The following is a 288,358-nucleotide window of genomic DNA, read 5'->3' on the forward strand; positions in this document are numbered from 1 at the left end:
ATGCATACCAGGACATAGATGAGAAGGACATGTATTCAAGGATGGGGATGAAGGAACCATGCATACAAGGATGGGAATGAGGAGCCATACATACCAGGATGGGGATGAGGAGGCCGTGCATTCCAGGATAGGGATGAGGAGTCATGCATACCAGAAAGGTGATGAGAAACCATGCATAACAGGATGAGGATGAGATGGACATGTATTCAAGGATGGAGATGAAGGGGTCATGCATACAAGGATGGGGATGAAGGGGCTATGCATACACGAATCGCATGAGGAGCCCTGCATACCCGGATGTGGATGAGGAAGCCGTGCATACCAGGATGGGGATGAGGAGTCATGCATACTAGGATGGGGATGAGGAGACAATGCATACCCAGCTTTTACTCGAGTCAATAAGTTTTCCCAGTTTTTTGTGGCAAAATTAGGTGCCTTGGCTTATACTCGGGACAGGATATACTTGATTATATACTTTATATACTTTAGTTTGTCTTTACCTGTTTGTAGAAACAGATAAAGAGCCTGGCTTAGATGGCTGCAATGAGTAATCAGCCAGCCCTCATCACACTAAAGCATTTCCTAAAATATAAAGATTACAGTTCCCCTCCTGCACTTGTCAGTGCAGCCTTCCTTACAGTGTGCACAGTCCTTCACAAGTACAGGAGGAAAACCTGTACTAATTATATATTATCAAGCGTCACAAAATCATGTCCCCAACACAATTGTAAAAATATGTAAAAGAGGACAATTCCTTTAAGTGCCTTTTTAATTTTAAGGCTGTGGTCACGTTATCTGCGAGAGAATAGAATCGATTATGTTAAGGACATTCTGCTCAAACTGTGCAACAAGTTTGAGCCAAGTGTCATCTTAGCGTGATCCGATTCTCTCCAACTAGAAAATCTGAGCCCGTGGAAAAGATGGAAAAATGGAGAACTTACTGTTAGGAGTCAAGTTCCCGCCGCTGCACAGGGGGAATCTCGAACCATGTCTGCTGCGGTCTCCTATTCTGCATCGGCTGCAGTGGAGCCTGCTCAGCAGAGACGTTGGCCCCAACGTCTCACTGAATCTGATACTGTGCAAAGGGTTACTGCTGCCTCTCCAGGCTCTACTATTGTACCCTGCAATGGTCTGCGGTGAGCAGGCTTTTCTGGGACTAAGTCCTGCTTTGCACACACTGAGCATGCCCAGGGTAAGATCTCTCAGTGGAGATCAAGGGTCACATGCTCAGGTACTGCAGCAACTTCCATTGGTCCTCCAGGAAGGTCCTGTACCTGATCAAGTTCTGTGGCAGCCTTCCATTGGTCCTTTTTGGAAGGTCCTGTAGGTGCTACAGCTATAAAAGGTTCTCATGACCGCACGGCCATGCGCTAGTATCAAATATGTACGAGCTCAGCGCCAGTGTGGTCGTGTGTGTGGTCAGGGACCTGGCTGAAATAAGCCCCTAGAATGCTGGCACCTTCGGCAAGGAGTTTTGGGTATGCAGTCAGGGACCCAGCTGAAATAAGCCATTAGAATTCCAGCTTCACCGGAGAGGAGCTGCGTGTTGGTTGGACTGCATGACCACTGTCGGCTCTACACAGTAGCTGTGTCCCCTGTGAGCTAAACAGGGCACAGCGTTCTCTTTACTACGGGCTCTGTGAAGTAACAGAGTTCGTTTGTACTCATTTGCTTCGCTGCCTTGCTTAGCAGCAGGTTTTTTCCTGCACTGTGGATCCCGGGTTGCGAACGCACCAATCTCATCTAATAAATATATTCGGCGTGTTCCGCCAACCCTAACACTTACTTTCTCCATCTTCTCCATTGTCTGAGTCTGCGGAAATAAGAATGCACTCAGATCACAACCGAGTGAAGTCCGATGTTTTGCACGAACCCATAGACTTTTATGGGTGCGCGTGATCCGATTACTGAATCCACTCTCGACATCAGCAGTGCCCCATAAAATAACATTGGACCGAGTGCTATCCAATAAAACAACAGATAGCACTTATCTGATGTATACGTTCAAGCGAGCCCTAAAGGTGAGAAGTTATTGTTTGGTCACAATTGCATGACTATGGTATCAGTCTTTTAAAGCTTTGATACGAGAACTTCTACATAGCAATGAACAAGACACCTGGAGGACCTAAAAAGTGAACTTCTCATTATACTAGACGGCCCCACATTAGTCATTTCTAGGAAATTCAACCTCAGTAAATCATTTATAAAGGCATAGAGTTCAACATATGTTCTTTAATCCGGTTTAAAATCATCATCCTTTGTATTTTCTTGTAAATTTGACCATATAACATGTTCTTCCAGTTAACTGAACATTGAACATAATCAGATCCACCAAATATTAAGACGTTTGACATTACCAATCCACAGCTCTTTTTACAGGAATTTCCTCCTGCAGTCATACAATATACGGCTGTCAGGCAGCTCAGGTATTTTCTCCACACTGTGGTATCTGTTGCAAACACAATGAGATTGGATCTATTTAAATTCAATATTTAACAATGAAAGGTGAGATCTTAATTGCTGTTCTGCTGTACTGTAAAGTGGCAATTGGTTAAGTCTGCAATTGTCACCCGATAGTCCAGGGAAATGTTAGACGTTTAGAGAATTTGTCCCAGCATTCATAATTACCTCACACAAACAGCTAATCATATTTTGGTAATACAATACATAGAAACCCAGCTTATAGCATACAAGGTTTTTACTTTGCATCCAGGTACATTATTTCACATCATAAAGCACTCTAATATTTATGCCTTGTAAAAAAAATAAATACATCTCTGATCATTCTGCACATTATGTAACCATCAAGGTTCCAATCGGCAAAAAAATGCTGAAAACCCTAAAGGTATGTGCACACAACATCATTTAGATACCGACACAGGTGCCGAGTTTTATCGGGCATAGTCACTTCAGAAAGTCACTTTCCTGAAGCGGTTACCTCTGTGGCTTTGCCCTTGTCCTTAACCGGTTAAGGGTTTCCAAACCCTATATCAGTTAAAAGAAGGGACCTAAGTTGGAGTATGTGCACAGAAATATCGTCTTTTAACATTGCGGTGCATTATGTCCATTTTTTTGCGGCACTTTTAAGGAAAAAGACGTGGAAATGTACCCTATGGGCAGAGGGCATAATTGTTTATATCGGACTATTGTTATCCATCCTCGTACACATGGTATTATATGGGGCTGGGTTCAAGCCCAATTTTCAAGTGTTGGATCAAAATGGGCAATGCAAGTCTTTGGGTCCATGGAAACATCGGACCCCACTCGGATAACTTCTGAGTATGGTCTGATTTACATGGATTGATTGAATAGAGAGGGTAGAGAATTTTTTTATTTTCTCTCCACCTCCGAGAAAAACTGATCCCACTCTAATCAAGATCTGATTAGAGACTGATCAGTATAATGAAACTGTTTTTCTCGGAAGGAGAGAAAAATGATCATGTGCAACTGCCCTAATGGTTGGTCATATAGAACTTCAAAGGGTTGGACACCATACCTCAGCTTTGTTTTATGCCGTGGTGAATTAAGAAGTAACTTTGATCCTGCACGTCTATTCATTCAGTTTTATGGAATCTCTGAAATTAGCCAAAAAGCATGCTCAGCTTAATTTGGAACTCCTATAGACGTGAATAGAGTGTGGCCACTTCTCTATTATAGAGCAAGACAGAGTCTGAATTAGATGTGACAGAGCTGACAACCAATTTATTTAGAAATGTAGGACATATCCTGTGAATATGGTATAAATGTGTCAAATGGACATTCCCTTTTACTTATAATGGGCAAATCTCCCAAAATTTAAATCCAGCAGTTCCCTTGAGTTTGGCTAGAAAATTATATTCACATCAAAATTATTCCAGGAGAAGCGAATGTTCATCATTATTATACTCTGGTGTCTATGAAGAACCCATAGCATAATAAACATGTGATGTCAAAGCAATGGACAGTGTGCTATAGCAGCGGGATGGGTGAACGATGAGATTAGTGTTTTTCCTTACCTCTACAATCCAACAGATTGGTGGTCAGTCAGATAACATTTTGAGAATCTGCAGTAGACAAATCGCAAGAAGTTAAAATGTAGGAAAATCTAAACTTTTTGAAAAAGTTGAGATGATATAAATTTTACCTCTTACAAGTTTACTCATCTGATAATGTTGAATTAATTTTTAAATTATGATAGATATATGAGTCTGGCAGCCACTTTCTCCTCTATGTGTTAAGAGCACATGATGGCTCAGCCAAACCCAACACATTTTTCCTGATAATCCTAAAGTCTGAACAGGCTGTTGATCACCTGAGGAATGTTGATTCATCAAGTGATATGATCTTTTGTGATGCACACAGTATCTTTGCTCTCTGCAGCACATCATCCAGGGTAATCAGGACCTGTGCTGCTGAAAACAATGGCAGCAAATGCAAACAGACTGATCTACTACTGATTGCTCAGGGCACATCTGAAGTAAACAAGCAGGTGAGAGTTGAGACGACTACACACAAATTGGATTGTCGTCTGATCTCTCCAATATTGACAGGTGACAGTCTAATGTGTATGGTGACCTTTCAATCTGCCCTTGTGATTTACTTCCTACACCTTGCAAACACTGAATCATGGGAGTGGAAAATTCCAAATTATCGCTTTACATATACATATGTATACTATTTCAGTGCATCGTCAATATACTAAGTCACTTTTTCCGGAATGTATCTGGCTAATACCTAACATTTCTGAAGATACAAATGTAATGTTATATGTTCCCATGTTTAGCATCTGTCATTTTATCTGTGTTCATTGTACAATATATGGTACATGGTCCAGTAAGGGTACCGTCACACAGTGGCATTTTGATCGCTACAACGGCACGATCCGTGATGCTCCAGCATCGTAACAATATCGCTCCAGCGTCGTAGACTGCTGTCACTTTGCAATGTACGACGCTGGAGCGATAATTTCATGACGTATGTGCGATGTAGAAGCCGTTGGTTACTATGCGCACATCGTATACAATATCGTGCACACCTTTGTTACACTATGCGATCATGCCGCCACAGCGGGACACTAGACGACGAAAGAAAGTTTCAAATGATCTGCTATGACGTACGATTCTCAGCGGGGTCCCTGATCGCAGGAGCGTGTCAGACACTGCGAGATCGTAACTATATCGCTCGAACGTCACAAATCGTGCCGTCGTAGCGATCAAAATTGCACTGTGTGACGGTACCCTAAATCCAAAGATTTATTATAATGGTCCAAAAAAAATCCAAAAATGATCTGCAATTAAAATTAAAAAAAAGTTATAATGTGCAATTCAATAAAACTTTTTTTTTTTAAATTAACCAAACTTAATTTTATTTATAAATCTATATCCCAAATCTTGTTACGACTTACAATGTACAGTAACATTTGTATGGATTTTCTTTATTTTTTTGCTAACTTTGTATAGGCAAACTGTTACTACTGCAGAGATGAACTGGGACATCAGTGGCCAAGACTGAGAGTGTGAAACAAAACTGTGTAAGGCCTCCTTAACATGTCCGTGTTTCCAGTACGTGTGGTATCTGTTATTTTAACCCCTTTAAGGTACCGTCACACTCAGCAACTTTGCAACGAGAACGACAACAATCTGTGACGTTGCAGCGTCCTGGAGAGCGATCTCGTTGTGTTTGACACGCAGCAGCGATCTGGATCCCGCTGTTGTATCGGTGGTCGGAGCTAGAAGTCTAGAACTTTATTTGGTCGCTAGATCGGCGTGTATCGTCATGATTGACATCAAAAGCAATGACGCCACCAAGTGTGACACCATTCTAAAAACTTTACTCCTCAAGGTGCTCAAAACCACATTCAACAAGATTATTAACCCTTCAGGTGTTTCACAGGAATTATTGGAATGTCTAAAAAAAAAAGAACATTTAATTTTTTTTCACAAAAAATTTACTTAACCTCCAATTTGTTTTATTTTACCAAGGGTAACAGGAGAAATTGAACCCCAAAAGTTGTTGTGCAATTTGTCCTGAGTACGCTGATACCCCATATGTGGGGGTAAACCACTGTTTGGGCGCATGGCAGAGCTCAGAATGCAAAATTGACTGGAATTGAGATAGGACGCCATGTCACGTTTGGAGAGCCCTTGATGTGCCTAAACATAGAAACCTCCCACAAGTGACACCATTTTGGAAAGTAGACCGCCTAAGGAACTTATCTAGATGTGTGTTGAGCACTTTGACCCACCAAGTGCTTCACAGAAGTTTATAATGCAGAGCCATAAAAATATAAAATCATATTTTTTTCACGAAAATGATTTTCCCCCCAATGTTTTATTTTCCTTAGGATAACAGAAAAAATTGGACCCCAAAAGTTGTTGTGCAATTTGTCCTGAGTACGCTGATACCTCATATGTGGGGGGGAACCACCGTTTGGGAGCATGACAGAGCTCGGAAGGGAAGGAGCGACATTTGGAATGCAGACTTAGATGGATTGGTCTGCAGTCATCACGTTGCCTTTGCAGAGCTCCTGATGTACCTAAACAGTATTTTCCCAAGCGAAACAGAAGAAATTGGACTCCAATAGTTGTTGTGAAATTTCTCTTGAGTACGCTGATACCCCATATGTGGGAGTAAACCCCTGTTTGGGCGCACGGCAGAGCTGGGAAGGGAAGGAGCGCTATTTTACTTTTCAATGCAAAATTGACTGGAATTGAGATAGGACTCCATGTTGCGTTTGGAGAGCCCCTAATGTGCCTAAACATTGAAACCCCCCACAAGTGACACCATTTTGGAAAGTAGATCCCCAAAGGAACTTATCTAGATGTGTTGTGAGAACTTTGAACCCCCAAGTGTTTCACTACAGTTAATAACGCAGAGCCATGAAAATAAAAAATCCTTTTTTTCCACACAAATTGTTTTTTTAGCCCCCAGTTTTGTATTTTCCCAAGGGTAACAGTAGAAATTGGACCCCAAAAGTTGTTGTCCAATTTGTCCTGAGTATGCTGATACCCCATATGTGGGGGGAACCACTGTTTGAGCGCATGGCAGAGCTCGGAAGGGAAGGAGCTCCGTTTGGAATGCAGACTTAGATGGATTGGTCTGCAAGCGTCATGTTGCATTTGCAGAGCCCCTGATGTACCTAAACAGTAGAAACCCCCCATAAGTGACCCCATATTGGAAAATAGACCCCCCAAGGAACTTATCTAGATGTGTTGTGAGAACTTTCAATCCCCAAATGTTTCACTACAGTTAATAACGCAGAGCCGTGAAAATAAAAATACTTTTTTTTCCACAAAAATTATATTTTAGCCCCCAGTTTAATATTTTCCCAAGGGTTTCAGGAGAAATTGGACCCCAAAAGTAGTTGTCCAATTTGTCCTGAGTATGCTGATACCCTATATGTTGGGGTAAACCCTGTTTGGGCGCACGGGAGAGCTCGGAAGGGAAGGAGCGCCATTTGACTTTTCAATGCAAAATTGACTGTAATTGAGATAGGACGCCAACCCTAGCCCCAACCCTAACCCTATCCCTATCCCTTACCCTAGCCCTAGCACGAGCCCTAACCCTAACCCTAATGGGAAAATGGAAATAAATACATTTTTTAAATTGTATTATTTTTCCCTAACTAAGGGGGTGATGAAGGGGGTTTGATTTACTTTTATAGTGGGTTTTTTAGCGGATTTTTATGATTGGCAGCCGTCACACACTAAGGCTACGTTCACATTAGCGTTGCGCCGCCGTGCGTCGGCGACGCAACGCGCGACGCACGCTAAAACGCGCGCAAACGCGCGCAAAATCGCGCGCGTTTTGCGACGCGTGCGTCGTTTTCCGACGAAAATCGGACGCACAGAAAATGCTACATGTAGCGTTTTCTTGCGTCCGACGCTAGCGTCGGAAACGACGCACGTGGCGAAAAACGCCACCAAAACGACGCACGTGTCCCCTATGTTAAACATAGGGGCGCGTCGCCGCTGCGTCGCCGCTGCGTCGCCGGCGCAACAGCGACGCACATTGGCGGAACGCCAATGTGAACGTAGCCTAAAAGACTCTTTTTATTGCAAAAAATAGTTTTTGCGTCTCCACATTTTGAGAGCTATAATTTTTCCATATTTTGATCCACAGAGTCATGTGAGATCTGGTTTTTTGCAGGATGAGTTGACGTTTTCATTGGAACCATTTTCGAGCACGTGACATTTTTTTATCGCTTTTTATTCCGATTTTTGTGAGGCAGAATGACTAAAAACCAGCTATTCATGAATTTCTTTTGGGGGGAGTTTATACCGTTCCGCGTTTGGTAAAATTGATAAAGCAGTTTTATTCTTCAGGTCAGTACGATTACAGCGATGCCTCATTTATATCTTTTTTTATGTTTTGGCGCTTTTATACGATAAAAACTATTTTATATAAAAAATAATTATTTTTGCATCGCTTTATTCTGAGGACTATAATTTTTTTATTTTTTCACTGATGATGCTGTATGGTGACTCATTATTTTGCGGGAGAAGATGACATTTTCAGCGGTACCATGGATGTTTATATCCTTTTTTTTGATCGCGTGTTAGTCCACTTTTTGTTCGGCAGTATGATAATAAAGCATTGTTTTTTGCCTGTTTTTTTTTTGTGACGGTGTTCACTGAAGGGGTTAATTAGTGGGACACTTTTATAGGACGGGTCGTTATGGACGAGGCGATACTAAATATGTGTACTTTTGTTGTTTTTTTATTTAGATAAAGAAATGTATTTATTGGAACGTTTTTTTTTTCTTTTTTTAGGAATTTTTTTTCAAAAAAATTTTTACACATGTAAATATATATTTTTTTAACTTTTTTACATTGCCCCAGGGGGGGCTTCACATTATAGTGTCAGATCGCTGATCTGACACTTTGCACAGCACTGTGTCAGATCAGAGACCTGACAGGCAGTGCTCCTGGCTTACCAGCGTCTGCTCTGAGCTGGCGCTTGTAAGCCACCTCCCTGCGGGACCTGGAAGCAGCCCAGCAGCCATTTTGGATCCAGGGCCTGCAGGGAGAAGGAGGTAGGAGACCCTCGGAGCAATGTGATCACATCGCGCTGCTCCGAGGGTCTCAAGGAAGCACGCAGGGAGCCCCCTCCCTGCGCGATGCTTCCCTATGCCGCCGGAACACTGCGATCATGTTTGATCACAGTGTTCCGGGGGTTAATGTGCCAGGAGTGGTCCGTGACCGCTCCTGGCACATAGTGCCGGATGTCAGCTGTGATAGTCAGCTGACACCCGGCCGCAATCAGCCGCGCTCCCCTCGTGAGCGCGGCTGATCGCATATGACGTACTATCCCATCGAGGGTCAGATAGGCCCAGGTCACCTCGACGGGATAGTACGTCTAAGGTCAGAGAGGGGTTAACGTATCCCACACATACCCATTATAACCTATACTGCTGTGCACATGTCTGTGTTTTTACACGTCTGTGAAAAACACATGGAGACACGTACCTTTTTTCCCAGCAACACGGATTACAAGGACCAATACAAGTCTATAGGTCCAAGAAAAAGACATGCAACACATGTATTGCATCCATGTGCCACGCTTGTGCAGTCCATGATTAATACTGCAAAATATAACACAAGGTTTGTAATTTATTTATTTCTTTATCCATACTGGAAAAACGCTGATGACACACTGATTGTACACGGATGGAAAACACTGATGACACTGGTAATGTTTTTTCATGTAGGTGTATTATACATATGTGTGAAGGAGGCCTGATATGTACCAGAAGAGTCTGCCCAAGAAAAAGCTTTGGGTCCACATGTAGGCCACCTTCACACTTTATTTGGTCAGTTTTTTACTCAGTATTTGTAAGACAAAACCATGAGTGGGTAAAAAATGCAGAAATGATGACGTGTTCCTATTATACTTTTACTCTGATTGTTCCACTCCTGGTTTTGGCTTACAAATACTGAGGTAAAAATATTCACCAATACTGAATGTGTGAACGTGGCCTTACAGTGTATAGCCCCAAAAGGGTTGTCTGACAGTAATAGTATATTTTAAGCCCTGGATTGATTAAAAATGCTAAATTGAGGCATAGTCACCTTCCTGAGTGCCCATAGATCCAGCACAGTTTCCTAATGAGGTGTCTACCACGTTCGGAAGTCTCACCAATGCTGCAGTCTAACGAATTACAAGCTGCAGTGGTGCTGGGACTTACTAATGGAGCAGACACTGCTTCCGAGAACTCCAGAGTGGCCTGCCCAGGGACTCTTGATGGTGACTATGCGTCTCTTTATTATTTTTTAATCAATCCATGGCTGAAAAAAATTATTTACTCTCAGACAGCAACTTTAATTCCCAATAATGACTCTTATGACTTGTTCACATGCACTGTTTTTGCTGTATTTTTTATATTCTTTTTTATCATAGGAAAAACAGCATTTTACAGTAGTAGTAAAATGAATGTGGTTTCTACAATCTCATTCACTCATTGCAGTGTTTTTTTTTAATACAGCAAGTCAATTCTTTTATTATCGTCATTGTGTTTTTCTTCATTCATGTCAATGGGGCTGAGCAGCAGAAAAATTTGCATCATAAATGTATATTTTAATACTGAATTGCTGCTATTTTTCCAGTGATTATCAGCAATTATCATTCATGTAGAGCATTTTAATATTGCAGTTTTGTTTGAGGATTTTTTTATATTTTTTTTAAATAAGCAGAATATTCTTTCAGCACTTTTACAGTTTTTTTTCCCAGTTCAGATCAATGAGGTTTAGTAGCAAATAAGCAAATACAAAAACACTATAAAAAATGTATCAAAAACACGCTAAAAAGCACTGAATTTCTGCTGTTATTTTCCAGCATTTGTCTGCATTTTGAATGCATTTAAAATAGGCAGGGCAAACACAATCTCAAAAACAACGACACTTCCACAATAAAATGAGCACATTAAAATTTTGCCATTTTTGTGCATTTTTTGCTGCTCATTCAAAAAAGTAGCAAAAATGCTAAAAAAAAGAAATGATTTATATATATATATATATATATATATATATATATATATATATATATATATATATATATATAAAAACCTGCTAGTCAAAAGTGGGATGAAAAATGTAATGAGTGAATGAGGTTTCACTAGTTTCATGCATTCTGCTGCTACTGTAAAATTCTGCATTTTTTTTGCCCTATAAAAACGGACGGTAAGTACACAGCAAAAACGCTCCTTGCGAATAATTAACATGAGCGAGTTGACAGATGGCAACTTAAGCTGGAGTCACACATAACGATATCGTTAACAATATCGTTGCAACGTCACGCTTTTGGTGACGTAGCAATGATCCCGCTAACGATCTCGTTATGTGTGACAGCGATGTGGGAGATCGTTGGTTGTTGGGGAATGATCAGGACCATTTTTTGGTCGCTGATCACCCGCTGTCATCGCTGGATCGGCGTGTGTTCACTTGTAACCAGGGTAAATATCGGGTTACTAAGTGCAGGGCCGCGCTTAGTAACCCGATATTTACCCTGGTTACCATTGTAAAAGTAAAAAAAAAAAAAAAAGTACATGCTCACATTCTGAGGTCTGTCACGTCCCCCGGCGTCCACAGGGTTAAAACTGCTTTCGGCAGGAGCGCTGCCAGCGCCGGCCGTAAAGCAGAGCACAGCGGTGACGTCACCGCTGTTACTGCCGGCGCTGACACAGTCAGTGCAGGGAAGCTCTCGGCAGCAGCGCGTGCATTAGCAGCGCTCATGCCGAAAGCATTTTTAACCCTGTGGACGCCGGCGGGGGACGTGACAGACATCAGAATGTGAGTATGTAGTGTTTTTTTTTTTTTTTACTTTTACAATGGTAACCAGGGTAAATATCGGGTTACTAAGCGCGGCCCTGCAATTAGTAACCCGATGTTTACCCTGGTTACCCGGGTGCTGCAGGGGGACTTCGGCATCGTTGAAGACAGTTTCAACGATGCCGAAGTCGTTCTCCTGTTCGTTGGTCACTGGAGAGATCTGTCTGTGTGACAGCTCCCCAGCGACCACACAACGACTTACCAACGATCACAGCCAGGTCGTATCGCTGGTCGTGATCGTTGGTAAGTCGTTTAGTGTGACTAAGGCTATGTTCACACTTTGTGGATTTTGCTGCGGATCCGCAGCGGATTTGACCGCTGCGGAACCGCAGCAGTTTCCCATGGGTTTACAGTACAATGTAAACCTATGGGAAACAAAAAACGCTGTGCACATGCTGCAGAAAAATCCGCGCGGAAACGCTGCAGATTACATTCCGCAGCATGTCACTTCTTTTCTGCGGATTTTCACCTGCTCCAATAGGAAACTGCAGATGAAAATCCGCAGAAGAAACCGCAGTAAAAACCGCGATAAATCCGCAGTAAAAACCGCGACGGGTTTTCACTGCGGATTTTGGAATTCTGCTGCGGAAAAATCCGCAGTAGAATCCGCAAAGTGTGAACATAGCCTAAAGCTTAAGACAAAATACTAGATATCTGTATAAAATGTCTCATTAAGAAAAGGTTGAAACTCAATTAAAGGTAATTTGTTACCAGGATGAACCATTTTAAGTAAGCCAATTATTTATTTAAAGTTTTTTGCAGGAGTCATTTCAATTGGTTTAAAAAAGACAATGGAGTTTATTTATTAATCCTGTCTTATTTGTAGACAGTGTATACTTAGACTAGACAGTCTTAAAATGTGTCAAATATAACAGTCGCTTTGGTTGTTTGATAAATTCTGCAGATAGACTGCCTAGTTTAAAAGCCTCCAAACACATTTCTGTAGACTAATGTTTGCCAAACCTGACAATATCAATAGGTTGTATGGTGGTGCCACCTGACTGATCATTAGGAAAGATGTTGATTGGCATGTCTGATTACAGACTGACAATCAAGATGTTCTCTCAAATATAAGGCACCAGATAACACATTAGCCAGTGGCTTTACTATTAAGGTACCCTAAGGGTAAAGTCACACAGTGGCATTTTGATCGCTACGACGGCACGATTTGTGACGTTCCAGCGATATATCCGTGACGTTCCAGCGATCTCGCTGTGTCTGACACACTCCTGCGATCAGGGACCCTGCTGAGAATTGTACGTCGTAGCAGATCGTTTGAAACTTTCTTTCGTCGTCTAGTGTCCCGCTGTGGCGGCATGATCGCATGGTGTAACAAAGGTGTGCACGATATTGTATACGATGTGCGCATAATAACCAATGGCTTCTACATCGCACATACGTCATGAAATTATCGCTCCAGCGTCGTACATTGCAAAGTGTGACAGCAGTCTACGACGCTGGAGCGATATAGTTACGATGCTGGAGCGTCACGGATCGTGCCGTCGTAGCGATCAAAATGCCACTGTGTGATGGTACCCTTACACTAAACGACTTACCAACGATCACGACCAGCGATACGACCTGGCCGTGATCGTTGGTAAGTCGTTGTGTGGTCGCTGGGGAGCTGTCACACAGACAGCTCTCTCCAGCGACCAACGATCAGGGGAAAGACTTTGGCATTGTTGAAACTGTCTTCAACGATGCCGAAGTCCCCGGGTAACCAGGGTAAAATTCGGGTTACTAAGTGCGGGGCCACGCTTAGTAACCCGACGTGACAGTCATCAGAATGTAAGTATGTAGTGTTTTTTTTTTACTTTTACAAAGGTAACCAGGGTAAATATCGGGTTACTAAGCGCAGCCCTGTGCTTTTTAACCCGATGTTTACCCTGGTTACAAGTGAACACATCCCTGGATCGGCGTCCCACACGCCGATCCAGCGATGACAGCGGGTGATCAGCGACCAAAGATAGGTCCTGATCATTCCCCAACGACCAACGATCTCCCAGCAGGGGCCTGATCGTTGGTCGCTGTCACACATAGCGAGATCGTTAGCGGGATCGTTGCTATGTCACAAAAAGCGTGACGTTGCAACGATATCGTTATCGAAATCGTTATGTGTGAAGGTACCTTTAGAGAACACAGGAGCACTAGACTAAACAAGACCTGGGAGAGTTGGCTGAGATTGATATGGCAGAAAAATTGGCCAAAGCATCACACAACTGACAGCCATATAAAGTGTATGGTGTATAGCTGACTTAAAGGTGTATCTCCATCCACAAGATTCTATCCCAAAATGTAGTAGGTGTAATAATAATAATATTAGCAAATACTTCCAATTAGAAATGTAGCATAGTTCTTCTGATTTGCTATGTTGCTTACCATATGAGAAGAGCATTGCAGTAGCTTTGGTATCCATGGTTACAACCACTAAAGGTAACTTCACACTGAGAAACTTTCCAACGAGAACGACAGCGATCTGTGACGTTGCAGCATCCTGGATAGCGATCTCGTTGTGTTTGACATGCAGCAGCGATCTGGATCCCGCTGTGACATCGCTGGTCGTAGCTAGAAGTCCGGAACTTTATTTGGTCGTCAGGTCAGCGTGATTTGTCATGTTTGACAGCAAAAGCAATGATGCCAGCAATGGTTTTTCATGGAGCTAACAACCAGTGAGAATGATAAGTGCGTCACTGGATCGCTCCTGCATCGTTCATCTGTTGCTGGTGTTTGACATCTCCTAGCGACCTAAACAGCGACGCTGCAGAGATTGGCTCGTTGTCTATATCGCTGCAGCGTCGCTTAATGTGACGGTACCTTTACACCTACCTACTCACCATATGAGTGCTCAAAACCATAGATACCTAAGCTACTGCAATGCCCTGCAAATGGGGTTAGCAACATAGAGAATCAGAAGTATTATACTATGTTTATAATTGGAGACATTTGCTAAATATTATTATTATTACACATACTACATATTGGGATAGGATCTTGGAGATGGGAATAGACCTTTAAGTTTACACCCTCTGTTACAGTAGAAGACTTACTTTGATCCATGTCAAATTTCAGCACCATTTTGGTGCACAGGATCTCATTTTAGGCTACAGCCCATTGTCTAGTAAAAAAGTATCTAAAACGCATAATAAATGTAGCACAAGGCATGTAAGACAGGACTTTTTTTTGCAGCATCTAGGCCACACTATCGAATGGGCCATTTATATGGATACACCTAAATAAAATGGGAATGGTTGGTGATATCAACTTCTTGTTTGTGGCACATTAGTACATGGGAGGGGGAAAACTTTTCAAGATGGGTGGTGACCATGGTGGCCATTTTGAAGTCAGCCATTTTGGATCCAACTTTATTTGTTCCAATGGGAGAGGGTCATATGACACATCAAACTTATTGAGAATTTCACAAGAAAAACAATGGTGTGCTTGGTTTTAACGTAACTTTATTCTTTCGTGAGTTATTTACAAGTTTATGACCACTTATAAAATGTGTTCAAAGTGCTGCCCATTGTGTTGGATTGTCAATGCAACCCTCTTCTCCCACTCTTGACACACTGATGGCAACACAGCAGAAGAAATGCTAGCACAGACTTACAGTATCCGTTGTTTCAGATGCTGCACATGTCATATCTTCACAGCATAGACAATTGCCTTCAGATGACCCCAAAGATAAAAGTCTAAGGGGGTCAGATCGGGAGACCTTGGTGGCCATTCAACTGTCCCATAAGAACCATCATGATGAAGTATTGCCCTCCTTATGCACTGAAGATGGCACGTTCCCTGAGTTTTTCCTGCAAGATGGTGCACCACCACATTATGGATTGCCTTGCGCAGGCGTGTACTACGGAGGACATAGAATGAACTTCAATCCAATATTGCGGCCAGCATGCAGCCAGCGAGTAAGGAAAGGGTGAATCAAACACCAGAAAACTCCGCCCATATGACCAAAAACCGGTCCTGCCAAATTCAGGTGACAGGTTCCCTTTAATGAGTTGCCATGACTGTCGGGGGTCTGCTGATATAAATAGCAGAGGTGATGCAGTGCATTGTATATTTCAAGCAACCAGACGATCGCAGCTTCAAATCCCCTAAGGGGACTATTAAATACAGTTAAAAAAAAAGTTTGAAAAAAAGAAAAAACACTGAAATGTAAATCACCTTTTTTTGCCCCATTAAAAAAGCAATTAAAAAAAAAATACACATATTTGGTATTGACTTGTTCAGAAATGTCAAATTTATCAAAATATAATATAAATTAATCCGGCCGGTAAACGAAAAATAAAATTCAAAAACGTCAGAATTATGTTTTCTTGGCTGCAGTAACATTGCAATTAAATGAAATAAGATGTGATCAAAACATTGTATCTACCGCAAAAAGGTATCAATAAAAATATCAGCCCAGGCTGAAAAAAATAAGCCATTGAACAGCCCCAGATCCCGAAAAATGAAAATGCTACAAGTCTTGGAAAATGTCGACAAAGGCAAAAAATGTTTTCATATAAATTTCACAATTTTTTTTCTACTCTTAAATAAAAAATATATATACATGGTGGGTATCTGCATACTCGTGCTGACCTGGAGAATCATATTGCCAGTCAGTTTTACCATGTAATGAACAAGGTAAATAAAAAAATCCAAAAAACAATTGTGGAAACTGCACTTTTTTGCAATTTCACGGCACTTGTTTTCCAGTTCAATGTATGGTAAAATGAATCCAGGCAGGTCCGGATTTAGGGGGGCCCAAGGGGCCCGTGCCCTGGGCCACCCACCAAGCGGGGGCCTCTCACCAATATAGGGATAAATATCTCAAAACATGTAAAATACACATCTCTCTGCTGTGAACCATTTCTAATTATAAGGAACATTTAACAAAAGAGAAACTATTGAAAGTGTAGGGACCTGGCTACATTCCTACATCTCAGTGGCTGGGCATTCTTGAACTCATCGCCCAGTTCGACGACTTTCTTGCACAGCATATCAAAACTCAAGCTAATCGCGGCAAGGGTCATAAAAACTACCAGTCATCTACAATTATGGAAGAAATTATCAATGTAATGGGCAAACAAGTCCTCAGAGAAATTATTTCTCGAGTTAACAAATCAAAATACTGCTCCATCTCTTTGGATTCCACACCCGATGCAGCTCACGTTGACCATCTAACCCTTGTATTGAGGTATATGGCCCTGTGGTACACTTTGTAACATTCCTGGCAAACAAAGGCTATGGCGCTCAAAACATGTTCAATGCCTTGTTGGAATTTTTGAAGAGACGACCTAGACCTGAGAAATTGCCGCCGTCAAAGTTATGACAATGCATCTGCAATAAGTGGCAAATACAACAGCCTGCAAGCCAAAGTAAGAGAGAAGAACAATCTTGCATCCTAGATAACTCGACACAGGCGCCAAAACGTGTGTCTCAATCCATTGGATTATGGCTACACGGAAGAAGTACAACACAGCCCTTCTGAAAAATACAGAAAATAAACTTTCTTGCCTATCATTGATCAGTTTATCCATTCTCTTGACCAACATCTTCAGGCATGTAAAGATACATCAGGAAAATTTAGATTTTTTAGCCATCTGAAAGAACTGTCTTCACACGAGCTTAAGGCCACAGCAGAGCAACTCGTCAGGTCTTATTCAGATGACTTGGACATTACATTTATCGATGAACTGTGTCAGTTTGTAATACTTGCCAATTTATTCACAGACGAGAAGCCAAAAGATATCAGCACTGAACTTTTCATGTACGAGCTTATCATGGAAAAGGGTGTGCAGGACACTTTCCCAAATATTGAGATAGCTCTAAGGATATATGTAATTTTGATGGTAACAAACTGCAGTGGTGAGCGTTCCTTCTCAAAACTCAAATTAGTTGAAAACCGATTAAGGACATCCATGAAGCAGGAACGAATTGTAAATTTGGCTATCATGAGCATCAAGTCAGATATACTGCGTGAATCGGACTTTAGTGATATCATTAGTGATTTTGCAGCATGAAAATCAAGGAAAGTGCCTGCACTGTAAAAAATGAATGATTTTACCTGAATTACTCTGCGTAAATGATTTTCGCGTTCGTTTCATTTTGTGTTTTTGCATTACATATTGCAACAGCTTGAAAAATGGGCCTCCCTCCAAAATGGGCCCCGGGCCACCCACCTCTTAAGTCTGGCCCTGCATCCAAGTGCAGGCCGATGTTTTGCAAGCACAAATAGACTTGTGAGGTTAGCGCTGTCCGATATACGCTTGCACCATGCAGAAATTTCTTTCTTGTGCCGACTCGACATGAGAAAAAAATAAACTAGTCCACACTGCTCCATACTAAAACATTGGAGCAAGTATGCTCTGATGAAACATCGGATAGCATTCATAAGAGTTATGTGCTGGCTACTCGCCAGTGTAAGGCTACGTTCACATTAGCGTCGCGTCGCCGTTGCGTCGGCGACGCAGCGGCGACGCAGCGGCGACGCGCCCCTATGTTTAACATAGGGGACGCGTGCGTTGTTTTGGTGGCGTTTTTCGCCACGTGCGTCGTTTCCGACGCTAGCGTCGGACGCAAGAAAACGCTACATGTAGCATTTTCTGTGCGTCCGATTTTCATCAAAAACGACGCACGCGTCGCAAAACGCGCGCGTTTTTGCGCGCGTTTGCGCGCGTTTTTCCGTGCGTCGCCGCTGCGTCGCCGACGCAACAGCGACGCGACGCTAATGTGAACGTAGCCTAAGCAAACCATTAAATGAAAAAATGCTCCTATACTTGGCATTGCAGCCTCAGGCTCATTGCTGCAGTTGCTGACTGCCATGCAAGAGGTTGGGTGTTTGAATCCCGGGGAACACTACACATCAAGAAAAGGCAAGAATGTACAGAGCACAGAGATGCTAGAGTCAAAAGAGAAGGATGAAGAACTACCAAGTAATGAACTTCTCATAACGGAAGGAGTGGAGACATAGCAGTCACAGAGTGAATGTTGGGATATAGCCCTTATCTACCCGGACAGTGGGACATCTCAAGACTCTGTCAACACTCAAGGACTGTTGGGAGCTATGCAGTTGGGTCTGTCACTGTGGTTCTGCAGCTCTCAGGTGCTGCTGTGTGGCTGTGCTCCAAAAGCAGGAAAGTTCTCAGTGTTGCCACATGAAACAAATGTCATATCAGAAGAAGATGCTGAGCAACTATGTAGCTATGACCATCTATTTCATTACTTTTTCCCCTCTATGACACTGACATGTTTTGATTGGCCATGTTTTTCAATATGGTGAATAAAAAGCAAAAAAAAACCTCAATTGGTGCTCTTTATTGCCACAACTTTAGAACATATGGGTAAAGAAAAATGAAAAAATGTTCCAGAATCATTGGAGCGGTCACAGTAGGAGGAGGTACTCTGATTAAATAAAAACAGAAAAATGTCCCATTTAGCGAAGTCTCCCCGGTGATGGATTGTCTAAATGGACTGACCACTGATCTCTTGTCGCATGCTTAACAGCCTCATAAATATAAGGCCATCAAGTTCCGGTCTGTACATCACAGTCTGAAGTCGAACTGTGTTTCATGAACATTTGAATAAGGCCTAATGTATAGTGTTTGTCTTTTGAGGATTGTCTGCATGCCATTTTAAGTGATATTACCTATTTTCTGTCTGTTACTTTTATTTAAGTTTTATTGCCCTTGGATATAAATGGAAGCAAACAAGGTTGTAATGATCGCAGTCACATCCTCAACCCACAGGGAAAGAGGAACGAGTGGATTGCAGGGCAGACTGCGCTTTTATCTGTGTCTGCGTTTTCATGACATGAATAAAGCTGAACTCTGTTCTGGTGCAGCTTGAAGCCTATCAGAGCTCATGAGAGTGCAGCAGGTGCCAGGCGGTGCAATGATGTGACATCTGCGCCTGCCCGCAGGGTGCAGAAAAAAGCAGAATGATGTGGCAATCATCCTGGGGAGCAGGGTGAGAAGAGCTTGAATTTTTATTTGTGAAAATCAGAGCTTGGAGGGCTTTAAGGTGGATATCATTAGTGTGAAGGGGGTATTACCATTATTGTATGGGGCAAAGATGGCATTATTATTGTACAGAGCAAATGGACATTATTTTTACTATGGGGGCTAATGTGGCATTATTATTTTAAGGGTGCTTTATTATTGTATTGGGGAAAGAGCATTAGTATTACTTTAAGGGAGCATTATTATTATTATTGTTGTTTGGGGGCATTAGTATAATTGTATAGGGGCATTCATTGTATTGCATGGAGGCATTAATATTATTGTAAGAGGAGATTATTATTATTATTGTATGCGACAGTGAGAGATATAAATATTGTGTGGGGCCACAGAGGGGGACATCATTATTTAATAGGGTCACAAAATGGAACATTATAAAATAGTCATGATTTCTACATATGGGCACAAAAGGGGCACTGTTACTGTGTGTGTAGGCATCAAGTGGTTACTATAACTGTGTTAATGTCGAAGGGGTATGTGGTTAGCAAGGGGACCAAAAATTGGCGTATGGCCATAGGACGTGGAACTATTTCTGTATACGGTAGGATTTGGTTTATTTAGAGTTGGGTAAAAGTGAGGAGCTAAACATGTCTGTGTTACATTCTACAAAAACAAGGTGTGGATGGAGGAAGTTGCTATGGTAGTCTGGGCCAGATGGAGAAGAACAGGGGAGATAAATGACTGCAATCACAGCGAATGTCACTGATGAGTTACTGGATTTACAGTATGTGTACATAAGACACATATATGGCATACAAAGCATCTGGGTACAACTGGTATTTAGCATTATATGGTCGCTGTATGGTAGTAATATTGGGTCACCATGTGGCAGTAATATGTGGTCAAGTGGCGGTATTATTTTTTATTAGTGATGAACAAATATTCTCGTTACTCAAGATTTCTCGAGCACGCTCGGGGGTCCTCCGAGTATTTTTTAGTGCTCGGAGATTTAGTTTTTCTTGCAGCAGCTGAATGATTTACATCTGTTAGCCAGCATAAGTACATGTGGGGATTCCCTAGCAACCAGGCAACCCCCACATGTACTTATGTTGGCTAACAGATGTAAATCATTCAGCTGCTGCAAGAAAAACTAAATCTCTGAGCACTAAAAAATACTCAGAGGACACCCCAAGCGTAACGAGTATATTCGCTCATCACTACTTTTTATGTAGTTCATTTGTTGGTAGTATTATTATTATTATTATTATTATTATTATTATTATTATTTATTTATATAGCACCATTGATTCCATGGTGCTGTACATGAGAAGGGGTTACATACAAGTTACAAATATCACATACAGTAAACAAACTAACAATGACGGACTGATACAGAGGGGCGAGGACCCTGCCCTTGCGGGCTTACATTCTACAGGATTATGGGGAAGGAGACAGTAGGTTGAGGGTTGCAGGAGCTCCGGTGTTGGTGAGGCGGTAGCTCCGGTGTTGGTGAGGCGGTAGCTTCGTTGGTGATGAGGCAGCAGCGGTGTCAGTGCAGGCTGTAGGCTTTCCTGAAGAGATGAGTTTTCAGGTTCCGAGATGAGTTTTCAGGTTCCGGTTCAGGTTCAGGTAGTATTGGGCTTAATACAGTGGGATTTGTTCATGTAACATAATGATTGTATATTTACTTGTATGGTGGTATAATAAGACTCACCCCATTACTGTAAGTCTACAGGTGAGTAAAAATAATCAGATGCCATACGGATAACATCCTATTTTTCCAGATACATTGCAATTCTTCATAACATAAACTTTCAATGGTCTTGTAAATTATGAATAACTGCTGCTGTATGAAAGCAGATTGTACACGGACAAAAAACAAGAAAAAAAACTCTCTGTGAAACTCTGAACAATTTTTTATACGTTTATGTGAACCTGGCCTGAGACAGTATTACTTATATATTTCTGTTTTTTTAAATATGTTTTGCGGTTTTTGAGAAGGGGAAAATATTTCCTTACAGATTTTAGTAGGCTCTCAGGGGGATAAGCATCAAAACAAAAACCTGGTGGTTATAGGGGGTAGATGGGGCAAGGTCAAAAACTTGCCACGGGGCGCGCATATTTCTAGCTATGTTACTGGAAGCAAATCAACACTTTGGAGTTTGTAGAGACTTCTTAGTAAATAAGCGGAAAAATATTTCATTTTCTAATCACAAAAATGTAATTAGAAGATTGTTTTTAAGTAAAGTGAATGCTGCTAGTGTTATCACCCCATATAAACTGTGCTCCGATGAAACCATCTTGCATTTTCTCCCTTCTACCCCATTCAGTCGCACTCATTCTTTAAGGATTAATTTGTCTTAAAAGGTATAGACATTTTCGCTATGATTTCACTTTTCGCTTCTATTTCTCTGAATTTTCTAAAAGTTCTTTTTCTAAAAGAAAAAAAAAATAAACAACAAAACAAAAAAAAGTAATTTAAGTTTATTGGGTTTTTTTTGCAATAAAATTAATAGGAAAAAGAGCAGAGTTTACAGCTGGTTAGAAACCTGGAGATGAACGCAGGTACTCACAGCTTAACAACACTTTAAACTGTTTTATGCAAAGTTTAGAATGGACCCAGCAACAAACAAAGCTTGTTTTGTGTTTGCTAAATAAAGCATGAAAGAAGAGTGACAAAAGTGGGTGGGCTCGAGTTTGTCCGCACAAAGCCAGGAGGAGGGGTCCTTATGCAATGGAAATGCAGTTCAGTGGTCCCGAATTGATATGCTCATCCTTTAAACCCCTAGGGCTGGGAGATCACAGGGCCAGAAAGTCCATCAAAGGGCATTTTTCTGCATTGATCCAACCCTGAGCGGAAGATTGGTGGGGGCAGCTGTACTTTATGGAGGACGCCTTTCTTTTTTTTTCCCTTCTCTCTAACACTAAGGTCAAAGTAAAAATGAATAATGATTCAGCACATGCACAGAGACAACTTTTTCTGTTGTGGTAATATAGCAGTTAACCAAAAACAACAAACTTTTAAAACTAAAAAAAAATTACTACTGATGTAGCAAAGCTGAATTTAGCTTTTATGTTGCCGGATCATAAATCTGAATGCAAAAGTTTGAATTCACACATTTTTTCTCAAATTAGAAAAGTGATCTACCGGTATTTATTTTTTTGAATTGTTGTAGTGGGACTCATTTTTAGTTTGTGAATCAGTTTCTACTATCCTTGCAGCATCTGTCTTTTTTTCCAGATGCAATCTTTTCTTTTCCTACACACTAAATAATAAAATACAGAGAAAACGTAAGCGACATCCTTGTGCTATCCTTTACTGTATCTTTTTTTACTCTTGTGGATAATCAGTCCTCAAAAAAAAAAGACAAGTTCGTGATTTATCCCCCAAAATAACGAATGTGTGAAAGAGTCCTAAAAGAACGTTATGGTAAAAATGTAGCTTTCCTACTTATGCAATGATCCAGACTACATCTTTTCGAAAGCTTATGCTGGTAATAAACGTTACTTTTTTAATTGAAAAATCAAGCATTGTATGTTTTCCTAGAACCTCGATCTTCTGCAATATGGCCTGTGATTGCTTCCTCGGGACCCATTGATTGCTATCTGATTGTAAACCTTGGTGGTCATCACAAGGTCATAACAGTAAAGTACTTGTACTAGCAAACTTCCTTAAGAGATCAGGTCAACATTCTTCTCCATTATGTAGTTGAAAGCTCATAAGTGCTAAGATTGTCAGGCATTGTCAATATGTCTAGCTTATTCCTGGCGTAATGCTAAGCTGATATTACTATATCTATTACTGCTAGGAAAACGCTTTCTAGGAAATGATCTGTACATCTTATATATTTGGTATTAGTATATTTAATGTGTAAGACATCAGCAACAAATTATAAAATAGATGTAGGAATCTAGTACAAGATATGCAAGGTGTGTATACAGGTGAGTACCACTGATTATCATCTATCAAATACATGCAAGATATAAAAGGTGTGTGCACAGTCGTATGTCTCCGGGTATCATATCACAAATAGATACAAGATAGACAAGCAATGTATATAGGTGTAAATCTCCATGTAACACATAACAAATACATACAAGATGTGTATACAGGTGTGTACCACTGGCAGGAGCATACACAGAAATCAGGGGGGTCCACAGCAGAAGTTTTAATTGCCCTGCCCCAACAAAAAAAATATTATTCGGCAGGGTCACAGAAGAGCACATCTCATAACTTTGCAGTCCTTATAATGTAATTTTCCTTCTACTGATTCCCCTTTCATTGCACCCATAAAGTATGATGCCAACAAAAATGCCCCCCAAACACAGTATAATACCCCCATATCAGCACAGTGAATTCTTCCACAGTACCCTCAACATGCACAATATGATAACAATATTGTACCCCACCTAAACTTCCCCAGCAAAATATGGTGACCCCAGCACAGTATGATACCCCAACTGTGACCCCCCTACAGCCCTCCATGCAGTATAATGGGCCTACTGTCATGATCCCAATGGCAGGGGATCACAAAAGGACAAGCACAAAAAACAAAACAAGCTCTAGGGTGATGGAAACTGAGTTGACCGCGATCCTGAACCTAACACACAACTAGCTGTAGCCGGGGAACGTGCCTACGATGATTCCTAGACGTCTCGCGCCAGCCGAAGGACTAACTTCCCCTATTAGAAGAAACACAGACTTCTCTTTCCTCCAGAGAAACACCCCACAGAAATAGCAGCCCCCCACATGTAATGACGGTGAAATGAGAGGAAAGCACATACGTAGTTATGAAAACAGATTCAGCAAAATGAGGCCCGCTAAAGCTAGATAGCAGAGGATACAAAAGTGAACTGCTCGGTCAGCGAAAAACCCTACAAAAAACCATCCTGAAATTACTTGAACTCATGTGCCAACTCATGGAACATGAGGAGTAATATCAGCCCACTAGAGCAACCAGCAAAAAGGAATCTCATATCTGCAAGCTGGACTAAGACAAAAATTAAGCAAAACGTAGAACAGGAAAATCAAAATCTTAGCTTGTCCTGAAGATTACAGAAGCGGGAAGCAGAGGAAACAAGACACACTGATTACATTGATAGCCGGCGAGGAAATGACAAGAAAGTCAGGTTAAATAGGAAACTCCCATATCCTGATAGAACAGGTGGACACCAGAGACCGCAGAAAACACAAGTCACCCAGTACCATCTGTAACCACCAGAGGGAGCCCAAAAACAGAATCCACAACAGTACCCCCCCCTTGAGGAGGGGTCACCGAACCCTCACGAGAACCACCAGGGCGACCAGGATGAGCCCTATGAAATGCACGGACCAAATCAGCAGCATGAACATCAGAGGCAACCACCCAAGAATTATCCTCCTGACCATAACCCTTCCACTTGACCAAATATTGGAGTTTCCGTCTGGAAACACGAGAATCCAAGATCTTCTCCACAACATACTCCAATTCTCCCTCCACCAGCACCGGAGCAGGAGGTTCAAGCGAAGGAAAAACAGGTACCTCATACCTCCGCAACAACGACCGATGGAATACATTATGAATAGCAAACGATGCCGGGAGATCCAAACGAAACGACACAGGGTTAAGAATTTCCAAGATCCTATAGGGACCGATGAACCGAGGCTTGAACTTAGGAGAAGAGACCTTCATAGGAACAAAACGAGAAGACAACCACACCAAGTTCCCAACAAGAAGTCGAGGACCCACGCGGCGACGGCGATTAGCAAACTGCTGAGCCCTCTCCTGGGACAACTTCAAATTGTCCACCACATGACTCCAAATCTGATGCAACCTATCCACCACCATGTCCACTCCAGGACAATCAGAAGGCTCCACCTGACCAGAGGAAAAACGAGGATGAAACCCCGAATTACAAAAGAAAGGAGAAACCAAGGTAGCAGAACTAGCCCGATTATTAAGGGCAAATTCGGCAAGCGGCAAAAAGGTAACCCAGTCATCTTGATCAGCAGAAACAAAACACCTTAAATAAGTTTCCAAGGTCTGATTAGTTCGTTCCGTCTGGCCATTCGTCTGAGGATGGAATGCAGACGAAAAGGACAAATCAATGCCCATCTTAGCACAGAACGTCCGCCAAAATCTAGACACAAACTGGGATCCCCTGTCAGAAACGATGTTCTCCGGAATCCCATGCAAACGAACCACGTTCTGAAAAAACAAAGGGACCAACTCAGAGGAGGAAGGTAACTTAGGCAAGGGTACCAGATGAACCATCTTAGAAAAGCGGTCACACACAACCCAGATGACGGACATTTTTTGAGAGACAGGGAGATCCGAAATAAAGTCCATGGAAATGTGCGTCCAAGGCCTCTTCGGGATAGGCAAAGGTGACAACAATCCACTGGCCCGAGAACAGCAAGGCTTAGCCCGAGCGCAAACTTCACAAGACTGCACAAAAGAACGCACATCCCTCGACAAGGAAGGCCACCAAAAAGACCTGGCCACCAAGTCTCTAGTACCAAATATTCCAGGATGACCTGCCAACACAGAAGAATGGACCTCGGAGATGACTCTACTGGTCCAATTATCCGGAACAAACAGTCTTTCAGGCGGACAACGATCAGGTTTATCCGCCTGAAACTCCTGCAAAGCACGTCGCAAGTCTGGGGAGACAGCCGACAAAATCACCCCATCCCTAAGGATACCAGTGGGCTCAGAATTTCCAGGGGAGTCAGGCACAAAACTCCTAGAAAGAGCATCCGCCTTCACATTCTTTGAACCTGGCAGGTATGAAACCACAAAATCGAAACGGGAGAAAAACAGTGACCAACGAGCCTGTCTAGGATTCAGACGCTTCGCAGACTCAAGGTAAATCAGATTTTTGTGATCAGTCAAGACCACCACACGATGTCAAGCACCCTCAAGCCAATGACGCCACTCCTCAAATGCCCACTTCATGGCCAAAAGCTCCCGATTACCAACATCATAATTCCGCTCAGTGGGCGAAAACTTTCTAGAAAAGAACGCACATGGCTTCATCACTGAGCAATCGGAGCTTCTCTGCGACAAAACCGCCCCCGCTCCAATCTCGGAAGCATCAACCTCAACCTGAAAAGGAAGCGAAACATCTGGCTGACGCAACACAGGAGCAGAAGAAAACCGGCGCTTAAGTTCCTGAAAGGCCTCCACAGCCGCAGGAGACCAATCAGCAACATCAGCACCTTTCTTAGTCAAATCCGTCAAAGGCTTAACAACACTAGAAAAATTAGTTATGAAACGACGATAAAAATTAGCAAAGCCCAAGAACTTCTGTAGACTCTTAAGAGATGTAGGCTGCGTCCAGTCACAAATAGCCTGAACCTTGACGGGATTCATCTCAATAGTAGAAGGGGAAAAAATATACCCCAAAAAAGAAATCTTCTGGACTCCAAAGAGACACTTTGAACCTTTTACAAACAAAGAATTGGCCCGCAGGACCTGAAACACCTTCCTGACCTGCTGAACATGGGACTCCCAGTCATCAGAAAAAAACCAAAACATCATCCAAATACACAATCATAAATTTATCCAGATATTCACGGAAAATATCGTGCATAAAGGACTGGAAGACAGAAGGAGCATTAGAAAGTCCAAAAGGCATCACCAAATACTCAAAATGGCCCTCAGGCATATTAAATGCGGTTTTCCACTCATCACCCTGCTTAATCCGCACAAGATTATACGCACCCCGAAGATCAATCTTAGTGAACCATTTAGCCCCCTTAATGCGAGCGAACAAATCAGTCAACAATGGCAAAGGATACTGATATTTGACTGTAATCTTATTCAAAAGACAGTAATCTATACAAGGCCTCAAGGAACCATCTTTTTTGGCCACGAAAAAAAAACCTGCTCCCAAAGGGGACGAAGATGGACGGATATGTCCCTTTTCCAAGGACTCCTTAACATAATCCCGCATAGCAGTATGCTCTGGCACTGACAGATTGAACAAACGTCCTTTAGGAAATTTACTGCCAGGAATCAAATCTATAGCACAATCGCAATCCCTGTGAGGAGGAAGCGAATTGAGCTTAGGCTCCTCAAAAACATCCCGATAATCAGACAAAAATACAGGAACCTCAGAAGGAGTAGATGAAGCGATAGAAATCGGAGGTGCATCATCATGAACCCCCTGACATCCCCAGCTTAACACAGACATCGTTTTCCAGTCCAAGACTGGGTTATGAGTTTGTAACCATGGCAGACCAAGCACTAAGACATCATGTAAATTATACAGTACCAGGAAGCGAATCACCTCCTGATGAACGGGAGTCATACGCATGGTCACTTGTGTCCAGTACTGTGGTTTGTTCATAGCCAAAGGTGTAGAGTCAATTCCTTTCAAAGGAATAGGGACTTCCAGAGGCTCCAGACTAAACCCACAGCAATTGGCAAATGACCAATCCATAAGACTCAGGGCAGCGCCTGAATCCACATAGGCATCGACGGAAATGGCTGATAATGAACAAATCAGAGTCACAGACAGAATGAACTTAGACTGTAAAGTACTAATGGCAACAGACTTATCAACCTTTTTTGTGCATTTAGAGCATGCTGATATAACATGAGCTGAATCACCACAATAAAAGCACAACCCATTTTTCCGCCTATAGTTTTGCCGTTCACTTCTGGACTGAATTCTATCACATTGCATTGTCTCAGGTGCCTGTTCTGAAGACACCGCCAAATGGTGCACAGGTTTGCGCTCCCGTAAACGCCGATCAATCTGAATAGCCATAGTCATAGACTCATTCAGACCTGTAGGCGCAGGGAACCCCACCATAACATCTTTAATGGCCTCAGAAAGGCCATCTCTGAATCTTGCAGCCAGGGCGCACTCATTCCACTGAGTAAGCACCGACCATTTCCGAAATTTCTGACAATATATTTCTGCTTCATCTTGCCCCTGAGAGAGAGCCAATAAAGCTTTTTCAGCCTGAATCTCTAGGTTAGGTTCCTCATAGAGCAAACCCAATGCCAGAAAAAACGCATCCACATTGAGCAACGCAGGATCCCCTGGTGCCAATGCAAATGCCCAATTCTGAGGGTCACCCCGCAGGAAAGATATAACAATTTTGACTTGCTGAGCAGGGTCTCCAGAGGAGCAAGATTTCAAAGCAAGAAGCAACTTGCAATTGTTCCTAAAATTCAGAAAACTAGATCTATCTCCAGAAAAAAACTCTGGGATAGGAATTCTAGGTTCAGACATAGGAGCATGTACAACAAAATCTTGTATATTTTGAACCTTAGCAGCAAGATTATTCAGGCTGGAAGCCAAACTCTGGACGTCCATGATAAACAGCTGAAGTCAGAGCCATTCAGGGATTAAGAGGAGGTAAGACGCAGCCAGGCTGCAATTAAGGCTAGGCAGCAAACTCTGAGGGGAAAAAAAAAAAAAAAACTTCCTCAGACTACTTTTCCTCCTACTTCAGCCAATACGATTACCACTTTTTGGCCGGCTATACTGTCATGATCCCAATGGCAGGGGATCACAAAAGGACAAGCACAAAAAACAAAACAAGCTCTAGGGTGATGGAAACTGAGCTGACCGCGATCCTGAACCTAACACACAACTAGCTGTAGCCGGGGAACGTGCCTACGATGATTCCTAGACGTCTCGCGCCAGCCGAAGGACTAACTTCCCCTATTAGAAGAAACACAGACCTCTCTTGCCTCCAGAGAAACACCCCACAGAAATAGCAGCCCCCCACATGTAATGACGGTGAAATGAGAGGAAAGCACATACGTAGTTATGAAAACAGATTCAGCAAAATGAGGCCCGCTAAAGCTAGATAGCAGAGGATACAAAAGTGAACTGCGCAGTCAGCGAAAAACCCTACAAAAAACCATCCTGAAATTACTTGAACTCATGTGCCAACTCATGGAACATGAGGAGTAATATCAGCCCACTAGAGCAACCAGCAAAAAGGAATCACATATCTGCAAGCTGGACTAAGACAAAAATTAAGCAAAACGTGGAACAGGAAAATCAAAAACTTAGCTTGTCCTGAAGATTACAGAAGCGGGAAGCAGAGGAAACAAGACACACTGATTACATTGATAGCCGGCGAGGAAATGACAAGAAAGCCAGGTTAAATAGGAAACTCCCATATCCTGATAGAACAGGTGGACACCAGAGACCGCAGAAAACACAAGTCACCCAGTACCTCTGTAACCACCAGAGGGAGCCCAAAAACAGAATCCACAACAGCCTACATACAGTATAATGGTCCCACACCTCACCACACTGCATAATGGCCCCACTAGCCTTCCAAACAGGATAATTGCCCACACACAGCCTTCCACACAGTATGATGGACTCCACACAAACCTTCACCCTAAGGGCATTGAATCCTTATGCTGTTATACGCGGTGTACCATATGCAATCTGTCTGAAGAAGGTCCTTTTGACCGAAACCTCGCTGTTTTTGGATTGCTTTGCTAATAAATCTGATATTATTTTTCTGCAACTCAATGAGTGCTGGATTCTTTATTCACTAAGAATATGGAGTGGTATCCCATCCTGTCACCAAATTTTTATACAGAGCAACGTACATCCTATCTATATATTCCTGCATACAGTATAATGGCCCAAAAATACCCATCCATAAAGTATAAAGACCCCCACTTAGCCCTCAAAATATTATAATGACCTTCACAAAGCTCTTTAAATATTGTAATGACCCCAACATAGTCCTCCAAATATTATAATGGGCCCCATAGACCTTCATATAATATACTGCACCCCACAGTCCTCAATACAGTATAATGTGCTCCCAGTAGTCCCTCATATAGTATAATGCACCCCATAGTCCTCCATACAGTATATTGCAATCCCCATAGTCCTCCATGTGGTATAATGCACCCCCATTGATCTCCATATAGCATAATGTACCCCATAGTCTTCCATATAGGATAATGGTCTCTCCATAGTCCTCTATATAGTATAATGCACTACCCTTTGTCCTCACTACAGGGCAATGCACCTCATAGTCATCCATATAATATAATATAATAGAATGCATTGCCCATGGTCCTTCATACAGTATACAGCACTCCCCATAGTCCTACAAATAGTATAATGCGATCCCCATAGTCCTCCATACAGTATAATGTACTTCCCCTAGTCCTCTGTACTGTATTTTAGCCACCGCAATGTATGCACTGATTTTTTTAAAAATATAATATTCATCTCTTCTTCTTGTTCCCTCACTGCTGCGGTCTCTGCAGTGAGCGTTCTGGAGCGCCATACATCTCAGGACATCGGGCACCATGTGGTGATGTCATAGCGTCCGCTTTGCTGAGATGTCAGACGCCGAGGGAGAATGAAGGAAGAGGAAGCATTAGCTGATGCTCCCTCTCTCATTATTACTTTTAACTGTATCGGCATTCCCTGGCTCATGGGCCTCATAGCAGCCACGTGGCCTGCCACCATGGACGGTACGCCACTGACCTCTGGATATCATGTATTAAATACATACAAGATATGCAAACTGTGTGTAATGTATATACGTATTTCACTGGGTATCATAACAAATAAATACAAGATATACAAGCTGTGTAAACAGGTTGTGACGATACAGCATTTAATCTTAATTATCCAGATGTCTATTTTCATTAAGCCAGGAGGCATAGACTTTTTTCTTTATATTGACTCTTGTATATTGAGTTGATATTTGTAAATTGATGAATGATTGTTATTTAATATATATAAGCTCCTACAGTTTATTGTACTGTTATCTTTGCAAAACAGGGATGCAGGGTCACTGAACAGTGATATTTGCTGATATGTCGATAAGTTACACATTATATAAGCCATGCAGTTTGTTGACTTGCAAACATTGAAGGATAAACTAAAATAAACTAAATAATCAAACAATGTGAGTTACTCTCATCACCCCTTCCCTTGACCTGTGAATAATGGCTTTAAGAATAGTTGTGAACTATAAAAAGGATATACTTCTGTAACAATAAAAATCCACACATCTAGACATCCAAGAAATCCAAGACATGCAGAGATTCAAAGAACCAGAGACTCTTTACAAAATCACAGTCAGGAATACTCTACAAGACAACAGCCAAGACATCATGGCTCAATCACAAGGGACACAGATTTGACATTCTACAGGATGTCAGCCTAGGAGTAATTTTGCACCATCTTGGGTATTTTGCTGGGACTGTTCTATGTGTTATTTGCCTGGTTTGTGGTTCAATAAAGTATTGGTCCAACAAAAGAAAAAAATGAAGTGCACTTACCCGTATATGCTGGTCACAATACTTTATTCGGACATGGTACAAAAAGTGCAGGGAGGGATGTGAAAAAAGCGGACAACGATCGTTTCGTGCCTCAGCACTTCAACGGGTCCAAACACCAAACACCTTTTTCTCAATAAAGTATTGCCATGCTGCTTTACCCTCACCCTGCATTGTCTGAGTAGTGTTATGCCCATGGTAAAAGGGGAGCGGGCATTCGGTGCAATGATCCCTGGTCCATGCAGTCTCGAGCCAGCGGACTAGAGCACCTGCTGACCCATGTGTCTCCCTACAGGTGTATATCCCTGGTTATCATATAATAAATAGATAGAAGATATACAAGCAGTTTATATAGGTCAATAACTCTGGGTATCACATAACAAATAAATACAAGCTATACAATATAGGTGTGTACCACTTGGTGTCATATAATAAACACAACTAATATATACTGCCAATTTAGCTTACAAATACTGAGGTAAAAATACTGAGCAAATAACGTGTGAACGAGGTCTAATACAGGAGGAGATGACACACAGGTATATACTATATACAGGGGAGATGACACACAGATATATACTATATACAGGAGAGATGACACACAGGTATATACTATATAGAGGAGGAGATGACATACAGGTACATATATATGCAGGAGGAGATGACACACATATATACTATATACAGGAGGAGATGACACACAGGTATATACTATATACAGGAGCAGATGACCTACAGGTATATACTATATACAGGAGGAGATGACATACAGGTATATGCTATATATAGAAGATGACATGCAGGTATATACTATATACAGGAGGAGATGACACACAGATATATACTATATACAGGGGAGATGACACACAGGTATATACTATATACAGGAGGAGATGACATACAGGTATATACTATATATAGAAGGAGATGACATTCAGGTATATACTATATATAGGGGAGATGACACACAGCAGGTATATACTATATACAGGGGAGATGACATACAGGTATATACTATATACAGGAGATGACATACAGATGAATACTATATATAAGGGAGATGACAAACATGTATATACTGAGGTGATGAGGTGAAAATGAGAGGTGTGAGGTGAAAATGAAAAGGTGTGAGTGCAAAATGAGAGGAGTGAGGAAAAATAGTGGAGTGATCAGAAAATGACAGATGTGAGGTTGAAATGACAAGTGTTAGGGGGGAATGAGAGGAGTGAGGGAGAAAATGAGAGGTGTGAGGGAGAAAATGAGAGATGTGAGGGGGAAAATGAAAGATGTGATTGGGAAAATGAGAGGCGTGATGGGAAAATAAGAGAAGTGAGGTGCTATAACTAACCACAGATATTTACTATGCCCAGGCAACGCCGGGCTCTTCAGCTAGTCTACTATATAAAGCTGAATGTGTGTGTGTGTGTATGTGTGTATGTCCGGGATTGGCATCTGCACCGTCGCAGCTACAGCCACAAAATTTTGCACAGTCACACGTCTGGACCCTGAGGGCGTCATAGGCTACGTTGTGAGGTGAAATATTAACCCCGCACTTTCCAATTCACCAAACAATTTTGCCCCTATCTACATAATGGGGAAAAAAGTGAAAGGAAAAGTGTTGGAGGCGTCGCAGCTACAGAAACAAAATTTTGCACAGTCACACGTCTGGACCCTGAGAGCGTCATAGGCTACGTTGTGAGGTGAAATTTTAACCCCGCGCGTTCCAATTCACCAAACAATTTTGCCCCTATCTACATAATGGGGAAAAAGTGAAAAGAAAAGTGTTGGAAGCGTCGCAGCTACAGCAACAAAATTTTGCACAGTCACACGTCTGGACCCCGAGAGCGTCATAGGCTATGTTGTGAGGTGAAATTTTGACCCCGCGCTTTCCAATTCACCAAACAATTTTGCCCCTATCTACATAATGGGAAAAAATGAAAGGAAAAGTGTAGGAGGCAAATTGACAGCTGCCAGATGTGAACAAGGGGGACTTAAAGAATGAGAGCGATGGCGCCAAAGAGTATATACCGTACAGTTGCTAAGGTGGGGCCTCGACATGGGATACTCACCACACACGGGGATATGAACACACACAAAATGCGCCACACACTACCACGTGCTTGAACACATATTACCCTCAGCACACATTTCACCACAAATACACCAACCTCGCCACATAAAAGTCAAAACACAAAAGTCGCCACTCAAAACTCGCCACGCGCAGAACTCGCCACATGAAAAAACTAGGCTCTTGCAAAACTCGCCACAAGTGCAAAATTCTCCTCATGAAAAACTCGCCACACGCAAAACTTGCACACGCGGAAAAATTGCCACATGCACAAAAGTTGCAACACATGCAAAAGTTGCCTCACACAAAACTTGCACATACTCAAAAGGCACCACACATAATACTCGCAACGCGCAAAACTCGCCATGCGCAAAACTTGCTGCACACAACTTGCTACACTAACCTGTCACATGTAACTCGACACACAAAAAGTTGCTACACGCATGTTGCTACACAAAACTCATCTCACAAAAGTCGCTACATGCATGTCGCCACACGCAACTCAACACACACAACTTGACAAACGAAACTCGCCCTAAAACACACACAAGTCTGGTATTATCCTTCAAAAATAAAAATCTGATTAATAAGCAGACAAACTACAACAATTGCACCATATAGGAAATACGGCAGCTGTCAGTCACATGACCTGTCTATTATGTGTATGTGTGAGCTAATATATACTGCCAGGGGGAGGGCTTCCTGTTGGCTGGGGATTTATCAGGCTGCCAATTTAGCTTACAAATACTGAGGTAAAAATACTGAGCAAATAACGTGTGAACGAGGTCTAATACAGGAGGAGATGACACACAGGTATATACTATATACAGGGGAGATGACACACAGATATATACTATATACAGGAGAGATGACACACAGGTATATGCTATATATAGAAGATGACATGCAGGTATATACTATATGCAGGAGGAGATGACACTCAGATATATACTGTATACAGGGGAGATGACACACAGGTATATACTATATACAGGAGGAGATGACATACAGGTACATATATATACAGGAGGAGATGACATACAGGTATATACTATATACAGGAGGAGATGACATACAGGTATATGCTATATATAGAAGATGACATGCAGGTATATACTATATGCAGGAGGAGATGGCACTCAGATATATACTGTATGCAGGGGAGATGACACACAGGTATATACTATATACAGGAGGAGATGACATACAGGTATATGCTATATATAGAAGATGACATGCAGGTATATACTATATGCAGGAGGAGATGACACTCAGATATATACTATATACAGGGGAGATGACACACAGGTATATACTATATACAGGAGGAGATGACATACAGGTATATACTATATATAGAAGGAGATGACATTCAGGTATATACTATATATAGGGGAGATGACACACAGCAGGTATATACTATATACAGGGGAGATGACATACAGGTATATACTATATACAGGAGATGACATACAGATGTATACTATATATAAGGTAGATGACAAACATGTATATACTGAGGTGATGAGGTGAAAATGAGAGGTGTGAGGTGAAAATGAAAATGTGTGAGTGCAAAATGAGAGAAGTGAGGAAAAATAGTGGAGTGATCAGAAAATGACAGATGTGAGGTTGAAATGACAAGTGTTAGGGGGGAATGACAGGAGTGAGGGAGAAAATGAGAGGTGTGAGGGAGAAAATGAGAGATGTGAGGGGGAAAATGAAAGATGTGATTGGGAAAATGAGAGGCGTGATGGGAAAATAAGAGAAGTGATGTGCTATAACTAACCACAGATATTTACTATGCCCAGGCAACGCCGGGCTCTTCAGCTAGTCTACTATATAAAGCTGAATGTGTGTGTGTGTATGTGTGTATGTCCGGGATTGGCATCTGCACCGTCGCAGCTACAGCCACAAAATTTTGCACAGTCACACGTCTGGACCACGAGAGCGTCATAGGCTATATTGTGAGGCGAAATTTTAACCCCGCGCGTTCCAATTCACCAAACAATTTTGCCCCTATCTACATAATGGGGAAAAAAGTGAAAGGAAAAGTGTTGGAAGCGTTGCAGCTACAGCAACAAAATTTTGCACAGTCACACGTCTGGACCCTGAGAGCGTCATAGGCTACGTTGTGAGGTGAAATATTAACCCCGCGCTTTCCAATTCACCAAACAATTTTGCCCCTATCTACATAATGGGGAAAAAAGTGAAAGGAAAAGTGTTGGAGGCGTCGCAGCTACAGAAACAAAATTTTGCACAGTCACACGTCTGGACCCTGAGAGCGTCATAGGCTACGTTGTGAGGTGAAATTTTAACCCCGCGCATTCCAATTCACCAAACAATTTTGCCCCTATCTACATAATGGGGAAAAAGTGAAAGGAAAAGTGTTGGAGGAGTCGCAGCTACAGCCACAAAATTTTGCACAGTCACACGGCTGGACCCCGAGAGCGTCATAGGCTATATTGTGAGGCGAAATTTTAACCCCGCGCGTTCCAATTCACCAAACAATTTTGCCCATATCTACATAATGGGGAAAAAAGTGAAAGGAAAAGTGTTGGAAGCGTCGCAGCTACAGCAACAAAATTTTGCACAGTCACACGTTTGGACCCTGAGAGCGTCATAGGCTATGTTGTGAGGTGAAATATTAACCCCGCGCTTTCCAATTCACCAAACAATTTTGCCCCTATCTACATAATGTGGAAAAAAGTGAAAGGAAAAGTGTTGGAGGCGTCGCAGCTACAGAAACAAAATTTTGCACAGTCACACGTCGGGACCCTGAGAGCGTCATAGGCTTCATTGTGAGGTGAAATTTTAACCCCGCGCGTTCCAATTCACCAAACAATTTTGCCCCTATCTACATAATGGGGAAAAAGTGAAAGGAAAAGTGTTGAAAGCGTCTCAGCTACAGCAACAAAATTTTGCACAGTCACACATCTGGACCCCGAGAGCGTCATAGGCTATGTTGTGAGGTGAAATTTTAACCCCGCGCTTTCCAATTCACCAAACAATTTTGCCCCTATCTACATAATGGGAAAAAATGAAAGGAAAAGTGTAGGAGGCAAATTGACAGCTGCCAGATGTGAACAAGGGGGACTTAAAGAATGAGAGCGGCGATGGCGCCAAAGAGAATATACCGTACAGTTGCTAAGGTGGGGCCTCGACATGGGATACTCACCACACACGGGGATATGAACACACACAAAATGCGCCACACACTACCACGTGCTTGAACACATATTACCCTCAGCACACATTTCACCACAAATACACCAACCTCGCCACATAAAAGTCAAAACACAAAAGTCGCCACTCAAAACTCGCCACGCGCAGAACTCGCCACATGCAAAAACTAGGCTCTTGCAAAACTCGCCACAAGTGCAAAATTCTCCTCATGAAAAACTCGCCACACGCAAAACTTGCACACGCGGAAAAATTGCCACATGCACAAAAGTTGCAACACATGCAAAAGTTGCCTCACACAAAACTTGCACATACTCAAAAGGCACCACACATAATACTCGCAACGCGCAAAACTCGCCATGCGCAAAACTTGCTGCACACAACTTGCTACACTAACCTGTCACATGTAACTCGACACACAAAAAGTTGCTACACGCATGTTGCTACACAAAACTCATCTCACAAAAGTCGCTACATGCATGTCGCCACACGCAACTCAACACACACAACTTGACAAACGAAACTCGCCCTAAAACACACAAAAGTCTGGTATTATCCTTCAAAAATAAAAATCTGGTTAATAAGCAGACAAACTACAACAATTGCACCATATAGGAAATACGGCAGCTGTCAGTCACATGACCTGTCTATTATGTGTATGTGTGAGCTAATATATATTGCCAGGGGGAGGGCTTCCTGTTGGCTGGGGATTTATCAGGCTGCCAATTTAGCTTACAAATACTGAGGTAAAAATACTGAGCAAATAACGTGTGAACGAGGTCTAATACAGGAGGAGATGACACACAGGTATATACTATATACAGGGGAGATGACACACAGATATATACTATATACAGGAGAGATGACACACAGGTATATACTATATAGAGGAGGAGATTACATATAGGTACATATATATACAGGAGGAGATGACATACAGGTATATACTATATACAGGAGGAGATGACATACAGGTATATGCTATATATAGAAGATGACATGCAGGTATATACTATATGCAGGAGGAGATGGCACTCAGATATATACTGTATACTGGGGAGATGACACACAGGTATATACTATATACAGGAGGAGATGACATACAGGTATATGCTATATATAGAAGATGACATGCAGGTATATACTATATGCAGGAGGAGATGACACTCAGATATATACTATATACAGGGGAGATGACACACAGGTATATACTATATACAGGAGGAGATGACATACAGGTATATACTATATATAGAAGGAGATGACATTCAGGTATATACTATATATAGGGGAGATGACACACAGCAGGTATATACTATATACAGGGGAGATGACATACAGGTATATACTATATACAGGAGATGACATACAGATGTATACTATATATAAGGTAGATGACAAACATGTATATACTGAGGTGATGAGGTGAAAATGAGAGGTGTGAGGTGAAAATGAAAATGTGTGAGTGCAAAATGAGAGAAGTGAGGAAAAATAGTGGAGTGATCAGAAAATGACAGATGTGAGGTTGAAATGACAAGTGTTAGGGGGGAATGACTGGAGTGAGGGAGAAAATGAGAGGTGTGAGGGAGAAAATGAGAGATGTGAGGGGGAAAATGAAAGATGTGATTGGGAAAATGAGAGGCGTGATGGGAAAATAAGAGAAGTGAGGTGCTATAACTAACCACAGATATTTACTATGCCCAGGCAACGCCGGGCTCTTCAGCTAGTCTACTATATAAAGCTGAATGTGTGTGTGTGTATGTGTGTATGTCCGGGATTGGCATCTGCACCGTCGCAGCTACAGCCACAAAATTTTGCACAGTCACACGTCTGGACCACGAGAGCGTCATAGGCTATATTGTGAGGTGAAATTTTAACCCCGCGCGTTCCAATTCACCAAACAATTTTGCCCCTATCTACATAATGGGGAAAAAAGTGAAAGGAAAAGTGTTGGAAGCGTCGCAGCTACAGCAACAAAATTTTGCACAGTCACACGTCTGGACCCTGAGAGCGTCATAGGCTACGTTGTGAGGTGAAATATTAACCCCGCGCTTTCCAATTCACCAAACAATTTTGCCCCTATCTACATAATGGGGAAAAAAGTGAAAGGAAAAGTGTTGGAGGCGTCGCAGCTACAGAAACAAAATTTTGCACAGTCACACGTCTGGACCCTGAGAGCGTCATAGGCTACGTTGTGAGGTGAAATTTTAACCCCGCGCGTTCCAATTCACCAAACAATTTTGCCCCTATCTACATAATGGGGAAAAAGTGAAAGGAAAAGTGTTGGAGGAGTCGCAGCTACAGCCACAAAATTTTGCACAGTCACACGTTTGGACCCCGAGAGCGTCATAGGCTATATTGTGAGGCGAAATTTTAACCCCGCGCGTTCCAATTCACCAAACAATTTTGCCCATATCTACATAATGGGGAAAAAAGTGAAAGGAAAAGTGTTGGAAGCGTCGCAGCTACAGAAACAAAATTTTGCACAGTCACACGTTTGGACCCTGAGAGCGTCATAGGCTATGTTGTGAGGTGAAATATTAACCCCGCGCTTTCCAATTCACCAAACAATTTTGCCCCTATCTACATAATGTGGAAAAAAGTGAAAGGAAAAGTGTTGGAGGCGTCGCAGCTACAGAAACAAAATTTTGCACAGTCACACGTCGGGACCCTGAGAGCGTCATAGGCTTCATTGTGAGGTGAAATTTTAACCCCGCGCGTTCCAATTCACCAAACAATTTTGCCCCTATCTACATAATGGGGAAAAAGTGAAAGGAAAAGTGTTGAAAGCGTCTCAGCTACAGCAACAAAATTTTGCACAGTCACACATCTGGACCCCGAGAGCGTCATAGGCTATGTTGTGAGGTGAAATTTTAACCCCGCGCTTTCCAATTCACCAAACAATTTTGCCCCTATCTACATAATGGGAAAAAATGAAAGGAAAAGTGTAGGAGGCAAATTGACAGCTGCCAGATGTGAACAAGGGGGACTTAAAGAATGAGAGCGGCGATGGCGCCAAACAGAATATACCGTACAGTTGCTAAGGTGGGGCCTCGACATGGGATACTCACCACACACGGGGATATGAACACACACAAAATGCGCCACACACTACCACGTGCTTGAACACATATTACCCTCAGCACACATGTCACCACAAATACACCAACCTCGCCACATAAAAGTCAAAACACAAAAGTCGCCACTCAAAACTCGCCACGCGCAGAACTCGCCACATGCAAAAACTAGGCTCTTGCAAAACTCGCCACAAGTGCAAAATTCTCCTCATGAAAAACTCGCCACACGCAAAACTTGCACACGCGGAAAAATTGCCACATGCACAAAAGTTGCAACACATGCAAAAGTTGCCTCACACAAAACTTGCACATACTCAAAAGGCACCACACATAATACTCGCAACGCGCAAAACTCGCCATGCGCAAAACTTGCTGCACACAACTTGCTACACTAACCTGTCACATGTAACTCGACACACAAAAAGTTGCTACACGCATGTTGCTACACAAAACTCATCTCACAAAAGTCGCTACATGCATGTCGCCACACGCAACTCAACACACACAACTTGACAAACGAAACTCGCCCTAAAACACACAAAAGTCTGGTATTATCCTTCAAAAATAAAAATCTGGTTAATAAGCAGACAAACTACAACAATTGCACCATATAGGAAATACGGCAGCTGTCAGTCACATGACCTGTCTATTATGTGTATGTGTGAGCTAATATATATTGCCAGGGGGAGGGCTTCCTGTTGGCTGGGGATTTATCAGGCTGCCAATTTAGCTTACAAATACTGAGGTAAAAATACTGAGCAAATAACGTGTGAACGAGGTCTAATACAGGAGGAGATGACACACAGGTATATACTATATACAGGGGAGATGACACACAGATATATACTATATACAGGAGAGATGACACACAGGTATATACTATATAGAGGAGGAGATTACATATAGGTACATATATATACAGGAGGAGATGACATACAGGTATATACTATATACAGGAGGAGATGACATACAGGTATATGCTATATATAGAAGATGACATGCAGGTATATACTATATGCAGGAGGAGATGGCACTCAGATATATACTGTATACTGGGGAGATGACACACAGGTATATATTATATACAGGAGGAGATGACATACAGGTATATGCTATATATAGAAGATGACATGCAGGTATATACTATATGCAGGAGGAGATGACACTCAGATATATACTATATACAGGGGAGATGACACACAGGTATATACTATATACAGGAAGAGATGACATACAGGTATATACTATATATAGAAGGAGATGACATTCAGGTATATACTATATATAGGGGAGATGACACACAGCAGGTATATACTATATACAGGGGAGATGACATACAGGTATATACTATATACAGGAGATGACATACAGATGTATACTATATATAAGGTAGATGACAAACATGTATATACTGAGGTGATGAGGTGAAAATGAGAGGTGTGAGGTGAAAATGAAAAGGTGTGAGTGCAAAATGAGAGAAGTGAGGAAAAATAGTGGAGTGATCAGAAAATGACAGATGTGAGGTTGAAATGACAAGTGTTAGGGGGGAATGAGAGGAGTGAGGGAGAAAATGAGAGGTGTGAGGGAGAAAATGAGAGATGTGAGGGGGAAAATGAAAGATGTGATTGGGAAAATGAGAGGCGTGATGGGAAAATAAGAGAAGTGAGGTGCTATAACTAACCACAGATATTTACTATGCCCAGGCAACGCCGGGCTCTTCAGCTAGTCTAATATATAAAGCTGAATGTGTGTATGTTTGTATGTATGTATGTCCGGGATTGGCATCTGCACCATCGCAGCTACAGCCACAAAATTTTGCACAGTCACACGTCTGGACCCCGAGAGCGTCATAGGCTATGTTGTGAGGCGAAATTTTAACCCGGCGCATTCCAATTCACCAAACAATTTTGCCCCTATCTACATAATGGGGAAAAAGTGAAAGGAAAAGTGTTGGAGGCACATTGACAGCTGCCAGATGTGAACAAGGGGGACTTAAAGAGTGAGAGCGATGGCGCCAAAGAGTATATACCGTACAGTTGCTAAGGTGGGGCCCTGACATGGAATACTCACCACACACGGGGATATGAACACACACACAAAATGCGCCACACACTACCACGTGCTTGAACACATATACCACCCTCAGCACACATTTCACCACACATACACCATCCTCGCCACATAAAAGTCAAAACACAAAAGTCGCCGCTCAACACTCGCCACGTGCAAAACTCGCCACATGCAAAACTAGGCTCACGCAAAACTCGCCACACATGCAAAACTCACCTCATGGAAAAGTCGCCACAGGTGGAAAAATTGCACACACGGAAAAATTGCCACATGCACAAAAGTTGCAACACATGCAAAAGTTGCCTCACACAAAACTTGCACATACTCAAAACGCACCACACATAAAAATCGCCTCGCGCAAAACTCGCCATGCGCAAATCTTGCTGCACACAACTTGCTACACTAACCTGTCACATGCAACTCGACACACAAAAAGTTGCTACACGCATGTCGCCACACAAAACTCATCTCATAAAAGTCGCTCCATGCATGTTGCCACATGCAACTCAACACACACAACTTGACACATGAAACTTGCCCTAAAACACACACAAGTCTGGGATTATCCTTCAAAAATAAAAATCTGATTAATAAGCAAACAAACTACAAGAGCAACAAATGTACCATATAAGAAATACGGCAGCTGTCAGTCACATGACCTGTCTATTATGTGTATGTGTGAGCTAATATATACTGCCAGGGGGGAGGGCTTCCTGTTGGCTGGGGTTTTATCAGGCTGCCAATTTACCTTACAAATACTGAGGTAAAAATACTGACCAAATAACATGTGAACACGGTCTAATACAGGAGGAGATGACACACAGATATATACTATATACAGGAGGAGATGACACACAGGTATATACTATATACAGGAGAGATGACACACAGGTATATACTATATACAGGAGGAGATGACACACAGGTATATACTATATACAGGAGAACATGACACACAGGTATATACTATATACAGGAGCAGATGACACACATATATACTATATACAGGAGGAGATGAAATACAGGTATATACTATATACAGGAGGAGATGACACACAGGTATATACTATATACAGGAGAGATGACAAACAGGTATATACTATATACAGGAGGAGATGACACACAGGTATATACTATATACAGGAGAAGATGACACACAGGTATATACTATATACAGGAGAAGATGACACACACATATATACTATATACAGGGGAGATGACACACAGGTATATACTATATACAGGAGAAGATGACACACAGGTATATACTATATATAGGAGGACATGACACACAGGTATATACTATATACAGGAGGAGATGACAACCTGGTATATTGTTATGATGGCAATCCAGTGACACAGTGTGCCAGTAATCAGAGCACATACAGTGATCTGACAAGAACCCAAAAACAATAGAACGAGCTCTGAGACGTGGAATCTCTGTAGACCGCAATACCTGAACCTATCCTAAACACAACTAAAGGCAGCTGTGGATTGCGCCTGACACTACCTATGCAACTCGGCACAGCCTGAGGAGCTGACTAGCCTAAAGATAGAAATACAAGCCTGACTTGCCTCAGAGAAATACCCCAAAAGAAAAGGCAGCCCCCCACATATAATGACTGTTAGCAAGAGGAAAAGACAAAACGTAGGGATGAAATAGATTCAGCAAAGTGAGGCCCGATATTCTAGATAGAGCGAGGATAGCAAAGAGAACTTTGCAGTCTACAAAAAACCCTAAAGCAAAAAACCACGCAAAGGGGGCAAAAAGACCCACCGTGCCGAACTAACGGCACGGCGGTACACCCTTTGCGTCTCAGAGCTTCCAGCAAAACGAATAGACAAGCTGGACAGAAAAAATAGAAACAAAAGCAAAGAAGCACTTATCTAAGCAGAGCAGCAGGCCACAGGAAAGATCCAAAGCTCAGATCCAACACTGGAACATTGACAAGGAGCAAGGAAGACAGAATCAGGTGGAGTTAAATAACAAGGCAGCCAACGAGCTCACCAGAACACCTGAGGGAGGAAGCCCAGAAGCTGCAGTACCACTTGTGACCACAGGAGTGAATTCAGCCACAGAATTCACAACAGTACCCCCCCCCCTTGAGGAGGGGTCACCGAACCCTCACCAGAGCCCCCAGGCCGACCAGGATGAGCCACATGAAAGACACGAACAAGATCTGGAGCATGGACATCAGAGGCAAAAAAACAGGAATTATCTTCCTGAGCATAACCCTTCCATTTAACCAGATACTGGAGTTTCCGTCTAGAGACACGAGAATCCAAAATTTTCTCCACAATATACTCCAATTCCCCCTCCACCAAAACCGGGGCAGGAGGCTCAACAGATGGAACCATAGGTGCCATGTATCTCCGCAACAACAACCTATGGAATACATTATGTATGGAAAAGGAGTCCGGGAGGGTCAGACGAAAGGACACAGGATTGAGATTCTCAGAAATCCTATACGGACCAATAAAACGAGGTTTAAATTTAGGAGAGGAAACCTTCATAGGAATATGACGAGAAGATAACCAAACCAGATCCCCAACACGAAGTCGGGGACCCACACGGCGTCTGCGATTAGCGAAAAGTTGAGCCTTCTCCTGGGACAAGGTCAAATTGTCCACTACCTGAGTCCAGATCTGCTGCAACCTGTCCACCACAGAATCCACACCAGGACAGTCCGAAGACTCAACCTGTCCTGAAGAGAAACGAGGATGGAACCCAGAATTGCAGAAAAATGGAGAGACCAAGGTAGTCGAGCTGGCCCGATTATTAAGGGCGAACTCAGCCAACGGCAAAAAGGACACCCAATCATCCTGGTCTGCAGAAACAAAACATCTCAGATATGTTTCCAAGGTCTGATTGGTTCGTTCGGTCTGGCCATTAGTCTGAGGATGGAAAGCCGAGGAAAAAGATAGGTCAATGCCCATCCTACCACAAAAAGCTCGCCAGAACCTTGAAACAAACTGGGAACCTCTGTCAGAAACAATATTCTCAGGAATGCCATGCAAACGAACCACATGCTGGAAGAACAAAGGCACCAAATCAGAGGAGGAAGGCAATTTAACCAAGGGCACCAGATGGACCATTTTAGAAAAGCGATCACAGACCACCCAAATGACTGACATCTTTTGAGAAACGGGAAGGTCAGAAATGAAATCCATCGAAATATGTGTCCAAGGCCTCTTCGGGACCGGCAAGGGCAAAAGCAACCCACTGGCACGTGAACAGCAGGGCTTAGCCCTAGCACAAATCCCACAGGACTGCACAAAAGTACGTACATCCCGTGACAGAGATGGCCACCAGAAGGATCTAGCCACTAACTCTCTGGTACCAAAGATTCCAGGATGACCAGCCAACACCGAACAATGAAGTTCAGAGATAACTTTACTAGTCCACCTATCAGGGACGAACTTTTTCTCGGCCGGACAACGATCAGGTTTATTAGCCTGAAATTTTTGCAACACTCGCCGCAAATCAGGGGAGATGGCAGACACAATGACTCCTTCCTTGAGGATACTCGCCGGCTCAGATAAACCCGGAGAGTCGGGCACAAAACTCCTAGACAGAGCATCCGCCTTCACATTTTTAGAGCCCGGAAGGTACGAAATCACAAAATCGAAGCGAGCAAAAAATAACGACCAACGGGCCTGTCTAGGATTCAAGCGCTTGGCAGACTCGAGATAAGTAAGGTTCTTATGATCAGTCAATACCACCACGCGATGCTTAGCTCCTTCAAGCCAATGACGCCACTCCTCGAATGCCCACTTCATGGCCAGCAACTCTCGGTTGCCCACATCATAATTACGCTCAGCAGCAGAAAACTTCCTGGAAAAGAAAGCACATGGTTTCAACACTGAGCAACCAGAACCTCTCTGTGACAAAACCGCCCCTGCTCCAATCTCAGAAGCATCAACCTCGACCTGGAACGGAAGAGAAACATCTGGTTGACACAACACAGGGGCAGAACAAAAACGACGCTTCAACTCCTGAAAAGCTTCCACGGCAGCAGAAGACCAATTAACCAAATCAGCACCCTTCTTGGTCAAATCGGTCAATGGTTTGGCAATGCTAGAAAAATTACAGATGAAGCGACGATAAAAATTAGCAAAGCCCAGGAACTTTTGCAGACTTTTCAGAGATGTCGGCTGAGTCCAATCCTGGATGGCTTGGACCTTAACCGGATCCATCTCGATAGAAGAAGGGGAAAAGATGAACCCCAAAAATGAAACTTTCTGCACACCGAAGAGACACTTTGATCCCTTCACGAACAAAGAATTAGCACGCAGGACCTGGAAAACCATTCTGACCTGCTTCACATGAGACTCCCAATCATCTGAGAAGATCAAAATGTCATCCAAGTAAACAATCAGGAATTTATCCAGATACTCACGGAAGATGTCATGCATAAAAGACTGAAAAACAGATGGAGCATTGGCAAGTTCGAACGGCATCACTAGATACTCAAAATGACCCTCGGGCGTATTAAATGCCGTTTTCCATTCATCACCTTGCCTGATTCTCACCAGATTATACGCACCACGAAGATCTATCTTAGTGAACCAACTAGCCCCCTTAATCCGAGCAAACAAGTCAGATAACAATGGCAAGGGATACTGAAATTTAACAGTGATCTTATTAAGAAGGCGGTAATCAATACACGGTCTCAGCGAACCATCCTTCTTGGCTACAAAAAAGAACCCTGCTCCCAGTGGTGATGACGATGGGCGAATATGTCCCTTCTCCAGGGATTCCTTCACATAACTGCGCATAGCGGTGTGTTCAGGCACGGATAAATTAAACAAACGACCTTTAGGGAATTTACTACCAGGAATCAAATTGATAGCACAATCACAATCCCTATGCGGAGGTAGGGCATCGGACTTGGGCTCATCAAATACATCCCAGTAATCAGACAAGAACTCTGGGACCTCAGAAGGGGTGGATGACGAAATAGACAAAAATGGAACATCACCATGTACCCCCTGACAACCCCAACTGGATACCGACATAGAGTTCCAATCCAATACTGGATTATGGGCTTGCAGCCATGGCAACCCCAACACGACCACATCATGCAGATTATGCAGCACCAGAAAGCGAATAACTTCCTGATGTGCAGGAGCCATGCACATGGTCAGCTGGGCCCAGTACTGAGGTTTATTCTTGGCCAAAGGTGTAGCATCAATTCCTCTCAACGGAATAGGACACCGCAAAGGCTCCAAGAAAAACCCACAACGTTTAGCATAATCCAAATCCATCAGATTCAGGGCAGCGCCTGAATCCACAAACGCCATGACAGAATACGATGACAAAGAGCATATCAAGGTAATGGACAGAAGGAATTTGGACTGTACAGTACCAATGACGGCAGACCTATCGAACCGCTTAGTGCGCTTAGGACAATCAGAAATAGCATGAGTGGAATCACCACAGTAGAAACACAGCCCATTCAGACGTCTGTGTTCTTGCCGTTCAACTCTGGTCATAGTCCTATCGCACTGCATAGGCTCAGGTTTAATCTCAGACAATACCGCCAGATGGTGCACAGATTTACGCTCGCGCAAGCGACGACCGATCTGAATGGCCAAAGACATAGACTTATTCAAACGAGCAGTCATAGGAAAACCCACCATGACATCCTTAAGAGCCTCAGAGAGACCCTTTCTGAACAAAGCTGCCAGCGCAGATTCATTCCACAGAGTGAGTACTGACCACTTCCTAAATTTCTGACAATATACTTCTATATCATCCTGACCCTGGCACAAAGCCAGCAAATTTTTCTCAGCCTGATCCACTGAATTCGGCTCATCGTACAGCAATCCGAGCGCCAGGAAAAACGCATCGACACCACTCAATGCAGGGTCTCCTGGCGCAAGAGAAAATGCCCAGTCCTGAGGGTCGCCGCGCAAAAAAGAAATAATAATCAAAACCTGTTGAACTGAATTACCAGAAGAATGAGGTTTCAAGGCCAGAAATAGCTTACAATTATTTTTGAAGCTCAGAAACTTAGTTCTATCACCAAAAAACAAATCAGGAATAGGAATTCTTGGTTCTAGCATAGATTTCTGATCAATTGTATCTTGAATCTATTGTACATTTATAACGAGATTATCCATTGAAGAGCACAGAGCCTGAATATCCATGTCCACAGCTGTGTCCTGAAGCACCCAAATGTCTAGGGGAAAAAAAAGACTGAACACAGAGCTGAGAAAAAAAAATGATGTCAGAACTTCTTTTTTCCCTCTATTGAGAATCATTAGTATGGCTCCTTGTACTGTTATGATGGCAATCCAGTGACACAGTGTGCCAGTAATCAGAGCACATACAGTGATCTGACAAGAACCCAAAAACAATAGAACGAGCTCTGAGACGTGGAATCTCTGTACACCGCAATACCTGAACCTATCCTAAACACAACTAAAGGCAGCTGTGGATTGCGCCTGACACTACCTATGCAACTCGGCACAGCCTGAGGAGCTGACTAGCCTAAAGATAGAAATACAAGCCTGACTTGCATCAGAGAAATACCCCAAAGGAAAAGGCAGCCCCCCACATATAATGACTGTTAGCAAGAGGAAAAGACAAAACGTAGGGATGAAATAGATTCAGCAAAGTGAGGCCCGATATTCTAGATAGAGCGAGGATAGCAAAGAGAACTTTGCAGTCTACAAAAAACCCTAAAGCAAAAAACCACGCAAAGGGGGCAAAAAGACCCACCGTGCCGAACTAACGGCACGGCGGTACACCCTTTGCGTCTCAGAGCTTCCAGCAAAACGAATAGACAAGCTGGACAGAAAAAATAGAAACAAAAGCAAAGAAGCACTTATCTAAGCAGAGCAGCAGGCCACAGGAAAGATCCAAAGCTCAGATCCAACACTGGAACATTGACAAGGAGCAAGGAAGACAGAATCAGGTGGAGTTAAATAACAAGGCAGCCAACGAGCTCACCAGAACACCTGAGGGAGGAAGCCCAGAAGCTGCAGTACCACTTGTGACCACAGGAGTGAATTCAGCCACAGAATTCACAACAGTATATACTATATACAGGGGAGATGACATACAGGTACATACTATATACAGGGGTGATGACACACAGGTATATACTATATACAGTGGAGATGACACACAGGTATATACTATATACAGGAGGAGATGACATACAGGTATATACTATATACAGGAGCAGATGATACACAGGTATATACTAAATACAGGAGGAGATGACTTACAGGTACATACTATATACAGGAGGAGATGACACACGTATATACTATATACAGGAGGAGATGACATACAAGTATATACTATATAAAAGAGGAGATGACTCATAGGTATATAGAGGAGGAGATGGCATACAGCAGATATATACTATATACAGGGGAGATGACATACAGCAGGTATATACTATATACAGGGGAGATGACATACAGGTATATACTATATACAGGAGATGACATACAGGTATATAGTATATACAGAAGAGATGACATACAGGTATATACTATATACAGGAGGAGATGACACATGGCTATATACAATATACAGGAGGAGATGACATACAGCAGGTATATACTATTTACAGGGGAAATGACATACAGGTATATACTATATACAAGAGAAGACATACAGGTGTATACTTTATATAAGGGAGATGACAAACATGTATATACCGAGGTGAAAATGAGGGGTGTGAGGTGAAAATGAAAAGGTGTGAGTGCAAAATGAGAGAAGTGAGGGAAAATAGTGGAGTGATCGGAAAATGACAGCTGCAAGGTCGAAATGACAAGTGTTAGGGGGGAATGACAGGAATGAGGGGGAAAATAATAGGAATGAGGGGGAAAATGAGAGGTGTAAGGGAGAAAATGAGAGGTGTTAGGGAGAAAATGAGAGGCATGATGGGAAAATAAGAGACGTGCGGTGCTATAACTAACCACAGATATTTACTATGCCCAGGCAACGCCAGGCTCTTCAGCTAGTATTTCTATAAAATGAAACAAGTTGCCTGGCAGGTAATACTTTTTTTTACAAATGGTACTGAATGAGTTAAAGGGAACCTGTGAGCAGGATTGTGCTCAGTAATCTACACACAGTGTTAGTTTGGCGATGTTATACTGATTGAAATGATTCCTTGGTTGATGAAATCCATCTTGTGGCTGTTGTTTAATCTGTATTTTCAGTTTTTAGTTAATGATATGCTCCTGCTCGGGGGCGAGCTCTGGGCGGGGGAGTCATCATGCATGTGGTGCTCTACTTTGGTATTCATACTGAAGACTGCTGACAGGTCACTGATTCCTCACTGACATGCCCCCTAGTTTACATAATGAATATTATACTGTATATACACACTGAAAAAAAGTATTGGCCATCAACCACATTAATTATAAACAAAGTACACATGTAATTATGATGCAACGCAGGGGCTAGCATCTGCCTGCAGAAGTTTTTTTTTTCAGTATGTACATATAATATTCCTTATGTAAACTAGGGGACAGGTGATGGCGAACTCCATCGAGGGGTTCAAGAGAGGCCTGGATGTCTTCCTGGAGCAGAACAATATTGTATCATACAATTATTAGGTTCTGTAGAAGGACGTAGATCTGGGTATTTATTATGATGGAATATAGGCTGAACTGGATGGACAAATGTCTTTTTTCGGCCTTACTAACTATGTCACTATGTTACTATGTTAGGTCAGTGAGGGATACCTAATTAGAACACCACATGAAGACCCCCCCATAGGCCACCTCGGATCAATCTGTAGAGGATCAGTTTTGAGTAGAATTACGTGAAATTTACATTGAATGACCTGAGATATACTGCAGTAACAGTAACATTAATAACAGCCTTTTTATTCTTCACACACTACAAACCTATAAATAAGGAGGGGCAGTATTAATCTCTTCAGTGATATTTTGGCCTTTTTTGCTCTACCCTCTTCTCTCTTTCCTTTTCCCTCTCCTTTTCTCTCTCTTCCCTTCTCTCTCCCTTTCCCCTTTTCTCTCTTCCCTTCTCTCTCTTTCTCCCTTTCTCGCTCCCATTCCCTCTCTCTGTCTCTTTCTCTCGCACCTTTGCTCTTTCTCCTTCTCTCTCTTGCTCATCCTTATTTCTCTACCATCATCTCTCTCTTGCAGCCTTCTGTTTCTCTTACCCCTTCTCTATCTTACCTTCTCTCACATTTTCTGGGCAATTAGTGGTTTTCAGTATGGTGATTCACAGCAAATTTATTGACTTCAACTCAAATTTTTGGAAAAAATTTGGTGAACTTGGCAAATTCGAATTTCAAATGATCCACTCACCTCTAACGTCAACCAATGAGTGGCATAGGGTGATACTACTATTTAGAAAGTTTGAGGTGCAAGTGTAACCGGGAAGGTACAAGCTGCAAAAAAGGACAACACCACAAGACTGTCAGAATAGATTTAAATAAAAGGTATCAATGATTTGCGCTATAGGTGCCTTCTCACGATTACACACCTATGGGCGTTGTTACCAGAGCCATGAGTCGGGCGGTGCGGCTTGGTGCCGGCCGCTGTGTCCGGCGTGCGCATTGGGGGCGAGGGGCTGCATCCCATTGGCTCTGCTAACAACGCCCATAGGTGTGTAATCGTGAGATATTACTGGTCCGTCGCCGGCCACATGACCGGAACAGCCGGGTACTTAACACGGACGTCTATCCATTTGAGACCACGCCCCCTTGAGGAAGCGAGATTCATTCTCGCGAAACGCGCGTCGGGGAGTGAGGTCGTGTCCTGGACTGCATCAAACAGGCTATGGGTAATTAACCTTTGACTATGTATACTTGCTGTTATGGGCAATAAGTGCTTTTGATGATGTTGAAGTTTTGGTGCACGGCTGGAGCTATCTAACAGAGTACTGGGAGGAACTTTTTGTTCTACCTGTTACTATAAGTGTTCATATTCATTTATATCCAGGCCAATCACTGTATTTTTACATTGTGCATCATTACTGTTTGCAGTTCAGGAATACGACCCCTTGGCGTTTTGTGCACTATAGGGATCACACTATCTAATATATTATCCATGCTTATATATTATATACTAGCTGAAGAGCCTGGCGTTGCCTGGGCATAGTAAATATCTGTGGTTAGTTATAGCACGTCACTTCTCTTATTTTCCCATCACGCCTCTCATTTTCCCAATCACATCTTTAATTTTCCCCCTCACATCTCTCATTTTCTCCCTCACACCTCTCATTTTCTCCCTCACTCCTCTCATTCCCGCCTAACACTTGTCATTTCGACCTCACATCTGTCATTTTCCGATCACTACACTATTTTCCCTCACTCCTCTCATTTTGCACTCACACCTTTTCATTTTCACCTCACACCTCTCATTTTCACCTCAGTATATACATGTTTGTCATCTCCCTTATATATAGTATACACCTGTATGTCATCTCCTGTATATAGTATATACCTGTTTGTCATCTCCCCTGTATATAGTATATACCTGCTGTGTGTCATCTCCCCTGTATATAGTATATACCTGTATGTCATCTCCTCCTATATATAGTATATACCTGTATGTCATCTCCTCCTATATATAGTATATACCTGTATGTCATCTCCTTCTATATATAGTATATACCTGTATGTCATCTCCTCCTGTATATAGTATATACCTGTGTGTCATCTCCCCTGTATATAGTATATATCTGTGTGTCATCTCCTCCTGTATATAGTATATACCTGTATGTCATCTTCTATATATAGCATATACCTGTATGTCATCTCCTCCTGTATATAGTATGTACCTGTAGGTAATCTGCTCCTGTATATAGTATATACCTGTGTGTCATCTCCTCCTGTATATAGTATATACCTGTATGTCATCTCCTCCTGTATATAGTATGTACCTGTATGTCATCTCCTCCTCTATATAGTATATACCTGTGTGTCATCTCTCCTGTATATAGTATATATTTGTGTGTCATCTCCCCTGTATATAGTATATACCTGTGTGATCTCCTGTATTAGACCTCGTTAACACGTCATTTGCTCAGTATTTTTACCTCAGTATTTGTAAGCTAAATTGGCAGCCTGATAAATCCCCAGCCAACAGGAAGCCCTCCCCCCTGGCAGTATATATTAGCTCACACATACACATAATAGACAGGTCATGTGACTGACAGCTGCCGTATTTCTTATATGGTACATTTGTTGCTATTGTAGTTTGTTTGCTTATTAATCAGATTTTTATTTTTGAAGGATAATCCCAGACTTGTGAGTGTTTTAGGGCAAGTTTCATGTGTCAAGTTGTGTGTGTTGAGTTGCATGTGGCGACATGCATGGAGCGACTTTTGTGAGATGAGTTTTGTGTGGCGACATGCGTGTAGCAACTTTTTGTGTGTCGAGTTGCATGTGACAGGTTAGTGTAGCAAGTTGTGTGCAGCAAGGTTTGCGCATGGTGAGTTTTGCGCGTGGTGAGTTTTATGTCTGGTGCCTTTTGAGTATGTGCAAGTTTTGTGTGAGGCAACTTTTGCATGTGTTGCAAATTTTGTGCATGTGGCAATTTTTCCGCGTGTGCAAGTTTTGCGTGTAGCGAGTTTTCCATGAGGTGAGTTTTGCACTTATGGCGAGTTTTGCGTGAGCATAGTTTTTGCATGTGGCGAGTTTTGCGCGTGGTGAGTTTTGAGCGGCGACTTTTGTGTTTCGACTTTTATGTGGCGAGGTTGGTGTATGTGTGGTGAAATGTGTGCTGAGGGTGGTATATGTGTTCAAGCACGTGGTAGTGTGTGGTGCATTTTGTGTGTGTGTTCATATCCCCATGTGTGGTGAGTATCTCATGTCGGGGCCCCACCTTAGCAACTGATCGGTATATACTCTTTGGCGCCATCACTCTCATTCTTTAAGTCCCCCTTGCTCACATCTGGCAGCAGTCAATTTGCCTCCAACACTTTTCCTTTCACTTTTCCCCATTATGTAGATAGGGGAAGAATAGTTTGGTGAATTGGAAAGCGTGGAGTTAAAATTTAACCTCACAACATAGCCTATGACGCTCTCAGGGTCCAGACGTGTGACTGTGCAAAATTTTGTGGCTGTAGCTGCGACGCCTCCAACACTTTTCATTTCACTTTTTCCCCATTATGTAGATAGGGACAAAATTGTTTGGTGAATTGGAAAGTGCGGGGTTAAAATTTCACCTCACAACGTAGCCTATGACGCTCTCAGGGTCCAGACGTGTGACTGTGCAAAATTTTGTTTCTGTAGCTGCGACGCCTCCAAGACTTTTCCTTTCACTTTTTTCCCCATTATGTAGATAGGGGCAAAATTGTTTGGTGAATTGGAAGGCGCGGGGTTAAAATTTCACCTCACAACGTAGCCTATGACGCTCTCGGGGTCCAGACGTGTGACTGTGCAAAATTTTGTTGCTGTAGCTGCAACGCTTCCAACACTTTTCCTTTCACTTTTTTCCCCATTATGTAGATAGGGGCAAAATTGTTTGGTGAATTGGAACGCGCGGGGTTAATATTTTGCCTCACAACATCGCCTATGACGCTCTCGGGGTCCAGACGTGTGACTGTGCAAAATTTTGTGGCTGTAGCTGCGACGGTGCAGATGCCAATCCCGGACATACACACACACATACACACACACACACACATTCAGCTTTATATAGTAGATGACATTTCAATTTCTTTGTATTTTTTAATTTTCTGTGTGTTTAATAAATTATATATTTTTTATATGAACAACTCTGGTCCTCCTATTTAATATGTTATTTTTGAGTTAGTATTTTCAGTACTATTCTTATATGCTGGTTTTTTCTTGTATGTTATGTTAGGGTTAAATTCCTGTAGGATCTGGCCATACTTTCCTATAGCCAGATGAAGCTTTTCTAGGAGCAAAGCTGACAGTGAGCACAAGGCAGCTCAGGTAGATCGTCAAAAAGTTTGCCAAAATTACAATCCAAATCTAACTTTGCAGCAATGTTCATTTGAGATGCTCTTTTAACTAGGAGCTAATAGTTGGAGCGTATTACATTTTTGAGTTTATGGTTCTTCCGAGATAATAAGATGAAGTGATTAGAGGTCCTCATTTTGTAGCAGTTATATGGAGATTCAGTTGTAAGACCTTAGGAAAACTCAGCATGCATACCAAAATTCAGCAGGATTAGGCTATATAGTGTACGGTGCCCTATCTGTCTGCAAGTCTGTGCAGCCATCCTGAATAATCAAATGCAGGGACAAAAGTTGTGCATCCCCCTATAGAAGACTAGTTCATTAGATCTTCATGCTGAAAGAAAATGGGTCTCCTCTGATCAGGCAGAATTTATGGCATCTGATTAGGCCACTATTTTCTCGGCAGGATTCCTTACTTTAAACTGTTAACTATGGATGGCCTGTGGATAAAAAATGAACTTTGGACTACTAAATTGTACCATTATAGTTATTTAGTGTAATTTATGAAAAATAGGTAAGTCATGATCACCTACTTCTTCTAGCTAATGATAGCTCAATTTTCTAGACAGGTAAACCGCAGGATCATTTTTTTCCTCTGCTCGTGTCATATAACATTGTCCAATTAATGATGAAGAGAAAATGTAATGCTCTACAAATGATACATTGTAAATTAATAGCCCGTTCGCCGCCGCTCTATTTGAGTTATTGCCATTAATTCCTGTTTCAAAACTCCTTTATTTAATAATCCATAAGTAATTGTTAAATATGAGGGACAAACTTTGAATGCAATATTCTTCATATTAAAATCAGTAAATGGTGATTTTTTTAAAAGATATTATTACACCCTCGATAAGGTTTTTTAGAGATTATGGAAATCAAAAGGTTTTAGAAGCTTTCGTATGCACTCTGCACCCTTGCAGAAGTAGAAAATTGCAAATTTAAGCTATAATTGTTCTTATTAAGAGGATTTGATAACAGAAATGGAAGAGGTTGAACTAAATAAATGTTTTTTTTTAACCTAAGTAATTATGTAACAATTATATCATATGAACATGACTGTATTATGACTCCACTTAACTTTTGGGCTGTTCAGAACCATAATATGGACACTGGATGGAGCTCTTTATGCCTTTAATTTCGTACTGCAGCAAACAGAGAGGTTTTTATAGATTCTGTATAAATATGTCAGAGCTAAACCATGGCAAGTTTTACCTCGTGCCAAATTATAGAGATATTATACAATGGGGAAAAAAGTATTTAGTCAGCCACCAATTGTGCAAGTTCTCCCACTTAAAAAGATGAGAGAGGCCTGTAATTGACATCATAGGTAGACCACAACTATGAGAGTCTAAATGAGAAAAAAAATCCAGAATATCACCTTGCCTGATCTGGCAAGATTTATTTAGCAAATTATGGAGAAAAATAAGTATTTGGTCAATAACAAAAGTTCATCTCAATATTTTGTTATTTATCCTTTGTTGGCAATGAAAGAGGTCAAACGTTTTCTGTAAGTGTTCAGAAGGTTGGCACATACTGTTGGTGGTATGTTGGCCCATTCCTCCATGCAGATCTCCTCTGGAGCAGTGATGTTTTGGGCCTGTCACTGGGCAACATGGACTTTCAACTCCCTCCAAAGGTTTTCTATGGGGTTGAGATCTGCAGACTGGCTAGGCCACTCCAGGACCTTCACATGCTTCTTCTTACGAAGCCACTCCATCATTGTCCTGGCGGTATGCTTGGGATCATTATCATGCTAAAAGACCTATCCACATTTCATCTTCAATGCCTTTGCTGGTGGAAGGAGGTTTGAACTCAAAATCTCAAGATACATGGCCCCATTCATTCTTTCATGCACATGGATCAGTCGTCCTGGTCCCTTTGCAGAGAAACAGCCCCAAAGAATAATGTTGCGTGCAGTGTGTTACTGATGGTAGCCTTTGTTATGGTGGTCCCATCTCTATGCAGGTCATTCACTAGTTCCCCCCATGTGGTTCTGGGATTTTTGCTCACCGTTCTTGTAATCATTTTGACCCCAAGGGTTGAGATCTTGCGTGGAGCCCCAGATCGAGAGAGAATATCAGTGGTCTTGTATGTCTTTCATTTTCTTATACTTGCTCCCACAGTTGATTTCATCACACGAAGCTGCTTGCCTATTGCAGATTCAGTCTTCCCAGCCTGGTGCAGGGTTACAATTTTGTTTCTGGTGTCCTTTGACAGCTCTTTTGTCTTCGCCATAGTGGAATTTGGAGAGTGACTGTTTAAGGTTGTGGACAGCTGTCTTTTATACTGATAGCAAGTTCAAACAGGTGCCTGTTAGGGGTCGAGTTCCTGCCTCTGCACAGGGGGAGTCTCGGGCCATCTCCGCTGCAGTCTCCCATTCTTCTCCTGCCGCAGTGGAACCTGCTCAGCGGAGACGTCGATCCCAGCGTCTCGCTCAGTCTGACTCTGTGCTAAGAGTTACTACTGCATTTCCTGCTTCTGCCATTGAAGTCAGTGCTGGGCAGCGGCGAGCAGACGCTTTTAGGACTCAGTCCTGCTTTTCACGTTCTGAGCATGCCCAGAGTAAGATCTCTCTGTGGAGATTGAGGGTCACATGATCAGATACTGCAGCTAGGTCATTGGTCCTTCTTTGAAGGTCCTTGTAGGTGCTAGGACAAAGTCCTGCTTTGCACTCTGAGCATGCCCAGAGCAAGTTCTCTCAGTGGAGATCTGGGGTCACATGCTCAGGTACTGCAGCAACTCCATTGGTCCTTCTCTGAAGGTCCTAAACGTGCTGAAACTATTTAAGGCTCGCATGGCCGCACGGCCATGCGCTAGTATTGACTTTTGTAAACGTGTGTGTTGTGAGTGAAAGTCGTTCTTTAAAAGCCCCTCCCTATTGTATGACTGCTCGTGGAAGGTGGATGATTGCTATCTAGCGCCCGACTTAGCCATCAGCACGTTACACACATTACAGCCTCTAATTGCTGTGACCACCAGTGCGGCGCCGTGCGCTTTCTCTGCGCTTTCCTGACCCTAGCCTGGGTGGTTAGTGGCGTCCGCCAGTGCGGCACCGCACGCACTCTCGTGCTTCTTAAATAATATTATTTCTGTCTCTCTGACACCCCAGTATCGGTGTCGAGCGCATGAGGTCTTTATGAACTCAAATCCTGGGTCTTGGGTTTGAGTTCTGAGACTCCTTGCTTGCGCTCTTGGTGCGGTACCGCGGCCCTGTGACGCAACAGGGTTGGCTTCCTTCACACAGGGTGAAGTTAACCCATGTGTGTATTCACATTGGACCGTCATATCGTCCGTCTCTACTAGCAGCAGGGTTTTCACCTGCATGGTGGACCTCGGACTGCGAACACACCTAATACCATTACATCTTAAACTTGGTACGTTCCGCCAGTCCTAACAGTGCCATTACTACAAGTAATGAGTGGAGGACAGAGGAGCCTCTTAAAGAAGAAGTTACAGGTCTGTGAAAATATTGTATATTTTATGTGACCAAATACTTATTTTCCTCCATAATTTGCAAAATATATCTTGCCAAATCAGACAAAGTGATTTTCTTTTTTGCCCACTGTACATTCAGACCAACATTCGCATGAAAATAGGCAGACGCACGATTGTACATAAGTCGAATTAATTATTGTTTATAGGTAAAAAAAAAAACATCTACGACCTGTTCAGGCAATTTTGGAATTTATTCAGGCAATGAGGAAGACAGAGTTTATAATCAGCCAAAAAATCTAACTTACCAGGGATTCAAGCTTTAGGAGGCTAATTTGCATATTCCAGGTGCCTTCTGGGAGAAGCGAAGTCTCCCTAAGCTAGAAGATCGTTGGGTACAGCCGGGACCAGCTGCTTCGAAAGCATCACCAAACCAGGGATTCAAGCTTTAGGAGGCTAATTTGCATATTCCAGGTGCCTTCTGGGAGAAGCGAAGTCTCCCTAAGCTAGAAGATCGTTGGGTACAGCCGGGACCAGCTGCTTCGAAAGCATCACCAAACCAGGGATTCAAGCTTTAGGAGGCTAATTTGCATATTCCAGGTGCCTTCTGGGAGAAGCGAAGTCTCCCTAAGCTAGAAGATCGTTGGGTACAGCCGGGACCAGCTGCTTCGAAAGCATCACCAAACCAGGGATTCAAGCTTTAGGAGGCTAATTTGCATATTCCAGGTGCCTTCTGGGAGAAGCGAAGTCTCCCTAAGCTAGAAGATCGTTGGGTACAGCCGGGACCAGCTGCTTCGAAAGCATCACCAAACCAGGGATTCAAGCTTTAGGAGGCTAATTTGCATATTCCAGGTGCCTTCTGGGAGAAGCGAAGTCTCCCTAAGCTAGAAGATCGTTGGGTACAGCCGGGACCAGCTGCTTCGAAAGCATCACCAAACCAGGGATTCAAGCTTTAGGAGGCTAATTTGCATATTCCAGGTGCCTTCTGGGAGAAGCGAAGTCTCCCTAAGCTAGAAGATCGTTGGGTACAGCCGGGACCAGCTGCTTCGAAAGCATCACCAAACCGCGCGCCGTAGGACATTATTGCAAGAGAGCTTGGCTGAGTAGATTACACAAGAAGGAAAACACACAGCAAGTCAGCAGGATCTAGGAGCAACATGGCAGATGTGACAACCTACATGGTGAGCTGCAGCATGTGCTACATGTTCACAGATCGACCAGAAGAAGAATCCAATTTCACCTGTCAGAAGTGTAGACTAGTGGCCCTTTTAGAAGAAAAGGTGCGGGGTCTGGAAGAAAGAATAGCAACTTTGAAACTCATCAAAGAGAATGAAGACTTTCTAGACAGAACAGAAGCATCTCTACTGGTCACAGAATGTGAAAAAAGTGTCAGAGAACCTCCAAAAGCAGATGAGTGGAAGCATGTGACCAAAAGAAGCAAGAAGACCATGGAGAAATCACCAACCACACAACTGAAGAACCGATATCAAATCTTTGTAGAGGATGAAGATGGCACACCTAAGAATGAAGCAATACCAGCAAGCAAAAAAGAAAAGGGCACACAGCAACAAGTGACAGCAAAAAGTACAGCCAAGAAGCAACGAAGAGTGGTGGTGGTGGGAGACTCACTACTGAGAGGCACAGAAGCAGCCATCTGCAGACCGGACATAACTGCAAGAGAAGTATGCTGCCTTCCAGGTGCGATGATCAAGGATGTGACCGATAGGATACCAAAGCTCTTCAGCTCCAAGGACGTCCACCCATTTCTTCTGATACATGTTGGCACCAATGACACGGCAAGGAAGGACCTACCGACAATCTGCAAGGACTTTGAAGAGTTGGGGAAGAAAGTAAAGGAACTGGATGCACAGGTAGTTTTTTCTTCTATCCTTCCAGTAGACGGGCATGGCACCAGGAGATGGAACAGGATCCTTGATGCAAACAACTGGCTAAGACGATGGTGCAGACAACAAGGATTTGGATTCCTGGACCACGGTGTGAATTACTGGTATGATGGACTCCTCGCCAGAGACGGACTACACCTCAACAAACCTGGGAAACACACATTCGCCAGAAGACTCGCTACACTCATCAGGAGGGCGTTAAACTAGAAGAAGAGGGGACGGGAAGAAAAACATTAGACTCGAACAAAGACGACCCAGGAAAACATACTCAGAAGGGAGGTAAGAACATTTCTAAAACAATCCACAGTGAGGAGATTGGAACAAAACAAAATCCTCTAAACTGCATGCTCGCAAACGCCAGAAGCCTGACAAACAAGATGGAAGAACTAGAAGCAGAAATATCTACAGGTAACTTTGACATAGTGGGAATAACCGAGACATGGTTAGATGAAAGCTATGACTGGGCAGTTAACTTACAGGGTTACAGTCTGTTTAGAAAGGATCGTAAAAAAATCGGAGAGGAGGAGGGGTTTGTCTCTATGTAAAGTCTTGTCTAAAGTCCACTTTAAGGGAGGATATTAGCGAAGGGAATGAGGATGTCGAGTCCATATGGGTTGAAATTCATGGAGGGAAAAATGGTAACAAAATTCTCATTGGGGTCTGTTACAAACCCCCAAATATAACAGAAACCATGGAAAGTCTACTTCTAAAGCAGATAGATGAAGCTGCAACCCATAATGAGGTCCTGGTTATGGGGGACTTTAACTACCCGGATATTAACTGGGAAACAGAAACCTGTGAAACCCATAAAGGCAACAGGTTTCTGCTAATAACAAGAAAAATTATCTTTCACAATTGGTGCAGAATCCAACCAGAGGAGCAGCACTTTTAGACCTAATACTATCTAATAGACCTGACAGAATAACAAATCTGCAGGTGGTTGGGCATTTAGGAAATAGCGACCACAATATTGTGCAGTTTCACCTGTCTTTCACTAGGGGGACTTGTCAGGGAGTCACAAAAACATTGAACTTTAGGAAGGCAAAGTTTGACCAGCTTAGAGATGCCCTTAATCTGGTAGACTGGGACAATATCCTCAGAAATAAGAATACAGATAATAAATGGGAAATGTTTAAGAACATCCTAAATAGGCAGTGTAAGCGGTTTATACCTTGTGGGAATAAAAGGACTAGAAATAGGAAAAACCCAATGTGGCTAAACAAAGAAGTAAGACAGGCAATTAACAGTAAAAAGAAAGCATTTGCACTACTAAAGCAGGATGGCACCATTGAAGCTCTAAAAAACTATAGGGAGAAAAATACTTTATCTAAAAAACTAATTAAAGCTGCCAAAAAGGAAACAGAGAAGCACATTGCTAAGGAGAGTAAAACTAATCCCAAACTGTTCTTCAACTATATCAATAGTAATAGAATAAAAACTGAAAATGTAGGCCCCTTAAAAAATAGTGAGGAAAGAATGGTTGTAGATGACGAGGAAAAAGCTAACATATTAAACACCTTCTTCTCCACGGTATTCACGGTGGAAAATGAAATGCTAGGTGAAATCCCAAGAAACAATGAAAACCCTATATTAAGGGTCACCAATCTAACCCAAGAAGAGGTGCGAAACCGGCTAAATAAGATTAAAATAGATAAATCTCCGGGTCCGGATGGCATACACCCACGAGTACTAAGAGAACTAAGTAATGTAATAGATAAACCATTATTTCTTATTTTTAGTGACTCTATAGCGACAGGGTCTGTTCCGCAGGACTGGCACATAGCAAATGTGGTGCCAATATTCAAAAAGGGCTCTAAAAGTGAACCTGGAAATTATAGGCCAGTAAGTCTAACCTCTATTGTTGGTAAAATATTTGAAGGGTTTCTGAGGGATGTTATTCTGGATTATCTCAATGAGAATAACTGTTTAACTCCATATCAGCATGGGTTTATGAGAAATCGCTCCTGTCAAACCAATCTAATCAGTTTTTATGAAGAGGTAAGCTATAGGCTGGACCACGGTGAGTCATTGGACGTGGTATATCTCGATTTTTCCAAAGCGTTTGATACCGTGCCGCACAAGAGGTTGGTACACAAAATGAGAATGCTTGGTCTGGGGGAAAATGTGTGTAAATGGGTTAGTAACTGGCTTAGTGATAGAAAGCAGAGGGTGGTTATAAATGGTATAGTCTCTAACTGGGTCGCTGTGACCAGTGGGGTACCGCAGGGGTCGGTATTGGGACCTGTTCTCTTCAACATATTCATTAATGATCTGGTAGAAGGTTTACACAGTAAAATATCGATATTTGCAGATGATACAAAACTATGTAAAGCAGTTAATACAAGAGAAGATAGTATTCTGCTACAGATGGATCTGGATAAGTTGGAAACTTGGGCTGAAAGGTGGCAGATGAGGTTTAACAATGATAAATGTAAGGTTATACACATGGGAAGAGGGAATCAATATCACCATTACACACTGAACGGGAAACCACTGGGTAAATCTGACAGGGAGAAGGACTTGGGGATCCTAGTTAATGATAAACTTACCTGGAGCAGCCAGTGCCAGGCAGCAGCTGCCAAGGCAAACAGGATCATGGGGTGCATTAAAAGAGGTCTGGATACACATGATGAGAGCATTATACTGCCTCTGTACAAATCCCTAGTTAGACCGCACATGGAGTACTGTGTCCAGTTTTGGGCACCGGTGCTCAGGAAGGATATAATGGAACTAGAGAGAGTACAAAGGAGGGCAACAAAATTAATAAAGGGGATGGGAGAACTACAATACCCAGATAGATTAGCGAAATTAGGATTATTTAGTCTAGAAAAAAGACGACTGAGGGGCGATCTAATAACCATGTATAAGTATATAAGGGGACAATACAAATATCTCGCTGAGGATCTGTTTATACCAAGGAAGGTGACGGGCACAAGGGGGCATTCTTTGCGTCTGGAGGAGAGAAGGTTTTTCCACCAACATAGAAGAGGATTCTTTACTGTTAGGGCAGTGAGAATCTGGAATTGCTTGCCTGAGGAGGTGGTGATGGCGAACTCAGTCGAGGGGTTCAAGAGAGGCCTGGATGTCTTCCTGGAGCAGAACAATATTGTATCATACAATTATTAGGTTCTGTAGAAGGACGTAGATCTGGGTATTTATTATGATGGAATATAGGCTGAACTGGATGGACAAATGTCTTTTTTCGGCCTTACTAACTATGTTACTATGTTACTATGTTACTATGTTACCTGACTGGTGTTTGAAATGGTAGCAAAGATTTGTAGGTCGGTCCGAAGCAAAAATGGCCAATCATAAACAGCAAACTTAGAAAGACAACTAGGGAAGGATTCATCTAGCGAATCAGCATCATGTCATTCTGGCAATGTTGCACTCTTGCACCTGCACTGATGATAGAGATCGGTGCAGGCGCAGGAAGTGATCTCTGGCAGCACATATGTAACTTTCTGTCTGGCTATAAGAAGACCAGAGCAAGACAGTGAAGGGGTAATTAGGTAGTCCAATATAGTACTTATGGGTACACTGTTGATGAAACTCATGGGACGCATTTGACATGGCAATTATAAGAGTGTGACTGGTGCTATTATGTGGAAACTGAAATGATCTCACCTTAGGGGCACTGAAACATCTAATCCTATAGTCACAGTGTTAAATAGGTTGTCCACCTTTGGGGACATTACTTTTTTCTTAAATTCATGTATTTTTGTGTTTAAAAAAATATTTTTGTAATTGGCTTTAAAAAAAACGGTACTTTTTGCATTCTATAGCAGCTGGGATCCATTGTCTATTGCTTGCTGCAGAATGGATTAATTGAGAATCCATCAGTGAGCTAATTCTGAAAGTCCTCTAGGAGAGTTTGTAACTCTTTTATTTATCATTTTTAGTGCTCCTCTTTGCATATTCATAACCACAGACAAGCTCAAAGCTGAATGTACATAGTAACATAGTAACATAGTAACATAGTTAGTAAGGCCGAAAAAAGACATTTGTCCATCCAGTTCAGCCTATATTCCATCATAATAAATACCCAGATCTACGTCCTTCTACAGAACCTAATAATTGTATGATACAATATTGTTCTGCTCCAGGAAGACATCCAGGCATCTCTTGAACCCCTCGACTGAGTTCGCCATCACCACCTCCTCAGGCAAGCAATTCCAGATTCTCACTGCCCTAACAGTAAAGAATCCTCTTCTATGTTGGTGGAAAAACCTTCTCTCCTCCAGACGCAAAGAATGCCCCCTTGTGCCCGTCACCTTCCTTGGTATAAACAGATCCTCAGCGAGATATTTGTATTGTCCCCTTATATACTTATACATGGTTATTAGATCGCCCCTCAGTCGTCTTTTTTCTAGACTAAATAATCCTAATTTCGCTAATCTATCTGGGTATTGTAGTTCTCCCATCCCCTTTATTAATTTTGTTGCCCTCCTTTGTACTCTCTCTAGTTCCATTATATCCTTCCTGAGCACCGGTGCCCAAAACTGGACACAGTACTCCATGTGCGGTCTAACTAGGGATTTGTACAGAGGCAGTATAATGCTCTCATCATGTGTATCCAGACCTCTTTTAATGCACCCCATGATCCTGTTTGCCTTGGCAGCTGCTGCCTGGCACTGGCTGCTCCAGGTAAGTTTATCATTAACTAGGATCCCCAAGTCCTTCTCCCTGTCAGATTTACCCAGTGGTTTCCCGTTCAGTGTGTAATGGTGATATTGATTCCCTCTTCCCATGTGTATAACCTTACATTTATCATTGTTAAACCTCATCTGCCACCTTTCAGCCCAAGTTTCCAACTTATCCAGATCCATCTGTAGCAGAATACTATCTTCTCTTGTATTAACTGCTTTACATAGTTTTGTATCATCTGCAAATATCGATATTTTACTGTGTAAACCTTCTACCAGATCATTAATGAATATGTTGAAGAGAACAGGTCCCAATACTGACCCCTGCGGTACCCCACTGGTCACAGCGACCCAGTTAGAGACTATACCATTTATAACCACCCTCTGCTTTCTATCACTAAGCCAGTTACTAACCCATTTACACACATGTTCCCCCAGACCAAGCATTCTCATTTTGTGTACCAACCTCTTGTGCGGCACGGTATCAAACGCTTTGGAAAAATCGAGATATACCACGTCCAATGACTCACCGTGGTCCAGCCTATAGCTTACCTCTTCATAAAAACTGATTAGATTGGTTTGACAGGAGCGATTTCTCATAAACCCATGCTGATATGGAGTTAAACAGTTATTCTCATTGAGATAATCCAGAATAACATCCCTCAGAAACCCTTCAAATATTTTACCAACAATAGAGGTTAGACTTACTGGCCTATAATTTCCATGTTCACTTTTAGAGCCCTTTTTGAATATTGGCACCACATTTGCTATGCGCCAGTCCTGCGGAACAGACCCTGTCGCTATAGAGTCACTAAAAATAAGAAATAATGGTTTATCTATTACATTACTTAGTTCTCTTAGTACTCGTGGGTGTATGCCATCCGGACCCGGAGATTTATCTATTTTAATCTTATTTAGCCGGTTTCGCACCTCTTCTTGGGTTAGATTGGTGACCCTTAATATAGGGTTTTCATTGTTTCTTGGGATTTCACCTAGCATTTCATTTTCCACCGTGAATACCGTGGAGAAGAAGGTGTTTAATATGTTAGCTTTTTCCTCGTCATCTACAACCATTCTTTCCTCACTATTTTTTAAGGGGCCTACATTTTCAGTTTTTATTCTTTTACTATTGATATAGTTGAAGAACAGTTTGGGATTAGTTTTACTCTCCTTAGCAATGTGCTTCTCTGTTTCCTTTTTGGCAGCTTTAATTAGTTTTTTAGATAAAGTATTTTTCTCCCTATAGTTTTTTAGAGCTGCAATGGTGCCATCCTGCTTTAGTAGTGCAAATGCTTTCTTTTTACTGTTAATTGCCTGTCTTACTTCTTTGTTTAGCCACATTGGGTTTTTCCTATTTCTAGTCCTTTTATTCCCACAAGGTATAAACCGCTTACACTGCCTATTTAGGATGTTCTTAAACATTTCCCATTTATTATCTGTATTCTTATTTCTGAGGATATTGTCCCAGTCTACCAGATTAAGGGCATCTCTAAGCTGTTCAAACTTTGCCTTCCTAAAGTTCAATGTTTTTGTGACTCCCTGACAAGTCCCCCTAGTGAAAGACAGGTGAAACTGCACAATATTGTGGTCGCTATTTCCTAAATGCCCGACCACCTGCAGATTTGTTATTCTGTCAGGTCTATTAGATAGTATTAGGTCTAAAAGTGCTGCTCCTCTGGTTGGATTCTGCACCAATTGTGAAAGATAATTTTTCTTGGTTATTAGCAGAAACCTGTTGCCTTTATGGGTTTCACAGGTTTCTGTTTCCCAGTTAATATCCGGGTAGTTAAAGTCCCCCATAACCAGGACCTCATTATGGGTTGCAGCTTCATCTATCTGCTTTAGAAGTAGACTTTCCATGCTTTCTGTTATATTTGGGGGTTTGTAACAGACCCCAATGAGAATTTTGTTACCATTTTTCCCTCCATGAATTTCAACCCATATGGACTCGACATCCTCATTCCCTTCGCTAATATCCTCCCTTAAAGTGGACTTTAGACAAGACTTTACATAGAGACAAACCCCTCCTCCTCTCCGATTTTTACGATCCTTTCTAAACAGACTGTAACCCTGTAAGTTGACTGCCCAGTCATAGCTTTCATCTAACCATGTCTCGGTTATTCCCACTATGTCAAAGTTACCTGTAGATATTTCTGCTTCTAGTTCTTCCATCTTGTTTGTCAGGCTTCTGGCGTTTGCGAGCATGCAGTTTAGAGGATTTTGTTTTGTTCCAATCTCCTCACTGTGGATTGTTTTAGAAATGTTCTTACCTCCCTTCAGAGTATGTTTTCCTGGGTCGTCTTTGTTCGAGTCTAATGTTTTTCTTCCCGTCCCCTCTTCTTCTAGTTTAACGCCCTCCTGATGAGTGTAGCGAGTCTTCTGGCGAATGTGTGTTTCCCAGGTTTGTTGAGGTGTAGTCCATCTCTGGCGAGGAGTCCATCATACCAGTAATTCACACCGTGGTCCAGGAATCCGAATCCTTGTTGTCTGCACCATCGTCTTAGCCAGTTGTTTGCATCAAGGATCCTGTTCCATCTCCTGGTGCCATGCCCGTCTACTGGAAGGATAGAAGAAAAAACTACCTGTGCATCCAGTTCCTTTACTTTCTTCCCCAACTCTTCAAAGTCCTTGCAGATTGTCGGTAGGTCCTTCCTTGCCGTGTCATTGGTGCCAACATGTATCAGAAGAAATGGGTGGACGTCCTTGGAGCTGAAGAGCTTTGGTATCCTATCGGTCACATCCTTGATCATCGCACCTGGAAGGCAGCATACTTCTCTTGCAGTTATGTCCGGTCTGCAGATGGCTGCTTCTGTGCCTCTCAGTAGTGAGTCTCCCACCACCACCACTCTTCGTTGCTTCTTGGCTGTACTTTTTGCTGTCACTTGTTGCTGTGTGCCCTTTTCTTTTTTGCTTGCTGGTATTGCTTCATTCTTAGGTGTGCCATCTTCATCCTCTACAAAGATTTGATATCGGTTCTTCAGTTGTGTGGTTGGTGATTTCTCCATGGTCTTCTTGCTTCTTTTGGTCACATGCTTCCACTCATCTGCTTTTGGAGGTTCTCTGACACTTTTTTCACCTTCTGTGACCAGTAGAGATGCTTCTGTTCTGTCTAGAAAGTCTTCATTCTCTTTGATGAGTTTCAAAGTTGCTATTCTTTCTTCCAGACCCCGCACCTTTTCTTCTAAAAGGGCCACTAGTCTACACTTCTGACAGGTGAAATTGGATTCTTCTTCTGGTCGATCTGTGAACATGTAGCACATGCTGCAGCTCACCATGTAGGTTGTCACATCTGCCATGTTGCTCCTAGATCCTGCTGACTTGCTGTGTGTTTTCCTTCTTGTGTAATCTACTCAGCCAAGCTCTCTTGCAATAATGTCCTACAGGCAAAAATTCGGCGCGCGGTTTGGTGATGCTTTCGAAGCAGCTGGTCCCGGCTGTACCCAACGATCTTCTAGCTTAGGGAGACTTCGCTTCTCCCAGAAGGCACCTGGAATATGCAAATTAGCCTCCTGAAGCTTGAATCCCTGGTTTGGTGATGCTTTCGAAGCAGCTGGTCCCGGCTGTACCCAACGATCTTCTAGCTTAGGGAGACTTCGCTTCTCCCAGAAGGCACCTGGAATATGCAAATTAGCCTCCTGAAGCTTGAATCCCTGGTTTGGTGATGCTTTCGAAGCAGCTGGTCCCGGCTGTACCCAACGATCTTCTAGCTTAGGGAGACTTCGCTTCTCCCAGAAGGCACCTGGAATATGCAAATTAGCCTCCTGAAGCTTGAATCCCTGGTTTGGTGATGCTTTCGAAGCAGCTGGTCCCGGCTGTACCCAACGATCTTCTAGCTTAGGGAGACTTCGCTTCTCCCAGAAGGCACCTGGAATATGCAAATTAGCCTCCTGAAGCTTGAATCCCTGGTTTGGTGATGCTTTCGAAGCAGCTGGTCCCGGCTGTACCCAACGATCTTCTAGCTTAGGGAGACTTCGCTTCTCCCAGAAGGCACCTGGAATATGCAAATTAGCCTCCTGAAGCTTGAATCCCTGGTTTGGTGATGCTTTCGAAGCAGCTGGTCCCGGCTGTACCCAACGATCTTCTAGCTTAGGGAGACTTCGCTTCTCCCAGAAGGCACCTGGAATATGCAAATTAGCCTCCTGAAGCTTGAATCCCTGGTTTGGTGATGCTTTCGAAGCAGCTGGTCCCGGCTGTACCCAACGATCTTCTAGCTTAGGGAGACTTCGCTTCTCCCAGAAGGCACCTGGAATATGCAAATTAGCCTCCTGAAGCTTGAATCCCTGGTTTGGTGATGCTTTCGAAGCAGCTGGTCCCGGCTGTACCCAACGATCTTCTAGCTTAGGGAGACTTCGCTTCTCCCAGAAGGCACCTGGAATATGCAAATTAGCCTCCTGAAGCTTGAATCCCTGGTTTGGTGATGCTTTCGAAGCAGCTGGTCCCGGCTGTACCCAACGATCTTCTAGCTTAGGGAGACTTCGCTTCTCCCAGAAGGCACCTGGAATATGCAAATTAGCCTCCTGAAGCTTGAATCCCTGGTTTGGTGATGCTTTCGAAGCAGCTGGTCCCGGCTGTACCCAACGATCTTCTAGCTTAGGGAGACTTCGCTTCTCCCAGAAGGCACCTGGAATATGCAAATTAGCCTCCTGAAGCTTGAATCCCTGGTTTGGTGATGCTTTCGAAGCAGCTGGTCCCGGCTGTACCCAACGATCTTCTAGCTTAGGGAGACTTCGCTTCTCCCAGAAGGCACCTGGAATATGCAAATTAGCCTCCTGAAGCTTGAATCCCTGGTTTGGTGATGCTTTCGAAGCAGCTGGTCCCGGCTGTACCCAACGATCTTCTAGCTTAGGGAGACTTCGCTTCTCCCAGAAGGCACCTGGAATATGCAAATTAGCCTCCTGAAGCTTGAATCCCTGGTTTGGTGATGCTTTCGAAGCAGCTGGTCCCGGCTGTACCCAACGATCTTCTAGCTTAGGGAGACTTCGCTTCTCCCAGAAGGCACCTGGAATATGCAAATTAGCCTCCTGAAGCTTGAATCCCTGGTTTGGTGATGCTTTCGAAGCAGCTGGTCCCGGCTGTACCCAACGATCTTCTAGCTTAGGGAGACTTCGCTTCTCCCAGAAGGCACCTGGAATATGCAAATTAGCCTCCTGAAGCTTGAATCCCTGGTTTTTTTACAGGGAAACAAAAACCTTGTAAAATCCAAAAGTTGCAAATTTTTTGATGAATCTGCATTCCTAAAATGATTTTTAGCAAGCCGCATATACTTGATTTTAAAGGAAATCTGTCCGGAAGATTAGCACCCCAAAACCACAAATGTAGGCATGCAGGTTTTTTAAACATAAATCCATCAACACATTTACAATATATCTTCTGTTTTTTTGCTATATTCCCTGAGTATTTAGTATTTGTATTCCTATGAAAATTAGGCATTGAGTGCTCTGGGTGTGACAGAGCATTTCCCGAGCTTCTGCCTCCCCATATTGCTTCCTTGGCTAGCACCAAGGTCTTTAGGTACCTTCACACATAACGATTTCGTTAACGATATCGTTGCTTTTTGTGACGTAGCAACAATATCGTTAACGAAATCGTTATGCGTGACAGCGACCAACGATCAGGCCCCTGCTGGGAGAACGTTGGTCGCTGGGAATGATCAGGACCTTTTTTTGGTCGCTGATCACCCGCTGTCATCGCTGAATCGGCGTGTGTGACGCCGATCCAGCAATGTGTTCACTGGTAACCAGGGCAAATATCGGGTTACTAAGCGCAGGGCCTACCATTGTAAAAGTTAAAAAAAAAAACAGTACATACTCACATTCCGATGTCTGTCACGTCCCCCGGCGTCAGCTTCCCGCACTGACTGTGTCAGCGCTGGCCAGCCGTAAAGCAGAGCACAGCGGTGATGCGGGAAGCTGACGCCGGGGGACGTGACAGACATTGGAATGTGAGTATCTACTGTTTTTTTTAACTTATACAATGGTAACCAGGGTAAATATCGGGTTACTAAGCGCCGCCCTGCGCTTAGCAACCCGATATTTACCCTGGTTACCCGGGGACTTCGGCATCGTTGAAGACAGTTTCAACGATGCCGAAGTCTTTCCCCTGATCGTTGGTCACTGGAGAGAGCTGTCTGTGTGACAGCTCCCCAGCGACCACACAACGACTTACCAACGATCACGGCCAGGTCGTATCGCTAGTCGTGATCGTTGGTAAGTCGTTTAGTGTAACGGTACCTTTTGACTTGATTGATAACTCAGTCTGTGCTGTCAGGCAGCAGGCAAATAAATTAGACAAGGAGCTATCAATCTAGGTAAAGAGGCAGGTGATGGACAGAGAAACAACATAGGGAGGGAGTGGCTTGTTATGTGCTCTGTCACACCCTGAGCACTTAAAGCCTCATTTACATATGAATAAAAATGCAGATTACTTGGCCACAGATATAAGATGTAAAGATGTAAGTGGATTTACATTTCAAAGACCTATATTTCCATGCATTTGGGGTGATCTTAAAGACACATTACAATTTAAGGTGGGCAATCCTTTTCCATATGTAGTAATTTTTCATTACTGCTTATCTGTATATTTTAGCTTTTGGAAAACCTAAAAAGTAAAACAATGGTAACAAGTAGGTAGGATTACTTTTCATGATTTTTTTAAAGAATTCAATATCAATATAGAAGAATTCAATCAACTCTGCTGACTATAAAAACCAAACAGTCCAATTATCCTGCCCTTCAATCTTTTACTATCTGTATGGGGACAATCCTATGTCTTTTTGAGCAATGAACCCAAAAGACTTTAACTAAGCTCTAATTAATCATTTAATCCCAACCATTTATAAATGATTAACCCTTCACACTGATCTCCTTTCACATATAAGTAAGCTACTTAACAGAGGTCACTTACAATTTTTTTTTATCAGGTGCCATAGTGATCCTAAATCAAAGATGCAAATTATTTCTTCCTCCCCTATGTGTATACATACTTTAATTTAGATTGTCAGCCCAATCGGGGACAGTGATGATAATGTGTGCAAACTGTAAAGCTCTGCGGAATATGTTAGTGCTATCTAAAAATGAAGATTATTATTATTGTATACTAACGATGCCTCGCTAAAGGATATATTATGCACGTTTAAATTTTTCATACATTTACTTCTACTAGAATTTTTTAGACATTTTTTATCAATTTTGGTTAAATTCTCTTTATTTTCTTATTTTACAACTACCGTATATGAATTGAAACCTAAAGAGAACTGGAATATAAGTTGGTAATCAGGCAATGTTTAAACAAATCACCTAAAAATATGTACTCCATGGTAGTTAAAATATAAACTTTTATTAATTACTATGAAAAATATATAGTGAAAGACTAACACCATTAATAGTAGATAAAAAGAAGTAATGCATGCAACGTGTAGGTGCTTGTTTACACTGGCCGCTAAACAGACAAAACCTAAGATCTTATATATAATTGCCTAGAATACTACTTCCTGCAATTTGTGCCAACTGCCGTGGCTTTGTCCGGAGCTAATGTCCGGAGCTAATGTCCGGAGCTAATGTCCGGAGATAAGTGACGTCAACAGTGTCCAGTGTCTGATTGGTTGCCGCCTGCTGCAAGCGACCAATCAGAAACGTGCCGTACTGTGACACACTCCGCCCGCCATTTTGGTGTGATTTTTGAATTTTTACCTCACAGCAAGTTTCTACTGCGTGGAGGCGGGCCCAGTGACGTTGCTCTTCAAGCTCCTGCCGAATTTCAAGTATATATGGATTCTAGACTCCCGATTCTTTAGAATCGGGCTGCCATCTAGTAGAAACATAAAAGAGCAACTACCCTGCAGTAAATAAATAGCCACAGTGAATGGAAATAATATTAGATGCTTATTTAACATGATTTTGATTTAAAAAAACAGAAAAGCTTTCCCACTGCGTCAAGGTGACCCAATTTGGGACTTTTTCACATTTAGCAGAAAATCAAAACAGCATCCAATCGGGTGAAAAAACAAAAACACCTCTTTATTTTGCCATAATGCGACGTTTCGACCAATTGTAGGTCTTTTTCAAGCTTTTGCATTTTATTCACATTTTCGTGACTTGACAAATGCAAAGGTTTTAATACTAGGGATTAGGATCGTCCCGCATAGGGTCACTGTGACGTGGTGGGATGGCTTTTACATTTTTTTTTAATCAAAATTATGTTAACTAAGTACCTTATGTTATTTTCATGCACTATTGCTATTTATTTACGGCAGGGCATTTGCTTATTTTGTTTTTATTTTAGGTTTTTTATATGAATTGAGTAATCTTTTTTAGCACATTTTCATAATTTTTAGCTTTTAAATCAACTGTTATTAAATCTGTTGTATTTGTACTGTATTGTATTGTGGTGATAATCTATTGACAAGGTTTTCATTACCCGTAGAGGAATGTTGAAAGGTGACCATAGACATGTAATAACTGGTAGTCAAATGCCAATGGTAGATATTATATTTACAAAGGTCAGAGAAGCGGACTACCACTAGCACATTAATAACACATAAAGAAATAATAGATCATACTAATAATGCTAACAGCTCTTTAAGCAGCCAAACACGTACACAAGTTTTCAGATCCAACTGGAAGAAATTGGAAAATGGCAATACAATGTCTAAAGAAAACTTACTATAAAGTTGTCTGCTATTCACAGAATCGGCACCATTGCTGTCCGTTATCTTTGTCCTGTACTGCAACTCAGGTGAATTCTCATAAGTGGTGATGATCTGCAATACCAGACGCGGCCTGAAATCAAGAGTGGAGCTGTATAAAAATAAAATCACGTCCTTTTTTAAAAAAAATCTCATACAACCCATTTTGGGGGGAAACTTGAAGACTCAGTTTGAGCATACAACTTCAGCCAATTATGTTACTATAATTATTTGACAAAGGCTGCCCCTTTTTCCAGATTTCTTGTGATAGTTTCACCATGTATTATGTACACTGTTCATCTTTTCTAAGCAGACCACCCTAAGAATTTGTGGGGTTATCTGGAAGAGCTTTTACTGCATAATAATCTACATTTCTTAAATTTCTGTGTGTGGTTTTTCTTAACAAAAAGTTAAAAGCTTACAAAGCTACATTTTAATGGACTTCAAAGTCTCCGATTTATCAAAAAAATTTTTAAAAAATTGAACGAATTATAAAATTCAATTGTACCTTAATTTTTTTATTACTACAACTGTAGTGATTACGTTACATCATGTTTTTTCCTTAATCATAACAGGAGTGAAGAAAATTGGGTGGAATTGTTAGCAAATTACTAGCATTGAAGAAAGTATAAATATGGCATGAACATTGCATTTTTCAATGTATTAATAATTAATGTCATAAGTTATATTAGTTTTAATCTTCAATAAACAATAGATTAATACAATTATTTATGAGGGTCTGATTCTTTTTCCATGAATGTTAGAACTTAGTATGTATTTATTAATTTTCAGTTTTTAAAGGCATTCAGGTCTACTGTAGATTAGACAATCATATACTCAAGGTCTATTACCAGTGGGAGCTGTACAGGGGAATTACTGGGTTTTTATTGGCTATTAGATATGAAATCCTAGAAATATATCATTGTGAGCTCTGAAGTGTTTTCAAGTTGCCAGTAGAGATTCCGGATTCGGGCCTTTTGGGTGTTCGATAACAATACTTAACTATTACGTTCTTCGGGAAGAAAGTGTTAAAGTTAGCATATTATTATTAACATCCCATCATTTTGCAATTCACTGCAGTACACAACTCTTTCATTGAAACTGACAGCGTTTGTCTGACATTTGTCCTACAGCAGCACTTGCGGAAAAATGAATTATGACAAAATATTGGCAATGTACAATGACAAGTAATCGATGGGGCTCAGCGGGAGACTTATTAATGTACAGTCTCTGCTCATTATCAAGTTATTCATGCTTGCTCTACCATATGTAATGGACAAAGAAAGGAGATGTATTTACAGCATAATGCAAAATGGAATAAATCTATATTCTTACAGGCAGAACAGATTTAAATCTTTTTAATTTATTTATTAATTTTAAATATGTTTTTATTTTAGATGCTAATTTTTTATTTTTTTTTACAGCTATTTCTTACCTGTGTCTGGAAAATCTGACAACTAATAAATCCACAAACCCTCCACCATCCTTTCTAGACACATGACAGTGCTTGATGATGTGATGCCACCACCTCTTCCGATTTCGAATTTAGTACACTAGAAAAGTTATCGCTTTAGGGTTACTTTGTTCTGTGAATGCAGACAGATTTTTGGTCATTGCATTTTTTTTTATATGTTAAACTTGTAAATAACCTAAATCGGAAAAGAAAACCTGTCGAGTCGCCATTACTGGTCACCATTTCATAAAAATGTGTTTTTCAGAAATCTGACTCCCATCGAGGTTTTAAAGGGCTTGTTCGAGTGTTATGAAGAACTCTACATGTAGATCTAGTCTTAGTGATATCGCACTGAGAGAAGCCAATATGATGGACCATAAAAACTAATATTTCAATGAGCATTTTATGAGTCCATCCAGAGTACATAGACTGTAAATTTTAACATCAGGCTGGAAAAAAGAACAAAAATTAATGTAGTGTAATATGTGCAAGGGAATGTGTTTAGGGGGAGAATAGCCCTAAAATACAGCAGATTATGAGGGTCAACCCAAGTAGTAAACCAATTCCTTCCATTACCCTCAAAGAATAAGCAACATGAGCTGGATCCAGATATGGCTTTTGGTCATAACTCAATTTACATAACTGGGGCAGCAGTTTACTAAAAGACCTGACAGAGCAGTGTTGGATTTATAGGGGTTATCTACTTTTCAATCAAATTTAGAATACGCCCTAAAACTGTGTGTTATGTGCCAAGAAGCTCTAGATGTCTTGGTGCTGTGTGGCAGCCATTATTGCTGTGGCGCTGTGCCTGTCGGGTGGTATGAACTGGAGTCATGGGGCCATTACCTTGCAGCATGGGAATTGTGGGACACCTTGATCATCGATCCTGCTCATGGTGTATCACTGGTTGCCGTGCGTCACTGGACCTTTAACGCCAGAGACCCACTAAGAGGTTCAGTGCAATCTGGCAGTGGGCTTCATACAGATAGAGCAGAATGTTAGCTAAGAACCTTCTGCTCAGTTTTGCCTAGCCGCAATAGATCGATATATGAGTTTTGGATGCACAGTGCAAGTGTCTGTTCTCTGCACTTATAGAATATACCTGGAACTGTACTTGTAACAATGAGACATAATAATAATAGTAATTATAATGGGCTGTGTTCACAGATTGCTTTTCTTGCTGCTCTTTTTCTGCAACCAAAACATGATCTTTTTGCAGTAAAAAAGCTGCAGCCAAAATGTAGGTTTTGCTGCCTTTTTTGCTGCTTTCCTTGCTGAGATTTTATGTCTTTCTGCTGCTTTTTTTCAGGATCCCCAAGTCCAGCTTTGTTTCCACCTTGCAAGCATGACAATACAATGTGTTAAGCCACCAATGCTGGACATATGTGAAAACATAAAAAAAAGTTAGGGAAAAAAGGGCAATTTAATCAAATTATAACATTTAAGGAGAAGCGTTTTTTTTCCGCTAAGCTGAATTTATGTATGAGTTCATGAAAAAATACACAATTGCAAATGTAAAAAGAGCACGGGAGAGGTGAATTGGTAGGGCATTGTTTATTGGACACAATGGTAGGTATTCAGTAGATCAGGCATTGTTTATTTTAACACATATCACTAATTTAATTAAGCTGTAGTGATGCCTTGGGAATGCATGGCAATAAATGATAATGCATCCTAAATCGGCCCTAGTTGATCGCAGATATGCTTGAGATAGGGGATACGATTATGAGTCCCAAAGGGCAGTCTAGTGTAAGTGCATTTGCCATGCTCATCTGTGGAGTAGGTTGGCGCTCTATAAACACACAGAAATACATCATTCATTGATCCAACGATTAGTAGATATTTTTAGTTTTGCATATTCTATTATTCTGGGTGTCCTTGGAAATTTCATAGTGAATACAGCCGACAAGAAACTCTGACAATACCAGATAATCTCACCAGCGAATGTTCTGAGCATCAACACTTTTTTGCCAAAGCTTTGATGCAGATGCACCTGAGGAGCAGACAATTAACAGCTGAAGGAGGGCTCCCATCTGGAAAGCATACTATACAATTTGTTCATACAATTAGGGGAATCACAGTACACATGCTTTGTCAGGTCCTTCAGCTGACAGGCAGGCATCACTCTCAGAGTTTTTTTTTCACCGATTCAATAAAAGTTGCACTTTCCATGACAACACATGAATTGCACGACACTTATGCTGTGAATGCAAGTATTCTTCCCACACTTTATATTTTCTTATTAACATAGCTCATTAACAAAAACAAGATATAAAAGCATTATGGTCTAGCTCGGCATTTTGGCCCATCGTAGTCACAAGTAGGAGGGTGATGTTTGTATTCTCATTTTATAGTTAATGCTACATACAGCCTTTTGTCAATCCCATTGATTACCTCCATGTGAGGAAACACACAACATCTAGAAAGGATAATGGACTTTGAGATCAATTAGGATTATAGCAGCAAACTACAGAACGCTGCATCTCAATGTGTTAATTTCCCATTGAAGACGACTGTTGAGTATAAGTTGAAGAACACTTATAATAGGTTTATCATGTAGATAGTTGTTTATCTAAGAACTATTAAAAGAACGGAAGTCGGTCATTTTGGACCACTTGGATCAACATTAGGAAAATTTTACCACAAGTTATTTTTGAAGTTTATTATTAACTTTAGCTATGAATAAGATCCATTCTATCTTCAGGAGAAAGAATAATGGCAGAATTGAGGTCAATGGAGGTAATCTACAATAATCTCTCAGCTGCATTTGAAAACTTGTAAAATGGTTAGCATGGGGGTAAATTACTAAGGCTGGCCATACACATTAGATGCTTTGGCTGATCGTATGGTCGTCCCTCCCGTATACAGCAGCGCTCACTCGGCCAAGAGCTCCTTTGTTCTCTATGAGAAAGCCACCTGCCAGCATTTCAGCTTATTTCAGAGAATACAATGTGATTGGCAGTATGAACTCAAACATACCCTAACGACACCTCCTCTGGCCATCAGTTGGTTGGTGCCCCCATACTCATTAGACCATTGGGTGAGCTCATTGATATCGGTAGGTTCGTTTGACATTAGTATAATGTGAATGGAGGCTTTAAGACTGCCATTTCCTATACCAGTCTTACATTCGGTTATGAATTTGGTAGAGAAAATGCAAATGTCTCAGAAACCAAAATCTAAGCAAACTATTAATTGATACTGAACTATGCTATATAATTTATGCCAGTATGTGGCATACTTGATAGTAAATCTCTCAGCCTGTGGGACGCGTCGCCACATCCTACTTAGCTCTACCCACTTCTACCGTCACTTTTGAACAGATGTAAAAAGAGTACTAAATTGAAAACTAAAAATGTCAAACCTTTTTACACCTCGAAATGGGCATCCTGTCCTTGATAATTTCATGACAGTTAACTATTGAGCATACATGACAAACTTAAGATGATGAAGAGAAAATAGGCTTACCTAAGATTGCTTACCTAAGGGTACGTCACACTATAACATTTCGATCGCTACGACGGTACGATTCGTGACGTTCCAGCGATATCGTTACGATATCGCTGTGTCTGACACGCAGCAGCGATCAGGGATCCTGCTGAGAATCGTACGTCGTAGCAGATCGTATGGAACTTTCTTTCATCGCTGGATCTCCTGCTGTCATCGCTAGATCGGTGTGTGTGACACCGATCTAGCGATCTAGCGATGCGCTCCAGCGATGCGTTCGCTTGTAACCAGGGTAAGCATCGGGTAACTAAGCGCAGGACCGCGCTTAGTTACCCGATGTTTACCCTGGTTACAAGCGTTAAACTAAAAAAAAACAAACAGCACATACTTACATTCTGGTGTCCGTCAGGTCCCTTGCCGTCTCTGCTTCCCGCACTGTGACTGCTGGCCGTAAAGTGAAAGCAGAGCACAGCGGCTGTGCTTTCACTTTCACTTTACGGCCGGCAGTCACTGAGTGCGGGAAGCAGACTGCAAGGGACCTGACGGACACCAGAATGTAAGTATGTGCTGTTTGTTTTTTTTAGTTTAACGCTTGTAACCAGGGTAAACATCGGGTAACTAAGCGCGGTCCTGCGCTTAGTTACCCGATGTTTACCCTGGTTACCCAGGGACCTCGGCATCGTTGGTCGCTGGAGAGCTGTCTGTGTGACAGCTCCCCAGCGACCACACTACGATTTACCTACGATCACGGCCAGGTCATATCGCTGGTCGTGATCGTAGGTAAATCGTATAGTGTGACGGTACCCTTAGTGTTGTTCTTTGTTTACTATGTGTGCAGCAGGTACATGTATCCCTGAGATGAAATCTCTCCAGCAAACAACCCAGAAAGCACCAGACGGCACTGCTTTTATTAGGTAAGTAATGTTTCTTTTGTTGTTCAGTTGCAGGGCAGCACTAGAGCTGCATACGTGGCGGTATAAGCTAATGGGAAGAATGCAACAAAATAAGAAAAATCCCTTATTTACCTGTACAACCCCACATTTACTGTTTGTTACTGACAAGCCCATGACCAGGCAATTTTCTGCTTATTGTATGTTAATTTTTTTCCTCACCCTCTTCCAAGAGTTAAGGTACCGTCACACTGAACGATATCGCTAGCGATCCGTGACGTTGCAGCGTCCTGGCTAGCGATATCGTTCAGTTTGACAGGCAGCAGCGATAAGGATCCTGCTGTGATGTTGTTGGTCGCTGCAGAAAGTCCAGCACTTTATTTCGTCGCTGGACTCCCTGCAGACATCGCTGAATCGGTGTGTGTGACGCCGATTCAGCGATGTCTGCGCTGGTAACCAGGGTAAACATTGGGTTTCTAAGCGCAGGGCCGCGCTTAGTAACCCGATGTTTACCCTGGTTACCAGCGTAAAAGTTAAAAAAAACAAACACTACATACTTACCTTCCGCTGTCTGTCCCCGGCGCTGTGCTTTCCTGCACTGGCTGTGAGCGCCGGCCAGCCGGAAAGCACAGCGGTGACGTCAACGCTCTGCTTTCTGGCCGCTGTGCTCACAGCCAGTGCAGGAAAGCACAGCGCCGGGGACAGACAGCGGAATGTAAGTATGTAGTGTTTGTTTTTTTACTTTTACGATGGTAACCAGGGTAAACATCGGGTTACTAAGCGCGGCCCTGCGCTTAGAAACCCGATGTTTACCCTGGTTACCGGCATCGTTGGTCGCTGGAGAGCTGTCTGTGTGACAGCTCTCCAGCGACCAAACAGCGACGCTGCAGCGATCGACATCGTTGTCGGTATCGCTGCAGCGTCGCTTAGTGTGACGGTACCTTTATACCTTTCTCATAATTCTGTCAACAAACCCATCTGGAGACTTACTTTTTGTGGGGCAAGTTGTAGTTTGGAATGACACCATTAATTTTATCATACAATGTACTGGGAAAAGGAAAAAAATCTGTCTGCATTATATAAGGAAAATTATGGTCTCCTGTGACATAATAAGTACCAAGATGGCAGCAATGGGGGCATTCAGTAGGAACCTGGCAGCCTTGGCTACCCATTGGCATCCTGCAATCACTTTGAGGAGGCTGTTGGACTCCGTAAATGACTTTCCCCTTGGTTCATGCTCCTTAAAAGCTGATGTCCAAAATTGACAGTTCACAATTTAAGGAAAATTTAAGGAAAAATACCAGCTCACCCTTTTGAATCCCGGAAGTAAGGAGCCTTGGGACCACACCATGGCCTGGCATTTGTACATGCACATTTCAAGAGAAAAACTTTCAAGTCCAATTAGAGATAAAATCTTTTCTTTATTAACAGTCTTTTAAAATTGTACACACATTGACCTTCATTGCAGATAACACTAAACTCTGCAGGGTAATCAATACAGAGGAGGACAATTTTATATTACAGGATGATTTATGTAAACTAGAAGCTTGTGCTGATAAATGGCAAATGAGCTTTAATGGGGATAAATGTAAGGTCATGCACTTGGGTAGAAGTAATAAGATGTATAATTATGTGCTTAATTCTAAAACTCTGGGCAAAACCGTCAATGAAAAAGACCTGGGTGTATGGGTGGATGACAAACTCACATTTAGTGGCCAGTGTCAGGCAGCTGCTACAAAGGCAAATAAAATAATGGGATGCATTAAAAGAGGCATAGATGCACATGAGGAGAACATAATTTTACCTGTATACAAGTCACTAGTTCGACCACACTTAGAATACTGTGCACAGTTCTGGTCTCTGGTGTATAAGAAAGACAGAGCTGTACTGGAGCGGGTGCAGAGAAGAGCGACCGAGGTTATTAGAGGACTGGGGGGTCTGCAATACCAAGATAGGTTATTACACTTGGGGCTATTTAGTTTGGAAAAATGAAGGATAGGGGGTGATCTTATTTTAATATATAAATATATGAGGGGACAGTACAAAGACCTTTCTGATGATCTTTTTAATCATAGACCTGAGACAGGGACAAGGGGGCATCCTCTATGTCTGGAGGAAAGAAGGTTTAAGCATAATAACAGACGCGGATTCTTTGCTGTAAGAGCAGTGAGACTATGGAACTCTCTGCCGTATGATGCTGTAATGAGTGATTCATTACTTAAATTTAAGAGGGGACTGGATACAGTTCTGGAAAAGTATAATGTTACAGGGTATATATACTAGATTCCTTGCTAGAGTGTTGATACAGGGAACTAGTCTGATTGCCGTATGTGGAGTCAGGAAGGAATTTTTTTCCCCAGTGTGAAGCTTACTCTTTGCCACATGGTTTTTTTTGCCTTCCTCTGGATCAACATGTTAGGGCATGTTAGGTTAGGCTATGGGTTGAACAAGATGGACTTATAGTCTTCCTTCAACCTTAATAACTATGTTACTATGTTATTGTTCCTGTTACCTACCACTAACACTTTGCTATCATCTTATAGCCTTCTCCTGCTTTGTGGGCCTCCACCAATTTCATTTTCAGAGTGCTAGGCAGCTAGTTAGAAAAACCCATGGCTGCTGTTTTTTGGCAGAAGGTTAGAGGAGGCAGGGTTTTTATAAAGCTGGAAAACTTACATCACCCGGCCTTTCCTAACAGTGATAGTGAACAAGCCATAACCCTAACAGGCTAATTAAGATCAAAAACTTACCATATTTTTCGGACTACAAGAGGCACTTTTTCCAAAAAAGGGGGGAAATGGGGGGCGCCTTATAGTTGGGGTGCAGGCTTACCGGCATTGGTTTGGCGGCGGCAGAGGTGCGGGGATGATGAGGCGCAGTGAGTGGTATGGCGTGAGCGGGGTCCCTTCCATAGGTGAGGTGACACAGCGGCCTGGTGAGCAGCATAGCCGGGTGAATCATGGCTCTATCGGTGGCGGCGGCCATCTTCCTGAGGCTGCGTGTGCGCAGATGGAGTGCTCTGCCTCCTGGGGCTTCAGGAAAATGGCCGCGGGAGGCCACGCATGCGTAGATGGAAATTGCAGTGGCCATTTTCCTGAAGCCGAGATCTAAATCTGCGAACTCAGCTTCAGGAAAATGGCCGCCGCGATCTTTATCTGCACACGCGCGGCCTCCCGCGGCCATTTTCCTGAAGCCCCGGGAAGGAGAGCACTTCATCTGCGCACGCGCAGCCTCAGGAAGATGGCCACCGCCACCGATAAAGCCATGATTCACCCGGCTCTGCTGCTTACCTTGGATACTGGGCCACTGCGTCACCTCACCTTTGGAAGGGACCCTTCTCACGCCATACCGCTCATTGCGCCTCATCATCCCTGCACCTCTTCCGCCACCACAGCACTGCTGCAACCCCCCATGGACACCTGGCCGTGGCATCACCCACCTAAACAGGAATGGACCCTGCTCATGTGCACACCATATCGCCCACCGCAACACCACACCTCTGCCGACACCAGGCCTCCTGTGACCCTGCTCTGCCACCGCCAGCCCTCAGGTAAGATACTGTAAATTCGGACAATAAGACGGACCCCCATCTTATAAAAAAGATCTTTTTTTCTGCAATTTTCACCCCAAGTTTGGGGTGCATTTTATGGTCCAGTGCGTCTTATAGTTCGAAAAATACGGTAGTTCAAAGTTATCTGAACACACAAATCTCCATTGGTGCCCAAACTTTTGCATTGGCCCATTTTTCATTTTGTAATACATAAATTGAAAAAAATCACAATAATTTTTGTTTGCCTAAAATACAATGGAACTGTGTCACCTTTAATCTTAGGCCTTGTAGCGATCATGTCATCTTCAACTTGCTTAACTGTTCACAATAACAGTAATTGTGACTAGGAGTACCCAAACTTTTACATGTCATTGTAAGTACCATGTCTGGAATTAATAAGATATACATAACATTGTATACAACAGATGTCACATGGGTACCAGATAGTAACGTGTTAAATAGTAATAAATGTTTTGATCTCAACCAATTCAGAAGTGAAGACCTAATAGTCCATGGAGCCCACTCGGTAGTGGGTGAAGCAAGTAGGAAAAAAAATCCTATTGTTCCCAGTGTAGAGACTCCTGCCCTTACAAGGTGTGATACTTTCAAAATGGGGTGCTACTAGTTACTAACTGTGCAGGGTCCACAAACTTCTGCATCAGCCCATTTTCCCTTTTGTATTTTTTACAAAGTAAAAGAGGACAATATATACATTTTTTTGCATAACATGCAAAGGAAATGTGTCATCTTTAACGTTAGGCCTTTGAGAGATCATTTCATCTTCAACTTGCTTAACTGTTCACAATAACAGTAATTTTGACCAAGGATGCCCAAACCTTTACATAGCACTGTAATAAAGATAGAGAATCGATGAATGTCTAAACAGACATCCGGGCAACTAGTCCCTGACCAGGCTCAGAATAAGGACCGCACTGGTCAGAGACTAGATCCTGCATACCTAACTAGACGTGCGTCCATTCTCTATCATTGTATATTTTAATCATTTTTGTTGTTGCTCTTTGCCACTCATGTTTTAATGTTATTAATCCGAACAATAAACTTAATTTTCTTATGGAATACTACAAGTGCTGGCTTCTACATGGATCTACCATAGGACTTACGACTATGTCCATCGTTGGGAAGGGGTAGAGGTGCTACGTGCCTTAATTACTAGAAAGCAATTATAACAGTTCATTAAACTCTGCAAGTGAGTAGAACATTTGATAGCAACATAGAGGATCCAGTTGATGCTTGTAGTATGCAGGTCTTTCACTCGAAAGACAATGTAATAATTTTACACAAGGACAGAACAGCGAGTGCTCAATATCTCTACAATGTTTGCAGTATATGAAGGTGCAGCAGATTCTTTATGCCGGTGAGAACACATAATTGCCTCATTGAGCATTTTATATTTTTTTGCTCTTCTTGTAAATCGGAATTAAACACCCATCACTAATTTAATAGCCTCTCATTCCGGTTCTGTGAAAAGAAAATACTTTCTATAAATCTACAACATTTTTAGCCTCAAAATCTGAAAAGTTAGTACAATTTGTTAGTAATCCTTCTCTAGGATTAGGACCAGAGTGTGGTTTCAAAACAGGAATTCCACTTGGGTCTGTTACAAACCCCCAAATATAACAGAAACCATGGAAAGTCTACTTCTAAAGCAGATAGGTGAAGCTGCAACCCATAATGAGGTCCTGGTTATGGGGGACTTTAACTACCCGGATATTAACTGGGAAACAGAAACCTGTGAAACCCATAAAGGCAACAGGTTTCTGCTAATAACCAAGAAAAATTATCTTTCACAATTGGTGCAGAATCCAACCAGAGGAGCAGCACTTTTAGACCTAATACTATCTAATAGACCTGACAGAATAACAAATCTGCAGGTGGTTGGGCATTTAGGAAATAGCGACCACAATATTGTGCAGTTTCACCTGTCTTTCACTAGGGGGACTTGTCAGGGAGTCACAAAAACATTGAACTTTAGGAAGGCAAAGTTTGACCAGCTTAGAGATGCCCTTAATCTGGTAGACTGGGACAATATCCTCAAAAATAAGAATACAGATAATAAATGGGAAATGTTTAAGAACATCCTAAATAGGCAGTGTAAGCGGTTTATACCTTGTGGGAATAAAAGGACTAGAAATAGGAAAAACCCAATGTGGCTAAACAAAGAAGTAAGACAGGCAATTAACAGTAAAAAGAAAGCATTTGCACTACTAAAGCAGGATGGCACCATTGAAGCTCTAAAAAACTATAGGGAGAAAAATACTTTAGGGAGAACTACAATACCCAGATAGATTAGCGAAATTAGGATTATTTAGTCTAGAAAAAAGACGACTGAGGGGCGATCTAATAACCATGTATAAGTATATAAGGGGACAATACAAATATCTCGCTGAGGATCTGTTTATACCAAGGAAGGTGACGGGCACAAGGGGGCATTCTTTGCGTCTGGAGGAGAGAAGGTTTTTCCACCAACATAGAAGAGGATTCTTTACTGTTAGGGCAGTGAGAATCTGGAATTGCTTGCCTGAGGAGGTGGTGATGGCGAACTCAGTCGAGGGGTTCAAGAGAGGCCTGGATGTCTTCCTGGAGCAGAACAATATTGTATCATACAATTATTAGGTTCTGTAGAAGGACGTAAATCTGGGTATTTATTATGATGGAATATAGGCTGAACTGGATGGACATATGTCTTTTTTCGGCCGTACTAACTATGTTACTTACAAGTAAAAGTTTGTCTATTGGGGTGATATTTAGATAAAGAAGGAATCTCTGGTTTTATGTATGATTTCAATGTCAGGTCCGAAAATGACATTGTTAACTCTTTATGAATAGGTTCTGTCATGTGCAGACTAAAATTGGCCTACAGAAGTCCAATGGTCCAGTATCAATGGCTCCAAAAGTCCTATAGAGGACAACTCTGAAAATGACTTTAGAGTCAAAGAGAGCTTGTCAGCAGAGAACGACTGCTCAATCCAAGCAGAGGCGCTAGGTGGACCCATGGTGGGGCAAAACATGTAAGGGCGCTTTCCCATCTACTTGTTTTCTCACTATATCCACTCCTTGTCTTCTTTAATAGACAGATCTGGGTTAATAGCGGTAAAGAAGGATGGAGATAGATGGAAAATGAGTAGTTGGGATGGTGCACCTAAACATTTGGCCACACTAAGAGTATACCAAGCACATGTACTTGGTGTGAACAATTATTCTGCGTTGACCAACTCCATTTAGTCCCGTTCCACTAGGATCTATTTCTAAATGATATAAGGGATTCTCTTCTACAAAGATATTGAGGAGCTGTCCTCAGAATAGGTAATCAATATTAGAATGGTGGGGTTTCAACACCAGGTACTCCTAGTAGATCAGCTCTAGTCATCTCCAGCAGTGGCTGGGAGTAGAAAGCATACAGAACAGAGCACCACTGCTCCATAACACCATTGATGAATAGGAGCAATTCTGCATTACCCGTCAGTGGTCACTAAACTGTGTGACATAGTGTTGGTGTTCTGCTTTATTCACATCCGGCCACTGTTGGAGCTGATAACAGCTGATTAATAACGGTGGTGGGTGTCTGACCATCACTGATCTGATATTGATAACTTATCAATAGATAGATCATCAAGGTGTTTGTACTGACAACAATTTAATTCACAAATAACCTACTTGAAATAATTAATAAACTTGTGGAGGGACAGGAGATATGAGGGTTTTTTTACACTCTTCCATGACCTCAGGCTGTAATACAATGTTGTCTGGTTGCAATTTTGAAAATAATTTGTGTCAATTTTTCAGAAAATTAATAAAAACTTATAATAATAATTGATATACAATCAGTATAAATGGATTTGCTCATCTCTAGTCATCTATGACTGATGAAATAAAGCAGCACGTTCTTTTTTATTTGAAATACTGTTGCAATAGTGTTATTTTCTGAGCTTCTGTACATAATGGCTGCTCATACTAAGTGCATGAGTCAACACAAGAGAGCTTGTACTATTTACTGATTTAAGGTCAGGCAGTCAAGAATTGGAAACTTCTTGTCAATAATAAATCATTATACTTTACTAGATGGCGGCCCAATTCTAACGCATCGGGAATTCTAGAATATGTATGTAGTTTATTTATGAAGTTTTCAGAATAATGCAAATTATACACAGGATTCAGTCGGCCGGCCGCAACCAATTAGCGAAGTGTGGTTCAAATTCCGCGCCAATTCACTGGCAGACTGCGCCTGTCACTGATTGTTTGCGGCCGGGCATGACCAATAAGCAGGTTTTTGAGGGCCCCGGGCGAAAGAAGTCTCAGTGGGCCCCCCTCTGTAACACATACCACGATTCATGATGCACAGATACAGCAGAGAAATATAGCACAGCCAAGTAGCGTATAACACAGACCACGTAGTATATAGCACAGCCATGTAGTATATATCACAGCCATGTAGTATATAGCACAGCCACATAGTATATAGCACAGCCATGTAGTATATTGCCCAGCCACCTAGTATATAGCACAGCCCACATAGTATATTGCCCAGCCATGAAGTATATTGCCCAGCCACGTAGTATATTGCCCAGCCACGAAGTATATAGCACAGACACGTAGTATATTGCCCAGCCACATAGTAAATTGCCCAGCCACGTAGTATATTGCACAGACACGTAGTATATTGCCCAGCCATGTAGTATATTGCCCAGCCACATAGTATATTGCCTAGCCACGTAGTATATAGCACAGACATGTAGTATATAGCACAGTCACATAGTATATTGCCCAGCCATGTAGTATATTGCCCAGCCACGTAGTATATTGCCCAGCCAGGTAGTATATTGCCCAGCCATGTAGAATATAGCACATACACGTAATATATAGCACAGACACGTAGTATATTGCCCAGCCAGGTTGTATATTGCCCAGCCATGTAGAATATAGCACATACACGTAATATATAGCACAGACACGTAGTATATTGCCCAGCCACGTAGTATATTGCCCAGCCACATAGTATATTGCCCAGCCAGGTAGTATATAGCACAGACACGTAGTATATAGCCCAGCCACATAGTATATTGCCCAGCCACGTAGTATATAGCACAGACACATAGTATATAGCACAGACACATAATATATTGCCCAGCCACGTAGCATATTGCCCAGCCACGTAGTATATAGCACAGACACGTAGTATATAGCACAGCCACATAGTATATAGCACAGACACGTAGTATATTGCCCAGCCACATAATATATTGCACAGCCACGTAGTATATAGCACAGCCATGTAGTATATAGCACAGAGACGTAGTATATAACACTGCCCATGCAGTATATAACACAGGCCACGTAGTATAGAGCACAGCGATGTAGTATATTGCCCAGCCACAGTATCTAACACAGCCGATGTAGTATATATCAATGTGGGCACCATATTCCTGTTAAAAAAGAATTAAAATGAAAAATAGTTATGTACTCACCCTCCGTCGGCCCCCCGGATCCAGCCGAGGCATTTACCGATGCTCCTCACGACGCTCCAGTCCCAAGAGTGCATTGCGGTCTCGCGAGATGATGATGTAGTGGTCTCGCGAGACTGCTACGTCATCATCTCGCGAGACCGCAATGCATGGACCGGTCACCGGATCCGGGGGTCCACGGAAGGCGAGTATATAATGATTTTTTATTTTTTTTATTATTTTTAACATTAGATCTTTTTACTATTGATGCTGCATAGGCAGCATCAATAGTAAAAAGTTGGTCACACAGGGTTAATAGCAGCGTTAACGGAGTGCGTTACACCGCGGCATAACGTGGTCCATTAATGCTGCCATTAACCCTGTGTGAGCGCTGACTGGGGGGAATATGGAGCGGCCATTTTGCCGCCAGACTGTGCCCGTCGCTGATTGGTCATGGCCATTTTGCTGCGACCAATAAGCGACTTGGGATTTCCGTTACAGACAGACAGAAAGACAGACAGAAAGAAAGACAGACAGACAGAAAGACGGAAGTGACCCTTAGACAATTATATAGTAGATTCCAAAGTTCAGTTCTGGCATCAGAACTGTACCTGAACTTGAACCAAACCCTGAACCCCATTGAAAAGCATTGGGACCACAACTTTGCATCTGGTTAAGAAAAAAATACCTCTCTCTTTCTCCCTCTCTCTAAAACGGACTTCAACCAGAACTCCGAACATTGCAAAGGACTTCCGGGAAAAATCTGTGTTCAGCTTTTAGCACCAGACACATACTGTCCAGTAGGAACACCGAACTTTTAAGGTCAGGTTTGCTCATCTCTATTCATAAATTATGATAAAATCTATATGGTAAATATGGTAATCTGCATTTAGATACTGTTTTATATGTGTGCAGTAGCCTAAGGCCACTTTCAGTATTTGGTTACTTGGTCAATATTTTACATCAGTATTTGTAAGCCAAAACAAAGAGTGGAACAATCAGAGGAAAAGTATAATAGAAACATATGCACCACTTCTGTATTTATCTCCCACTCCTGTTTTGGCTTACAAATACTGAAATACTGACCAAATACTGAATTTATAAACATGGCCTAATTAGAAGTGCAGTTGCAGGAATATATATTGATATATATTTGCAGGGCATGCAGTCAGTCAATCAGCGGTGTGAGTGATTATAATGAGCTCACTGTACAGAGTGCTGACTGTTCACATCCCTATGCCACCTCAATGACTGGAAGTGAGTAGCTTCAGGGAGAATGTAAATTAATTTTCTCCCTGTAGCTGAGCTTCCAATTAGACAGCTAAACATGATTGAAACAGTATTTAATTGCAGATTATCACTATAGCTACAGGTAATACTGTTTCTATTTTTTTGCTGACAGGTTCTCTTTAAAATACTGGCATGGTCCAAACTAAGGTTTGAGTGGACCTGTGGACAATAGGGTTCATCGAGTTTGACAGGACTTTTGTCCAAAGTTCGGTTCGAGTACCAAAACTCTACCCGAACTTGAACCCAAACCTCATAGAAGTTAATAGGGACCCAAACTTTGGTGCTGTAAGTAAGGGTGTCATAGTAAGGGCTAGGGGCTTCCAAAGGAAACATCTATCTTTTCTTCTGGAACTTCTAATGCTAAAACAGACTTCTGGGAGAAGACCATCATCAGAGTTCAGCAGCGGACGCTAGGTGTCAAACCCTGAACTTTACAGTACGTGTTCACTCATCTCTAGTCACAATTTACTTTTTACAAAAAAAGGGAATTTGCTACATACTTTTCAATTACGAGTTATTGCAGCATAATTGATAAAGTGCTCATTTTTACTGCAACAGTGCTTCCAATGTATTTGTATACGGTGCTGTCATATGTAAATCAGAGTGTGTCAGTGGGTGGAAGGGTTTTCTTCTATCATGCTGTTCTTACAAAGCATTACAATTCCAGAAGTAAAACAAAGAAAACAGCAATGATTCTAAAAAAAAAAGAGTGTGTGTGTAAACTATAGTCCTAAACCATAGTCCTAAAATTAGGTTCTTTAGAAGGACGTAGATCTGGGGATTGATTATGACAGAATAGAGGCTGAACTGGATGGACAAATGTCTTTTTTCGGCCTTACTAACTATGTTACTATGTTAAACAAGGAGTATCCCAGCCATGTATGGAATGTCAGAGAAAAACATACTTTTAATAGCGGCTGGGAAACGAGCCGCGCTGTGCACTAGTCGTGCAGGGGGGTTGGCGGCTTATCCCCTCCCACTTACACAGACTGACAGGCCTCTGCCTATGTGCGCGTATTTGCTGAGATTGCAATGCCAATAGCTGATACATGCTGTCCAGGGTTTGGGAACCATGTGTCAGGTTCCCTTTAACAAATGGTTCATTTGCATTGCAACAGTTATATGTACACAATAGATCCACTTCTCAACATTGAAATTGCAATATAAATAAGGAAAAGTCATTGAATTATGGTATTCAAAGGCTAAATAGACATGTTACAATATCTCAATGTGTTCAGTATAGATCATGAGTTTGACACATAGTGCTACACATGCACTTACATGCCTTGTCTGCTATCAATGAGGAATGTTCTACCATACTGAATTGATTTGGGCAATTCATCAATATCCACTTCTGGCAGCTACCTTTTTATTTGTCAAGCAATAGTGTTCTGCTCCATGGGAGACAAACAGCTTGGTGTTGTCATGTTAAAAAAATGGCTCCTGGGACATATTAGGGAAATGGTTGTACCACTGGTACCATTTCAATGTTGAGGAGTGTATGTTTGGTAAAGAAAAAAACAAAAGAAATTGACTGATGAATAGTTACACAATCAAATAATAAACACAAACTGTGAAATGTTTTGTCCAATAGATTTTACTTAAATTAAAGTGGTGCTGAAATACCAGAAAAATAAAAGGGGAGAAGCCAGCGCTGCTTATGGTCAGAACGCAATACATAAAGTGCAAATGCACGTATTAATTTCTAACTGTATTTCAAAATGAGACATTTAGCAAACAATTGATCAATTCTTTGGGCCACCCCGCCACGCCAAGGCATTCTCATAATGGGGCAGTCCTACTCTATGGTTTTTATATTCGCTGTACCATAAAGGCCTCCTAAATGTGTTGGAAGCAAGACCACATTAATCCCACTTTACGTGTTTTATGTCTATGTCTGGACCCAGTCAATCTTTATCTGCGCTTGTCCTTTCTGGCGCCAAGGGAAAGATTCAGAAACGCTTCAGGTACAGTTTGCATTTAATGTGGTCTTGCTTTTAATACATTTAGGAGGCCATAATGGCACAGGGAATATAAAAAACGTAGAGTAGGACTGCCCCCATTATGAGAATGCCGTGACGTGGCGGGGTGGCTCAAAGAATTGATCAATTGTTTGCTAAATGTCTCATTTTGAAATACAGTTTGAAATCAATATGTGCATGTGCACTTTATGTATTGTGTTATGACCATAAGCAGCGCTGGCTTCACCCCTTTTTTGCTTTGATATTGGTTTGTGGTTGACCACCACTGTTGCCGTGCACACTGGGTTATGTATGCCATTCTTTGTGTTCATTGTGATTGACCCAGGCTGCTGTACACACATACAGCAGCCCTGCCCTGCCCCAGGCTCTGTTTGATTGCGCACCTGTGTCTGAGCCTGTCTCACCCTTCATCTGTGGTGCTGGTCAGGCAGTGTGGAGGTTGGACCTGAAATGTCTATGTCTGGACCTAGCTAACCTTTATCTGCACTTGTCCTTTCTGGCGCCATGGGAGAGATTCAGAAACAATATAATAGAACAACCTCCAGCACTCTCATAAGAAAAAAAGTCTTGTGTCAAGTGATAAATTCTTTATTATGATAATTGTAGTCATTAGTTCTGGGAGTTCACAGCCATGACAACAGGATATAACAGAAAATTTTCCCAACGTTTCGACCATAAAATGGTCTTTGTCAAGGGTACAATCTATATGAAAAAAACATAATACAGTATAAGTACAAAATTATATATAGAACAAAATACCTCTCATAATAAACATAAACTTCAATACTACTGTTACGCAATAATCTTACATATATGTGAACTCTCAAAAGAAAAAATAATAAGAAAAAGAGACTTGTATATATTAAAATGCGTATATACACATAAGATATAATATATTCAAACCAATAGATATTGTATGTGCTTCAATCCAGGATCTATATGGGCAAAAGAAAATCCGGTTCACAAAAACCGCTCTATCAAAATAAATAAATAATAATGATGAAACATGTAACCCCATAAGAGGTCAGTATCGTGAAAAATCTGGTAAGAAACTAGATACATTGACAAACCAATTGACAAAGTAATCGCACCGCAATCTACGGGTCCTAAGCAAATTACGTGGTATATCAGCCACAAAATAGATAAACATGAGGGAGCTAATGGAAATGTATCCCCAATAGTGGGCCCAAAGAACCGAAAGAAAGAGATAAATTGCAAACAAAAAGGTCCAAGTGTGCTAGTAGAAATAATAGTATTTACCTGTAACAGGAGCAAAGTTCCAAGCGGCCGTCCCAGAGCAGTGGTATACCGGTGTGAGAAAGGACCTTAAATAAGGCCGTGATGTAATATCCTCCTTGTCACGTGATAGAGCCGAGAAGACCCGAAACATGCCGAAGTGGAGTACAATGTAATGCGCATGTGTCATAGCGAAACTACCAAAATAACCGAAGAGAGCCAAAAAAGAAAAAGAACGGCGCAAGCGCGGAAGAGTAAAGAACTACGGAGAAGTGCGCATGCGTCCAAGCATAAATCCGGAAACAGCCGAAAAGAGCCGAGGAGTGCAGAGGAGAAGTAGGAGAAGGAGAGACAATGTGCAGCCGCAGACGAATGGAATGCATGAGTTGCCGCAGATAATAAGGGAAAGGAGTAAGCACTATAAAGAGAAAGAATGTACAGAAAGGGCAAAAGGGAAAAAAAGAAAAGAAAAGATGTGCCCAGGAAAAAGAAGGGGGATACATTACCAGTGCGTTACGAAACCTATAATAATGAAACAAAAGAAGCGAATTAATAAAATTAAAAACAGATTGTGCAATGTTATATATATCAAATCACATATTTAGTAGCTAATCTCATACTCCCTATTTAGCCCCCACGGTTCCAGTATTTGTAGTGTGAAAATCCAATAAGATTCCCTGGATTTAAGTCTCTTAATCCTGTCTCCCCCCCCCCCCCCCCCCCCGTCTGGACAAAGCTACGTGCTCTATCACCTGATACTTCAATTGTGACACGTTGTGTCCAGCAGTCGCAAAGTGTGCTGGGATAGGTAACATGAGTTTCTGACACCTAATGGTGGATTTGTGCTGAGATATACGGTCTCGGATATGTTGGGTAGTTTCCCCAACAGATCCGAGACCGCAAGGACACTTGATCAAGTATACAACATAAGAAGAATTACATGTAAAAAAACCATTTATATTAAACAACTTTCCAGACCGGGGGTGTGAGAAGGTCTCACCCCTTGTAATATTCGAACATTGCAAACAATCAAGACAGGGGAACGTGCCCCGTTTCTGTGTGGCAAGAGTCCTCTGTGTATAACTGGGTCTATCAGAACCAATGTCAGCTCTCACCAAGAGATTTCTAAGATTAGAAGGTTTTTTATAACACATAATTGGAGTGTCCTTGAATTCGGGTATATTCGGATAAGCCTTACCCAGCAAATCCCAATGACGTAAAATACAACTTTTTATTTTATAAAGATAAGGATGGAATGTGCTGACAAAGGGTATTCTCTGTCTCCCCAAACTTTCTTTATTCCTAGTGATATTAGTTCTGGCCTTCTGAAGTGTTCTCAAAGGATAACCACGTTGTAAGAATTTAACTGACATTTCCTGATGTCGTATAGCCTGTTTGACTTCATTGGATATTATCCGTGATAATCGATGATATTGAGAGATGGGTAAAGACTGTTTGACATGTCGAGGATGACAACTGCTATAATGCAATAAACTGTTCTTATCGGTAGGTTTGCAATATAGATCCATATCAAGATTACCGTCAGCTTCCAATGTTATCATAGTGTCCAAAAAATTGATAGATGTTGTACTCTTTTGTATAGAGAACGATAAATTGGGAACACAGGAATTCATATCACTTACGAACTGAAGGAGAAGATCCTCATCCCCCTTCCAAATCATAAAAACGTCATCTATATACCGTTTCCAGTATATGGAATGTTTCTGAAATAATAGATGTGTGTAGACATAGGTCTCCTCAAAAGCCGCCATAAAAATGTTGGCATATGCTTATACAATATCTATTGGTTTGAATATATTATATCTTATGTGTATATACTCATTTTAATATATACAAGTCTCTTTTTCTTATTATTTTTTCTTTTGAGAGTTCACATATATGTAAGATTATTGCGTAACAGTAGTATTGAAGTTTATGTTTATTATGAGAGGTATTTTGTTCTATATATAATTTTGTACTTATACTGTATTATGTTTTTTTCATATAGATTGTACCCTTGACAAAGACCATTTTATGGTCGAAACGTTGGGAAAATTTTCTGTTATATCCTGTTGTCATGGCTGTGAACTCCCAGAACTAATGACTACAATTATCATAATAAAGAATTTATCACTTGACACAAGACTTTTTTTCTTATGAGAGTGCTGGAGGCTGTTCTATTATATTGTACCATTTTTTTCCTCCTAAGCACCAGTATATTAAGTGTGCGTGTGACCCTGGTCATTTATAAGAGATTCAGAAACGCTTCAGGTACAGTTTGCATTTAATGTGGTCTTGCTTTTAATACATTTAGAAGGCCTTTATGGCACAGCAAATATAAAAAATGTAGAGTAGGACTGCCCCATTATGAGAATGCCTTGGCGTGGTGGGGTGGCTCAAAGAATAGATCAATAGTTTGCTAAATATCTCATTTTGAAATACAATTAGAAATCAATATGCGCATTTGCACTTTATGTATTGCGTTCTGACCATAACCAGCGCTGGCTTCTCCCCTCTTTTGCTTTAATACCAGAAGAAGCTTAAGTACAAGAGTGATGAATTTTCTTGCGGCATAAAAAGTGTCAAATTTTAAACACCCCCCATCATGGTGTAAACAAAATTGAAAACTCATAAAAGCGAATATCTATGGTGAAGATGTTTGAGCCTGTAACATATTAACATACTTATTAAGGTTGAAGGAAGACTTTAAGTCCATCTAGTTCAACCCATAGCCTAACCTAACATGCCCTAACATGTTGATCAAAAGGCAAAAAAAAACATGCGGAAAAGAGTAAGCTCCATATTGGGGAAAAAAATTCCTTCCCGACTCCACATACGGCAATCAGACTAGTTCCCTGGATCAATGCCCTATCAAGGATTCTAGTATTTATCACCTGTAACATTATACTTTTCAAGAAAGTCATCCAGTCCCCTCTTAAATTTTAGTAGCGATTCACTCATTACAACATCATACGGCAGAAAGTTCCATAGTCTCGCTGCTCTACAGACCCTAGGTACCCTAGGTGCTGGGTATAATCTGATCAGGTTTGAACTTTAGGCTATGCTTCCATGTGCAAAAATGCTGTTGTCTTCCAGTTAGTCCTTTCTACATGTTTTGTGCAGGTGTCTGCAAGAAAATATGCAATAGCAATCTACCTAAGGGTACCGTCACACTATAACATTTTGATCGCTACGACGGTACGATTCGTGACGTTCCAGCGATATCGTTACGATATCGCTGTGTCTGACACGCAGCAGCGATCAGGGATCCTGCTGAGAATCGTACGTTGTAGCAGATCGTATGGAACTTTCTTTCATCGCTGGATCTCCCGCTGTCATCGCTAGATCGGTGTGTGTGACACCGATCTAGCGATCTAGCGATGCGATCCAGCGATGCGTTCGCTTGTAACCAGGGTAAACATCGGGTAACTAAGCGCAGGACCGCGCTTAGTTACCCGATGTTTACCCTGGTTACAAGCGTTAAACTAAAAAAAAACAAACAGCACATACTTACATTCTGGTGTCCGTCAGGTCCCTTGCCGTCTCTGCTTCCCGCACTGTGACTGCCGGCCGTAAAGTGAAAGTGAAAGCACAGCGGCTGTGCTTTCACTTTCACTTTACGGCCGGCAGCCACTGAGTGCGGGAAGCAGACTGCAAGGGACCTGACGGACACCAGAATGTAAGTATGTGCTGTTTGTTTTTTTTTAGTTTAACGCTTGTAACCAGGGTAAACATCGGGTAACTAAGCGCGGTCCTGCGCTTAGTTACCCGATGTTTACCCTGGTTACCCAGGGACCTCGGCATAGTTGGTCGCTGGAGAGCGGTCTGTGTGACAGCTCCCCAGCGACCACACTACGATTTACCTACGATCACGGCCAGGTCATATCGCTGGTCGTGATCGTAGGTAAATCGTATAGTGTGACGGTACCCTTATTCAATGCACTTTTGCATTTTGTTAAATACTCATTAATTTTTTGATGAATTTTACAGCAAAAGCCATTGTCCGTAAACATCTTAGAATACAGGAAAGGGATCTTATTGTTGAAAGTTATCAGTCAGGAACATTTGGTATGTTTTTTTCAAAACCAACATCAACTCTCGTAAAAGTATGTGGGAAAACATGTCATGGTCTGATGAGACCAAGGTTGAACTTTATTGCCATAATGACAATAGGTATATTTGGCAGAAGGCCAGCACTACATACCACCAAAAAAACATCATACCTTTCAGTAAAGTTGGTGGAAGCAACATTATTCTTGGGGGCTGTCTTGGCAGCTAATACTGGGTCTTCAGTCAAGGTAGAGGAAATTATGAACAGTTACAAATATCAGTCAATTTTGCCTATGCTAAAAAGATAAAGAAGAATATCACCCTTCAGTATGTCAATGACCCTAAAAACTCTTCCAAACCAACCAAAAAATTGCTTCGCTAGAAGAAGATTCCAGTTTTGGAATGGCCCAAACAGAGCCCAGACCTGAATACATTTGAAAATCTGTAGGAGACCTGAGGAGGGCGCTGTACACAGGAGATGCCCTCACGATCTGACAGATTTGGAGACACTGCAAGGAAGAGTGGGCAAAGCTTGCTAATGGTAGATATGCCATGCTGGTAGACTGGTAAAAAAAAAACCTGAGTGCTGTCATAAAAAAAATATTAGTTTAAGAGTTTGTATATTTATGCAACCACATTATTTTAGTTCTCTATTTTTCTTTTTCCACTCGAAAATATTTCAGTTTATTTTTCAATTAAATTGAACAAATTATGGTGATAATAAAGATGGAAAATTTTCTAAAATGATACTTCTTTTGTATGATTTTGTTATATGACAAAAAGCTGGCATTTCAATAGGGATGTGTAGACTTTTTATATTGACTTTATATGGATCCTAACAAAAAAAATTACAATTAACCTTATAATTCTTAAAGTATTCAGCAATCGGTATTTGCTGTTATGTTGTCCCTGCTGCTTCGCTGAGTATTCTGCATTTTGGTTTTTTTGTAAATATAGTTCTAAGGATAAGGGCCTTCTTATTTCTGCTGCTTTTTATGGTCTTTATGAAGTGGGTGAGGCTCATATGATGCTCTGGGGTGTGTCACTTCATTATTATCATGAGACTGCACTGCCCCCTTGGAAAGACCATGAAAATTATCACAAGGTCAAAAAGGTCCATATCTCTGGGATCATATGGCCGAATTCCAAATAAAAATGGAATACCTAGTGAGGGAATGCAAGTGACAGGACATCTTTAAATGACACTGATAACATGTACAAGAAAGGTAAAATGTTTGAATACTTTCTAAATACTTTGTAAAAATGAAAGCTAGAAAAATATAAAAATCTGAGTGAAAAAAGTTTTAATTGATTGATGTGTCTAAGTAAAATTGGTCTACTGCAAAATCCTGGGAATATCTAACCAAAAATAAAGAGAGCCAATTAGTCCTTGCAAGTCATTACTGGTAAACCGCACACCCCCAGGTTTCATGCACTGAAACCAATTTAAAGCAGAGTTTTTAGTCTTTATCATGAGACTCCATTTCCATTTTCAGGTACAAGTCAGTCTGCCTTTAGCCGCATGTACATTTCAATAGAAATTTATTAGCATGCCAAAAGATTTACATGCTTTACAACAAGGCTCTCTTAATTCAATGGCATTCCGCAAAAAGCTATTAAAAGTCCAGGAAACCAAAACAAACACACCCCATACCTCTCACAGGTGGGCAGAAAACAATGAATAGGCTATGGAGGATTTGCTCTCAGCAGTGTTAACATGTTGTGTTAGTGATGTGACAAGTGTGAAATGGTGGTTTCATATCGGAAGAATGAAAACTATAATATGCAGATAATAATTCTATCTACCTATTATCTATATATCTATCTATCTATGTATCATCTATCTATCTATTATCTATCTATCTATCATCTATCTATCTATCTATCTATCTATCTATCTATCTATCTATCTATCTATCTATCTATCTATCTATCCTCTATCTATCTATCTATCTATCATATATCTATCTATCATCTATCTATCTATCTATCTATCTATCTATCTATCTATCTATCATCTATCTATTATCTATCTATCCTCTATCTATCCTCTATCTATCCTCTATCTATCATCTATCTATCTATCTATCTATCTATCTATCTATCTATCTATCTATCTATCTATCTATCTATCTATCCTCTATCTATCTATCTATCTATCTATCTATCTATCTATCTATCTATCTATCTATCTATCAGCAATTCTTCTCCTTACTCCCCAGACATTTACAGAGTGTTGTAAAAAGAACAGGGGATATTATGGTACTGTATGTAGACACGGCCCTGTCCAACTTTTTTGAGATGTGTTGTTACCATCAATTTTTTAATCAGTTAGGTTTTTTTTTTTCAAATGAAATTAAAAAATGTTCAATGTTCACATTCTGATCTGTTCTATGTTTCCAGGCCATTGCAATCTTGTTCTCTGTACATTTTACACAACTTTTTTTTTAAATTGTGGTTGCATATTTATCTTCATCCTGCAGGCTACCTTTTGTCAGAATAAAAACACGGATATATACTCAAAATTAATTAAAAAAAACAAACGCATACCAAATCTCTGTAATAAACTCCACAATCTATTGACTTTTTTATGAGCAATTATTAGTCTGTGAGTACTACATGTCTGAAATATAGACAAGTAAATTTCCTCTGTCCAGTATAGAAAGTATATTAAAAGTATCCAAATAAAAAGGTACATTGCACCTATGTTCAGGTAACCTTACTACGAACAAACCTTCAGCTAGTCATTTATTGTACAATGTTGTAGACACATGAAACAATCTGGTTGTCACAGAAAAAAAACTAGGAGGAAAAAGACAGCGCAATAGGGTTTTATCCAAGGGAGATAAAGCTGTTTAAATAAGGTTATAATAACCTGATTTAGTGGTGTATACACAAGATTTCAGTCACTTATATATCCAGCTTCTACGGGCCCAACGGGTCATCGAACCGGGAAAACACAGATTTGTGGATAATCTGTGCTGCTGGGATCCCATAGAATACATCTAAATCCAAATCCAGACAGAAAGTTTATGCGTTTTTCTTTATTTAGTCAATGCATTTCGAAGTACTACAGACTTCTTCTTTATGAATATATATATATATATATATATATATATATATCACTATAAATGGAACTGCATCGTGGTGTAAGCTCTGCTTTCTTGTCCTGATGAAGAAGTCTGTAGTACTTCGAAACTCGTTGACTGAATAAAGAAATAACGCATGAACTTTCTGTCTGGATTTGGATTTATTCCTTATTTTATGGGATACCAGCAGCGCAGATTATCCACAAATCTTTATCTAGAATCTGGTTGTAAACAGACTCTGAACTCTGCGATCATTCATCTCTGATCATCAACCCACAGCTACAAAGGGGGCTATGTATTTAAATGCATGCATGTTACTACGAATAATCAAAGGTTCATTTTTCCTAATTTTTCCAAAGCAAAAAGTATTTCCCTACAATATGTGTTCTGAGAAGACTAGATGACCAGTTATAGTCTGATCATTATTGGTACGTGTGTAGCAGAGACCACTGGTGCTACAAAACACTGAGGGCAAATCATTGGATAAGATCACAAGGTAGAAATAATTGTTGATATTGTTATTATTATCTGTTTATAGTGCCCCATTAATTCACGGCGCTGTACATTAGATGGGGTTACATCCAAAATACAGATATTACTTACAGTAGACAAAGTAACAAAATTAGACGGTACAGAGGGAAGAGGACCCTGCCCTTGTGGGTTTACAGCCTACCGGATGATGGAGACGGAGACAGTAGGTTGGGGGGTTGCAGCAGCTCCAGCGGTGTTGAGGTGGCAGCGGAGTCATTGCAGGTTCTAAGCTTTCTTGAAGAGACGGGTTTTCAGATTCCGTCTGAAGGATCCGAATGTGGTGGGTATGAATGTGGTACAAATCATTATATTTGGATGAAAAACCTATTCTTTATTCATTTAACACACTTTTGGCTAGTTGGATCCTTCACTCAGACTATGAGATATCATGGACAGACTGAAGCATGTGACGCTTTGGTGCAGGAGTCCATCTGATACATATCCCAATGTTTTGGATGGTTTATCATCTTCTTTGTGTTGTCTCTTTCTGCTTTGTTCTTCCATTTTGGTATAAATGTTATCATTACTTTTATTACCAAGTTTATATTTTCATCTAACCAATTATCGGGCCTTTTCCTTCTGGCATGACAGTGAGAAGATGCGAGAACATCTCCCTAAGGATCTCTATGGGATTGATCACATTCATTGGATGCAGACGTTGTGCCTGACCCTTCAAGGAGCTGCATCAGAAAACACTAGATTTTGCGTTTTTTGAGCCTTTGTGTCCTCCCTTGATGTGTACTATGTAAGGCTCAGTCTGTCTTTATCCCAGGCATCATGATCAATTTAATAACTACCCTTTAATTAGATTTTATACTGGATAGCACACAGAGTAGTCATATTCTTAAAAAAAATTTTTGGAAATCAACTGTGATAAAATGTAGGGTTAAAAAGTGAAAAACCTTATATATATAATATCCACTGTAGTGATAAAATATTTACTATGGTTGGTAATAAACGCTGCGCAGAATGCTGTAGGAAAGTAGCCCAATAACTAACTTTATCATGAGATCAGTCATTGCAGCTATCAGGGAAAAAAGGAAATCACAGGCAATAAAGATAGCGGTGTGTGAACAATAAAGCTAATGGCAGCACAATGACAAGTGTTGCTCTTCATAATAAGGGATGAAAAACAGTCCCCCATTCACACAAGACAGCCCTTACAAATGGGCACTATAACTTCACATATAAACAGCTCTGCTGTGGGTCTTTCACAAGGTGTTACAGGCAATGAGAAATGTACACAGTGGCAGTGAGAAGATTTGGTTTGTCTTGACCGTTAAGAATAACATTGACTTTTCTCCATTTTGGTGGCGTTAAACCAACTTAACCAACTAGTAAAATCTATGATAACATGAAGAGCCCATATCAGGAACCGTTCCATTGTTCGTTTATTAACGGTGGGCTCAGGTTTATTGAGAAAAAAAATTCCAACATTAACATGAGATGTAAAAAGCAAAATTTTACAGCATGTCTTGAAATGCTCATCACTGTGCCTTGGCTGCAGTTTGTCCCATGGAGATGAATGGGATTCATTGATTAATCGATCCATGTTGGTCAGCTGTTTTTATGGAAATAAAATGTTATTATCATCATCATCATTATTATAATAATAATAATAACAATTGATCATGATGATAATAAATTGTACTGAGTGTGACCCTCCCTCTATAGGCATGCTCACACGTGTATTATACTGTATATTCCTTCTCTTGGTATTGAAGGTCTAACCAATTTTCCCTTAAACAGTTATTGCCAACTTCACAAGTGCATATTGCAGATAGGTCTTGTGAAAACAAGCACTTTTGTAATTTACTGCTTATTAAAATTTGCCACCGTTATTGAGATATTAAACTTTTTCAAATTGTTTATAGCTTGTTGCTTAGGAGACCGACCACCACTGCTGTATGGCTTGTAATCACTGTGCTTAAGCTTGCTAGGAGTAGGAGGTAACAGCGTGCGCCAAAGATCCTGACCAGCTTCAAAACAATGCTAACAAGCTCAAACTAAAACAATATCAAAGAGCTTGTAAGCGCTGCACATGCTCTGCCGTCTATCAGCGGTGGTCAATCTCCAAGGCAATGAGCTGTAAACGAAAAGAAAAGAGTTAATATCTTAAGAATGACTGAAAATTTTAATAAACATTACTTACAAAATTGCTTGCATTATCATACTCTATCTTAGAATACCCATTAATGAAGATGAAAATAACCCATTGAGCATTGAGATGCTTAAAATCTGCTCAGCGGTCCACCGAAGATAGTAGTGAAATCAATCACTTATATAATATGGATCACAAACCACTGAAAGATACTTACCATAAGGGAATGCAAAGCAGGCACCACATTTTAGCCTCCATATTGAATTATATTATTTTCTACCTGACCTTACACCAAATATTTTTGAGGTAGACATGTGAATTTGGGCTTGCTAGGAATGGAAACGGCGCTCAGGCATCCACCAGTGTAAATATAGTATTAGTTAATCATTGGCCTTTATGCACATGGCAGTGCTTCTAGGTAAGAGTACCTATATATCATGGTGTGTGATGGATCATGGTAGCACATGATAATTATAGACTTGTAGATTTCTCTGCACAGATTTCAAATATGGCAGGTGAGGCCTAAAACTGAGGGTCTGGTTTGGAGCAACTTTTGACTGGAAGTAGTCATTAATGTTGTGGAGAAAATTCTTCATGGTTAGACGTGTTCCACTTGACTGACATCCAGGGTTCAAGTATGGGCCGCAATCCATGTGTCAGGACCGGCTGCAGGTCTCCTGATCCGAACACAACAAGCTTATAGGCTTATATGAGGCTGTTGAGATTGGGTCAGAAGACCTGTGACCGGTCTGGACATTACACTCCATACTTGGACTATGGATGTCGAACATGTGAAACTGATCTTATCTGTATTCTGAGGCAGTTTTATAAAAAATCTGAAGAAAAGTTTTTTGTTGCTCATAGCACCCAATCACAGCACAGCTTTCAATTTACCAGAACCATTTCAATAATAAAAGCTGTGCTGCAATTGGTTGCTTTGATTTATGAAGAGTTGTTCTTTTAAAAAGTTTTGAGAGATGAGTCCACCGATTTTCCTCACCTATGACTGAAGTCAAGAGATGAATTCAAGGCACACAATTTTTTCATAAATCCCTGTGGTTTTGTATACAAAATGTTCTCGTTTCCAGTAAGAACATGATTAGGGAATTGCTACTTATACAGATTTGTAATTTTTTAAAGCAGTTTTGCTCTAAAGCTTAAGGCCACATTCACACAGTCAGCATTTGGTCAGGATTTTACCTCAGTATTTGAAAGCCAAAACCAGGAGTGGGTGATAAATGCAGAAGTGGTGCATATGTTTCTATTATACTTTTCCTCTGATTGTTCCATTCCTGGTTTTGGCTTACAAATACTGAGGTAAAATACTGACCAAATACTGATGGTGTGAATGTGGCCTTAATGTTACATCCGGCAAACCTCTATATGGGTTCTTTGGCCACAGAATGGCACCATTACCACATGACAGCCGAAGATGTAACGCTATCTGGATAAATCGTGCACTCTCCTCCTCCAAAATATTATTTATTGCTATATTGTTTAGTATGTAAAGTATCCTTTTGTTACCTCAGCGAATATAAATTACAGTCGGCAGCGAGAATGGAGAAAAGATAGGAGCAGTGTCGGTAAATCCTCCATATGTAATATATTCAGCAGAACTGTGCTCATCCTGCTCGGCAGATCCGTGAAATGTGCTCGGGTGAATGGCTGAAGGTCTGTCTGGCTGAGGCTTACAGAGACATGCAGACGTCAGCTAAAAACGGATTAGAAAAAAAAAACCAAAACATCCGTGGTTTAAAATGGAAGTAGCAGTCATTTATCAAAGCAGGGAAAGGAAAAGGACATACATTGTTGTCATAATTACATGCCCGAGGTGTAATGTGTGGGAAAAGTTCAAACTCTTAGCAGGGATATGAAAAGCGAGAGGTCGGACTGCAGGTTGGAGCGCTTGTCAGTGCAGAAAAGTTTTAAGGGCTTGTGACTTTTGCCAAGTCAGCCCAGAACTTAATTTAATCTAATTTTACAGTGATACGCTGTACCTGAAGGTTTTGTTCTTTCAATGTTACATATCACCTCATTTTCATTTCTGAGATACATCTGCGCCTAGGAATCTTGGGCAAGAACCAAAATGGCTTCCATTACTACTTCTTATGGATTTGTCTGCTCAGACATACAGTTATCTGGAGACAAAGGATGTGATTCGGCGCATTTGTCATTCAGGGGTCTGTAGGATGAAAATTCCCATAGAAGTTATTGACATGTACATTTGTGTTAGCGACCAAAAAACAGATATAACAGAAATATAAATGAGCGAATCAATCTTCAAAAAATCAAGTTCACTACAAATCCTTTACATTTTCTGATTCTAATATAGATTACTCTTGCCTGGTTGCCATTTTGCTGGATTCTTTTGAAGGCCGGAATGGGGTTAAAATATTAAAATACATTATTCTCACCGTTCCTAAGCCATCACCTGTCCTACATCCCCTCCATCACAGGTCCTTGGTCCTCCAAACTAGTCTTCAGTTGTTCCAGTACTTCTGCTTTGACAAAGATGCCAGTGAATGGTCGCAAGCTGTCATGTAGAGGCTGGTGCACATCATGAGTTGGGTCTACCCCAAACAAATTGCGCAAAAGCAAGTGATTGTGAGGGTGATCAATGAGTGGAACAGGCTGCCACGAGAGGTGGTGAGTTCTCGTTCAATGGAGTCTTCAAACAGAGGTTGGACAGACATCTGTCTGAGATGGTCTAGTGAATCCTGCGCTGCATTGAGCAGGGGTTGGACACGATGACCCTTGAGATCCCTTCCAACTCTAACATTTTATGATTTGGTTGAGTGGAGATAAAATCTTTGTTGGCTTTCCAATAAACACCAAGATGCCATTTATTATTATTATTATTATTATTATTATTATTATTATTTATTTATGTAGCACCATTAATTCCATGGTGCTGTACATGAGAAAGGGGTTACATACAGGGTTATAGATATCTTTTACAGTAAGCAGGTTTACAGTGACAGACTGGTACAGAGGGGAGAGGACCCTGTCCTTGCGGACTTACATTCTATGGCCATTGACTGGCCTCAGCACTAGTGAGGAAGCGCTAGAAGAAACAAAGACTGGCGTGGAATACTGGGAACCTGTGATGTAAGTCAGGGAAGGACCTAGGATGGCTAAGTATTTTATTATTTTTTATCCTCTCCATTTCCTCCATTTATTATGCTTTAGTGACTATTGAGACCTTAGAGATTAAAAAAACGTAATTTCATGGCAGTCAGCGCTCTTTTAATTCAGAAAAAAATATTTTAGTTGAAACAAATCAAATCTGGTAGATGATCTGAGTGAATCAGCTGGGAAAAAAATAATGTCTGGAGATTTTGATCATGATTGGCCCATTATATCACATCAGATTAAAAATTTGATTTTGGTGCATGAAAGGACAATCTAGTTTCTTTAATCCATAAATGGTGCCATTCTTCTCCATGTGCTTTGTGAATTATGTGCAGCTCATCTCTATACACTTGAATGGGGCTAAACTTCAGTACCACACATAGTCTACATACAATCGTGCTGGTATTTTCAGAAGAAAGTAGCTATGCTTTTCTCATTTGAACTCCAACCTGCAAGGTGTATTCCAAACTAAATAAGTTGTCATCTATCTACTGAATTTGATTTATGTCCCTTGTTTTTCCTTGCTTCTTCCTAGGCAACTTGGTACATTATTCAAGTCCTCCTGGCCATGGTCTTGTAGTCAGGGAACAACTAAAGGTACCGTCACACTAAGCGACGCTGCAGCGATACCGACAACGATCCGGATCGCTGCAGCGTCGCTGTTTGGTCGCTGGAGAGCTGTCACACAGACAGCTCTCCAGCGACCAACGATGCCGGTAACCAGGGTAAACATCGGGTTACTAAGCGCAGGGCCACGCTTAGTAACCCGATGTTTACCCTGGTTACCATCTTTAAATTAAAAAAAACAACCACTACATACTTACCTACCGCTGTCTGTCCTCGGCGCTCTACTTCTCTGCCATTGCTGTGAGCACAGCGGCCGGAAAGCAGAGCGGTGACGTCACCGCTGTACTTTCCGGCTGCCCGGCACTTACCCGATGTTTACCCTGGTTACCAGCGAAGACATCGCTGAATCGGCGTCACACACGCCGATTCAGCGATGTCAGCGGGACGTCCAGCGATGAAACTTAAGGTACCATCACACTAGACGATATCGCTAGCGATCCGTGACATTGCAGCGTCCTGGCTAGCGATATCGTCCAGTGTGACACACAGCAGCGATCAGGCCCCTGCTGTGATGTCGCTGGTCGGGGAAGAAAGGCCAGAACTTTGTTTCGTCGCTGGCTCTCCCGCTGACATCGCTGAATCGGCGTGTGTGACGCCGATTCAGCGATGTCTTCGCTGGTAACCAGGGTAAACATCGGGTTACTAAGCGCAGGGCCGCGCTTAGTAACCCGATGTTTACCCTGGTTACCATCGTTAAAGTAAAAAAAAAACAACCACTACATACTTACCTACCGCTGTCTGTCCCCGGCGCTGTGCTTCTCTGCTCTGGCTGTGAGCGCCGGGCAGCCGGAAAGCACAGCGGTGACGTCACCGCTCTGCTTTCCGGCCGCTGTGCTCACAGCCAGAGCAGAGAAGCAGAGCGCCGGGGACAGACAGCGGTAGGTAAGTATGTAGTGGTTGTTTTTTTACCTTTAGGATGGTAACCAGGGTAAACATCGGGTTACTAAGCGCGGCCCTGCGCTTAGTAACCCGATGTTTACCCTGGTTACCGGCATCGTTGGTCGCTGGAGAGCTGTCTGTGTGACAGCTCTCCAGTGACCAAACAGCGACGCTGCAGCGATCCGGATCATTGTCGGTATCGCTGCAGCATCGCTTAGTGTGACGGTACCTAAAGTTCTGGCCTTTCTGCCCCGACCAGCGATATCACAACAGGGGCCTGATCGCTGCTGCCTGTCACACTGGACGATATCGCTAGCCAGGACGCTGCAACGTCACGGATCGCTAGCGATATCGTCTAGTGTGACGGTACCTTTAAGTCATAAATGCCCCCTCCTGGCATTGAGTGAGTGTCTCTGTGCTGGGCTCTACAGTAAATAGGCGATAATGTGTCTAGACTTGATTACTCTTTAAATTAAAGATTTGCTATAAGGTGAAAAAAAGCACACAATAGGTTAACACCCAGGTACTCTAGGCGTTAAATTTACAGTATTCAAGTAGGTTAGATATCCACATAAAGGAATGTGTGGATATCCAGGTGCTGCTGCTCCACGTGTTGGAATTGATCCAATGTGATCCGGCTTGAGCAAAAAAGAAGGGCAAATAATCTGTTGCACTAAACGTGAAATAAATGTTCTAAAGAAGAGTAGTAGTGAAGAATCATTCTATTTTCTCTACGCGTTTCGAGATCATACAGACTTCTTCAGGAGAACCACAATGATAGTACATACAGATACAATGCTTTTGTAAACTGATGCCAAGGAACCCAGCATTGTACCTGTGTATATCATTCTATCATTGTAGTGCTCTTGTAGAAGTCTATACGACTTTGAAAAACATAGAGAATTAAAGCTGTATGATTCTTCACTAGCTTGCTTCTTTTTTTACATTTATTTCACCAACAGCGCTGCAAATCAGCCACCTTTCCTTTTCCTTCAGCCCTATAAATAATAGGCATGTTAAAGGGAAGCTGTCACCCCCCCCCCCCTCCCCCAGGTGGCTCCTTTAGTTCTGGGTGCTGTAACTGCCCATATAATCAGTTTTGTAATTTCTCCTAAATACCTTTTCTTCAGTCAAGGAGGCAGGCCTTTCCCCCCTGCTGCAGACACCACTCAAATCTTCTTGGTGCTGTCTGCAGCAGGGGGGGAAAGGCCTGCCTCCTTGACTGAAGAAAAGGTATTTAGGAGAAATTACAAAACTGATTATATCAACAGTTACAGCGCCCAGAACTAAAAGAGCCACCTTGTCAGAATGCAGCATTACTGCTGCACAAGGTGGCTCTTTTAGTTAAAACGCCTGGGGGGGGGGGGGGGGTGACAGGTTCCCTTTAAGTAATAGTTTGGAAAGAAGTGCGCAAACATGTCCCTTAATTTAATCTATTTTACAGGACAGAGGTGGAGGGATTTTTCTTTCTTTATCTATGACAATAGAAGTGAACCCTTGTACACTTTGTCTCTAAACCCAAATTGAGAGTAATCTATAAAACCTTGCACATTACAGTATATTTAAAACCCCTTAATGACCACCAATACGTCTTTTAACTGACCTGAGATATAAGAGAATAGCCTCCCCATACAGGGGCCCCCTGACGAAGGCTGTGCCGAAACGCGCGTCGGGCGACGTGGAAGCCTCTGGTGTGTCCCCTCATTAGGATTTGGGCGTTTGCATTCCATTCATCTGGTAAGAATACAATGGCGATACCCTATAATACATGAATACTGGGAACAATCTTCTTTGTGTTCTATACTATCCTTTATGGATAATTATCAAATACAGTGGTTTTGCTTTGCTCATCATTTATATGAATGGGGACTATAATTTGTTAGCACTAAAATAGAACATATTGAGCTATTATATATGAGTAATTTGGTAGGTACTAACACCAGACCTCCCATGTCCCGTTTATGCTGACTCTATTGACATACATGTCCTGTAGGGACACTCACTGTTTCACCTGTTTTATTGTATATATTTAAATAAAGATTTGTTATACCTTTTTCAATATATCTGGCCTATTGTTCGCTGTTTTCTCGTGTGTTGTTGCTTTAGTCTGTATAACGAATGGTCTATCTTTATATGGTCCGCCATATGTAGCATATATGATGTATACCCTTATTGAGCTTTGGAATAGTGGGTGTATAAATATTTGAATATGCTACCAATGTGTACTTTGAGACTTGTACTTAATACAGGAGACAATGCAGAGCTGTCGGCTGTACACTATTGCTGACAACTTGCTGCATCAGCCAAGATCAGTGTTTGCACCATCCAAATCTGTTTAACCCCATAGATGCTGCTGTCAATAGTGACTACATCAATATAAATGGTTAACAGAGTGTGGGGGCTTCCTCTTTATCCCAATTGGTGCCCTCAGATCATCATTTTGTGGTCCTGATGTTTGCCATGGCAATTCACGACCAAATAGCCGCCCTAGAGTCAGACGCCTGCAGTAATCTGTTCAGAAGTTAGAGACATTTAGGTGGTAAAAATACACTTTTTCATTTCTGTCATACCACTTTGGATTAATTCCTGAAAAGTACCTGAAGAGTTAATAAACTACCTGACAACAGTTTTCAATATGTCTGGGGGTGCTGTTTTAAAAATGGTATAACTTTTGGGTATTTCCCAATATATGGGACCCCTAAAGGCACTTCAAACATGTATGAGTCCCTAAAAAAATACATTTTGTAAATTTCCTTGAAAAAATGAAATTACTGCTACAATTTTAAACCTCCTAAAATGCTAAAAAAATAAAATAACACTTTACAAATGGTGCTGATGGAAAGCCGACATATGGGAAATGTTATTTTTTTTTATGTATGTCTGTGGTATGACTATCTGGATTAAAGGGATAATCATTCGAAGTTTGAAAATTGCACATTTTTAACACTTTACTCATATTTTTGATATTTTTCATAAACACAAAACATATCGACCTAAATTTACCATGATCATAAAGTATAATGTGTCACGGAAAAACAATCTCAAAAACATTGGGATTTGTTGAAGCGTTCCAGAGTTATTACCGCATAAAGTGACACTGGTCAGATTTTTTGAAAATTGGCTCTGTCACTAAGGGGTTAATTTGGCTTTATGTACAAGGTAACACAAGTCTCACAAAAGGGGCAACAGGTGCATCTGTACACAGGGAGCAGGAGCCCAATGTGATTTGTAAAAAGCCAGGAGGGGGTTATCAGCTAGTGCAGAACTCCTACAGGGGATTAACCACATGGTATCTTTACCTCCTGCTGACCCTATAACTGAATCCTTAAATGACCAGTAGGCAAGCTGTGCTCCAGCCATGTTCCAAACCTCAAGTGTTTGCTTGTGTTTGGCATGGATCTATACTGTGTAGGCGTCTAAATACTCTATACTAAGGATCATATATGCACTTTTCACATTGGCTCTGAAATAATCTGGTGCAGTTATTAAGGCCATATACATAATATAGTCATGAACCAAATGAGCATTCCCCTTTCCTCCATTCATATACACATGTGACTTGAATTAATGGGCACACAATTAATATTAAGGGTGGAGTGCTGATTGTTAGGGTTGAGCGAAACGGGTCGTTCATTTTCAAAAGTCGCCGACTTTTGGCAAAGTCGGGTTTCATGAAACCCGATCCGACCCCTGTGCGGGGTCGGCCATGCGGTACGCGACTTTCGCGCCAAAGTCGCATTTCAATTACGCGAAAAGCGCCATTTCTCAGCCAATGAAGGTAAACGCAGAGTGTGGGCAGCGTGATGACATAGGTCCTGGTCCCCACCATCTTAGAGAAGGGCATTGCAGTGATTGGCTTGCTGTCCGCGGCGTCACAGGGGCTATAAAGGGGCGTTCCCGCCGACCGCCATGTTACTGCTGCTGATCTGAGCTTAGGGAGAGGTTGCTGCCGCTTCGTCAGAAGCATGGATAGCGTTAGGCAGGGTCCATTAACCACCAAACCGCTTGTGCTGTAGCGATTTCCACAGCCCAACACCACCTTCGGTGTGCAGGGACAGTGGAAGCTACATTTTTTTTTTTTTCCTCAGCGCTGTAGCTCATTGGGCTGCCCTAGAAGGCTCCCTGATAGCTGCATTGCTGTGTGTACGCCGCTGTGCAAACCAACTGCTTTTTTCAAAGCACAAATCCTCTTGTTCCTTCCTTTCTGCACAGCTATCTTGTTTGTTTGTCCACACTTTTTATTTAATTTGTGCATCAGTCCACTCCTTATTGCTGCCTGCCATACCTGGCTGAGATTACTGCAGGGAGATAGTAATTGAAGGACAGTTCCTTTTTTTTTTTTTTTTTTGTGGGAGATTAAGATTGGCATTTCTGCTAGAGTGCCATCCCTGTCTGTGTCATCTCTCACTCAGTGGGCCATAGAAAGCCTATTTATTTTTTTGCTTGATTTGGGTTCTAAAATCTACCTGAAAAAATCACTACATCAATCAGTGGGAGAAAAATATTGGCCTCAGGGCTTGTGTGCCACTCCTTACTCCTGTGTGTGCCATCTCTCACTCAGTGGGCCATAGAAAGCCTATTTATTTTTTTGCTTGACTTGGGTTCCAAAATCTACCTGAAAAAATCACAACATCAATCAGTGGGAGAAAAATATTGGCCTTTGGGCTTGTGTGCCACTCCTGACTCCTGTGTGTGCCATCTCTCACTCAGTGGGCCATAGAAAGCCTATTAATTTTTTTGCTTGATTTGGGTTCTAAATTCTACCTGAAAAAATCAATAAATCAATCAGTGGGAGATTAATATTGGCCTTTGGGCTTGTGTGCCAGTCCTAAGCGTGCCATCTCTCTCTCTCTCAGATAGTGGGCCATAGAAAGCCTATTTATTATTTTTTTTATTGGGTTTATAAATTTTCCCTGGAAAAAAAAAAAAAAAGTGGGAGATTAATATTGGCCTGTGGGCTTGTGTGCCAGTACTGAGCGTGCCATCTCTCTCACAAATAGTGGGCCATAGAAAGCCTATTTATTTTTTGGGTTGATTTGGGTTCTAAATTCTACCTGAAAAAATCAATAAATCAATCAGTGGGAGATTAATATTGGCCTTTGGGCTTGTGTGCCAGTCCTAAGCGTGCCATCTCTCTCTCTCAGATAGTGGGCCATAGAAAGCCTATTTATTATTTTTTTTATTGGGTTTATAAATTTTCCCTGGAAAAAAAAAAAAAAGGGGGAGATTAATATTGGCCTCTGGGCTTGTGTGCCAGTCCTGAGCGTGCCATCTCTCTCACAAATAGTGGGCCATAGAAAGCCTATTTATTTTTTGGGTTGATTTGGGTTCTAAATTCTACCTGAAAAAATCAATAAATCAATCAGTGGGAGATAAATATTGGCCTCTGGGCTTGTGTGCCACTCCTGACTCCTGTGTGCGTCATCTCTCACTCAGTGGGCCCTAGAAAGCCTATTTTTTGTTTTATTTGTTTTCTAAATTCTCCCTGAAAAAATCATTTTATTTTATTTGGTTTCTAAATTATTCCTGAAAAAATCATTTTTTTTGTATTTTTTTTTTTCTAAAGTCTCCCTGAAAAAAAAAAAAAATCAAATCAGTGGGAGATTAATATTGCCCTTTCTACTTGTGTGCCAGTCTTGACTCCTGGGTGTGCCATCTCTCTCTCTCCAATTGTGGGCCATAGAAAGCCTATTAATTTTTTTGCTTGATTTGGGTTCCAAAATCTATCTGAAAAAATCACTAAATCAATCAGTGGGAGATAAATATTGGCCTCTGGGCTTGTGTGCCACTCCTGACTCCTGTGTGCGTCCTCTCTCACTCAGTGGGCCCTACAAAGCCTATTTTTTTTTTTTATTTGTTTTCTAAATTCTCCCTGAAACAATCATTTTATTTTATTTTGTTTCTAAATTCTTCCTGAAAAATTCATTTTTTTTTATTTTTTTTTTCTAAAGTCTCCCTGAAAAAAAAAAATCAAATCAGTGGGAGATTAATATTGCCCTTTCTGCTTGTGTGCCAGTCTTGACTCCTGGGTGTGCCATCTCTCTCTCTCCAATTGTGGGCCATAGAAAGCCTATTAATTTTTTTGCTTGATTTGGGTTCCAAAATCTACCTGAAAAATCACTAAATCAATCAGTGGGAGATAAATATTGGCCTCTGGGCTTGTGTGCCACTCCTGACTCCTGTGTGAGTCCTCTCTCACTCAGTGGGCCATAGAAAGCCTATTTTTTTTTTATTTGTTTTCTAAATTCTCCCTGAAACAATCATTTCATTTTATTTGGTTTATAAATTCTTCCTTAAAAAATCATTTTTTTTTATTATTTTTTTTTTTCTAAAGTCTCCCTTTTAAAAAAAAAACAACAAATCAGTGGGAGATTAATATTTACATTTGCGCTTCAGTGACAGTCCTGCGTGTGTGGCATCTCTCTCATTTGTTGCCACCAACAACAGAGTGTGTAACATTGTGCCTGATTTTCGTTGTGGTCTCACCCACCTGTAAAGGGGTAGCTAAATCATACTGAAGTTATAGCTCACCGTGTAAGTTGTGTGACAGCAACAAATACCGTTAGTTTGGTAACGTTTTTAAAACAATGAGGAAGTCTGGTGGAAGAGGTCGTGGCCGGGGGCGTTCATTGTCAGCTGGTAATGAGGGTAGTGGTAGTGGTGGAGCATCAGGTGGTCGTGGGAAAAAAAATATTGCACCTAAGTCTGAAGCTGTGGAGCCAGGTTCGTCGTCTGGCTACACAAGGCCTCGAACGCTCCCTTTTCTGGGAGTAGGAAAACTGCTTTTAAAGCCGGAGCAGCAAGAGCAAGTTTTGGCTTATCTTGCTGACTCAGCCTCTAGCTCTTTTGCCTCCTCTCGTGAAACTGGTAAAAGTAAAAGCAGTGCGTCGTTAATGGATGTTCACGGTCAGGGACAAGTCGCTTCCTTGTCCTCTTCAGCAAAAACAACAACAGAGAAGAATGCAGCAGGCGACACAACGGGTTACTCCATGGAGCTCTTTACACATACCGTCCCTGGCTTAGAAAGTGAAGCAGTTAACAGTCCATGCCCATTACAAGTTGAATCTGACATGGAGTGCACTGATGCACAGCCACAGCCAGACTACTATGCTGGTCCTTTGACTCAGACCACAACATTGCCCTCGCAGGGTGCTGATCAAGAATCAGACCCTGATGAGACTATGTTGCCCCATCACGAACGCTATACCACCGACCGACACGGTTACACAGACGAAGTTGCACACGAGCTACAAGAAGAGGTAATAGATGACCCAGTTCTTGACCCCGATTGGCAGCCATTGGGGGAACAAGGTGCAGGCGGCAGCAGTTCTGAAGCGGAGGAGGAGGGGCCGCAGCAGGCATCAACATCGCAACAGGTTACATCTGCCGGGCCCGTATCTTGCCCAAAACGCGTGGCAAAGTCAAAACCTGTTGGAGGACAGCGTGGCCATCCGGTTAAAGCTCAGTCTGCAATGCCTGAAAAGGTATCCGATGCTAGAAAGAGTGCAGTCTGGCATTTTTTTAAACAACATCCAATTGATCAGCGCAAAGTCATCTGTCAAAAATGTTCAACTACCTTAAGCAGAGGGCAGAATCTGAAAAGTCTCAATACAAGTTGCATGCATAGACATTTAACCACCATGCATTTGCAAGCTTGGACTAACTACCAAACGTCCCTTAAGGTTGTAGCACCCTCGGCCAATGAAGCTAGTCATCAACGCAACATCCCTTCCGGCAGTGTAGGGACACCATTTTCTGCACCACCTGCAGTATCTGTGCAGGTTTCTTTGCCAGGCCAAAGCAGTCAGGGTCAGGGAATCACCAGTTTCGTAGTAGGAAACACTGCATCTAGGGCACCGGCGGCAACAATACCATCTCCCACCGTCTCTCAGTCTGCCATGTCCACCGGCACCCCCGCTAGTTCCACGATCTCCAGCTCTCCAGTCCAGCTCACACTACATGAGACTATGGTTAGAAAAAGGAAGTACTTAGCCTCGCATCCGCGTACACAGGGTTTGAACGCCCACATAGCTAGACTAATCTCGTTAGAGATGATGCCCTACCGGTTAGTTGAAAGCGAAGCTTTCAAAGCCCTGATGGACTACACTGTACCACGCTACGAGCTACCCAGTCGACACTTTTTTTCCAGAAAAGCCATCCCAGCCCTCCACCAGCATGTTAAAGAGCGCATCGTCCATGCACTCAGGCAATCTGTGAGCACAAAGGTGCACCTGACAACAGATGCATGGACCAGTAGGCATGGCCAGGGACGTTACGTGTCCATCACGGCACACTGGGTAAATGTGGTGGATGCAGGGTCCACAGGGGACAGCAAGTTTGGGACAGTTCTGCCTAGCCCACGGTCTAGGAAACAGTTGGCTGTAGCCGTTCGCACCCCCTCCTCCTCCTCCTCGTCCTCCTGCAGAAGCGAGACCTCGTCCACAGACCGCAGTCGCACAACCACTCCATCCGCAGCTGCCACTGTTGCACACCAGGTCTCCCATTATGGGGCAGCTACTGGCAAACGTCAGCAGGCTGTATTGGCTATGAAGTGTTTGGGCGACAACAGACACACCGCGGAAGTTCTGTCCGAGTTCTTGCAGAAAGAAACGCAGTCGTGGCTGGGTACTGTAGATCTTGAGGCAGGCAAGGTAGTGAGTGATAACGGAAGGAATTTCATGGCTGCCATCTCCCTTTCCCAACTGAAACACATTCCTTGCCTGACTCACACCTTAAACCTGGTGGTGCAGTGCTTCCTGAAAAGTTATCCGGGGTTATCCGACCTGCTCCTCAAAGTGCGTGGACTTTGCTCACATATCCGCCGTTCGCCCGTACACTCCAGCCGTATGCAGACCTATCAGCGTTCTTTGAACCTTCCCCAGCATCGCCTAATCATAGACGTTGCAACAAGGTGGAACTCAACACTGCACATGCTTCAGAGACTGTGTGAACAGAGGCGGGCTGTTATGTTTTTGTGGGAGGATACACATGCACGGGCAGGCAGTAGGATGGCAGACATGGAGTTGTCAGGTGTGCAGTGGTCGAAGATTCAAGACATGTGTCAAGTCCTTCAGTGTTTTGAGGAATGCACACGGCTGGTTAGTGCAGACAACGCCATAATAAGCATGAGCATCCCCCTAATGCGTCTGCTGATGCAAAGTTTGACGCACATAAAGGATCAGGCGTCTGCAGCTGAGGAAGAGGAAAGCCTTGATGACAGTCAGCCATTGTCTGGCCAGGGCAGTATACAGGACGAGGTAGCGGGCGAACAGGAGGAGGAGGACGAGGAGGATGATGGGGATGATTATATTTTTAATGAGGAAGCTTTTCCGGGGCCAGTGGAAATTGTTGGCGCGGCAAGGCCGGGTTCTGGTTTTTGGAGGGACACAAGTGACGTGGATTTGCCTGAAACTGCCCCTCAACCAAGCACAACCACACATTTGAGAACTGGAACTTTGGGCCACATGGCGGATTATGCCTTACGTATCCTCAAAAGGGACACACGCATAACAAAAATGATGAACGATGACGATTACTGGTTGGCCTGCCTCCTTGATCCTCGCTATAAAGGCAAATTGCAAAATATAATGCCACATGAGAACTTGGAACTAATATTAGCAACCAAACAATCAACTCTTATTGACCGTTTGCTTCTGGCATTCCCTGCACGCAGCGCCCGTGATCGTTCTAACACGAGCTGCAGGGGCCAGCAGACCAGAGGTGTTAGAGGGGCAGAAATCAGAAGTGGCGTTGGCCAGAGGGGTTTTCTGACCAGGTTGTGGAGTGATTTTGCTATGACCGCAGACAGGACAGGTACTGCAGCATCAATTCAAAGTGACAGGAGACAACATTTGTCCAGTATGGTTACTAACTATTTTTAATCCCTTATCGACGTTCTCCCTCAACCGTCATTCCCATTTGATTACTGGGCATCAAAATTAGACACCTGGCCAGAATTGGCAGAATATGCATTGCAGGAGCTTGCTTGCCCGGCAGCTAGTGTCCTATCAGAAAGAGTATTCAGTGCTGCAGGTTCAATACTAACAGAAAAAAGGACTCGTCTGGCTACCCAAAATGTAGATGATCTAACCTTCATTAAAATGAACCACAACTGGATTTCGAAATCTTTTGCCCCACCTTGCCCAGCTGACACCTAGCTTTCCTATGTAAAGGTCTTGCCTGTGGACTATTCTGAACGACTTTTCCAATCTCGTAATTTGCAGCACCTGATTGTCCAGCATCCGACATGTTAACACCTCCCTAAATGGCCAAAGTCCCCACACGGGGCCGTGGTATCGCCACTTGGCGCCAGCACCCGTGAGAGTACTGTTTGTCTGAAGGGGTGGGTGTGCCCGCTTTTGGTCGACGGCACTGCCACTAAGTCCCTCATAGTACAATAAAGTGTCTGGCGGTGGTGGTGCGCACCCAACGTCAGACACACCGTTGTAATATGAGGGGCCCTGGGCCTGTACCGCCGGCCACAAGACAGTCCCCCCCCCAGGTCAAACAGTGCTCTACGACTTGCAAAATTTTCTCTCACAGCTCCACCAATGTTTAGTCTATGCGCTGACATCCTTCAATGCCTGGCACTGTCAATACCATTGTATTGACATTTTTCTTATGTTAGGCCTTCGAAGCCTGTCTGCGGTCACTCCTTCCACTAGGCCTCCACTGACCTGTCTACTGCTGCCCGTGTTCCCCTGGAACCAATTTTAAATTGCCTACAGCCAGCCCAATTTATTATGTTAGGGCTTCGAAGCCTTTCTGCGGTCCCTCCTTCCACTAGGCCTCCACTGACCTGTCTACTGCCGCCCGTGTTCCCCTGGAACCAATTTTAAATTGACTACAGCCCAATTTTTGTTATGTTAGGCCTTCGAAGCCTGTCTGCGGCCCGTTCTTTCCACTACTACTACACTGACCTGTCTACTGCCGCCCGTGTTCCCCTGGAACCAATTTTAAATTGCCTACAGCCAGCCCAATTTATTATGTTAGGGCTTCGAAGCCTGTCTGCGGTCCCTCCTTCCACTAGGCCTCCACTGACCTGTCTACTGCTGCCCGTGTTCCCCTGGAACCAATTTTAAATTGCCTACAGCCAGCCCAATTTATTATGTTAGGGCTTCGAAGCCTGTCTGCGGTCCCTCCTTCCACTAGGCCTCCACTGACCTGTCTACTGCTGCCCGTGTTCCCCTGGAACCAATTTTAAATTGCCTACAGCCAGCCCAATTTATTATGTTAGGGCTTCGAAGCTTGTCTGCGGTCCCTCCTTCCACTAGGCCTCCACTGACCTGTCTACTGCCGCCCGTGTTCCCCTGGAACCAATTTTAAATTGCCTACAGCCAGCCCAATTTATTATGTTAGGGCTTCGAAGCCTGTCTGCGGTCCCTCCTTCCACTAGGCCTCCACTGACCTGTCTACTGCTGTCCGTGTTCCCCTGGAACCAATTGTAAATTGCCTACATCCCAATTTTTGTTATGTTAGGCCTTCGAAGCCTGTCTGCGGCCCGTTCTTTCCACTACTACTACACTGACCAGGCCACTGCTGCCCGTGTTCCCCTGGAACCAATTTTAAATTGCCTACAGCCAGCCCAATTTATTATGTTAGGCCTTCAAAGCCTGTCTGCGGTCCCTCCTTCCACTAGGCCTCCACTGACCTGTCTACTGCTGCCCGTGTACCCCTTGAACCAACATCAGAAAATATAAAAATAAGTATTTTGCTTATAAAAAAGAAAATACTGGAGAGATATCAAATGCAGACATTTTAACATTAAAAACAAACACATACAACAAAAATCTGGTACAGTACTAAAAATGGCCACCAGCTACAATAACTTTCTCCTGCAAGTAGTTAACTGAAAGTTTTTTTCAATTTAAAACACAGATATGGCATCCACCGAGTGTTGTCCTGTCGCGTCTTCTTTATATTATTGCCAAGAAGATGTAAAACAATGAAAATAATAAAATTATTATTTACCAAAAAAATAGAGTAAGTCAAAACCACATTGCAAATAAACATTCATTACAAATAAAGATGCAGGGCGCGTCCGAGGGTGAGTATATACCTAATAAGAATATAATCACCCTCGGACGTGCCCTGCTTCTTTCCGACAGCCTTCCTTCCTAAGAATCAGCCCTTCCGTGGAGTAGAGAGAGGGTGTGTTACACTCCAAGGTGTTCCCCAGGTTGCCTTTCCTGAGCTTCGATCTTCATGCTCTCGTTTAGTAGTTGTCGGAAAGTAGGCTGCATTAGGCCTACAAATTGGGTATGGGGTGGAGAGAGATGGTGTGTTACACTCCAAGGTGTTCCCCAGGTTTCCTTGCCATTGCTTCGGTCTTCCGACTCTCGTTTAGTAGTTGTAGAAAACTACACTGCATTAGGCCTACAAAATGGGTATCGGGTGGAGAGAGATGGTGTGTTACACTCCAAGGTGTTCCCCAGGTTTCCTTGCCATTGCTTCGGTCTTCCGACTCTCGTTTAGTAGTTGTAGAAAACTACACTGCATTAGGCCTACAAAATGGGTATCGGGTGGAGAGAGATGGTGTGTTACACTCCAAGGTGTTCCCCAGGTTTCCTTGCCATTGCTTCGGTCTTCCGACTCTCGTTTAGTAGTTGTAGAAAACTACACTGCATTAGGCCTACAAAATGGGTATCGGGTGGAGAGAGATGGTGTGTTACACTCCAAGGTGTTCCCCAGGTTTCCTTGCCATTGCTTCGGTCTTCCGACTCTCGTTTAGTAGTTGTAGAAAACTACACTGCATTAGGCCTACAAAATGGGTATCGGGTGGAGAGAGATGGTGTGTTACACTCCAAGGTGTTCCCCAGGTTTCCTTGTCATTGCTTCGGTCTTCAGACTCTCGTTTAGTAGTTGTAGAAAACTACACTGCATTAGGCCTACAAAATGGGTATCAGGTGGAGAGAGATGGTGTGTTACACTCCAAGGTGTTCCCCAGGTTTCCTTGCCATTGCTTCGGTCTTCCGACTCTCGTTTAGTAGTTGTAGAAAACTACACTGCATTAGGCCTACAAAATGGGTATGGGGTGGAGAGAGATGGTGTGTTCCACTCCAAGGTGTTCTCCAGGTTGCCTTTCCTGAGCTTCTATCTTCAGGCTCTCGTTAAATTGTGGTTAAATGGAACAACTGCATTTGGCGTACTAGTTGGTTTTGGGCCTACTAACAGTGTCTGCCGCTCCTTGCTGTTCTCCTGGTTTCCTGTCCTGAAATTCCGTTTTCAGGCGCTCGTTAAGTAGTTGTTAATGTTAGACTGCATTTGGCCTACTAGTTGGGTTGGGGCCTACTATCGGTGTCTGCCACTCCTTGCTGTTCTCCTCCACTGAACAAAGCTGTGCCGCCTGTTTACTACGGTTGCCAATTTTGAACTGCATTTCGACTACTTACTGATTTGGGCCTACTCTCTGTGTCAGCCTCTCATTCCAGTTGTCCTCCACTGCAATGCCCCCTGGTTATTCCTGTGTTACCAATTTTGAACTGCATTTAGCCAACTTTATTCTTTGGGCCTATATCTGTGTTTCCTCCTCATCCTGCCCATTGCCCAGCCAGTGATAGATGAGTCTGCTGGTACATTGACCCATAACGCAACATTCCCCGTGCACGCTACACAACAACATTGTGACCCTGCTGAAAGTCAGGTTGCTCTTCCCGCACACCATACCACCTTACACGGGGACAAAGAGGAAGGTGCAGATGAAAGTGCAGGTTCCTTCATCAGGTGGGGGGAGGAATACTAGTTGGCGACGTCACTGGCACAGGGCCGCTCATAGTACGCAAAAGTGTTGCTGCCGGTGGGAGGCGCCCCCACCGTGCAAACACACCGCTGTACTTTGAGGGGCCCTGTGCCAGTGCCAATGCCAACGAGTGGGCCCCCCCTGCTTGCTCAGGTTCACAGCACTTGCAAAGTTGAAATACTTACCTCTCCCTGCTCCACTGCCGTGACGTGGTCCAGATTTCCTGGGCCCACTAATTACTTGAACCAGCCCTACCCACCACAACTTTAGCCAAATGACCCCCAATTTCAAATGCCTTCCAATTATTATAAGGTAAATTACGCTTGACAAGCTTCATTAAGAAGAATGGATGGTTTTGACATTAAAATGGGCACTCTAGGTGTTTTCCTGGCCCCCACTCACTGCCGACTATGCTGCCCCATTGACTTGCATTGGGTTTCGTGTTTCGGTCGATCCCGACTTTACGTCATAATCGGCCGATTTCACTCGACCCGACTTTTGAGATAGTCGGGTTTCGCGAAACCCGGCTCGACTCTAAAAAGGTCAAGGTCGCTCAACTCTACTGATTATCTCACATGAAAAAAAGGTAAAAAAAACAAAAATAAAGTGTATTTTTTATGAGATTTTTTGGCACATGAGACATAAGAGGTCAGTCTGGTTCTCATACTAGATTCTGTGAAATTGTCTTCAGTGGCCATCTGATAAAGAGGGTTCTGAAAAAAACTATTTCCTGGTGTGATTCTAAATCCACATGGAGATTCTATGAAATAAATCTACTAAATTCATAACTTCTAAATTGCTAAAGGGGTTTTGTAGGTATCTAATATTGACAAGGTATCTACAAAACAGATGCTCATTACCAGAGCAGTGGAGGTCGGACACCTAACACCCCCACCAATCATCCGTCATGGCGGTATCAATAACACATGCTGGAGAACCCCTTTAGGGATGAATTCAAGCCCAAAGGTAATATAATATAGAGGTCTTTTGGCTTCTTCTCCATATAGTGATGGTGTATAAGAATCATGTAATTATAATACTTCTCTTCTAGATCATAAAATACTTAAAAGTCAGAGTAGTCTGAGGTCATTGAGATCATGACACCATTCTGTGCAGAATTCTATGTCATGAGGAAACATGATAATCTGATCAGTATGGGGAAATATTTTTTTATGATAAGAATTTCTGCCTTACATGGACAAAATATGCATTTTATGATTTTGTCCTGATTTATTCTTTAAAGAAGTTGTACAGAGTTAGCAAAACATGGCTGCCTTCTTTGAAAAATCAACTCCATATCTGTCCATAGATTATGTTTAATTAACTAGGGATTGGCAAAAAGTGCACATAGAGCATTAACCAAATAACATGCGGTTTTATTGCGGGTTTTCTGCGCTCACCTTATGAAACTGACCACTATATTTCCTTCCGTCTTCACTCTTTGTGCTGAATAAGCCTTAAATATCATCATGACATCCTTCGGTGAAGCACCTTCATGATGTCGCGTGAGGCCTAGAGGAGCTGAAGAGCGAAGAGTAAAGAAGACTGAAGATGGAAGTGAAGACTGGAATCGGAGGGAGGAAGCAAGCCAGTGGAGAAGCAGGCGGGGAGCTGTGGTGCCAGGACAGGTGAGGAGCAAGGTGAGCATAATCCAACAAACTGAATTTCATCAGATTTGCTCCTCTCTACTAGATACACTAAATCGAAGGTTTCAGATATGCACGCTCATAATAATATCATGGTCAAAGGCAGAAATCTCTAAAATGAAGGCATCTCTTTCAGATACGTGGCTGTTGATTACCTAAGGTCATGGGCTCTATTCTGGCCATCACTATCAGCAGAAGCAAGATCACTTGGAATTACTTGGCCCTAATCAAATTCAGCTATAATTGAGCAGAAATAACAACAATGGTCTTTTCTCCCATGGAACACCCTCAATCTTCCCTCCACTGGGCCTCCCAGTAAAACCAGAGCACACAAATGCACTGCCCGAATCCCAGCTTAAAAGTGACATAATGAATGTCTCTGCTTTATAATTGAATGCGCGGTTTTAAATGCGCTGGGTAAATACAGGTCATTATCCCGCTTGTAGAACAGTTGTTTGGAGAGCGCTATGAAGAGTTGTTCAATTAAGATACTATTTTGAAATAAATTGAAAGTACATTAACGATGGCCCCCTGAAACATTCCTAATCATTTACTAAATGCCAGAGAAATTTCTGGATATCTCCAAAAAATGTCAACAAGTGGAATTAATTACATATACTAAATATGCTCTAAGCATCTCCAACTTGTCAACATCTTGGATATGATGTTTTATGCAATTAGTTCTAACATTTTTTGGAAGTTAGTATCTTTTTGTACTATTTTAAAGAATTTCCTGTCAAAAATAAAAATAACTGAGAAAAAATAATTTATTGCTTTGTGTTTTATACTCAAAACCATTAAAGTGGCCATTAAAATGCTCATGAGGATTATCATCTAGTTCTTCAAACACACTGAATGTTCTCCAAGGCCTCATTCAGACGTCTGTTTTTCACAGACAGAACATGTACTCGCTATAGTCTCTAAGGGGCTGTTCACATGAGCGTGTTTTTTTCAGACATGTTTCTACAAAAAAGTTACAGAGGCTTGATTTTTGATCCCAGTCATGTATCAAAATCGCCCATAAAGATTTTTTTTTAAGTATATTAGAAAATCACTGACTACATACTAATGAGGAGAACTGACACATTGACCAAATACTGAGGAAGAAATAATCCAGCACATATAAAGATCAGAATGTTTTTTGACCTGCCTGATGAAAACTTCTGAATGAGGATTAGGGGCTCATTCAAACATCGTTTTTTTTAAGAACAAGTGTTCTATTTACATTTTTCATGGATGGAACGTGTGCCGTTGAAGTTTATGTGGCTGTTCACATGTTCCTGTCTTTTGGCCGACCTACTAGTCCACATTAAAATGCATAGATATTTCCGATTTTGATCCAAGTCACGGATTAAACTCTCCAATACAAATCTATGGGTCTGTGAAAAAGTCAAACAGCACTCGGAGGTCATCTGTCAATATGTGTGCTGTCCATTTTTAACATTGCAATGGGCAGGAGGAGCTTTGCAATTTTTTTTTTTCATTCAAGAAAACTACTGATAAAACACTGAAAATGAACACGGACCAAACATTGATGAAAATCGTTCCATATTTTACATCTGAAAATTTAATGACTAATGTCCGAATGAGCTCTTATCATCAGAACCATGGATACTCACCTAAACCAAGTTTATTTCTTTGAACAGAGGGTGCAAGATACGTTTGAGAGTGACTAATCTTCCACCAGAGCAAAAACTTCAGACATTTTGAACTCTAACCAACCCAATTCTTCTTTTTCCCACATCTGCTGATGCCGGACATTTGAAATGCCCTTAAATATCTTAGACTGCCAGTGGATTCCACCTATATTCCCATGACATTTATCTAATATGTATCGGCAATGCAAAGCCTTATAAGAACATTTTTGAAAATTGAGGTTCTTGAAAAAAAATTGCATTTTTTTATTACATAGAGCAAAAGAGATCTGCTAACTGTAGACAAAATTATAGTTGGTTTCCAAAAAAAGTCACCCTACTTTAGGTGTACTAGTTATAACTGATCTCTAGTGGCAGGAAAGATCTTTTGGGTTTATCCAAGAAGTTGACTAATTCTTTTTTGTGAACTAAAGATATTATAACAACTGGTACAATATGTAGGCTCCATACTAGGAGAACCCAAAACAAAGAAAAATGTACTCAATTATAAGCAAAAATGCATATGTAGCCTGCCATTGACATTCATTGTAAAGCATTGTATACTGTAGGGAGTGCTCATTTGCATTATTGATTAGTAGAGTAGTCTATAGAAAAATGCAGATGCTACCAAGAAAACATGGCAACGTGTTTCCTCATTGCGCTTACCAAAACCAATGATTAGCCTCTGAATGATCTCTTTAGGTAGAAGCATATGTTGTTTTTTCTTAACATCGGCTGTTTATTTTTTATTACACACTTTTTTATCTATTCTGGTATACCAATATATGTCATCAAAATAGGCAAGATTTTAGTAAGCTAGTCATAATGAGTGCCCTTAAAATAATGAGGGGCTCTTAGAGAGTCAGTTATACCAACAATTTCAATTTTTTTGAATATTGCTTGATAGGTGCATCAATAGTTTTCTTCAATGCTGGGAACACCATTGTTGTCATCTGCAGATAACGCAATGGCTGTTACATGACAGCAGGTCTAAAATCGAAATAAACAAAATGAGCCTTCTTGCTAAAATGGTAAACACAGATGCAAGACTGGCCGATGAAATTACTTTACTTGATCATTAATGTAAAAATATATCTGCAAAGGAAAGTTGGCACTGGCAAGCATAGGGAGCTATGCCTGTAGTTAAAACTTTAGCCAAGTTTTGACCATGAGACTATAATGTTAGTCATTTATTTTCTACTTACACATCTGTTCGCTGGACTTGTAAAAGTCTGTTATTATAGTTAACCTTATGTTATTAAAATTGGTCAGAAAATCTCGTACTAGTAATAGTAATAAAGGTGGCCAACTTGCTGATTTTGGCAGGATCAGCTGCATATCTAAGTGGTATGCAAGAGAAACATCGGCACTGCTGTCAGTCACACTTGATACATTTCAGACATGATGATTATATATTATTATTATTATTTATTTATATAGCACCATTAATTCCATGGTGCTGTACATGGGAAGGGATTACATCAAAATACAAATATCACTTACAGTAAACAAAACTAGCAATGACAGACTGGTGCAGAGGGAAGAGGACCCTGCCCTTGCGGGCTTACAGTCTACAGGATTATGGGGAAGGAGACAGTAGGTCGAGGGTTGCAGTAGCTCCGATGGTGTTGAGGTGGCCGTGTGGTCATTACAGGCTGTAAGCTTCTTTGAAGAGGTGGGTTTTCAGGTTTCTTTTGAAGGATCCAAATGTGGTGGATAACCGCATGTGTTGGGGCACTGAATTCCAGAAGATGGGGGATACTCGGAAGAAGTCTTGGAGGCGATTGGGTGAGGAGCGAATAAGTGTGGAGGAGAGAAGGAGGTCTTGGGAGGACCGGAGATTACGTGAGGGAAGCTATTGAGAGACTAGTTCGGAAACATATGGAGGAGAAAGGTTATGGATAGTTTTGAAGGTCAGCGTTAGTAGTTTAACCTGGATACCCTGGGAAATTGGGAGCCAGTGAAGGGATTTGCAAAGAAGGGAAGCAGGAGTGTAGCGAGGAGAGAGATTAATTAGTTGGGCAGCGGAGTTAAGAATGGACTGTAGGGGTGCGAGAGTGTTAGAAGGTAGGACAAAGATGAGGATGTTGCAGTAGTCGAGGCGGGAGATAATTAGGGCATGCACGAGCATTTTGATACAGTGAGGGTTGAGGAAAAGAAGGATTCTGGAAATATTTTTGAGCTGGAGGCGACAGGAGGTGGCGAGAGCTTGGATGTGTGGTTTGAAGGACAGGGCAGAGTCAAGGGTTACTCCGAGGCAGCGGATTTTGGGGACAGGGGAAAGTGTGATTTAATTTATTTAGATATGAGCAAGCTTGTTCAGAAAACGTTCGCCAATCTCAAAGTCAGCACGAACATTGTAAATTCGGATTTGTGTTTGGATTCCTGAGCATTTTCCGCAAAATTTGGTAAATGATCGAGTTTCCACTAAGGCTGTGTTCTAACTGGTGGCTCTGATAGGTGGTAACGTTACCTCTGGTAAGATTGTAACCAGCGGTCAGAGAGATGCGGAGACACACTGTCAGATGTCAGCGTGACCCCGTAGCTGTGACTTGAGGTAAAAAGCTTAGTGCAGGTCGGTAGACGTCGACTGATGAGAGACTACTATGGTAAATCATTAATGCCTGTCAAAGAGCCGAGGTTCCCACGGTTATTTGCATCAGCTTATGAGACTACTACTCCCATCAGCCGATGCCTGCTGCCGCTAATAACAGCGAGAGCAGGTGCGGATGATGGGAGTATTCATCAGCCGGCGCCTGCACTTTAAATAAGTAATTTATTTTTTTTTAAATGGGTTCCCCTGTATTTTTGATAACCAGCCAGGCAAAACTCATAGCTGTCAGCTTTAGCAAGACTGGTTATCAAAAATAGAGCAGTCCCCACGCCATTTTTAAAAATTATTTAAATTAATAATTATAAAAAATGATGTGGGGTCCCCCTAATTTTTCACAACCAGCCAAGCTAAAGCAGACAGCTGGGGCTGGTATTCTAAAGCTGGTAAGGGGTCATGAGTATTGCCCCCCTGCCTAAAAATAGCAGATCACAGCTGACCAGAAAAGATGCATCTATTAGATGTGCTAATTCTAGCGCTTTGCCTGACTCCTCCCACTTGAACCCCACTTGCCACCACCACAGGGCAAATGGGGTTCATATTTGTGGGGTTGATGTCACCTTTGTATTGTCCAGTGACATCAAACCATGGCTTAGTAATGGAGGGGCGTTTGTAAGACTCCTCTCCATGAGTAATCTTATAGTTATACTATAAATAACCACACAGAAAGAATAAAGTACTTTATTTAAAATTTAAAAAAAATGCAGTTTTACTTTTTTATTTAAAAATAACAAGCACAGTGTTAGGAGTCGAGTTTCCTCTGCTGCACAGGGGGAATCTCGATCCGTCTCCGCTGCGGTCTCCCATTCTCCTCCAGCCGCAGTGGAGCCTGCTCTGCAGGGACGTCGATCCCAGCGTCTCGCTCAGTCTGACTCTGTGAGAAGAGTTACTGCTGCTTCTCCAGCTTCTGCCTGTAAAGCTTATACTGGTCAGCAGCGAGTGGACTTCTCTGGGACTAAGTCATTGTCTGCGCACACTGAGCATGCCCAGGGCAAGATCTCCCGTTGGAGATCGAGGGTCATGTGCTCAGACTCTGCAGCGCATTCTATTAGTCCTCTTGGCAGGTCTTGGAAGGGCAAAGTTTCTGTGGCCGCTTCCTGTCCTGCAACTATATAAACTGCGCATGACCGCACGGCCATGCGCTAGTGTACAATTTAATACGTGTGTTTGTTGTGAGTGCAAGTCGTTCTTTAAATACCCCTACCCTATTGTATGATTGTTCGCGTATGGAGTATGGCTGCTATCTAGCGCCCGACTTATCACTCAACGTGTCACACACATGTCAGCGTCTACTGCTGTGACCGCCAGTGCGGTGCCACGCGCCAGTGTGCGCTTCCTGACCCACGTCTGGGTGCTTAGTGGTGCCTGCCAGCACGGCACAGTTCGCACTTCGGTGCCTTAATTATATAATTCCTTTCACACCCAGTAGCGATGTAGTGCCAGCAAGGGTCTAATCGGACTACAATCCCTGTTGGGGTTTAGTTCGCTGACCACTTGCTCGCGCTCTATGTGCGGTACCGCGGTCCTGTGACGCAACAGGATCACTTTCTTCACGCTGGGTGAGGTTTAACCCACGCGTGTATACTTTTGAATACCGCCATATTGTCTGTCATTTCCTAGCAGCAGGTTTCACCTGCACGGTGGACCCCGGACTGCGAACGCATCAATATCATCTCTCTTGGTGCGTTCCACCAGTCCTAACACACAGTTATACTCACCGAAACCAATGTCTCCTATAAAAAAAAACAGAAATAATAAAATTACCATATCCCTCACCTGTCTGTCATTCTGTCTCAGACCCTAATCCATGTCTGGGGATAAACAGTTTTCAACCTGGTTGGTGCTAAGATGCAACCATCCAGGCTGAGAACCACTGGGGAATGAGCTGCTGCGAGAGCAGCGTCAGTGACTAGCGGTGACGTCATCGAGGTTACTGCTGGTCATTGAGGCTGCGTTCCAAGATGTGACTTTGAACTGTGGGGACCTCACTAGCACAATGAGAAAAAGTTTCACGGTGCAGTTGTGAGTTCACCGGGCTTGATGTCACCGGTCAATACAAAGGTGACATCAACCCCACCACTTGCCACAGGGCAAGTAGAATGAACCTGGCAGAGCACCAGAATTGGCACATCTAAGTAGTAGTAGTCCCATAAGCCAACTCCAGTGACCGGATGTAAACATTTGACCTCTTATCATAGCTTCGGGCTCACGCTGTAATTTGACAGCATGGGAACCGCAGCTCTCTGACTGGCGATAATCATTTTAAAGCTGACCAGAGGCAGTGCTTGTCGCGCTGTCATGCACATGACAGCGTGGCAAACACTGGATGTTCTGCCAAAGTGAATGGGGTCTGGGTTCAGGGTCAGGTACTGTTCTGGTACCCAAACAAAAAGTTTTTTTAACTGTTCGCCGAACCCGAACCTCCAGGGATTCGCTCATCTCTAATGGTGATGCTCACCTTAGAAAAAGCACTGTAACAAATCTTTGTTAAAAGATAAGTAAAAGTGGCACTCACCACTGATATTTCATCATGTATTTATTATTCCTACATGGTACAGGGATACGAAGTAGAGACACAATTGTTGAGGACTGATTGGGACAGTCTTTTGAACTTTTGATCAGGATCATTTGGATGTTTTGGGTTGTCATTATGATTTAAAGAGAGAAAACACAATAGTTTGACAATAAATGGCTTTATCCAACCACTAACCATGAGTGAAGAAAAAGTTTTGGTGTTATCATTTATATTCTCTGAAAAAAGGCCAAAAAAGCAAAAATTCTGCCGGGGTAGAAACTTTTGAGCACAACTGTAGGAAACTCTGAACCCGACAGCTACAAGCCATGTCCTACCTACTGGCATCACTGGCGCCTCTTTTGATTATTAAATTATTGATTAGTTTGTTTTTATACACTTTTGCTTTTAAAACCAGTCAGTAGAGATTATTTTAGCATCAATGACTACAAAATTGTCAGGAGAAACTACATATCTAATAAATATAAGGGTCGCTGGCTTCTTTCATGACAGATGACGTCAGAGGAAAGGATAATACAGGTTGAATTTCAATGCCCAAAGTTTAGGTTCTTAGGGAAGATATATCTGTTGTATCCAGAGCTATCTGGAAACATTCTATTCTTCACTTTCCATTCCTGCCAAAAGCTGACATGCTTGGCCAGAATTACAGTACTTGACTACAGTTGGTATCGAAGATGTATGGCCACCTTCAGAATGGTGAAATGGTAGAAACTTATGGGGATTGGCTTCAAAAGTAAGCTAACACTGGGAAACAGAAATGAGACCGAAGTTACAATTGCTTCACCCGTTATTGTAGCTCATGCATGATTCTCCAGTTACTACTGCCAATATCTCTAAGTGCACCAGTTTAGTCGTCATGGGTGGACTAGTTTCTTTTACTCTATATCTAGCTGGATGAACACAAAGAAAGTCGAAGTTCAACAACAGTTGGAGAAGCACAGATTGTCTATGCCGGTCCGGGGTTCTGCATGATGGCACTGCATCCCAAAACAGCCTGTGCTCAGTGTGCTAGCTCAACAAAGAAGTTCAAGCTACAGTGATAAATTTAGAGTCACACTCTGACAACTGCAATAGGGATTTAACCCCATTCACATCAGCGTAATGCTGCCATGCTGGTACCTCATATTAGAAGATTCACAATAATAGTGGAAATTCATTGTGCTTAGTTTTCAGAGGGTGTTTGTCTTTTTCACACTTACGTCTTTTTATACCTATGACAAGATATTGAGTATTATATTTATTAATGGCAGCATAGTCAGTTGCATTTGCGTGGCATCGGTAATACGTACAGCTTTATGTGACAAAGGGGTAGAAATCCAAATACATGGGTAAAATATTATCATCACCCAAATGTTACATAACTGATTTAATTGGGACCTATGGAAAATGTGTGAAAAAAATGGCTCCAGATGGTGGCTCTACACTGCATGTGGTCAGTAGCTCTGCATTAATAGGCATGGAATGGATTCTCTCATCCATCTGGGGTCCATCAACTGGGTCTTCTATTTTATAGCTTAAAGCACATAAGTGTACATAATAAGAGCGACTACTTTACAAAGTTGAGAAGCACCCATCTATGAGATATCAGCCCTAAATTCTTCATTTTCAAACAAGCCCATTCCAAGTGCCCATTTTGGGTGTGCACCCATAGTAAGAAGGTAGGTGGTAGAAAGCTCATTCACCTAAATGGGAGATAAGGTGCAGTACTCAGAAGAGACCACTATGCAGTGTAAGGGGGTCTGTGTTTTACCCTGTACATAACTTATATATAGTGTCAGTTAGAGCAGATTTCAGCTGATTGGTGGGTTTACCAGTGTTGGATACCCATAGATCTCACATTGTTGACCTTTCCTAAGGGTGGGTTACTAGTGATCAGCAAGTGTACTCATTGCTCGGGTGGTCTCCACGTATTTGTTAGTGTTCGGAGATTTAGTTTTCATCGCCACAGCTGAATGATTTACAGCTATTTTCCAGCCTGAGTACATGTGGGGGTTGCCTGGTTGCTAGGGAATCCCCACATGTGTTCAAGCTGTCTAGTAGCCACAAATCATGCTACTGAGGTGATGAAAACTTAATCTCCAAGCAGTTACAAATACTCGGAGACCACCCGAGCGTGCTCGGTAAAACCCGAGCAACGAGTACACTCGCTCATCACTATCGGTTACCCATCTTTCAGTCCCAAACAACTCCCTTACGACCTAATTTCTGTATACGCGGGAATTCACTGTTTTATCCCTCTAACATGGTTGTTGAATGTCAGAGGGAAAGTGATGCCATAATCATTTCTTTAGATTTCAGCTGTGGCATCGGATGAGTCCTAGAGCCAGCTCCATGAGCTCCATGTGGTATGCAGTGTTTTCTGATCCACCAATGTATTCCACACTTGAACACGACTTGCATCTGAAGAGATTAAAAAACAACTGGACACACAACTCAGAAATGGAAAACCTAGCCAAAAAATATATATATTTTTCTACTTGTTATATAACTCAATTTCATATGAATCAATTTGTCGGACAGCTCAATGCCTAAACTGGATGCAACATATGAACAAGTTGTGGAGTGGTCTGATGTCCATGGCAGGACCAAGACTAGTCCAACAGATGAGCTGGACACCGGGAACCATCTCATAGAAAACTATGGGAGGGAATAAACAATGAATAGTCGAATATAAGGGAACGAGACCTTAAACCTCCTGATCAATCTTCTTCAGTGACAAGGGATTTTATAATGTTATGTTTCTGCTGTTCATAGGCTTTTATCTGGCACAGCACTATTCTTGTCTGAGCACAGAGTCTCATAAGCATCCTATGCACTAAGGGATGACCTATTACAGCACGAGTATCAAAACATAAAGTCTTTCCAACAACTCTTGTCATGCATGACCCCAGGCTTGTGTTCTACTCCTTGATGATATTTGAATCCTTTTTTCATGCACCTTCTAAAGCAAAATGCAATGTAGAGTGGTTTTTGTCGCCCCTTTTGAGTGAAGTTGAAGCCATGCCATATCACTCACCTTACAGGGTATTTCTATCTCAGCACCTACTAGTGTAGATGGAAATAGCGGCAGACTGGAACCCTGTTCAAACGCACACAAAAAAAACCTGTGGATTTTTGTCCTTGCCATAGGAAAGAAATGTAACGGAAATTTAACAAGATGCATATTTTTGCAGATTTCACACAGGAAAGACAGCAGAGTTGCTCTAGTCAGTATGGGATATCACATTGTCGATACCTAACACATTAAGTAACACTTCCAGGGAAGTTTAAAAAAACAAAAACTTCAAAACTTAACTTGTAGGAAGGGAATCCAAAGTTAACATCTCACAGTTTTGTGGGATTGGTAAAGTGTATAATGGTCTATAGAGCCCCCACCATCACCTGAACTGCAAATGTCAAGAGACAGAAGTATGGGCATGTTGGATCTTTGGCATCGGGCCGTACCTCGAGATCAGGGACACTTTTATATGTGTGAACTAAAATATTACCATCTAAGCAACTTTGGAAATCATCTGGTATGTTCGTATCAGTTTGATGATTGATTGTATTTTCAGGACATAAAAAAAAGTATCAAATGCTCGTTGTTTTGGTTTGATTTTGCTTTTTGTTTTATTATTTTATATTCTGTGAATTGATATAACCTGATGAAAACGTATTAATGTCCTGCGCGCACCAATTGACAACCCATGAGAATGTATCATTTAAAAGTTATTTTCCGAGAAATCACATGTAAAAAAAAAATATTGAAAGACAAGCAAAAGCATTAATGTATCTTCCGTCCTCATTTTCATGCAAATCCAGGGTCATAAACTGCCATCCCATTAATGCAGTATTCATAAGTGCCGCTAATCGAAGAAGGTTCCTCGACATATGCAGTGTATCCTACAGAAGAAACACATTGAGATGTCGCTTATGGGCTCATATTGGACAGGATAATAAAATATAACTACATGGTTTAATAGAATAGTGAAGACTACTGTTATTCCATAATAGATTACGCTGATTCCTATTGGTCCAGGACATCGAAGTAAAGTTTAATTATTGTAGAAAACTTGTCACTACGCCTACGTCCCCATGATGAGATTTTGGTGATTTTTTTATATTACAGATTTTCTGCACCCATTAAGCAAAATAGACTACTATGTGTTCAAAAATCTGCAACACAAAAGATCATCGTGGAAGTATAACCCCCAAAAAATCTAATTTACATTATTTCTAATTCTAATTATTCCACATTTTATTTTATTTTGCCTTGTGGTTTTTGCATACGACTAATAATGATGGTTCAGCTCATGAATTCTATTTATTTCTAAGGCAGGGTGTTGTTAAAAAAAGAAATGAAAAAAGTTTTATTGAATCTCATGTAGATTTGTGTAAAGTAGTAAATACTTCTGATTACTTAGAGCCCTTGGACGGTCACAAGAAAAGAAACTTTTTCCCTTTCTATGTATTAATAAAGGCATTTATATTTTTGATACCAGAATGTTCAATAATTGAAACTTTGTTTCACACTTTCCCTAAAGAACGGCACGTGAGCGCAACTCATCATGCAGGATGATACTTCACAATCATGAGGCTGGATTCACAAAGTGCTATGTTGCGCCTTCATAGACATATTTCTCTTTATTTTTCGATAGCCAGCATTATTTATAAAAAAAAATATGAGTTTTTTAATATGTTTATTTTCTGACTTTTTTACCTTTTTATCCAGCATTCTTTATCAGAATATTGATTTTTAAGTGGTTTATTTTCTGACTTTTTTTTACCTTTTTTGTTTTAACAAGCATTCTTTCTCAAAACATTGAATTTTAGGGTATTTATTTTCTGGCGTTTTTACCTTTCGCAAATAAAATAAAAAACAAAAAAACACCTAATTAAAGATTAAAAAAGATGTCCCCAAAATGCTTAAAAAAATGCATACAGATTTTTTTTTTACAAGAGTGTGACCAGGTGCTCTAAAAGTAACCTTGTCCCAGCATTCTTCATTATTATATTTAGACTATTATTTCACCTTGCTCTTTATATTTTATAGTCTACAAGCCATTTTTAAATGGAATATGATATATTACATTAGTATATAGCTAATTACTATTACTATTAGTTCTCATGTACAGCACCATGGAATCAATGGTGCTATATAAGTAAATAATAATAATAATTAGTATGTAATATCGTTAATAGTTCCAGAGCTGAAACTATGTTTCTATATCTAGATAAATTGCTTATTACCCATATTTTCAATAAATGTTAGATTTTTACCAACCCCCAGTCTTGTAACTATTATAGCCTAGGGTTAGTAAAGACGATCATTATATTATAAGACTTAGGCTGTGATGCCCTTAAATAAACAAATATATTGACCCAATGAAACCTTGTATGTTAATGGGCGGACAGTGCAGAAAATTGCAGAAAATCAATGCATAAAGTTCTCTAAAAGGACAGACTCCAGTTGTGCTCCTTAAAGAAAAGACAACTTCTTAAAGCAACAGATGGCAGGTGGGGGCCAGAGAAGCCAGCTGTGCCCTGCAAACCTCAGGGAAGCCTTTACATATGTATATGACTGGTCATTGCAGCTATTCCCAAGTGTTGGCTTTGCATAATACCTTCCATGGCTATTATCTCATATACCCTAGAAATGCTATAAATTACATGGCAAAAATTAAAAAAAAAAAATCATTTATTTAACTACACATCAATATTCCTAAACTTTTCATTCTTCATTTTCTTTTCCCTATATCTGCTGAATAATAATAATAAAAAAAATAGCTAATAGCTGCAAGCTATCTACCTTGCTGTGAAATGAATAGTTTGACATTAAGCTGATCAGCTTGTGTAATACCATTAATAAAAAAAAACTTCTTGGAGAAAACAAGACCAAGTTTAACAGGTTTTACTAGTGTGAGAAGAGATGGATTAAGGTTGTCTGTCACTACATTGATTTTTATCATAGTGTAGAGGGGTATAATATAGAAATATATACATTTATTAGCTCTTAAAACACAAGGCAGGATTCTGCCCATAAGACTGTAAAACACGCTATTCACAGTTTAATAGTCCTTTCATGTTTTTTTTCTAAAGCATAAAAAAGTGTAAATTATAATATTTAAAAAGGAATAATTATTTTCTGTACAGTATATATATTTTAGGAAACCTCATTACTGTTACCAACTGTAAAGGAAAAATTAACCTGGGAGCACAAATTGGTAAATTAACCTGGGAGCACAAATTAGTACAATTGCACAGGACCTGAATAAACCATATTTTGCATTGGAAAAAATGTTTGTATCAATTTGAACATATTTTTATATATTAATCTGGCATTAAAAATGAATAAAAGTTAATGGGAAATAGTTTTGGGAGTTTGCATAATGAAAAAGAAAAAAACAATCTATATAATTAATGTAAAAGTAAAGCACACACACACACATATATCATGCACTAAAACCAATCGTTCCAGAATTGAGCAGACGTTCATGCAGGAAAAAAAAACGAGTCAACTGTTATTCCTCTTTAGAAAATTTATTGATTTGTGTTTTTACTTCCAACTCAAAAAGTCTGTAAAAACCGCATGAAACAAAAAAAAAAACTATTTTTTTTCGATGATATGTTAAAAACAATTCACAGTAAAACTTCATTTAAACAGGACTCAAACTTAAAAATAATAAAAATGTACAAGTTTTTACAGAAATGAAAAAAATACATCTTACTATAAATAAAAGTTAAAAAGCAAAAAAAAAAAAAAAAAAGATCTTGCGTTTGCGACCTGCACAGTTTTTTGTTTTTTTGTTGTAAAGTCTAAAAGTTAATAGTAAAAGCTACAGTTTTGGATAAAACTCAAGGAAATCTTGAGCGCCTCAAGAAAAACGTGTAAACATTGGATTATGGTTAATAGTCCCAATTAAAGTTTTCTAGAACTCAAGGTACAAAGATCCTTATTAAGAAAAAAAAAAGAAGGTAACCTCATATTTCGGAGTTACCCCCCCCCCCCCCCCCAGTACTCAGCATGTTGTGCTCTATAGGGAAAGTTTCTGCAAACTTTGTACACAACAACAACAACAACAAAAAAAAGGATGAAAAAATAAAATAAAAACAAACCACCCTTTTGATTCCTTGTCCTCAAGTTTTCTGCATTCTGGAGATGCTTGTCAGGCAAGCAAAGTGTCTTTAGAAGGAGCAGTTAAATGTGCGTTAGTGGTACAGTGCCATTGACCCCAGTCCCTGCATTTTGGTAATGCTGATGGACACTGTGTAGTCTGCTGTTCTGGAGGGAAGATGGGTCACTTGCATCTCCTCCTGGAGGAAGGTACATGCTGATCATATCTCGCAGGTCTCCTAAGCAAGCTCTTTGAGTGTGAGAAGTGATTGCAGGTGGTGGAGAACTTGGTTCCGACTTGACAACCGAACCCATGGATCCCAGGCTCATGACAGTGGAGGTTTGCTGGTTGTAGGCTGCTGGTGACATGCTGTAGGTAGAAGCTGCATTCATGTAGGTCTGAGCAGAAGACATCATAGGGCTGTACTGAAGACCAGTCATGTCATACCTGTGCATCTGCTGGATCTGAGGGCTGTTCATGCCAGGGTGTTGAGTGTACCCAATCTGGTCCTGCATCAAGCTGTAAGCCCCATTAGTCCAACCATTCATGTGGGCATAAGTGTCTATCCTCTGGCCAACTCCAACCGAGCTGGCTACTGGACTGACACCTGGAGCCAAGAGGTTGCCAGGCAGAGAATACTTGTCCTTTTTCAGGAGGGTCTTGGTCTTCCTCCTGGGTCGGTACTTGTAATCCGGGTATTCCTTCATGTGGACAGCTCTCAGCCTCTTGGCCTCATCTATGAAGGGTCTTTTCTCGGGGTCGCTCAGGAGCTTCCAGTCTGCCCCCAGCCGCTTGCTGATTTCAGAGTTGTGCATCTTTGGATTCTCTTGAGCCATCTTTCTCCTTTGGCCTCTGGACCACACCATGAAGGCGTTCATGGGTCGCTTGACTCGGTCCTGGTCTGGAGTGGTCGCGTTGCTTTTGCCCCCTGGAGTCACAGGTCCTCCGGGCTGTGCATTGGTCTGCTGCACAGGGCTCTTGAGGTCTGGATCCAGCATGCTATACATTGGGAGCCGGAGGTGAGCTGGGGATCGCAGGAGAAACCCAAAGGAGGAGGCCAGAAGAAGCAGAAGAAGAAGAAGGAGAAGGAGAAGGCTGCAGTGTCTCCACGGGACGGTCTGAGCGCAGGACACAAACTTCCCCAGATAACAAGTGCGGAGTTTCTGACTGACTGCATTTTAATCACGTCCTGCCAGCCAATCAGGTGAGAGCCCCACAGCCCAACCCCCACTCTCAAATTTCAGAGTCGTGTTAACCCTTTCCTGGCCTCCACTGAGCCGCACAGCTCATCCCGATCAGGTCCCCCCCCACCCCTCCACACTAGAAATAGTTAATCTGCAATTATTCTAAATCAAGTTATGAAATTATTACTGTCACACTTATATCTCAGTGGGTTCTGTGGAACTTCTGCAGCTCCATCACCCCAGACTGGCGTCAGGCCAGGACCTAATGCTGCTGATGCCGGGGAAAGGTCTACAGTCACAAAGTAACATGCATCTAACTCCATCCCCTGTATTAATCCCAGCCCCTGATATCTGACTTATGTATCTACACAAATACAGGCTGGCCAGGTAAAGTATATATATATACATGTGCTGTACATGGGCTGCACCTGCACAATGAGCGGATATATACAATATGTGTGCTTGGTGTACTTCTCACACAAATACAGGCTGTTCTGGTAAAGTGTATATATATATATATATATATATATATATATATATATATATATATATATATATATATATATACATGTTTTATATAATATATGTGTATTGTATTATATATATATATAGTATACATATATACGATGTACATGTACAATCTGTGTGAAAAGTAAAAAGTGTGTGTGCGTGTGTATATATATGCTGTATATACTTTTCACTAAATAAAAGTTGTATATGTACAGCCTATCTACAGTATCTATCTATCTATCAATCTACATGTACAACCTTCATTTTGTGAAAAGTAGCTATATATATTATGGCCCATACCTGTGGAACATGTGGGTGTGTGTATATATATATATATATACACACAAAATACATGTTCTACAGGTATGGGCCATAGTGTATGTATATATATATATATATATATATATATATATATACATATATATATATATATATATATATATGGAATATATATATGGAATAACTATATTTAATTCTAAGTTCTGGATCATAGATCTTTTCCCTGTAATTCAGCTATATGGCTGTGCAACCTGTATTTGTGCAGAAATGTAGAAATAAAAAAAGAGTAGAGATGATTTCTAGTTAGTTATAGATGAGGGGAGAGAGCTAGCTATTAGCCATATGTTTGTTGCACATTGTCGGCCTATATCAGTGTGTGATATATGTATATATACTGTATCTATGTGTGTGTGATATATGTATATATACTGTATCTATATGTGTGTGATATATGTATATATACTGTATCTATATGTGTGTGATATATGTATATATACTGTATCTGTAGGTGTGTGATATATGTATATATACTGTATCTGTATGTGTGTGATATATGTATATATACTCTATCTATATGTGTGTGATATATGTATATATACTGTATCTATATGTGTGTGATATATGTATATATACTGTATCTATGTGTGTGTGATATATGTATATATACTGTATCTATATGTGTGTGATATATGTATATATACTGTATCTGTAGGTGTGTGATATATGTATATATACTGTATCTATATGTGTGTGATATATGTATATATACTGTATCTATATGTGTGTGATATATGTATATATACTGTATCTGTAGGTGTGTGATATATGTATATATACTGTATCTGTATGTGTGTGATATATGTATATATACTCTATCTATATGTGTGTGATATATGTATATATACTGTATCTATATGTGTGTGATATATGTATATATACTGTATCTGTAGGTGTGTGATATATGTATATATACTGTATGTGTAGGTGTGTGATATATGTGTATATATACTGTATCTATATGTGTGTGATATATGTATATATACTGTATCTATATGTGTGTGTGATACATGTATATATACTGTATCTATATATGTGTGATATATGTATATATACTGTATCTATGTGTGTGTGATATATGTATATATACTGTATCTATATGTGTGTGTGATACATGTATATATACTGTATCTATGTGTGTGTGATATATGTATATATACTGTATCTATATGTGTGTGATATATGTATATATACTGTATCTATGTGTGTGTGATATATGTATATATACTGTATCTATGTGTGTGTGATATATGTATATATACTGTATCTATATGTGTGTGTGTGATATATGTATATATACTGTATCTATGTGTGTGTGTGATATATGTATATATACTGTATCTATGTGTGTGTGATATATGTATATATACTGTATATGTAGGTGTGTGATATATGTATATATACTGTATCTATATGTGTGTGTGATACATGTATATATACTGTATCTATATATGTGTGATATATGTATATATACTGTATCTATATGTGTGTGATATATGTATATATACTGTATCTATGTGTGTGTGATATATGTATATATACTGTATCTATATGTGTGTGATATATATATATATATATATATATACTGTATCTATATGTGTGTGTGATATATGTATATATACTGTATCTATATGTGTGTGATACATGTATATATACTGTATCTATGTGTGTGTGATATATGTATATATACTGTATCTATATGTGTGTGATATATATATATATATATATATATATATATACTGTATCTATATGTGTGTGTGATATATGTATATATACTGTATCTATATGTGTGTGATACATGTATATATACTGTATCTATGTGTGTGTGATATATGTATATATACTGTATCTATATGTGTGTGTGATATATGTATATATACTGTATCTATATGTGTGTGTGATATATGTATATATACTGTATCTATGTGTGTGTGTGATATATGTATATATACTGTATCTATGTGTGTGTGTGATATATGTATATATACTGTATCTATATATGTGTGTGTTCATTCTCTATATACACAGTGCTGGTCCCGTCTCCTCTGCTCCCGCCATTCTCACGCTGTACACGGGGCTGTCCGCACCTATTCGGGGGTCTTGTAGGAACAGGTTATTACCCAGGAAAGCAGTAAACAAGCACGGAGCGGGGTCTTCCAGTACTGGCCGGCGTCGGTGGGACAGCCGGGTGTTTATAGGGTAATATGGTGGTAACAATGGTGGACGGCCCGCCACTGTTGTCCTTGTTGTGTGGGGTCGCAGGTGCAGCAGCCCCCCACTCTGCACACGCCGCCTGAGCCCAGCAGTGGACGTTTCCCTCAGCCATGACTGTGGGACTTGTGGTGCAGCGCCTCCAGTGCTCCTCTGCTGGGGCTTGTCCTGCTTCTTCCCCAGCCCCCCATCTTCTCTGCTCCTCAGCTGTGTCCATTGGAAAGTTTGAATGTCCTGATAATTTGGGGGCTGTGTCTCCCTCCTCCCAGGTCTTTGGGTTTTTTTTCCAGCTGGCTGCAGGTGGGGGGATGGGCTGGCGGGAGAATCCGTTTTGCCATGGTAACATTAAGCCTTTGCCAGTGAAAAGAAAGTTTGGGGGGAGGCCCGAAGTGTCAGTCACAGGCCGCATCCCCTCCCCCTCCCTGCTACCTGCTGCACGGCCGCAGTGGGGCTGAGGAAACTCTCACAAGTATTATATGGGGGATTAGTGGGGTGTAATCATAAGGGTCTTACCTCCTCTACATCACCCCCTATCATTGGGATATGTCGGCTACATTGGCTAGATTTATCTTAAAACTACTATATATATATATATGTATATATATATATATATATGTATATATATATATATATATATATATAAATTTATATATTCATTATATAATTATTATATAAAGAAGTTTATATGTAATACACCTTTCATGTATATATATATATATATATATATATATATTATTATAATTATTATATAAAGAAGTTTATATGTAATACACCTTTCATGTATATATATATATTATTATAATTATTATATAAAGAAGTTTATATGTAATACACCTTTCATGTATATATATATATATATATATATATATATATTATAATTATTATATAAAGAAGTTTATATGTAATACACCTTTCATGTATATATATATATATATATATATATATATTATTATAATTATTATATAAAGAAGTTTATATGTAATACACCTTTCATGTATATATATATATTATTATAATTATTATATAAAGAAGTTTATATGTAATACACCTTTCATGTATATATATATATATATATATTATTATAATTATTATATAAAGAAGTTTATATGTAATACACCTTTCATGTATATATATATATTATTATAATTATTATATAAAGAAGTTTATATGTAATACACCTTTCATGTATATATATATATATATATATATATATATATATATATATATATATATGTATATATATATTTTTTATTTATTTTTTTTTTGGTGTGGCTAGAATCAGTATTAGACCAGTCACAGCCACAATCACTATTCTATATCTCCCACATTACACTTGTCATCTGTTTTTGGACTTCTTCACACCTCAGTATTTTTGATCAGTGTTTCATCAGTGTTTATGCCACAAACCAAGGGTGGATCTTATAGAGAGAAGCTAGAATTGCAGGATTGACCCCTGTTCTGTTATTTTGGAGACACTCCTGGTTTTGTTATACAAATTCTGATGAAACACTGATCAAAAACCACTGACATGTGAATAAAGCCCAAACCGTTTTACCACCAGCTCTATTCCTTAAAATAAAACTCTGCGTAAAATAAAACTATGTGGATCCTGTGAACAAACATTCCAAAATAATCTTTTTTTATTATCTAAAGTGAAAAAAACAATAACAATAAATGTAAAAAAATCAGCACTAATCAACTGACACTTTGAGATGATCGGATATATAAAGTGCATTACGCTGCACAGATGACATGTGCCCAGTCTGCCGCACTTGCCGCCCCCCGACCCACTGGAGAACCCCAGACACCAGTGAATTCTCCACACTTCTGTTAGAGCCACAGGTTGTCGTTTGCTATTAGCCGCTTTTATTAGACTTTTGAAGATCAGAGGACAAGCACAGGGGGACATCTTGACATTTTGTCATCCGAGGCTGTACTCTGCCAAACAAGATTCATCTCCAAAAAAAAAAAGAGGATGCCAAGCAGCTCTGCCCCCGACATGCAGATTTAAGGGTTAATCCCATAGCTGTAAAGTACAGGAGGGCAAGGACAGCTCCAGCACTTATACACTGCTCTGTGCATTTATTTTAGCATTTATAGATTTCTATAAACTCCTCCATTAATTGGTATCATCGTGGTATTAATTTTGACTGACAGCTCTATTATAATAAATTCTATTACAATACTATGAATGTTAGTAATTACAATGATATCGATATAATATAGTAGCTTCCTACAAATATTAGTTGTCAATTTTAAGGGCGACTAATATCTATCTATCTATAAATATATGTATACATAAACATATATATATATATATATATATATATATTGCCCCATTCTATTAATAATAGGACAGTTTAATGTATGAGACTTAATATTAATAATCACTATGACCCCCATTATATATATATATTACCCCATTCTATTAATAATAGGACAGTTTAATGTATGAGACTTAATATTAATAATCACTATGACCCCCATTATATATATATATATATATATATATATATATATATATATATATATATATATAATACCCCATTCTATTAATAATAAGACAGTTTAATGTATGAGACTTAATATTAATAATCACTATGACCCCCCATTATATATAAAATACCCATTCTATTAATAATAAGACAGTTTAATGTATGAGACTTAATATTAATAATCACTATGACCCCCATTATATATATATATATATATATATATATATATATATATATAATACCCCATTCTATTAATAATAAGACAGTTTAATGTATGAGACTTAATATTAATAATCACCATGACCCCCCATTATATATAAAATACCCCATTCTATTAATAATAAGACAGTTTAATGTATGAGACTTAATATTAATAATCACCATGACCCCCATTATATATATATATAATACCCCATTCTATTAATAATAAGACAGTTTAATGTATGAGACTTAATATTAATAATCACTATGACCCCCATTATATATACAATACCCCATTCTATTAATAATAAGACAGTTTAATGTATGAGACTTAATATTAATAATCACTATGACCCCCATTATATATATATATAATACCCCATTCTATTAATAATAAGACAGTTTAATGTATGAGACTTAATATTAATAATCACCATGACCCCCATTATATATAAAATACCCCATTCTATTAATAATAAGACAGTTTAATGTATGAGACTTAATATTAATAATCACCATGACCCCCATTATATATATAATACCCCATTCTATTAATAATAAGACAGTTTAATGTATGAGACTAAATATTAATAATCACTATGACCCCCATGCTAGCCACAAATCCCAGAGATATTACAGGTGCATCCAGACATTACAATACAATCCTGCTCCCTTAGGGGTTTTACTCTTCACAAAACACCAATTAACACTTCACCAATAAATAATAAAATTAGCTAGGCATGTCATAGTGGTAAGAGAGGGAGGAAAGTGGAGGTCTCCCAAATAAAGGATCATCTGGAATTCGTTGTGTAGATGCTAAAGAACTGCAAATTAGGGGAATGAGGTCCAGATAGACAATAAGAGAAAGATAGATAAAGAGATAGATATCCATCTGGGGAAAACTTGTTCTTTATTTAAAAAAAAAAAAAAAACTAGATTATTCTTGTAAAAGGGAGCTGTGAAATATAATAGAAGTGTGTCTTAAAGTCCACTTTATTTGTGTCATTTTATTAGTGTCCTGGGAGTATTGTGGCCACTATACAGGGGGAACACCCTCTGAAGTTCTTCTTTCTTACTTTTCCCCAAACATCCGGATCCTAAGGGGACCCAGTCAGCCATATAGATGTGAACCTGCCTTATCAGGGGCAGAAGCAAAGCCCATTCACCAGGACAGAGCTCCCCAGATTAGCACAAGAATACAGCGCATGTCAATCACTGACAAGTGCCTTGTAGCAGCACTTAAGGGGGATAAAATAGAGATGTGCCTCGTTTCATCTGCAAATCTGTTTACAATAAATCATTTCCATCATGGAGATTGTATTCCTATCATTTACTCCAACAACATCAGCTCTTAATACAGAAAATGGATCAATGACAATTCTAATAATAATAATCATCATCATCCTAATAATCTGTATTACCGGCCGGCAATTGCATAAATGCATCATTCACATCTTTTCAGCATTTTTCGTTAAGTAGCTAAAGTGGTTTTAATAAAGTATCACAACTGCTAATAATTGCATTAAATTGATTTTCCTAAATGCCCCCCCCCCCCCTGCTTTAATTATTGTAATTAATTACCACTGTCCAAATTGGGGGGGGGGGGGGGGGGATATTTCCCTTATCCATCAATCTGCAAATTAAACATATTTAACAGAGACGTTTTTTTTTCTGAGAGACAAAAAGAGGGATTTGGACTAGAAATGAATTAATTAATTATCGGTGGAAGCAGAGAGGTAATTTCTCAAGGGCTTTATTCGTTATCCTGCGAGGATCTACGTTAAGTGAAGGCATCAGAAATTCATTACAAGACAGGATAATGAAGCGCAGATTACAGTTGTTGGTAAATAATCCTAATTTAGGTGAAATATCTTATTCCACTTTTTATTCCAGTCTCTTAAGCAATATTGTGCAGACCCTCATTATTCTAGATCTTCCCACTTACCGCCCTAGGGCATGGGGCTTCCAATATTCACTTATTATAGGAGTGCAGCATCCTTATTAGTTAAATGCATGGCTTTGCAAAACATATTAGTAATTTGATTAAAAAAAAAAAAGAAAAAAAAAAGGGAGATGAAGTGCAGCTGCACCAGGACAGTGCACACATGGTTACAGCGGAGCCACGACTGACTGTGCTGCAATCGCGCCCTCTATTGGTGAAACGTGGCTACAGCAGGCAGAGCTCCACGCAAATTTCTCCATGTAGTGTCCAAAACACAGAAGAAGCAAGTGACACATATGTTTATAAAAGCTCCAGTTTATATTAATGACTAGTATTTAATTAGGATTTACATGCAAGGGAGTCTGGAGAACTGCATGTCCCAGCATGACTATGGTTATAGGTAGTTGTACATTTCATCTGGATCATGCTGATATATTTTGTTGTATATATATATATATATATATATATATATATATATATATATATATATATATATATATATAAATTTATTTGCATTTCATACTGTTTTGGAAAACTGATGAATTGGATTTTGATCACCATAGAATGCTAGGGATAGGTTCACATGTTACATATTTGGTGCGGATTTTACACACACAAAATAGGCAGATTTTTACAAACTCGGCCAAGTCGGTGATTTTTAATTCAATCTCATCCATATGTTATTTAATACATGTGGACAAATGTGTTTATTTTAACTAATAACGTCATTTTTTTGTTGCAGAAATGCCTATAAAAGTCGTGGATTTGACAATTGTTTTTCGAAAACTTGTTCACACATCGCTTATTCGGCGCTTAGTTTTCCACTTCACATCTGCAGCTTTTGTGCAGCAGAATTTGAGTTTTAGGCTACATTCCCACAATGAGCTTTTTGCAAGTTTTTGATGGTGCAGATTTTCTCGACCATTTCTGCACCCGTTACATAAAATAGGTGACTTGCATTTAAAAAAAAAAAAAAAAAAAATGCAGCGTAAAAAAACTCACCAAAAACTCATTGTGGGAACGGAGCCTTACACGTAGATTTTGCAGATTAAATGCAGATTTCATCGTTTCCTTTTTCCATTGGCAAAGGGTGACATTTGTGCTGATTCTGCGCAAAGCGTTGACATTCTGAGGATTTATAGAGGACCTAAAAAAACCTAATTCTTTAAAGATTTCACTCCTAAAAAATGAATTCAGTATGTAGATGAGATTAAGCTAAAACTCATCAACTGTGCTGGCGCTGTAAAATACTACGGTTTTTATATATTGAAAATCCGAAAGTAATAATTACAGCAAATATGGGAAAGGTGCTTTTACACTGCACGATTATCGCTTATTCCTAGGAACGTTCATTTCCCTATAATCATGCGGTGCAAACAGACTGCTCATCATCATCAACGGTTAACGCCCCATGAAAAAGCAGAAAGCTCATTGATTGGGTGAAATGATCTTTTGGTTTGCTTAACCCCTTAATGTCCAATGATAGATATATCCGACATTGGACACCTCCCCCTGTTGGTGCAGGCTCCGGCGATGAGCCCGCACCTTTTCCTGCACATGACAGCTGAAATTATCAGCTGTCATGTGCCCTTAACAGCCATGGGTGGAATTGCAATCCACCTGCGGCTGTTAACATGTTAAATGCCGCTGTCAAACTCTCACAGCAGCATTTAAGATGCACGTGCAGGAAGCGTGTCATTACCTCTTACCATCTGCGCCCGCGTCACATGACCCAGGGTCGCCAATGGGTTGGCATGACAACCCGGGGTCAGCAGGAGACTCCAGTGGTTGTCATAGCCAGATAGCAATGAGCACCATCCAGCGGTCGACGCTCATAGCAAGTGATCATTTCTGCTACATTGAGCAGTGCTGCAGCGCCCACACCTGGCCCCAGATCCCGAAAAATGGAGATGCTATGGGTCTAGGAAAATGGCAACATTTTTTTTGTTTCAAACTTTGGAATTTTATTCCCCACTTAAACAAAAGAGAACATAAACATGTTTGGTGTCTGTGAACTCGTAGCGATCTGGAGAATCATAACGGTAGGTCAGTTTTAGCATTTAGTGAACATGGTAAAAATAAAATCCAAAATACAATTGTGGATTTGCACTTTTTTTTGCAATTTCCCCCTCATTTGGAATTTTTTTTCCAGTACATGATATGGTAAAATCAATGGGGCCATTCAAAAGTACAACTCGTCCTGCAAAAAACAAGCCCTCACATGGCCATATTGACGGAAAAATAAAAAAAGTCATGGCTGTGGGAAGAAGGGGCGCAAAAAATGGAAGCGCAAAAACAGAAATACCTCTGGTCATTGAGGGGTTAAAAATAGTTATTCTCGGCAGCACATCATTGTAAGTGACTTGTGCTTCAGAGAACAATGGTGTGCTGGTGTGGCTATAGTCATTGTGACCAACGGCTATAAGCATGCCCCATCACTTTGATTGACAGCTCATGCTTACAGGTGCTGCTCAGCTGTGACTGCAGCTGTACCGGGCACGACTCTATGACTGAAATATGGAGAACAGTTCTTTTCTCTCTATAGCCCCTCTTTCACTGTGGCTGCCTGCCATGCAGGTACCTGTCCTAGGACAGCAGAACGATTAAAGACCTTGTTGAGACACTTAGTGGCAGCAGGGACATAGAGACAGAAAGCGCAGAGTGGTAGGCTCCCACCTGTCTTACCCAGGGGAACTTGCTTGTCTCTGGACTGCCCGGACTTCTCTGCCTGCCCTTTGGTCTGGTGCCCTGAACTGTGGATGCTGAGGTCTTCAGTAAAGGTAAAGAGACTGCAACCTTGTGTCCTCGTTCTTCTCTGCACCTCTCACTATACCACCATCTACACACCAGGAGCCCTGGGGATATACTTCACCTGTGGGAAGATATACCATCTAGCTGCCATAACATCACCCCAGCGGACCCCTTAAAGTAGCGTCGGTCCTCACTGACCAAATACCACAGGTGGCGTCACGAACATAAACTTTATCCCATTAAAGACCTTTCCCTTTTACATGGGCGCTCAGGGCCATGGACCGGGTCACAGCCACCGTGACTTCCCCCTGTGAACACCTGACCCGGTACCGAGTACCGCTAGCCTGTGGGGCGACTCCAATGGACCCCTAGTGTCTGTAAGGACTTTTCTCTGAGAGCTGCAATAGAAAACTGCCTCCTACCTACAGAAAGGACATCAGAACTGTGCACAAAGTACAGAAAGTTGCATTAGTTGTGTTCAGCTCAAACATAAAAAAACTGAGATATGAGCCCAGCCAAGACCAAAATTAGGAATAAAAAAATGCATGACAAGTTTAGTGGAAATATTGATACCTCTATAGTGTTTTTTTTTTTTTTTTAAACAAAACCTGATCTAAGCTTTGGATGCGTTCACCTATCCAGTGTTATTATCCTCTTGTCCAGTATAGAATTTTTGGAGGGAAACTGATGTCAGAACTGATCCCACTGTTTTCTTTGGGTTCTTTTATGGTATTTGACAAGACAGATGAGCTGATTCTCTGAACCTCTAGAGCAGGAGAGTAAAATAAATATTTTTGTGAATTAAAATTTTTTTCTGTCCATCCATTTCTGTAAATAGAATGGTATTTGACAAAGAAATGCAAGATTCTACATCTGGGCAAGAAAAACGAATGGGAGGAATAGAACTAAGCAACAGCATATGTGAGAAAGACTTGGGTATACTAATAGATCACAGACTGCACATGAGTCCACAGTGTGATGCAGCAGCAAAAACAAAATTCTGGGATGTATTAACAGAAGCATACAGTCTAGATCATGTGAAGTAATTATTCCCCTCTACTTCTCCTTGGTCAGGCCTCTTCTTGAATACTGTGTCCAGTTCTGGGCACCACATTTAAAAAAAACCCATTGCAAAATAGGGGTTAGTTCAGAGAAGAGCTACCAGGATGGTGAGCAGACTGCAAAGTATGTCCTACGAGGAACAGTTAAAGGATCTGGGAATGTTTAGCTTGCAAAAAAAGACTTAAAGGGAACCTGTCACCCCCAAAATCAATGGTGAGGTAAGCCCACCGGCATCAGGGGCTTATCTACAGCATTCTGGAATGCTGTAGATAAGCCCCTGATGTAACCTGAAAGAGGAGAAAAAGAGGTTAGATTATACTCACCCAGGGGTGGTCCCGCTGTGGTCCGGTCAAATGGGTGTCTCAAGTCCGCTCCAGCAGCTCCTATCTTCATTCCATGACGTCCTCTTCTGGTCTTCACGCCGTGGCTCCGGTACAGGCGTACTTTGTCTGCCCTGTTGAGGGCAGAGCAAGGTACTGCAGTGCGTAGGCGCCGGGCCTCTCTGACCTTTCCGGCGCCTGCGCACTGCAGTACTTTGCTCTGCCCTCAACAGGGCAGAGAAAGTACGCCTGCGCCGGAGCTGCGGCATGAAGACCAGAAGAGGATGTCATGGAATGAAGATGGGAGGCGCTGTTCCGGACCTGAGACACCCATCGGAGCAGGACCGCACCTAGGTGAGTATAATAATAATAATTATAATAATAATTTTTATTTGTATAGCGCCAACATATTCCGCAGCACTTTACAATTAAGCGGGGACATGTACAGACAATAAATTCAGTACAAGTTAAGACAATTTAAACAGTGACATTAGGAGTGAGGTCCCTGCTCGCAAGCTTACAATCTACAAGGAAATGGGGGGACACAATAGGTGAAAAGTGCTTGTTATTACAGGTCTGGCAATTATAATAGGGATTTTCATATAAAGCTGCATGATCCGGTCATCAGCCCGTGTGTTTAAGTGCAATAGTCAAGTATCAAGTGCAGTTATGTGCATGGAGGGTGTGGGGACTAGTGTTGAGCGATACCGTCCGATACTTGAAAGTATCGGTATCGGATAGTATCGGCCGATACCCGAAAAATATCGGATATCGCCGATACCGATATCCGATACCAATACAAGTCAATGGGACATCAAGTATCGGAATGTATCCTCATGGATCCCAGGGTCTGAAGGAGAGGAAACTCTCCTTCAGGCCCTGGGATCCATATTAAAGTGTAAAATAAAGAATTAAAATAAAAAATATTGTTATATTCACCTCTCCGGCGGCCCCTGGACATCAGCGGGAGGATCCGGCGTCCGGCACGGCTTCTTTCTTCAAAATGCGCGCCTTCAGGACCTGTGGAATGACGTCCCGGCTTCTGATTGGTCGCGTGCCGCCCATGTGACCGCCACGCGACCAATCAGAAGCCGCGACGTCATTCCTCAGGTCCTAAAAGGCGCTCATTCTAGGACTTTAGCTGAGGAATGACGTCACGGCTTCTGATTGGTCGCGTGGCGGTCACATGGGCGGCACGCGACCAATCAGAAGCCGGGACGTCATTCCACAGGTCCTGAAGGCGCGCATTTTGAAGAAAGAAGCCGTGCCGGACGCCGGATCCTCCCGCTGATGTCCAGGGGCCGCCGGAGAGGTGAATATAACAATATTTTTTATTTTAATTCTTTATTTTACACTTCCGATACCGATACCCGATATCACAAAAATATCGGATCTCGGTATCGGAATTCCGATACCGCAAGTATCGGCCGATACCCGATACTTGCGGTATCGGAATGCTCAACACTAGTGGGGACAGATGAATAGTAGGTATAATCTAACCTCTTTTTCTCCTCTTTCAGGTAACATCGGTGGCTTATCTACAGCATTACAGAATGCTGTAGATAAGCCCCTGATGATGGTGAGCTTACCTCACCATCGATTTTGGGGGTGACAGGTTCCCTTTAATATCTGTCTACAAATATCTGAAGGAATGTCACAGTGTAGAGGGATCATCATTACTCTCATTTGTACATGGAAACAGGAGAAGCAATGGAATGAAACTGAAAGCGAGAAGATACAGATTAGATATTAGAAAAAACATTTTGACAGTCAGTGTGATCAATTAGTGGAACAGGCTGCCACGAGAGGTGGTGAGTAGGGTTGAGCGAAACGGGTCGAAATTGTTCAAAAGTCGCCGACTTTTGGCAAGGTCGGGTTTCATGAAACCCGACCCGACCCCAGTGGGGGGTCGGCCATGAAGTCGGCGATCTTTTGAATCTGGAATCAGAATTCCGATCCCGATTCCCGATATGTTTAAGATATCGGGAATTGGTATCGGAATTCAGATTAAAGTGTAAAATATAGAATTAAAATAAAAAATATTGCAATACTTACCCTCTGACGCGCCCTGGTACTAACCGGCAGCCTTCCTCCTTCAAATCCGCGCTTCTAGGACCTTGCCGTGACGTCGCGGTGACGTCGCGGCTTGTGATTGGCCGCGCGGCCGCCCATGTGACCGCTCGCGCGGCCAATCACAAGCCGCGACGTCACCCGCGACTTCACCGAAGGTCCTGGAAGGGCTGATTCTTAGGAAGGAAGGCTGTCGGAAGGAAGCAGGGCGCTTCCGAGGGTGAGTATATACCTAATAGGAATATACTCACCCTCGGAAGCGCCCTGCTTCCTTCCGACAGCCTTCCTTCCTAAGAATCAGCCCTTCCAGGACCTTCGGTGACGTCGCGGGTGACGTCGCGGCTTGTGATTGGCCGCGCGAGCGGTCACATGGGCGGCCGCGCGGCCAATCACAAGCCGCGACGTCACCCGCGACGTCACCGAAGGTCCTGGAAGGCTGATTCTAAGGAAGGAAGGTTCCCGGTTAGTACCAGGGCGCGTCAGAGGGTAAGTATAAGGATATTTTTTATTTTAATTCTATATTTTACACTTAAATATGGATCCCAGGGCCTGAAGGAGAGTTTCCGCTCCTTCAGACCCTGGGAACCATGGAAACCCAATGCACTGCATTGGGTTTCGAGTTTCGGCCGACCCCGACCCCGACTTTTTTATAGGATCGGCCGATTTCACTCGACCCGACTTTTCCAAAAGTCGGGTTTCGTGAAACCCGACCCGATCCTATAAAAGTGAAGGTCGCTCAACCCTAGTGGTGAGTAGAGTTGAGCGACTTTTACTTTTTTAGGATCGAGTTGGGTTTCGCGAAACCTGACTTTGTCAAAAGTCGGGCCGGGTGAAATCGGCCAATTATTTCGAAAAGTCGGGGGCCGACCGAAACATGAAACCCAATGCAAGCCAATGGGGAATCAAAGTCGGCAGCGAGTGGAGGACAGGAAAACACCTACAGTGCCCATTTTAATGCCAAAAACATCAATTCTTATTTCTTAAGCTTGTCAATATTAATTTACTTTATAATAATAGTTAGGCATTGAAAACAGGGGGTCATTTGGCTAAAGTTGTGGGGGGGTAGGGCTGGCTCAAGATTTTTGTGGGCCCAGGAAACGCGGAATATGTCACGGCGGTGGAGCAGGGAGAGGTAAGTATTTCAACTTTGCAAGTGCTGTGATCCTGAGCAAGCAGGGGGGGGGGCACTAGTTGGCACTGGCACAGGGCCCCTCATAGTATGGTGGTGTGTTTGACGGTGGTTGGCGCCTCCCACTGCCAGAGACACTTTTGCGTACTATGAGGGGCCCTATGCCAGTGACGTCACCAATGAGTATGCCCCCCCACCTGATGAAGGAACCTGCACTTTCATCTGCACCTTCCTCTTTGTCCCCGTGTAAGGTGGTATAGTATGCGGGAAGGGGAACCTGACTTTCAGCACGGTCAGATTCAGGCTGTGTAGAGTGCAAGGGGAATGTAGTGGTCTGGGTCAATGTACAGCAGACTCATCTAGCAGTGGCTGGGCAATGGGCAGGATGAGGAGCAAACACAAATATAGGCCCAAATAATAAAGTAGGCTAAATGCAGTTCAAAATTGGTAACAAGATTAAACAGGCGGCATTGCTTTGTTCTGTGGAGGACAACTGTAATGAGTGGCGCAGACATAGTTTGTAGGCCCACAGTAAAAAAGTAGGCTAAATGCAGTTCAAAATTGGTAACAGGACTAAACAGGCGGCATTGCTTTGTTCAGTGGAGGACAAATGTAATGTGTGGCGCAGACATAGTTTGTAGGCCCACAATAAAAAAGTAGGCTAAATGCAGTTCAAAATTGGTAACAGGACTAAACAGGCGGCCTAGCTTTGTTCAGTGGAGAACAACTGTAATGAGTGGCGCAGACATGGTTAGTAGGCCCAAATACAAAAGTAGGCTAAAAGCAGTTCAAAATTGGCAACAGGACTAAACAGGCGGCATAGCTAGGTACTGGGGTGGGCTCCTCTGCTGAGTAGCAGACAGTTGTAGTAGGCGCAAAGTATTAACTGGTCTAAATGGAGGCCAGGGCCCCTGTATATTTTAACTATCATCTATCATTTCAACAAATTTGTATTAGCAGTGCCATTGAAGGATTTAACAGCACAGACTACACAGTAGTGGAGCAGGGAGAGGTAAGTACTGCAAGTGGTAGAGCACTGTTCGAGCTGGGGGGAACACTCTCTCATGGGCGGCAGTACTGGCACAGGGTCCCTCATATTACGACGGTGTGTCTGATGTTGGTTGTGCACCTCCACCGTCAGAGACACTTCATTGTACTATGAGGGACCCTGTGCCAGTGCCGTCGCCCAAGAGTGGGCGCACCCACCTGTCCAGGCAAACGGCACTCGCACAGGTGCTTGCACCAGGTGGTGACCACGGCCCTGTGGGGGGAGTCAGCCCATTTAGGGAGGTATAAAAAGGCCTATGGTGGACATTCAGCAGCTGCAAATGGCGGAATTGGAGAAGTCAGTAAGAGGAGGCCAAATGCAAGACATTTTTCAGGCAAGCTACAAGTCAGCAGGAGAAGGTGGGGCAAAATAATTTGAAATCTATGATTGGTTCATTTTAATGAAGGTTAGATCATCAACATTCTGGGTAGCCAGACGTGTCCTTTTTTCAGTCAGTATTGAACCAGCAGCACTGAAGACTCTTTCTGATAGCACACTAGAAGCAGGGAAAGCGAGCTCCTGTAATACATATTCTGCCAATTCAGGCCAAAGTAGTTCGTAACCAAACTGGACAAATGCTGTCTCCTGTCACTTTGAATCGATGCAGTGGCAGAAAGTGACTGGAAGATATATGAAAAAATACAAGGACTGTAGTACAATTTCAATCTCCCTACAATGATCTCAGGAAAAGTCTGGCAGCAATAAAAAGGACTGCTGCACACAAAAGTGTGGACAAATAAACAAGATAACTGTGCAGAAAGGAGCAACAGGATTTTTGTTTTTAAAAAAGCAGTTGGTTTGCACAGCGGCATGCAAACAGCAATGCAGCTATCAGGGAGCCTTATAAGGCAGCCTAATAAGCTACAGAGCTGATGCACAAAAATCTAGCCTCCACTGTCCCTGCAAACAAATGGTGGTGTTGGACAGTGGAAATCGCTACAGCACAAGCAGTTTCGGGGTTAATCTTCCCTCCCTAACTATATCCCTTCTTCTGATGAAGCTGCGGCAACCTCTCCCTATGCTACGATCGGCAGAAGTAACATAGTAACATAGTAACATAGTTAGTAAGGCCGAAAAAAGACATTTGTCCATCCAGTTCAGCCTATATTCCATCATAATAAATCCCCAGATCTACGTCCTTCTACAGAACCTAATTGTATGATACAATATTGTTCTGCTCCAGGAAGACATCCAGGCCTCTCTTGAGTAAGATGGCAGTCAGCGTGCACGCCCCTTTATAGCCCCTGTGACGCCGCAGAAAGCAAGCCAATCACTGTCATGCCCTTCTCTAAGATGGTGGGGACCGAGACCTATGTCATCACGCTGCCCACACTCTGCGTCCTCCTTAATTGGCTGAAAAATGGCGCTAAAAGCGTCTTACGAAACGCGACTTTGGCGCGAAGATCGCCGACCTCATGGCCGATCCCACACTAGGATCGGGTCAGGTTTCATGAAACCCGACTTTGCCGAAAGTCGGCGATTTTTGAATTTGTCCGATCCGTTTCGCTCAACCCTAGTGGTGAGTTCTCCTTCAGTGGAAGTCTTCCAACAAAGGCTGAACAGACATCTTTCTGGGATGGTTTAGTGAATCCTGCATTGAGCAGGGGGTTCGAAACGATGACCCAGGACGTCTCTTCCAACTCTAACATTCTATGACTCTTTGATTCTATGGAGGCAAGACTGGTACCCACAGTTCACAACTCTTATTTGCATTAGTTGTCTCCAGCATGGATACCTCTGATTTATATAATTTAGCCTTACAAATACAGGATGCAAAAGGACTAAATGGTATGTAAAGTTGTGCACAAGTGGACGCAAGCTTCCAGCTCCAGCAGGTAAAATATGAAAATCTTTATTTAGATTAGTATACAAATTTTTCATTGTTGTGACATACCGATTAGGTGTAGTTGGAATATGGACGTTGAATGGAGACAACCGAACGCGTTTCAAGCACAGTACGTGTTCTTAGACTTGTACAAGAGACTTTCCTTACTTCCAGGTGTTTTATTGCAGGCATAGAAAATTCAGGATCCTGGGAACTTTTATGGCACCTAGATGCTGTCAATGTAATATTTCCTTCTATGACCTGGTCATACTCTCTTTTAATCCTTCTATGAACAACCTTTGCACGTGCCAAGCTTTCAAGCCATCACCTGATTTGGCCTGTGATAGTGCCATACTAGACCTCCATGCATCATTACTACTCCCACACTTTGATTTTTACAGAACATGACTGTTGGTTCCAGCACTGGTATAAGCTGAGAACATTGTTTTACAAGGTGATGTAGTTTTGCTGGTAGAAGGGTAAAGTTTATTAATTGTGCTTACAGCTGAAATGTCACCACTGTGCCTTTTGGCCTATATAATACAATCCCACATCCATCTACGTAATGAATAATTCTTCATTCCTGAATTAATCGGATTTGTAGAAATAACTTTGGAATGCTTTCCACTGTTCACTTGTAACACATTCTTTTTTTCAATTTATTATTTTAATGGAAAACATATCAGGAGTCATTTACTGATTTCATGGCAAACATTTAACTTTAGTATAACTTTCTAACATTTTCTCTTCCTTCTATGCCCATTTAAGGGCCGGCTTACATACAGTATGTCAGTATGTTTGCTTGCTTCCATCAAATATAGTTAGTACGCAAATATCTGAGGATAATAGATCGTAAACTGATTTTCAAAGGACCCAATATATCATGACCGGCGTATGCCTCTTTATGAATCAGGAGCTCCGGACGAGTACACCTCTCCATGAATTACAATCCAGCCCCTGCTGGAGTATGGTTTGTGGCGAAACGAACACTGCCACTTGTCATGAATTTGATGAGTGGTGGTCATTACACCCCTGTCCTGCCTCAGCTCCACCCAGTTTAATGGGCCACAATGGTATGAAAATCGCAAGAGTCGCATAATTCTAGCTCCGGTTGAGCCGAAATTTAGCAATTTTTCAAAGATGTTTACCCCAATTCTGGCATAAAAGCTTTGATGAATCTAGTCCTTAGCTTCATATGTGAGCAGTGGCCATCAGTTTTGGTTCCAAAATTCCTCCATTTAGATTTTTTTTTTTGACACAAAATGAACAACCCATTTTTATATGTGTTCAAGAACCTATTTTATCTGCTCCATTTCCATCTGTCCACTTTCATCATCCATTTTTCTCATATGAAAAAAAAATACAAATCAAAGTTTCTCCTAGCCATTAACCCATTATCTACCAATGTCCTTTTTTTGGGACGCCTAATCTTTAGCTTCTAGCAACTAAGATTTTATAATTTTTATAATTAGGTCCAATTTTTTGTGTTGTGTTTGTAACATGAATGATTTCAAAATAGGAAATCATGTCATTGTCATTTTTAATTGAATATTGGGATGCCCTTTTCTGAAAAATCCGTACTTGAAAAAATGTTTGCAAATTATGTTTCTGATTCATTAGAACCCAAATCATTAAAAATCTGTCATTAAAAAAAAAAAAGAAAATTGCTAATTTGGCAAGTAATGGGTTAAATAGATGATATCCAAATAACCTCTGTGTACTGTCCTTTTCTGACTCATGATTTCCATGAATGAGTTTGATCTGTAACTCAGACATGTGACCAGCCGTATAGACTTTAAAGGGCAAGTGTTCTGTCCATGAAAAGCAATAGTCTGAATTTCTCTGTCTGGCAGTGTAGGCTATATGGTTCACAGTGCTCATTTTTTATTCAAACAGTCAAGACACTAGAAAGCAATTACTAATCCTATATATTTGAAAGCATAATCTATACTATAAGGGGCAACTACAAATATAGTCATATAGGAATAATGTAAAACAAAAAATGACTAAAGTATATCCATGATAGGTTAGATTGCTACATTCAGGTAAGGCTACTTTAACACATCAGGTTTTTGCCGTTAGGCACAGTCCGGCGAGTTTTGAAAAAAACAGATCTGTTTTTTTTTCCGCCGGATCTGTTTTTTTTCTCATAGAGTTGTATTAGCGCCGGATTGCGCCTGATGGCCACATGTTTCATCCGTTTTTTGCCGGATCCATCAAAAAAGCTGTTTCCGGCAGATGGAGAAAACGTACAGAAGGTTTTTTCCGTCCAGCGAAAAAACACCAAGCGACGGTTCCAGTGATGAACGGATGAAACTGAGATGTGAAATGATGAATCCGGCCCCCGAATCTGGTTTATCATGCATTCTCCATACAAATCATGCACATTCTCTCTTTTTCTCTCTCTATCTCATCCTCTTTTTCCCCGAAACAGGAAGTCCAAACTCTATCCCCGGGTTCATTAAAAAAAAACAACAGAACCAGCAAAATAATTGATCCGTTGCATCAGTTTTTCACAATTTGCAATGGATCCGTTTTTTCAAAAATTTGCCGGATCCTGCCTCACGGCAAAAACTGATGTGTGAAAGTAGTCTAAGTTATATCTATAATAAAGTGTAGCAAAAATAAGTTGCTCTCTAAACTCACACTGGAAAACAAAAAGTAGATACAAAGTGTCTCTTGCATATAAAGTGTAGAAATTGCTAAAAAAATATTATTATATCATAGTATAAAAACTGCATACCCTGACCAACGATTCTAGCACATGTACACACAGGCCAATAAAAATAAGAAACTGAAATGTACTTTATAAACAAGCCCCCTGAGGAAGCAGGACGAAATGCGTGTCGGAGTGGAGGGACATGGGACATAATCTTCTACCTATGACCTAGGCAAATAGTATTTGGCCAGAATACTACCTGTTGCAGTATTGGGGTTGTCCGAAATGATGAGTCTGAAGTGACTCTGTGTGACTGCAGACCTATGAATCCCCCTAGAGCACACACTGTGTGAATTTGCTGGTTTCTGAACCGAGACTGGTGAGTATATATGCGTTATACATACTCCTGGCCACAGCCCGACTAGTGAGCACGGCTTGGCTCCATACACTTATATGGAGTGAGGGGGAGCCCCATCTAGTGACGTGGGTCTCCACTGGGCGTGGCCAACCAGTAGGCATGGCCTCGCTTAATACAAATATATGGAGCGAGTCCATGCCCACTAATCGGGTTCTAGCTGGGAATATGTATAACGTATACATAACCTCCATTCTAGGATCAGACCCCGGCGAACCCTCCCAGTTCACAGTGCAGACTCATATGTCTGCAAACACACAGAGTCACTGAAGACATATCATTTTGGACCGGACAAGCCCTGTAAGCAGCATCCTCCATATATTATATTCTACACACTGGTGCTAATTCTATATTTTATATCACCATCTATCTACATTTCGGTACTGATGTGCTAATGCTGCCATATTTGATATTAGATATCACACATTTCTTTGGTTTGGTCTATTTTACGTGTCCCTCTGCTGTGACGCCCCTGTGTTTGTATATTTTGTATGTAATTTTACCAATCCAATTTATTTTAAGGATTCACAGTTCATTCACTTTATTTCTCCTGGTCGCATACTGTTATATGCATTTATCAAGGCATTGAAATATAATAGTTTCTTAAATGCAATCCAACAAGGACGCAATTTTGATTGATTTCAATTTCACACATACTTATAATATACTCTTTATATTGATACAAAATGAATTTTTGAATAAACCGATCCAACTCTATTTTTTTGCTTTCTTTATTCCTAAGAGGCAAAAAGTGTTCCCCTTTTTGCTTGATCTCCTCCATCTTATGCTCAATGGAAGCTCCAAGATATATCTATCCAAGGAGTATAGAACACACATGAAAATAGTCACACTGGAACTGTAGATGGTCCCATATTTAGAGGCAATATTACAGACATGAATGATTTGAGTCCATCTGACTCGGAATGAAAAAATGGAGAAACACCACGTATTTCTCAACTCTTGGCGCTTTGGGCCAGTTGGCTATAATCTCTGCTGCTCACCAGGCTCCTTGTGCTTCTCTCACTGGAGTTTTACAAAGGACAGATTGTTCTCATTATGGAAAACCGTCCAATTTCTTAATTAGGAAGTTCCTTAACGCTGGTCATTCAGGTGTTCTCCTGGAATTTGTTTATTAGGTTGAGACAAACTGATCCTCTGGTAATCCCCTAGCACTAATAGGGGCAGCAGTAGGGGAGGTATTGCCAGGACAGGGATGCTTGTTAATAAGGATTTTTTTCTTAAACAAGCTTCTAATTATCGGCATTGTAAAGAAGACCACCAGTATTGTGCAACCATGGTGCTGAAGGACAGTGAAGATGTTCCAGGCAATGCCACATCAGACATTAGCAATTAGCTATGAGAGAAAGGGAGTCTCTCAAAGTTATTATGAATGGCACACATCCTTCAATAATTAGCAGGCAAAACAAAATGGTCTTAGGAAAGCAGTCCATTCATGGACCATTGCACATGATACATATAAACAATTTATCTATACACTTTCTTCTATGTACAAACGCAATCAGAAAAGATAAGATAATAGTTGACCTACAGAGTAATCATTGCAACCTAAGGGTACATTCACACTAAATTTTTAGAGCAGAAACTGAGTAGAACCTCTCCAAATACTTCTCGAAAACTTGGAGATTACACTCAGAAGTTATGTGCGCATGGTGTTTTTTGTTGTTATAGAGTTTTCAGAGGAGAAACAGAGCAGAAGCTTCACGTTTTTAAATAGTTTTGAGATTTTGAGGAGGATTTAGAGAGTTTCCACAAAGGTTCTGCTCAGTGGCTATATGCACACGGACGCATTTTGCAGAGTTTTTAGTAAGAAACTGAGCAGAAACTCAAGGTTTTTGAGAAGTTTTGCAGTTTTTTGATGGATTTGGACAGTTTTCTCAAAGTTTCCATTCAATTTCTGCTCCAAAACTATATATAAGTACATGTGCCAAATCTTAAAAGTGATGAAAAAAAGGAAAGTGGTGACGGTTTGTACTTGATGTATGAATTATTTATGATTGAATTTCGACGTAAAAGTTTCATATTCTAGACAGGTCAAGGCTCTCTTAAAACTGGCGAGGTACAAATACATTTGTGTTGCAACCATTACGGTGAATAAAAAAGTTCCAATTTGTGCAAAATTTTGAAACATTCGACTTTTGTCATTTGATACTTTGGTTTTAGGCTCCTATCTAATATTGAGAAGTCTACCACCATCTTTAGAAAGTTGCACCAGCACAGCACAGCACAGCCAAATTTATCATTAAAGGTAATCTGCCAATAGGACCAACTCTGTTAGGCCTATATATGTGCATGCAGGTCATGGGAAGCTGAATAAAATGATACCTTGATATTTGTGATCCAATGTCTTATTCCAGAGAATATCCATACTTTTCTTAATATGTAAATCAACTGTTAAGATCTATGGGCCAGATGTAGATCTCCCTGATAATCTGCCTCCAGAGTTTATAATAAATTAAAGGGGGCATTACCAGTGTAAGATTAGGAGAGCAGACTTTCAGTCGTTACATGTCTGACATTGATAATGCATGACCTGGACCAGGGTTGTGCAAAGCGATCTGCTCCTCTTTAGTCAGTAGGTCAAAAGTGGCCAATTTTTGTTCTTATTTTATTCTAACTTTATTCCCCTAAGTATTCTATAATTTTTTTTCAATTCCACCATACGGTTCTGAAGATATGGGCCTTTAAGATTTGTAAAGTAACATAAAGACACACCTCATGATAATTCTGTGAGCCATGCCCTGTGGTATAGACCATTAAAGACGCATATCTCTAGAACTGTAAAATAAACAAAAGACAAAATACTTGGGTGAGCAGTGAGAATAAAATAAGATGACACACTGGTCACTTTTGGTGGTTTTCAGATCCTTTCTTTTCATGGTAATAGGCTGAATCCTGAAGGCTATGTGCACACAGATTCTTTTTGAAAAGTTTTCTGACCAGAAATTGGGCAGAACAGCAGAATCTTCATGTTATTTTTTAGGAGCCTTGAGTTTTTGAGGAATATTTGCAGGGTTTCTAACCAGTTTCTGTGTAATGTCTGTGTCTGACTGTACAGGAACATGGTCTGATCATACCACATCTCCTGTGCAGGGGAGGAAGCAAAAAAAGAGTGAAGATATTACAGCAGGGGGTGGCAAATGATTCCTTCTTTGGGGTAAAACATTGTTTAAAAACAGGAAGGGAAACATTTTACCTCACAAAAAGAATCAGCTACGATCCCATTCTGTAATATCTGCCACTGGCATTTTCCCACGGTCCTGAGGTCACTGCAGTTCAGCCCGGCCTCGATGATGTCACTGCTGGTGAATTATGCTGCTCTCTCAGCAGCTTATTCATCAGTGGTTTTCAGCCGGGACGGTCGCATCTTGGCATCGTCCAGGTTGAAAACTATTTAGCCCCCAGACATGGATTACAGCTTGGGACACAATGATGGACAGGTATGGTATATTGTTTTCATATTTTACTTTTATTACAGGAGATTTGAGGTCTTTGGTGGAATTAGGTGTTGCAGTAAGTATGGTTTGATTGAGAATATTAAAGGAGTCTGTGTCATTTTTTCAATTAAAAGAGTTTATTCTGGCTGTGTCTTTATTTACCATATAACTATAGGATCAGTAATGCAGAGGTGTTTCATAGATGCCTCTCCATCACTAAGCCGTGGACTTGATGTCGCCTGACAATACAAAGGTGACATCAACCCCACAAATATGAACCCCACTTGCCACTGCTACAGGGCAAGTGGGAAGAGATGGGCAAATAGTAAAGGACAAATACAGTTTTCTATCTTTATAATTGTAACGTATGGTAACTTGCATGTGATCCTTTTTTTACGCACCTATTGACTTAAAATTCTGAAACAGAATATGGAACAAAGTAGGGCATTCTGCGATTTTTTTAATATACAAACTAAAAGTCCAAATGTAAAAACACTCATGTGAAGTAACACATATCTTGCATTCGTCTTAGTGCTGTCCGTATGCTATCAGTTTTGCATATGGACAGGACACAGACATTTACTACATTTGTATAAACAAGCCCTAGTTCATAACATCTTAAAACTGAGTTACTAAAATGCCTGTTAGGCCTCATTCACATGTCCATGTTCAATCATGTATGTGAAAAAATGGTACCCGGTCTAGAATACCATCCGTGTGCTGTCTGTCCATGCTTTTCACAGACCCATAAGTTCGCATTACGACTGAAAAAACTAACAAACAAAAAAAAGGAGTGCCAGACAAAGAGCACAGTGAGTCCACACAGGGAGATGGGGAGTTGAAGGATTGAAGCTCTACTTACATTGTAGAGGTGAGAAAGATTCCTATTCCCCCTTCTTCTCCTCCATGCACATAGACCAATGCAGTGGAAATTAAACCATATACGGGAGTGATTGCCAATCCATCAAGAGAATCATAGAATTAATTTAATAGATACAAATGGTGGCTTAGTGGTTAGCCCTGTGTTTGTGTGGGTTTCCTCCGGGTACTCCGGTTTCCTCCCACATTCCAAAGACATACTGATAGGGAATTTAGATTGTGAGCCCCATCAGGGACAGCGATGATAACGTGTGCAAACTGCAAAGCGCGGTGGAATATGTTAGCGCTTTTTTAAAAATAAAGATTATTATTATTAAAAAAACTTTTACAACTCAATGACAAATAAACAAACAGAGCCAAATCTAACACTTCCAGGTTTTCCCTTAATCTGAATGATCCATCTGCCCATGCGGGCTCACTGCGCTATTCGGCTTGCACTCCTTTTTTTTGTTTGTTTGTTTTTTCAGCTGTTTTACAATATGGCACCTGATTAGGCTGTCCGGACCTGGTACCATCAGGCCTATTGAGCTGTAACAAAGTTGTACACATTCAAGATATCTATTTAGTGTAAGTGTTTTGGTATTGTTTGTTGTTCCGCTCCTCCCTCATTTTCAGCCTTTTTTCTTGCTTTTTCCCCATAGGCTTATTTTGGCACTTTTCATCCGTCCAAGGAAAAAACAGACATGCCTCCTTTAGTTTGGCATGGCCTCACAGTCCGTGAAAAACACACAGACATGTGAATAACAGCATAGATTATAATGGCTACGTGTTGCACCCATGTAAACTGCAGAAAGAACACGTGTGGGCAACTCGGACACCTGAATGAGGCCTCAGGCCATTTTTTCTCAGAATCAACCTATTATTTTAACCCAATATTGATTTAAAGCTCTACTTCACATTCTTCCTCTCTTTAGGGCATGTTCTTAGATTTTCATAATGAAACCGCATGCAGTAACCGCTTCGTCTGACTTCAGCCATAAGATACATCGCATTATCTAGATAAACACATTTTTATTGAAGTGATACACACAAATTTATTTTAAATGATTTTGGAAGGTGTTTTGTGCACTATATGTGACAGATTTCTGTAGATTGCACGCTATTTACAATTAACATTTTCTTTTGTCCCTTGCATTTTGTATGTATTCAACTTGCTTTAAAATTCTGGCGTCCCGGTCTCTAATTAGTGGAGAATAACGCCTTCGTTAGAATTAAATAAACAAAAAAAAAAAAAAAAAAGGAAAAGACACATTGGCCAAAGCGTCAGAAATCTAATTTCACATTGCAAGCTCTTAAAGAGTTAATCATAATATCTGAGGCTCTCTAAATTAGGTTTCTAAAGGTCTTTATAGGATAAATAATGAAATTATATTCCATGTTAATTGACATTATAAAAGCACAAATGAGCTTTTTCCTTTGGAAAGGCATAACAGTTTCTAAATAAAGCATGTGAGCCGCAGAAAAGAGGTTTCAGACAAATGAATAGTCATTACTACCTTCAATGATGTGGCTCTTTTGATCAGAAAGAAATTAGCTCCACCGAACAGACAATGCAAGGCTGCCCTGCAATAGGGAGAAAATTAGACAGCCAGGCTTACTTTGCACCTATGTCTATAAGCTATGGAGCGCTCAGCTTTTCAATTACAGCTGTTCACTTGGAGAGCGCTTAGAGAACATGTGACGGATGGGAACTAGGCTGTGCTTCGCCATGGGAACCGTTAATGTCTACTGAGAGTTATATTGTGTGTAGACAGCATACATATGTGTGTGCGTGTGTATATATATATATATATAGGAAGCAAAGGATGCAGACTTATAAAGTTGCAGGGCAATTAATATTCCAGCATTTTGTGTGAATTTATACTGTACTGTATGTATGTCTATATGTATATATATATGTATATATATATATATACACACATACTGTACATACAGTATGGATTTAAACAAACTACTAAAGTAATAATTGTCCTGTAAGTTTGGATGCCTGCATCATTTGCATTCCAAATATACACACATTTAAACACACATTTTTATAATTTCTATAAAAGGATCCAGCTTTTGGTATATATAGAACTCCAATACATATGGAACTGCTGAGAACTGAAGTCGTCAACGTAGTGATCTTCACCCACCCTCTCCCCTCTCCCCTCGTTTCGCTCCTTATATATAGAACACATCAAATTTTATTTAGTCCATTAAAAAATGAAAAAAACAATATACATACATTGCCACAGGTTGAAGTGAACAACCTCCATTAAGACCAACGCATTTTGAATGCTGCAGCGTTCCAAGTCCTGGTATATGTTATTGCCTAGTTCATACTCGCACTAAGAACGCAGTAGCGTTAGAAACATACTATTTTTTTTAGGGAGGGTGTTCACTTCAACATGTGGCAAAGTATTTATATTATTTCACCTTTTTAATGGATTAAATAAAATATGATTTTTTTTTTTTTGTATATACTGGAAGCTGGGTCCTTTACCTTTCTCGGACATATATATCCAAAACCCCATGCAGTGGAGTGCTTTCTGGGCTTCCCCACTGACTGGATTCATTTGGGCACAGGTTGAGTTGGATCATTTCATATATTTGAACACTATAACATACACGTACATAAGTGCATGGAAATACGCATATTTCTATGTATATACCTATACATATATACATATTTATAATTTCTATGTACAGTATAACATACACAATAGGTCCGTATAGTGTGTGTGATTGCGTGTGTTTGTGTTTGGGAAGAAGGATGTAGATATATAAAGTTGCAGGACAATTTTGATTCTAGTAGTTCAGTAGAATTTATACTGTATATATGTATATACATACTGTATATATGAATATACATACATATATACAGTATAAATTCTACTGAACTAGAATATAGGCTGAACTGGATGGACAAATGTCTTTTTTCGGCCTTACTAACTATGTTACTATGAGCACACACACTATACAGACATATTTATAATTTCTATGTACTATATAGCATAATCATACACACATGCACGCGCACACACATATCAGTATGTATGCATACATATATATACATGTTTACAGTATTAATTCTAAAGAACTACTAGAATATAAATTGTCCTGCAACTTTACATATCTGCATCCTTTTTTTCCAAACACGCACTTTACAGATATAATTATAATTTCTATGTACAATATAGCATAAACACACACACACATAAGTACCGTATATATATATATATATACATGTATACAGTATTAATTCTAATGAACTACTAGGATATAAATTGTCGTGCAACTTTATATATCTGCATCCTTTTTTTCCAAACATACACGCACACACACACACACACACACACACACTATACAAATATATTTATAATTTCTATGTACAATATAGCATAAACATACACATGCGTGCGCTCACATACACATATAAGTATATACAGTGGGGCAAAAAAGTATTTAGTCAGTCAGCAATAGTGCAAGTTCCACCACTTAAAAAGATGAGAGGCGTCTGTAATTTACATCATAGGTAGACCTCAACTATGGGAGACAAACTGAGAAAAAAAAATCCAGAAAATCACATTGTCTGTTTTTTTTAACAATTTATTTGCATATTATGGTGGAAAATAAGTATTTGGTCAGAAACAAACAATCAAGATTTCTGGCTCTCACAGACCTGTAACTTCTTCTTTAAGAGTCTTCTCTTTCCTCCACTCATTACCTGTAGTAATGGCACCTGTTTAAACTTGTTATCAGTATAAAAAGACACCTGTGCACACCCTCAAACAGTCTGACTCCAAACTCCACTATGGTGAAGACCAAAGAGCTGTCAAAGGACACCAGAAACAAAATTGTAGCCCTGCACCAGGCTGGGAAGACTGAATCTGCAATAGCCAACCAGCTTGGAGTGAAGAAATCAACAGTGGGAGCAATAATTAGAAAATGGAAGACATACAAGACCACTGATAATCTCCCTCGATCTGGGGCTCCACGAAAAATCCCACCCCTTGGGGTCAGAATGATCACAAGAACGCTGAGCAAAAATCCCAGAACCACGCGGGGGGACCTAGTGAATGAACTGCAGAGAGCTGGGACCAATGTAACAAGGCCTACCATAAGTAACACACTACGCCACCATGGACATGTCCGGGCCCGTCTGAAGTTTGCTAGAGAGCATTTGGATGATCCAGAGGAGTTTTGGGAGAATGTCCTATGGTCTGATGAAACCAAACTGGAACTGTTTGGTAGAAACACAACTTGTCATGTTTGGAGGAAAAAGAATACTGAGTTGCATCCATCAAACACCATACCTACTGTAAAGCATGGTGGTGGAAACATCATGCTTTGGGGCTGTTTCTCTGCAAAGGGGCCAGGACGACTGATCCGGGTACATGAAAGAATGAATGGGGCCATGTATCGTGAGATTTTGAGTGCAAACCTCCTTCCATCAGCAAGGGCATTGAAGGTGAAACGTGGCTGGGTCCTTCAACATGACAATGATCCAAAGCACACCGCCAGGGCAACGAAGGAGTGGCTTCGTAAGAAGCATTTCAAGGTCCTGGAGTGGCCTAGCCAGTCTCCAGATCTCAACCCTATAGAAAACCTTTGGAGGGAGTTGAAAGTCCGTGTTGCCAAGCGAAAAGCCAAAAACATCACTGCTCTAGAGGAGATCTGCATGGAGGAATGGGCCAACATACCAACAACAGTGTGTGGCAACCTTGTGAAGACTTGCAGAAAACGTTTGACCTCTGTCATTGCCAACAAAGGATATATTACAAAGTATTGAGATGATATTTTGTTTCTGACCGAATACTTATTTTCCACCATAATATGCAAATAAAATGTTAAAAAAACAGACAATGTGATTTTCTGGATTTTTTTTTCTCAGTTTGTCTCCATAGTTGAGGTCTACCTATGATGTAAATTACAGACGCCTCTCATCTTTTTAAGTGGTGGAACTTGCACTATTGCTGACTGACTAAATACTTTTTTGCCCCACTGTATGCATACATATATATACATATATACAGTATGAATTTTAATGAACTATTGGAATATAAATTGTCCTGTACCTTTATATTTGCTTCCCAAATTCGGCACTAAATTCCCTGCATAGAAAGTGTAATATTAATGAGGGGACATGGGTATATGCAGCAGAATGAAATGCACTATTTTACTACAATACAATCCAGTACGCTTGCCAGTCCTATATAAAATGCAAAATCTACATTGTTGATATCACAATGGGGAACTGAGCTCTTCTAGATTTGTATTTCTTCATTCTTTCCTATGTCCATCTGAGAATATATTGCAACGGACTCATTTTAGGAATAACATGCTTCAATCTGCAGAAGTGGGAATACTTCACTTTAGAAATGTTTAATAACGTGCAGTAAATTTCCATTTTCACTTAGGCCGCTTTCCCATGTAGAGTAAGAGTTGCGTTTTTTTTCTCTACTTGGCTTTTTGGGCAGAAAAAAAGTTTATTTTACTGTTTCAGGCAAAAAGGAAATGTGTTTTCATGAAAACTTATGGCCATTGTGCATTTTAACCCCCTACAGGACAGGCCAATTCTTATTTTTTACTCTTTTGTTTTTTCCTCTCCTTCTGCGAACACTCATGGCAGTTGACTCATTGTCGTAGCCTTATGAGCGTCTGTTTTTTTTTGTGAGATGAGATATAATTCTAAATCACACAATTTATTTTACTGTATAATATCCTGAAAAATGGGAAAACCTCCAAATGTGGTTTTTCAGGTTTTGTTTTTATATCGCAGTAAGGCCGGGATCGCACACAGCGAGATACGGCCGAGTCTCGCGGGGTAAAAGCAAGCTCTGGTACCGGCACTCCGGACGGGAGCGTGCAGCCGCACAGCAATACATGGAGCCGCACGCTCCGCTCCGGAGTGACGGTGCCAGAGCTTGGTTTTACCCCGCGAGACTCGGCCGTATCTCGCTGTAGTGTGACTCCGGCCTAAAAATGACATGTTAACATCCCGTACTTCTCCATGTCAGTATAATTACGGCGATACTAAACTTGTACAACTTGGATAGTTTTATATTTTAGTAGTAGAAAAAATTCTGACATTTGTAAGAAAAAAATTGTTTGTATCTCCATTTTCTGAGATCCAGAATTTTTTTTAAAGCTTTTTTTTTATCAGTGGAATTATGTTATGTCTTATTTTATGCACAATGAGCCAAAGTTTGTGGTGATATCATTTTGGGGTATATATAACATATTGATCTCATTTTATTATATTTTTTTTAGAACAGCAGTTACTGAAAAACTGGAAATCTGGGATTTAGATTTTTCTATTTTTTAGTTTGTGATGTTCATATGTTTAAAGGAATTTTATATTTTGATAGACTAGACTTTTATGGATGGGGCAATACCAATTAAGTTTATTAGCAATTTGTTTCATTTATTTTAACTGGAAAAAAGGAGGGGGTGATTTTGACTTTTATATATTTTTACATAATTTTCCGTCCCTCTGAGGGACTACAGCCGGTGATCATTTGATTGCTTACTCTATGTATTGACATTCCAAAGTATTGGAGAATATACGTGAAATGGCAGTCTCCTTTGAAGCTCAAGCTGTAGCTGAGCTTTAGAGGAGTACCAAGATGTGGTGAAGAAGATTACTACAGCATGCCCCAGCATGCCATGGTAACCCATCAGTCCCTCATGCTCGCTGGGGAAGGAGGTCAGTAGGCGCCGTTCAGCTTTCACATCTACCCTATATAGAATGGGCACAGCTCCTCAGTTTGCTATACACATGTGCACATTGACTGTGACGTGCATGTATGGCCGGATACGTAAAGGGTTAAAGATGCTGTAAAACTGTCTGTCTCTTAAAGGGAACCTGTCACCCCGTTTTTTCAGATTGAGATATAAATACTGTTAAATAGGGCCTGCGCTGTGCGTTACAATAGTGTATGTAGTGTACCCTGATTCCCCACCTATGCTTCGAAATACATTACCAAAGTCGCCGTTTTCGCCTGTCAATCAGGCTGGTCAGGTCAGGTGGGCGTGGTGACATCGCTGTTTCTTCCCCAGCTTTCCATTGGTGACGTAGTGGTGTGCGCATGTCCAAGTGCCGAATCCACTGCGCGCAGGTGAAGAAAAAGCGCGCGATCTGCGCTATTACCCTTGTCATCGGTGGGGGCGGCCATCTTCCTGAGGCCGCGCGTGCGCAGATGGAGTGCTCTGCTGCACAGGGCTTCAGGAAAATGGCCACGGGATGCCACGCGTGCGCAGATGGAGATCGCGGCGGCCATTTTCCCAAAGCCGAGTTTGCATCTTTGGTAATGTATTTCACATCATAGGTGGGGAATCAGGGTACACTACATACACTATTGTAACGCACAGTGCAGGCCCTATTTAACAGTATTTTTATCTCAATCTGAAAAAACGGGGTGACAGGTTCCCTTTAAGTGCATTTTCCACTATAAACTTCTATGGGGAACCTAAAAAAAAGTATGTAAAATTGCAATTATGTTTTAAAGTAAAAAATATTATTATCGAAATTTCTGCACACAAAAACCCCCAAATACAATAAAAAATGCAACAAACCAAAAAAAGTCGAAAAAATGCAACAAGTAGAAAAAGTGTAAAAATGCAGCAAAAGATACAACAAACATTGCTGACTATAACCTGCAGAAAACATGAAGAAAAAAGGCAGCAGAAAAAAGCAATGTTTCTGTATGTAACATTGCACTAAAAGTATATAATACTTTAAAATAAATAGTTTTTAAAGATTATTAACCCTCTGTAACACTTTCCTGCATGATTCCAATAGATAATAAAATACGATATAGTAATAAATAGAAGGCGTCTGTCTTCCCAGCAGTTTTACACATGCTCAGCACGTTACCAGATTGGATGTCTTTTGATATGTATTTCAATTAGAGATATAATGTGACATATTGACTTCATCTATATAAAATTATCACGTTTTCAAGATTCTTTGGGAGTTTTTTGTCATATTTTCCAAACTATTCGATGAGCGCTATTTCTAGAGGCCACCAGATGCTGGGTGTTAGAGAACAGGAAATATTAATTCACTATCACTCGTTTTTTATGCTTCAGTTGCATCATTCATGGAGATACTTTATCTCCATAGACTAGTGGCAAAAAAGTAACTATAGTTTATCTTGTGTTTTTTTTTCCAGTGATTTTGATAATTTTAGAAGATATAGGAAAGTGTAAAATCAAAGTAAAAAACAAAACTAAATTAAATCTAAAAAGTCCACTCTTGAACCCCCATTCCTGCTGACCCATCTGTATGAGGGCGTGTGTCACGTACGCATTCTACCAGTGTCCCATACCTATAGAACTCCCACCCATTATAGTCTAGGAGCATATTCACAATTGTCTGCATAATAAAATATGGAGATGTTTGTTTTTCATCCTTTTTTGCAGATCTATCTCTCCAATACAAGCCAAGTGGTCCGCGAAAGCGATTAGCACGTGTATACCATCTATGCTGCATCCTAATGCTTTACATTTTTACTGTATAATGACTAGGAGAAGTTTAGATTTTTTTTTTGCCTGCGAGAAATAAGGATGTCACACTGATGGTAAAAAATGGATCAAAAGTAGTTAAAAATTAGACTAAAAAATGATGAAAAATTATTATTTTGTTCTTGTATGCAAAAAAAACCACCCCAGACATTTGATCTGAGCTATGATGGCAGTCCACACTATAATTAAGTCATCCATTCCTAACCTTATATTCCATGAAGCTGTGAAGATCCACCTGGACTTCTCCTCTCAAGACCACATTGTGCTTTTTCTAGAAGATGTACTTGATTTTAAAGGAAATTTTGTGGATACCTAATAACAGTTCTTAGTCCAAATGTACAAATAACATACCACAACATTTGTTAACCTCAAAGAGCCGACTAAACATGGGAGGATCCAACCATTTACAATATAATGTGACCTTTTCTTGTTCTCCACAAAGGCACAATAAAACTCTGGCATTGTACGTATTGAAACCGCTCTGTCAATTTAACCCAATGGCTTTGTATGAGCAGTGTAAGACCTTGTGATCTCTAAAATGGGCTGATATTAAAATGTAACTAAACTAACTATGAAAAGGTGTGATGGTGACACCTGTGGGCATGAACGTTAATATTTCCAAAATATTGAATGACAGGATGGCCATCAGGTCGTTAAAATGCCACATGACACCAATGCATAACACTGACAGGCGCTGTCAAACTCTGATAAAAGGTTGAAAGCTGTGGGCTGACTCAGTTACTCAATTATTTGTTATGTGATAGGGTTTCCTGGTATTATATTAAGTTTCGCTTGAAATTAATAATCTATTTTGAGTTGGAGGTTTACCATCATCTGAAGTCCGATAAGTGAAGCATCTGAAATTCTGCTTGATGTTTTCTATACTTGTACATATATGTGTTAAGATGAAAACATGTTTCATTATAATGGTGAAAGAATATCTGGCACTCTGTAGATGTACTTAAATCTTGGAACTTATTTCAGGGACATAAGTATTGGCAGGACATCTTTTTAGCAAAATCAACGTGTTTCAACCAGAGGATCTTAATCATGATTTTAGATCCTGTGGTTGAAAAGCATTTGTTTTGTTGACTGAGCTGTCCTGTCCTGTCTATATTTATGGTCCTGAAAAAAATCTGAAGATTTTAGTCTAACCATGGAGGGCCAGATTTTCTTTTACCGTTAATATCTGACAATCTCATGTGCCTGTATGAGGACTATATGGCAAGACTGGTGAAAGCTTCCAGATAAGAAAGTCGGCAAAGCTGACAATAGTGTGCTTGTTAATTTACCACTAACATATTTCGCACCACTTTACAGACATAGTCAGCACTGTCTCTGTTGGGACTCAAAATCTAAATGCCCTATCAGTATGTTGATGGAATACCCAGAGGAAATTCATGCAAACATACTAACTTCATGTAGATGCTAACCACTGAGCCAATGTAACGTTTTAGCCAAATTTTGAATATAAACATTTGGATGGCATAAATCCAACAGTGACCAAAGTCTTGGTTGATACTGTAGAAATAGCTAGGAAACAGAGAAAAGTGCAATATGGCTTCATCCGATTAAAAGTTAGATACCCATTATCTACCAATGTCCTTTTTTTGGGACGACTAATCTTTATCTTCTAGCAACTAAGATTTTATAATTTTTATAATTAGGTCCAATTTTTCGTGTTGTGTTTGTGAAATGAATGTTTTAAAAATAGGAAATCATGTCATTGTCATTTTTAATTGAATATTGGGACGCCCTTTTCTGAAAAATCTGTACTTGTAAAAATTTTTATTTGGCAAGCAATGGGTTAAAAAAGGCTATGCTAACCTGGTCAGGTTGTGTACATGCGACACTGAAAACAGTATAGAAAACCAGCTGCTCCAGATCCATGGGTCATCAGACCATAGGAGATACAGGAGGGTATAGTTGTGGAAATTCCACCCTGCTGGTAGTTGAGTTGGTAAATACAGGTACAAACAAATAGGTTTGCGTTTTTTGATTTTGTCAATGCATTTCAGAATATACACACATCTTCATCAGGACAGCAATTTTTCTTGTCCTAATGAAGAAGTGTGCATACTTCGAAACGCGTTGGCAAAATAAGAACACGCAAATCTATGTGTGTGGATTTGGTTGATAATGTAGCATTTGCCCAATATACTTCTCCACTGTGAAAATAATGTATATATTACCCCTTAGTATACATTTTTTTTGCAGTGGCCCTTGGACTATGAAAGTACAGTCTATTGCAGATAGAGATGCATATAGGCCAGACTGGAGGAAAAAATGGCACCCTTTCTGCCCTCCATCTGGGGAATGGAGCTTTTTGAAAATGTTGAACTTGTTGGAAAAAAACAATATGTCTCTTAGCCTTTAAGTAAAAAAATCATAAAAATATATACTAATGTTATATCACCATTAGAGATGAAGAAATCAAGTCAATACAAATTGATTTGGGAATAATACTTAATAAACTATATATGGACAGAGAGAGGTAGGAGAGGTACCAGCAACAGTGACAGACTCATTCTGATCGATAAGTGATATGGTGTATCGGACATTGAATTGCAATTACAATTTTTTTCTTCATTCTTAATATAATATAAAGCAGAAGCAAAGCAGTACAGTATTTTTTCAGTTGTTACAGAAAGATGTAATTGTGTCAGAAAGCGTGATTATTTGTCACAAGTGACTGCGCTGAGTTTTTGTATTACGCTTGTACTCATTTTTGTGAAAGTGGGAAAAACTGTTTACAAAAAAAAAATCTTTTTAAAATCCTGACATTTAGCTGTGGTTGTCTACCTCAAAAAGTGTGCATGTCGCAAACAATTGTTTTTGAACATCTGTTTTACTAGTCAAATTGTTTATCCATACACACCATAGCAACAGAGCGCCCTGTTGAAGATGCTCGCTTTTTGGTTGCATACCTACCAAGCATTCATTATTTTTACATTTTTTGCATGTCTGCTATTTCAGTCCAATTAAGAAGCACTGGAGAGGGACAGAAGCGCACCCAAAATAGGGCAATACCATATGGTAAAGGATAGGTATAAGCGATAGTAGAGCTCACCTAAAGGTGTTTGGTGCTGGCACAACATCTATAAACGTGTGGAAAGCCGCTGATGCTGCCCCATAGCTGGGGGAAGTGATTCTTGCAGATGTATAGTAACAAAGATGGAAGCTGTCTTGTTTAGGCGAGCTACGCTGTGGGAATGAAGACCTTTTGGTTTCCAAAACAGTTTTTAGTAATACCAACACATTTCGGCGCCGGACTGGTGCCTTTCTCAGGGTATGAAAACCAAGTGAATATATGCATGTCTGTTATTTTAGTTAAATTATACTACTGTACATGCCACATCTACACTGAGGCCTGCATCAATATTTTGCTCTTTTTATGCGTACCTACTAATGATGAGCGAGTGTGCTTGTTTCTCAGGTTTCCAAGCATGCTCGGGTGTTCTCTGGGTACCTTGGGCGTGCTCGGAGATTATGTTTGAGTCTCCGCAGCTGCATGATTTGCGGCTGTTAGACAGCCTGAATACATGTGGGGATTCCCTAACAAACAGGAAATCCCTACATGTGTTCAGGTTGTCTAGCAGCCACAAATCATGCAGCTGCGGGGACACAAATATAATATATGAGCAAGCCCAGATACTCGGAGAACACCCGAGCATGCTTGGAAAGCTCAAGTAATGAGCACACTCGTTCATTACTAGTACCTACCTATGACTGACTACATTCCTTTTGGAAATGGTTGAATGAGTTTATCAGAAGTTAATTATAGTGTTGTAAAAATGTATTGTATGGTAAAAGTTAAATTGGTAATGACATTGAACAGTCAGGTGTACAAGAAACTAAACACACTACCACAGCTAAATATATGGCAGTTAGTAGCAGCAGCAGAAGTACCAGCACCACTGTCACCTGCCAGTAGTACCACCAAACGCAGGCCACATTTACTTCCTTTGCCTCTGGTAAGCGTATTGATGATGAAGAAGCATGTCACTCACAAAATAATGATGTTATCTCTGACATCGACATCATCAGTTTTAGTCAGTGTTCTGCACAGGATGATCTGTCTAATCATAAAGGACTAAGAGGGTAATTTTGGAACATTTTTTACTTAATAAAAGCATGAAAAGTTGGTCAGTATGTTATGTTATTAAATGGGAAAATAGTTACTAATGGATTACCATTTGTCTCTATGGTTAGGTCACTTTGTCATTACTAAGGCTGTGATGGTGTCAAAGAAATTAATAGAGGTTGGATACAGTCATAGGAAACCTCAGAGTGTCATATACAACTTTATTGGGCAATTAGAGTTCCTGCGATTCACTGTGAAACTTCAAATTTCAAAAGATTCAATTATTTTTGATCACCATTTTTGTAATGACTAGTGATGAGCAAATATACTCGTTACTCGAGATTTCCTGAGCACGCTCGGGGTCCTCCGAGTATATGTAAGTGCTCGGAGATTTAGTTTTCCTTGCAGCAGCTGAATGATTTACATCTGTTATCCAGCTTGATTACATGTGGGATTCCCTAGCAACCAGGCAACCCCCACATGTACTTATGCTGGCTAACAGATGTAAATCATTCAGCTGAAAACTAAATCTACGAGCACTTACAAATACTCGGAGGACCCCGAGCGTGCTCAGGAAATCTCGAGTAACGAGTATATTCGCTCATTACTAGTAATGACCAATCAAATAAGCAAACTTATTTTTACAGCACAGTAAATGGCAAAAAAAACAAACAAAACAACACTTTAAATTTTAGTAATTTCAGATTTTTGTTCACTATTTAAACTGACAGCTAATGCATGCTGCCCTATTTACATGATTTTAGCTAGGTATGTTTGATTCTGAAACATAGAGGTATATGTTTTTTAAAACATAGTATAAGAAAGTCTATACTTATACAAGCACTCAGGGAGAGACCGTTTTTCTGCCCAGTCTCTCTTGCAGCTCAGTTGAACAGCTGCTTTTCCCTGTGAACTGCTCTGGATTGGCAGGTCTCCTTTTACTTGCACTCAGGTAGAGACCTGTCACTCATGGGGAGCTGGTGGAGAAAAACCACCGGGTATCGGCTTGTTCGACTAGTCTTTTGCTTGACTTGGTGCTAGGAGGCTTTTAAACCATGCTATTCTCTGAAAGGCCTTAGCATTTCAGAGTTAAACATACCTGTCTAAAATAATATAACCAGTGTCTGATACATGCTACCCGTGGATCGGTGTGAGTTTCCCTTTAAATAATAGTAATCACCATAATAATCTTATGTTTGGCATCGCTGTAATTGTACTGACCTGGAGATTCCTATTGCCCGGTCATTTTTTTACTATACAATCAACACAGTAAAAGCTAACCTAAAAAACAGTGGAATAATTATGATTTTTTTAAATAATTTCCTTGGGTTTATTTTTTTTCTCCCATTTTCTAGTACATAGTATAGTAAAATGAATGGCGTCAGAACATTGGGAACTAAAACTCATCCAGAAAAACGCAACACTTCATAAGGATTTGTCGATGGAAAAATAAAAATCATTTTCCTCTTGAAAGAAGGGTAGGAAAAAAACAACAGAGCAAACTATTACAAGGTTCCCTGTCTTAAAAGGGTTAATAAAGATCAGTCAGCTCTTCGGAATGATTTATTTTTTGCATTTCCAAGAGAGATAACATAGGAACACGATGCAAATATGTTTCATAATTGTTAAATTGTTATTTCTTCATAGAATATCAAGTGGTTAATAAACAGAAGTGTCCGGAGTGCAGAAAGCTTCTTTTAACCCCTTCCCGACCTTTGACGCCACGTAGGCGTCATGAAAGTCGGTGCCAATCCGACCCATGACGCCTATGCGGCGTCATGGAAAGATCGCGTCCCTGCAGACCGGGTGAAAGGGTTAACTCCCATTTCACCCGATCTGCAGGGACAGGGGGAGTGGTAGTTTAGCCCAGGGGGGGTGGCTTCACCCCCTCGTGGCTACGATCGCTCTGATTGGCTGTTGAAAGTGAAACTGCCAATCAGAGCGATTTGTAATATTTCACCCATTATAACGGGTGAAATATTACAATCCAGCCATGGCCGATGCTGCAATATCATCGGCCATGGCTGGAAATACTAGTGTGCCCCCACCCCACCCCTCCGATCGCCCCCCCACCCCCCCGATCTGGCCGGTACACTGCTCCGGCTCCCCTCCGTCCAGTGCTCCGCTCCCCCCCGTGCTCGTGTCCGCTCCCCCCGTGCTCCAATCACCCCCCCGTGCTCCAATCACCCCCCCTGCACTCCGATCCACCCCCCCCGTGCTCCATTCCACCCCCCCCGTGCTCCGTTCCAGCCCCCCCGTGCTCCGTTCCACGCCCCCCGCGCTCCGTTCCACCCCTCCCGCGCTCCGATTCCCCCCCCGTGCTCCGATCCCCCCCCCCGTGGTCCCCCCCCACCCTATCATACTTACCGATCCAGCCGTGGTCCCGTCCGTCTTCTCCCGGGCGCCGCCATCTTCCAAAATGGCGGGCGCATGCGCAGTGCGCCCGCCGAATCTGCCGGCCGGCAGATTCGTTCCAAAGTGCATTTTGATCACTGAGATATAATCTATCTCAGTGATCAAAATAAAAAAAATAATAAATGACCCCCCCCCTTTGTCACCCCCATAGGTAGGGACAATAAAAAAATAAAGAAATTTTTTTTTTTCCACTAATGTTAGAATAGGGTTAGGGTTAGGGGTAGGGTTAGGGTTAGGGGTAGGGTTAGGGGTAGGGTTAGGGTTTAGGGGTAGGGTTAGGGCTAGGGTTAGGGCTAGGGTTAGGGTTAGGGTTAGGAATGTGCACACGTATTCTGGTCCTCTGCGGATTTTTCCGCTGCGGATTTGATAAATCCGCAGTGCTAAACCGCTGCGGATTTATGGCGGATTTACCGCGTTTTTTTCTGCGCATTTCACTGCGGTTTTACAATTGCGATTTTCTATTGGAGCAGTTGTAAAACCGCTGCGGAATCCGCACAAAGAAGTGACATGCTGCGGAATGTAAACCGCTGCGTTTCCGTGCAGTTTTTCCGCAGCATGTGTACAGCGATTTTTGTTTCCCATAGGTTTACATTGAACTGTACACTCATGGGAAACTGCTGCGGATCCGCAGCGTTTTCCGCAGCGTGTGCACATACCTTTAGAATTAGGCTATGTGCACACGGTGCTGATTTGGCTGCGGATTCGCAGCAGTGTTCCATCAGGTTTACAGTACCATGTAAACATATGAAAAACCAAATCCGCTGTGCCCATGGTGCGGAAAATACCGCGCGGGAACGCTGCGTTGTATTTTCCGCAGCATGTCAATTCTTTGTGCGGATTCCGCAGCGTTTTACACCTGTTCCTCAATAGGAATCCGCAGGTGAAATCCGCACAAAAAACACTGGAAATCCGCGGAAAATCCGCAGGTAAAACACAGTGCCTTTTACCCGCAGATTTTTCAAAAATGGTGCGGAAATATCTCACACGAATCCGCAACGTGGGCACATAGCCTTAGGGTTAGGGTTGGAATTAGGGTTGTGGTTAGGGTTAGGGGTGTGTTGGGGTTAGTGTTGTGGTTAGGGGTGTTTTGGGGTTAGGGTTGTGATTAGGATTATGGCTACAGTTGGGATTAGGGTTAGGGGTGTGGGGGGGTTAGTGTTGGAGGTAGAATTGAGGGGTTACCACTGTTTAGGCACATCAGGGGTCTCCAAACGCAACATCGCGCCACCATTGATTCCAGCCAATCTCGTATTCAAAAAGTCAAATGGTGCTCCCTCACTTCCGAGCCCTGACATGTGCCCAAACAGTGGTTTACCCCCACATATGGGGTACCAGCATACTCAGGACAAACTGCGCAACAATTACTGGGGTCCAATTTCTCCTGTTACCCTTGTGAATCTAAAAAAATGCTTGCTAAAACATAATTTTTGAGGAAAGAAAAATGATTTTTTATTTTCACGGCTCTGCGTTGTAAACGTCTGTGAAGCACTTGGGGGTTCAAAGTGCTCACCACATATCTAGATAAGTTCCTTGGGGGGTCTAGTTTCTAAAATGGGGTCACTTGTGGGGGGTTTCTACTGTTTAGGCACACCAGGGGCTCTGCAAACGCAACGTGACACCCGCAGACCATTCCATCAAAGTCTGCATTTCAAAAGTCACTACTTCCCTTCTGAACCCCGACGTGTGCCCAAACAGTGGTTTACCCCCACATATGGGGTATCAGCGTACTCAGGAGAAACTGGACAACAACTTTTGGGGTCCAATTTCTCCTGTAACCCTTGGGAAAATAAAAAATTCTGGGCTAAATAATTATTTTTGAGGAAAGAAAACGTATTTATTATTTTCACGGCTCTGCATTATAAACTTCTATGAAGCACTTGGGGGTTCAAAGTGCTCACCACACATCTAGATAAGTTCCTTTCAGGGTCTAGTTTCCAAAATGGGGTCACTTGTGGGGGGTTTCTACTGTTTAGGCACATCAGGGGCTCTGCAAACGCAACGTGACGCCCGCAGAGCATTCCATCAAAGTCTGCATTTCAAAACGTCACTACTTCAATTCCAAGCCCCGGCATGTGCCCAAACAGTAGTTTACCCCCACATATGGGGTATCACCGTACTCAGGAGAAAATGGACAACAAATATTGGGGTCAAATTTCTCCTGTTACCCTTGGGAAAATAAAAAATTCTGGGCTAAATAATTATTTTTGAGGAAAGAAAACGTATTTATTATTTTCACGGCTCTGCATAATAAACTTCTATGAAGCACTTGGGGGTTCAAAGTGCTCACCACACATCTAGATAAGTTCCTTTGGGGGTCTAGTTTCCAAAATGGGGTCACTTGTGGGGGGTTTCTACTGTTAAGCCACATCAGGGGCTCTGCAAACGCAACGTGACGCCCACAGAGCATTCCATCAAAGTCTGCATTTCAAAACGTCACTACTTCACTTCCGAGCCCCGGCATGTGCCCAAACAGTGATTTACCCCCACATATGGGGTATCAGCGTACTCAGGAGAAACTGGACAACAACTTTTGGGGTCAAATTTCTCCTGTTACCCTTGGGAAAATAAAAAATTGCAGGCTAAAAGATCATTTTTGAGAAAATAATTTTTTTTTTTATTTTCATGGCTCTGCGTTATAAACTTCTGTGAAGCACTTGGGGGTTCAAAGTCCTCACCACACATCTAGATTAGTTCCTTTGGGGGTCTAGTTTCTAAAATGGTGTCATTTCTGGGGGATCTCCAATGTTTAGGCACACAGGGGCTCTCCAAACGTGACATGGTGTCCGCTAATGATTGGAGCTAATTTTCCATTTAAAAAGCCAAATGGCGTGCCATCCCTTCCGAGCCCTGCCGTGCGCCCAAACAGTGGTTTACCCCCACATATGGGGTATCAGCGTACTCAGGACAAACTGGACAACAATATTTGGGGTCCAATTTCTCCTATTATCCTTGGCAAAATAGGAAATTCCAGGCTAAAAAATCATTTTTGAGGAAAGAAAAATTATTTTTTATTTTCATGGCTCTGCGTTATAAACTTCTGTGAAGCACCTGGGGGTTTAAAGTGCTCAATATGCATCTAGATAAGTTCCCTGGGGGGTCTAGTTTCCAAAATGGGGTCACTTGTGCGGGAGCTCCAATGTTTAGGCACACAGGGGCTCTCCAAACGCGACATGGTGTCCGCTAACAATTGGAGCTAATTTTCCATTCAAAAAGTCAAATGGCGCGCCTTCTCTTCCGAGCCCTGCCGAGTGCCCAAACAGTGGTTTACCCCCACATATGAGGTATCGGCGTACTCGGGAGAAATTGCCCAACAAATTTTATGATCCATTTTATCCTACTGCCCATGTGAAAATGAAAAAATTGAGGCGAAAAGAATTTTTTTGTGAAAAAAAATTACTTTTTCATTTTTACAGATCAATTTGTGAAGCACCTGAGGGTTTAAAGTGCTCACTAGGCATCTAAATTAGTTCCTTGGGGGGTCTAGTTTCCAAAATGGGGTCACTTGTGGGGGAGCGCCAATGTTTAGGCACACAGGAGCTATCCAAACGCGACATGGTGTCCGCTAACGATGGAAATAATTTTTCATTCAAAAAGTCAAATGGCGCTCCTTCCCTTCCGAGCCTTACCATGTGCCCAAACAGTGGTTTACCTCCACATGTGAGGTATTGGTGTACTCAGGAGAAATTGCCCAACACATTTTAGGATCCATTTTATCCTGTTGCCCATGTGAAAATGAAAAAATTGAGGCTAAAAGAATTTTTTTGTGAAAAAAAAGTACTTTTTCATTTTTACGGATCAATTTGTGAAGCACCTGGGGGTTCAAAGTGCTCACTATGCATCTAGATAAGTTCCTTGGGGCGTCTAGTTTCCAAAATGGGGTCACTTGTGGGGGAGCTCCAATTTTTAGGCACACGGGGGCTCTCCAAACGTGACATGGTGTCCGCTAAAGAGTGGAGCCAATTTTTGATTCAAAAAGTCAAATGGCGCTCCTTCCCTTCCAAGCCCTGCCGTGCGCCAAAACAGTGGTTTACCCCCACATATGAGGTATCAGCGTACTCAGAACAAATTGGACAACAACTTTCGTGGTTCAGTTTCTCCTTTTACCATTGGGAAAATAAAAAAATTGTTGCTAAAAGATAATTTTTGTGACTAAAAAGTTAAATGTTCATTTTTTCCTTCCATGTTGCTTCTGCTGCTGTGAAGCACCTGAAGGGTTAATAAACTTCTTGAATGTGGTTTTGAGTACCTTGAGGGGTGCAGTTTTTAGAATGGTGTCACTTTTGGGTATTTTCAGCCAAATAGACCCCTCAAACTGACTTCAAATGTGAGGTGGTCCCTAAAAAAAATGGTTTTGTAAATTTCGTTGTAAAAATGACAAATCGCTGGTCGAATTTTAACCCTTATAACTTCCTAACAAAAAAAAATTTTGTTTCCAAAATTGTGCTGATGTAAAGTAAACATGTGGGAAATGTTATTTATTAACTATTTTGTGTCACATATCTCTCTGGTTTAACAGAATAAAAATTCAAAATGTGAAAATTGCGAAATTTTCAAAATTTTCGCCAAATTTCCGTGTTTATCACAAATAAATGCAGAATTTATTGACCTAAATTTACCACTAACATGAAGCCCAATATGTCACGAAAAAACAATCTCAGAACCGCTAGGATCCGTTGAAGCGTTCCTGAGTTATTACCTCATAAAGGGACACTGGTCAGAATTGCAAAAAACGGCAAGGTCTTTAAGGTCAAAATAGGCTGGGTCTTGAAGGGGTTAAGTTACATTTTTTGTGAAAACAAATTCTTGCCAACTTGGTTTATGGGTGTCCAAGCTCTAACAGTATAATTATAAGCCACAAAATAGTAACCTCTTCTTCCCTATGGAAAGTAAGAAACCTTTAGCTCCATGTAAGCGCTTCATTTCTTAGCCCTAGGGACTGATTTCACTCATTTAGACTCATTATCTATCTGCGAGCATATTTCGCTGTCTTGTATTTGAATATAATTGAGACCCGCCGCCTATCTCTTCATCAGATGTGGTAAACAATGATACCTAACCAGTTCACTGCAAAAATAAAACGAGGCATGGACTTTTTCTGTGCTAATCACCACTTTCAGATGAGTTGTCATCAGTGAGCAATGATTAAAATTGCCAGCGTGTAATCACTCTACCATAAAAAGACATGTCTTGACAGATAGTTTGTTTGCTTTAATAGTTCAAAACCAGAACCATTTCTGTCTGAATCTTCTCTCATCCTAAATGTTTAATTAAGCACTGTGAGACTTGTCACTACTGATATACTTCTTTCCAGTACATTAAGCACCCTAATCCTTTACATTCCTTCTCAGTCTTCACTGCCAAGTCAAAAATCTATCCTCTAATACCGTATCCCACTTCCTGTTTCATCACGGTCTAAAGACCGAAACGGTAATAACAGGATATGTTATGCTGCTTCATCATTGCCAATTACATGTCACAGTACATTCAATATTCAAAAAGCTTTGAAATGGCTTCTATAGTAAACTGTACAACACAAATCAGAGGGGTTAAGAAAACAAGTACAGCTGTGTTGCTAATATAATAAATATATAACATTTGGGCTCAGTTCAGACCAACATATTTTTAGTCCATATGTTATCAACGTGCACAATGGGCTATACATGGACAACACACGGACCCGCGAAAGTCAGTGGTCAATGGTACAATTCATACCAATGTTCTTTTGCACAGATATACATTATAATAATAATAATAATAATAATAATTTTTTATTTATATAGCGCCAACATATTCCGCAGCGCTTTACAAATTATAGAGGGGACTTGTACAGACAATAGACATTACAGCATAACAGAAATACAGTTCAAAACAGATACCAGGAGGAGTGAGGGCCCTGCTCGCAAGCTTACAAACTATGAGGAAAAGGGGAGACACGAGAGGTGGATGGTAACAATTGCTTTAGTTATTCGGACCAGCTATAGTGTAAGGCTCAGGTGTTCATGTAAAGCTGCATGAACCAGTTACCTGCCTAAGTATGTAGCAGTACAGACACAGAGGGCTAATACTGCATAAAGTGTATGTATACATTGTGAAATTAATAAAATAAAATGTGGCATACACTAACTCTCAACTCTAATTTGCCAATAAAATTCACCCATTGGACTCATTGGGTAAGCAATTTAGAAAAATTTCAACATAGGAACATTAGTGGCAGCTGATTTTCACAGATGCATCTCAACAATGACACAAATTTTTTATATTTCTTTTTTTTATATTTTTTTTATATAGTTTTCTAAAATAAACATACGGACCATATGTTATTAAAATACCTGGATAAAAAAATCACCCATTCATTCCAGGATGCACAATATACATTTTTATGTTTTTTTCTAATTTGAACCTGATGCTCATCAGGCGATAAGGGCCTTGGTCCTTGGCACTGGCACTTTGACTTCCAATCCTGTGATTGACACAGGAGAGGGTTTCCTGTGAGTGTCTGAAGGGGCTTAACTAAACAGGCCACTAATCAAGCAAAGGACAAGCAACGCATTCATTCATTATTATTATTATTATTTATTTATATAGCACCATTGATTCCATGGTGCTTTACATGAGAAGGGGTTACATACAAGTTACAGATATCACTTACAGTAAACAAACTAACAATGACAGACTGATACAGAGGGGTGAGGACCCTGCCCTTGCGGGCTTACATTCTACAGGATTATGGGGAAGGAGACAGTAGGTTGAGGGTTGCAGGAGCTCCGGTGTTGGTGAGGCGGTAGCTTTGGTAGTGATGAGGCGGCAGCGGGGTCAGTGAAGGCTGTAGGCTTTCCTGAAGAGATGAGTTTTCAGGTTCCGGCTGAAGGATCCAAATGTGGTTGATAGTCAGACGTGTTGGGGCAAAGAATTCCAGAGGATGGGGGATATTCAGGAGAAGTCTTGGAGGCGGTTGGATGAGGAGCGAATAAGTGTGGAGGAGAGAAGGAGGTCTTGGGAGGATCGGAGATCACGTGAGGGAAGATATCGGGAGATTAGTTCAGAGATATATGGAGGAGACAGGTTTCATAGGGTGAAATGATTTTTAAGCTTGCATAAATGTCATTGTTTTTGGCAGTACATCGTTCTATGGGAAACAGAACACATGCTGAAGAGAACAATCATATTCTATGCACACAGAACTATTGCTTTGTTTGCATGGCAGTGCTGTTGGCCTGTCTCAACACTACAAATCACCAATTGCTAAACTGGCTTCTATGTAACCGATCAGAGGTTGTATAACAGCATACAGGACAGTTAGTGTACAGTGTATTTTGGCTCATACATACAGTATCCAGTGTATTTTGGCTGAGATATAGACAGATAATGGGACAGGCTTCACAAGTGAAATATCCCATCAGCCAGCACCCTTTACATACAGCACTGGTCGTATGAGGGAAAAGTATCCTGGATTGGGCATGGGGCCAGAAGTGGGCAGCCAAACTGAGGCAGTTTTTCGTTCCCTTTCTTTGAGCAGAGAATTATGTTTATATAGCTTTCCATTGCTGGGTGTCCACAGTAGGGCCTCTCTCCGGCTAGAGCCTTCTTCACATTGAGGTCAATTTTGAAACATGGTAAGGTTTTAATAGTAGAGGTTAGGACTAGGGTTGAGCGACTTTTCATTTTTTGAGGTCGAGTCGGGTTTCGCGAAACCCGACTTTCTCAAAAGTCGGGTCGAGTGAAATCGGCCGATCTTATTGAAAAGTCGGGGTCGGGGATCGGCCGAAACACGAAACCCAATGCAAAGTCAATGGGATTTTTTTTTTTCTTTTTATATTTGCTTCAGCGCGATATAGCAGAAAAGCCGGTAATTCAATTGCCGGCTTTTCATTTCTCCTGCTTAAACCCGACATGATATGAGACATGGTTTACATACAGTAGAGTAGATGTTGCCATATGTCGCCAAGTTGTTCATTCCCTGCCTAAAAGAATTGGTGCTATCATTAAAAATCATGGAAGCCATACAACATACTAGTGTAGTAGGTTTTAATGTGTTTTATATTAATTTTTGCATGTACTAATTTGAGTAAAACTGAAGGTATTGTAATAAAAGCTGTATTATTAAATTTAATTTCATGCCATGGGTTAAAAAAATGCTCTATGAAACTCAGTCTTGTAAAAATATTGGAAATTATTTTTAAGTTCAGTGAGATATTGATTATAATATTACTTTCCAAAGGGGGTGTACTCATTTATGCTGAGCAATGTATGCAATTCAAAAAGGATGGCTCATCAAGATCGAGTACATGCAGCTGTTTTGTTCTTTCAATCTACCTCCCAATCCTGGCTCATAGAGAAGGATGTAGTTTAAAGGTTCTTACCACCCAAAAAGATAGGGGATGGGACTAACCATGAATGGAACCTCTTTACAGGGACCCCATTGCAGTGATATATGCTGTAGTCATGAGTGAGTGTGCTCGTTACTCGAGTTTTCCGAGCATGCTCAGGTGTTTGCCGAGTATTTTGGGCGTGCTTGTAGATTATGTTTGAGTCACCGCAGCTGCATGATTTGTGGCTGCTAGACAACCTGAGCACATGTAGGGATTGACTGTTTATCAAAGAATCTGTTATGATTTAGGCAATTCAGTACCACAGTGAACATAGAGGTCAGAGCACATACAGTGATCTGACAATAATCCAAAAACATAGAACGAGCTCTGAGACATGGGAACTCTGTTGACCGCAATCCCTAATCCTCTCCAACAACACTAGAGGCAGCCGTGGATTGCGCCTAACGCTACCTATGCAACTCGGCACAGCCTGAGAAACTAGCTAGCCTGAAGATAGAAAATAAGCCTACCTTGCCTCAGAGAAAAACCCCAAAGGAAAAGGCAGCCCCCCACATATAATCACTGTGAGTTAAGATGAAAAGACAAACGTAGAGATGAAATAGATTTAGCAAAGTGAGGCCCGACTTTCTGAACAGAGCGAGGATAGGAAAGGTAACTTTGCGGTCAACACAAAACCCTAAAAACCACGCAAAGGGGGCAAAAAGACCCTCCGTACCGAACTAACGGCACGGAGGTACACCCTCTGCGTCCCAGAGCTTCCAGCAAACAAATAGATAAGCTGGACAGAAGAAAAGCAAACAAAATAGCAAAGGAAAACTTAGCTATGCAGAGCAGCAGGCCACAGGAACGATCCAGGAGGAAAACAAGTCCAATACTGGAACATTGACAGGAAGCCAGGATCAAAGCACTAGGTGGAGTTAAGTAGAGCAGCACCTAACGACCTCACCACATCACCTGAGGGAGGAAACTCAGAAGCCACAGTACCACTCCCCTCCACCAACGGAAGCTCACAGAGAGAATCAGCCGAAGTACCACTTGTGACCACAGGAGGGAGCTCTGCCACAGAATTCACAACAGTACCCCCCCCTTGAGGAGGGGTCACCGAACCCTCACCAGAGCCCCCAGGCCGACCAGGATGAGCCACATGAAAGGCACGAACAAGATCAGGAGCATGGACATCAGAGGCAAAGACCCAGGAATTATCTTCCTGAGCATAACCCTTCCACTTAACCAGATACTGGAGTTTCCGTCTTGAAACACGAGAATCCAAAATCTTCTCCACAATATACTCCAACTCCCCCTCCACCAAAACCGGGGCAGGAGGGTCAACAGATGGAACCATAGCTGCCACGTATCTCCGCAACAATGACCTATGGAATACGTTATGTATGGAAAAAGAATCTGGAAGGGTCAGACGAAAAGACACAGGATTAAGAACCTCAGAAATCCTATACGGACCAATGAAACGAGGTTTAAACTTAGGAGAGGAAACCTTCATAGGAATATGACGAGAAGATAACCAAACCAGATCCCCAACACGAAGTCGGGGACCCACACAGCGTCTGCGATTAGTAAAACGTTGAGCCTTCTCCTGGGACAAGGTCAAATTGTCCACTACCTGAGTCCTAATCTGCTGCAACCTGTCCACCACAGTATCCACACCAGGACAGTCCGAAGACTCAACCTGTCCTGACGAGAAACGAGGATGGAACCCAGAGTTGCAGAAAAATGGCGAAACCAAGGTAGCCGAGCTGGCCCGATTATTAAGGGCGAACTCAGCCAAAGGCAAAAAGGACACCCAGTCATCCTGATCAGCAGAAACAAAACATCTCAGATATGTTTCCAAGGTCTGATTGGTTCGTTCGGTCTGGCCATTAGTCTGAGGATGGAAAGCCGAGGAAAAAGACAAGTCAATGCCCATCCTACCACAAAAAGCTCGCCAAAACCTCGAAACAAACTGGGAACCTCTGTCAGAAACGATATTCTCTGGAATGCCATGCAAACAAACCACATGCTGGAAGAACAATGGCACCAAATCAGAGGAGGAAGGCAATTTAGACAAGGGTACCAAATGGACCATCTTAGAAAAGCGATCACAGACCACCCAAATGACTGACATCTTTTGAGAAACGGGAAGATCTGAAATAAAATCCATAGAGAGAGCACGGACCACTTTCTAAATTTCTGACAATATAACTCTATCTCATCCTGACCCTGACAAAGAGCCAGCAAATTTTTTTCTGCCTGATCCACTGAATTAGGTTCTTCTTAGAGCAATCCGAGCGCCAGGAAAAGCGCATCGATATTACTTAATGCAGGATCTCCTGGCGCAAGAGAAAATGCCCAGTCCTGAGGGTCGCCACGCAAAAAAGAAATAATGATCAAAACCTGTTGAACTGGATCACCAGAGGAGCGAGGTTTCAAGGCCAAAAATAGTTTACAATTATTTTTGAAACTCAGAAACTTAGTTCTATCACCAAAAAACAAATCAGGAATAGGAATTCTTGGTTCTAACATAGATTTCTGATCAATAGTGTCTTGAATCTTTTGTACTCTTGCCGAGAGCTGATCCACACATGAAGACAGACTTCTAATGTCCATTGCTACACCTGTGTCCTGAACCACCCAAATGTCTAGGGGAAAAAAAAGGCAAAACACAGTGCAGAGAAAAAAAAATGGTCTCAGAACTTCTTTTTTCCCTCTATTGAGAATCATTAGTACTTTTGGCTTCCTGTACTGTTATGATTTAGGCAATTCAGTATCACAGTGAACATAGAGGTCAGAGCACATACAGTGATCTGACAATAATCCAAAAACATAGAACGAGCTCTGAGACGTGGGAACTCTGTTGACCGCAATCCCTAATCCTCTCCAACAACACTAGAGGCAGCCGTGGATTGCGCCTAACGCTACCTATGCAACTCGGCACAGCCTGAGAAACTAGCTAGCCTGAAGATAGAAAATAAGCCTACCTTGCCTCAGAGAAAAACCCCAAAGGAAAAAGCAGCCCCCCACATATAATGACTGTGAGTTAAGATGAAAAGACAAACGTAGAGATGAAATAGATTTAGCAAAGTGAGGCCCGACTTTCTGAACAGAGCGAGGATAGGAAAGGTAACTTTGCGGTCAACACAAAACCCTAAAAACCACGCAAAGGGGGCAAAAAGACCCTCCGTACTGAACTAACGGCACGGAGGTACACCCTCTGCGTCCCAGAGCTTCCAGCAAACAAATAGATAAGCTGGACAGAAGAAAAGCAAACAAAATAGCAAAGGAAAACTTAGCTATGCAGAGCAGCAGGCCACAGGAACGATCCAGGAGGAAAACAAGTCCAATACTGGAACATTGACAGGAAGCCAGGATCAAAGCACTAGGTGGAGTTAAGTAGAGCAGCACCTAACGACCTCACCACATCACCTGAGGGAGGAAACTCAGAAGCCGCAGTATCACTCCCCTCCACCAACGGAAGCTCACAGAGAGAATCAGCCGAAGTACCACTTGTGACCACAGGAGGGAGCTCTGCCACAGAATTCACAACAGGAATCCCCACATGTATTCAGGCTGTCTAGCAGCCACAAATAATGCAGCTGTTGGGACTCAAACATAATATGCGAGCATGCCCAAGATACTCGGAGAACACCCGAGCATCCTTGGAAATCTCGAGTAGCGAGCACACTTGTTCATCACTAATAGGATGTCTATGTGTAATGCATAAAGGACAAATTAGATGTAAGGTGGGAGCAAAGGTCAAAATATACGAACTCTTGTATTTTTTCTAATCACATTATTGTCTACTGCAAAGATGCACAATGTACTGAACATTACAGACTTATTTCTTTATCACTATAATAACTCGATTATGTTCAGTAGACTTATAGATCTGTAAACACTTTATGGAGGGCTTTGCATCTCACTATTTTATTATACTTGACATCAATGTAGTTCTCAGAAGCTCTTAGCCACATAGAATACAATGAAATTATACACAAAGGTTCCTACAGCTGACGTGTAACTACAATGTCCGTTTGATCGCTCAAGTGCGGATTTGAGAAGAAGTAGGTTTTTAGACAAAATGGGATCTGCAGTACCTCCATTGACCCATTGCAATAGCAAACTTTCTTTCAGTGGATGTGGTGAAGGTTTTGAAGCAACATAACAACACCGTGAAGGTTCAGGTATTGCAGATGTGACTTTCAAAGTAAACCAATTAATTTTAAAGTTTGATGGTATGAGTGTACTCAAAATATCTATTGGAAATATTGCTATTCTGTATTGTATGAGATTTCATTTAGATATCAATACTTTGACGGTAAAAGGCTTGTTAAGTTGTACTTGCTAGTATGTCTTCTTTTTACTTTTTGGATCTGAGGTGCTCTGTCTTTGGGCTGAACCCAGAAAAGGAATGTGACTCCCTGGCATTCCCCATTGACCAGTTAAAAGTCTGATAGGCAAAGTTCTGGGTAAGGCTACGTTCACATGTCCAGTAATGATCCATTAGAACAGATCCAGCAGCAGTCCGTTGGCAAGAAAGTTGTGCAGACCTATGCTGGATCTGTTTTTTTTTCATTGAAGTCTATGGACAACGGATCTGTTAATTGGCCATCCATTGTTCTCCCATTTCTAATGGATCCACCTTTTGCTTTCTGAATCCAGCAGAGATCAGTTTTTGAAAAATGGACTAAAAAGTTGTGTCTGCACAATTTTTTTGCCAACAGCTTGCTGCTGGATCCCTTTCTCATTACTGGACATGTGAACAAAGCCTAAAGGTACCTTCACACATAACGATATTGTTAACGATATCGTTGCTATTTGTGACGTAGCAACGATATCGTTAATGAAATCGTTATGTGTGACAGCGACCAACGATCAGGCCCCTGCTGGGAGATCGTTGGTCGCTGAATAAAGTCCAGAACTTTATTTCGTCGCTGGACTCCCTGGAGACATCGCTGGATCGGCGTGTGTGACACCGATCCAGCGATGTCTTCACTGGTAACCAGGGTAAACATCGGGTAACTAAGCGCAGGGCCGCGCTTAGTAACCCGATGTTTACCCTGGTTACCATGCTAAAAGTAAAAAAAAACAAACACTAGATACTTACCTACCGCTGTCTGTCCTCCAGCGCTGCGCTCTGCACTCCTCCTGTACTGGCTGTAAGCCGGAAAGCAGAGCGGTGACGTCACCGCTCTGCTTTCCGGCTCCCAGACAGTACAGGAGGAGAGCAGAGAAGCAGAGCGCAGCGCTGGAGGACAGACGGCTGTAGGTAAGTATCTAGTGTTTGTTTTTTTTTACTTTTAGCATGGTAACCAGGGTAAACATCGGGTTACTAAGCGCGGCCCTGCGCTTAGTTACCCGATGTTTACCCTGGTTACCGGCATCGTTGGTCGCTGGAGAGCGGTCTGTGTGACAGCTCTCCAGCGACCAAACAGCGACGCTGCAGCGATCCGGATCGTTGTCGGTATCGCTGCAGCGTCGCTAAATGTGAAGGGGCCTTTAACCAGACCTTTGCCTATCAGACTTTTAACTGGTCAATGGGGAATGCCAGGGAATCACTTACATTCCATTTCTGGGTTCAGCCCCAAAACAGAGCAGCTCAGTGGACATTCATCATTCACTATAAGATCCAAAAAGTATAAAGAAGACATACTAGCAAGTACAACCTAACAAGCCTTTTTAACAAGCAGAGTTCATTCACAACAGAAGGAATGTGGATGGTCAGAGCTGGAAGCGTTCAGGCAAAATGATAGGTATGAAGGAGATCAGGATACGCAGCAGACATTAAAAATGCAAACTGGGTCAGATACAGGAGTTTGAAACAGAAGACACATTTTAGCGGCTATTAGAACCAAAAGGACTTTATTGCCTAGGCACAGGAAGATGGAGAGGGGTCCTTATCGAGACTGTAACTGCTACGCAATGCTAGGAGACAATGCATTGGTGCCCATTGGCCCTAAAAGAGCCTAGAAGCAGTGGAAGATTAAAGGTCCATTTACACCACAAGATGGTGGTGAATGAGTGTTCCTAGGAATGTTTATTTCATGATTATCTTGCAGTCTAAGCAGGCTGCCAATTACTCAACAAACTAGCAAAGTTTCAGAATCAGAGAAATGGCATAATAATACACACTGCTGGTAAAGAATTGCCCTTCATCCATTTTTTTGTCAAAAATCACAGACACACAAGTGTTATGGAAAAACAAAAATATATGAGAAAGTGATACACGATATATACCTTTAACTCAGAATACTTACCTTATGTGAACACATTAGCAGAATTCACAGTATGATGACTATAAGAATCTTCCCACAGTCAGCCAAATATCTGACTTTTTTTATTCCAAGAACTGGACCAAAATCCTCTAATTAATCGACTAGTTGCCTTGTAAATGTATACACCATTGTCAACGCTTTTTTTTTAATCATGGCATATTTACTCATACATATATTTCTTGAATGTATGGAGGGATGGCTGGGGAAATTCTGGAATGGTTCTTCTTTAACCCCTTAACGACCGCCGATACGCCTTTTAACGGCGGCCGCTAAGGGTACTTAAACCACAGCGCCGTTAATTAACGGCGCTGTGGAAAAAGTAAATAGCGCCCCCCAGAGTCGGATTTTCTCCGGGGTCTCGGCTGCCGGGGGTAGCCGAGACCCCAGAGAACATGATTCGGGGTTTTTTTTACCGACCCCGCATTTGCGATCGCCGGTAATTAACCGTTTACCGGCGATCGCAAAAAAAACCAAAAACCGCAATTTCTTTTTAATTTCTCTGTCCTCCAATGTGATCGCACATCAGAGAACAGAGAAAAGGGGTCCCAGATATCCCCCCGATACTCACCTATCTCCCCCGGTGCTCCTCGTGGCTCCCGATGGACGCCGCCATCTTCAAAATGGCGGGCGCATGCGCAGTGCGCCCGCCGGCCGGCACTGGGAGAATCTTTGGGGTCTCGGCTGCCGGGGGTAGCCGAGACCCCAAAGAACATGATCGGGGTCGGTTTTACCGACCCCTGTTTTGCGATCACCGGTAATTAACTGTTTACTGGCGACCGCAAAAAAAAATAAAAAAATAAAAAAATCAAAGTGTAATTCTCTGTCCTCTGATGTGATCGCACATCAGAGGAAAGAGAAATAGGGGGATTCGGGGACCCTATTATACTTACCGGTGTCCCTGGATCCTCCTGCTGCTCCTCCTGGTCTTCTTGGCAAAAGAAAATGGCGGGCGCATGCGCAGTGCGCCTGCCATCTGTCGCCATTTGCCGGCCGGCAGGAGAAGAGCAGTTGGGGCTAAAATTAGAGTTAGGGTTAGGATTAGGGCTAGGGTTAGGGTTAGGGTTAGGGCTACGGTTAGGGCTAGGGATAGGGTTAAGGTTAGGGTTAGGGTTAGGGTTAGGGCTAGGGTTAGGGCTAGGGTTAGGGCTAGGGTTAGGGTTAGGGCTAGGGTTAGGGTTAGGGTTAGGGTTAGGGCTAGGGTTAGGGTTAGGGCTAGGGCTAGGGTTAGGGCTAGGGTTAGGGTTGGGGCTAAATTTAGGGTTAGGGTTGGGGCTAAATTCAGGGTTAGGGTTCTTTCACACTTACGTCGGTACGGGGCCATCGCAATGCGTCAGCCCGACATACCGACGAACATTCTGAAAATTGTGCACAACGTGGGCAGCAGATGTAGTTTTTCAACGCATCCGCTGCCCAATCTATGTCCTGGGGAGGGGGGGGCGGAGTTACGGCCACGCATGCACGGTCAGAAATGGCGGACGCAACGTACAAAAAAAGTTACATTGAACGTTTTTTGTGCCGACGGTCCGCCAAAACACAACTGATCCAGTGCACGACGGACGCGACGTGTGGCCATCCGTCACGATCCGTCGGCAATACAAGTCTATGGGCAAAAAACGCATCCTGCGGGCACATTTGGAGGATCCGTTTTTTTGTCCAAAACGACGGATTGCGACGGATGCCAAACGACGCAAGTGTGAAAGTAGCCTTAGGGTTAGGGTTGGGGCTAAAGTTAGGGCTAGGGTTGGGGCTAAAGTTAGGGTTAGATTTGGGGTTAGGGTTTGGATTAGAGTTGGTATTAGGGTTAGGGTTGGCATTAGGGTTACGCTTGGGATTAGGGTTAGGTTTGGGATTAGGGTTAAGGTTAGGGTTGTGATTAGGGATGTATTGGGATTAGGGTTAGGTTTGAGGTTAGGGTTGAGATTAGGATTAGGGGTGTGTTGGATTTAGGGTTTTGATTAGGGTTATGATTAGGGTTGACATTAGGGTTGTTTTGGGGTAAGGGTTGTGATTATCGTTAGGGTTAGTGATTAGGATTATGGATCGGGTTGGGATTAGGGTTAGGGGTGTGTTGGGGTTAGGGTTGAATCTAGAATTGGGGGGTTTCCACTGTTTAGTTACATCAGGGGGTCTCCAAACACGACCTGCCAATTTTGCGCTCAAAAAGTCAAATGGTGCTCCCTCCCTTCTGAGCTCTGCCGTGCGCCCAAACAGTGGGTTACCCCCACATATGGGGCATCAGCGTACTCAGGATAAATTGGACAACTCTTGGGGTCCAATTTCTCCTGTAACCCATGTGAAAATAAATACTTGGGGGCTACAAAATCTTTTTTGTGGAAAAAAAATATTTTTTTATTTTCACGACTCTGCATTCTAAACTTCTGTGAAGCACTTGGGCATTCAAAGTTCTCCCCACACATCTAGATAAGTTCCTTGGGGGGTCTAGTTTCCAAAATGGGGTCACTTGTGGGGGGTTACTACTGTTTAGGTACATCAGGGGCTCTGCAAACGCAACATAACGCCCACAGACCATTCTATCAAAGTCTGCATTCCAAAACAGCGCATCTTCCCTTCCGAGCTCTGCCATGCGCCCAAACAGTGGTTTACCCCCACATATGGGGCATCAGCATACTCGGGATAAATTGGACAACAACTTTTGGGGTCCAATTTCTCCTGTTACCCTTGTGAAAATAAAAACTTGGGGGCTACAAAATCTTTTTTGTGGAAAAAAAATATTTTTTTATTTTCACGACTCTGCATTCTAAACTTCTGTGAAGCACTTGGGCATTCAAAGTTCTCACCACACATCTAGATAAGTTCCTTGGGGGGGTGAGTTTCCAAAATGGGGTCACTTGTGGGGGGTTACTACTGTTTAAGTACATCAGGGGCTCTGCAATCGTAATATGATGCCCACAGACCATTCTATCAAAGTCTGCATTCCAAAACAGCGCTCCTTCCCTTCCAAGCTCTGCCGTGCGCCCAGTGGTTTACCCCCACATATGGCACATCAGTGCACTCGGGATAAATTGGACAATAACTATTGCGGTCCAATTTCTCCTGTTACCCTTGTGAAAATAAAAACTTGGGGGCTACAATATCTTTCTTGTGGAAAAAAAATATTTTTTATTTTCACGACTCTGCATTCTAAACTTCTGTGAAGCACTTGGGCATTCAAAGTTCTCACCACACATCTAGATAAGTTCCTTGGGGGGGTCTAGTTTCCAAAATGGGGTCACTTGTGGAGGGTTTTTACTGTTTAGGTACATCAGGGGCTCTGCAAACACAACATAACGCCCGCAGACCATTCTATCAAAGTCTGCATTCCAAAACGGCGCTCCTTCCTTCCGAGCTCTGCCGTGCACCCAAACAGTGGTTTACCCCCACATATGGGGTACCAGCATACTCAGGACAAATTGGACAACAACTTTTGGGGTCCGATTTCTCTTGTTACCCTTGTGAAAATAAAAACTTGGGGGCTAAAAAATCTTTTTTGTGGAAAAAAAATATTTTTTATTTTCACGACTATGCATTCTAAACTTCTGTGAAGCACTTGGGCATTCAAAGTTCTCACCACACATCTAGATAAGTTCCATGGGGGGTCTAGTTTCCAAAATGGGGTCACTTGTGGGGGGTTTCCACTGTTTAGGCACATCAGGGGCTCTCCAAACGCGACATGGCGTCCGATCTCAATTCCAGACAATTCTACATTGAAAAAGTAAAAATGCACTCCTTCTCTTCCAAGCTCTGCGGTGCACCCAAACAGTGGTTTACCCCTACATATTGGGTATCAACGTACTCAGGAGAAATTGCACTACAACTTTTGTGGTCTAATTTCTCCTGTTACCCTTGTGAAAATAAAAATTTGGGGGCAAAAAGATCATTTTTGTAGAAAAAAATGCGATTTTTTATTTTCACGGCTCAACATTATAAACTTCTGTGAAGCACATGGGGGTTCAAAGTGCTCACCACACATCTAGATAAGTTCCTTAAGGGGTCTAGTTTACAAAATGGTGTCACTTGTGGGGGGTTTCCACTGTTTAGGCACATCAGGGGCTCTCTAAACGCGACATGGCGTCCGATCTCAATTCCTGCCAATTCTGCATTGAAAAAGTCAAACGGCGCTCCTTCACTTCCAAGTTCTGCGGTGCGCCCAAACAGTGGTTTATCCCCACATATGGGGTATTGGTGTATTCAGGAGAAATTGCGTAACAAAATTTATGGTTACATTTCTGTTTTTACACTTGTGAAAATAAAAAAAAATGGTTCTGAATTAAAATGTATGCAAAAAAAAGTTAAATGTTCATTTTTTCCTTCCACATTTTTTCAGTTCCTGTGAAGCATGTAAAGGGTTAATAAACTTCGTGAATGTGGTTTTGAGAACCTTGACTGGTGTAGTTTTTAGAATGGTGTCACACTGCGTTATTTTCTATCATATAGACCCCTCAAAATATCTTCAAATGTGATGTGGTCCCTAAAAAAAAAATGGTGTTGTAAAAATGTTAACCCTTATAACTCCCTAACAAAAAAAAATTTTGTTTCCAAAATTGTGCTGATGTAAAGTAGACATGTGGGAAATGTTATTTATTAACTATTTTTTGTGACATATCTCTCTGATTTAAGGGCATAAAAATACAAAGTTTGAAAATTGCAAAATTTTTAAAATTTTCGCCATATTTCTGTTTTTTTCATAAATAATCACAAGTAATATCGAAGAAATGTTACCACTAACATGGAGTACAATATGTCACGAAAAAACTGTCTCAGAATCAGCGGGATCCGTTGAAGCGTTCCAGAGTTATAAACCTCATAAAGTGACAGTGGTCAGAATTGCAAAAATTGGCTCGGTCATTAAGTACCAAATTGGCTCTGTCACTAAGGGGTTAACATTGCTGTTTCATAACAACTAATTGGAAGAATTTCTAATACATGTTCATATGTTATTAGATCATTTACAATTTTCTATTGCGATCCACTCTAAGACTATTGCCCTAAACATCAGTATTGATGACAGATGCAAACTCATATGATAAAAATGTACCAGCTGCATTCCTCACAGTAATGCAAATTAATAACATCTCTCTTCTACTTGCCAAAAACAGCAGCCTTTCCAACAGACTAGGCACAACATTTCACATTAAATCAGCATTCACAGCATTTACCAGCAGATGCTACTGACATGAACCGAATGTAATCTCTTTAACCTTGTCCTGTAAGGAGCACACAAGCCATGACCACGTAATTCAGTTTAAATTAGACTTTATTTGTCATTTAAAAGCCTCTATGTTCAAGCTCCGTTCAATAAAAGTTACACAATACCTGTTAACAGTCCCAGTTCTGGAACTTTTTAAATGCTTTAACAAGATAATAAAGTTTCAGAAAATGCTTTTCAACCAAACCTCTGAAGGCCTCCATACATAGTGTCAGCTGATCCTGCCAACGTCGATGGGCTCGGCTGGATGTTGAATGTGCATGGGGTTCCGGTAGACTGACGGTTTGGAGAGATGTCAACTGCACCTGTCCAATTTCGGACTGTCAATTGTATTGATCTCCCTGAGCTGATGTGTCAGTCATTGGCTTTGTCATAAAAAATGCAGGAGTGCTTGGCTGTGTATGGAAAAGTCAGCTGAGACGGTTGTTGGACGAATGATAGGCCAACGTATCGTTCAGTCGGCAACCATCTAATAAGTGTGGCCAGCATAAGTCCTAAAACCGTTTAATGACTGCCCATTGTAAAGTTTTTGCTGGTCTTTCTACTTATATTTCTGCTGGCGAAACAGTCAGACAGGGCTAAAATGATTAACCCCTTCCATGCTGTGCAATTTTTAGAGTCATAACTGTTTTTATTTTTCTATCCAAATAGCCGTGTAAGATTTTTTTTTTTTACTGGACTAGTTGTATTTTTGAATGACATCATCCATCTTATTCTGGAAAGTGGGAAAAAAAGGTGGCAAAATGACGGGCACAAGGGGGCATTCTTTGCGTCTGGAGGAGAGAAGGTTTTTCCACCAACATAGAAGAGGATTCTTTACTGTTAGGGCAGTGAGAATCTGGAATTGCTTGCCTGAGGAGGTGGTGATGGCGAACTCAGTCGAGGGGTTCAAGAGAGGCCTGGATGTCTTCCTGGAGCAGAACAATATTGTATCATACAATTATTAGGTTCTGTAGAAGGACGTAGATCTGGGTATTTATTATGATGGAATATAGGCTGAACTGGATGGACAAATGTCTTTTTTCGGCCTTACTAACTATGTTACTATGTTACTATGTAAAATGACAAAAAAAAGCACAATTATGCATTTTTCTTATTTTTTGTATTTATAGCATTCTTTTTATGAAAAAGATTACCTAGGAATGAGATTTTCTGGGTCAGTATGATTACAATATCGAACGAAGAAAAAAATTGCTTGTGTCTCCATTTTCTGAGAGCTGTAAAGATTTCAGCTTTTGGGAGATGGAGTTGTATGAGAGCTTGTTTTTGGCATCCTGAGCCAATGTTTTATTTAAACCATTTTGGAGTAGATATGATATTTTGATTGGCTCTTTTAAATTTTTTTGTGTTGTTATTATATTTTTTTGTTTTATTTATTAGTCCCCTTAGGAGACTTGAACCTGCACTCATCTGATCACTTGTGCTATATACAGGAATTTAACAGTTTTGTTGTATATAGAAAAGATCATGGTCTCCAATGAACGGCAGGAACAGACTGGTTTTGATGAGAGTACCATCATAACAGGCGCTTGGGTCTTCAGCAGACCCCTGGATGTGCCAACAACATATGGGAGCGCTGTTGGGGGCTTAGAATAGTGTGGTCCCCCTGCCAGCACCCTGCAAAGGATGCTATCTCAGATTGACAGCAGTATTTACCGTAACAGTTTACAAAGCTTGGATCCACATGCAGATCTTAGAGGCAGATGATGGCTAAATAATTCAGCCATCATCTACCAGAAGATGTGTGCTCAGCTTCCGAGCTAGCATCAAAGTCAGGGAGCTGGAATATGATATAACTATACATCATATGTTGGTAAGAAGTTAAAATCATCCCTTAAAGGCATTTCTTAGGAAGGGAAGTTGTAGTTATTTCTCCTTGGTTCTTCCAAACCAGTTGTTAAAGTAGCAGCCAGTTAAAAAATACAATATCAATTAAATCGGATGTCAATTGCTGCATTTCTGCAATCAGGGGCACACTGTAGGACATTTTTCTATCCACAGCATACTGCAGTGCCATTTTCTTATAATAAGGGCCCAGTTTCTGGCAATCATTTTTTTTCAGTGGCACAATGTAGAGCATTATCTCATTTCTAAAGCAGTGGTGCTATAGAAGTCAATGGGCAAATTTAGTGGTACTGTAACATTCAGGGGACACAATGCGTTTCGCTATTAACATCGGTGCAAATGATTTGTGACACAGTTATTTTCAGGAAAAACTTTGTGTGGAGCTATTACAATTAGGGAGCGCACTGTTTGACACAGGGAGAAGACATCTTAACATTCTGTATGGATATCATTTTTACTATTAAAACACCGAGACCTTGCATTCCCTTACCATTGTTAGCAGCATACTTCAAGTTGTTCAAAGTCTTTGCAATTGTTCTCTGTACCTTTGGTTCCAAAAATGAATTTATACCAGGAGCTTAATTGTTATCATCACCTATAAATGTACTGATCTTGGTTTTGTACGATATGTTATCAGCTGTATTTTGGTAATTCATTTTTGTAATGAGCTACTATGACTCTTTCACACGAATTCAAGGCCTTGACACAATATGATATAGCCATAGGCTTAAGTTTCTATTTCAATTTTGATCATATTTGCTTATTGTTGCGGTATCATCCTTTGTCAACCCCAAGAAAATAATTCCGTCACCCTCATGGGTTCTACAGAAATGCCAACATTAGGATCAACCTACTACGAACAGACTCTAGTCATAGTAATGGCAAGCTTTTCACTAAAAAGTAGTAAATTATTAAATTTTGTCTAGCCGCATATATTTGGTATATATATGTGGCACGATCCTTCCATCTTATGTACTTTGCTTGATGATGGGCACTACTGGAGCAAACTTTCTATTACAGCCCAATCTTGTACTGTACATCAACTTTACTTTTGGAGGCAATATAGATGTAAAAAATGTGTTTTTGCTTGTGCAATATGCGATCATCACACAAAGAAAATATGTCTGCATTTTTTGCCATCTCTTAGCTTACGAAAAATAGACATTTTTTTTAAAGGTGAATTTTGTTAATTGCATTAGAACAACATTTGAAAAAGAAAAAATATATATATTTTCCTGTTCCTGACCACTTTTCTTACCAATGATTTACAAAACAAAAAAGACTACAGCTTTATTTTTTTATTAAAAAAAACCTCTTATGTGTCCTTTAAAAAAAAAAATGGGAACACTGAGAAATAAAAGTAAAGTAAAGCTACTTTTCAAAATGTAAAATTTGGTCTGGGACAGCGATAATACACCCTGTCATGAGAGGGACAAAGGTTCCATGTGCTACCTTCTTCTGCATTTTGTGTTTGTCAAGAAAGCAATCCGATATGACATGAGTAAAAATGGTTTAAAAGGGATGTACGGTAATTTTTTTTTAATGGACCCCTATTTACATACAGGGGATAAATACATGCTTTTTCTCACAAAGTGGAAATTGGGAATTAAATAGCATATTTTCAATGCTTTAAAGAACCCTGTCAGATATGACAATTCATAATGGACTGACCTAAACTGTTTGGAAATTTTTAGGAATGTGTTCCCTTTAAATACATTGTTCACTTTCAGCCCATTTGGCCAAAGGTAAACCCACTTTACGGCACAAATTTGACCACACTTATTTGTGGGTAACTGCATTGGGTCACATAATGGTACACAGGTTTTTTTGTAAATGTTGCTAAATTTTCTTAAAAGGCGTTCACAGCTAAGGCTACGTTCACATTAGCAAAACGCAGCTTTTTGTGACGCATGCGTTAATTTTTTGATGATTTTTGGCGCAGAAAAAACTGCATCATGCAGCGTTTTCTGTTGCGCCAAAAAAACGCATGCATCACAAAACGCAAGACAACACATGTCCATGCGCCCCCCATGTTAAATATAGGGACGCATGGCACATGCGTCGCTGTGGCTACGCCCGATGCAGCCCCGCAAGAGGCTAATGTGAGCGTAGCCTATGCAGGCACCTTATATAGGGATACTAACGGGATGCTAACTGCTGGAGGGCGAAAGACGAGAAAAATAATTTATCTGTAGAAATTGTAGTTTAAAGATTCTAGGTCACAATTTTTGTGGTGTGCAGTGGCAATTAGTCAACATTCGCCTTTACTAACTTTTTAGAGTGCTATAGAGTTACCCGCAATACTATATTGACTTCCAATTAACTTGTACATTTTGCTTCCTTTAAAAATCCTTAAGTTTCCTCCCAACTTTTCCAATTGATGATATTAATAAAACTTGCTGGAAGCCTCCGACATGATTAATAGAAAGGAATTGTTATCTTAATCTGTCGCCAAAATTAATACACAAAGAAACCTTTTGAGCAAATTAAAAGCATGCCGGTAGCATGAGTATGTATTGCTGTATTGCCTAATTAAAGCCTAGGACTTATTAGGTAAAAAAAGAAAAAATAACAAACAATTTTAATTTCTTCCATTAATTTAGAAGGATGTCCCAGTTAATCAAATGATCCCTTTGTTGACAATGACAAATCTCTGTGTCATGGTAGGTATGATATGGAAGATAAAGGTCATATATTTCCACTTCACCAAAGGTCTCCCTGAAAAGAACCTTAATTACACAAGGTAGTGGAGAAACATTCATTAAGTTCTGTCAAAAATAATTAGCTTCACGTTAAAAATGATTTAATTAAACATTTCCCCATCTTTAGTTTAAGCAAAAAATTATTAAAGTTACTAGATCAAATAGCTGGCAGGAAAATTGATATAAGTCCTACTGTAACCTTGGTTACATTTCATCCTATTCAATAGAATGCATAGTTTAGAAGAAGGAACATTCACTTTATATAAAAAGAAAAACATATGGAATATAAGAAATGAAAAATAATACAAGAAAATCCCAAACAAAATTAACATCATTTTATCATCCAAATATTGGTTACAGTTTAATCTATTATCTATCTATCATCTATCTATCTATCTATTATCTATCATTTATCTATATATCTATCTATATATCTATCATCTATCTATCTATCTATCTATCTATCTATCTATCTATCTATCTATCTGTCTATCTATTATCTATCTATCTATATCTATCTATCTATCTACAGTATCCATCTGTCTATTATCTATCTATCTATATCTATCTATCTACAGTATCCATATGTCTATCATCTATCTATCTATCTATCTATCTATTATCTATCATTTATCTATATATCTATCTATATATCTATCATCTATCTATCTATCTATCTATCTATCTATCTATCTATCTACAGTATCCATCTGTCTATTATCTATCTATCTATATCTATCTATCTATCTATCTATCTACAGTATCCATATGTCTATTATCTATCTATCTATTATCTATCTATCTATTTATTATCTATCTTTTATCTATCTTTTATCTATCATCTATCTATCTATCTATCTATCTATCTATCTATCTATCTATCTATCTCTATTTATCTATATATCTTCTATCTATCTATCTATCTATCTATCTATCTATCTATCTATCTATCTATCTATCTGTCTGTCTATCTATTTATTATCTGTCTTTCTATATATCATTTTATTAGTTGCTTTATCTTTATAACTATTTTGCATCATTTTAAATTCAATGCATAATAAATCTATATAGAAATATATGTTAAATAGGTAATATCCTACTTTAAATGCCGCATAAAAAATCCAAAAATAAATTAATTTACTCAATAAGTTAGGGTATATATTGCCTTTAATGACACATATTTTATAACCTTGCATGTTTTTTGTAAAATATCTTAACATTGCAAGTTTTTAGAATGTATTTATTTCCTCTTTATGCATTCAATTAATAATTCACAGGCTAATATCACAAATCAAGTCACGCATTATTATTAATATTTTTTCAATGCATTGCATAGAGTCATTCGAAAATCTAAAAAAAATAATAATATTCATGTTTCATATAAATGTTTATTTTTATGTCTTTGGAAATTTAAAATTGAGAGAATATTTAAAATGAAGAAAAAAAAACCCCACAGTACAAAATGAACTCCACCCTTAAAAGAAAGGACAGAGGATCTCAGGTAGATGTGATTAAAGCTGCACTTACCTGTATGTCGGGCTGTGGTTAATATATGTCCTAGGAGGTTTGGCCAGTCAGTGCTGCTGCTTTAATCTATTGAGAGAGATAGAAATTTGCCCTATTATCAGTCGCGCACATTCATGCGGGGTCCTGTGCAGCACAGTAGATACAACCATAAGCTCTGGGACCTTCTCATTGAGCTAAGATTGCTTCATACAAAAGTTGACAATACACTAGTGAAAGCCATTGTTGATATTCAACATTTTTTAAATAGCTCAACAGAATAGACAATAAAGCCGGCAGGAAAACTTGGTCAGGATGAGAGCAGAAACTGGAGTCTGGATTTCAAAAAAGAAAACATCGATGGAAAAATTTTTGTAGAAAGCATAAGATAAAGAAATGATTTCGCTAGATCTGTAGAACTGCTCAATGAAATAAGGTTCTGCTGATATAAAAAGAAAGCCTAAGACAAAAGAATAAAAAATATATAAAAACAATCAGGTAAATTCAGCTAAAAAGAATTGAGATCTCACATATTCAGGTTCTTCATTTATTTAAAAATCTTGTAGCGAAACATTTCTTTCATGCTTACGCCTCAATCTTATAAGGATTCTAAGAGATCTTTTCTTTACTGGTTATAGATTTACATAAAGCATGTTGGGAATATATGTAAAGTAACATTTGATTCAGAGGGAAAGGATTTTCAATTTTTCTTTTTGTATTTTGCGTTTGTTATAGTTAGGCTCTTATCAAATAGGTAGAAATTATTTACTGCCGTGTGACACATAGCAAAATATATATTTTTCACTAAAATGTTTTTGTTATTTTTAATTATTGCTATAGACTTGTGTGCACAGCTATATAACAGCCTCGTACATGATGAGTTGTATAAAGCCCTATTATGGCACAAGTCGTAGTCTATTGTCTTATTTTACAAACACATAAAAATGTTTTATTTGATCCATATAAAATGCACGCTTTTGTCACACTAATGTCCTATCTCCTGATGATGCCTTGTTGGTGAAACATTTTGGCGGAACATATGTTGCATGACTGAGTTTTATATGTTTTGTATTTGCTATGTTATCATCTGACCTTTTATAAGGTATGTAATTATATATATCAGCAAACAAAAAACAAGCAGGGCGGCACAGTCTTATGTACAGAGGTAATAACCAGACTGCTACCTCGTACTGGGTGCTTGGCAGCGGTTTCAACAGCCATAAAATTTCTGACCTTAGGTGCTCCTCTGAACAAGAAACCAGCCAGTTGTATAGTCCAAACATGAACAAGAAGATGAGGGCACTCACCGGTTTTCTTGAAATGCAAAACCTTTATTAGCAATACATCCGGGACCCGTAGAAGCGCAAGCAAAACGGCCATCGTCCTCGTTCTCCCCTGCTCACCAGAGCTTCGGCTCCGTCGTTCCTGGCCATTAATTTTATCTGGATGTATTGCTAATAAAGGTTTTGCATTTCAAGATAACCGGTGAGTGCCCTCATCTTCTTGCTCATGTTTGTAATTATATATATATATTTATATTTATAAGATATAATTCTGACCTTTTAATATGGATTTTAAAATGATACAATAAAAGATTAGTGTATTGACTTACTAGAAATTGGTTCTACTTAGTGGGGCCCTTTAGGTTGTCTTGCTATTGAGGTATTTTCATTAAGAAACACCATATGGTGACACAAAAACCCTCAGGATTGTTTGAACTGTACATACTGCCATATAGGTTACATGCAGCATTGACCACAGTGCACATAGGATTTATTGGCAAAAATCAAAGCAGAAGTGAAGCTGTGTGTGCCTGCCTGGTCACTAATATGTATTTACACATCACTATTAGAGATGAGCGAACATCGTCGGCTCCCTTATTATTTGGCAAGCTATAGCGCTTACCGAAGAAGCTAGATCGGGAACCCGGATACCTGGAGCACTCCCGATAATCAGCTGTTCGGTCACGACACATGCATGGAGACCCCAACAAACAGGCTCTCTCCATGCATGTGTCGTGACTGTCACACAGTCGTGACACGTGCAGCTGGTGGCGCCGAACAGCTTATTATCGGGAGCACTCCAGATATCCGAGCTCCCGATGCAGCTTCTTCGGTAGGCGCTATACCGTGCCAAATAAAGAGGGAGCCGATGATGTTTGCTCATCTCTAATCACTATCAAGTACATTGTTGCTCTTTTAGTTCTTTGATAATGCCTGAATTAAGTGCTGTGATAATGACAATGTTCTATTTGATATAGAATCATAGAATGCTAGAGTTGGAAGGGACCTCCAAAGTCCTCGAGTCCAACCCCCTGCTCAATGCAGGATTCACTAAATCATCTCAGACAGTTGTCTGTCCAGCCTTAGTTTGAAGACGTCCTTTGAACGAGAACTCACCACCTCTCGTGGCAGCCTGTTCCACTCATTGATCACCCTAACTGTCAAAAAGGTTTTTCTAATATCTAATCTGTATCTTCTCCCTTTCAATTTAACTCTATTGCTTCTCATGTTTCCATGTGCAAATGAGAATAATGATAATCCCTCAACACTGTGACATCCCTTCAGATATTTGTAGACATCTATTAAGTCTCCTCTTAGCCTTTGTTTTTGCAAACTAAACATTCTCAGATCTTTTAACCGTTCCTCGTAGGACATACAAAGGGCGATTCAAAAGTAATGATAATCAATACTAAACACAATGAATATAGTCAAAAAATAAATTTATTTTTCTACATAGTCTCCTAACAAGTCTATACATTTAGTCCATCTCTTTTCTAAACTTAGAATTCCCTTCGAAAAAAATTCTTGATCTTGACCCTCAAAAAAATCCCCAACAGCGATTATCACGTCGCTATTTTCGTCAAATTTCTTGCCCCGGAGGTGTTCCTTGAGCCGAGGAAAGAGAAAGAAGTCACTGGAGGCTAGATTTGGTGAATAGGGGGGGTGTTCCACCAGTTCAAAGCCCGCTTCTTGAATGGTAGCCACGGCAACAGCAGCTTTGTGAGCCGGCGCGTTATCTTGGTGAAACAACACTCCAGCCCGTAGTTTGCCGCGCCTTTTCTCCTTGATAGCCTCCCGCAATCTTCTTATTTGTTCTGCGTAGTAGGAGCCCGTAATAGTGGCTCCCTTCTCCAAATAGTCCACCATAATAATTCCTTCAGCGTCCCAAAAAACAGACGCCATAACCTTCCCTGCTGAGCTTGACACTTTGAATTTCTTCGGCGTCGGTTCGTCGGCTCGTTTCCATGTCATCGATTGTTGTTTAGTTTCGGGATCAAAGTGGTGGATCCAGGTCTCGTCCATGGTCAAAAAACGTGACAAAAATGTTTCCTTGTCTGCTTGGAACTTTTCGAGATTTGCTATTGAAATGTCAACTCGTTTCTTCTTTTGTTCGTCGGTTAACATTTTTGGCACCCAACGCGCGGAGACCTTTCTCATATGCAATTCTTTTGCAAGGATTCTTTGAATACTGCCATATGAGATCCCTGTGACCTCAGCTACATGCCTGATAGTCACTCTTCGATCTGCCAATACAACTTCTTCAACTTTTTTCACGTTTTCTTCATTGAGGGACGTGGATGGGCGTCCTTCACGATGTTCATTTTCCGTCGATGTTCTTCCCAGCTTAATCCCAGCTTCCCAGCTTTGAATCGCCGGCAGCTGCATGATTTGCGGCTGCTTGACAGCCTGAATACATGTGGGTATTGCCTGTTTGTTAGGGATTCCCCACATGTATTCAGGCTGTCTAGCAGCCTCAAATCATGCAGCTGCTGCAATGAAAACTAAATCTCCGAGCACGCCATAAATACTCGGAGACCACCCGAGCATGCTCGGAAAAAGCGAGTAAGGAGCACACTCGTTCATCACCAGTTGACAGCTATCCTGTGAAATTTCTTAGATAATAGGTAGCACATGTCATTCTAATAAGCAGACATTATAGAAATATAAAGATAATAAGAAACTCTGTTACATTGCTTGGACTTATTATAACAGTAGAGGTATTATTTGTATTATTTATAGGCCATTTAAATGTGTTTTCAATATTTAACCATGCAATTACTTAGTACTTTTTATTTGCTTTATAAACCTTCTTCAAATGTTGCATGCTGTGTAGAAATGAGCAGATAGATCTACGGAGGATTGAATTTAAGTCAACATTCCTGAAGTTTGAAGTTTCATGTAAATTAAAACTTTTTGAGATTATTAAGGTTTGAAAAAAAATCCAAAAAACTTGCACTGCTGATGCATGAGTTGGCTAATTTAATATTGCTAAGCAGACTTCCCCATACTGTCCTGCAGCTATGATGATATCTAGTGGATTATCATACCTTGTACAGTGGTGGCCAGTACCTGGGCCATCACAGACCAGCAGTTCCCAGTGGAGCACAGTGTTTATAGCAGCGTCGTTTTCCATCTCCAGAGTCACTGGCTAAAGGTACTGTCACACTAAGCGATGCTGCAGCGATACCGACAACGATGGCGATCGCTGCAGCGTCGCTGTTTGGTCGCTGGAGAGCTGTCACACAGACAGCTCTCCAGCGACCAACGATCCCGAGGTCCCCGGGTAACCAGGGTAAACATCGGGTTACTAAGCGCAGGGCCGCGCTTAGTAACCCGATGTTTACCCTGGTTACCAGCGTAAAAGTAAAAAAAACAAACACTACATACTTACCTACCGCTGTCTATCCCCGGCGCTCTGCTTCTCTGCACTCCTCCTGCACTGGCTGTGAGCACAGCGGCCGGAAAGCAGAGCGGTGACGTCACCGCTCTGTTTTCCGGCTGACCGACGCTCACAGCCAGTGCAGGAGGAGTGCAGAGAAGCAGAGCGCCGGGGATAGACAGCGGTAGGTAAGTATGTAGTGTTTGTTTTTTTTACTTTTACGCTGGTAACCAGGGTAAACATCGGGTTACTAAGCGCGGCCCTGCGCTTAGTAACCCGATGTTTACCCTGGTTACCAGTGAAGACATCTCTGGATCGGTGTCACACACGCCGATCCAGCGATGTCTGCAGGGAGTCCAGCGACGAAATAAAGTTCTGGACTTTCCTCAGCGACCAACGATCTCCCAGCAGGGGCCTGATCGTTGGTCGCTGTCACACAGAACGATTTCCTTAACGATATCGTTGCTACGTCACAAAAAGCAACGATATCGTTAACGATATTGTTATGTGTGAAGGTGCCTTAAGTTTCTCTCCTGTAGAGTGTAAGCTCTTATGGACAATGAGGTTCTCCTCTCTCTCTTGCCTTTAGAGTTTAAGTTCCTATGGTCAGCGGAGTCCTTTCTCTGCTGTAGAGTGTAAGGTCTTTGTCAGCAGGGTTCAATGTTTCTATCCTCTTCCCCAATTATACATTGACTAATTGATATATATAAAATAACATCAGACATTTGTAGGGCACTTTGCTCACAAAGGAGTCAAAGTGCTTTCATAAGTAAAGTGATCAATTTATTACAAAATCTTATGTAGATAGTGAGTGTGTGGTTTGCTCACTGAATGTTACCAGTTGGTGTAGTGTCCCTATACAGAATTACTCTCCAATTATTGCTGACAGTGTCCAACTCTTTGGGGACACACCTCCTTGACAAGGGGGATAGTAAGACCAGTTGACAAAACTAGAGAAAACTTCTTTATGAATAATGGTGGTTATTCACATCTTAGCTCTCAGTTTGGGGTAGGACAGTCTGAAGCAAGGTTTGTGAGAGTCTACACCATGAGACATGATTTCACTTGTGCTGTTTTTTTCAGGTGCAAGGCAGTAGACACAAAACCCCGGAAGAAGAGAGCAGCGAAACGGCGACCGTCAGGCGGGAGGGTAACCCGGACATCCATTGGCTTTACCCAGGTAATATATGTATTATAAGAGGAATAATTCTAGCCCTATTTGCAGGGATATTATGATAAATCAGTCCTTGGATTCATCAGGTACTGCTGTGAACTTGAGGATAACCACTGCTTAGGATACAATATATTTGCACATTTGTTTTCCTGTACTGGGTTAATCCTCACCTCTAAACATCTTTTTTGATCACATTGGTTTTCCACTATGTGAACTGTTGTATGTCAGTTATGAAGCTTTGAACGAATTATACCAATATATTATTGATTGACAGCACTAATGGATATATAGTGGCTGCTTTTATGTCCTAATGTTGATATACACGTACTATTTTTATATTGATCTACATTACTGTGCTGTGCCTTTTGGGCTATGTTCTTTCCTCCTTGTTTTTTTGCGGCTTTAGCCCTGTCTACTTTTTAGCATCCAATCATATTTTTATATTTGTTATTAATAAACTTTTCATATTTTTATCTGACTTTTGTTACAATCTCTTCTGGTCTAGTGGTAAATTGGCCACAATAGACAATTGTTGATATTCAAAACCTGTGTAAGTAGGGTCGCTGAGACCTGTAAGTGGCCAGATGGCCTTAGATTTAATTTCTACAGTATGAAAATAAAAAGCTGGTTGATGCCATTTATTTACTTAATCCTTTTACATCCCTAATTGGACTTGCTACTACAATGTCTGTCACCATGTACCGCCGTAGTTACTGTTTTGCAGACAAATAACTAAAGATGGAGGAGACGTCACAACCAATATCACTGGACTTCACAGGCACTGCCCAGCCATGGTGCCATGACTCTGACAGGATGGTTCCGTCTCCATCCTGGTCAGGTCAGGGTTAATTCTAGCCCACCTCTTTTTGGTTTTTGGGCGCCTATTTAATGTTGGTAGTTCCTTGGTTTGGTGTCGGTGATACTTCCGTATTCTCGGTTTGTGGTTGCTGACCCAGGTTACTCATCAGTAATCGCTGTGCCTCTGTATGTGTGAGCTTTTGCTGTGTATTACCTGGTTTGTCCCCTGACGTTTGCTTTTGTATCCTGCATTGTACTGCCCTGTCTTTCCTGGTTATCTGATCTCTTCACTCGTCTCGGTTTACTCTCTGTCTTGTCCCTAGGTACTACGCTGTCATCTGGCTTTCGATCCTCGTCTCTAGTTTGACTATGTTTATGTTCTGTGCCCTGTAATCCACGCTCCCAGCTCTCTTCCCTGGCCGCACGCTCTGTGACTCTGCCCCCCGTCATCATGTGACTTCTTTGACCTTGTGCACTGCGTGCCTTGTTCCCCCACTTTCAGCTTTCATTCCCATGCCCTCCCATGCAGGATGGTCACAAAGAACAGCCCCAATGCGCGTTCCGCGTCGGCTTCATCAGGGGACCACCGCCTGACGAAGCCGGCGCGAAACGCGCATTGGGGCTGTACTATGTGACCATCCTGCATCTGCCACATGGGTAAGGAACCATACCTGGGACATCTCATTAATTGTGGGCTAAGTTATTAAGGAGATACCTTTTACTTAAAGATATGTGACATGAGATATATATGAGTATTTGGTCCTAGGGGTTCTGGTCCCCATGACATTTTGATATAGGCACAGAGCACTTTATTTCATATACAGTATATAGCAGTATGTGGTAGGTCACACAGGTCTGGTACCGGTTGTTCCCTTGCTGAGCATGTTTAGAAACTGTAATTTATTTGAGATTTCATGTTATGAATTGATATGTGTTACAAATAAAATTGATTTTTATTTTTATACTACTTTGGACTCAAACTCCCTTTTTCTATGGACATAATGCATTGTTGTTGGAGTGTCCTACCTTGGTATTGTAACTCCTATATCAATGGTTCCTCCACATGGAGATGAACTGATACAGGAGGGGAATTGTTTTCATTATGGGATTTAATTGTCTGTATGGATTCAAAGAAGTATCAAATTGGTGGTGATGAGGGCCTTTAGTAGGCTCCTAGCTGCCATAGTAGCCCATCACTGCTGTGCAATCATAGGAGGCTGCCATAAGACAGATAGATGCAGGCTATTTAATACAGCACTGTGGGAACACCATGATAGGACATAGAGTTATACCCATGTGTGCAAAGGGCCTAAGAAGACCCTAAAATTTGCAGATTTGCTTGTCTTTTACTGGGATTTTGGAACAATGTCATATTAGGCCTTATTATTGTGTCAGAGCCTAGTCTTAGACCTCTGTACCATACATCTTTAATGTTTGTGGCTTGATCACCCATTTGCTGCATTTATTTTAAAAATGAGACAATTTGGAGACTAAATAATACCTAAACTATTTTTTCACCATGAGAAGTCCAATTCCCACTCTACCCCATCTATCTTTTTTCTTCACCTTTTTCTTTCATTTTTTCCTTTCTTTTCTCAGTCAGTACTTTTATACACTACTTTCTCTCTTACTCCATTCTCATTAAACTCTCTCCTAATGGTCTCTTCTGTCCTTACTCCCATGGCACTGCTTATAGATACACTTTATGACTCAGTGACTATACAGCCTTATATTCATTTCTCAGATTTTTTGCTATTTTGTTACCTTTCGTAACTATCATCTTATATTGGTTACTGGTTACCCGGGGACTTCGGCATCGTTGGTCGCTGGAGAGCTGTCTGTGTGACAGCTCTCCATCGACCACACAATGACCTAAACAGCGACGCTGCAGCGATCGGCATCGTTGTCTATATCGCTGCAGCGTCGCTAAATGTGATGGTACCTTTAGTCGGTATTATTGGGAGTAATTGCGGTCATTGTATTTCGAACTTATACACTGTTTACCTACCATCTTTTTCTTTGTTTTATAAACTGTTTAGCAATTATTCATATCATATTATCTAATCTTTGTGTGTGTCGGCTTATTATTGCTGGACCCCTTGTTGTGTGGCCATCCTTTGTCCATATTTCATGGCAACCAAAGATAAAAAACAGAGTGTCCAGTCTTTTGACCCACAGGTGATCTTCATCAAGGACATCTGTTTATGAAATGCCTGGGTATGCACCGCTTCAAGGCATGAGTGTACTCTCATTTGTGTTGGTGCTGAGGGTTTCAATATTAATTCTGTTATTTTTAATGTTATACTAAAATTTTAAATTTTTATTGACTTCTCAATTAAGTTGTATTTTTCAGACCTTCAAAATCCCCTTCACAGATTTTTCTCATCTACCAACTGTGTGTTTTAAGCCTTTCTTTCAAGCTTATGCATAGACAGAAATATTGGTCTATACATTGAATACATCAAATAATTAAGGAACAGCCCTCCAGATGGCATTGTATGTGCTTCAAGTGGTTTTACTAACCTGAATATTTTCAGATAAAAATATGTACAGTGCATGCGACAATCAAATGACAGCAATGTATTGGATGCTGTATCCTTCGTCAGGCATGCAACTACTGGGGAAAGAGAATTTATGACTTACTCATAGGGCTAATGATCTGATATGGTTTTCCTCTGAAGCAGACCTAGTTACTGAGTGCAAGCTGGCTGGCACCGACACTGGACTCGCAGCCGCTAGGTCTGTTTCAGGGAAAACTACCTTTAACACTAATCTTTTCAGTCTATCAGCAATTACCTTTAACCAATAATTTCATGCTTGACGAACAGGACAGCATCCGAAACATTGATGTCATTTGTTGTTTATCACATACACATGTTTGGATCATGAAATATTCACTTTAATAAAATCACTTGAAGCAAAGTCAATGGCATTGGGTGTGCCGTTGCCTAATTGTTTGATGTCTCGTCGACTGGATAAGTTAGAATGTTGGCTCCTTGGTAGTGTGCACCAAGTTATGTTGCCACATTGCTCGAGAGTTGTGCTGCCTGAGTTGTGTGTGCTGGACTGCTCTGAGTGATCTTGTTAGGCCGGGGTCACACTAGACCGTAATACGTACGAGTGCAATGCGATAAAAAATTGCATAGCGCTCGTCCCAATGTTGATCTATGGGACAGCTCCCATCATCCGATATTTTCTCGGCCGTATTCAGGATCCGAGTGAAATCGCAGCATGCTGCAATTGTCAGCGTATCTCGGCCGAGAATCGCCAATGAAAGTCTATGGGGGTGAGAAAAAATGGCACAGCACACGGACCATCAGTGTGACTTGCGAGAAATTCTCAGGCATTGGGCAGGTGACAGGAAAGGCTCAGCCATTATTTGCTCATTTTGCAAGTATGTGAGAAAATCTCACCATACGGATGCCATACGGATGTCACACGGATGTCACACGGAGCATTTGATGCGAGAAAATCGCATCCTCGCACTGCACATGGATCACTGTTTTGGTAACATTTGTGCGATTCTCGTCCGTCAAAAACAGACCGTTTTTTTATACGTTGTGTGTGTCCCCGGCCTTACACATATTATAGGGGTTGTCCAGTGCTTTAGTATTGATGGCCTACTATGCTTAGGATAGGCCATCAAGACGAAATCGGTGGCTGCTCGAAACCCGATCAGTTGTTCCCAGTTCTGAGAGACAGATGTTATCAGTTGCGGAGCTGCACAGCTCTGCGAACTGCATAATGGCAGATGCTAGGTCCACATCACATGAATGTGGGTAGATCGCAATATCCAACTGTGGTTACTATGCAGTTGATGGAGCTATACTTTTCTTCTCCACAGCACACTAGGCCGACGATTGCACTGGGAACAGCTGTTTGGCAGGGGTGTCGGGCGTCACATCCCCACCGATCTGGTGTTGGTGACCTATTCTAATTATTAGCTATCAATATTAAAGTACCAGACAACCCCTTTAACTTCAAGGAATTACATCTAAGATGTCAATTACATGAGTAGACAGAAATCACCAATACAAGTCATTGAAAGCTGGCACCAGAAGTGAAAACTTGTGTGGATATGCAGCGCATCAGGATGTGAAATATTAGAAAAAAAGTTTGCTAAGTGGAGTTATCTTTTAATATACGTTAACAATTTGTATTCATGTACATGCTCAACAACAAACATTTGTAAAGAGGAGACAATTCCTCACTTGCAGTGATCAGCCTTTTCCATGAGAGCTTTTGAAATGGAGATTTAAAAGGATTAGTCTACTTATTGAACTATAGAGCTGCTAAGCAAAAAAAAACTAGCTGCATGTAACATAAACTTGGAGTTGTCTGTTCACAAATGCTGACAACAGAGTGCTGTGCATTAATTCACTAATTGTCACAATTGTGCATTTTTATTTACTTTGTTTTTTTATATGTAACATTATTGGTAATATATGTTATTACTATTTATGTGTAGTTTTTTATAAATATTACTAAATTAATACAATGAGCAAACTAATTGCAATTTGAAACTTTAATCCCAACTTTGTCTGTGTGTATTATACATCTAAAGGTATGTTCAAGTTACCTTTTTTCGGGCATGTTTAGAGCAGGTCTGCCCTGAAAACTTCCTGTAAAGGAGCTCAGAGAGCTTTTTCAGGTGGATAATGCCTGGAACATTGCTGAAAAAAGCTAAAATAATCCAAAAAGAAAGAACATATGCACAGCAATGTCAAAAAGACTTGCTGTGCACTTGTTCTGTCTTTTTTCACTTCGTTTAAAGGCTTATGTCTTTGAAAGACGTGAAGTGGCTAAAAGTAGTGACCATACCATTCATCAGGTGGCTTCCAAGTGGCTTAAAATAAATTAAATAAAAAGAAAAAGCCTCAAAAACAATGAAAAAGACATAAAAAAAAAGTTTCAGGAAAAACATAGCTGCATATTCCTGAAGTGTTTTCTGCATCAAAAATGATGCAGGTACGCCGGCATCTAAAAAACTCCCCGTGAGTATACCCTAAAAAGAAACTTCCTATTCATTTCTATGTAAAAAAAGGGCATTAATGTTCATATGTTGAGACTTTTAGCATGTGTTAATTGCTTAAGCTTTTCAAAAATACCTAGAGGTTAAATGAAGTGAGTATACCATTTTTAAGAGGATTTAGGCATAGAAAACTTTACAGCAGAAGACTAAAGGAAGGTTAAAAAGATACCTGGAAGATGTTTGAGCATCTCTTGCTTGTTTTCCTAGCATTTCCCCTCCCCCCCCCCGTTAGCATCTTCTTATTTATGTAATGAAATAAAAAACACAAGGAATATAAAAAAAAGATAAAAAAAGATGCACAAAAAACAGTAAAAAAAACTCTGATGGAAAACAATTGGCCAAAAAGTTCTCAAGAAACGACCAAAAAATGTTAAAAAAGATCCTAGGTTTACAAAATTCCAGAGAAAGGGAATGAAATATGTAACAGCTTTTTCTTGAAAAAATTGATGGTTTTGACTGCCTAGAAAAGACTTCATGTGCACATAAACTTTCAGAACTGAGCAAAATACTGGACCTCTAATGATGTAACTTTTTGGCTCTGACTAAGGCCTCCTTCACACGTCTGTGTTGAAACATGTACATGAAAAACTGGTACTGGTGCCATCAGTGCTTTACATCAGTGTGCCCTCAGTGTTTCATTAGTGTGTCCATTTTAGCATCAATGTGTCATCAGAGTTTTTCCAGTATGACTAAAGAGAAAGTTAAATGACAAAGCTTCTCCTATACTTTACAATGTTAAACCCAAACAGCAAACTGATGCCATCCGTGTGCTGTCCGTGTTTTTTACAGACCCATGGACTTCTTTTGGCCCTTGTCTTCCATGTTGCTGGAAAAAAAATGGACATGGGCATAGCAGCATAGGTTATAATGGGTATGTGTGGACGGTATCCAAGACAAAGCAGATATCACACTTCTGGAAGCCTGGACATGTGAAGGAGGCCTCACAGTCAAAGGAACTCCACCATTCAGCTTCATCACAAAGGTATAGACTTTTCCAATCAAAACTGCAGGTTGGTGCCACGTGTATTGCTGAAGATCATTGGGATGAATACAGAGTTATAGGCCAGGATAGAAGTGATGAAGTATCCTGGACAATTCAGGACTTAGAAGACTTATCTAAATTATATATATATAAAGCAAACAGACACTACCAAACCAAAGTATGAAAGGGCAGGTGACTGCAAAACTCAAATCAGAATGAAGCTAAAGTCAAAGTACAGTGCAGAAGTAATTAAAAAACTTCTAGCTGACAGAAATGTTAACTAATGCTTTTAATAAGCCTGCCTGTGGTGACACAATCAGTGCCATCAGCCAGTAATTGGTTCAAGTTCTTTTGTAATGGTATTTTCACCATTAGATAGGACTCAATTGTTCAGGTCATTTAAATAACACCTTGGAGGGAAAATGAGTCACTGAGTGGAGAGATGTGTCATCAGATAGATGTGTCTTCAGCAGCTTTAATATGGCCCCAATCAGAGGTGGTTACAAAGCTTGTGGAACCTGTTTCACACCGCAGGAGCTCAAGGAAAGGCTTTGGTTTCAAGGGGTTGTCCTACATAATTAAAAAAACTGGACACAGCCAGAAATAAATGTAAAAGCACGCATCCAATCCTCTTTAAGCTCTTTAATGTCACCCCGCTTTAGTAATATCAAAGTAATCTGAATGTACTTGGCTTTGGCTAATGGTAACCAATGATAACCAATAGCCTGTTCCTTACACGCTAATCTTTTTCACTGACATATGATTACTCTATCTGTACAGTTTGTCTGCTTTATGGCTTTCTTTCCATATTTCTATGGTTAAGCTGAGAGCTATGAAGTCCTCTCACTATCCAGATTAATCTAAAAATGGCTGCTGCGTTCCCTGCTTTTGCTTTTATACAGGCAAAGGGAGTCCTTTCTCCTTGGCTATTCTATCCATGCACCGTGATAGCTGCAAACCATTTTGGGATAGCTGCGATGGAAGTAATTTGAGCCTTTAAGCAGCATGGTGGCTCAGTGACTAGCACTGCAGCTTTGCAGCACTGGGGTCCTGGGTTCAAATCCCACCAAGAACAACATCTGGGAGGAGTTTGTATGTTCTCCCTGTGTTTGCGTGTGTTTCCTCCAGGTTCTCTTGTTTCCTATCACTTTCCAAAGACATACTGATAGGGAATTTAGATTGTGAGCCCCAGTGGGGACAGTGATGATGATGTCTTTACCTCACTTTGGAATATGATGGCGCTAAATAAGTGAGTAAAATAAATAATTATCTGGTTGCTGCAATGTGTAAAATGACAACAGACACTTTACGCAAATCAAACTCCTAAAAAAGATTAGAGACTCAATATGTGTGTGCACATGGGCAGTCCACAGACCACCAAATAAGTTATTCTTAACCTAGCCACACTCAAGATGCCAGGACATTTTTCCATTGACTTTTTTCTGTGCTAGCCCACCAGGGATGCTATCATTACACTCTTCAATTCCTTAATACACAGGTAATGTTACTAACCACTTCATTACCCTGGACCACAAAAACAATTATTATTAACCCCTTCACTGCTCTTGTCATCTAGAGATGTTATAATTCATCCTTTCACTGTCCTAGACCAGTAGGAATGTATAAGTTAACCTATTACTTACTCTAGACAACCAAGGTTGTTATCAATCACTGCAAGTGAAGTAAAATGTCACTGTTTCACATCTGACTGTGGCCTAGGGATGCTGTAAGTGACAGCTCAGCCACCCTATGGGAGCCGTCAGTTTTGTGAGTGATAGTCCAGTCATAAAGTCTGATCTTCTGATGGTCCCCACAGACTCATTGACTTGCATGGCCATGAGCCATCCGAATATTGGATCAAACTTGGCCATGCAGCAATTTTTTCCTCAAACAGACATTGTTGGAGGAAAAAAATTGGACATGTGCACGGCACCATAGACTGGCATTGTTCCGAGTGTGATCCAATGTGTTGTTGTAAAATCGCACTCAACAAATAGGCTCATCTGCACCTGTCATAAGTATGAGAAATGGTAATTTGCAGGTATGCTGGGAGAAGAGGCACCATGAGATGCTTTTGCAGAGAAAACTTTCCTGCACTCACTGTAATAACGTGATCTTTACAATGGCTGCTAGAATATTTGTAAAATCTTTCAATGTTCCTATGTGATGCCTATCATCATCCTTCGTCTATATTTTTGAGTTCATATATCTAAGCATTAAAAGAAAAATATTTTAATATATACAAACAAAAAACTAAACACTGTGTTAATGGGTTAACCAGAAAGCAAAAAAAAGTGTTTGAGAATAGTTTGCAATGGGTTAACTAGACCAGCAGATGTGTTTGTCAGAGCCACCATAACCGCGCTCTCCATGTCAATTTTATGATAATGTTACATGGCTTTCATTCTGCTCGTCTTGCTTGGAGCCTGTGGATTTGTGGGAAAGAGACATTTAATACTAATGTATCCCAGAACAAAGGAGAAAATGACAGATCTGTATTAGGACATACACACCTTAGTCGCATTTCACCTGGATTTTACTAAATAGCTGCCAATTTCACCCTCCGTTTAAGTGTAGGGAATTGCACATATTGAATAGCAGTTTATTTTATTTTGCAGTTTTGAGTTTCATGGTTAATTACAATTTATGGTAAAAGTGATTTCTGCCTATTGTTCAGATATCAGTTTGATGATTTTAGCTTGAATTAATGGGTGAGTTCAGATGCTGCCGAAATCAGTCCTTAAGAAATAAGTAAGGAAGTGCGCTTTTCAGGGATTAGGACTCTATCGCCTATTTGGTTACATTTCGAAATTGTGATGAAAATTAAACCTAACACAATACCTAGACATTGCGCTTATCTGCAAAACTTCTGATTTTCTTTGTAAAATGACAAAATGAGAAGAGATTCTAATAGTGAAATAGAAAACTCTTACTTTACAATGTAGGGCTGCTCCCAGTGTATGTTGGTCCTTGGGCAACAAAGTCACTCTACTGTCTGACAATAAGCTCACTGGCCAGTTAACCTCGCTCTTTTTTTCGGTCATGTGCCTTCAGCCGGAATATGCCCAGGTTTACCTGTTCTCTTTGGGCGCGTACACACTTAAAGGGGTTGTGCCACAACAAAAATATATTTTAATCAACAGATTTTGAAATAAAAATAAACTCCACAATTAAATGTGTTTAAAAAAAATTGTTCCTGTCTCGAGATAATCTTGTAAATGTGCCCCAGTGTAATGACTGTGTATGACCGTGCAGGAACAGGTCGGATATTCCATAGTTACTGGCCATGGGAGGGAGAAAAAAACTATACAGACATTGCAGCATGGGTGACATTCCGCAGGATGTCTGCCAGCATCGCTATCCACTGAGCTACTGGAGATGCTGTCTAGAGATGAGTGAACTTGTTCAGAACACATTCACCAATCTCAAAATTAGCACAAATGTGCATTAGGATTTGTGTTAGGATTCCCGAGTACTTTCTGCAAAATTCAGTAAATGATTGAGTTTCCACTAAGGCAGTGATCTCACCAGCGGTTCTGATCGGCGATAACGTTACCGCCAGTAAGATCGTTATCTTCGATCAAAATGCTGTGGGAACATGCTGTCAGATGTCAGCATGACCCCTCAGTTGTGACTGTGACCCTTGGTATGGTAAGTCATTACCACCGGTTAGTGAGCCTTAGTTCCCACACTGTCAAATGACAACATGAACCTGCAGCTGTGATCGGAGGTAAATAGTTTACCTACGGTAACTGGTGTCAGCTGATCGGACTTCTACTCACATCAGTCAACGCTTGCTGCTACTAACAATAGTGAGATCAGGCGCAGCTGATGGGAGTATTCATCAGCCGGCACCTCCGCTCTAAAAAAAATTTAAAAAAAGCATGGATTGCTCTGTATTTTTGATAACCAGCCAGGCAAAACTGACAGCTACGGGCTGCAACCCTCAGCTGCCAGCATTAGGAAGGCTGGTTATCAAGAATAGAGGGGTCCCCACACCGTTTTTTAAAATTGTTCACATAAATAATTTAAAAAAATGGTGTGGGGTCCCCCATTTTAACAACTAGCCTCGCTAAAGCAGACAGCTAGGAGCTGGTATTTTTAAGCTGGTAAGGTGCGATGGATATTGGTCCCCCAGCCTAAAAATAGCAGCCTGCAGCTGCGCAGAAATGGTGCATCTATTAGATGTGCCAATTCTGGTGCTTTGCCCAGCTCTTCCTACTTACCCTGTGGTGGTAGCAAGTGGGGTTCATATTTGTGAGGTTGATGTCACCTTTGTATTGTCTGGTGACATCAAGCCCATGGCTTAACTGGAGAGGCATGTATATAAGATGCCTATCCGTTACTAATCCTATAGTTATATTGTAAATAAATACACAGCCAGAATAAAGTCCTTTATTTGAAATAAAAATATTATTTGGCCTATCCTATCACTCTTCAGGGCCTTCTATTTAAACCTCACTGCTTCTTCTATTTCCTTCTCGTGATATCTCACAACTACTCAGTTTGGTGGTGAAGGAGTAGTCCGTATTTGTGACAGTTAGTTGGTGTTTACTGTAGGAGTTTTCTGCATGGTTTTATAGTGTGTGTATTTCCTTATCTTCTCCCATTTGGTTGATTGCTCCTACTGATGCCTTATTTTCCACTTTGATGTTGCTTGAGAATTTTTGTATGAATGTAGTTTCCTTTAATCCCAGTCTGTTTCCCCTTTCTGTCCGATTTGTGCTATCCGTTTGTCATCAGTTCCATATTTCCTTGGGTGGGGGAAGAATTAGTTCATTGGGCATTCAGGAGCATAGTAAGCTTGGAGACCCAGGCTTTTCTCCCTTAAAGACTACTCCTAGGACAAGGATAGTGAGGGCCCCAGCTCCAGGGACAGTTGTAGGCATTTCCATCTTCCCATGACATCGTGACATTATCAGCTGCTCACTCCATTCTTTGTTTACGTGAGAGCCAACGTGAGGGTATTGTTCTGTCATTGCTCCATGAAAATCCTCAGGCTTGGGCATTTTCCCTGCCTTTGGATTCTCCAGTTTTTTTTTCCTCTGTAGACACGTTTTCTCTGCTCTGGTGCTCATTTATGATGACCCTAATAAAGTGGAAGTTGCTTAATCAATGTTCTGCAGGTTGGTTCAAGGAAAACGTAGTGTGTAAGAGTTCTACTCTCAGTTTAGATGCTGGGTTGTGGAGACCTCCTGGAATGATCCAGCTCTCTGAAGTAAATTTTGCCAGGGTCTTTCCAGCCAGATATGGGATATGATTGTTTATAGTCCCTCCCTATTGTCTTTGGATGAGGCCATGTGTTGTGATAGGCAATTCAGTAACACAATGTACATAGCGATCAGAGCACATACAGTGATCTGACAATAACCCAAAATAATAGAACGAGCTCTGAGATGTGGGAACTCTGCAGACCGCAATTCCTGATCCTCTCCAAACACAACTAGAGGCAGCTGTGGATTGCGCCTAACTCTGCCTATGCAACTCGGCACAGCCTGAGAAACTAACTAGCCTGAAGATAGAAAAATAAGCCTACCTTGCCTCAGAGAAATACCCCAAAGGAAAAGGCAGCCCCCCACATATAATGACTGTGAGTAAGATGAAAAGACAAACGTAGGGATGAAATAGATTCAGCAAAGTGAGGCCCGATATTCTAGACAGAACGAAGATAGGAAAGATAACTTTGCGGTCTACACAAAACCCTAAAGAAAACCACGCAAAGGGGGCAAAAAGACCCTCCGTACCGAACTAACGGCACGGAGGTACACCCCTTGCGTCCCAGAGCTTCCAGCAAAACAAATAGACAAGCTGGACTGAAAAAATAGCAACAAATAGCAAAGAAGCACTTAGCTATGCAGAGCAGCAGGCCACAGGAATGATCCAGAGATACACAAGTCCAACACTGGAACATTGACAGGAAGCATGGATCAAAGCATTAGGTGGAGTTAAGTAGAGAAGCAGCTAACGAGCTCACCAGATCACCTGAGGGAGGAAACTCAGAAGCTGCAGTACCACTTTCCTCCACAAACGGAAGCTCCCAGAGAGAATCAGCCGAAGTACCACTTGTGACCACAGGAGTGAACTCTGCCACAGAATTCACAACAGTACCCCCCCCTTGAGGAGGGGTCACCGAACCCTCACCAGAGCCCCCAGGCCGACCAGGATGAGCCACATGAAAGGCACGAACAAGATCGGGAGCATGGACATTAGAAGCAAAAACCCAGGAATTATCTTCCTGAGCATAACCCTGCCATTTAACCAGATACTGGAGTTTCCGTCTTGAAACACGAGAATCCAAAATCTTCTCCACAATATACTCCAATTCCCCCTCCACCAAAACCGGGGCAGGAGGCTCAACAGATGGAACCATAGGTGCCACGTATCTCCGCAACAATGACCTATGGAATACGTTATGTATGGAAAAAGAATCTGGGAGGGTCAGACGAAAAGACACAGGATTAAGAACCTCAGAAATCCTATATGGACCAATAAAACGAGGTTTAAACTTAGGAGAGGAAACCTTCATAGGAATATGACGAGAAGATAACCAAACCAGATCCCCAACACGAAGTCGGGGACCCACACTGCGTCTGCGATTAGCGAAAAGTTGAGCCTTCTCCTGGGACAAGGTAAAATTGTCCACTACCTGAGTCCAAATCTGCTGCAACCAGTCCACCACAGTATCCACACCAGGACAGTCCGAAGACTCAACCTGTCCCGAAGAGAAACGAGGATGGAACCCAGAATTGCAGAAAAACGGCGAAACCAAGGTAGCCGAGCTGGCCCGATTATTAAGGGCGAACTCAGCCAAAGGCAAAAAGGACACCCAGTCATCCTGATCAGCAGAAACAAAGCATCTCAGATATGTTTCCAAGGTCTGATTGGTTCGTTCGGTCTGGCCATTAGTCTGAGGATGGAAAGCCGAGGAAAAAGACAAGTCAATGCCCATCCTACCACAAAAGGCTCGCCAAAACCTCGAAACAAACTGGGAACCTCTGTCAGAAACAATATTCTCTGGAATGCCATGCAAACGAACCACATGCTGGAAGAACAAAGGCACCAAATCAGAGGAGGAAGGCAATTTAGACAAAGGTACCAGATGGACCATCTTAGAAAAGCGATCACAGACCACCCAAATGACTGACATCTTTTGAGAAACGGGAAGGTCAGAAATAAAATCCATAGAGATATGTGTCCAAGGCCTCTTCAGGACCGGCAAGGGCAAAAGCAACCCACTGGCACGAGAACAGCAGGGCTTAGCCCGAGCACAAATCCCACAGGACTGCACAAAAGTGCGCACATCCCGCGACAGAGACGGCCACCAAAAGGATCTAGCCACTAACTCTCTGGTACCAAAGATTCCAGGATGACCAGCCAACACCGAACAATGAAGTTCAGAGATAACTCTATTCGTCCACCTATCAGGGACAAACAGTTTCTCCGCTGGGCAACGATCAGGTTTATTAGCCTGAAATTTTTGCAGCACCCGCCGCAAATCAGGGGAGATGGCAGACACAATTACTCCTTCCTTGAGGATACCCGCCGGCTCAGATAAACCCGGAGAGTCGGGCACAAAACTCCTAGACAGAGCATCCGCCTTCACATTTTTAGAGCCAGGAAGGTACGAAATCACAAAGTCAAAACGGGCAAAAAACAACGACCAACGAGCTTGTCTAGGATTCAAGCGCTTGGCAGACCCGAGATAAGTCAAGTTCTTATGATCAGTCAATACCACCACGCGATGCTTAGCTCCTTCAAGCCAATGACGCCACTCCTCGAATGCCCACTTCATGGCCAGCAACTCTCGGTTGCCCACATCATAATTTCGGTCAGCAGGCGAAAACTTCCTGGAAAAGAAAGCGCATGGTTTCATCACTGAGCAACCAGGACCTCTCTGTGACAAAACAGCCCCTGCTCCAATCTCAGAAGCATCAACCTCAACCTGGAACGGAAGAGAAACATCTGGTTGACACAACACAGGGGCAGAAGAAAAACGACGCTTCAACTCCGGAAAAGCCTCCACAGCAGCAGAAGACCAATTGACCAAATCAGCACCCTTCTTGGTCAAATCGGTCAATGGTTTGGCAACACTAGAAAAATTGCAGATGAAGCGACGATAAAAATTAGCAAAGCCCAGGAACTTTTGCAGACTTTTCAGAGATGTTGGCTGAGTCCAATCATGGATGGCTTGGACCTTAACGGGATCCATCTCGATAGTAGAAGGGGAAAAGATGAACCCCAAAAATGAAACCTTCTGCACACCAAAGAGACACTTTGATCCCTTCACAAACAAAGAATTAGCACGCAGGACCTGAAAAACCATTCTGACCTGCTTCACATGAGACTCCCAATCATCCGAGAAGATCAAAATGTCATCCAAGTACACAATCAGGAATTTATCCAGGTACTCACGGAAGATGTCATGCATAAAGGATTGAAACACTGATGGAGCATTGGCAAGTCCGAACGGCATCACTAGATACTCAAAATGACCCTCGGGCATATTAAATGCAGTTTTCCATTCATCGCCTTGCCTGATTCTCACCAGATTATACGCACCACGAAGATCTATCTTAGTGAACCAACTAGCCCCCTTAATCCGAGCAAACAAATCAGATAACAATGGCAAGGGGTACTGAAATTTAACAGTGATCTTATTAAGAAGGCGATAATCTATACACGGTCTCAGCGAACCATCCTTCTTGGCTACAAAAAAGAACCCTGCTCCTAATGGCGACGATGACGGGCGAATATGCCCCTTCTCCAGGGATTCCTTCACATAACTGCGCATAGCGGTGTGCTCAGGCACGGATAAATTAAACAGTCGACCTTTTGGGAATTTACTACCAGGAATCAAATTGATAGCACAATCACAATCCCTATGCGGAGGTAGGGCATCGGACTTGGGCTCATCAAATATATCCCGGTAATCAGACAAGAACTCTGGAACCTCAGAAGGGGTGGATGACGAAATTGACAGAAATGGAACATCACCATGTACCCCCTGACAACCCCAGCTGGACACCAACATGGAATTCCAATCCAATACTGGATTATGGGCTTGTAGCCATGGCAACCCCAACATGACCACATCATGCAGATTATGCAACACCAGAAAGCGAATAACCTCCTTATGTGCAGGAGCCATGCACATGGTCAGCTGGGTCCAGTATTGAGGCTTATTCTTGGCCAAAGGTGTAGCATCAATTCCTCTCAATGGAATAGGACACTGCAGGGGCTCCAAGAAAAACCCACAACGTTTAGCATAATCCAAGTCCATCAAATTCAGGGCAGCGCCTGAATCCACAAACGCCATGACAGAATACGACGACAAGGAGCATATCAAGGTAACGGACAGAAGAAATTTTGACTGTACAGTACCAATGGCGGCAGACCTAGCGAACCGCTTAGTGTGCTTAGGACAATCAGAGATAGCATGAGTGGAATCACCACAGTAGAAACACAGCCCATTCAGACGTCTGTGTTCTTGCCGTTCAACTCTGGTCATAGTCCTATCGCACTGCATAGGCTCAGGTTTAATCTCAGGTAATACCGCCAAATGGTGCACAGATTTACGCTCACGCAAGCGTCGACCGATCTGAATGGCCAAAGACATAGACTCATTCAAACCAGCGGGCATAGGAAATCCCACCATGACATCCTTAATGGCTTCAGAGAGACCCTTTCTGAAGATGGCTGCAAGCGCAGATTCATTCCATTGAGTGAGCACGGACCATTTTCTAAATTTCTGGCAATATAGCTCTATCTCATCCTGAGCCTGACAAAGAGCCAGCAAATTCTTTTCTGCCTGATCTACTGAATTAGGCTCATCGTACAGCAATCCAAGCGCCAGGAAAAACGCATCGATATTACTTAATGCAGGATCTCCTGACGCAAGAGAAAATGCCCAGTCCTGAGGGTCGCCACGCAAAAAAGAAATGACGATCCAAACCTGTTGCGCTGGGTCACCAGAAGAGCGAGGTTTCAAAGCCAGAAACAGTTTACAATTATTCTTGAAACTCAGAAATTTAGTTCTATCTCCAAAAAACAAATCTGGAATAGGAATTCTCGGTTCTAACAAAGAATTCTGAACCACAAAATTTTGAATATCTTGAACTCTTGCCATGAGCTGATCTACACATGAAGACAGACCTTTAATGTCCATTGTAACACCTGTGTCCTGAAGCACCCAAATGTCTAGGGGAAAAAAAAGACAAATCACAGTGCAAAGGAAAAAAAATGGTCTCAGAACTTCTTTTTTCCCTCTATTGAGAATCATTAGTACTTTGGGCTTCCTGTACTGTTGTGATAGGCAATTCAGTAACACAATGTACATAGCGATCAGAGCACATACAGTGATCTGACAATAACCCAAAATAATAGAACGAGCTCTGAGACGTGGGAACTCTGCAGACCGCAATTCCTGATCCTCTCCAAACACAACTAGAGGCAGCTGTGGATTGCGCCTAACTCTGCCTATGCAACTCGGCACAGCCTGAGAAACTAACTAGCCTGAAGATAGAAAAATAAGCCTACCTTGCCTCAGAGAAATACCCCAAAGGAAAAGGCAGCCCCCCACATATAATGACTGTGAGTAAGATGAAAAGACAAACGTAGGGATGAAATAGATTCAGCAAAGTGAGGCCCGATATTCTAGACAGAACGAAGATAGGAAAGATAACTTTGCGGTCTACACAAAACCCTAAAGAAAACCACGCAAAGGGGGCAAAAAGACCCTCCGTACCGAACTAACGGCACGGAGGTACACCCCTTGCGTCCCAGAGCTTCCAGCAAAACAAATAGACAAGCTGGACAGAAAAAATAGCAACAAATAGCAAAGAAGCACTTAGCTATGCAGAGCAGCAGGCCACAGGAATGATCCAGAGATACACAAGTCCAACACTGGAACATTGACAGGAAGCATGGATCAAAGCATTAGGTGGAGTTAAGTAGAGAAGCAGCTAACGAGCTCACCAGATCACCTGAGGGAGGAAACTCAGAAGCTGCAGTACCACTTTCTTCCACAAACGGAAGCTCCCAGAGAGAATCAGCCGAAGTACCACTTGTGACCACAGGAGTGAACTCTGCCACAGAATTCACAACAGCCATGTCTCTGGTAGTACATTTGGACAGATGCATTTTTGACTTCTCCCTTTTTTCCTACTGAGACTTAAGAATCAATTCAGATTGGGGCCTGCAGAACTTCCATAGAGGGAGTAAAATTAGAAACACCAGCTCATTCCTGTCTGCATTGTGGTGGGACGGGTAATGTGATGATTCAGTGTCTCAGATACCATAAAGAGTTTTGTAAGGCTAAGGAGAAGGAAGAAAAAGAGTCAGTAGTATTTAAGAACACTGTTTCTGGAGGTTGAGGCTCTCACACATGCAGACTACAGGTTGTTTTCTACAGGTGTCTTTGGCTACCAAATCTGGAGTCATGGTTACCTCTGCAATTGTTGACTCGGGTTCCATCTCAGATCTCATTGACAGTGAATTTGCTGGTGAGTATGGATAAAGCGTTGCAGCTCTTGGTCATCCTGTTCAAGTAGCTGCAATTGATGGTTCTCTTATTCAGACTCATGATACTTCTAAGGTTGAGAATGTATACATGAATGTGGGGGTGCTACACAGACAATTTATTTCATTAATTGCTCTACCTTCCTTGCCAGCTAAAATTGTGTTTGGTATGCCGTGGTTGCTTAAACACATTCCTACTATCAATTGGGAGACTCGCGATTTTAAGTCTTGAGGACATAACTGTTTTTCAAATAGTTTACCTAAATCCCTGTCATCTCCTCTTTCCATTTTGGTTCAGGATTTGGTGACTGAGGGCGAAGTTCTTCCATTGCATAAGTCTTTTGATGGTGCTCAGATGGACCCCGCCAAGGTACAGGCCAGTCTTGATTTGGTATAACCAACTAACCATAAAGCTTTACCGAGTCCCTTAGGGGTTGCTAATTGCTATTGTAAGTTGATTATGGTCTTTTAAGTTATTGTTAAACCTGTCACTGATATGACCAAGGATGGTGCTGATATTTCCTCTTGGTTCACTGAGGCATTTGATGCTTTTGATGCCCTCAAAACAGCTTTTTCTAAAGCCTTTCTCCTCAGTCGATCCAATATTGATTTTTCAGTGACATATCTACTGGATACTAAGAATGTTGGGGCAGAGAATTTGCTTGATAAGAAGAGTGAGGAGGAGGTGTTGGACTACGGATGTGTCAGACGTCGATGACAACATCATGTTAATTGGAAAGGTTTCAGTCTAGATCATATTGCTGGGGTTAATACAAAAGATTTCCATGCAGGCCCCCTAGTGAGGAAGATCCGTAAGTGGCATCAGCGGTTGGGGATTTCTTTGGAATGAGTGGCTCTTGTAGAAGGAGGGGTACTGTCATGCCTCAGGATTCAATCCGGCAGTCTTGTAATTGTCTGCTGGCATGTCTACCGCTGAGCCACTGGAGATCCTTACTCTGTCTGGGTGATGATTTCCCTATGCGTTTTGTCACTTCTTTCTTATATCAGGAGTTTTCCATTTGCTATTTGGCCTATTCTGCAGGGCCTTCTATTTAAACCTTACTGCTTCATTTGTTTCCTGCTGGTGATGGCTTACAACTAACCACTTTAGTGGTGAAGGAGTAGTCCTAATTTGTGACAGTTATTAGGTATTTACTCCAGGAGTCTTCTGCATGGTTTTTGTTGTGTGCATTTCCTTATTTTCTTCCACTTGGTTCATTGCTCCTACTGTTCCTTTGTTTTCCACTTTGTTGTTACTTGTGCTTTTTTATATGAATGCAGTTTCCTTTCATCCCAGCCTGTTTTCCCTGTCTGTCTGATTTGCGCTATCCATTTCTTGTCAGTCCCATACCTTCCTTTGTGTGAATTAATTCAGTGTGCATTCAGAAGTTTATTAAGGTCCCAGACCCATGCCTCTCTACCTTCAAGAGTTCCCCTGGGACAGGGACAGTGAGGCCTCAGCTCCAAGGACAATTGCAGGCTCCTCCCTGTTACTTCAGACTGGCACATCATGACATTGTGATCACAGCTGATTCTTTCTTTGAGATAAAATATTGTTTAAGAACAGGCAATAAAATGTCTCACTCACTGTGATCCCATACTGCAATGTCTGTATACTCTCTTTTGCTTCCCCCTATGCCCAGTACCTGTGGTATAATCAGACCAAGTCCCTGTATGGTCAAGCACGGCCATTACTTAGTACATGTACATAGCAAGAGCACATGTATAAGATTATCTGAGCACATGAACTTTTTTTTAAACACATCCAATTGTGGAATTTATGTTTTATTCCAAGATCTGTTGATTAAAATACACTTTTGTTCATAGCACAACCTCTTTCATCTAAATAAATAATAAGAAAAATTTTATAGAGCAAAATGCTATTTTTATAGAGCAGAAATACTTTCCCAAACCTCTGAATAAATTTAGCTTGTGCTTACAGTTCTTCTGTTTCAACATTCTGGTTTTTAGGAACAAACAAATTAAATTAATACCCAAACTAGATCAATTAAATAACTGGTGCTAGCGTAAGTAGAAGGACCCCCCTGACTTTTATGAGGTCCGTTAAAAGTGTTTGCCCCTTCCTGATTTCCTATTCTATTGCAGTTTGTCACACTTAAATGTTTTAGATCACCAATCAAATTTAAATATTAGACAAAGATAACACAAGTAAACACAAAATGCAGTCTTTAATCGAAGCTCTTTATTATTAAGGGAAAAAATCCAAACCTACAGGGCACTGGGTGACAAAGTGATTGCCCCCACCCCTTAAAACATAAATTAACCATGGTTTATCACATCTTTGGGAAGTTGAGTTCAAATTCCCTAATTACACTCAGCCCCGATTACTACCACACTTGTTTTAAATCAAGAAATCACTTAAATATTACCTGCCTGACAAAGTGAAGTAGACTAAACGATCCTGAAAAGCTGTATATGATGCCGTGATCCAAAGAAATTCTGGAGCAATTGAGATCTATGTGAAAGAAATTCTGGAGCAAATGAGAAACAAAGTAATTGAGATCTATGTGACTGGAAAAGGTTATAAAGCCATTTCAAAAGCTTTGGGACTCCAGAGAACCACAGAGCCATTATCTACAAATGGCAAAAACATGAAACAGTGGTGAACCTTCGCAGGAGTGGACAGGTGACCAAAATTGCCTGAAGAGCACAGCAACGACTCATGCAAGTGGTCACAAAAGTCCCCACAACAACATTCAGAGACCTGCAGGTCTCACTTGCCTCAGTTAAGGTCAATGTTCATAACTCCACCATAAGAAAAAGACTGGGAAAAATAGCCTGCTTGCCAGAGTTCCAAGATGAAAACCACCTAATGTCCTATTACATCTGGCATACAAGTAGCGCTGCATTTCAGAAAAGGAACATCATACCAACAGTAAAATATGGTGGTGGTAGTGTGATGGTCTGGTGTTGTTCTGCTGCTTCAGGGCCTGGAACTCATGAGTCCTGCTGTCGACCAAAAAATCATGAAGGAGAATGTCATCTGTTCGTGACCTCAAGTTGAAGTGCACTTGGGTTATGCAGCAGGACAATGATCCAAAACTCACCAGCAAGGTCACCTCTGAATGGCTTAAGAAAAACAAAATTAAGACTTTGGAGTGGCCTAGTCAAAGTCCTAATCTAAATTTGATAGAGATGCTGTGGCATGACCTTAAAAAGGCGACTCATGTTCGAAAACCCTCCAATGTGGCTAAATTACAACAATTTTGCAAAGCTGAGTAAGACAAAATTTCTCCAGAGCATTGTAAAAGACTCATTGCCAGTTATCAAAAACGCTTGATTGCAGATGTTGCTGCTAAGGGTGACCCAACCAGATATTACGCTTAGGGGACAATTACTTTTTCACACTGGGTTTGGATTTTTTTTCCTTAATAATAAAGACCTTCATTTTTAAAAACTGCATTTTGTGTTTACTTGTGTTATCTTTGTCTAGCATTTACATATGTTTGGTGATCTGAAATATTTAAGTGTGACAAACATGCAAAAGAATTGGAAATCAGGAAGGGGGCAAACACTTTTTAATACAACTGTACATTGCTTGCTTGGCCCGCTTTATTGTGCAATGTTTTGCTTTGTGATCTATCTATCTATCTATCTATCTATCTATCTATCTATCTATCTATCTATCTATCTACCTATCATTTTATTTCCTAATATTATCATCACTATGCCACAATGTGTTAGCTTTTGGACAGTAAATGCACATAGACTAGCTGTACATGGCAGCTGCATTACAAACTAGTGACCATTACATATTGCGGGGCCAAATAAACACTGTTCCTCTTCACATAACACCCTCCTGAAAAGTACACTTAAGCCTCTTTGTTGGAAAGCAAACATGCAAAACCACATAAGCTTATATATGCATTACATTGTAGCAAGAATCTCCAAAAATGCCAAAGAGAGCAATATTTTGATTAATTTTGTTTCTTTTAATATTAAATTGTCAGGTAATCTCGTTTAGTAAAAATACTACAATTTAAAATTCCGCCTGGTGCTATCAGACCCAACTGGCTTTTAGAGCTATCCTTGGTACCTAGCTTGCACTGCTTGTCAAAATTTAATGAGAGTACCCGTTCTAAAATAATTGAATTTTCATATCAGAGAGGACCAGGATTTTGCAGACAATAAAAATGCTGAGTCTTGTACTGTTACTGGCAAATACCTTTTGCTCTGCTCATGAAATCAGTATGTAAATGTACAGGGCTTGTATTTAAGGCATCTTGCATTTTGAGTTGTAGAACTAGAAATAATTTCAAATGGTACCATTGATAAGTAGCTGATTATAATGCTCCGAATGTAATTTGTTTGGTGAATTGGGATAAGCATTTGGTTTATGTATTATATAAATGTTAATGCACACAGAGTTTAATTATGTTTCTTAACTTTCTACTAAGGCTCTAGAAGAGTTTTGAAGGGCACAGTTCCATCAGATGATTTTCTTCAAGAAAGGATTCAATGTGAATGGTTGATGACCTGGAAATTTTAAGTGTGTGGAAATTCGGTGGAGAAGATAAGTGCGGGCAGAGTTAAGTAATTATTCAGAATGATCTGTTACGTTGCAAAGAGTGATAGAAGATCTGCTGTTTTAATGACACTAATTTAGTTCAAGTATAAAACATTATTTTTTTTATCAAATAAGTTTAAAAGTAGTGAGAGAAAAAAACATTTAGCCAATTAAAGCTTTCTATAAATTTGAAGCGTCTTCAAAGTGCTCTATGTTTTTTTTTAAGAAGGATGAAAAGACCAATTATAATAATTAAGAATATCCAATATAAGATGATGAGAACACTACTGTTGAAGTAAAAGGGGTATTGCTTTCTAAATTGCTCCTCCACATAGACATTTATGGATTGGATAAATGATATACAGCATAATTATATCTTACTAATAAATACACTATATGGGTCCAATACTGCCTTTACAAACATGTGAAAGAATAGATCATTCTCTTTAGAGCGACCCATTTAGCTTACTGAATTCGAGCATGGTAGCGTAAAAAGAGGTTGCCACCATTGTAATAAGTTAGTTTGTTAAATTTCTTCCTTCAAAAATAATTCATGGTCAAATGTAAGCGGTATACAAAGAAACATTTAGGAACTATGTGAAGTTACAGGGTGTAGTCACCAAGTTCTGAGTTGCATAATGCATAAAAATAGTCTCTTGATTTAGCAACAGAAAATTTAGAAATCCTCTTTAGTATAATTAACAGCAGAATACTGTGCACTAGGAACTTTGTGGCATGTTTTTCCTTGACTAAAAAGTGGCATGCAGCCTTACATCACAAAGCACAATGACAAGCTTCAAATGGAATGGTGTAAAGTACACAAACCATTGGACTATCAAGCCGTGGTAACATGATTTGTCGAGTGGCAAATCTTGCTTCTCTACGTGACAGACTGATGGATGTGTTTGGGATTGGTGAATGATTTCTGTCTGACTCCATTGTGGCAACTTTATAGTTTGGTGGAGAAAGGATAAATATGATTGTATTTTGACTGCTTTAAAGGGGTTTTCCAGGTTTGGCAAGAAAGTCTTTAGTCACTCTATGTGACTGCAGACTTGTGAATCCTCACAGTGTGCACAGTGAGCGCTGTCAGGATTCTGCTGTGTCGGTGCTGGGAGCAAGCAGTCGTGACCACTGGTATGTGATATGCATACTTCAGGCCACATTCCAACAAGCATTATGCTGCCTCCCTCATATTGAGCAAGGTCACACATGTCTAGGCGCATTGAGGTCGGGAGTATGCATGTCGCATACTTGCTGTCACATGACCAACTGCTCTTGGCTACGGCATTTGAGAATCCTGACAGTGCGCCCCATGCTTCCAAATTTGTGGGAAAAGTGTTGGATAGGTTCTTTTCTCCTTCCCAATTTACAAAGTCCATAAAGTCATATTTTGATGAGTCTGATGAGGAAGAACTTGACTAGCCATCAGAGATCTGACCTCAATCCCATCTAACACCTTTGTACTAAAGTAGAACAAAGTTTGAAAACTAGGTCCCCTCTTCCAACCAACTTAAGTGTCTTAACTTACAAATACTCTTCTGGATGAATGGGTAAAAATTCAGTACAAATAAACTACCTAATGTTATAGAAATCCTTCTCAGAAGAGTGGAAATGGTCACAGCTGCAAAGGGTGAACCAACATAATATTAATACCTATGGATTTAAAATAGAATGTCCCAACGGCTCTTATACTGTAGTGATTCTCTAAAGGAGGATTTAATCGAACACATGCATTTTCATTGGAGGACATATCGTATACATAGTTAGAGGTTCATTTTAGATGAACTTATTACATTATATTTGGAAATTACTAAAATTGAAATTGCTACTCAGCCAAACCCTCCTCAATCAGCATGTTTGCTCCAAGAAAAATAACAATACTTATACTCACCCACGAAGCCGACGCTGTTCCATCACTAGCTCTACCAGGCATTACGTTACATTGTTGAGTCACGCGATCCCTGTGCCCAATCAGAGGTAGCTTCAATCTCACTGCCTTCGTAATGAATCTGACATTGAAAGGAAGTAAGTGGCCAGCTTCATCTCTGACTTCCTCTTGATATCTGATAGGTGGGGAAAATGATACCAGTGCTGATTGGGAGCAGGAATCTCGTGACATTGACATAATCCCTGGGAGACCGAGTGCCGACACTGCTTGAACGACACCTGCAGCCGAGGAGAATATAAGTGTTGTTACTTTACTGGGGGCAAATATTCTGATCAAGAAGGGGATGTCCAAGTAGTAGACACGCCCTTTAACATACACGGGGAGCAATATCAACAGAGGGCAGTGTAAAACTAAGCTCTTCATTTTTGCCCTGTAAACTGCAGACATACACTAAGCTGGTGATATACATTTGACTTTTTACAACTAAACCTTAAGCTATTGGTGTGACTAGCTGAACATCTAAAGTGTCTGGCAGTGCCTTACTTCATCTTCCCTGTTTAGAAACATGGCCAAGCCGAGCCAAGTTGCATGAGCATAGATGGATCAAGAGGGATAGTTATCAGTGCAACAATCACATAGTGTATGGCCTAATTAAATACTGTACGTCTAAAGGTACCGTCACACATAACGATTTCGTTAACGATATCGTTGCAACGTCACGCTTTTTGTGATGTAGCAACGATCCCGCTAACGATCTCGTTATGTGTGACAGCGACCAACCATCAGGCCCCTGCTGGTAGATCGTTGGTCGCTGGGGAATGATCAGGACCTTTTTTTGGTCACTGATCACCCGCTGTCATCGTCGGATCGGCGTGTGTGACGCCGATCCAGCGATGTGTTCACTTGTAACCAGGGTAACAGGTCCCCAGCGACCACACAACGACTTACCAACGATCACGGCCAGGTCGTATCGCTGATCGTGATCGTTGGTAAGTTTAGTGTAACGGTACTTTAAGGTTGCATGCTACTGATGGGATGACTCACATAGCTTCCCTGTTGCATTGTATGAACACCTATGGAGTAACAATCAATACTTTTTGAAAGGAGTAATTCCAAAATAGTTATTATCATGATTATTTACATATGATTATATAATTTTAATGAATATATGACAATATTGGTGTTTTTTCTATGTATTAGTTAAGGTTCACCACAGGTAGCACTGAATTGTTGAAGTCCTTTAGAAATAGAAGTAAAGTTACTTCTATTTCAATAGGACTTCAAGTATTCAGTGCTACCTTTGGTGAACCTTAACTAATACATAGAAAAAACGCCAATATTCACATATATTCATTATCTCTATTTTATAATATGTTGTATAACATTCTCTCCTAACTTCAATGAGAAGAATATTTAGTTTCATCATCCACCTCCAGGCTACTTTGTTCTTGTTCCCTTCCTCTCCTTTTGTTCTTGATTTCTGTCACTTTCCGTTTTAGCAAGTCTTGCAGTTTCCTTTTGTTTCACTCTACTTTCATTTCAAGTTCCTCAAGTTATTTCCCTGGCACTTCAGTAACAAATAACATATCTTAAGTGTGCCCTGAAACATTCTCATTGTAATATGGAAGCGGAAAAAGTATTTTCGAGCTGCTGTAAATACGAGTTTGGGCGCTTAAAATTCTGCTTTGTGAACGGATATCGGGGAGTGTTTGAACTAAAAGCTGTGTGCTTAATCAGACATCTGCTTTCATTATTAAACTATAATTATATAGAAAATGTAGATAATGTTATGTCAATCACATTTAACCTTCTCTGATCTCCCATGATTCCTTGCACTAAATACTCAAGGCCAGGTCCTTGCTGACTGCTTGATAACTGAATGAATGATTATCCTACTTGTTAATAGACAATGATATAGAAAATGCATCAGTATGTACGGAATATTAATTAGGAGCTGCAGACGGGATGATAACGCTACAAGATGCTAACATCCTCAGCTCAGAAGACAGCCTGTCCTACTCATGGGTAGACCCACACAGAACTGAAACATCGGTGAGGGAATGTAGAACTTCCCTTCCCGTGGCTTTTTTTTTACATCAAAATGATAAAGATACTAATTTCTAGCCAATCCTAATGAAAAAATATTGTAATGTTAAAACGACGAGGTGTCTTTTGAACATCAATGATGGAAAACTTGAAAGGGTATAAATCCTTCATTTTCCATTGTAGTTAGGTCTCAACATTTCCTCTGATGTAAGAAGTCTAACCCAGAGCACAGGAATGATAAAATCTATTAAAACTCAAATTTTCTTTGTTGAGCAAACTGTTCCTAAAACTTTGATAAATCGTTGATACTCCAAGTACCTTGAAAAGAAGTGTACAACGCTCTTTGGTCTCCTAGAATGGTATCTAACCCCTTTCAATCTCTTTAGCATAAACACAGCTTTAGTAATACCAATGTGATCTTATCCATAGAAATGAGTAAAGGTACCGTCACACTTAGCGACGCTGCAGCGATACCGACAACGATCCGGATCGCTGCAGCGTCGCTGTGTGGTCGCTGGAGAGCTGTCACACAGACCGCTCTTCAGCGACCAACGATCCCGAGGTCCCCGGTAACCAGGGTAAACATCGGGTAACTAAGCGCAGGGCCGCGCTTAGTAACCCGATGTTTACCCTGGTTACCATCGTAAAAAAACAAACAGTACATACTTACATTCAGCTGTCTGTCCCTTGCCGTCTGTTTGCTGCACTGACTGCTGGCCGTAAAGTGAAAGCAGAGCACAGCCACAGCGGTGAGTCACCGCTGTGTGACTCACCGCTGTGCTGTGCTTTCACTTTCACTTTACGGCCAGCAGGAAATAGACGGCAAGGGACAGACAGCTGAATGTAAGTATGTACTGTTTGTTTTTTTACGATGGTAACCAGGGTAAACATCGGGTTACTAAGCGCGGCCCTGCGCTTAGTTACCCGATGTTTACCCTGGTTACCAGTGAAGACATCGCTGAATCGGTGTCACACACACCGATTCAGCGATGTCTGCGGGGAGTCCAGCGACGAAATAAAGTTCTGGACTTTCTTCCCCCACCAGCGACAGCACAGCAGGGGCCTGATCGCTGCTGCCTGTCACACTGGACGATATCGCTAGCGAGGACGCTGCAACGTCACGGATCGTTAGCGATATCGTCTAGTGTGACAGTACCTTAAGAGCACAGTAGTGACCGCCTATGTAACCCTTTACGAACATCTGCTTACATGTGTAAAGTGTCGAAGAGTGGTAATTGTGACCAAGCTGCTCCCTGATTGCACTCTGGCATTTTACAGACAAGGGGTGCTCCAGTCCTAGCATGCTGTAGGATGTGGCGTGCCGCACACTCACTTGTAGGCTACAGGCCCCCAGGTTTCCATTCTCAGGAGCTGCCACACACATTGCATGGGACACCAGGTTCTTTGTAACAGTCAAACTTTTACTAAACAGTCAAAGTTCATCAGGTGGATACATGTGGGGTAGGTCACAGCAATTCTGACTTCCTGCCTCCTTATTACACCTCCTCTTCTGTTCTGCCACACATTCATTCTGGACTACACCCAAGTCCGCTGACTCCATCAGCCTCAGGGATTCGTTGTCCACTCTGGCAGTGCACCAGGGACTGGCCACCTGCCTCTCATGTGTCCACCGACCTTGTGATGTCAGAAGCTCAAGCCCACTCTATGGTACCTGGCCAAGCTCTAGGTTCGAGACATTGCTGAAATGTCCATCAGGGATCTCCATTTGGCTGTCCACTGCCCTGAACATTTGGCCCATGCTGCTCCTAGCAATGCACCTCACATGAACCTCATCCACACTTCACTAGCTGACCCTGAACTCCTTCTAACCAGAAAGTGCCCCTCTTTTTATTAGCACTAATGCCCACCCACTGGGATAATCCTATCCTTAACCCTTATCCGGCTGAATAGGTACAATTGTAACTATTCCGTTTTAAAATTGCAATAACTTTTTTTTGAAAAGACGTAGAGGGCTGAAATTTCGTGACATCTCTACATTTTTGGTCCAGAATATATTGGCCAAATTTCAATAAAATATCTCCACCCGCTTCCGAGATAAGGGGTCGAGATCTTTTTGCATCCATAACAAGCTGCATAGGTACAAATGTACCTCATATATTTTGAATGAAGATAATGCAAGGGAAAAAGCATAAATTTTTTTTTAATGATAATGCTATTTAACTATTATAAACAAGTAAAAAACTGTTCATTTACATTATAAAAGAAAATGTAAGAAACTTTTTTTTATTGATTTTCTTTGCAAGTAATGCATGTTGGCTTTGCTACAGAGTGTTCATCGCAAATGGGTTTCACACAAACCACACAAGACTTTCTAGTCTTGCGTTGTTTTCGCCTCAGGTCTCTGCAGACATAGCAACTACCAACAACAGGGGAGGGTCCACGACTACCATGAGGTATTTTGGGGCCAGCTGCTGGCTGCGATGCTACCACAATGCATCGTCCAAGCACCATTTCTACTGCACCTCGAAGAAAATGGTTTCTCATTATCATTTTGTTTGTACTACGATCTTCAATTGCAATCATACACAGCTGATTTGCGAGATCTTTCAGGAACTTTCTTCGTTGATCCTTTGCCCTGAAGCTTGGATTGTGTTCTCTGTAGATGATGTAGGATGCTAACCCACTGACATCAATCATATTGTAGAAAAATGCCAAAGTCCAACGTGATGTTCGTCGTTTCACAGTGTACTCTCCCAACATTTTATCCATAACATCAACGCCACCTTTTGTTATGTTGTAGTATTTTATTATCTCTGGCTTGGCTGCTAGTGTCTCTTCAACTTCTCCCGTCATGTGCATAGATGATAGAAGCACGACTGGTTTGTTCTTCTTTGGTACATATGAACAGACTGTTGCATCATGATTGTAGGCAAAATTTGTCGAGTATACAGGCCTTTCTTTGGCAGGCTGCATGTTGTTAGGTAGGAACCTTTTGTTTTTTCTCACTGTACCAACTAGTGTCATGTTCCAGGAGTTCAATACCTTAGCTAGTTCCATGGTTGTAAAGAAGTTATCGGTGGTGACATTTCTTCCAGAGCCTTTATACGAGCTCACTAGGTCCAATACTGTTCGTTCTCCAATGTTTACTTGTCGAGGACCATCAGTTGGTTTCCCAGTGTAGAGCTGACCTTGTAAAGGGTAGGCATTTGATGAGTCACAAGCCCAGAAAATCTTTATGCCATATTTAGCTGGTTTTGAAGGTATATACTGGGTAAATTTAGTATGACCTCTAAATGGAAATAATTGCTCGTCGACGGTGATACAATGATATGGCTTGTAGGCTCTCTCCAGATTACTGTTCAGCATTGTCCAGATGTCCCGTATTGGTGCAGCTTTATCTGTTTGCACACGTTCTGCACGTGTATTTTCGTTGTCAAACCTGATAAATCTGAGTATCATCTTGAAGCGGTCACGAGACATGGCTGCACGTATAAGAGGCAGAGCAGCAACATTCCACATTTCCTCCAGATTCTCTTTGTTGGCTCTGTGCACACCAGCAGCAATCAGTATGCCCAAAAATGCATGAAGTTCAGTTTCAGTAAATTGCTTGAATGTTTTTTGTGGTGGCCGTTTGGAAGAATCAGGAAAACGTTGTACCAGTTCATTGTTGTAAGCATCACAAACTCTCTTGGCCTTTCGATTCGTTTCCCGTAATATGATGTCACACATCTCGGGAGTCATGATGGACTTGAATAGCTCTTTTGCTGTATATAGGTTGCTGATTGCTGCAGGGCCACCTCTTTGTCGTAGGACATTACGAGATTTTGTTTGTGCATTTGGCAGTGGATTACTGCACCATTGAGTTTCATCCTTAGCAGTCCAAATGTCGCCTGCACTTTGAGGCACAGAATCATCCTCAACACTTTCGTCTGATTCGTATTCATTTTCATGCTCTATGACCATTTCTTGTTCAATGTCTGAATCTTCTTCAGTAACATCCACTTGTGGTACATAGTTTTCATCATCAGATGGAACATATGGTTCATCCTCATGCTCAGAATCAGATTCTTCTAGCATTCGCATTATTTCGTCAGACGTAAATCTGTAAATATGAAAAAATGTAAAATAAATAATTTTCCGAAATACTACATTATTGGCTTTTCACAAAATTATACTAACCTGCAAACACGTTTTCTTGGATTATGGCGGAAACTAGATCCAGCATTACTATCACTCATGATGACTTGCTAGATGAATTTTGGCTTCGTATTTTGTGCTGAATATAAATAAAACATCGTAAAACAATATGTAGATACTAATTATTATCCATTTTTCGTATAAAAATTATACCTATAGTGATAAGTTTCATACAAAATATATGTAAGCCAAGTCCAGGCTGAAAGACAATTTGACTGTTCTGTCCCCACATAATGAGAATAAAGGTATAACTGGCTGTTAGATGCTGTGAGACTTTCCTACCTTCGTTTCCAAGAAATTGAAGACTTCACAAGCCTAGAAATGTGTGCTCACAGCAATGAGATGAACAGCAAAATGGCTAATGAGAGGAGGGAGGCAGGAAGACAAGTAGAAGCCACTCCCAGTTTGAATTAACTTAATTGACAGCAACATAAGTGACCAGTAACAACACTGAACAATAGATATCAGCATAACATTTGTAGCTGAATGAACTTTAGTTTCCGAAACCAAGTAAAGTCTTCCCACAGTGGAGGTATATGTGAAGGTACAATTGTACCTATGCAGCCTGTTAAGGTTGTAAAATTATGCAGCCTGACAAGGGTTAATAATTTCCTATCTTACATGCTAACCTATTATCCTTATGCAATATTCCATGCTCTCCTAAGCTTCTCCTTATGCTTATATTCACGTTATGCTTTACAACCTTATACTGTACATCACCATAATACATTGCATTACATTACATTAGAGACACGTTACTTTCAAATATAAGGTACTAGAAGATTGGTGTGCACTGGATGGACAAATGTCTTTTTTCGGCCTTACTAACTATGTTACTATGTTACTATGATATACCACTCGGTCAGATGTCGAAGTGCTGGGGGAATGGTGGTGTGACCCAATGACCAAGGCAAGAGAGATTCACAGCACACTCTAATTTTGATGATTCAATATTTTTATTTTGTGAAGGCAAACAAATAAAAGTTGTTGTGAGATATGCGACAAAGTAAGACGTTTCAACTCCACCACGGTCTTTATCACAATATGGTTTGGTTGCTGTTATAGAATGAATACATTTGAAGAGGAAGTATTATCAAACTCCCAGAAACAACATGGGCCCCATATAGTTGAAAGTAACATTCAAGTGAACATATATTTTTACCCATGTAAAGTAGCAGGACAATAAAGGTACCATCACATTAAGCGACGCTGCAGCGATATAGACAACGATGCCGATCGCTGTAGCGTCGCTGTTTAGTCATTGTGTGGTCGCTGGGGAGCTGTCACACAGACAGCTCTCCAGCGACCAACGATGCAAAAGTCCCTGGGTAACCAGGGTAAACATCGGGTTACTAAGCGCAGGGCCACACTTAGTAACCCGATGTTTACCCTGGTTACCATTGTAAATGTAAAAAAAAAACACTGCATACTTACATTCCGGTGTCTGTCGCGTCCCCCGGCATCAGCTTCCCTGCACTGTGTAAGTGCCGGCCGTAAAGCAGAGCGGTGACGTCACCGCTGTGCTCTGCTTTACGGCTGGCCGGCGCTGACACAGTGCAGGGAGGCTGACGCCGGAGGACGCGACAGACACCGGAATGTAAGTATGTAGTGTTTTTTTTTTTTACATTTACAATGGTAACTAGGGTAAATATCGGGTTACTAAGCGCGGCCCTGCGATTAGTAACCCGATGTTTACCCTGGTTACAAGTGAACACATCGCTGGATCGGCATCACACACGCCGATTCAGCGATGTCAGCAAGAGATCAGCGACAAAATAAAGTTCTGGCCTTCTAGCTCCGACCAGCGATGTCACAGCAGGATCCTGATCGCTGCTGCATGTCAAACACAACGATATCGCTATCCAGGACGCTGCAACGTCACGGATCGCTATCGTTATCGTTCTAAAGTTGCTCAGTGTGAAGGTACCTTTAGTGTATACTCCCAATACAAGTTATTAACCAAAAACAATGGGGTTCCATACACAAATAAAATTTAAAAGTGAAAATAATTTATTACATATAATAATACAAAATATATAAAAAATGAAGCACAAACATAGAACATTGAACCCTAGCGAGAAGCACCTGGGTCCAAGGCATAAACGACGGTAATAATGATAAACATCATCATGGTACTAATATAAAGCATTATAAATTTCAACAGCATATGGTATGCACCTTGTATATCAATGACACATTTGGACTTAATGTTGACCCCAATGCTAACAATCATGCAACTGAAATACACATTTTATACTGAATTCCATGAGGCTGCCACAGTGGCAATACGCCCCCACACAAAGGAAGAAAAAAGAAAAAGTGCCCTTAATAGCTAAGTAGCTTACCCATGATGGGAATAACCAGGTGCCGAAGAACCAGATCCATAGGGAGTAGATCTGGTTCAAAAGCTGGCGGCAACCACGCCGCTCGCATGCATCGGTGTTATGATCTGGTGGCCTAGGAGCAGCATGAGACGTACTCTGGAGAAGGTGGTACCTGTACTGACCGCAAACCCTGAACTTAGCAGCGCAACTAGAAGTAGCCATGGGTGGTACCTTACACTCCCTAGACCCCTCGACACAGCCTAAGAACTAACTTCCCCTAAAGACAGAAACGGGAAAACTATCTTGCCTCAGAGAAAATCCCCAAAGGATAGACAGCCCCCCACAAATATTGACTGTGAGAGGAGAGGGAAATAACATACGCAGACATGAAATCAGGATTTAGCATAGCATACCATACTAGCTAAAAAGAAAGAATAGGACAGAGTACTATGCGGTCAGTATTAAAACACTAGAAAATATCCCCCACAGAAAATACAAATCACCACATCTGACTAAAGACATGGAGGGTATATCTGCATCTCCAGAGACACAGCTTGGCTGCAAAAAATCCTTCTCAGACAAAGCTGGACAAGACAAAACATGAAAATGCACTGAACTATAAGGCCCACAGCATGTGGACAGCATAAACAAAGCCAGGGCTTATCTTTGTTGAAAAGCTCAGCAAACAGGAGAGACCAGTAAGAGATGTGAATCCTCCAAAAACAATGGACAACTGGCACTGACTAAAGGATCAAGCAGGACTAAATAGCTGAGTCCAAATTGCAAAAAGTGAACACACCTGATAAATGCTGCGATCCGAAAACAGCAGCACTACCACTCATAACCACCGGAGGGAGCCCAAGAGCAGACTTCACAACACATCGGTGGATGCTGGAGGGTGAGTATATAACTATTTTTTATTTTAATTCTTTTTTTAACAGAGATATGGTGCCCACACTGCTAAATACTATGTGGGCTGTGTTATATACTGCGTGACTGATATATACTATGTGGGCAGTGTTATATACTGTGTGGGCTGTGTTATTTACTGTGTGGGCTGTGTTATATACTACATGGCTGCTATATACTGCGTGGCTGCTATATACCACGTGGCTGTGCTATATACTATGTGTCTGCTATATACTATGTGGCTGCTACATACTATTTGCTGCTACATACTACATGGCTGTGCTATGTACTATGTGGCTGTGCTATATACTACATGGCTGTGCTATATACTATGTGGCTCTGCTATATACTACATGGCTGTCTGTGTTATATAGTACATGGGCTGTGTTATATACTATGTGACTGCTATATGCTATGTGGCTGTGCTATATAATACGTGGCTGTGCTATATACTACGTGGCTGTGCACGTGGCTGTGCTATAAACTACGTGGCTGTGCTATATACTGCATGGCTATGCTATATACTTCTTGGCTGCTATATACTATGTGGCTGCTATATACTACGTGGCTGTGCTATATACTACGTGGCTGTGCTATATACTACGTGGCTCTGCTATATACTACGGGCTGTGCTATATACTACATGGCTGCTATATACTATGTGGCAGCTATATACTACATGGGTGCTATATACTATGTGGCTGCTATATACTACATGGCTTTGCTATATACTATGTGGCTGTGCTATATACTACGTGGCTCTGCTATATACTACGTGGCTCTGCTACATACTACATGGTTCTGCTATATACTACGTGGCTGTACTATATCCTGCACCCTGAACCCCCGACATCCAGCTCCCCAAACCCCCAACATCCTGCGACCAATCAGCGACAGACGCAGTCAAGCCACAAATTGACGTGGGATTTAAACCACGCTTCGCTGATTGGTTGAGCCCGGCCAGCCGCGACCAATCAGCGATATTGGCACAGGATTTAAACACCGCTTCGGTCACTGGTTGTGCCCGGCTGGCCGCAACCAATCAGCAATATTGGCGAGGGATTTAAACACCGCTTCAGTGATTGGTAGCTCATGGCCGTCCGCGACCAATCAGCGATATTGGCGCAGTATTTAATCACCGCTTCGGTCATTGGTCGTGCACGGCCGACTGCGACCAATCAGCGACAGGTGCAGTCTGGCCGTGAATTGGCGCCAGATTTGAACCACGCTTTGCTGATCGGCCAGCCGGGCGCGACCAATCAACGATATTGGCATGGAATTTAACCCCCAGTCACAGCGCAACGTACATGCATACATACATATTCTAGAATACCCAATGTGTTAGAATCTGGCCACCATCTAGTATAGTATACACCTGTATGTTATCTCCTCTTGTATATTGTATGTACCTGTATGTCATCTGCTCCTGTATATAGTATATTCTGTACCTGTATGTCATCTCCTCCTGTACATAATAATAATAATCTTTATTTTTATATAGCGCTAACATATTCCGCAGCGCTTTACAGGTTGCACACATTATCATCGCTGTCCCCGATGGGGCTCACAATCTAGAATCCCTATCAGTATGTCTTTGGAATGTGGGAGGAAACCGGAGTGCCTGGAGGAAACCCACGCAACCACGGAGAGAACATACAAACTCTTTGCAGATGTTGTCCTGGGTGGGATTAGAACCCAGGACCCCAGTGCTGCAAGGCTGCAGTGCTAACCACTGCGCCAACGTGCTGCCCATATAGCATATATAGTATATATCTGTGTGTCATGTCCTCCTGTATATAGTATATACCTGAATGTCATCTCCTCCTGTATATAGTATGTACCTGTGTGTCATCTCCTCCTGTATATAGTATGTACCTGTATGTCATCTGCTCCTGTATATAGTATATATGTGTGCATCTCCTCCTGTATATAGTATATACCTGTATGTCATCTCCTCCTGTATATAGTATATACCTGAATGTCATCTCCTCCTGTATATAGTATATACTTGTGTGTCATCTCGTCCTGTATATAGTATGTACCTGTATGTCATCTCCTCCTGTATATATTATATACCTGTATGTCATCTGCTTCTGTATATAGTATATACCTATATGTCATCTTCTCCTCTATATAGTATATACCTGTATATCACCTCTCCTGTATATAGCATATACCTGTATGTCTTCTCCTCCTTTATATAGTATATACCTGTATGTCATCTCCTTATGTATATAGTATATATGTGTGTCATCTTCTCCTGTATATAGTATATACCTGTGTGTCATCTGCTCCTGTATAAAGCATATACCTATATGTCATATTCTCCTGTATATAGTATATACCTGTATGTCATCTGCTCCTGTATATAGTATATATCTATATATCATCTCCTCCTGTATATAGTATATGCCTGTATGTCATCTCCTCCTGTATATAGTATGTACATGTGTGTCATCTCCCCTGTGTATAGTATATACCTGTGTGTCATCTCCTCCTGTATTCAGTATATACCTGTATGTCATATCCTCCTCTATATATCCTATACCTGTATGTCATCTCCTCCTGTATTAGACCTCATTCATACGTTATTTGGTCAATATTTTTACCTCAATATTTGTAAGCTAAAACTTACCTCTGTATTTGTAAGCTAAAACTTGGAGAAAAACAATCAGAGGAAACGTTCATTAGAAACATATCACCACTTCTGTATTTTTCTCTCACCCATTGAATTGGCTTATAAATACTGAGGTAAAATATGTCATCTCCCCTGTATATAGTATATACTTGTATGTCGTCTCCCCTGTATATAGAATGTACCTGTGTGTCATTTCCTCCTGTATATAGTATATACCTGTATGTCATCTCCTCTCGTATATAGTATTTACCTGTGTGTCATCTCCTCCTGTATTAGACCTCGTTCACACGTAATTTGGACAGTATTTTTACCTGAGTATTTGTAAGCTAAAACTTGCAGTAAAACAATCAGAGGAAAAGTGTATTAGAAACATGTCATCACTTCTGTATTTTTCTCCCATTCGTGGTTTTGGCTTATAAATACTGAGGTAAAATATTGACCAAATACTGAACGTGTGAATGTGGCTTTATACACAGCCTCCACCTGCAGCGCTTCACTCTTCTCTATACACAGCCTCATACTGCAGCAGCACCTCACTTCTCTCATTTTCACCTGACATTTCTAATTTTGCCCCTCACACCTATGTCCATGAGGCTCCTCCCTTTCCATTGACGTCATGCCTCTCAGAAGCAATTCGATTCTAGACACAATAGAGATAGATGTGGCCTGTGCCTGCTATGTGGAGTGGGCGTGGCTATGTGGAGTGGGCGTAGCTCGATACATACACCCACACACATGCATACACTCAACTTTATATATTAGACTAGAAATAGGCCCGATGCTATTGCATCCGGAGTGCGGTGAAATAGACATCACCGTTATTCCCCGCGCAGGTCCAGTAACAGCCGTCGTAACCGCACATGCGTGGGTAGAGCAGGTAGAGTGCGCAGTTGTGGCTATTACTGAGCCTGGAGGGAATAATGGAAATGTGTATGTCACTTGCGAAGGTGCAGTTTGTGGCCTTGCAGTCACGAACTGCGCCTGTGCAAGTGACACTGCCGGTTCCTTATGGGATTCGGGGACAGCGGCCGGAAGTCCCAACTGGCGATTATTATATAGGACTAGCTGAAGAGCCCGGCATTGCCTGGGCATTGTAACTAACTGTGTTTATTTATAACAAATTACAATGATTATATTGCACATAAAAACATTTCACATCATATACTCAACACTATAGATTTGCAACACAAACTAGCTAAACTATTACCTAAGTATTGATAATATTTTATTTCCAACTCATTCAAGAGCCTTTTGGATAAACAACATTTTTGTTTTTTCCTTCTGGTGCAAAGATGAACAGATTTTTGGCAGTTCCAACTCTTGATCAGGCCACGTAAAGTTGACTATGAGAAAAGCATGGAGATTGCAAATCGATCCCACTACTACTTCTTTCAGGGACTGTCCCTGAGACGTGTTAATGGACATTGCAAATGCCAGTCGTAGTGGAAAATAGAGGCGTTTAAAATCAAAAGGTAAATCAGATGGAATGAGAGGAATTCTTGGAGTGAAAATGTCCTCTCCTTTGGCACATCCTGTTGCTGAGCTGTGTATCTAATTCTATCCTGTGTGATACTGACAGCTGAGCCATGTATCTAATCCTATCCTGTGTGATACTGACTGCTGAGCCATGTATCTAATCCTATCCTGTGTGATACAGTCTGCTGAGCCGTGTATCTAAGCCTATCCTGTGTGACACTGTCTGCTCAGCTGTGTATCTACTCCTATCCTGTGTGATATTGTCTGCTTAGCTGTGTATCTAATCCTATCCTTCACCATACTGTCTGCTGAGCCGTGAATTTAATCCTATCCTTTGTGATGCTCTCTGCTGAGCCGGGTATCTAATCCTTTCCTCTGTGATACTGTCTGCTGAGCCGTGTATCTAATCCTGTCCTGTGTGATACAGTCTGCTGAGCTGTGTATCTAATCCTATCCTTTGTGGCACTGTCTGCTGAGCCCTGTACCTAATCCTATCCTGTGTGATACAGTCTGCTGAGCCATGTATCTAATCCTATCCTGTGTGATACAGTCTGCTGAGTCCAGTATCTAATCCCATCCTGTGTGATACAGTCTGCTGAGCCATGTATCTAATCCTATCCTGTGTGATACAGTCTGCTGAGCCATGAATCTAATCCTTTCCTGTGTGACACTGTCTGCTGAGAAATTTATCTAATCATATCCTGTGAGATACTGTCTGCTGAGCCGTGCATCAGGAGCGCCCCCATGGGGCCGTGGGGTACTCGGTACCGGGTCCTTCGGTTCACAGGGGGATGTCATGGTGGTTGACCTGGTCCGTGGCCCTAGGACGTCCGTGTAAAAGGGAAAGGTCTTTAAAGGGGAAATGTTTGTGACACCACCTGTGGTATTTGGTCAGGGTGACTGACGCTGCTTTAAGGGGTCCGCTGGGGTGATGTTATGGCAGCTAGATGGTATACCTTCCTACAGGTGAAGTATGTCCCCAGGGCTTCCCAGTGTGTAGATGGTGGATGGTGAGAGGCCATGAAGAACGAGGACACAAGGTTGCAGTCTCTTTACCTTTATTGAAGACTTCAGCATCCACTGTCCAGAGCACCAGATCACAGGGCAGACAGAGTCTGGCCGGTTTGGAGGAAAGTCCAGAGTCCCCTTGTCCAGGTGGAAATCAGTAGCCTTCCTCTAGCGCTGCGGTGTTGTACTGCTAAACTTCTCATAAGGTCCTCACAGATGTTATAGATGTTATGTCTCTCTCTCTCTCTGTCCCCCAGATGGATAGGACAAACCCATATGACCAGTGGCTTGAGGCGTTTTACAGGGACTCTATCATGCCCCAGCCTCTAAGGGGTGCCACCTTGCCTCCTGGGTATAGGGCGGGCAGGTAACGTGAAATTAGCTGTCCTGCTGGTCTCTGGAGCAAGGCATAAAGGATCGTTGCTCCCTCGGTGTTCCGGCTACCGGGATCCTGCGCCTCAGAAGGAGGCAGCCTGTGTAGGGCTGATCCCCTCCTGGTTTTCACTCCTTTGCTATGACTTCTTTCACCCTCTCTGCAATATAGTTCTCCTTCAGTTTTTCTTTCTAGAAGTTGCAGCTTTCAGAGCATGCACAGCTCCATGTCCTTCTTCCTCGATCTCTGACAGGATCCCACCCCTGCCAGGGACCAACTACCTGAGCGAAGCTCAGCCAGCAACTAACTAACTTCCTCCTCAGGCAACTAGTTTTACCTAAGTGTGAAGAGTGTCCTAATAAATAGGAGCAGAGCTCCCCCTGGTGGCCTGGAGTGTGAAATGTGTTGCATGTTTGTGATACCTGGATTCAGTTGTCCTTCTTTGCCTCCAAACGTAATATCACTCCCCCTAGAGGAAAATGACATTACTGCAACGACCAGGACCCTGGAGCGCTGCACATCTAATCCTATCCTGTGTGTTACTGTCTGCTGACCGGTGTATCTAATCCTATCCTGTGTGATACTGTCTGGTGAGCCATGTATTTAATCCTATCCTGTGTGATACAGTCTGCTGAGCCATGTATCTAATCCTATCCTGTGTGTTACTGTAGTCGGCTGAGCCGTGTATCTAATCCTATCCTGTGTGATACAGTCTACTGAGCCATGTATCTAATCCTATTGTGTGTGATACTGTTTGCTGAGCTGTGTATCTAATCTTATTCTGTGTGATACTGTCTGCTGAGCTGTGTATCTAATCCTCTCCTGTGTGATACTGTGTGCTGAGCCGTGTATCTAATCCTATCCTGTGTGATATATACATATCAAAAGTCCAAAATACTCATAACACCCTCCAAAAACCTATGACTGATCAAAATCCCTCATGTATACATTAGGGAAAATTAGAGGAAAAAATTCAAATAACATATATTTGTTTAAAATGCAATAATTTTTTTCACATTAAATATTAAAATTGAAACAAGGGAATATCACAAAATAAATGAGGGTCATAAAGACCAGGAATTATTAATGCTTGGACATGTAAACTATTGGTAAATACCACAGAAAACCTAATACTTATTGAATCTCCCACCAACAACACTTAATAGAAAATGCTTTTAGTGCAAAAATCCTTGTTGCGGTAACCAAATACTAAATTCTCATACCATGTGCAAATAGGAAGTCCCCTGTTGAGGAAGCCAATACGGCAAAATGGCGCTGTCGGGGTATTTGAGGGCAGAATCACCAGGATTAATACGCTATGTAAGTAACATGTCACAATTTGCATATGGGCAGTAACCATTACAGATGCACCTATTTGCACATGGTATGAGCTTTTAGTATTTGGCTACCGCAATAAGGATTTTTGCACTAAGCATTTTCTATTAAGTGTTGTTGATGGGAGATTCGATATGTATTAGGGTTTCTGTGGTATTTACCAATAGTTTACACTACAGGATTATCGATGCAGTGCGTCGCTGTTGTAGACTGTTTGTAAGTTGCTATGGCAACGTTTTAGTGGAGGACGGACTACTGCCACTACGCTATACATCGATACCATCTACTTTTTCAGCTAATTCTGCCTTAGCCTCTAGACTGATGTCTTTTACACCTATGATATTTCTCATAAGGCCAGGCAGTAATTGGGGCATAACCCCCTGTTTTTCATTCGGCTAGAATTCTCTCTTTTTAGAGACATGGTTTCATTTTTCTCTGTAAATATGTATTATATGTTGTGTTTTTCTGTACATACTGTATAGTTTTTTATGGATACTGTTTCCGTTTTTTTCAGCGACACTGTGAACAAGGCCACTGCGTGGCCAAAACGTCTATTGCCTGTCGCTTATCACCTATAAATAAATATTTTCACTTTAAGCAAAAATTCTTCCAAGTAAGAACGTTGTGAAGTAGATAGTTGTAGTTAAATGTCTGGATTTTAGGGAATTTTCTTTTGCATTTAAAAAAACAAATCGAATCGCAAATTGTTCAAATTCGTAGCTTGAAATGTCATGAAAATAAATTCAAATTCGAATTGCATTGAATCAATTTGACCATTTATTCCTGAGGTTGGTAAAAGTTTACCAATTGGCAATCGCACAGTGCCACTTGTCAGTCCGTGCAAATGGACACTAGCCGAAAGAGAAAACGTGATTTTTTTCCCCCTATAGGAGCGATGTCATTAGTAATATAGTTTCTGGACCTGTAGAGACATTGCAGCCAAGTAAAAAAAAAAAATGGTGGCCCATAATCTAGAAAGCAATATGAGAATAGGAAAGGGCTAGGTCCGGGCATTTTGGGGGATTATTTGCAGAAAAAAGCATTTAAAACACTAAATTTATGCCCCAGATGTATCAAAATGTATTACTCTATCTCTAGTATTACTTTTCAAAGATAGCAAAACCACAAAGTATATGTTTGTATGCAAACAATGGTATTGTGAATAATAGGTGATTTTCACTACAGTGGAGACAAAAGTACATAAACCAAATATATATATACCAACCAAATGTATGATTCAAGAAAAGACTTTTGGCAAATGCCTTGCTGATAAAAATGCATTGGTACATTAGGTGTCTACTGACTGTACATTGAATGTTCATCCTAGTTTGAAACTGTTAAACTGTAAAGCACTGTGGAATATGTTGGCGCTATATAAATAAAGATTATTATTATTATTAGTTACAATATTGATCTTAACAAATCCTAAAACTGTCTTAGGATTTGGTCTTTGGATATTAGGTCTCAAGATTTTTCTGAAATGTCCTTTTTAATTAATTAATTGACTTGACACTCTGATATAACTTTTCTGTAGGTCAAGCACTACGTGAGTGCTTTCTCTGCACGGCAATGACACTTCATCAATACAAAATAATAGATTATCAAAGCACTATTTTATGAGATGAGTCTATAATGAGTCATTTAGTATCTATTCTTATTTAGTAAACTATTAAGATCCTCAGTCTTCTCTCTATATTATGTTCCCACTCCATTAACAGACAATCCCACTGTTTATTTTGAACCACTAACAGGTTGCACCAACTACAAGAAATCCCTCGGGCTCAACACTGAGCCATATTTCTTGCAAACGAACCCTGGGCCTGATGTATTGTTCTACTTGTTGACTAACAAAAGCTTTGATTTAAAATTCATGAATATTTTTGAACTTCATCTAAGTGCGTCCTATTCATTCAGAATGCAGGTGTTATGCAGATGACGGGAGTAGGCCTGACCACTGTGACTCCTAATCTGTTTCCATTTAAATAGAAAATAATTCTTCCCCGCATCACAAAAGCACAACCATGGCTTGAAGTGGAGAATAGAACGTCATTAACTCTTTTTCCGGTGTTTTCTGATGCATTGTAGAGGTGAATGCTAAGGTGTGCTCCATGCTGCAAGATCACTCACATTACCAATGCCAATCTCACAGAAGAAAAAACCTTCTGGAAGATTGGAGTAAACTGAATTTCAATTCTTTTTATGTGAAAAAGGACAATTTATTTAGCCAGATTCTAAAATACACAACATTCGCAAATATTTTATTTGTAAGCAATCACATTTTTTTCCCATCTAATAAGAAATCGTTAATTGGTAAAAATGTTAGATTTTGTGATGTGAGAAGGAAACAACTGGAAGGAGAAAAAGAGCAAAATAGGGTCTTATCTGGGTAGCAATAGTAACAGAAATGCAGAAATCGTTCTCATCTTGTTGGGTTGTGTGCACACAGCGCTTTAGACTGCTGCAGTCCCACGAGGAGATAAATACATAAAAAAGAATATGAGTTGTTGTGCACTGCCGTGAAAGAACGGAAGATGCCAATCCAGTAGTATATGGTTTTTCATCAATGCATTTCAAAGTATCACAGCCGCACAGAACAACTCATTTACTCTTTATTTTTATAGATTTTGTAATGTAACTTTAAGGCTATGTTCCTACGTTCAGGATTTCTAGCTTTTTTTTTAGCTTTTTTTCAGTGGTTTTCCCCTGCAAAAACGCTAAAAAAAGATGACTTTAGGCATCACATTATTTTAATGCATTCCGCAATTTTTGTGTCAATGCTGCGTCTTTTTCCGCAAAAAAAAAGCATCACGGAAAAAAAACCGCAGCATGTTCATTAATTTTGTGGAAATTCTGCGGATTTGCCGCTATATTATTGTATTACGACGCTCTGGAAAAAAATGCGAAAAGAGCGTGAGAAAAACGCGGGCGTATTTCCTGCGAAAGGAGTCTGGTTTTATTCAGGAAAATTCTGCAAACGATCCTGAATGTGGACACATAGCCTGACAAAAAAATAAATTTGGTGAAAGATAAAATGAAACAGGACTTTAGATTCATTCACTTTTAAACAGCTTTGCACGGAGCTGCTTACATTGAGCAAACCATTAAAGGGAATCTGTCACCCCCTGGACGCTTTCAAGCTATTACTATGGGCATACAGGTAATAGAATGGTTAAAATATTCTTACCTGTATGCCTCATACCTTGTGGAGTTGTGGAGAAATAGAGTTTTAATGTTTTATGTTAATGATTGCTTCCAGGCTCCGGGGAGTGAGGTGCCTGGAACAAATCTCTGCCTCCTGACTTCATTAAAATACCATTCCCCTCCCATGCATACCACACTACTCTGTGACATGCAGTTGTGGCAAGGTTATCCCACGCCTGCGCCCTGCACCCTGCACTCACTCTGTTCTGTACCTTATCAGCCCTTCCATGGGCATTGTCTTCATCCTGCGCAGTAGCAGTGACTCGCTGGCACCTGCGCAGAAGCAGGATGAAGATACTGCCCAAAGAAGGGTGGATAAGGTACAGAACAGACTGAGTGCAGGGCGCAGGCGCGAGATTACGGTGCCACAAATGCACGTCAATGGGTAGTGTGACATTGATGGAGGGGGGTGGTATTATAATGAAGTCAGGAGGCAGAGATTTTTTTCACACCCCGCACTCCCCATAGCCTGGAAGAAATCATTAACATAAAACATTAAAACTCAAATTCTCCACAACTAGACCACATCTATGAGGCATACAGGTAAGACTATTTTCACCATTCTATTACTTGTATGCCTACAGTAATAGCTTAAAAGTGTCCAGGGGTGACAGATTTCCTTTAAGCAGACCCAGGTTTTTTTTTTTTTTTTAGAAAAATTATGCAGTTTTTGTTGCAATTCACATACACATTTTTGAGCCAAAAGCCAGGGAAGGATTCTGAAGGAACGGTAAATATTTGTTGACTTTTGGCTAAAAACTGCGTAAAAAAATGTCAATTTGGTAATTTAATGAAATGCTGTATGTGAAGCCACCCTTCTTCACATTTACTAATGCAATTAATCACAATATTTTACCATAAAAATAATAAGAAAATAATTGAATGTTATAAATAAAAAAAAAATAATCAAAAGGAAAAAGTTTTATCATCCTAAGGCTAGGATCACACCAGCATATATTCATCTGAGAGAATTGGGCTAATTATGCTAATGACACTCTGATCGAACTCTGATCAGAGTTTGATCAGAGTGTGATCAGAGTGTGATATGATTTTCTCAGATGTGGAGAAAATGGAGAATAAATGTCTCCATCTTCTCCATTCTGTCAGTCCGTGGAAATTGGACTGCACTCAGACTTCATCCAAGTGCAGTATAATGGTTTCCATACACTCATTGACTTGCATGACTGAGTGTGATCTGAAAATCGAATAAAACTCAGACATGCTGCAATTTTTTTCCTTTGATCCCCTTGGTCTGGCCCCATAGAATACATTTGCCTCAGTGCAATCTGATGATTTGTTGAATCGCACTCGGACCTAAAATACAGTCATGTGCACGAACCCTCGGTTTTTACACGAGTCACGGTACAGAAAGCCGGCGGATCAGCGGGTGCCAGGAGCCAGCGCACACATCATATTCACCTACATCCGCGTCCTCGGTGCTGGCACTGCATCTCGTTCCAGCTGCCGGCGCCGGCCTGCAGCTCTTCCTGTGCCCAGTGGTCACGTGGTACCGCTCATGAAGGTGATGAATATGGACACGTCTCCACTCCCATAGGCGTGGAGTGCATATTCATCACCTTAATAAGCGGTACCATGTGACCACTGAGCACAGGAGGAGCTGCAGGCCGGCGCCGGCGACCGGAACAAGATGCAGTGCAAGCACCGAGGGCGCGCAGGTAGATGAGTATGATGTTTGTTTGTTTTTTCAATAGGAAACATGCACACAGGGATAGGGGATAAGGAGGCATGCATACAGGGACAGAATGGGGAGGCATGCATACCAGGACAGGGAAGGGGAAGCATGCATACAATAGCAGGGACAGGGGAGGCATGCAAACAGGGACATGGATGGGGAGGCATTCATACCAGGACAGGGAAGGGAGGCATTCATACCAGGACAGGGAAGGGAGGCATTCATACCAGGACAGGGAAGGAGAGTGTTATGACCTGGTGGTCAGGACAATAATGGACCTGGTGGTTAAGAGCACACGGAATGACCTGATAGTTACTGATAATAAAGGACGAGCTCTGGGACGTGGGAACTCTGCTGACCGCAATCCCTAAACCTATCAAACACACTAGAAATAGCCGTGGATTGCGCCTAACGCTCCCTATGCAACTCGGCACAGCCTAAGAAACTAGCTAGCCCTGAAGATAGAAAAATAAAGCCTACCTTGCCTCAGAGAAATTCCCCAAAGGAAAAGGCAGCCCCCCACATATAATGACTGTGAGTAAAGATGAAAATACAAACACAGAGATGAAATAGATTTAGCAAAGTGACGCCCGACTTACTGAACAGACCGAGGATAGGAAAGGTTACTTTGCGGTCAGCACAAAAACCTACAAAAAGACCACGCAGAGGGCGCAAAAAGACCCTCCGCACCGACTCACGGTGCGGAGGCGCTCCCTCTGCGTCCCAGAGCTTCCAGCAAGCAAGACAACAAATTAAATAGCAAGCTGGACAGAAAAATAGCAAACCAAAGAAATACAAGCTGGAACTTAGCTTCTGATGGGAAGACAGGTCACAAGAATGATCCAGGAGTGAACTAGACCAATACTGGAACATTGACAGGTGGCATGGAGCAAAGATCTAAGTGGAGTTAAATAGAGCAGCCAGTTAACGAATTAACCTCGTCACCTGTGAAAGGAAACTCAGAAACACCCACCAGAGGAAGTCCATGGACAGAACCAGCCGAAGTACCATTCATGACCACAGGAGGGAGCCCGACAACAGAATTCACAACAGGGGAGGCATGCATCCAGGGACTGAACGGGGGAGGCATTCATACCAGGACAGGGAAGGGGAGGCATGCATCCAGGGACTGAACGGGGGAGGCATTCATACCAGGACAGGGAAGGGGAGGCATGCATCCAGGGACTGAATGGGGGAGGCATGCAGACAGGGGCAGGTACCGGGAGGCATTCATACCAGGACAGGGATGGGGAGGCATTCATACCAGGACAGTGAAGGAGAGGCATGCAGACAGGGACAGGGATGGGGTGGCATTCATACCAGGACAGGGATGGGGAGGCATTCATACCAGGACAGTGAAGGGGAGGCATGCAGACAGGGACAGGGATGGGGAGGCATTCATACCAGGACAGGGATGGGGTGGCATTCATACCAGGACAGGGATGGGGAGGCATTCATACCAGGACAGGGATGGGGAGGCATTCATACCAGGACAGGGAAGGTGGAGCGACACATAGCAGAACAGAGATGAGGGGACAATGCATACCTGGCTTATACTCGAATCAATAAGCTTACCCAGTTTTCTGTGGCAAAAGTAGGTGCCTCGGCTTATACTCGTGAGTCGGTGCGGAGGCGCTCCCTCTGCGTCCCAGAGCTTCCAGCAAGCAAGACAACAAATTAAATAGCAAGCTGGACAGAAAAATAGCAAACCAAAGAAATACAAGCTGGAACTTAGCTTCTGATGGGAAGACAGGTCACAAGAACGATCCAGGAGTGAACTAGACGAATACTGGAACATTGACAGGTGGCATGGAGCAAAGATCTAAGTGGAGTTAAATAGAGCAGCCAGTTAACGAATTAACCTCGTCACCTGTGAAAGGAAACTCAGAAACACCCACCAGAGGAAGTCCATGGACAGAACCAGCTGAAGTACCATTCATGACCACAGGAGGGAGCCCGACAACAGAATTCACAACAGTACCCCCCCTTGAGGAGGGGTCACCGAACCCTCACCAGAGCCCCCAGGCCGACCAGGATGAGCCAAATGAAAGGCACGAACCAGATCGGCAGCATGAACATCAGAGGCAAAAACCCAGGAATTTTCTTCCTGACCATAACCCTTCCACTTGACCAGGTACTGGAGTTTCCGTCTCGAAACACGAGAATCCAAAATCTTCTCCACCACATACTCCAACTCCCCCTCAACTAACACCGGGGCAGGAGGATCAACGGATGGAACCACAGGCGCCACATATCTCCGCAATAACGACCTATGGAACACATTATGGATGGCAAAAGAAGCAGGAAGGGCCAAACGAAATGACACAGGATTGATAACCTCAGAAATCTTATACGGACCAATGAAACAAGGCATAAACTTAGGAGAGGAAACCTTCATAGGAACATAACGAGATGACAACCAAACCAAATCCCCAACACGAAGTCGGGGACCCACACTGCGCCGGCGGTTAGCGAAACGTTGAGCCTTCTCCTGGGACAATGTCAAATTGTCCACCACATGAGTCCAAATCTGCTGCAACCTATCCACCACAGTATCTACACCAGGACAGTCTGAAGACTCAACCTGCCCTGAAGAGAAACGAGGATGGAAACCAGAATTGCAGAAAAACGGTGAAACCAAAGTAGCCGAGCTGGCCCGATTATTAAGGGCGAACTCAGCCAACGGCAAAAAGGACACCCAATCATCCTGATCAGCAGAAACAAAGCATCTCAGATATGTTTCCAAAGTTTGATTAGTTCGTTCGGTTTGGCCATTTGTGTGAGGATGGAAAGCCGAGGAAAAAGACAAATCAATGCCCATCCTAGCACAAAAGGATCGCCAAAACCTTGAAACAAACTGGGAACCTCTGTCAGAAACGATGTTCTCCGGGATACCATGTAAACGAACCACATGCTGGAAAAATAATGGCACCAAATCAGAGGAGGAAGGCAATTTAGACAAAGGTACCAAATGGACCATCTTAGAAAAGCGATCACAAACCACCCAAATGACCGACATCTTTTGAGAGACGGGGAGATCCGAAATAAAATCCATAGAAATATGCGTCCAGGGCCTCTTCGGGAACGGCAAGGGCAAAAGCAACCCACTGGCACGAGAACAGCAGGGCTTAGCCGGAGCACAAGTCCCACAGGACTGCACAAAAGAACGCACATCCCGTGACAAAGACGGCCACCAGAAGGATCTAGCCACCAAATCTCTGGTACCAAAGATTCCAGGATGCCCAGCCAACACTGAACAATGAATCTCAGAGATAACTCTACTAGTCCATCTATCAGGGACAAACAGTTTCTCCGCTGGGCAACGGTCAGGTCTATCAGCCTGAAATTTTTGCAGCACCCGCCGCAAATCAGGGGAGATGGCAGACAAAATTACCCCCTCTTTGAGAATACCCGCCGGCTCAGGAACACCCGAAGAGTCAGGCACAAAACTCCTTGACAGGGCATCAGCCTTCACATTCTTAGAGCCCGGAAGGTACGAAACCACAAAATCAAAACGGGAGAAAAATAACGACCATCGAGCCTGTCTCGGATTCAACCGTTTGGCAGACTCAAGATAAGTCAAATTCTTGTGATCTGTCAAGACCACCACGCGATGCTTTACTCCTTCCAGCCAATGACGCCACTCCTCGAATGCCCACTTCATGGCCAACAATTCACAATTACCAACATCATAGTTACGCTCAGCAGGTGAAAACTTTCTAGAAAAGAAAGCACATGGCTTCATCACCGAGCCATCAGAACTTCTTTGCGACAAAACAGCCCCTGCTCCAATCTCAGAAGCATCAACCTCAACCTGAAACGGAAGTGAAACATCTGGCTGGCACAACACCGGGGCAGAAGAAAAACGACGCTTCAACTCCTGAAAAGCCTCCACAGCCGCAGAAGACCAATTGACCACATCAGCACCCTTCTTGGTCAAATCAGTCAACGGTTTAGCAACAGTAGAAAAATTAGCGATGAAGCACCGATAAAAATTAGCAAAGCCCAGGAACTTTTGCAGGCTCTTCACAGATGTCGGCTGAGTCCAATCGTGAATGGCCTGGACCTTAACAGGGTCCATCTCGATAGTAGAAGGGGAAAAAATGAACCCCAAAAATGAAACCTTCTGAACTCCAAAGAGACACTTTGACCCCTTCACAAACAAGGAATTCGCACGAAGGACCTGGAACACCGTTCTGACCTGCTTCACATGAGACTCCCAATCATCAGAAAAGACCAAAATATCATCCAAATACACAATCAGGAATTTATCCAGGTACTCTCGGAAGATGTCATGCATAAAGGACTGAAATACTGATGGAGCATTGGAAAGCCCGAATGGCATAACCAGGTACTCAAAATGGCCCTCGGGCATATTAAATGCTGTTTTCCATTCATCGCCTTGTTTAATACGCACAAGATTATACACCCCTCGAAGATCTATCTTGGTGAACCAACTAGCCCCTTTAATACGAGCAAACAAATCAGACAGCAACGGCAAAGGATACTGAAATTTGACTGTAATTTTATTAAGAAGGCGGTAATCAATACAAGGTCTCAAAGAACCATCCTTCTTGGCCACAAAAAAAACCCCCTGCTCCTAACGGTGATGACGACGGGCGAATATGGCCTTTCTCCAAGGATTCCTTTATATAACTCCGCATAGCGGCGTGTTCTGGCACAGATAAATTGAACAATCGGCCCTTAGGAAACTTACTACCAGGAATCAAATTAATTGCACAATCGCAATCCCTATGAGGAGGTAGGGCACTGGCTTTGGGCTCATCAAATACATCCCGATAATCCGACAAAAACTCTGGAACTTCAGAAGGAGTGGAAGACGAAATAGACAAAAATGGAACATCACCATGTACCCCCTGGCAACCCCAGCTGGAGACAGACATAGATTTCCAGTCCAATACTGGATTATGAACCTGTAGCCATGGCAACCCCAAAACGACCACATCATGCAGATTATGCAACACCAGAAAGCAGATATCCTCCTGATGTGCAGGAGCCATGCACATGGTCAATTGGGTCCAATACTGAGGCTTATTCTTGGCCAAAGGTGTAGCATCAATTCCTCTCAATGGAATTGGATACTGCAAGGGCTCCAAGCAAAAACCACAGCGCCTAGCATACTCCAAGTCCATCAAATTCAGGGCAGCGCCTGAATCCACAAATGCCATAACAGAATAGGATGACAAAGAGCAAATCAGAGTAACAGACAATAGAAATTTAGACTGTACCGTACCAATGGTGGCAGACCTAGCGAACCGCTTAGTGCGCTTAGGACAATCAGAGATAGCATGAGTGGAATCACCACAGTAAAAACATAGCCCATTCCGACGTCTGTGTTCTTGCCGTTCAGCTCTGGTCAAAGTCCTATCACATTGCATAGGCTCAGGCCCATGCTCAGATAGTACCGCCAAATGGTGCACAGCTTTACGCTCACGCAAGCGTCGATCGATCTGAATGGCCAAGGACATAGACTCATTCAGACCAGCAGGCATGGGAAACCCCACCATGACATCCTTAAGGGCTTCAGAGAGATCCTTTCTGAAGATTGCTGCCAGGTCACATTCATTCCACTGAGTGAGCACAGACCACTTTCTAAACTTCTGACAATATATCTCTGCTTCATCCTGACCCTGACACAGAGCCAGCAAGATTTTCTTTGCCTGATCCACTGAATTAGGTTCGTCATAAAGCAATCCAAGCGCCAGGAAAAACGCATCAACATCACGCAATGCCGGATCTCCTGGCGCAAGGGAAAATGCCCAGTCTTGAGGGTCACCACGTAACAAAGAAATAATGATCTTTACTTGTTGAACAGGGTCACCTGAGGAGCGAGGTTTCAAGGCAAGAAACAATTTACAATTATTTTTGAAATTCAAGAACTTAGATCTATCACCAAAAAACAAATCAGGAATTGGAATCCTAGGCTCTGACATCGGATTCCGAACCACAAAATCTTGAATGTTTTGTATCCTTGTGGTGAGATAATCCATCCAAGAGGACAGACCTTGAATGTCCATGTTTACAACAGTGTCCTGAACCACCCATAGGTAAAGGGGAAAATAGAGACAAAACACACTGCAAAGAAAAAAAAATGGTCTCAGAACTTCTCTTATCCATCTATTGAGATGCATTAGTACTTTGGGCCACCTGTACTGTTATGACCTGGTGGTCAAGACAATAATGGGCCTGGTGGTTAAGAGCACACGGAATGACCTGATAGTTACTGATAATAAAGGACGAGCTCTGGGACGTGGGAACTCTGACCGCAATCCCTAAACCTATCAAACACACTAGAAATAGCCGTGGATTGCGCCTAACGCTCCCTATGCAACTCGGCACAGCCTAAGAAACTAGCTAGCCCTGAAGATAGAAAAATAAAGCCTACCTTGCCTCAGAGAAATTCCCCAAAGGAAAAGGCAGCCCCCCACATATAATGACTGTGAGTAAAGATGAAAATACAAACACAGAGATGAAATAGATTTAGCAAAGTGAGGCCCGACTTACTGAACAGACCGAGGATAGGAAAGGTTACTTTGTGGTCAGCACAAAAACCTACAAAAAGACCACGCAGAGGGCGCAAAAAGACCCTCCGCACCGACTCACGGTGCGGAGGCGCTCCCTCTGCATCCCAGAGCTTCCAGCAAGCAAGACAACAAATTAAATAGCAAGCTGGACAGAAAAATAGCAAACCAAAGAAATACAAGCTGGAACTTAGCTTCTGATGGGAAGACAGGTCACAAGAATGATCCAGGAGTGAACTAGACCAATACTGGAACATTGACAGGTGGCATGGAGCAAAGATCTAAGTGGAGTTAAATAGAGCAGCCAGTTAACGAATTAACCTCGTCACCTGTGAAAGGAAACTCAGAAACACCCACCAGAGGAAGTCCATGGACAGAACCAGCCGAAGTACCATTCATGACCACAGGAGGGAGCCCGACAACAGAATTCACAACAGGGGAGGCATGCATCCAGGGACTGAATGGGGGAGGCATTCATACCAGGACAGGGAAGGGGAGGCATGCATCCAGGGACTGAACGGGGGAGACATTCATACCAGGACAGGGAAGGGGAGGCATGCATCCAGGGACTGAATGGGGGAGGCATGCAGACAGGGGCAGGTACCGGGAGGCATTCATACCAGGAGAGGGATGGGGAGGCATTCATACCAGGACAGTGAAGGAGAGGCATGCAGACAGGGACAGGGATGGGGAGGCATTCATACCAGGACAGGGATGGGGAGGCATTCATACCAGGACAGTGAAGGGGAGGCATGCAGACAGGGACAGGGATGGGGAGGCATTCATACCAGGACAGGGATGGGGTGGCATTCATACCAGGACAGGGATGGGGAGGCATTCATACCAGGACAGGGATGGGGAGGCATTCATACCAGGACAGGGAAGGTGGAGCGACACATAGCAGAACAGAGATGAGGGGACAATGCATACCTGGCTTATACTCGAATCAATAAGCTTACCCAGTTTTCTGTGGCAAAAGTAGGTGCCTCGGCTTATACTCGGGTCGGCTTATACTCGAGTATATGCAGTAATTTATTATCTGCAAGCAGAAAATGTGCCTTTTTATGTTTGAGTGTAATTGTGGAATTATTATGTACATATAGGCATGTGTTGTCTTTGTTAGCTTCATATGAATATTTATTTTCTGCTGTTTGTAATATAAATAAATGTAGAATACATTGAAGACACTGGTGATAAATGATGAAATTTGTATTTCTGCAGCATGTACTGGCACTGGATAAATATTTCAAGGTCAACATTTGAGTCCCACAACATGTTGCATCCGTGTTGTCTGTAATCTTAGGTAGTGTTGTTAAATTGATTTTTTATATTTCTGGACAGCTTCTCAAAACCACTGGCAGCCAAGACTTTTTCTGGACGTATAAGACAACCATAATAAATCACAATAAGAGTTCAAAAGATACATGTCTGCAGAACATAATTATGACATGAAGCCATCAGCTACATTCACAGTGAAGTGTAAAAGAGTGATATTTACAGTCATAATAATCTGTTCAAGCTTCACCACCTACAAAAAAATATATATTTTTTACAGAAGGGATGAAAGTGACCTATTTTTATGGACTGTTCAGGAATTTCTAGACGGTTACCAATGTTTCTACTAGGGAAAACTCCATCAATTATTTTTTCTTAAACCAGAAAAAAATGGATGACATGTGGATGGCGGAAACTGACACACAGTCCAAAAACAGATGAAAATTAGATGCAGCACATTGATGAGAATATACCACAAAAAAGACTAACCTTAGAATTTAGTCTATGGGGTCATGCCTTCCGGGGTTCTGGAAAAGTTGGATGGCAATCTGGATTTGAACAGTAAATCAGAATTTAAAAAAAGAGACTTAACTAAGATACAACTTGACAGAAAAAAAACATTATTTGTAGGAAATGGTCCACAGGTTATTATCAGCTCTATTGTGGAATCAGATAAAACAAAAATAAATATTGATAATTTGACTTTGTTATAAAAATAATCTGTGGACTTGGGGCTTTTATTATTTAATTTCATGAAATTCAATGCAAAATAATTTGACTGTTTAATGAAAGGAACAAATAGCCATATGGTTCCTATTTGTATTTCATAGTTTCATTATTTTAAGGTTATTTTAAGGTTCAAAGAAGTCAGAAGTCTATCATGTTCAATCTATAACCAAATATTAGAGGAAGCTGAAAAGTCCATGAGACAGCTAGTAATTACCCCAAATTATGAGAAAAATATTCTTCTTGACTCCACATATTTTAGCTAGGTTCCTGGATCAACGTTCCATCACAAAATATAGTACACATAATCAGTAATATATTGTCAAAAAAGGCATCCAGGGCCTTTCTAAAACTTTTTTTAGTGAATCAAATCATTGTAACATGTTATGGCAGCGAACTTGATAATCTTACTGCTCTTACAGTAAAGAATCATTGTCTGTGAGTGTTTATGATTAAACCTGATTTCCTCTACATGTAGAGGATGCCCCTTTGTCATCTTCATAGACCTAGGTGTAAAAAGAACATTGTAAAGATCTCTGCATTGTTTGATGTGATTTTGGTCTAATGAAACCATGACTGAGCATTTTGGCTACACTGCATATCACCAAAATAACACCAAACCCACAGTGAAGCATGGTGGTGGCAGCATTATGCTTTAGAGCTGTTTTTCAGCACCTGCAACTGGAGCTTTAGTCAAAGTAGAAGAAATTATGAACAGTACTAAATTCCCAGCTAAATTCTAAAGATGGAATTTCACCTTCCAGATTGACAATGACCGCAAGCATACCTACAAGTCAACAAAAGAGTGGTTTTACTAGAAGAAGAGAAAGGTTTTGAAATGACCCAGGCAGAGCCCAGACCTGAATCCAATTAGAAATCTGTGGATTGGCTTGAAAAGTTCTTTATGCAGAAGATGTCCTTGTAATCTGACAGATTTTGTGTGCTATTGGAAGGAAAAGTGGGCAAAGATTGCCACTTCTATGTAGGCCATGCTGATTGACTCCTACCCAAAATGACTGAATGCTGTCATAAATTAAAAGGGGACTTCAACAAAGTATTAGTTAAATGGCGTGCATATTTATGTAACTATATTGGTCTTGTTCTTTACTTTTCTTTTTCTACCCAAAAAGATTTAATTTTTTGTTTCAATGAAGTGTACAGATTATATGTGACAAATTCAGAAATATTCTTATTGGTGTGAATTTTTAACATTACAAAACCTGGCATTTTTACAGGGGTGTGTAGACTTTTTATATGCATTGTAAGTGATCGCCAACTCGTACATCTGATACTCTGTCTGTATACTTTGTATATACATACAAGATGCCTATGTTTCTCTCTTATGTTGCTATACAAGTTCTGTGCACGTCTTTACAATGCATGAGGCATTGTGTCTATATTAGTGATAAATTAATCAATTCTAAATTAACCACATTTTTAGAATTTCATAAAATGTGCATATTATAATGAATGTAAAGATTTGAGAATCTGATTTCCGTAAATTTTGCAAACTGGTAGCCAGCAAGTCGCCATTTTGCTTGATTTATATGTGCCTGGTAGAGGTTAATAACACAAATAGTCAGCTGCTGCAGCTCCCCATTGGTCCTACACTGTTTTTTAGGACTTCGCTCCGCTCTGGCATAGTTCTGCACTTCATTCTTAATGGCACTTCATGCCAGCTTTGAGGTGCCTTGTGACATCATGACGTGCGCCACCCCAAATGACCATATCATGTGACACCCATCATGATGTAAAAATGCGCACCGAGGCCTAGATGGCACCAGAGAAGGAAGAAGTAGTAACTAGTACCAGTAAGAAAACAACTACCTAAGAAACCAGTGGGTATTTGTGGCAGGAGGGACAGGTAAAGTGCTAAAGGAGTATATGTTTTTATTATTTTGCTAACCCATCCCCATCCGTTTATTATGCTTTTGGATTTAGGAGACCCGAGAATATAGAAACAGCATTTTTAATGATAATTATAGCGTATTTCCAGATCGATTTTGAGCTAATCTGCTGAATTCGAATTTTGTCAGCTTTGCTCATCTCCAGTTCTATATCTATCAAGTATAGCAAATATTTCTTGTATTGGTTGGGACAATAATCAGACCATTAACTCAACAATTATTAACATTACATGTTATAAACCTCCAACTTCTGAGAAAAAAATGAAAGAATAACATTTGCAATGATGTGAATGTCTGACTGTCTTTAAGATATTTGCACGTTTCAATACTCAGGGTAAAATATTACTGCTTACGTTAGGTTCACATTTATGTTGGCAGTTCCGTTAGGAGCTAAATACCCCAGTTAGGTAGAATAATGGATAACATAATCAAAACTTGACAGACCCACTAAGAAGTCAGTGGAGTTTGTCTGGCACCGATGATCAAGAGTCCATATTGGGACCAAAGTAACAGGATTCCTAATGCTTTAGTCTAAAAGTAGAAAATTAACCTCTAGGGAGACAATATGAGTCATAGTACTGACCTATTACATACAATATAAATTATAGTCAATATAAAAAGTCGAAATTATAGATCTGTAGTTTAGGCTGCATTGACATCTATGGGTCTACTGAGTGAAAAACCCATAGATGTCAATTCCACATGGAGTTAATTAGAATTCTATCACTGATCTGAAATATTAAAATTTATTGACCCTCGTGCTGAGAATTTCTATTTGTATTATGTGTTTCTCTAGTTGTTTGATTCCTATGAACTGAATACAAATATGTACTATTTTTTCTTTTGATCTCAAGCCCTGGTGGCTTGATGCATGAATGCTCTACGGGAAGATCGATCTTGTGCAAGGCTAGATAGGTCCACCAAGGTCTTCTCCGCCGTTATTTTGATAGATTTAAGCCATTGGGTTTCTGATCTTCCTCTTTGCCTTGTTCTTTTATTCTTTTGACCATGATGTCCTTCTCCAGTCATTGCTCTCTTCGTATAATGTATTCAAAGTAGGCAAGTCGTAGCTTGGTAATCCTTGCTTTGATTGATATGTCTGGCTTGATTTATTTGTCCTTTTTGCCATTCATGGTATTGATAACATCATTCTCCATCACTACATTTCGAAGGCGTAGATTATTTTTCTGTCTTGTTTCTTTGTCGTCCAGGTTTCACATCTGGATATCACCAACTCACAAAAGACCAAATTATGTATAAGCCGTGTCTTCGTCACCAATGAAATTTTCCTCGATTTGAAGACCTGGTCTGGTGATTTCATTGTTGAGTTGACCATAGCTATTCCTTTGACTTCTGGTATCGTGGCTGCATCTTGAGTGATCATCAATCCATGTAGGTTAAAGTCCTTTACAACTTCCAGTTCATTGTTGTCCATCTCAATTGTGTCCCGGTCGTACCTGGCAGTAATCATTATCTAACTTTATTAACTCCTTTATATGTTACCTCTATACTGTAAATAAATACTATTCATACCATTTATATCAAATACAGGTAGCATCATAACATTTCTCAGCATTATTGTTCATTGTAAAATATATAATTTACTCATTGGTCTATATCAACATGACCAACTAAAAGCCACCATACACATTAGATTAACCTGTTGGAGAAATGGGCATTTTTAGTTTTTTCATTTTGTTTTTCTTCCATTGATATAGTGGTATGAGATCATATTTTGCCAAACTGCATTTTTGAGTAACACCATTATTTTACAATAAAGTTTTCTGAATAACGGCAAAAGAATACCAAGTGGGATGGATTTGAAAAAAAATACTGTAATTCTGTTGTTTTTGGGGGGTTTTAGTTTATAACCTTCACTTTGTCATAAAAATAACCCGGTAATTTTATTCAATAGGTTGGTACAATGAGAGTAACACTAAATTTATATACTTTTTTGTTTTACTAACAAAAATTTCCAAAAAATGTGTCTTTAGTAACCACTTCCTGAGAGGCATGCTTTTTTTTTATTCTTCCTTAGTGTCTATGGGAGCTTGTTTTGTTTGGGGTTGACTGTAGTTTTTCTTGCAACTTTCTGATCTCTTTATTCCATTTTTTTTCTTTTTTGGCGGGGGAGGAAGTGACATGAGCAACAACAGATTTTCTTCCATTTAGTTTTTTTCTTCTTTTTCACAGTTCACTGTGTGTGATACATGTTTTTATGTTTTATTTGTCTGGATAATTACACATGCAATAATAATAATTTAGTAATTATTTTTAAATGTTGCTATTTGCATTTTGGAAAAGTAGGGTGATTAATTTTTTTTAATATATATTTTTAATGGTTTTTACACTTTTTTCATTGGCTGGCATAGGGATCTTGAATGTGCGATCACTTGATTGCTTATATAATACACGCTAATACTGTAGGATAATAGTTTATTATACAATTACCAGTCTCCTATGAATCCCATCAAACATCCAAATGCTGTGTTTCATAGGTATACTAACATGGCAGACATGGGGGCTATCAGTAAAGTCCTGGTTGCCTTAACAAATCATTAAGATCACATCATGGCATCATGCTCAATGGGCATTGGAAGTGACTTCCTGACCCTATTCTGAAATATGTAAATGCTGTAATTGACAGCGGCATCTAAGGGTACCGTCACACTATAACATTTCGATCGCTACGACGGTACGATTCGTGACGTTCCAGCGATATCGTTACGATATCGCTGTGTCTGACACGCAGCAGCGATCAGGGATCCTGCTGAGAATCGTACGTCGTAGCAGATCGTTTAGAACTTTCTTTCATCGCTGGATCTCCCGCTGTCATCGCTAGATCGGTGTGTGTGAAACCGATCTAGCGATCTAGCGATGCGATCCAGCGATGCGTTCGCTAGTAACCAGGGTAAACATCGGGTAACTAAGCGCAGGACCGCGCTTAGTTACCCGATGTTTACCCTGGTTACAAGCGTTAAACCAAAAAAAAAAAAAACAGCACATACTTACATTCTGGTGTCCGTCAGGTCCCTTGCAGTCTGCTTCCAGCACTGTGACTGCCGGCCGTAAAGTGAAAGCAGAGCACAGCGGCTGTGCTTTCACTTTCACTTTACGGCCGGCAGTCACTGAGTGCGGGAAGCAGACGGCAAGGGACCTGACGGACACCAGAATGTAAGTATGTGCTGTTTGTTTTTTTTTAGTTTAACGCTTGTAACCAGGGTAAACATCGGGTAACTAAGCGCGGTCCTGCGCTTAGTTACCCGATGTTTACCCTGGTTACCCAGGGACCTCGGCATCTTGGTCGCTGGAGAGCTGTCTGTGTGACAGCTCCCCAGCGACCACACTATGATTTACCTACGATCACGGCCAGGTCATATCGCTGGTCGTGATCGTAGGTAAATCGTATAGTGTGACGGTACCCTAAGGAGTTAAACTGTTGATATCTAAGCTAACAACAATTGTAGGAGTTACTCTTGGATTCCAGCTGAGCAAAATCAGATTCTGAGCATGCTACATAAAGTAGGTGTGCACATCAGCCATAAAAGTAAGGGTGATGTTGCTTGAAAATTAACATGAGCAAATCCATACAATGTTGATGGAATCCAGTGACCATGTAATGTGTAAAGTCTCCCAGTAAATAAAATGGGAGTGAAATATTGTGCAGTTCAAACTCTAAAGCTCAATTCCTCTTTTTTCCCTGAGGCGTATCAGCCACTAGTAATGTCTGGCAGCTGCTTAACACTGCTCTCTACATCAATAACACATACTGTAAATGTGACGCCCAGGAGACCGGGATACCCAGCACCGGACCAATGGAGTCTGTCTCTTGAGGGGGATGTCACGGGTGGCTTGACCCGGTGCTGTGGCCTCAGGCAATGCACAGTGTAAGGGGTATCATGAGGGGACAGGCACTTACTTGATCAGCAGCAGGTTCTCCCAGCGGTGACGATCCTGATCCTGGATAGATGGCTATTGTCCAAATGAAAGACTGAGGCACTGAAACGTTTAACCAGTTTACTTTAACATAAAAGGATTTACAACCAGTCCTGTCACCGGAGTCTGTATGGGAACTCTGAGTTACTTTGACCCTGCCGGGGTCTTCGCCTCTTATTGTGCGCAATTTCTGTGTGGCCCTGCTGCTGTATGTGAACTGGCTGCCGGCCCAATCTGTCCCCTCCGGGTCTTGGTTCGACGGGCAACCCGAGTCCTTTTATCGGTTTACCCCCTCTGGGAGTACCGCTGAACTCTGTGTCTGTTGCTGCATCCGACCCTAGTGAAGCTGATATCACCTCACGTTTTTCCGGTTGCTGTATTATATATAATGAATACAGCCACGGATCCGGTATCCGTCTTTGCGCCTGTTCTGGGTAGTGATTAATGCTACCCGGTTCTCACAATGTCCTTTTTCTCTATCCCTCTTCTCCTCAGGCCGGTGATTTAGGCCTGGTAACAGTCACAGGGCTGTTAGAGATTCAACTGTATGACCTCTCACCATCAGCTCCTTGGCCCAACTGCCATTTCTTCTCTCAGACCAGAATGAATCAAGGGGAGTCTCTGGAGCTCCCCCTTCTGGCCGGAGGTGGTAGTGCAGTCTTGCTATTTTAGTATTTGTACTTACTGTCAGTAACTATTTTTGTGGCAAATACCCCTAGGGGTGCCACATTCCCCCTTAGTTAAGAACAGTACTCCGGGACTGTGGGACAATAACATTTTGAAATAACAATTAATATGTACAGAGTCTTAAAAATGAAAAGTTACAAAAACCACTCAAGGAAACAAAAATAGAGTTCTGTAAAAAGTCACTTCAAATAGCGTCCATTAATACAGTTCTATCCTTGAAGGTATTAGGAACGGCACTGTACTTAGTGTCCAGGAATTTAGTTCCATTTTTCCAACGGAGTTATCAATATAAAGTCTAAAGAAAGTTCAAAAAGAGCAAAAAGCAAAGTTCAAAAAGCAGTCTTTCCGGAGCTTTGATTTAGTGCCTCCGGGCTGATAAAAAGTTCAAGAATATGCAATAAGTTCATACAGACAAGTCTCTGTAGGCACTGGGCTTAAACGTTGCAGACTGATAGCAATGACTATACTACATTTTCTGTTTAACTATATACGGCATAACATATATACAATTCACATTATGAGCTTTATAGTTGGTAATCTGCATACCTGGCCGGTAATTGACCCTGGGTACTACGCTGTGATCTACGTAATAGCGGTGTCTCTTCATGTGGTGTACTACTGTCTACTGCGGATGTAGTATCTGCCCGCTCTGCTAAAGATAATTCCACGACTATGGAGTTGGCAAGTCCACCGTGAATGGGATTACTCTGACCAGGAATCTGTTCTTCCTGGCCTGGAACCTCCTGTAGTACGGGGTCAGCCTCTTCCTGTCTTGGGACTTCTGGTATTGGGTTCGGTGTTGGGTAAAAGGCCACCATGGGAACCACTACTGCACCATGGTATGTTAGTAGGGTTTTGGGAAAGTCTCCTATACAGGTGTGATACACTTCCTCTTCTTTTTCCTTTACTGGTTGAACCTGTATGGGTTGAATAACTTCTGGTTCTGGCTGGACAACGTCTGGCTCTTTCAATGTTTCCGGACATAATTTAAGATTGTCTCGTGACACTAGTACAGATGTTAAGCCTCCGTTTTTGCTAATGAGACACATTTTAGGATTATCCACTCTTGTTGGTAAAACTGTGTAGGGTACGGCTTCCCACTGATTGTCCAGTTTATTGGTTCGACGATTTCTCTTGAGCACTTGGTCACCCGGTCTTAATGGGGTCGCTAGAGCATTCTGGTTGAAAGTTCGCTCTTGTCTTTCTCTAGTTTGCTGAAGGCTTCTTTCCACACTCTCTTGCACTTGGCGATACTGCTTTTGCCGTATGATATCCCAATTGGAGTCTTGAACTTCTGTGTCTGGTTTCAGAATTCCCATTTCTAGATCGATTGGTAATTGGCCGGGTCTTGCACGCATAAGGTAAGCTGGGGTGCAGTTGGTGGAGCTCACCGGGACATGATTATACAGATCCACCAAGTCAGGCAATTTCTCTGGCCATTGATTCCTTTCTGTCTCAGGTAAAGTCTTTAGTAGGTCTATTACAATATGGTTCATCTTCTCGCATAAGCCGTTTGTTTGTGGATGATAGGCCGTCGTCCGGATCTTTTTGCAACCATACATATTACAGAATTCTCTGAAGATCTCTGATTCAAAGGCTGTACCTTGGTCGGTGAGAACCTGTTCCGGATATCCATGGGGTCTACAAAAGTACGTTTGGAATGCTTTGGCTGCTGTTTTTGCTGTCAGATCTTTTACGGGTACTACTACCAAGAAACGTGAATAATGGTCCACGATGGTCAAGGCATAGACATAGCCGGACCGGCTTGGTGTCAACTTCACGTGGTCCATGGCTACAAGTTCAAGTGGTTGTTTGGTGATTATGGGCTGCAGTGGTGCTCTTTGGTTCTTTTGATCGTTTCTTCTGAGGTTACACGGGCCACAATTTCTGCACCACTGTTCGATTGATTTTCTCATCCCGACCAATAAAATCTTTCTCTTAGAAGTACTTCTAACATTTTCCAACCGAAGTGACCAGCACCATTATGGTAAGCTTCGAGGACCATCTTCACATCTTGTTTAGGCACAATAATCTGCCAAACCAATTCATGTGTTTTCGGATTGGTGTATCTTCTACAGAGCTTCCCTTGATACAGGAACATTTTGCCTCTCTCTTTCCAGAGTTGATGCGTCTCTTCTGGGGCATCCTCATAGGGATATGCACTTTGCTCAGTCAACAGTTCCTTCACCAACTTCACAGCCGGATTGCTGTCTTGGGTGTCAGCCCATCTATGGTGTGCTAACGGATTAAAATTCACCTCTTGTTGTTTCTGATAGGTACTTGACTGATGATGTTTTGCCTTGGGACAATGGAAGGCTGGTAGTTCAATTTCTTCAAGCTCCCCCGTTTCCTCTTCTACATCTCTCAAGTGTGGCATCCGGGATAGGGCATCGGCATTTCCATTCTTGCGACCTGCTCGATACTTGATTATGAAGTTGTAATTAGATAACCGGGCTATCCATCGCTGTTCTAACGCACCTAATTTGGCTGTGTCCAGGTGGGTCAACGGATTGTTGTCAGTATAGACAATAAATTCTGCAGCGGCCAGATAGTGTTTGAAACGCTCCGTCACAGCCCAAACTACTGCCAGTAGTTCCAATTTGAAGGAGCTGTAATTTTCTGAATTTCTTTCAGTAGGCCGGAGCTTTCTACTTGCAAAGGCGATGACTTTCTCCCGACCTTCTTGCTTTTGTGACAGCACCGCTCCTAGTCCCACATTACTGGCATCGATGTAGAGGATGAAAGGTTTATGGTAATCTGGGTATGCCAGAACCTCTTCTCCGGTTAGTGCCTTCTTTAGTTGTTCAAAGGAGTCTTCCCTTTCGTCGTTCCACTGAAAAGGAGGGTTTCGGTTTGAAGGTTTCTTCGTCTGCCCTACCAAGGTGTCTTGCAAGGGTGCTGCCAACTTGGTAAATCCTTTTATAAATCTGCGATAGTAACCCACCAATCCCAGGAATTGTCTCACTTCTTTTGCGCTGGTAGGTCTTGGCCAATCCCTTATGGCGCTTATTTTCTCGGGATCTGGTGCTACTCCCTCCGAACTCACGATGTGTCCCAGGTACTGTACCTTTGGCTTGAGAAGGTGACATTTGGATGGCTTGACTTTCATGCCATACCTGGATAAGGCTTCGAACACTTCTGCCAGGTCTATTAAGTGTTGTTCGTAAGTCTTTGAGTAGACGATCACATCATCTAGGTACAGGAGGACGGTCTCGAAGTTCTTGTGTCCGAGGCAGCATTCCATCAGCCGCTGGAAGGTACCGGATGCGTTGCAGAGTCCGAACGGCATGCGATTAAATTCACATAGACCCATTGGTGTGGTGAATGCCGTCTTTTCCTTATCTCTCTCAGCCACAGGGACTTGCCAATACCCGCTTGTTAAGTCTAAGGTGGAAAAATAATTAGCAGATTTCAAAGCAGTTAAGGACTCTTCTATCCTAGGCAAGGGGTAGGCGTCTTTATGGGTGATGTTATTAATCTTCCGGTAGTCTACGCACATTCTCATGGTTCCGTCCTTTTTTTTGACAATCACTAGAGGGGCCGCCCAGGGGCTACAGCTGTCTCTTATTACCCCGGCCTGTTTCATTTCCCTCAGCATATCTTTTGCACATTGCTAGTGAGCGGGCGGTATGGGTCTATATCTTTCTTTTATTGGGGGATGGTCACCTGTGGGGATTGTGTGTTCTACCCCTTCTATCCGTCCGAAGTCCAATGGGTGTTTACTGAAGACTTGTTCATATTCCGTCACTAGCCTATACACCCCTTGTTTTTGATGGGTAGGTGTTGAATTTATGCCCACGTGTAGCTGTTGGCACCAATCCTCCATTTCTCCATCTGAGCCATTGCCTTCCACCTGACAGGTTGGTTCTAAGGGCTCAATGGTTGTGATGGCATTGTTGTCAACAGTATATAGCTTTGCCATTGTAGCATACCTTGGCAAAGTGACCTCTTCCTCTCCACAGTTCAAAAGTCGTACCGGCACTCGTCCCCGGTGTACCTCGACTATCCCTCGTGCTGTGAGTATAGTGGGCCTGCTGTCGGTGTACACTGGTTCTATTAAGGCTTGATAATCTCGTCCCTTAGTACCAATGGCTGCTCTACACCATACCAGCATTTCTGTTTTTGGTGGGATTACAATAGACGTTGGATCACTTACCCTCACACTGCCGATTTCTCCACCTGCAACTTCTACCTGTTGCCTTAACATCAATACTTTTATTTCCCTCCGGAGAACTCTCTGCTGGCAGGATTGGGCAGTTTCAGCAATTTGCTGTAAGACAGAAATGACTTCGGAAAAGCAGTTCTCTAACACATTCATTCCTATCAATACAGTTGGTTCACAGTTCAACATCAACAACAATTATACCCTGTTTCTTCAGTTCTACTTTACCAATCTTTATGGTCATCTCCCTGAATCCTAGTTTCGGTACCAACTTACCATTACTGGCCCATATATCTAGTTCAACATCAGAGGGCCCTTTATCAATATCTGCATCAGCCCAGTACCTCTTATAAAGGATATACGGTATAGATGAAATCTGGGAACCTGTGTCCAGCAAAGCGTTGAGGGGAATTCCGTCCAGCACGATAGGGATAATGGGTCGTCCTCCGATGTACCTGTCGTGCCAGGGTGTTGGGCCTTGAAAGTTCATTCCTGCGAAGCGGCCCGCATTCCCAGGGGATTCCCGTTTAAATCACAATCTCGTGCAAAGTGGCCCGGCTGCTGGCAACGGCGGCAAATGGGCTGTCCATCTGGTTGTTAGCGGTCGCGGGGTCGTCCTCTCCATGTCGGGTATCTCCGGGGTCTCATCCATGGAACATCCTCTCTACAGTTTGCCAACTCCATCTTGTGTCCTCTCATCTCCTGCATGGTTTTAGCCATTGAAGCAACAACATCAGCTAAAGAGTCAAGCTTTTGTTGAAGAGCCTCATTAGTACTGGGCCCCAGGGGCTTAGCAATGGCCCCAGACATAGCTGATGTCACTGGCACTCCCTGTTGTTGAGGTGCCTCTGCCATGGGTTGCGCAGGATCCTGATCCCGAGGTGCCTCTGCCAGCTGGAGACGTATAGCGCTCTCCTTTAATTGGGCGAATGTCAATTCAGGGTTCTTAAAAACAAGCATGCTCACATGCCCCCGGTGAGAAGGGGTGTAGAGTCCCTCAATAAATTGATCTCTTAGCAGTTTATCCGCTCCGGTGTTAAAAATGGGTTCAGCCAGTGTAAGTGATTTAAGGGCTTCCTGCAGGTTTAAGGCAAAGTCTCTCACGCCCTCATTAGCTTTTTGTTTGCAACTAAAGAATCGTATTTTAGCTTTGCTGCTGGCCGTGGTTTCAAATGTAGCTTTTAATCCAGCAAACATGCGTTCAACAGTGCCTTTTAGATCAGCTGCCCATGCTGTGACTTCTCGCTTAGCATGGCCACTTAACTGCATCATCAGGAGACTAACACGCTGAACTTCACCCACAGGGAACATGTCAAAATGGGCCAGCATCTTTTCTCTGAAATCGTCAAGGGTATTAGGCTCACCTTCATACATTGGAAGCCATGGGCCACCCGGGGTATATGGCATCAGCACCGGCATGATGGGCGCCACTCCTTGCACCGCTGCGCTGCCGGACTCTCTATTGACACTCTGTCTTTCAGCTGCATTAGCGTTGCCGAGTGCTGCGGCGTCTCCGTGCTGCGACATACTGTGCCCCCTTAGTTAATCCGGACCCTTCCGGTCCTCCGCTTCCGTCGGGATAGTGTAGATTCGTTCCGCTGTGCAGCAGGATCGATTTTCCCCTTGCTCTGATGTCAGAGCGCTCAGCTTGGTGCCGCCCACAATGACACGCCCCCTGCTGCTCCCACCCACCGCGCTCTGTAATGGCGGATTCTGAAGTTTTTCAGTTAGACTGGGGCTCAGGTGATGGCGTAGCTCAATTAACAGTCTCGTGCCTAACGGTTATGAGGTGATTACCTCAGGGGATGGCGGCCATCTTTACTCCATTATAACCAATGGGGAAAAGTCACTTTCAATAGTTTTCAATGGGGAATGGATTTTTCTTTAATAAAGTCAATTTTCAAGATTTTTCATCCCAGTTTTCACAGTTTTGGGCTCCAATCACGGCACACAATACCCGGTATACGGGCTGGCTAGATCCTGTTCGTGACGCCAATTGTGACGCCCAGGAGACCGGGATACCCAGCACCGGACCAATGGAGTCTGTCTCTTGAGGGGGATGTCACGGGTGGCTTGACCCGGTGCTGTGGCCTCAGGCAATGCACAGTGTAAGGGGTATCATGAGGGGACAGGCACTTACTTGATCAGCAGCAGGTTCTCCCAGCGGTGACGATCCTGATCCTGGATAGATGGCTATTGTCCAAATGAAAGACTGAGGCACTGAAACGTTTAACCAGTTTACTTTAACATAAAAGGATTTACAACCAGTCCTGTCACCGGAGCCTGTATAGGAACTCTGAGTTACTTTGACCCTGCCGGGGTCTTCGCCTCTTATTGTGCGCAATTTCTGTGTGGCCCTGCTGCTGTATGTGAACTGGCTGCCGGCCCAATCTGTCCCCTCCGGGTCCTGGTTCGACGGGCAACCCGAGTCCTTTTATCGGTTTACCCCCTCTGGGAGTACCGCTGAACTCTGTGTCTGTTGCTGCATCCGACCCTAGTGAAGCTGATATCACCTCACGTTTTTCCGGTTGCTGTATTATATATAATGAATACAGCCACGGATCCGGTATCCGTCTTTGCGCCTGTTCTGGGTAGTGATTAATGCTACCCGGTTCTCACAATGTCCTTTTTCTCTATCCCTCTTCTCCTCAGGCCGGTGATTTAGGCCTGGTAACAGTCACAGGGCTGTTAGAGATTCAACTGTATGACCTCTCACCATCAGCTCCTTGGCCCAACTGCCATTTCTTCTCTCAGACCAGCATGGATCAAGGGGAGTCTCTGGAGCTCCCCCTTCTGGCCGGAGGTGGTAGTGCAGTCTTGCTATTTTAGTATTTGTACTTACTGTCAGTAACTATTTTTGTGGCAAATACCCCTAGGGGTGCCACATAAATGTCCGGCCAAGATGAGTGTTCATATGTACGTGGGGTCGGGAAAGATAGCAGTTGGCTGAATGTACACTCAGATGATAGCTATGTAAACTGTATGGTCACCTCTATGGTAGGATCATACAACCGTTTTCTTCAAATTCGATAAAAATGGTCTGATTTTTCTGATCAGAGTTTGATCAGAGTGGCATCAATTTTTTATGGACGAGGTGGGGGAAAAAAAGTTTCTCCACCTTCTCCATTCTGTCAATCTGTCAAAATTGGTCCACACTTGGATGTCATCTAAATACAGTCAGATCTTTCTCATAGACCCAAAGACTTGCATGGCCAATTTTGACCCAGCACCCTGATCCAAATCGGACATGACTTTGATTTTTTCCGAGGTCCACTTGGTACAAGGATAAAATGGGACATAGCAAAGAAACAAAAATAAGTGAAGCACTCACCTGGTCTTTAGTGAGTTTCAAATGTCCATTTAGAATATTTGACCAACCTCAAAAGAGTGATATTAAAGCAAAAACGCCAAAGGATAAATGGGATAAAAAGGCATAGGCAACAAAATAAATAAAACTACCTATTTATTAATAATATTTAAAATGATTTAAAAAAACGAGTAACACAAGAAGTTTCTCAAACAGGTATTTGGGGACTGGGAAGACAGGAACCAGTGTTGGTAGTAAAAGTAGCAAAATATATTGTGTGATATCATTTACAGTTAAATCCTAATGATAATAAGCAGCAAGATAAAATAAATTGCCTAGTGCCCAACTATTGCCGCAAAGTATCGATCATATATAGGTTGTATGATAATCCATAACACAGTAAATATAATAGTTCATAGTGTAAAGTGCATAAGTGCTTTCAAGTTGTGGCTACTTAATAAAGATATATTATTACTTACATCAATGTCTCTCGTGGTTTCCGGGTCCCCACAGTCCAACCCCGACAGCGCCGTTTCGCCTGACTGGCCTCCTCAAAATGTGGGCATGTGGTCTTTAGTGATACATTTCTTTAATCCACAGTTTAGGATAACATCAACATCATATTAAAGTGCAGTGTATAGGTGGCAGGGGAGTTAGCAGGTGAGAAAGCTGGACGGACTACGGCTGTTTTGTGCTAATCATGCTCTTCTATGGGTCCATGGAGCGTAGTCCGTCAGGCTTTCTCACCTGTTCCATTATTCTACAAAAATTTGACGTATTTACAACTCCATAGAATATCACAGGCATGAGAGCGATACATGAAAACCATGGATAGCATTTCCACAAGAAAATCAGTTGTGTGCATGAGCCTTTAGAGTTAGAGTTGTGTCCAGTGTTATTTGAACTCATTTTAAATGACTAATCATTTGTATAGTAACTGTATACATGACAGTACAACATAATATATTTCACAGGAATGATATAAAGCACATGTCCCTTTAATACCCAAGTCTGAGCTGATAGAATAAGAAACAAGACAGACATAAAATGGTAATGTAAGCCTTAAAGTGGATTTGAAGATGAAAAAATCTTATCAACTGTCAGGTTCTGAGTTCCAAGTATTTTATTTTTTATCTCTCCGCATTTGTTATGATGATACTTTATCAAGTATTATATTGTTGTAAGGTTATTGCAGTACAGCTCCAGTAATGCCAGGCACACTATTTGATCTGGGAAACTATCTGTGGTTAACAGAAATAACAATGAAAACTGACAAGCTGAAATATATGAGAAAATAAATCCTTTCCAGAAGGGTTTGTAATAGAAGTTATATGGTGGCAGACAGAAATAGGCATCTGCAGCAGTATGAATAAATACAGGACACGAGGAATATCAATCTAAGCCGAACACGATGCAATGGGAGATAGAGACATACACTGCAGCTCTCCATCTTACCAAGGTTAAGCTTTCTAGAAAATGGGAAGATAAATGTAAGGTCTCTTTCGGCTTTTTTTTTCTTTTTTATGACTAATTTCATCAGTGTTTTGGATCAGATTTTCATCAGTCATTGGTCAGTGAATGTCAGTTTTTACCATCAGTGGTTTATCAGTGATTTTCTCACAGCAAATCTAAAAAAAATATAAAAAAAAAATTACCATATATACTCGAGTATAAGCCGACCCGAGTATAAGCCGACCCCCCTAATTTTGCCACAAAAAACTGGGAAAACTTATTGACTCGAGTATAAGCCTAGGGTGGAAAATGCAGCAGCTACCGGTGAATTTCAAAAATAAAAATAGATGCTCCATACCGTTTATTATGGCCCCATAGCTGTGCCATATAGTGCTCTGCACCGTTCATTATGGCTCCATAAGATGCTCCATATAGTGCCCTGCACCGTTCATTATGGCCCCATAGCTGTGCCATATAGTGCTCTGCACCGTTCATTATTGCCCCATAGCTGTGCTATATAGTGCTCTGCACCGTTCATTATGGCCCCATAGCTGTGCCATATAGTGCTCTGCACCGTTCATTATGGCCCCATAGCTGTGCCATATAGTGCTCTGCACCGTTCATTATTGCCCCATAGCTGTGCCATATAGTGCTCTGCACCGTTCATTATTGCCCCATAGATGTACCATAGAAAGGTGTGCCATATAGTGCTCTGCACCGTTCATTATTGCCCCATAGCTGTGCCACATAGTGCTCTGTACCGTTCATTATTGCCCCATAGCTGTGCCATATAGTGCTCTGCACCGTTCATTATTGCCCCATAGCTGTGCCATATAGTGCTCTGCACGTTCATTATTGCCCCATAGCTGTGCCATATAGTGCTCTGCACCGTTCATTATTGCCCCATAGCTGTGCCATATAATGCTCTGCACTGTTCATTATTGCCCCATAGCTGTGCCATATAGTGCTCTGCACAGTTCATTATTGCCCCATAGCTGTGCCATATAGTGCTCTGCACCATTCATTCTTGCCCCATAGCTGTGCCATATAGTGCTCTGCACCGTTCATTCTTGCCCCATAGCTGTGCCATATAGCGCTCTGCACCGTTCATTCTTGCCCCATAGCTGTGCCATATAGTGCTCTGCACCGTTCATTCTTGCCCCATAGCTGTGCCAAATAGTGCTCTGCACCGTTCATTATTGCCCCATAGCTGTGCCATATAGTGCTCTGCACCGTTCATTCTTGCTCCATAGCTGTGCTATATAGTGCTCTGCATGGTTCATTATTGTCCCATAGCTGTGCCATATAGTGCTCTGCACCGTTCATTATTCCCCCATAGCTGTGCCATATAGTGCTCTGCACCGTTCATTCTTGCCCCATAGCTGTGCCATATAGTGCTCTGCACCGTTCATTATTGTCCCATAGCTGTGCCATATAGTGCTCTGCACCGTTCATTCTTGCCCCATAGCTGTGCCATATACTGCTCTGCACCGTTCATTTTTGCCCCATGGCTGTGCCATATAGTGCTCTGCACCGTTCATTATTCCCCCATAGCTGTGCCATATAGTGCTCTGCACCGTTCATTATGGCCCCATAAGATGCTCCATATAGTGCTCTGCACAGTTCATTATTGCCCCATAGAAAGCTGTGCCATATAGTGCTCTGCACCGTGCATTATTGCCCCATAGCTGTGCCATATAGTGCTCTGCACCGTTCATTATGGCTCCATAGCTGTGCCATATAGTGCTCTGCACCGTTCATTATTCCCCCATAGCTGTGCCATATAGTGCTCTGCACCGTTCATTCTTGCCCCATAGCTGTGCCATATAGTGCTCTGCACCGTTCATTATTGTCCCATAGCTGTGCCATATAGTGCTCTGCACCGTTCATTCTTGCCCCATAGCTGTGCCATATACTGCTCTGCACCGTTCATTTTTGCCCCATGGCTGTGCCATATAGTGCTCTGCACCGTTCATTATTCCCCCATAGCTGTGCCATATAGTGCTCTGCACCGTTCATTATGGCCCCATAAGATGCTCCATATAGTGCTCTGCACAGTTCATTATTGCCCCATAGAAAGCTGTGCCATATAGTGCTCTGCACTGTGCATTATTGCCCCATAGCTGTGCCATATAGTGCTCTGCACCGTTCATTATGGCTCCATAGCTGTGCCATATAGTGCTCTGCACCGTTCATTATTCCCCCATAGCTGTGCCATATAGTGCTCTGCACAGTTCATTATTGCCCCATAGAAAGCTGTGCCATATAGTGCTCTGCACCGTGCATTATTGCCCCATAGCTGTGCCATATAGTGCTCTGCACCATTCATTATGGCTCCATAGCTGTGCCATATAGTGCTCTGCACCGTTCATTCTTGCCCCATAGCTGTGCCATATAGTGCTCTGCACCGTTCATTATTGCCCCTGTTGTGAATTCTGTGGCAGAGCTCCCTCCTGTGGTCACAAGTGGTACTTTGGCTGATTCTCTCTGTGAGCTTCCGTTGGTGGAGGAAAGTGGTACTGCAGATTCTGAGTTTCCTTCCTCAGGTGATGTGGTGAAGTCGTTAGGTGCTGCTCTATTTAACTCCACCTAGTGTTTTGATCCTGGCCTCCAGTCAATGTTCTAGTATTGGACCTGTTTCCTCCTGGATCGTTCCTGTGGCCTGCTGCTCTGCATAGCTAAGTTCTGCTTTGCTATTTTGTTTGCTGTTTTTTTCTGTCCAGCTTGTCAATTTGTTTTTTCCTGCTTGCTGGAAGCTCTGGGACGCAGAGGGTGTACCTCCGTGCCGTTAGTTCAGTACGGAGGGTCTTTTTGCCCCCTTTGCATGGTTTTTGTAGGGTTTTGTGTTGACCGCAAAGTTACCTTTCCTATCCTCGCTCTGTTCAGAAAGTCGGGCCTCACTTTGCTAAATCTATTTCATCTCTACGTTTGTCTTTTCATCTTAACTCACAGTCATTATATGTGGGGGCTGCCTTTTCCTTTGGGGTATTTCTCTGAGGCAAGGTAGGCTTATTTTCTATCTTCAGGCTAGCTAGTTTCTCAGGCTGTGCCGAGTTGCATAGGGAGCGTTAGGCGCAATCCACGGCTGCCTCTAGTGTGGTTGGAGAGGATTAGGGATTGCGGTCAGCAGAGTTCCCACGTCTCAGAGCTCGTTCTATGTTTTTGGGTTATTGTCAGGTCACTGTATGTGCTCTGACCCCTATGTCCATTGTGGTACTGAATTACCTTATCATAACAGTACTGGAGGCCCAAAGTACTAATGATTCTCAATAGAGGGAAAAAAGAAGTTCTGAGACCATTTTTTTTTCTCTGCACTGTGTTTTGCCTTTTTTTGCCCCTAGACATTTGGGTGGTTCAGGACACAGGTGTAGCGATGGACATTAAAGGTCTGTCTTCATGTGTGGATCAGCTCACGGCAAGAGTACAAAATATTCAAGACTTTGTGGTTCAGAATTCTATGTTAGAACCGAGAATTCCTATTCCTGATTTGTTTTTTGGAGATAGAACTAAGTTTCTGAGTTTCAAAAATAATTGTAAACTATTTCTGGCTTTGAAACCTCGCTCCTCTGGTGACCCAGTTCAACAAGTTAGGATCATAATTTCTTTTTTACGTGGCGACCCTCAGGACTGGGCATTTTCTCTTGCGTCAGGAGATCCTGCATTAAGTAATATCGATGCCTTTTTCCTGGCGCTCGGATTGCTGTACGATGAACCTAATTCAGTGGATCAGGCAGAGAAAAATTTGCTGGCTCTGTGTCAGGGTCAGGATGAGATAAAGGTATATTGTCAGAAATTTAGAAAGTGGTCCGTACTCACTCAATGGAATGAAGGTGCGCTCACAGCTTTTTTCAGAAAAGGTCTCTCTGAAGCCCTTAAAGATGTCTTGGTGGGATTTCCTATGCCTGCTGGTCTGAATGAGTCTATGTCTTTGGCCATTCAGATCGGTCGACGCTTGCGTGAGCGTAAATCTGTGCACCATTTGGCGGTATTACCTGAGCTTAAACCTGAGCCTATGCAGTGCGATAGGACTTTGACCAGAGTTGAACGGCAAGAACACAGACGTCTAAATGGGCTGTGTTTCTACTGTGGTGATTCCACTCATGCTATCTCTGATTGTCCTAAGCGCACTAAGCGGTTCGCTAGGTCTGCCACTATTGGTACGGTACAGTCAAAATTTCTTCTGTCCGTTACCTTGATCTGCTCTTTGTCATCGTATTCTGTCATGGCATTTGTGGATTCAGGCGCTGCCCTGAATTTGATGGACTTGGAGTATGCTAGGCATTGTGGGTTTTTCTTGGAGCCCTTGCAGTGTCCTATTCCATTGAGAGGAATTGATGCTACGCCTTTGGCCAAGAATAAGCCTCAGTACTGGACCCAGCTGACCATGTGCATGGCTCCTGCACATCAGGAGGTTATTCGCTTTCTGGTGTTGCATAATCTGCATGATGTGGTCGTGTTGGGGTTGCCATGGCTACAAGTCCATAATCCAGTATTAGATTGGAAATCCATGTCTGTGTCCAGCTGGGGTTGTCAGGGGGTACATGGTGATGTCCCATTTCTGACTATTTCGTCATCCACCCCTTCTGAGGTTCCAGAGTTCTTGTCTGATTACCGGGATGTATTTGATGAGCCCAAGTCCGATACCCTACCTCCGCATAGGGATTGTGATTGTGCTATCGATTTGATTCCTGGTAGTAAATTCCCAAAAGGTCGACTGTTTAATTTATCTGTACCTGAGCACGCCGCTATGCGGAGTTATGTGAAGGAGTCCTTGGAGAAGGGGCATATTCGCCCGCCATCATCACCATTAGGAGCAGGGTTCTTTTTTGTAGCCAAGAAGGATGGTTCACTGAGACCTTGTATAGATTACCGCCTTCTAAATAAGATCACGGTTAAATTTCAGTACCCCTTGCCGTTGTTATCTGATTTGTTTGCTCGGATTAAGGGGGCTAGTTGGTTCACCAAGATTGATCTTCGTGGTGCGTATAATCTTGTGCGTATTAAGCGAGGGCCATTTTGAGTATCTAGTAATTCCATTCGGACTTGCCAATGCTCCATCAGTGTTTCAGTCCTTTATGCATGACATCTTCCGAGAGTACCTGGATAAATTCCTGATTGTGTACTTGGATGACATTTTGATCTTCTCGGATGATTGGGAGTCTCATGTGAAGCAGGTCAGAACGGTGTTTCAGGTCCTGCGTGCTAACTCTTTGTTTGTGAAGGGATCAAAGTGTCTCTTTGGTGTTCAGAAGGTTTCATTTTTGGGGTTCATCTTTTCCCCTTCTACTATCGAGATGGTCCCTGTTAAGGTCCAAGCCATCCATGATTGGATTCAGCCGACATCTCTGAAAAGTCTGCAAAAGTTCCTGGGCTTTGCTAATTTTTATCGTCGCTTCATCTGCAATTTTTCTAGTATTGCTAAACCATTGACCGATTTGACCAAGAAGGGTGCTGATGTGGTCAATTGGTCTTCTGCTGCTGTGGAAGCTTTTCAAGAGTTGAAGCGTCGTTTTTCTTCTGCCCCTGTGTTGTGTCAACCAGATGTTTTGCTTCCGTTCCAGGTCAAGGTTGATGCTTCTGAGATTGGAGCAGGGGCTGTTTTGTCGCAGAGAAGTTCTGATTGCTCGGTGATGAAACCATGCGCCTTCTTTTCCAGGAAGTTCGCCTGCTGAGCGAAATTATTATGTGGGCAATCGAGAGTTGCTGGCCATGAAGTGGGCATTCGAGGAGTGGCGTCATTGGCTTGAAGGAGCTAAGCATTGCGTGGTGGTCTTGACTGATCATAAGAACTTGACTTATCTCGAGTCTGCCAAGCGGTTGAATCCTAGACAGGCTCATTGGTCGCTGTTTTTTGCCCGTTTTGACTTTGTGATTTCGTACCTTTCGGGCTCTAAAAATGTGAAGGCGGATGCTCTGTCTAGGAGTTTTGTGCCCGACTCTCCGGGTTTATCTGAGCCGGCGGGTATCCTCAAAGAGGGAGTAATTGTGTCTGCCATCTCCCCTGATTTGCGGCGGGTGCTGCAAAAATTTCAGGCTAATAAACCTGATCGTTGCCCAGCGGAGAAACTGTTTGTCCCTGATAGGTGGACGAATAAAGTTATCTCTGAGGTTCATTGTTCGGTGTTGGCTGGTCATCCTGGAATCTTTGGTACCAGAGAGTTAGTGGCTAGATCCTTTTGGTGGCCATCTCTGTCGCGGGATGTGCGTACTTTTGTGCAGTCCTGTGGGATTTGTGCTCGGGCTAAGCCCTGCTGTTCTCGTGCCAGTGGGTTGCTTTTGCCCTTGCCGGTCCCGAAGAGGCCTTGGACACATATCTCTATGGATTTTATTTCAGATCTTCCCGTCTCTCAAAAGATGTTAGTCATTTGGGTGGTCTGTGATCGCTTCTCTAAGATGGTCCATTTGGTACCCTTGTCTAAATTACCTTCCTCCTCTGATTTGGTGCCATTGTTCTTCCAGCATGTGGTTCGTTTACATGGCATTCCAGAGAATATCGTTTCTGACAGAGGTTCCCAGTTTGTTTCGAGGTTTTGGCGAGCCTTTTGTGGTAGGATGGGGATTGACTTGTCTTTTTCCTCGGCTTTCCATCCTCAGACTAATGGCCAGACCGAACAAACCAATCAGACCTTGGAAACATATCTGAGATGCTTTGTTTCTGCTGATCAGGATGACTGGGTGTCCTTTTTGCCTTTGGCTGAGTTCGCCCTTAATAATCGGGCCAGCTCGGCTACCTTGGTTTTGCCGTTTTTCTGCAACTCTGGGTTCCATCCTCGTTTCTCTTCAGGGCAGGTTGAGTCTTCGGACTGTCCTGGTGTGGATACTGTGGTGGACAGGTTGCAGCAGATTTGGACTCATGTAGTGGACAATTTGACCTTGTCCCAGGAGAAGGCTCAACGTTTCGCTAATCACAGACGCTGTGTGGGTCCCCGACTTCGTGTTGGGAATTTGGTTTGGTTATCTTCTTGTCATATTCCTATGAAGGTTTCCTCTCCTAAATTTAAACCTCATTTCATTGGTCCGTATAGGATTTCTGAGGTTCTTAATCCTGTGTCTTTTCGTCTGACCCTTCCAGATTCTTTTTCCATACATAACGTATTCCATAGGTCATTGTTGCGGAGATACGTGTTATGATTAGGTAATTCAGTACCACAATGGACATAGAAGTCAGAGCACATACAGTGACCTGACAATAACCCAAAAACATAGAACGAGCTCTGAGACGTGGGAACTCTGCTGACCGCAATCCCCAATCCTCTCCAACCACACCAAAGGCAGCCGTGGATTGCGCCTAACACTCCCCATGCAACTCGGCACAGCCTGAGAAACTAGCTAGCCTGAAGATAGAAAATAAGCCCGCCTTGCCTCAGAGAAATACCCCAAAGGAAAAGGCAGCCCCCCACACACAATGACAGTGAGCAAGATGAAAAGACAAACGCAGAGATGAAATAGATTTAGCAAAGTGAGGCCCGACTTTCTGAACAGAGCGAGGACAGGAAAGGCAACCTTGCGGTCAACACAAAACCCCACAAACAACCACGCAAAGGGGGCAAGAAGACCCTCTGCACCGACCAACGGTACGGAGGTACATGTTGTGAGTTCTGTTTTTGGGCTCCCTCTGGTGGTTACTGATGGTACTGGGTGATTTGTGTTCTGCTGTCTCTGGTGTCCACCTGTTCTATTAGCATTTGGGAGTTTCCTATTTAACCGGGCTTTCTTGTCATTTCCCCGCCGGCTATCAAGGTTATCAGAGTGTTTTGTTACCTCAGCTTCTGGCTTCAGTAATCTTCAGGACAAGCTAAGTTTTTGATTTTCTTGTTCCACGTTTTGTTTTATTTTTGTCTTGTCCAGCTTGCATATAATTGTTTCTTTGCTGCTGGTTGCTCTAGTGGGCTGTAATTGCTCCTCATGTTCCATGAGTTGGAACATGAGTTCAAGTAATTACAGGATGGTTTTTTGAAGGGTTTTTTGCTGACCGCGCAGTTTACTTTTGTATCCTCTGCTATCTAGTTTTAGCGGGCCTCATTTTGCTGAATCTGTTTTCATACTGTGTATGTGCCTTCCTCTCATTTCACCGTCATTATATGTGGGGGGCTGCTATTTCTGTGGGGTATTTCTCTGGAGGCAAGAGAGGTCTGTGTTTCTCCTAATAGGGGAAGTTAGATCTTCGGCTGGTGCGAGACGTCTAGGACCAACGTAGGCACGTTCCCCGGCTATTGTTATTTGTGTGTTCAGGTTTAGGGTCGCGGTCAGCTCAGGTTCCATCACCCTAGAGCTCGTTGG

General features: G+C 41.6%; 1 protein-coding gene and 1 long non-coding RNA gene across 2 annotated transcripts; both read right to left on the minus strand.

Annotated features, from left to right (window-relative positions):
* Positions 1-2,227: 2,227 nt before the first annotated feature.
* On the minus strand, positions 2,228-204,568 carry LOC138667205 (uncharacterized). Its single transcript, XR_011318639.1, has 4 exons — positions 204,364-204,568; positions 73,992-74,107; positions 3,996-4,043; positions 2,228-2,449 (listed from the first exon to the last, which is right to left on the minus strand). It is a non-coding gene; the product is annotated as an uncharacterized lncRNA (long non-coding RNA).
* On the minus strand, positions 136,398-138,132 carry SOX3 (SRY-box transcription factor 3). Its single transcript, XM_069747035.1, has one exon. It carries the CDS (start codon positions 137,990-137,992, stop codon positions 137,069-137,071), a length of 924 nt encoding a protein of 307 aa, XP_069603136.1. The 5' UTR covers positions 137,993-138,132; the 3' UTR covers positions 136,398-137,068.
* Positions 204,569-288,358: the final 83,790 nt, after the last annotated feature.

This window comes from Ranitomeya imitator, chromosome 2, assembly GCF_032444005.1.
Source record: "Ranitomeya imitator isolate aRanImi1 chromosome 2, aRanImi1.pri, whole genome shotgun sequence".
Taxonomy (NCBI): domain Eukaryota; kingdom Metazoa; phylum Chordata; class Amphibia; order Anura; family Dendrobatidae; genus Ranitomeya; species Ranitomeya imitator.

What these genes read in the sequence shown, in the direction of transcription:
- SOX3 (XM_069747035.1), bottom strand. Translation starts at nt 137,992, where the DNA reads ATGTATAGCATGCTGGATCCAGACCTCAAGAGCCCTGTGCAGCAGACC.